This window comes from Momordica charantia (genome assembly GCF_013281855.1).
Source record: "Momordica charantia cultivar OHB3-1 chromosome 11 unlocalized genomic scaffold, Mcharantia_2.0 BLBB01000011.1, whole genome shotgun sequence".
Classification (NCBI taxonomy): domain Eukaryota; kingdom Viridiplantae; phylum Streptophyta; class Magnoliopsida; order Cucurbitales; family Cucurbitaceae; genus Momordica; species Momordica charantia.
This window is the reverse complement of record NW_028275159.1, coordinates 4,415,343-4,662,743: the sequence shown is the minus strand read 5'-3', so window position 1 is coordinate 4,662,743 and position 247,401 is coordinate 4,415,343. Positions and strand designations below refer to the sequence as shown.

The following is a 247,401-nucleotide window of genomic DNA, read 5'->3' as shown; positions in this document are numbered from 1 at the left end:
AAAAAAAGTGCGCCGAGGTTTGAACTCTTCGATCAAACGTAAGGTTATTTTAAATCTCAACTTGATTGCAAGTTGAAGGTTATTTTATGTCTCAACTTTTGATAAATATTTCATCTATTATTTAAGAATGTTCAATTTAGTTTGGCATTTTAATATTTGAGGAAAAGGAAGGCAAAAAAAAGTCAAAGTTTTTGCTCATGTTTGTGGTTTTTTTTTTTTTAAGAAACTAGAAATATTTTTCTTTCAATGACTTGATAAGTAAAATTTTCAAACAATTTTAATATTTTTCTAATTAAAAATATTAAAACGTAAGAGAAACAAAGTAATAATTGTAATTATGTTGTTAATTCCAAGGCTTTTGTTTCTAATAAATGAAATAATTATATTTATACTCTATACGAAAAAAATAATAACTATAATTATGTAATATTACACATATACATCCTCTACATCTCTATAGTTATATAGTGCACTATTGAAGACATCAAAAGAAAATTTGGGGCAGCCGAGTAGCCAACTCCCTTTTACAAAATGGACTCAGCAGCTGCATTTTTAACACAACATTTCTTTCTTCTAATCAAAATTGACTTTAACATCTTCATGCTAACAAGATTTTAGGTTAGCACTTTGGCAAATCCTGCTTGTTGAATATTCATGCCCAAATCTACCACTTGTTTCAACTCAGATCCGTAGAGCACGAGCAAGAATTCGGTTGGCCTGCCTGCCCTCAATCTTTACATAGCATCGATCGAACTTCAGTGATTGAGGTTGGTGGCTCGAGGTCTTTCACTTGTAGCGAATTCCCAAGCAACTGTTGCATCTGCGAGGCAAATGTGTCGTCGAGAACCTGCAAAAGAACGTGCAATGAGAATGACAAATGAACCTGCATTTGGAGTTGTCATAATGACTTAAAAAAACAGTGCTTAAAGTAACTGCGTACCGAAACTGCGATTCGTGAGCCTCTATACCATGACCGGTTCTCTTTCCTGTTCTCCATGAAGCTTAAGATATCCTATGCCAAATAAAAATTAAAAAATGTAAGAACTCAAAGACTGAATTCTCAAATTTGGAGCAAAATCGTAAAATTCCAGATTCATCTTACCCGTCCCATTCGATCCCAATAACCTCGACATAGAGCAATAAAGACATGACTCTCGAAGACAGTATGAAGATGATTTATCGTGCTTGTCAACTGATCTTTCAGTGGCTGCATCCTGTTTCGTATTTCTGATTCAATCACCACTTCTTTGGAGTCTTGTAGAATTTTTTTCAGCTTTGTTGCACTTTGTAACTTCGTCTGCATACATAAAAAGAGACAGCTCATTAGTACTCCAAGAAATGTCATAGTTAAATCTGAAATCCCATGCTTTGTGCTCCATATCTCATTATAATTGATAGTGTTGGCGAAAAATAGAAAGAGAATTCACAAAATATCATTTAGATGATTAACAAGTTATATGACATTTAAATTCAACATCCATAGGTCATATTTTCTGTCTTTATTCTTCTTTTTTTAAGATCTATGGGTATTTGAGCTAACTAGCGCATACCCCGATTAACCTCATATGACACCTACCTAATCCCACTAGGTTTGGTTGTGGAAAATTAAATTTATGGGATGTTAAATCTTAGGTAGGTGGTCACTAGTTTAAACTCATTTCCTCTTGAAAGGCCCCAATAACTATTAGACCAATTCATGGTGGTTAATTTGTGTCTCTATCCTTGGCAATAATACAGTTCAATTCCTGAAGAAGTGTTATTCACAATTTTGATTACTCATTCCAGTTAGCTAAATATCGATCATCCAACGGAAAATAGAGAGCAAGAAATTGTAAACTAAAGAACCAATTAAGCAAAATGATACCCACGTTCTCAGCAAGCTTTTCCACTACTGCTTGCAAATAGTTTCTGAATTTTGCTCTGAGCATGACCGTGACTTCACTAAGACGCTCTCCAGGAATTATATTTCCACCTTCAGGAATGCAAGAACCCCACCGCTTAAATTGGGCTTCTATCTTTGGCCGTAGAACATCAAGCATCCTCTTCATGGAATTTAATAGAACCCCCAGCTGAAATCATCATTGAATTCGAATTCTTAAACCAATGGACACTCATATGAAAGAAAACCTTTATTTCTAAGTGCCAACGTACCTCGTCGGGGACGGTGTACAAGCTCACAGATCGTTTCGCAAGTTTCTGGACGTACTTAAGCCCAAACTTTTTGGGTGCTAAATTTTCTTTCAGTGGCGACAATACATCAGCATACTGCTTCTCCAACGCCTCCACTATTGCCTTTTCAATATCTGCAATAGCCTATTATCGAAATCCAAAGGAAAAAAGAAACTAAATAGATTAAGACTTATCATTAACGAAGGAAAGAAGAAGAAAAAATAAAGGTTCATTTTGTTATAGAACTACCAGGAGACTGTGAACTTACTTGCTCCAAAACAAAGGTGTACTCGGGCCATCGACAAATGAAAATTTCATAGTCACTCAAAGTTTCCTTTAATCGGTCATACATATCGTCGACAAAAGGCGTTGTAGAATGTTGAGTCCTAACTCCCGACCACTTAACCTGCATTTACATTTATATTAGCCATAATCACGAGTTTAGAAGAAAAATGAACTGAACGTGTTTGTTTCCTTCCAAATACAGTGATTGTACTCTCCATAAGTTGGTAACATTCAAAATATATTTTTATTAATTTGACTGACCTTATCCAATTTGCACGTTTCAAGCAATGATAGGCGCTTATCCTGGATCCACACCAGAATATACAAGTGGAACAATTCTTTTGCATCGACACCGCCTTTCACAGGACTGACAAAGAATGAAAAGTGGTGTTGGAAATTTTCAAGAACATCAAGAGACAAGAACTTTTCCCAACCATAACAAAAATAGTTTTATGTATAAAAAAGGTCACCTGATATTCCATCTGGCAAGATCCCTCTGAAAATCGGCAGTCGCAATAACAAGTTCTGCTACTGAAGGTGAAGGGCCAGTCGGTGGGCAAGCAATAAGGAAAGAACGCAGTCTAGTGCAAAGCTCCGTGCTGTATATGGAAGCAGACAGATTTGGTAGGTCTATAAAGCTGCAAGCAGAAAATTGTGTCAGCTAGCTCATCAAACCTGAACCCTAATTTGTAACAAACCTATCAACAAACAGTTATCCAAACATGTTTTCCTTAAAAGGGGGTACCTGGGAAGTATATTTTGATTATGGATCTCAATGTCAGAAAATATCTCCTCCTTAATGTTAAGACACACCCATTTCATCTTTTCGTAAGCACTAGACATAGTAATGGTATCTACCAAACTGCCTTCATTGTTGTTACCCATAAATTCATCTGTCTCACTCAAGTGCCTCCTTGATCTCTTCTTCACAGCAACCTGGAAAAATGCAAGTCTTTAGGGGAAAATTTTGAACATTTAACTCGACAATGCAATCCTACTGAGATAAAGTTTCTCAAAACCTGGAAATAATGGCACAAGGAAGTCTGAGCCTCTGGAGATAAGATATCATGAAGAAGTGTGTACAATTTAACTGCAGGTTCTATGGCAGGCGCTGCAACCCCAGTTGCTGGTCTGTAGACCTCCATAAGACCCGAGAGAGCTGCTTCATCAAGTGATTTGTAATTCTCGAAAGCAAGAGCAAGTATCTGCTCAAGTTGATCCCTAGTTTCACCTAAAATTCGGTTCTGAGAGGCAGCCAACAACATTAGCATTCAAATATAGAATAATATTGATAAGATAAGCATAAACTGGTTTGAGCTAGGAAGCTCGATTACTACCTCTTGATGACTCAACGTACTCTTGTCATGGCCCTTCATAACAACAGGCATGAGCAAGTCATACACCAAGGTGAGGCAGTCAGCTGTTGGCGTGGCCACATCCATGATATATGAAAGATATCTATTGATACAATGCAATGGAGGTAAGTTCATGGCTTAATATGTAAGCCATCATCAATATTCATCACATAGTAGTGAATAACTTTATTCAGTCTCAGCCATTTATGTAGAACGAATAAGTACTCAATTTAGCATAGTCCCATTACCTTAATCTGGTATATACTTCTGAAATGCCATAGTATGATGCAAACTCTGTCAAAAGCCATTTCCAGGAACCACTCAACACAAGATTCCTCTGTTTAAAATGCTGAACTTTCATGGCAACTTCAAGAACTAGGTCGTATGCTACTGTTTCTGCCACAGAACCACACTATGGACCACAAACAAAGAAAATATTTACAACATGTTCAAACTTCAATCAATTTAAAAGCTATTTCCTTGAAATTTTTAGGTTTCCTAAAACATTTATCTTTGTTAACAAGTTGAGAGCATGGTATGTGCTACAAATATAACTTTTGCAATGACTATAATACACAATGATCGATAATAAAAGCTCTGCAGAGAACTTCACAACCTATGCTTTGATGAAGCCTGCCTTATAATGCAACTTCAACTTGCAAAGACAAATTAATAAGCCGAAGAGATCCAATTAGCTGAAGAAATTTGCTTCTTAAAAACCATGAAGAAGCTCAAAAATCAGAAAGTGCAAATATTTTTACCAGATATCGGGAATTAAGAGGGACTCAGAAAAGAATATCAGATTATTTGATTTTAAAGACAATATCAGTGCATTATAAAATGAAGAAAAAGAGTTGAATAATTAAAATGAGATCTAACTAGAAAAGTAACATGGCTAAGGGAAAGGGATGTAAACTCGACTCAGGCAAACTATTAAAAAAAACACAACATGCACTTATTTAATATCGTACCTTTGGGTTATCATCTGTACTTGCTGAGTAATTAACATAGAGTTGAATTTTGCCCACGAGCTCATGTTCAGGCTCCTGATAAATAGACCACCAACGTAACTTGTCTGCCTGCATTAAACTTTAGAATGAGTTTTCTACTACAAGTCTTAGCATAGTTATTACTATTAGAGCACTTTCAGGGTCAAAGAGGATATTACTGGGTTATCAGCAATGGCAGCTACTTGAAGGAGGGCACGTCCAATATGCCTTCCATTGGAATCCTGAACTTCAGTTATTAGATCATCACCCAGACCATCTGGAAAGCTGTAAAGTTGTCAGTGACTCTCTGAAAAAAATTCCTAACTAAAGAGTGTTACATAAGCAGATAACATACAAAACATGAGTTTCTCCTGATCCAGCTTGCATTTTGACGGCATCCTCCTCGGCTAAACTTTTTAGTCTTAGCAAACATGAGTATGTTTCTGATGACAACAACAGAGGGTATTCAATGCACATCAAATGTCAACAAGCGGGTAACATGTAAAATAAAATTAAAGTGGACAAAAAATTTCAAGTCCAGTGTAGATATGAAGAAAGAAGGTGTATACTCAATCCAGTGTAAGAGCACATGTTCATGTGCTCAGTATAAATATATTTGGCATACCTCAAGGAGTAGAACCAAGAAAATATTCAACTATTATCAATCAATTATTACCTAATCTAATACAAGTTAGAATCAATGGTTCAAATAGCATCTACTTCAATATAGACAAGTAATTGCACAAGAAATTATTATGCAAGCATGCTTTTGAAGAGTATAATTTATAAGTACAAAGTATTATTACCTTGCACTACCTCATACGATGATGAATTGTTGCGCAGGGTTGTGACACCAGCTTTCAGGACTTTGGATACTTGTTTGATGTACTGGGTGCTTGCATGCACATATGCCATGCTTTGTCTTGATAGAGAACTGTTTGGAGGTACTCGAGGTGCAACACGAACTTTATGTAGAGCATGCCATCCAGAAACTACAGCTGACTGGAAGCTAGAAAATTGATACTTGAGGGTGTCCAGTTTTATTACAGGTGGCCTTATAGCTAAAATATTACAGCCTGTTGGTGGATCCAGCCCCATCTTCACTTTACGAACTGCACGATGAACAATGTTCAGGTCACGCTCATTGCCACTTGAACTATGGGACTCGTATGGCTATCATTCACATTACCTTGCACCTTTATTTTGCCTATAGTTTTCTTTGGTTTAGTGGGAGCTCCCTCATTGGCAAGTTCTGAAGTGCGCTTCACCAACAATTCATCCTCTGACTGTAAGAGTACCTGGCGTAAACTGCAGCATATGAATGGAGATGTAAGTTGGTAAATGCAAAGAAGTGCAAAATTTTAACTTAAGATTTAGATGCTTTGCATGGTATGCAGTGGAAAAATTATATGAAGTCGAAGGAAAAGAGATGAACCTACCCAAATGCATCCCGTAATACTGCACATTCATTTTCCAGAAACATTGGAGCTTCCATATTTTCCATTGCCCAAGCATGAAGACATAAACGCACGCATGCATCATATGCTATGACAGCATGCCAAGGCCCTAAAGCACTGATATTGGAATTAAAAACCCCATAAGAACACTCAATGTGATAAAGTCCATTATCAATTGTGAACCTAAACAGTTTAGATAGCAAAACCTGGCATTATATGTGGGGATGCGAGCTGGTCCTGAACTGCCAGCAGCTTCTGAATTCATTGGCCTGCAAATAGAGCAAGGAGATGATTATATATCCCATTGGCACAAAAAATAAAATGTAACACTGGAATGATATAAAACATAAACTAAAAAGGCATGGCGCAGAGTTGTTTCAAAATCCAAAGACTTGCCTGAAAACAGACCTTTATTTAGACACTAAACTTTTAAAAATAAATAAATAAGCCAACCTGACGAACTGGTCGCTGCTCTTATTTCCATGCTGGAGCTCAACTCGAGATGCAGTTCTATGATCATGTGTGCCATCAGCCTTCACATATTCATTTTTCTCAGCACATTGTTTAATTTCCTGAGATGGAGCACAAAAAGGAGGGGCACTGGGAATATCGTCTTCATCGGAAAACCTTCCATTCTGCAGATCCTGCAGATTAGACTAATTTAGCATCACAGAGATGGAAGATGAAATTGCGTTGAAGGGTGGTTTCGAAAAGAAAAATAATAATAACCATTTAAAAATAAAAGGAGGAGGAGAAACATTAAAACCACTGTAACTCTTGTCAAATAAGTTCAGATTATGATGACCGCAGGTAAAACCATGAAACGGACATGTTTAGTTGTTCTTAGCTGTTCTTTTTGTAGTCTATATTCAATTCACGATGTAATACAAGCCATAGAACAAATTTTCAGCTTTCTGTTGCTTCTTGAGATACTCCCGATGTAACTTGCTAGAAAAAAACCTTACGAGTAACTAGAAATGTAATACCAACTTTCTTTCCTCAAAAATTTTTACAAGCATCATCTGATGCACAACTATCCTGCGTCATGGAACATGGAAAGGATCCAACAGCATGCCTTAAAACTTGAGTGATTAGCTGGCCACAGGGCCACATGAAAGTGATTGGGAGTCTATATTTTTTAGCACTCGCCACCAGGATATTCCTTATACGCCCAGATGCAACATTTACTATTAAAATGTTCATCCCTTTTTCTACTAGGTTTTATATTATAATAATTAAGAAATAAAGTTTAATTAAGGCGAATTACCAAAGGACGGTAAAAAGAATAGCCCCAAAAAAAGAGAAACCAAAAACAAAAACATAAACAGCAAAAAAATTACAAGATATTGCTCCAATTGTTAAGGATGAAAAATAAAGGAAAACAGCAACACTTTAGTGAGAACATCAGAGAGAGGCACTGAAATACGCTGCACCCCAAGCCCCCCATAGTCCTATCTCTCTCTTTATCATAATGAAATTTATAGTGTGTTTCTAACAACAGAACTTAGAGCTTCTCAAAAAATAACCTGACAAATAAGAAAAGGGAAAAGCCACAGAGGTCTAGCTTATTAGTTTCAAAGAAATGTAAACCTTAGGCGCATTTTCCACATTGATACGTGATGGCAGACTTGATGAGTAGCCCTCTGAAGCCATGGAAGCTCTATTCCTGGGTATAGCCCCATTAATACTTCCCCCAACTTGTGTAGTAGAAAATTCAGAACTTGCAGCAGAATCGGAAGAATCTTCTTCTGTATAACCATTTTGCCTAGTTGGGTATCTCCCGTTTTTACTCGTCATTCTTTCGGGCATTTGCCTACGACCCCCTGCCAACGTTTCCCTCGATGAACTAACATCCGAGTAAAAATCACTCCCATTATTCGACCTCCCTTGCAAATGATTTCCATATCTATAAGCATAACGATTCAGGACTCTGTTGCGTTGGGGGGACGAGTCTAACGAATATCTAGTTCCATAGACATCCTCCTCAGAGTCAGTGCTCATGTCATTCTCTGAAGCAGACGCACTGTCATCCACACCAACAGCAATGGTTCTCGAGACCGGAATCGCACTTGCCGGCAAGTGCCCACTCCTGAATTTCGACGGCGGCGGCAGTCCGAATCCCCTTCCTCCAGTACCAGCTCTGATGCCGGTAATTGGATCGGCTCGAGACCTCATATTTGAAGTACAAACCCCAGCATCGTTCTGTCAAATTAAAAGAAAAAAGTGCGAACCCATCAGTGTAAACAAGTAATCAAATGGTAGCAGAAATTTGCACACTATAACAAATCAAGAGCAAAATAATAGGGATTGAAGAGAAATGATACCTCGCGAACCCATCGAAGGGCACTTTTATCAAGTCCTTCGGTGAACATACTACCTCCCTTTCAGTCCGACCTACCGCAAAATCAAATCTCAAACGTCTCCAAAGTTCAAGCTAGAATCATCATCCAGACCACGAACTCGCTTCAGAATCAAAGCTCAGAGCTCCTTTCTCGAAACAAACTCGACAAAAATGCAATGCCGCTTGGTAAATCACGCAGAATGACAGGGAGAGAAGATCGACAAAGAACGCTTCGGAGTACGAGATTTGAAGAAAAAAAATCAAGAAAAAAGTTTGCTTCGCCTACAAGCTTTTTAGCTCTGAAACCCACTGCAAACCAAGGGGCTGCCGTTTCAACTTTCAAGTAGTACTCTTTCGCGAGCTTTTTTCTCCCTCTCTCTCTTTTTTTTTTTTTAAGATTCCGTCTTTTCTTGGAAAATAATATATATTCCACGAAACGGCGTCGTTCATGTGGAAAAAAAAGAGTGTTTTTTTTAAATTCATTAATTAGGCCGAAATTAAAGGGCACGTACTTGATGTGGGCGCCGTGAAAACGTAACGGACAGCATACGTGGCATGGGAAGCCAGTCCCCCACAGCCCCACTCCGTTTTATTTCATTTTTTAAAATTTTTTAAACAGAAAATTTTGTCGAACGTTGAAGTGGGGACGCAACGCTTTGCTTTCTTTCAGATTTACAAAAATTAAATTGTTGCCGTGCCGCTGGACGACGACTGGCAACCGGTTCACATGGGAGTGCGGGCCCCACCAGGCCCCCACTTCCTGTCTTTTCCATTGCACTACGGTCTACTGTCTGTGCCGGTGGCAGTGGCCAATTTTATAATCTGTAATTTGAATTCGAGCATACATTCCAAAATTTTCAAGTTTTTAGAACTAAATTATTAATATCTTAAACAAGAAATAGTTGTTAATTATATATGTATAAACTAGTTAAAAACTTTAAAAAAAAAAAAAGAAAAACAAAACTTGCGTGAAAAGAAAAAGACAGGTAAATGAAATGAAGAGAAGAAGGGCTATGAATGCAAGGGCGGGACGGGACCAAACTGTACAAAGAAACGGAGTTTGCAGAGCAGAGATCCGCTCCCTAACCCTAATTACATTTCTGGATCCAGCAATCTTCAATCGACTGAACTGGAATGATTTTTACCGTATTTACAGTCTTCATTATTTAATCTAATCACTACCTTTACTCGATTTCTAAATTATTATTATATAATTCAATACCAATTGAGGGTGGAGGGTCTATCTCATGACCTCTTAATCAGAGATACATGTCTATATGTCAATTACTGTCGAGTAAAATTTGTTTATATTTTTTTCTTTTAAGTTAAACACAGTTGGATGAGTGAAGGATTGAACCATGACCGATGAGATAATAGATTTAGAATCACCTATTTTTCTTCTTTAAGCTAGAAAGTTATGGAAGAAAAAGTTTTGGATAGTGTTTATATATATATGTTCTTGAATGTTCCCATTTGTTTTAAAAATTCTTTTATCCTCTCAAAAGTTTCACTTAAATACTACCGTTAACCTTTCATAAGTATCTCAAAAATATTTTTTAAGTAAACATTTGAGAATATTTTGAACGAAAAATTGATTTAGTAAGAGTTAGAATGACATGACAATTAACATGAAAGTTTACCTAAATTAAGTTTGAAAATAGCATAAATATGAAAAAAAAAAAGTTAGTATTAAAGTAAGGTTATGACAAAATTAGGTAGAAATGAGAAAACAAATTCTGTTGACAATGCAAAAAGAAAATTTGATGACATTGAGATGTTGATTGCCACATTGTTTAAAATTCTGACATGTCAACTTTTAGTTTAAAATATGGAAAAAAAACTTCGCTCTTTAATGGTGAGGATGATTGTACTCCTTACCCTCACATGACCCTATAAAAACAAGACTAAGTGTTGATTGTTGTTTTTTTTATTATTTTATTAAATATCATTAGGTGAAATCTCCTCAAATCTCTTTGAATTCTTTCTCCCTTCTTTTTCTCTCTCAGTACAACTTCTCACTCCCTTCTTTTTCTCCCATCTTCATTCTCTTCTCAACTTGAAGAGTACTATAACCTCATTTTTTTCTTGATGCAACTCAAGTTTATCGAATGAAAAATGAATCTCCACTAATATTTATCTACAATTTAAAGGTACACATATATATAATCTAATTTTTATTTTTCATAGTTTTAAATGATTGTTGAAAATTTACGTAAATTGCATAACATTTCTCTTCTATTATTTCGTTATGTCTTACTATCTTCTAATTTTAGATAGAGGCTTTCTGCAATTTGTTGTTCATAGCCACTTTTGCAAATGAATATAATTTGAAGAAGTTTTGAAATATTGGATTAAAGTTATTAAATTTATTTTTCGCCTCCTCACCGTCAAAGAGCGAAGTTTTTTCCTCTAACGAATTTTGTCTAAATGATATTTTTGAAAAAATCGCAAGTCATTTGTTTGTTTTTTTTTTTTGTAATTTAGCCTTAAATTTATTGTTTATTGACCTTTTAAATTTCAATCTGATAAAATTTAAAGAAAAAAGATGAAGAAAATATCAGAATGGACTTGTACGTAAAAAAAATATAATCTATTACTTCTAGACGAGATCAAGGTGGCTGTGAAGGTATAGAATAAGGAAAATACTTGTCTCTTGAACAATTATGGAAAAAGACAATAAGTGCTTTATTCAACCGGAATTAGAGTTAATATTATTTTATTAAATTAAAATATCACTTTTTTAATATTCATAGTCATTACGAAAAGAAAAGTAAGTATTTCCTCATCTTTCATGAAATGACTAGATCATACCGAAAATGTGGCATGTGTTACATATTATAATGACCAATTATTTGTCTAATAAAAATGAATGACGGATTATTAATATTCCCTACAAATTAAATTCAGACTGTTCTATTTCTTATAATATCAGTTTATTTAAAAAAAAAAAAAACTGCGGTGTACTTTTCATAATCATACCCAAAATGACGTGTAAGATACTTTCAAATTTGACAATTTAAATTCCTCAATTAAAATATATGACGCATTTTTTTTAGTACAAATATATGACAGGTTTGAATGCCGGGTTTTAAAATAATTACTGTTTTCAAAAGTAAAAATAATTTATTTATATGCAGAATACTTGATTAGTAAGTAGTTTTTTTACAACAAATTTTTTTTTAGCATTTTTATGTTATTTCAATCTTTCTAAATTAATGGTAACTTTTCGATGATAAAATACCATTTTTTTAGCTGCAATACGTACATGTATGATAATGATTTCAACCCACAACTTTTTAGTTGGAAATATATACATTAACTTATTAATCTATCCTCGAATTGGTAATACAATTCTTGTCGAGATCTCACTCTTTTTTTTTTAAATAAAATTTTCTCTCTTCTTAAAGACTTAAAAAGCGCTTCCAAAATCAATTAATTGTTCATGCCTAACATAGCCTAGTTGATGCAATAATTGCAGCCCTCGACAATAATACATACCATCTTGACTTAGCATATGACTATAATATAAATTTTTAAAATAAAGTAAAATAATTGTATAATATTAATGTCAAAAATAAAAATTTTAAAGTATATACATGTATTTCAAACTAACAAGTTGTAAGTTCAAATTCTCACCTTATTTATCAAAAATTCAATGACGGTCATCAAAAGAAACAACCTTGTATAGGATAAATAAATAAAAACACTAATTAGAAAAACAACGAGCACAAATGAGAAAAACAAAAACAAAACCACCTAAAATGAGAAATAGAACCTAATATAATTTAGGTACTAACATGAACACTAATATTTATTATTTAGAAAGGTAGAATCCAAATGGGAGGAAACAAGCGGGTGGCGAAGGAGGAGGGCATCAAACAATGCAATCTAAAACTCGGAAAATTAGAAGCCAAAATCAACGTTGAATAGCTGTCTCCCACCAACAATGCACATTCTCCCAAACTCTCACCTTCAAGCAATCTAAGATTAGTCTATTTACAGACTAGATAATAAATAAAATAAGAGATAACGTTTTTCATTCTTCAAAAATATTTTTGTTGTCATTATAATATCACTTTTACATTTTATGTGTAGAGTGTATGAGCAATAAGAAAATATGATACTCCTGGATAAATTCATATGAATTATTTAGTTAGTTCATATTTGTTTGTAACTTCCAATATAATTTTTTTTTCTTAAATCCACTTTTGATATAATTAAAATAGAAAGACAACTCTTTCAATTTTAATTATTTTTTATATGAATATATTAAGTAATAATTTATTGCATTTACGGTTTATTCTAATTATTGACATTTATTAATAATAAATCTTAAAAATACTTTTACAATTATAAATGATCATTTTCTAAATAATAAAAAAATACACTAATTCTATAAATATTCCAAAATATCATATATAAGTGCATGCTTAAATATTAAAAAAATGATTATTTGATTGAAATATATATTTTTACGAAATCTAAAATTTAGTATAATTTTTAAGACTTTTAGAAACGACTTTAAAGATTTTTTATTTTTTATTTTTATACATATGTGATATATAATTCTTAAATACCACGTAATTCTTAAATATAATAGACATTCCTCTGACCAAAAGATCGTGAGTTCGAATTTCCCGGATTTAGAATTTGGATTCAGCACCAATCGCCCCACCATTTCCCTGTATCCCTCACAAGTCATTCCAGCATGCTTTATAGTAAAGGAATTAGGAGATCACCCAACTGAATATTGCTACAAGTCAAGCACGCTCAACTTTGGAGTTCTTACGATTAAGTTGCTGAAAATGAAGATATACCTTGTTAGTATAGGCAGTGACTATAATTTCTTTCATTATTCCATGATCTCAAGATCCCTCTCATTCGAATGTGGTATCGATTCATTCATGTTTATTTTTATTTTGGTGTGACGGGTAATTATAAAGTATATTAGACATGCGTCTCCGGTCCATATTCTATAAGGATAATGAAATGAGATGGAACAAAGTAAGTAGTACTTTGAACCATTGTATTGTATGTTCTCTCTCCCTTCCTCTCTAGTTGGACGTAACAAATGTACTAAAAAAAATAGAAATACCACAAAAATATTAATTGACAAAATTAATGTATAGATATATTAAACACAAAACTGAGATACAATCCACCAGTAAAAATTTGTAACAATAGACCGATATACAACCTTAAAATGGTAGGGACATATATATATATATCTTTTAAACTCAATCTAATATAAATCTATAAATTAATGGTAATTTAAGAAATATTGATTGGAATCAAATAAGTCTAATTTAGAAAAGGAGGCCCAGGCCCAACAAGATAGAAGAGAACCCACGCGCAGAGACAGACCAGGACCACCGGCTTCTCAAACCCGCTACGCAATGAACAACAATCATCTCAAGAAACCGCAAATTTCTCTCAGTTTCTCTCAATTTTCCCGGATGCCAAACAGTCCAGCGCAATGTCTGGTGCGTGGGAAGACAATGCTACCGACTCCGATCGACAACCCGAGCCCGATCATGAAGATTCCCACATTAATTTCGATTTCTTCTCCGCCATGGTTAAACCCAAGGTAATTTTATCAGTTTTCTTGCACTTCCATATCCTCTGCCGAGGTATATTTGTCGCAATCTTCTTACCGCCGCCTGTTACTAGGATTACTACAAAATTTTGGAGGTCGATTACGAAGCCACAGACGATGACATTCGATCTAATTACATACGACTGGCTTTGGTTCGTTATTTTTCTGTAATTGTTATTCGGAAACATTTTCTCTTCGTTTCTTTTGATTTTCGGTTTGTTTATTGGTTGGATTGTGTGCAGAAATGGCATCCTGACAAGAAGAAAGACCACGATAGTGCCACCTCCAGATTTCAGGAAATAAACGAGGCATATCAAGGTCAGTTACAGCTCAAGTTAACCTAATTCACAATTATTATAGCCTTGATTTGTAAATTCTGCTGCGTCTAGCTCAACTGCGAGTTTGCTGCATTCGCCAGCAGATATCCGAACTAGAGAGAATTTATATTCTTTACACTCTTATTAAGCCCTATATTAAGTGGATATCGAATATGTGATTTCTTTATTTGATATCAATTATAGACACGACAACAGGGAACATTAAAGGCAGAGAAGATCGTTGAAGATCTTTATTTATTTTAAAACAATCAGTAGTTTATGGGGAGAGTCTAACTTTTATATTTCAATTTTTTTAATATAATCTTTCCATTGAGAATCCATTAATTTACTGTGCTCCGTCCTTTGCTTTATATTATGTGATAAAGTGAAGAAAGGAGGTACCTTTAAGCCTGCTAAAAAGCAATTCCAGCTCAAATGAGCTGCTTTTTTTGCACTTCTTCATATTTTATCGTTCAGTAGTAGTACTTAGCTACACAAGATGGCACCACAGTACCACCCGAGAATGTTTTAAGTGCACTGTTTGGAAATATTTGATTTCTGAACTTCTTAATCCTCTTAGCATTTATCTTATTTTAAGCACGCTACTTCTTGGTGGTGCTCAAATCACAAGAAATTCTTTCGTAACTATAGCATTCTCATGATTTTCAATGATGGGAAAGCTTTGATTGTGTAGATTTCTCTACCCCGGTCACTAGGCTGTCCTTTGGCCATTTTCGTTTATATTTTATTTATTTATACGCTCCAGATTTTTCTTATTGAATTCGGACCATATTGACGTGCACAAGGATAAAATTTCAGCATCAATTAGTGTAACTATGGATCCAATGTACTGAAATTTAGACAGATGCAAAGGTTTGAGTACCCTGCTGGCTCACTTACACGACATATTTGGCATGTTTGAAAAATCCATTGTAATTGCATTGACTTTCACATGTGAGAAACTGACACTCGAATTCAACATGCATATTTTTCCTTCTTAAACTGTTTTGTCTCCTATGATAAGAGTTCTCTACTTCATACGGTTATGACCTTTTGTATGTTGAACTCTTCGTTGTCGATTCTGCTTACAAAGGATTCTTCCCTGCTCTAAATTATTAGGACCTTTTATATATTTTGTCGAATATTCAGTTAAATTTGTGCAGTTTAGCCTCTCCTTTGTGATAGGGGGACTATAGTTGTTTTTTCTTAAGAAAAAGTTTATAATCGAAGTGTCTGGACCCACTCCTTGAATCATATACTCACAACCCACCTCTCAGGCTCTCACTAATCTCCAAGATGCTTTGCCCATCTTAAGTCCAATTCTGAAGATACTAAGGAATTTAAGTTACAACTATCCAGTAGGCACGATTAGCATGAAATAGATATTGTTTAGCAGCATTTGGAATTTAAACTTATATTTTGATCTCCTTCTGCAGTTTTGAGCGATCCTTCCCGAAGGCAGGAATACGACGAGAAAGGGATGCTTTATGTAAATGATTTTAACATAGTGGTATGAAATTTCCATCATCCCTCTTCCCATATGTGTAATCTTTCTGTTCTTGAATTAATTTTTTCTTTCTGCAGGATTATCTCAAGCGATACAAAGGCCTTATTTTGACTTGTAATGGCCTCGGTATGAAGCATTCAATTTGGTAAAATTGAACATTCCCACAACATTTTAAGGATCTTTTTTGGCCCATCTGTCATAGTTTCAAGCGATCTTTTTTTAGTTTTGAGACACTTTTCCCATCTTTCTCACTGAACTATGACTATGTACATATGACATTTCTTTGTATTTTTGTTTTATTTGTATCATATGTGCAACAAGTGTAGCTTTTCAGAGACGAGTAGTCTGACCAGATATATTTTTAATTTTATTTATTGACAAAATGGAGGAGGGTCACTTCTGAAAGGTGTATTTTTAAGTGTCTATTGTACTCTAGCTGGGTAGTTTCCACCTACATAAACTCTATTCCCAATCATTTTGTATAGTGCTCATATCTTTAGAGTTGGTCGTGCTTATTCTCCAAATATGGTCATTGCTTATAAGCTCACGACTCGTAGGTCTTTTTCAAAAGTGAGAATATTTTCTTCAAAACTCGTTGAAGACATACCAAGCGCTTCATCTATAAATATCTTAAAACAAGAGATCATCAAACAAGATAGCTCATGCAGTGGCAAAATGTGGTGGGAATAGGAATCGAAGGAGAAAAAACTATGAAAATTTTGAATAAATATATTTTTAAAATTAATTCAATAATCAAACTAAACGCACTAGGATTTTTTTGCCTTTTTCTTTGTTAGTTCAATACATGTGGAGTCGATGGATCAAACACTCAACTTTAAAGGTGCCTGAACTGCAGGCACACTTGATTTTGAACCTCAGAGGAAACTTTAAATTAATCGATAATCTTTAACTTCAAAGTTTCAACTTACAAATAATACAAATTAGTGAAAGAAAATTCACAATGCTAAGATTAAAGAGCTATCTACACTTCTTGTAAAGAACAATAAATGTTTAAGTTACAATGAAACGCTCCCCAGTAACCAACTCATCAAGCAATTCAAACGCAGGCAAAAGTTTTCTCCCCCTGCAGATCAAATCCACCAAATTAAACCAAGACTCAGGCTCAGGTCTGAACCCCATTTTTAACAACCCAAACAAAGATTCTACTGCATCATTCACCATCCCACCATTGCAAAGAAGAACCAGCAAATTATTTGAAGTTGCATAGTGAGGAACAAACCCCCTATTCAACATCAGACCCAACAACTCACTGGCCCTCTTCAATTCTCCTTTTTCAGTCAGGAAATTCAACACAATCCTGTAGCTAGCTTTGTTCAGATAGAACCCCTCATAAGGGAGTTTCTGCACCATATCGAGAGCCTCCTCGAGCCTACCTTCTCGGCATAGCCCTCCGAGCATCACGTTCAATGTTACGGTATCGGCTCGGCAATCTTTTTCCTTCATCTGCTGGAGTAACTCTGTTGCCTCGTCAACCCTTCCGGTTCTACAGAGGCAGTTGATTAGAGTAGTGTAGCTGACTGTGTCGGGCCTCATCCCGAGCCGCTTCATTTCGTCGAAAACTTCCTTGGCCTCTTGCAGTCTTCCCTCCTTACAGAAGCCGTTCATTAAGACTGAGTAATTGAATAAATTAGGACTGCATCCATTGCTTTTCATGAACTCTATTATTGTCCTTGCACGGTCAACTTTCCCTCCTTGACAAAAACCATTGATCAGAATATTGTAAGTTAAGGCATCAGGCAAAATCTTGTCCTTTGAAACCATCTCCTCAAAAAGTTCAATGGCTTCTTTAAGTTTTCCATTTTTGCAGAGGCCGCCGATCAGAGTTGAGTAGGTGATTAGATTAGGATAAGAGACTTTAGTAGCACTTTTCATTTCCTTCACAACTTCAAAAGCAGCTTGAAGATCTCCATTTCTGCAATGGTGTTTAACTAAGATGTTGAAAATGCATGTATTTGGTTTAAAGTTGAGTTTACTCCTGGCATGAACGAGCAACTTCCTGGCCAGATCAACCCGATCGGATTCAACTAGAAGATTGAGACACGTGCTGATGGCTTTAAGAGAAGGTTTCTCACGAACAATTGATTCGATTGCGTAAAACATGTCAAGCACTCTTTCATGTAAAGAACACTTTGAAAAATGCTTCATGAGATTAAGGAATATACCCTCGTGTAGTTTGCAGGTGTCATATGTCATTTGATGCAAAACTGCATCAACAGCCTGGAACTTCTTGGACTGTGCAAGCTTTTGAAGAATAGTCGCATAAGTCGCGTTATTGTGATTGAAACCTTTTTGCTCCGATGCCATGTTGAAAATTTCGAGGGCATGCTGAGGATCCCTTTCATGTTTGATCAACCTGATGGCAGTCTCGTGAGAAATGTAGCTGGATTTGGATTTTTTCTGAGCTTCTATGGAGGTGGTGGTAAAGAGTCTGGTATGATCATCCGATCTCCCGGGAATTATCGAAAAAATAGAAATCCACGGAATCGAAGGTGTTGATGTAGACAAAAGAGAGGAGAACAACGAGCTTTGCCTCACAAGATTCATGAAAAACTTCTGGCACGTTTAAATGACGATATCATCTAAAGGACAGCAAAAAATAGGTTAGCAAGAAGTGGAAATCTCTCTCAACAATTAGATCAAGCAATATTGATACATATCAATCCATAAGCTTGCAAATCCTACATGTTTGATCACATCTATCATGAACTCATAGCAATATGATAGGGCCCGAACAACTAACAATGCAGCGAAATATAAAATATAAATATTCGTTCTTCTTGCTGAATACCAAGCCTTTGATTATCCCCAAAAAGAAATTGCTGAAATCACTCAATAACCTACTGATAACACAGAACCCATCTGGATTTTCAATAACCAACTTCATATTCATTAATTCTTCCCAAAAAAAGAAACCCACAAATTTAAACTACTGAAATCAGAGGACCCATCTGTATTCTCAACACCCATCTCATGAATTGATCAGAAAATACAAATCCATCTCCACAGAACAAACTAAGAGAAGAAAAGAAAAAGATAGATAAACAAGCCAAAAAGGAAGAACAGAAAATCGCATACTCCATCGGATGCTCTTCACAAACTCACATTAAGAGATTTGGTTTCATTCCAACGCCACAGAATGGCGAAACCCCAAATGCCTTTTAGGCTTTTGCTGTGCGACACAGAACGACGAAACCCCAAACCCCAAATGGAGAGCGTCGCCGCGGCATAGGCGAGCGACGGCGGAGGCGACGGCGGCGTATGCGAAAAACAAAGGACGAAGGTAATGGCGGCTGGGGGGGTCTTGTCCTTTTGTATTTCGGGTTGGTTCATGGGTTCAATTATAAAATGAAGTCCGACCCGAAACCCATCATGTATAAAACGTCAAAATGACATAATAAATTTGAATATTATATTAATTAACATACGTCTTCCCAAGTTAAAATTTGAATCCGAAAAGAAAGTAGTAATAAATAATTAATAAACAAACTTTTATTTTTCTTTTTAGAGAAAAAAGAATAAAGAACAATAAAAAAATACAGCACACAGACGCCCATAGATGTGTAATGTCAGGAATATTATTTATGTTATTTAGTTTTTCCTTTTTTTTTTAAAAAAAAATTATATATATTTATTTTATTTTTCTAGCTTTAAAACCACCAAACACCCAACAGTATACAAAAAACGAGTCACACAGCGCAGTCCATCTCTCTTCCTTCGACCTCTCGCGCTGAGTCTCTAATGGCGTCCGCCATCCCTGAAAACCTAACTAGGGAGCAATATGTCTACCTTGCGAAGCTCTCCGAGCAAGCCGAGCGCTACGAGGAAATGGTTCAGTTCATGCAGAAGCTTGTATTGAGCTCCACTCCAGCCTCGGAGCTCACTGTCGAGGAGCGCAATCTCCTTTCCGTCGCATACAAGAACGTGATCGGTTCTCTCCGAGCGGCCTGGCGTATCGTGTCCTCAATCGAACAGAAGGAAGAAGGGAGGAAGAACGAAGATCACGTCGTCCTCGTCAAGGATTATAGATCCAAGGTCGAATCCGAGCTCACCGAGGTCTGCGCTAGTATCTTGAAGCTGTTGGACTCCAATATGATTCCATCAGCATCATCTGGTGAATCCAAAGTGTTCTACTTAAAGATGAAGGGTGATTATCATAGGTATTTGGCGGAGTTTAAGATCGGGGAGGAGAGGAAGTCCGCCGCCGAGGATACCATGCTGGCTTATAAGGCTGCTCAGGTACTTGAATCTTGTCATGTTCTTTTGATTTGTCGAGCTTCGTTCGTTTTAAATAAGCGAATTTGTAATTTTAGGGTTTTTACTGATTAACAGCGGAAGCATTACGCACCCTCTATTTTATTGATAAGATAAGATATTTAATTCGGCACTTCAAATGTGGCTATTACGTGGCTTGATGACTCAGGATTCTATGATGAATCATAGACAAGCATGATATTATTGTAAAACATTTATAAACTCCACCCACCCATTCAATAGTATATAAGAGTGGCCGTCTAATGTCTCATCTTCCGCTCGAGTTCATGTACTTGTTGTAGAGGTGATGAAACTAAAAGGTTTACTTGTAATCAAATTATCAGAATACCCATTGAATGAAATAGATGGAAAAATATGAAACACTTGTAGTTAAAATGAGATGATGAATGAACTTAACTGGGAAAGACAATAAACTTTTTGCTTACTATTAAAGCCTTGGGTGTTCGTTGTTCGTACCCCTCTTATAACTTTTATGTTATATAGGATATTGCAGTTTCCGATCTTGCACCGACGCACCCAATAAGGCTGGGCCTAGCACTAAATTTCTCTGTTTTTTACTTTGAGATTCTGAATCAGTCTGATAAAGCATGTAGCATGGCCAAGCAGGTAAAATTTCATTCTCTACTAACATGTGACTGATTTCTCTGATTCTCTAGCTAATTATTTATTTATTTTTATTGCTTCCAAGTAACACTTCAACAATTGGTTGAGCTTAACATATTCGATTTGCCATTTTTTATTCAACAACATCCTCTTTTCAGCTGTATAAAGTGTACAATCTGTTGTCTGCCGATAGCTATCTGTATTGCCATTATTTTAAATTTTATTAAATTGGTTTCTTTGTCCCTTTAAGTACGTGATCTGATCACAATGCTCGTCTGCTCAAAATATGATCTTTTCATTGAAATATGATTTTGAATTTCTGTAGTTTTGCATGTCTTGTAATATGAATTTCTAAATATATATATTTTTGATACGATTATGACTTTTTAAGCACTGTTAGAGGGTTTTTGTGTGTGTGTGTGTGTGAAGTGTGGGTAGAACGAGATGGTATACACTTCTCTTGAGAAGAGAGAGAGGGGCCGCTGTTCTTTACAAATTGCCTTTATATAAGGGTGGTTCTAGTTTTTATATTTTGATAAGAAAAAATTTCATTGATAACATGAAATTCAAAATGAGGTTACAACCCCAATTCAAAGGAGTTATAAAAAAAAAAAAAAAATTCTCCAAGTGGATAAAAGAGAATAATAGCTTAACGGTAATTGACATATATCTCCAACCAAGAGGTTGTGAGTTCGATTCCCTACCCCACATGTTGTACTAAAAAGAAAAAAGAATAATAGCTCTATTAGAGGAAAAGTGGAAAGCATTTACACCAAGTAAAATGAAGTGAACAATATCATTAAAAAAACAGTTGAATGATAGCTGATCTTCTTTGAGAATTCTTTGATTTCGGTTATGACATTCCTCGATTTACACCACACTAGGTGGAGTGAGTTTTTGTAATTTCTTTGGCTTGCGGTTTTGCCACGAGATTTCATTCTTTAAATCAAATTAGTTTCTTATCTCAAAAGAATGAAAAGAAAAATACTACTGGAAATGTTGGCTTATGTCTCAACTTGCATGCCGTATGATCCTCACTTTTAATGTGGTTTTTTCTCAACTCCGGTCAACTGTTTGAGCCGTTATATCTAGAGAATCCGTTATTACGTATATATGTTTTTTGCTATTATTTGTATTTGATAAGCTTTAAGTAAGACAAAGAATTGATCAGGTCGTATCACCCAAGTATCTGGTCTTCTTAGTCTGTCTTGCCTATTCTATTAAAATGCTGAATTTCTCCACCTAACTTAATCAGATGAGTTTCTGTATGATTCCGTCTTTATTTCTTTATTTACCGAAATGAGCTGTCAACAATATATGGCTTGTGTTTGTGAATAGTGACTAATCATTGATCCATCTAAACTTTTGCCTGATTGGAGATGTTTCACCATGGTACTCAGACAAATATATTTTTCGTTTACGTCTCAATCATACAACTTGTTGATGACAAAAGAAGTGGATGAGATACTTGGAGGAGATATTCTCTTGTTATGGATGTTTTATATATATAATATATGTATTGATACAGTTCCATCTTTTAGTACTTAAGCATGAAATTAGAAAGGTATTAAATCTGTTAATAACCTTTGGTTGGCAATTGGAAGTCAGTCTATCTCCTACTTTGTTATTACTGCTGGTGAAAAAGGTGTTGCGTTTTTGGTGTAAATTTAATCTCTGTTTCTAAATAACATTTGCAATTATTACTAATCACAATTTGACCTTCTTTTGTTTTGAATCAACACAAGGCATTTGAAGAAGCCATTGCGGAATTGGACACATTAGGTGAAGAATCATACAAGGATAGCACTCTTATCATGCAACTGTTAAGGGACAATCTCACTCTTTGGACTTCTGATATGCAGGTCTGTCCCCCCAACATCCTTTCTCCTTTCTATCTAAACTGCTTATTGGTTTATGATCTTGTCATAATATAAGCCTTAAACCCGTTCCATAACTATTTCATTTTTGGTTTTCTGTTTTTTGAAATTAAACTAATAATCATTACTCCTATCTGAGTTTCCAAATTCAAAACCAGAATTTGAAAACTTATTAAAGGTTGTTTTTATTTTTAAAATTTGGCTATACCATTGAGATTGTGAGGCGGCCAGCATAATTCTTAAAAACAAAAAACGAAATCGTTCATATATAGGGCCTTATATTTGATCTTTTCTACTGGTTCTCTCGTGTGCTAATCAGTTATGTAATTAGTCTCTTTCTTTAATTCCTTTGAGTTTTGAGATGACTTTTATAGTAGTGATTGTTTTTGAGTCATACGTTTTGAAATTATGCTTTTAAAAAAGCACTTTTAAGGCCACCTTTAAAAGTGTTTTTAATTGGTATTTGAACCTTCAAATAATCAGCCTGAAGTTGAACTTACCCTTGCGGTTCGAATGCGTTATTTATCAATTGAAAAGAAAAAAAACTGACATTTTTGTGGTGGCTGGATGATGCAGGACCAGTTAGATGAGCCATAAGAGGCCGTCATGAAGTTGATGAAGGATCTGTTTTATTCTTCTTTTGGAGGAGGTGGGCTTCGAATGTCATTATCCTTGCTTTTGTTAGTGTGAGTTTGAAAAAAAAAAATAAAAAAAAATAGGGATCTTGATTTTTATATATAATGTCTGAAGAAATTTGAAAAATTGGTAGCAGCATTTGACCAAAATATTATCCGCCGGTGAAAGTATGTTTCTTAAATCTTAATTCATTTAGAATGCCATTTGGAATGACGACTGGTCACTTATTATTTAGTGCGAGTTTGATAACGTTTTTAATCTTAAGAAACACAAGTGTTTGGTAGTTCTCTTTTTTTATTTTTAAGAGACAGGAATTTCTGGTTCCTTGTTTGTGTTTCTAGTTTTCTTTTTAAACATGGATAACAGTTTTATTTTATTATTATTATTTTTCTAATATGTGTATTATATTAAAAGAATAATTATTCCATTGAAATTTTTAATATTTATTTTGAAAAATTTCTGGTTATTATGCATGTGTTTTTGTTTCTTTTTTTAATTAAAAAAATTATTAGTAAATTTCTTATCTAATATTAACAAAATGGGCTATGGAACCAATCTAAAATATATAAATAACTAACATTCCTTATTTAAAAATATTATACTAGGAGTATTAGGAAGTAATTTTTTTTAGTACAACATGTGGGATGAGATATCGAACTTATGTGTTAATTACCAGAACTATGTTTGTTTTGGTGTATTAAAAAGTAACTTAATTTCACTAAACCCATTAGAAAGATAGTTATCATGAAAAGAAGAATTCTCTCGAGTTGTTGATATAGTTTAGCAGTAACTGACATGCGAAGTAATAAGTTGAATTCTCTCTAACCTACTTGTTGCTCAAACAGAGAAAAAAAAAAACTTTAGAAGTAATTGGCTGATTAATTTATCTTAATTGACTAGTTAATTTAGCTTAATATAAGCTGTCATCAAACTATTGTCAACTCCGTTCTTTCATTAATCTAATATAAATTATTTATTATCAACTCTAATTTGAAAACAATGATAAATTAAATGGTAGATTTATATAGCTCAACTAATTATTTAAAGTTTGATTTTTTTTCTTTTTTTTACAACATATTACACAGGAGATTTGAACTGGAAGCGGCAGAAATCAGTGGATTCATGATAAGTTCCTCACACCAAAAGAAAGAAATGGTTAATGATACAATCAACCAATGAATTATAACTTATTATTCCATTGCTAAGATTTATCCAACTAAAAACTCCGAATTGAAGTAATAATATTATTGAATCGTCAGAACTACTTCAATCTCTCTTTTTTAGTTCCTATCCATCCACGTAGTTTTTGTGAATCCATACGACTTTTGTTCTTCCAGTCTCTTGATTGAAATTACATATCAATTATCAATCAACTATACTCCTAAATAAAGAACAAAGAGTTTATTTTATTATTATTATTTTTAGTTCAAATAAAGATCAGGCTTCAAACTTGTGGCAAATAACGATGAGATAAAATAACTTATTACAATCACCTGGGCCTTTAAGCCGTTCCACATAAGGTCCATATAATATCATATCATATGGGCCTTTTCGCCGATCCAAAGAAGACAAAATAGGCCTAGATCCATAGGCCCAAAACCGCCAATCAAACTCGCTAAAGCTATCCAATACCGCTCTTCCATTTAATTCCCTGTTAATTTCGAAGCCCGATCTTGAGTAGAAAGAGCGATGACATAAATTAAATATTAAAGGCTTTCTATTTTCGGTAAAAAAAAAGAAAAGAAAAGAAAAACCCGAAAATTTTTTAGTTATCTGTCACACGACCTTAATCTAATTCGCCCGTAGAGCTCTCTCTATATATTTATTTGGACAGACCTCAAGGACGGTTCTGAGCTCGGAGCGAGAAATTTTTAGAATGATCGGAACCTTCACTGCTGCAACAGCAGATTATCGGTCGGAGTTTGATCCGCGCTAGGGTTTCTCTGAGTTCTCTTTCATCTAATGGAGGAGTTCGCCTTTCACGATGGTAACGTCTGCGGTTTGCTCGACAGCAGGCACATCAACTTTCGTCAAGTATGTGTGATTATTACTTTGTTTTTCTTCTTCTTCGTTTTCTCCTGCCTTCTCATCGGGTTTGCATTCGTTCAACTTAGTGTGTCGAGTTCTTGAATTGTTTCCATGGATTGGATGTGAATTGTACGCGATTTTTATTCTGGAGCGTTCTTTGGTGAGGAGGAGATTGTGTAGGGTCTTGTGATTGAAGATATATCATTCGCCTTATTGGATTTAGTTGAATTTCTTTCTTGGAGGCGAAGTGAGAAATATATTGGTGCGAGATGAAGTATGAAGATTTTGGATTGTTTGAAAGCTGTTCGTGGACGATAAGCAATGCAATTTTGGTTCGGTCGATTTGAAATTATATGAAATTTTTTTGAAGCGACTCTCACTCGAGTGTGTCCTTTTTACTTCTTCGATCCTTTTAGCAAGATAATAGTAGCAAGTCTTTTAATTGTAATTATTATTTGTTTCCATTCTGACTCTTGACATTAGTCGCATCTCTTGATCGCTGCCTAGAGATATTCTTTTTGAAGTTTGTATAAGACGCAGCATTTTTCTGTTTTAATTACGAAACGGTGACAAAGAACGCGTCTGTATATAAAGAAAAATTGAAAAAACTTAGATCCTTTGGCATGAGATATGTTGCAGTTTGTATCTTTTGCATGAATTTCTGGATTGAACTCTCTTTTTATGTTCTCACTCTCATTTTCTTTTCTACTGAACACAGCGGAAAGAATAGTTTTGAAGATTAATGTAATCTTCATTCATCAATAAATATATAAGGAACTATCTGTATGAAAACCAGACTACATTTATACAAAGGTAGTGAGGAGGTCTAAGCTCCAAAGGAAAAGATGATCAGAATAGTTTTGAAGATTAATATAATCTTCATTCATCAATAAATATATAAGGAACTATCTGTATGAAAACCAGATTACATTTATACAATGGTAGTGAGGAGGTCTAAGCCCCAAAGGAAAAGATGATCAGAATAGTTTTGAAGATTAATATAATCTTCATTCATCAATAAATATATAAGGAACTATCTGTATGAAAACCAGACTACATTTATACAATGGTAGTGAGGAGGTCTAAGCTCCAAAGGAAAAGATGATCAGTAGTTATTTTCTTACTTTAGAGTTCCTGTCCGGCTTTTCTTTCTTGGTGGTTCATTTTACATGGTTTATGCTATTTTTCCAATGTTTACGAGGCACCGTTGGTTCCTGAAGGAAGGGAAAATTGTTATATGTTTTACTTACATTGAAACATAAGGTCTGCTTTATGGAATCTGCTTCTATAAAGCTTTTTATTTTTTCTTATGAATTTGTTTCATTTTTCAAGTCATTTATGTATGCAGGACTCCACATGTAATTTGCAGATGCACTCGTCATTCATCCAAAGACTCTCCCAGGAAAAGGAACTGGAGGTTGGCATGGATCTTAGTTTCTTTGCGTTGTGATTTTTTGTTTTTTTAACATTGTTCTTAAACACATTCTTTGTTGAAATCCTTTGGTGTTGCATGCTTTATGGTAAAAATTTATGCTTTACTTTATGTGAAAATATTGTTTCCTCCCTTACCTTACAGTTCCATCCTTCTTTGCTTTTTCTATCCTGTCAATTTTTAATTCTTTGTCTGTTAATAGAATATCCCCCCTCTCTCACTCTCTCTCCAGGGACACCAGGGGTGTGTTAATGCAGTGGCCTGGAATTCTAGTGGTTCACTTTTGATATCTGGATCAGATGATACACGGGTCAGCCAGTCTCCCTTCTATTTCAGTGACTTAATTATCTAGATCTACAGTAACATGTGGATGACTCAAGGTTTTGATTATGGATTATTATTATTTTTTATTATTTTTTTATTATTATTTTTTTCCGTTAGACTACGTGGAGTGGCCAGTGGGTACTAGGTAATTACTCTTGATGATCGGATCAATAAACCTGCACTTTGCATGAATTATTTGTGGCCCTCTATGAAAATGTATGAGTATTGTACACAATGGTGATCGTGATGAACATCGAGAGTTTCCTGTGGCAACAATTTTTGGATTAAACCAGTTTAAGATAATGATCCTCATCGTAATTTGTAAAGAAGAATCTTATGTATGCCAGTATGAATCTGACTCTATTTTTATGGAGGAAGGTGCCCTTTGTCGATGACTTTGCTCATATGGCATCTGGCAGCCATTGCAGGTGGTGGTGCATGGAGATTGAGTTAGAAAATGCCTAAAATATGAATCCCAAGTTAGTCAATATGCTTCATGTTGGATAAATCTTCAAATACCTAAAATTTGAGTTGAGAGTGTGGTGATATGTTTTCTAACAGCTGGATATCGAAAAAATAAACGTTTTTTCTACAAAATTTCTAAATATGATTAATTTAAAAACTCTTCAAAGTTCAAATTTGAGTTATCGGAGACATTCTATGGCAACTTTCACAGAATAGACCATCATGATGGAAGAATAGAGTTTTAGGACTTGATAATGAAAATATCATCAAAGAGATAGGCACTGGATATCTCATCTCATTTTTGTTGGAATTGGATGAAGTTAAAGTAGAAATGATAAATTGGTAATGAAGGTTTAGCATGCTTCTACCTTACCTGTTATGTATGTTTATATTGCACAATGCCTTGTATTGCTACATTCTCTGTTTGAAGAAAAATTATGTTTTCTGGAAGTTTTTGGTTAACTATGTATTTTGCAGATCAACATCTGGAGCTATTCTGGTCGAAAGCTATTGCACTCTGTGGATACTGGGCACTCTGCAAACATATTCTGTACAAAATTTGTTCCTGAAACTTCTGATGAGCTTGTGGTTTCAGGAGCTGGGGATTCAGAGGTAATATGCTATAGAGTGCTATACATTTTCTCATGGATGTTGATGCTTGTAGTTGAACTTTGCTTATGATTTGATTTTTTTGGGGGGCTTGTTTCTTAACAGGTGCGATTGTTTAATTTATCTCGCTTAAGTGGTCACGATGATAATGCCATAGCTTCATCGGCTTTGTATCAGTGTCACACCAGAAGAGTAAAAAAATTAGCTGTAAGAACCAAGAACCCAGTGGCAAATATATATGGATAATTTCTTCTACTAGAAGTAATGAAACAATTTATTTTTCATGAATGTTCAGGTTGTATTGTAGTCGATGTTGGTTAAAAAAGCCTGTTATTATTTTTATAATATTTGTCTGCTATTTATTTAAGGTCGAAATAGGAAACCCAAATGTAGTATGGAGTGCTAGTGAGGATGGAACTCTTAGACAACACGACTTTCGGGAGGGCATGTCTTGCCCTCCTGATGGATCTCCTCACCAAGAATGTCACAATGTTCTTGTAAGTTTTATTTTCTCTATGATTTTCTGTATCCTTCCATTCAATGAAACAAGTGATTAGAATCAGTTTTCTGTGTATTGACTAATCAGTTTTATCTACAATTGTTGTTTCATTTCCTTGCTATTTTGAGTTTCCCGATGGTTATTTAATGGGAAACAGCTAATGTTGGACAACTTATGTACTGATCATCATTTTTCCCCTATGAAACATATATATTTTTATCAACTTCAAGTGGCATGTCAGTTTGGCTATTATCCTAAAATTCCTTGCCCTTTGTGTCAGTGTTCAAGTGGACGTTGCAACAATACCGTTACTTTTTTTTTTCTTTTGGTGGTAGCGGGGGAGGGGTTAATTGTGGTGCTTGATTCAGCATACTATGTGTTGCAAGGGTTAATTCTATGCCAGCAGAAGTTTTATTCTGCTTACATGATTGTTAACAATGAACATTAAAGAAGCTTATTCAACATTATTTAAAATTTTGTATGTCTTGGCAACGATGATAGTTGATCACAACATATTTTTTTATTGGTATCAGTTATGTTGTTCATTGTTTTCTCATTAAGCTCATTGGCAGCTTGATTTGCGGTGTGGAGCAAAGAGGTCACTGGCTGATCCTCCAAGACAAACTCTTGCTCTAAAATCTTGTGACATTAGTTCCACCAGACCACATTTACTACTGGTTGGTGGAAGGTACTCTGCTATTTCTGACAATTTGCCTAGAGGAATCGTTTAACACACAAAAAAAAAAAAGCAAAAGCATATGGGCCAACCTGTTCCTGTTTCAATTTCTTTTGAATTTTTTGTAATGCAGTGACGCATTTGCACGGTTATACGATAGAAGGATGCTGCCACCCTTGTCTTCCAGCCAGAAAAGGATGTCGCCACCTCCTTGTGTTAACTACTTCTGTCCAATGCATCTCTCTGATCGGGTGAGTTTAAAACTGCATTTAATCTATCATTGTCAATGTCAATCTGGCAACAGCATATTATTATTGCTTGATTGGAAAAACATTATCGAGCATGTTGGTGTGAATGCTCTAGAAAGTCAATCTTAGTGTGTAAAAACCGTGATATAAAGACAGTTATTTTTGTCAATATGAATGGCAATGTCCCATATTGTGAATAACTCATGATCTTGATGCACATCTCATGTTCTTCATGGGCAAAATCAACCTTCTGAACTCATATTCTGTTTTTTTTTTAAGGTTCGCTCGAGTTTACATCTGACTCATGTTACTTTTAGTCCGAATGGAGAAGAGATCCTGCTTAGCTACAGTGGAGAACATGTATATTTGATGAATGTAAATCATGGTATCTTAATTCATCTTAAAATTTTAAGCTTCTTATGCACTTCATAGTCCCTATTTTTTGATATATTGTTTTACTGTTCTCGATAACTTCTTTTACCAGATTTATTTTACAGTTCAATATCATCCCATATAATGGTAGCTAAAGTTGATATATTGAGGTATATCTTACCTACATTTATGATTCTAGTGGCTTTGACAAGCTAGCTAATAAAGGGGCATTTGTTATGCAGTGATGACTAGAGGAGAATGGGCATGCTAAACCCCATGTTATTATTGGACATTGACATCTTAAACCCATATAACATAATTAATGTAAAAATTAATCACTTAACATATCTTCTTGAATTTTAATTATTCATTTTTACTTGGAAATAATTAAAATTACATTTAGTAGGAATTAACTTATTAATTTTTTTATTAGATAATGTTTTATTAGAACATATAAATTAACTTTATACAATTAGATAATTTATAAATACTGTATGGATCTTAGATAATAAATTAATCTATAACCTAATTGCATTTCCACATACCATATGCTGTCCTCCCCCCACGGTATACTCTTCACTGTAGTCAATTAACAGCCTAATGGTTACTAGGGCCAGACAAGAGAAGTAGTGCAATTACCCTATTTGTAACCGTTTAAATAAGATCAGTATTTGACCTTGGGAGGGTCGGAGTGTTAAATTATGGGAATTGATGGATTTTTGTCTTAAAGTTACTGTATCATGTTATTTTTGCTTTGCTTATGCACTTTGCAGGTATGATGGATGTTTTAGAACCAAGATTTGATGACTTCATAAGAAAGCACCATATTGTGAATTTTCTGTTTGAGTTTGCAATCGGTCTTTTCTTTATTTGTTAATCCAATTATTATATTTGTGAAACAATTTTTTTCAGATTTAATGTGTTTTGATTTAGTTTTTCTGAATAAAATATATATTTATTTTCCCACAGCTGGTCAAAATACGATGCAGTATACATCAGGAGATGTTTCTAAGTTAATGAGCTTCACTCCTATACTCAACGGGTTGGAGTTGCAGTATCCTATATCCAATTTCTCAAATGGTCTGCCTGTAAATTGTGGCGTTAATTCTTCAAAGGTGGGATTCCCAAACCATGGGCTGAATCGAAACAATGTTTTTACTTGAATGGTTCAAAGTTATATTCTGACAAGTATTTTTCAGCTTGATAAGTGCAGAAAATTATTACAAATTGCTGAAAAATGCTTGGAGGGTGGGAACTACTTTGGTGGAATTGAGGCGTGCAATGAAATTTTGGATGGACATGGTCGTAATATTGGGGTTATTTTTAAGCACGATTCATTATGCACCCGTGCTGCTTTATTACTCAAGGTTCTTTTTTGATATGTTAATTTTATTGCTTGAAGTTAAAATTCCATTTCAGATTTATGAGTTCCCGCCAATCTTTTGTCTCCCAATTTTTTGATATTTAGTACTACTAAAACACACACACACACATGTCTGAAGATTCCTTGAGAAATTCATACATTGTGGCTAGTGAAAGAAAGATGCTCTTTTGTTGCTGGAATATATTCCTCAAGGAGTCGATGCCTTTCTTCCTGAAGGAATTTCAAAATATCTTTAATCTTCGGAGGATTTTTTTGGAAATCTTTTACTCACTTGCAATTATTCACCATCTCTTGATCAAAATAAGTTGTTATAAGTTTAAAAAGGACCATTAGTTGTTGCGCTGTGGGTTGGGATAGAATAATTGCAACCTACGTTTGAGTTGCTACTTTGAAGTTGTTTCATCACGTTAATTTCCTTAGTCGGGAACATCCATGCTGATGTACTATTTTCCTGCTCTTTTTTATACTGTATATGCATTCAAGTTTAAGTGGAGGGATTCTTTTCCTTATTACTCTTCTTTTATATATTTTTGCATATTAGTATTTTCTCTGGTTTCTGATTAAAAAAGGTTAAAATCTTTTGCAGCGGAAATGGAAGAACGATGTTCATATGGCAATAAGAGATTGCTACAGTGCTAGGAAAATTGATCATTCCTCTGTCAGAGCACACTACTACATGTCTGAAGCTTTATCACAGGTAATTCTTCTGTCATTCTGTGTTTCTGCTTGCGCAAGTTATAATCATTCTGTGCTTTTACTACATGTCTGAAGTTTTTATTTTTTTAATTAATATTTTTTTCCCTTTAATGAAGATAACTCCTGAAGAAGTTGGATTCTCCTATCCAACTTCTGTAAATTGTTATCAATTGTAGTGAAGGATTCAATCCTTGTTTTCTTATTTCTCTTTCTTCTCTTGCAGCTGGGTAGACATAAGGAAGCCCTAGATTTTGCCTTTGCTGCTCAGTGTTTAGCCCCATCTAATCCTGAAGTGGCAGAGAAGGTGGAAAGTGTAAAGAGAGACCTCGCTGCAGGTAAATGATAATTTAAAACTTGCAATGTTATTTGTTTCATATTTATCTTGGAGTGGAGGTCTGGGACAGCTGTGTAATTGCACATCAAAATTTTTCCCAGTGGAGGATTGTGGGATCCAAATAAATGTATTACTGTCACAGTGTTGAATGGAAATAATTGATGAATAATAACCCCTTGATCATATTTTATGTAATTACAATGCATCTTGTATGCATGCTTAAAAAAAGCACTATGAGTCTATGACTATCAACCTATGTTTTAATTTTATTATAATTTGAAAATACCCAAGGTGATCCTTCTGTAGTTGTTTTTATGCGTAGATGAAAGGGTATTTAGTGGTGTTGTCAGCCTGTGTGAACGTTTTTGGATCTTGCTATTTTCATGCTCATTTTGGCTTTTGATTTATTTTATTTGATATTGTAACCAGCTGAATTGGAAAAATCAAATAAAGGCAATGATGGAGCTCTAAGATCAGCACCTTTAGGTGGAGTATTATCATTAAGTGACTTTCTTTACCGCTCAGATGCAAATAGTGATGTTTCACAAGATGGGCTGAGATCAGAAAGAGAAGACTCTGACTATGATGAGGAGGTCGAGCTGGACTTCGAAACCTTATCAGGTGATGAAGCCCATGATGTTGATTCCAACATTCTACATGGGAGTTTAAATCTTAGAATACATAGACGAGTTGATCCAGCGAGAGAAAGAGTTGGCGCAAATGGCTCCTGTGGGTCTCCTTCATCATCGCAAAATGATGGAATACTTTATCAGGTTCTAGTAATACTTGGCTTTCAAAATTTTCTAATGTCCTAATATGACTTCACTGGATTGAGAAGTATGCAAAATGGCACATGCTATGCATAATTCTGATCTGTTTTGTTTTGGTGTTTGAAAAATCACTATTGCTATTACTGTATTATGCATATCTTGGACTCATAGTTAAGAAATAAACTCAGTGCCACAGTAAAATTCTATATGAGTTATGATATCCTATCAAATTGGGACAGAGGTAAACTAGAGTTTCATAAGCAAAATAAGGTTTGGATTTGGCTGGCCAATTTTGATTTGTGAAGGGACTGTAAGTTCTTCCTCCTCTATGGTTTTTGTTAAAGAGTGTTGAAGAACTGGAGGGTGGGGAAGGCACACTTTTAAATTTTGGTTTCTCTGTTTCTTCAGATTTTCCCTGAAATACTAATTATCGTCCATCACTTTATGTGATTATGAGATGATTACATTGTCCAAGCTGATTGATGCCCCCACCTTGGGAAAATGCCAAAAAACTGACAAGAAAAAGTGACTTGTTTCATATGGATACTTATATGGAATAAGGAAAGAAATGCAATGCAGTGATTATTGGAGTTGTTCAAGTCTTCCAGAAATTATTTGAAGCAAGGAGATACTACTTGCTCGCTGGCAAATTAGCTATTTTAAACAAGAGTTTTCAAAAGTAGCCACCTGTTTTGATAGTCTAAGTAGAATTTCACATGATATAAGTTATTCAGGAACCAACTACAATCTTTTGCTGTCAGAATCTTTTTTTTTTTTTTTTAATTTGACTATTATTTGCTTTTGTATGTTTACCTTTAGTTAATGATTTTCTTCATTCGGAGTAAGATTTATGTTATATTACATGCAGCCGGAGCCTGTCATTGATATGAAGCAAAGATATGTTGGTCATTGTAATATTGGAACTGATATTAAACAGGCTAGTTTTCTCGGGCAAAGAGGTATTCGCTGAAGCATGGATTTGATAAATTGCATTGCAAGTTGATAAAATTTTAGATTCATGCTACCTGTCCCGTATTGATTTTTTATGCCATGGTTGATTGTCATTACGAATCAATTTTTTTAGAGATGGGAATGGTTCTCCCAAGTCACAAGATAGTTGTTTCCTTGTTCTAAGTTACATTAGTGGTTTCAATTTCGTCCTTGTACTTACAAAAGTTTTATTTTCATCCTTATATTTGCCCTCCGTCCCTCTCTTTTTCCTCAAAAAGTTTGGAATTCCTCTTCCTCCGAACCTCACAAAGCATAGCTTTTGTAGCAACTTCCAAGGGATATGGTCCTTTTGTGTTCGTATGTCTGTACCTGCTATTATTCATATGATAATGAAATCTTTACCTGGAAATGAATGCAGAATGATTAGATTGAGTTTTACTGTAAATGATGGTATAGTAACGTTATAGTTTCGGTTGAACTACGACATCGTGTTTGTGCTAATCTTTAATCAGGGAAGAAAGATGAGGGGAAGATGGGTTGTAAGATATAATTGCCAATTTTGGGTTTTAATAATTAGCATATAGGCTAATTGGGGTGTGTTTCTTAATTTTCAGCAGATGTATTTTGTCTTTTGCCTTGTTTTTTTCTATTTTATTGTAGCTTTCTTAGTGAAATTCACTATTTCGAGAGTTTGTTTCCTTCAACATTGAATTATCTTTTCATTAATTCAACGACGTGGAGTTGTTCTTGTTGAAAAAAATAATTAGCATATGGGCCGTCAAGGAATACTGATGACAATTTCTATGTTGATCTCTATAAAATGATTTTTCCAGGTGAATATGTGGCCAGTGGAAGTGATGATGGTAGATGGTTTATTTGGGAAAAGGGAACTGGTAGACTGATCAAAATACTTTTTGGAGATGGAGCTGGTAAATGATGTCGCATAATTTGAAAGATGAATTGTTTTCATTTAACTGAAACCGAAACCGAAATTGAAATGGTACAAAACCTCATACATCTTTTCAGTTGTGAATTGCGTGCAATGTCATCCATACGATTGTGCTATCGCTACTAGCGGGATCGACAATACCATAAAGGTAAGCATGACGAAATGTAGTATATCTGTATATGATTGAAGTGACCGTGATTGATCTCGGAGTTACTGATGGTCCTCCCCCCTCCCAGCTATGGACTCCCACTGCTCCAGTCCCATCAATTGTAGCCGGTGGAGCAGTCGGACCGCAGGCCTCCGATGTGTTGACTGCAATGGAAAACAATCAGCGCAGACTCTGCCGTAATAGAGAAGCCATACTGTAAGCGGCACGGATTCCTTAACCCTCATAAAATATGTTGACTTATTATTATCTACCAGAAAGCTTAAAATATTCATGGCTTGGTATATTGCAACGTTTTGTTTCAGGTTCTGAGGTTATTTGATTTTGTTCTAATTTTAATTTCTAGATGCCTGATGATGATCTTAAATGTACCTATCCATTTTTAGAAATGATATGTGAGTACGTAGACACAGCTTAAACACACCTAAACTGATCCCACGACATAACACGTAAGGCCTCCAACCCTTCAATTACAAACGGCATTTTGGACCCTTCTTCCAAACTCCCTTTACTTTTTCGCTCGCTCCACTAGTTATCTTTCAATCTCACCACTCTTTTCTCAACTTTTTGGGAGGTGAGAGGCCCCAGAGGAAATTTGGGATATTATTAGATTTAATTCCTCCCTATGGATACCAGTTTTGATGGTTTTTTTATAATTATCAATTAGGTATTATTCTTTTGGATTAGGATCCCTTGTGTTGGACTTGTATTTTTTTTGTATGTCCTTTATATATTGTTTCATTTGATCCTACTGAAACTCGGTTTCTTGTTTAAAAGAAGTTATTTTAACTATCTTGTGTATAAGTTGTCCTAATTGTATCACATATGACATTAAAAGTCATAAGAACTTCAGTATGTATCTCTACGCAGAATTTCACCAACCCCATAACATTATCTAATATGTGGAAACCTTTCCCCTAGATCAAGTTTGTCGTATTATTTTTCCACATTTCTTTTCATAACTGAAGAACAATTAAATTTATGTGCAGGCCGTTTGAAATTTTGGAACGGTTTAGGATGCACGATTTCTCAGAAGGAAGCCTTCATCCATTTGAATGTGCTCAGAGTTGATACATAGTTCTTTTTTGTTGTTGTTAATATGCAGTCACGCAGGTAAGTGGTATAATGCACACATTTCTCAAAGTTTTTTTTTTTAGTTAACCTCTCTTGAGAGAGCTTTTAGTAGTTCATGTGCAATCATAGCATAATAGAGGATTCCTCTGAGCTCTCACACGTACACAAGGAAGCAATCACAATTCATAATTTCCCATCATGTTCCCTTGGTGCACCACTGTTGGCATCTTATTAGTTGTACTCTGATACTGACCTCCACACACACCCCCATACATCTACCGTGCAATTATACACAGGAAAATTTTTGGTACTACATGAATATGAAAAATATTCAAGCTACTACCATAAGTTTAGGCTAGGTCAAAAACATTTTAGAATAATGTGGGGCCTATAAGCCCTCAAGCTATAGCCCGGTTGGTAAAGGTTTGGGGTCTCTTGGTCATACTGGCTTAGAGATCTCAAGTTTAAACCTTCGTGAACTTAATGTCAAATACCCTTGATGTCTCATACACTCGGGTCTCGGGATGAGTGCGGGTACCTCTGGGTATAGGGTGCGACTTTTAGTCATAAAAAAAATAAAAATAAAAAATAATAAAATAATAATATGAGATCTATAAAATAAAACAAGACATTAATTAATTATGCACCTAAATATTAAGAGAGAAGGGGTAAACATTTGGAGTACTAGATTTTTTCTTCTTCACCACAATTTGATTTTTTATTGAACTTTGGATAGCTTTTTGTTTGTTGACGCTTTATAAATTATGTACATCTGTGACTATATTTACATTCGATTTTTGTTGCTCTTTCTTTTTCTTGGTTTCTTTGGCAGAAATCGGAGTAGTTATAGGTGGTGAGTAGCGGGTAGCACCGAACATATCCTTCAGCAGACTCCTATAAGTTGAGATGAAACGTTGATAAGTTCAAGTTCATAATATAGAACATTTACCATCCAAGCTACTACTTTTAGAGGTGTTATTTTCATTTGTTTTCTTTTTGCTGTGTAAATTATTGTAAATTTCTATTTTCTGCATTCCCTCTCTTTAATAACTTGTTTTCCATCACAATATTTTTCTTTTCTTCTATATGTGGTGATGTTAATGTTATGTACAGAATAAGATGAAGCTGGCAAATCAGCAGCCCTCGAACATGTATAGTATATGTCTCTACGCTCTATTTTCCAGTTTCCATTGTGTACATATTTGTTTATAGAGTTCTAAATTTGTCTTAAAAAAACTATTCAGTGCTTGAGATTAAACAAGAGAAATTGAATTAACTACTTATGCGTCTAATTGGAAATGTTACTCTTAGGAATAGCAACCATCAATAACGATAGTTTGATTGTTGACTAGATAATTCAATTTAAATATCTAATTAGAGCACACTACGTCTATAAAAGATATATATATATACTGGATAATTCCAAAATAACAAATAAAAAATGAATAAATCTAAAAAAATAAAAACTATTAATAGTAATAGTTTAAAGTAGCCCTTTATTTGAAAACAAAACAAAGTGGGCCCTACTCAACCGTGACTTGCTACAATGATAGGGCCAATGTTGCTTGACCTTTGCTGGGCTTTGTCATTATGCCGCCCGTAGGCCCACCGGCTTATGGACTTACCTGTGATTTCCGTACAATGTCCTCTCTCTAAATTTACATGTATATACGTATTTAGTTTCTTGATGCTATTATATATTTACACACTTTTTTAAAACTAGATCAACATGTAATAAGTAATTTGAACTTATTTAGAAATTTGCTTTAGTGAAAATATTCTTTTTAAAAAGACAATTATAACGTTACCTGAAATTTAAACACATATCTGGCTTATTTTAACAGAATTTTTGCAAAAAATAGTCAAACAATTAAAATAATTACATAACTAAATCAATATGTAATAGCAAACAGGTTTTGTCTTCAAAATATGAATCGAAAACAGGTTTTGTATGTTTCACCCTCAACTCTTGCCCTAGTCTATACCAGAATAGGCCCATGGGCCCTAGAATATTTAGGGCTTCACTCCCACTTAATTGATTAAAATATCTTATCAGATTAAAAAGTTGGATATTTTATCTGCAGCTTGAATTCAAACCGAAAAAAAAAAAGCTGCGTATACGTACCTGTACCTTCAAAGAGTACGGAAGAGTGCGTATTGGAATTCACCTGAGAATTCTACATTTACAAATATATACGAAACCCTGCAGCAGATTCTCACACCTGATTTGACACTCTCACTACTCACTACTAGTCTACACTACTCACAAAAATAATTATTTCAATTTCAACACGTATTCGCTTAAATCCAAATGTAATCATTCTAAAATCACAAGTCAAACAGTAAAGGGTATCCAATTACGATTTATGCGTATCTGTGTACTGTAAATTCTTCCAAGTTTCACGTATCTTTCATTTCTTATATTGTATGTCCATGTTTTCTTTTGGGCTTTCGGAGGAAAATGGTAAAAGTAAGCAGTGAGATGAAAGGACAAGATTGTTGAGGGAAACCCCCAAATAATAGAGCAGAGCAGCTGTGTGGGAACCCATTAGGGAGGAGAGAGGAGAGAGGAGAGAGGAGAGAGGAGAGAGGAATCCCAATGCCCAGAGATACAGACAGATGAGCCTACTGTTCACACTCCATTGTCCGTCCTTGTGATCTGTTACACTAATCCCTCCAAACCACCATATCATTTCTTCTCTCTCACATCCCATTTTGATTTTCCAGACCCGGCTTCATTCACTTCCATGATCTGATCGGGAATTTGCCTTTTCTCTTCAGTAGAAATCAGAAGAAAAGAGGGGATTTTGAGTTAGTGGAGTTTGAGTTATCACGTGAGAGTGGAGCTAGCAGAAATGTCTGAAGACGACGATCGCCCCCCACCTGTGGATCTGAGTACTGACGCCGCCGCCGCAAACAAAGTCCGGAATTTTAGCGGCGGTTCCGATGAAGGTGGCGAGGGGTCCGGCTCCGCCGAGAACATCCTCCACAATGTTCTGGAGAACGTGCTCCACTTCCTGACCTGCCGCCGCGACCGGAACGCGGCGTCCCTCGTCTGCAAGTCATGGTACCGTGTGGAAGCCCTCACCCGATCCGATCTCTTCATCGGAAACTGCTACGCCGTCTCCCCACGCCGCGTGATGACCCGGTTCAACCGGGTCCGGTCCGTGACGATCAAAGGGAAGCCCCGGTTCGCGGATTTCAACCTGATGCCGCCCAATTGGGGCGCCCATTTCTCCCCATGGGTGGCGGCCATGGCCAAGTCCTATCCTTGGCTCGAGATAATCTATTTGAAGCGCATGTCCGTCACTGACGACGATCTCGCGCTGCTGGCCGACTCCTTTCCTGCCTTTAAGGAGCTCGTTTTGTTTTGCTGCGAAGGCTTTGGCACCAGTGGTCTTGCTGTGGTTGCCTCTAGGTGCAGGTACGCCCCCACATTTCTTCTTCTCAATATTGTGAGCTTTGGATTCTGATGATTCCTTGAATGTGCACTTTCAAACGAAACCGGTCGGAGAGGACTTGACACCTCTAGGTCATATGACCTAGAGATCTCAGGTTTGGAATTCTGGGCGAGCTTAATTAATACCAAAAATCTTTGAGGTCTCTTGGGTTTGGGACTTGGAAAGGTGTGGGTGGCTCTGAGTATGGGGGAGCAAAGCTCGACTACCAGTTCTAAAAAACAATGTACCTTTGTTAGCGTGTCTCTAGGGATCAATGTTTGAATCTGTATGCTTTTAAATCCATATCCATTTGGGGGTGGTTTTTCAGTTCAACTTAGGCTGTTTGATTTATCTTTCAGGCATCTTCGAGTTCTTGATCTAATTGAATCTGACGTCACAGATGATGAAGTGGATTGGATATCTTGTTTCCCAGAGAAGGAAACTTGTCTTGAGTCTCTGGTTTTTGATTGTGTAGAATGTCCCATTAATTTCGAGGCATTGGAGATGTTGGTGGGTAGATCCCCATCGTTGAAGAAACTTGGGGTGAATCGTTACGTTTTGCTTGGGCAGCTATACCGTTTGATGATTCGGGCTCCACATCTTACACATCTCGGAACTGGTTCGTTCGGTACATCTGAGGCTGTGATTCAGGGGGGATCAGAGCTGGACTATGGCTATGCTTTTGCCGCTTGCAAATCCTTAGTTTGTCTCTCTGGATTCAAGGACATTTTTCCTGATTACCTACCATGTATCTATCCAGTTTGTGCTAATCTCACAACTCTGAACTTGAGCTATGCAAATATAACTGCTGAACAACTCAAACCAGTTATAAGTCACTGCCACAAGCTCCAGACTTTCTGGGTATGTGAACTTTGGGTAGATGTGCCTAATTGGGAGGAAATTTGGCATGTAGAGCTTACCTTTTTACTTTGCATTGCAGGCTCTTGATTCGATATGTGACGAAGGACTTCAGGCTGTTGCTTCGACTTGCAAGGAATTGCGAGAACTCAGGGTATTCCCCATTGATGCTCGAGAACATGGTGAAGGCCCCATTTCCGAAGTGGGCTTCCAGGCAATATCTGAGGGTTGCAGGAAATTGGAATATATTCTCTACTTTTGCCAGACAATGACCAACGCAGCTGTTGTTGCTATGTCACAGAACTGCCAAGATCTTGTGGTGTTTAGGTTGTGTATTATGGGTCGACACCAGCCAGACCACAAAACAGGAGAACCCATGGACGAAGGATTTGGTGCCATTGTTATCAACTGTAAGAAGCTCACCAGGCTTGCCATATCTGGACTATTAACCGATCGTGCTTTCAGCTACATCGGGAAGTATGGAAAACTGGTACGCACCCTATCGGTGGCTTTTGCTGGAAACAGTGATTTGGGATTGAAATATGTGCTAGAGGGCTGTCTTAGATTGCAAAAACTTGAGATTAGAGATAGCCCTTTTGGCGATGCAGCCTTGCGATCTGGTTTACATCATTACTATAATATGAGATTCCTCTGGATGTCAGATTGTAAACTGTCTCGCGAAGGCTGCCAAGAGGTTGCCACAGCAATGCCTCACTTAGTGGTTGAAGTGATGAGGAATGATATTGAGGAGATGGATAACCATCTTCAGGTGGAGGATATGGAGAAGCAGGTTCAGGTGTTATACATGTATAGATCTCTTGAAGGGCCGAGGGACGATGCTCCAGAATTTGTAGACATCCTATAGAATTTTAGGTTCCCTATTATTTCAACTGGTCGAGCGAGATCACACTGTTGTGCGGGAAGGTCTAATATTTATTACTGCAGGAAGGTTCCTGTCTCCCCCCGAACAAAGTTGAGCATCTGTTTATTGGATCAGGAACACCGCAGCGGAATTGAAGTCAAATTTCTAGAATGGAGCATATTTCTTCTGGGGTATGGGACTTCCTATGCGATTCGTCAGGCTAAACATTCTTGTCATATCAGTATTTTTCTAATTCTTAATGTTTCTCCAAATCTGCATTCCGTAATTGTAAACAAGAGAGGTTAGAGAGGGCAGGGGTCGTAGAGCTGCATCAAAAGCTTTGCTAACACTTGTGGATCTTGTCGTCTATCAAATTCAGATTGAACTTTAAAACATTGGAGGGTCAATCGACTAAGAGATCCAAGAACAAGATCCTTTCTCTACGGTGATCGGCAGCAGGGGGATTGCAGGTAATCAGTCTTACAAGGAACCTTAGTTCGTCTCGATTCATATGGTAGATGGTTTAGGCCATTGATGAGAGAATGAAAAACCGAGTAGGATTCTTCTCTTTCCTCAAATGATGATGTTTTTTCTTTGTTTTCTAATCAGAGGGACTGGTGTAGTGTAGCAGCTGTTGTGGAGTTTATTATTGTTATTTATCAGCAAATGTGAGATTGGTAATAAATGCTAAAATATTCATGAACAGGATTCTCATATGCTAGCTAATGGTACTGTCTATGCTTTAATTTTGGCGTCCTTGATTTGGATATGAATTGAGAGTGATGTGGCCATTGATGGCCATGGGGAAGGTGTTGAACAAGTACAACTTGGAGGTCCCTCTCCCCTCCTTTCTCTTTTTTCTTTCTTTTTTTTTTTTAATACCCAGTGTCATCATGCCTACCCCAAAACTCGAATTTGAGAGACATCAAAAATACTTTTGACCGGAAGATTTGAACTTGAGACTTCCGGAACCTGACCTGTTTTCTCCTTTGAAGTTGAAATTCTATTTTCTCCTTTGAAGTTGAAATTCTATTTTCTCCTTTGAAGTTGAAATTCTATTATGTGAGATTGTTGAGAAGCTTAGATGAGGGTTGGTTGGTGTTGCTGAATAGTAAAGTTCGAGAGTGTATTGGCAGTTTCCAAATAGGATCAGTGTAGGGTCAATGATTTGATGATTTGTCACATCCCCTGAGTTTGCGTTTTAAAGGAGGCTGGGTCTCGAAGGAGTTAAAAGCAAAGCTATCATCAAAGTGGGTTGTGACTGTGCGTCTGTGGCATTGAATGTGTGGGGAACCAAAGCTGAGGCTTTGCTTTCTTGTCTAACCTTATGTTGTCCAACCAAGTTGGCAACAGCCTATGTTTTCCTTACCCTTTTACCACATCATGAACATCGGGGTTGGGGGGAGGTTGAATTGCTAAAGGATAATGGAACTCATGCCAATTGCTTTTCCTTCATCCACAAAATCCTAATCACATTATAACTAATCCCCAGCTAATTTGTTTGACACATAATAATATAGGCAGAACAACAAAAATATCCTCGTTTGGTTGAGCTATGTTTAGATTCTCATTTTCATTAAGTTTTTTGTTTGCTTTTCCATGTGTCAAATTATTTGTTACAAGTTAGAAGAAGCTCAAACAAATTAGGTCTTATTGATATGTAAATTATATAAAGAAATAAAGAAACTAGAGAATTATAAATAGCCAACATGAGCATAACTTAGTGGTAATTGATACACGTTCCCTTTCTTTGAAGTCTAATGAGAAAATTTAGAGAATTATGAGTGTGCTTAATTTAGAGAATTATGAGTGTGCTTAATTGAGATATAGATGCAGCTTATAGAATGGGTGAATTCAACGGAACTTGGGAGACGGAACTTAGGTAAAAACTCTCTCTGCATGAAATTCATTTTATGCGCTCTTGCCTTCATTTTCTCCCTCTTTTTCATTTTTTTTAAATACATTACCTTATGTTTTTATTCTTAATAAAATTTTAAACTTTTCTGAGTATATTCTGTCAAATTTAATATTAAAATTTTAATTTCATCCCATTGAAACACGAACTTAATTAAATTTTGCAATATGTGCTGTCTAATATGTGAGTTTACAATTTTTGTGGCTAGTTATGGAACATTTAGATAGAAGAGAATATTATTGTGAGTTTTTATGTGTGGGATGTTTTTAGATGAAATTGAATATTTTAATACCGGATTCTTTTACTAGTTTAATTTGTTGATAGAATCAATTATTTGAGTGGTTTGGTTTAAGCATTATAACTTGAGTTTGGGTATTTTATGGGTTGAGTTTTAACTTAAATATTAATTTTAACAGTCTATTTAAGTTTAGAACTTAATTTGACAGATTAAGTTAAAATTTATTTCGAATTAAATATAGAAATAAAAGTAGCTTCCCGTCCATATATTTTTAGCTTTGATTTATTTTAGTACATCTACTTTCAAAACATTTGATCGCTATACTTCTAAAAAATTACTATTTAGATCATTATTTACAAAAATATTTTACAAAATTTTCTACCAAATGAAAATCTATTAATACAAATTTATGGCACAATTTATAAAATTTAGTGAGTGAAATGTCGTAAGGCTAAAATAGATGTTTTGGAAGTACAAAAATCAAAATCAACCAAAATCGATATTATATCCACCAAAATAATATTTAAATCTTTAAATTAATAAATTGACATCATATGCGATTTTTTTTTCTTTTTGTGAAAAGACTGCATATGATATCAACTTATTAATATCACATCATATGCAATCTTAAAAACGAATCCTCCTGAAGAAATTCTTGAATAGGGAATATTTACCTTCCACGGAGGAAATCCACGATGGCAAGGAGCTCTTTCCAGTGACCGATTAGGTCATTGCATCTAATCTGAAGGATCGATTCTCTCCTTTGTGCCCGTTCTGAAGTCTACGGTTCACCAAAGTTGGAGAATCATTAGAAATTGAGTCTTCAAACCGTACAACCGAGATGCAGATTTCGCGAGCTGCGTCCGCTTCTCATTCTCAGCCACTAATGGCGTTTGCTGCTGTCGTTTCCCAATCCATCCTCCTTCTACGTCTGCACTGAATCTATTCTCTTCTTTTTCTATGCTCCATCGCACGTCCACCTCAGCGCATCAAAATAGTTTCAGTTTCCATGGATATCTCTCTTGCAAATTGCGATGCAGAATCTGCCATTACTGTTCACGGTTTCTGTCACTGGAATCTCAGAAGTAAAGGCAAAACCTCGAATTTATGACCATGGAAAACGGATTTGCTCGCCGGAATGGCGAACGAGTTCACTGCGGGAAACCTTAGGTCATGGCGGCCAGCCAAGGCAGTGTCTAGAAAGCAGCAACGGAAGGTTTATCACGGGCCAACAGCCGCCGTACGAAAAACGACTTCATTGCAGCAGTTATGGCTACGGCAATAAGAGCATTCGCTGCAGAGTGTAAGAAAGAATCCCGCCGCAGAGTTTGCAGTCGCGGGCTTGTCAATTTGACCTCCGACAACTTGCGGATGTAAAGAAATCGATCGTCGTCGGGTACATGCCCTGGGTCAAACAATTTGCGGCGGCGCGTGTGACACACTCGCCATGAGGTACTGAGTGGTAGGCAGTCGGGATCGTGAAAATGGGAAGCGGGATGCATCCGATGTTTCCGAGGCAGAGGCGTACCTGAAAAGAATATAACTTAGTGCTCAAAGTATGTAGTATCCCTTTACTTGGGGCGGAAAATACTTAGATTGTCATTTCTTAATGTTTGACAACCCACTGTTTCCTTAAAAAGTCTAATTCTTTTTTTTTTACTAGTCAAATATTCAAGGGTCGTCAAAATATATTTATTTACCGATAAAGTTACTCAAGTATTTTTTACTAAAAATTTGACAACTAAAATACATGAATGCATAAAAAATAGAATAAATAGTTGTCAACCTCTTTTGCACGTAAGTTTTACTTAAAAATATGTCCAAAGTAAAGAGTAAACATAAATGGAATGTAATTTAGGTTTATTTATCATCTAAAATTATTCTAAAATTATTCTTTTTATAACTTAGTAAATGAAATTAATTCGGATATAATTCTAATTTTAAATCTTCTACTTTAGTTTTTTAAATCTAAAATTTAAAAGTAATCTATAGGTAATGTTTCTACGAAGTCAAATGTTTGAATTCTCGCTCGACATGATGCTCTTAATATGATGGGATAGTATCCGTGGGGAAAAAAATAGATATAAAAAGAGCAAGTTCTATATCTTTGAGTGAAGCCAATATCTATTGGATAGAAAAGTAATAGTAGAACAACTTACATATGGGATTTACAGCGGTATTAAAGAACTTTTCTTTTCACAAGCAGATAATATAGAAACAAAATGATTACAAGAACCATAATACTTTTTAAACTACGAATATGATACTTTATACTTAAAAAAATAAGAAATATGATGCAAATCTCAAAACAGAAAACAATAAAAATTAAAAGAAATAAACCACCAAGTGACAAAATCATATGCCGATCTCAACAGAGCTAGAGTGTCAAACATATTGTCGATTCTAATCTCTTTTTCTAATATTTCTTGAACTGAATCAGCCATACGCATGCATAAGCTTACAACCTACACATTAACTATTAAGTAGGCCCTAGCATACTTGCCAAACTTTAGTGCTTCTAGAAGCCCAAGCTCAAATGGGTATAAAACTCTTGTAATCCGCAGTGGGTGGCCATATTTATTTAATCTCAAAGGTCATTATTTGAATTAACATTTGTTTATTTTAGTCTCGAATTGATCCATCAAATTCTTCAAGTAAGCTTAAGACAATTATAATTCTATTAGAAGTGTTGATGAATACTTAACTCTCAGTACGCTTCCAACTCCACTTGGCCATTTGACTAAAACTTCAGCATAGACGTCCATGTTGCACAACGCTCCATTGGCCTGAGACCCTAAAAACATATATTAAGCTTAGTTATATTAGTTATATTTACTCTCAGACTTTAATAACATACACACAAAAAAAAAGTGTAAGCTCTTCAAACTCTTTTTGTTAGTGTTTTCTCACGCTTGCAAGCTACAATGTAATTGAGGATTCTTCTAAACTTGTCGCTTCAAAGCTTGTCAACTCAGCATCTTTCCTTGCTAGAAAACAAACAGAGAGTCATGAGTAAATATCAAGTTGCTTAGCAGAATTTGATAATACAATTGCGATTAACATTTTTGTCATTATAGGTTTCAATGATATGCTTGGCTTATTTTTGTCAAAAGAAAAAAATTTTGTTTGACTCTGCATATTAAAATCATAAATAATCAACAGAGAATGAGTTTGAGGTTCCACAAAGTACAAACCATGGCATCCTTCGATGCACAAAATTCAACTGTACCTTTCCATACTCTTGACAGGATATAGCATCTCACCGATGATCAACTGCAAGCCAATGTTGGTAATTTCTATTTAAAATGGTGGAAATTTAACCTAGTTGATCATGAACTGAGTTTGAGATTTCATAAACCATGATATTCTTCAATGCTCAAAATTTAACGGTACCTTTGTGTAATCTTGACAGGATATAACATCAATCCTCGCCGATGATCAACTGCTAGACAACATTGATAATTTCCATCTATGATGCTGAAAACTTTAACCCATGTTCATTATCAACTGAATTTGAGATTCCATACACTATGACATTTTTTAAGGCTCAAAACTTAATTGTGTACCTTTCTAGACTCCTGACAAGATATAACATGCTCAAAAGTGAACAAACCACTAGACAAGTATTTCCATTTATGATTTTGGTGGGAATTTTGACCCGTGCCAATCAGAAACTGGATTACTGCAAAATTTCTTTCAAGCTTTTTCAGAGCACTATCAGAGAAAACAGCCCATAGACCAACTGATGTGAATTTTTCTGGGTTGATCTTTACTTGTTCATGGTAGTCTGCCTTCAGTGGATTCATTGGAATACTTCTATCAACATTAGAATGAAATCACGAATCCCTAAAACTGAAGTATGGAAAGCAAAAGTTACTGTAGACGATAAGAAATTTAGATAGCTCCGCAAAACAATGATGTAAAGGCCCATATTCCTCAGACCTTATACTGCGTGCCGTATGCTCAGATCTAAACAAGTTTTTATGGTTGTTTAATTCCAATAAATATTATCTTCTCCATTTTCAAAGTAGCCTAGTCAGGCGAAGAGGTGAATATATTACAGCCTATGGAGCAATGCTAAACATTTGTTGCAAGTTCGTAACTCCCAAACCCAATAAAAGAGAAAGGTTTCCCAAGCCCAATAAAAGAGAAAAGTTTCCCAAGCCCAATAAAAGAGAAAAGTTCAGGATTAAGAACTCCTTCAGCATCTCAAAGACCCTTGCAAAACCACAAACATGAATATACATATAATTGATGTTTGACTTCAGAAAATTTTGAATTTTCCGTTTCACGGTCTCATCAAAGTGACGAATGCATTATGGCCTCTTTGGACGGGTGCACATAAAAATATGTACTTCAAACAGTAAAAGTTGAACTATATGGTAGCTTTGATTGCAAAGCAGCAAGAACAAGCAAAACCACGTGAGATTTAATGTATTCGCCTAATCATTTTCTTGGAAGATGTTAGAAGTTCCAACCACTGCCTTAATTTCAAGGTTGAATTTCTGTCAATTATAAGATACCAATTAACAGAAAGGAAAATTTTCTTATCCTCATTCTTGTAAGTTTGAAATCATTCTATTCAGATACCAATGATAGTAATGTACCTTGTAAAAGCTCCATCGAATATGCTCGCCATCTTCATACAGGAGAGGCAAGTTTTGAGTTGACGGATATACTGTGCGCATAACTGACCAGCAGATTCGAACAGGTAACGTGCAGAAGCATTAGCCAATGTTCTGGTACATTCTCGCGTAAGTCTCCCGGAACATTTGCTCGCAACCAAAGTCAGTAGAACTTTAGTTCCTTCTGTAATTCTTCACACAGCGGCATCAGCAACACTAGGCTCTGTTTTCAATGGCAAACAAAAAGAAAAAAGATGTGAGTTCGTCAAATGAGTTTGAAGATAAAATGAAATTTGTTGTTCTAACACACGGCTAACTCAGATTATATACTATTTCAGATAATCTAGATTCTACATGAATATGACCATAAGTTGAAACATTAATAAGCAAACGAAAATTTTCAACACAATTTCTCGAACGCTGCTCTTGCGAGAGGGAAATTGGCGCGCCAATGCTACTCCTCGATCGTAACGTAACTAATGGAATTGGAAATATAATATACTGAAACGTTCGCTAAGAATCAAAAATAAAAGCAAGGACTCGCAATGATGCCACATTATATGTTCCTTGCGAGATCCTCACTCATCTTGATCGCCTCAGCCGCCTTGTTCCCCGACTTCCTAATCACTTCTTAACTAAATACAATCAGGAACCCTAAGAATCCATTGTTTGAAAAAAAAAAAAAAACTATTGACAAATTAAAACGACCTCCATTTACACAATAATTTATAAGACGGTCAGTTTCAGAGGCGTCTTGAGTGTACTTACCGCGGGAGGAACCGAAGAAGAGCTGGATGAATAAACATTTGGATTGGATTTAGGAAGCACTGCCGAAGCAGCTTCAATGGAGGTCAGAGGAGTGGCCGGACCAGTTATCGGACAGCGCCGGAGCGACGTCTTCGGCGCCGACCTTGACAGTACGGAGCATGGTTTGAAGAGGGAGAGATCGGAAATGGATGGTTTTGCCCGGGAACGCAAGGCATGGGAGGATTCGGTTGGTGAATTTTTAAAATAGGTTTAAACTTTTAGACTTAAATACTATTTTTTACTCTACCTCTTTCACTTAGATTTTCTTTTTTTTTTTTTACAGATCACTTTAGATTTATTTCGTTATTTATACATTCACGTTATTTCTATTTATCTACTTTCGCAAATGAGCATCCAACTACAAATTTCGATACTGGTACGGTGTCCCATGTGAAAGACTTCAATAATTAAATTAGCAATTAGACTGAAAAGTAGGAATGAGCACCTTATTAATTCAATAACAGACAGATTTTTCACTTAGGTAGTTGTGAAATATTTTCTTTTTTGATAGACAGACGTGGCGTACCAAGAAGGATGACGGTTTGAGCGGGATTCTAATAGATAGGGACAAACATCCCTGACACCTAGCTGGTGGGTAGACCACCTGTCGACCTATCCCTCTCTGCGAGGCAGCTTCATCTCTGAGAAGGTCACAAGGAGGCTTAGCTTGGTTATTCTTGCTACCAGAACCTCCTAGGCGACAAGGTTGTTTCCGACCTGCTAGGCTAGGGTTTTTTGTCTATTGCCCGAGTAGCCCAATGGCAGGTCCTCCACAAATTATGAGGATGGCCTGCGGACGGTCGTCCTTCTTCAAGAATTTTGGCTTCTAGTCGCTCATCCTGGTATACCGCTTGGTCCTCGACTGGATGTAGCTTCTTAGCCTACAAACTCCTTCAGTTATCCCTGCTGGACTAGTGTCTCGATCTGGTTTTTGATATCGTAGCACTCTTCTGTGTCGTGATCGTGGAACTTATAATATTTGGTGTAGTTCCGCTTGTGGGAGCTTTGTTTCATCCTTTCGGCCCACTAGAGGAGATTGTCAACCAATGTCCCATCTAGGCTAATATTTGGTGAATAGAAATACTGGTCGGCGTGTATTTTTCGAACTTGATCATCGGGGTCTTTTAGGTGGGGCACTACACGGTGTCGAGATTTGTAGTTGCAGGCTATTTGTTCATTGTCGACGCCTTGTTTCAAGGGACACGTAGACCTCTCCATAACTCGCCACCAACAATTGGACATCTAAAATGTTTTACTAATTTAGAAACTACTTTGATTTCGTTTTTGGAAGTATGAAGCTAAAATAAATATTTTTTAAAGTATAATGATCAAAATGAAAAAAAAAAATTTGGAAGGGTAAAAGAAATTTGAACCACGAACCTGTAAGAAAATTTAGACGCTAAAATATAATTAGATCAATAATTTGAACTAATTACACTTGTGGTATCTAACTACCCACGTTTCTATCTAAGCCTCGTTAAGCTTCAAAATATCATTAATTAAATTCTAAATGATCTTGATCGCTACCATTAATTATAACAACAAAAAGTTGATTTGACATATTTTGAATTATATTTTTAAAAGATAATTATATCGACACAATATTAAAAATTAATCATTTTTTTTATTTATTTGGTATTATTTAAATGACATAAACAAATTAATAACTTAAAATATTAATTTACCATCACGAACATAATTCAATTAGTGAAAACATTATTTACCTTTCTTAAAGTTGGAAGCTCGAGTCCTTCACCTCTTGGTGAGCTAGAAAAAATGATATTAATATTACTATCCTCCCTCAAACATTGGAAGGATGAATTAAAATTTTGGTTCTTATAGTCTCAATCTAGTTTAAATTTGATCTTTGATAATTAGATTAAACCTCAAAGATCATCTCCAAAGATTTTGTTACCAACTAAAATATCTATTTATCTTTTTATATTAGTCACAATTAATGCAATAAAAACTTTTTACACTAAAACATCTCTTTCTTTTTCTGAAGTCTCAAATTTGTCTGAAGTCTCAAATTTGCACTTCTACGTTTGTCAAATATTAAGAGAGGAAAAAATATATATCACAGTGTAAGTTGGAGATACCAAGGAGGGAGTAGGATAGTAAATTTCTGTCGACGTATCGACATTTCTACCTGTTAATGACTTTGAAATTTTTTTTAGGTAAGAAAATTTTATGAACAACTAAATTCCAACCAAAGCGGGAAAAGGTCCCAAACTATCTCAAGTTTCAGTTTCGCTAGCCCTGCCCACTAAATCGCAAGTTGATCGTTCTCTGATTCACCATTTCTTGCATTCCTCCAATGAGTCGCAGATTTTTGCAAGATCAATATCATCGTTGTTCAACATATTTCTTCAAAATGAATCCTACATCTTATTAATATTTTCAATTTACCTCGATATTTTTGTAACATTCCAAAAGAACTTTTACCTAGAGGAGATGTGAGAGAGTAAAGTTGATTGACCCACAAAGGCAAGACTCAAGACTCAAGAGTTAGAGCAAGAGCAAGAGTAGTTTGTTTTAGTTCTAGCTTTAGGCCAATAATGCCCTAAATAAATATTGAAAGGAAAAAAAAAAAGTAATGAAGTGAAATGAAAGGACAAGATTGTTGAAGGGAAAGTCCCTAAATAATAGAGCAGGTGTGTGGGGAGCCATTTGGAAAACTGGAATTGGAATTGGAGGAGGAGAGAGAGAGAGAGAAATTTAGAGAGAGAGAGAGAAGCAAGAAAGAAGAATCCCAATGGGCAGAAGAGAAGAGGCTACTGTTTATACTCCATTGTCCTTGTGATCACTTCAACTAATCCCTCCAAACTTCCATATCATTTCACAGTCCTCTCAAATCACAGGTATGGAGTTTCTTCTCTCTCTCTTCATTTTTCCTAACCTAAATCAAATCCATTTGCTTTTCAGTTTCAACCCCATGATCTGATTCACACTTGGTGGTTGTGGTTGGTTTTTTGTTTGGTGGCAGAGAGATCAGATTGAGTGAGAGTGGAAAATCGAGCTGAAGAACAACAAGAACAAATGTCCGAAGACGACGATCGATCTCTGACTTCGGATCTGGGCGCCGCCCAATCCGCCAGTAAAGCTCGCAATTGCACCGGATGTTCCGGCGATGTTTCCGGCTCTGGTTCTGCTGAGAATATCCTCCACAATGTCCTTGAGAACGTGCTTCACTTCCTCACTTCTCGCCGTGACCGGAGCGCTGCTTCGCTCGTCTGCAAGTCATGGTATCGCGTCGAAGCCCTCACTCGATCCGACCTCTTCATCGGAAATTGCTATGCTGTCTCCCCCTGCCGCGTCACGGCGCGGTTTGGCCGAGTCCGGTCAGTGTCGATCAAGGGAAAGCCGCGGTTCGCGGATTTCAACCTGATGCCGCCCAATTGGGGAGCTCACTTTGCCCCTTGGGTTGCAGCCATGGCCAAATCCTACCCTTGGCTCGAGAGAATCTACTTGAAGCGTATGTCTGTCACGGACGATGATCTGGCGCTACTCGCCGAGTCTTTCCCCGGCTTCAAGGAGCTCGTGCTTTTCTGCTGCGAAGGTTTCGGCACCAGCGGGATTGCTGTGGTCGCTTCTAGGTGTAGGTACGCGCGTAGATTTCATTTTTCATCTTCGTTTCTATCAATATCACGAGAATGGAATTTTGTTCCTTGCGTTTGCATTATTGTCTGCTTTTCGGGATAATTTCTTCGAATAATGTGGTTTTTTTAATCTGAGCAAGACATGCTGATCTTGAAGGATATTGAATTTTGATAAGATTGTGAGAGGGGTAACTAATGCCAAATTTTTGTTCAAGCTTATGAATTAATGGCTGGGTTATTCAACTTAGGCTGCTTGATTTATCTTTCAGGCATCTTCGAGTGCTTGATCTGATTGAATCTGACGTAACAGATGATGAAGTGGATTGGATATCTTGTTTCCCAGAGAAGGAAACCTGTCTCGAATCTCTAGTTTTTGATTGCGTAGAATGCCCCATCAATTTTGAGGCATTGGAGATGTTGGTGACCAGATCCCCTTACTTGAAGAAACTCGGAGTGAATCGTTATATTTCCATCACACAGCTATACCATCTGATGATTCGGGCTCCAAAGCTAACACATCTTGGAACTGGTTCGTTCTGTAACCCGGAGGCCATCGTTCACGGGGAGCTAGAGCCCGACTATGCTGCCGCATTTGCTGCTTGCAAATCCTTAGTCTGTCTCTCTGGATTCAAGGACATTTTGCCTGATTACCTACCATGTATCTATCCAGTTTGTGCGAATCTCACCACTCTGAACTTGAGCTATGCAAATATAACTGCTGAACAACTCAAACCAGTTATAAGCCATTGTCATAAGCTCCAAACTTTCTGGGTATGCGATCTTTGAGTATAGATGAATTATCGGGAAGGAATTTCGCTTGCAAAGCTTACTCCCCCCCTTTTTTTAAATCTTTATATTGCAGGCTCTTGATTCAATATGTGATGATGGACTTCAAGCTGTTGCTTCAACTTGCAAGGAACTTCAAGAACTTAGGGTTTTTCCTGTAGACGCTCGAGAAGATGGTGAAGGCCCCATTTCTGAAGTGGGCTTCCAAGCAATATCTGAGGGTTGTAGGAAATTGCAATATATCCTCTACTTCTGCCAGAGAATGACGAATGCAGCTGTGATTGCCATGTCAAAGAACTGTCAAGATCTTGTGGTGTTCAGGCTATGCATTATGGGGCGACACCAACCGGACCATAAAACTGGAGAACCCATGGATGAAGGGTTTGGTGCCATTGTTATCAACTGCAAGAAGCTCACCAGGCTTGCCATATCTGGATTATTGACCGATCGTGCTTTCAGCTACATTGGGAAGTATGGAAAACTGGTACGCACCCTATCAGTTGCTTTTGCTGGAAATAGTGATTTGGGATTGAAATATGTGCTCGAGGGCTGTCTTAGATTACAAAAACTTGAGATTAGAGATAGCCCTTTTGGCGATGGAGCCCTGCGATCTGGTTTACATCATTACTATAACATGAGATTCCTCTGGATGTCATCATGTAAATTGTCTCGCCAAGGCTGCCAAGAGGTTGCCCGAGCGATGCCTCACTTAGTGGTTGAGGTGATGAGGAATGAAAACGGCGAGGACATAAATAACCATATTCAGGTGGAGGATATGGAGAACTATGTCCAGGTGGAGGATATGGAGGAGAACCATGTCCAGGTGGAGGAGGATATGGAGGAGAACCATGTCCAGGTGGAGGATGTGGAGAACCATGTCCAGGTGGAGGATATGGAGAACCATGTCCAGGTGTTATATATGTATAGATCTCTCGAGGGGCCAAGGGACGATGCTCCAAATTTTGTTGACATCCTATAGAACGTTGGACTACAAGAAGTTTCAACTGTTACTGAGCACCGTCACAATTTTGTGCGGTAAGTTTATTACTGCTTGTCAAAGGGTTATTCTTCAATACCGAAGAAAAAAAATTCATGTATACCCACCCACTTGAACAAAGCTGGATGGCTTTTTTTACACGAGGAAGATTATGATGGTTTTTGGAGCCAGATCAATAGAATGAAAGCATCTCATCTGATATATGGAACTTCCTGAGACTTTAAAGAGTGGTGGTGGTGCTGAGGATCAATCTTTTTACTGTTCATCAGGCTAAACAAGTTTTCAAATAAGTTTGTTTCTAATTGTTCGCGTTTCTTCATTTCTATATTCGGTAACTGTAAACTAGAGCTGCTGGAGGAGGCACGGGTTGTAGAGAGCTGCATTGAAAGCTTAGATGGCGATTATGGGTCATTTTGTCAATTGAATCGAGATAGGAAGAACATTGCAAGGATTGGAGAATTGGTTGGTCGGTCGACTGCAAGATCTATGAATATCTCTCCATCCACCAGCCCACCAACAGCAAGGGGATGACACAGGTACTCGTACTACTAAGTCTTACAAGAAACATTAGTCCATTTATTTTGATTCAAATGGTAAGTAGATGTGAGATGGAAAGACCCGGCCTCTCTAGCTAAATGTTGTTTATTTCTAATCAGATGTACTAGTAGTGTAGGCACCTGGTTATTGAATTTACTATTGTTGTTTATCAGAAAATGTGAGATGGATGGGTAATAAATGCCAAAGTTATGCATGGACAGAATTTCCATATAATAATGGTACTGTCTCATCTCTCTTTCCTCCTTTCTTCTCTCCATTTCTTTGTGATAGCAATATGATCAGGTTTCAGCAATGCTCCCCGCCCTCTCCTCCCTCAAAGTGAAGGAGTTGAATTCTCAGGAACCCGAGAAGGCATCGGTCGGTCCCGTGTGATTTCGGGCTGTTCTCCAGCTGCAGAGATCACACCAAACCAAGATGCACATAAACGAATTTGGATAGGCACCATAGAGGTATATTTTCTTAGTACAACAACCATAGGGCAGTGACCTTAAAGAAACTAATTGGTGCCTTATCGACTTCGGATTTACCATATAGAGCTATCTGAACAGCCTAAATTAGGTGAAAAGAAAAGGTTGTGTTGAAGTGTGCTAGTTTTGTCCGTTGAATAGACATTGTATTGTTGGCCGTTTTCAAATTAGTCACTGTAGGATCAATTATTTGATGACTTGTCACATCCCCCCCTGAGTTTGCGTTATAAAGCAGCCATCCATTGATGATGGGCTCATATTTCTCTCTCCTCTCTCTCTCATAATGAGGAGAGGGAAGTCTTCTTGGCAGGAGGTAAAAGCAAAGTTATCATCTATTAAGTGGGATATGACTATGCTATTGAATAAGTATGGGGAGAGAGGCTTTGCTTTCTTGTCTAAACCTTATGTTGCAGTGGCAAGTTGGCAATAGCATATGTTTTGTTTTCTTCTTCCCACCATTTCTCTCTCTCTCTCTCTCTCTCTCTCTCTCTCTCTCTCTCTCTCTCTCTCTCTCTCTCTATGGGTAGAGAGAGAGAATCATGAGAGGGTTCCAATGGAGTTGATTGAATTTTTTCAGGGGAAGAAAGGCTGTTTTGGATAAGAAAGAGTGGATGTGGAAGAGTAGTAAAAAAGAAATGCTATTCTCATCATAACCAAATACATTGAATGTATTTGTTTGGAGGAGAAATGATATTGACAGAGAAGAATGAATGATATGCTCTCTGCTGCAGCCTTCAGGTTTTTTTTTTTGGCTGGATTTCCATTTGCTTTCTTCCTTCAACAGACCATTTTCTCCTCCCACAGTCATCAAGTGTGAGAATATTTCTGATGGGATGCTTCGTAAAGTGCCTTTAAAGCATCTTTCAAGTTTTTTTTTTTTTTTGGTCTTTTTTTAATTTCTTTTTGCATAAGTGTACATATTTTAAATTTGCTGAAAATGTTTTAAGGAGGATATTGAAAAAACTAGTTTCAAATGACCTCACTTTACTTTTTTTTGAAATTATCGTAGTATGTTGATGAATATGTAAGACGCAATGAAAGGGAATGTGATTTTTGACATTTTTAGGTCACATTTGTACAAAGTATTTGTTTGAATATCTTAATAAGAGTATAGATTCAAACTTTTAAATTTCGGAGGTTCAATCTTTTATCTTCACCGTTGTACTTTCACAGTTGTATTAAGAAAGTATTTCAAGGATTAGAATAGAAAACGAGTAAAATTGCATGGAACTTAATCAATCCCAAATATGTTGATATTTTTAAAAACTAATACTGAATATAATAAAAATGAAAAAGGGGAAATAATTGCTGAGATAAAGAGACAAAAAAATAGTAAAAGACAAAGGAGAAATAAGCAAATGAGAGAAGTGGGAAGTAGTGGAAGGGAAAAGTGAGTGAAGGCAGAAGGCAGAAGGCAGAAGGCAGAGGGCAGAAGGGTGGTGAGCTGTTTTCCACTACAAAATAGAAAATAAAATATTACTAATTACTAATTTCCCAAACTACTTACAAATTTCATGGCTGAACTAAGCACTCACATCAACCCTAACGTTTAGAATTGATGTCAATTACGATCCCTAACGTTTAGGATTGATGTCAATTACGATCGAGTTAAGCTCATGTTGGCGCATTTTATTTCTTCATTAGAAAGGAGGAATTATCTCGGGTCTAAGGTTTAGGATTTTATTTTTTTATCAAAGAAGAAAACTTGTATAGTAGGTCTAAGGTGTAGGATTTAAGGTTCAGAGTTTTATTTATTTATTTAAAATATATAAATATGAGTAGTTTGGTAATTTTTACATTGGTTCGAACTTATATTTTGACAAATTTCTTTAAGGTTCAAATATCCATCTCACTTATGTTGTACTAAAAAATATTAAAACCGAAAAAATGAAAAAATTACATCCGATCAAGTTTGAACCTAGCCTTTCAAAAATCCAAAATATATATATATATATATCAAAGGGTTAAAAAGACCTTATTAACAACGGCATTTTTGTTTTTTCCTTTTTTTCACCCTTCGTTTCTCCTGTTTGTTGGTAAATGTCAAAAGAAAAGCGATTTGGAAATTTCGAAAATGTCTACAATTATTGGATGGGTTATCACGAGTTTTTTTACTTTATTGATACATTAAACTATAAAATATAGTGTATTTTCAACTTACATGTGCCGTTATCTTGTTAACTAATCATACTATCACATTTTGGTCCAAATAACTCAAACCCATAAGGATGAAATTAACATTTTTACAAGATTATGGATGGAATTATATATATTTAACCTAAATTTAAACTATTTGTAATTCATGGTAATTAATTTATGTAGTATTACTGACTCTCAATTAAATTTATTTAACATTCCTCTTCAAGTTTTTTCTAATGATTTTTTTTTCTCTGGATCAAATATTTGACTAATCTCACTCTTGCAAAGTTTCAGATCAAAATTTAGTCAAAATCAAATGTAACTTCAAAGTGCAGAGTTAGAGAATTTGATCCAAATCCATCTTATCTCAATTATAAAGTAATATAAACAGAATCAGTCGATATTAACACAATTCAATGAACTTGATTAAACTGTTTAATCAAAGTCAAATATCACATTTAATTAAAGCGATATAGATGGAGTCACCTTGATATTTTTTTTATTTAAATTTTATAAAATTCAAATGATTTAACGAAGACCGTGTGAGTAAGATTAGACAATCTCGTAATCTAAGAGAATAATAATCTTCTTAAAACACATGATATTCCAAATCAAAGTCTCCTCAATGGTCAAATTATGGGCCATGATGGGAAAGTTTTAATAGGGAAAATCTGGCTGGAGGCTTCAATGCCATTCCTTTATATAAATCCCATGGCCTATAGGCCATATCAATGCTAGTGGAGTGGGTGTCCTAAGAAAAAAATTTCAGTTTACTTAGAAAAAAAGAAACATGATTTTTGTAAAGAAAACATAAAATTCCACTCTTGAGTGTGTGATTTTTGTGCATTAAATTGGAAGAAGTCTCTTCCTTAAAAGCTCAGACAAATATAATGGTCCAAAAATTCAAATCCTTTTGAAAATTTTATGATTATTTTCAAGCCTTATAATAAAAGCAATTTTCCCACTTCTTTTAAGATCTAACACTAAATATAGGAGAGTGCAAAATTGAACATGTCAGATCACTTCACCATATCTTTGTTTCTTTGTTGTTGTTGTTTTTTTTCCCTTCTCCTAAAAAATTAAAAAAAAAAAAAGAAGTTGATCATGACATTGACATCAAAGAAGAGGACTCAAATGAAGTGAATTAGAATCTTATCGATCTAGCATCAATGCCTGTTTGGCTAGAAAGAAAATACAGAAGTCTAAGAAAAACCCTTTAAATAATTCACTTTTTATTTTCGGGTTAGAAAAAGCATTCTTGGTTGGATATGAAAAGACCCGACTTCCTTTAATTTCTATCTTAAAAAAATCAAATCTCATAAAGACTATATAGAAAAATTAGTGTGTTCGAGAAACTCACTTCTTGATCTGCTTATGAGACAATCATGTATGCTACAGTAGAAAAAACACGTAGAATATAACCCTGGTATTAAATGACCACATAGCTTAAAACTCATAACTCGACCCCCTCAAACACTTTCTATCTAAAAAGAGGGCAGAATCTCACGAAAGCCCTAAAACAAAGTGGTCAGTGTTCAAGAAACTCGCACCTTAACCAATCTTTCAGACAAGACAACCGTATGTTTTACCATAAAAACTTATAGAAGACCTCACATTCAAGATTAATCACAGACCTCAAAAGTTAAAATAAAAGCTTTTCCATTTGACCTCAGAGCGAGCAACCAACAGTATCTATAAATAATTAAAAAGTTTCTTTATGAAAACTTGTTAGAGAAGTGGAAGAAAAGAAAGAGAAGTTGGGTCAAGCTCCATTAATGGTTTGGTTAGGAATGGTTGAAAGAGATGGTTGAGGGAGGGGTGAGTAGTGAGTATGGTAGTGGTGTTGAAATGATTCAACAACACATAATTGGATTAAATCAATCTCTGTTCCAAAAGCTCCAACCACTTTGGTGAGATTGACCCAACACATCTCCCACTTGTGGAATATTAAATAAAGATTGGCCCAAAATCCATTCCTGAGGGCCATTTTTTATACACAAGTTTTTTGCATCATAATTTCTGAGAGTGAGTCATGGGTAATAATGAATGAAAAGCCAATGCCCATTTTGGAGAGGGGCAAGAAAATAAAGTGGCTCAGTCAACGTTGGAGTCAAATTTACATTTCAAAGTTCAAACAAACAACAAAAAGAAAAAAGTTTTTTTTTTTTTTTTTTAAATTTTTAAGTTGGTCAAAAGAAGCTTGAAAGGCAATTTTCTGAGAGGTCAGTGATAATGCAAAGAATATGAAGTGAGGTGTAGAGAGAGAAAATGAGAGGACAGAGAGAGATAGGTACCTAGCCAGCTAAAATGTTTCAACTGTTTTGTAGGGTAGGGAGTCCTACTCTCTAACTAATTTCTTCTTCTCAAATTTGCTTTTTTTTAAAGGGTACATATTTTGAGAGTTTTATATATACACAAGACGGATAAGTACTTATGTCTCGACTAGTTAAGTTTTAGAAGGTCATTAATGTTTTAATTTTTGATAGTACAACAAATTAGGGGAATGAGGGTTTGAATATCTGACCTCAAAGGAGGAAATAGATGCTAATTATTATTGAACTGGACTCATGTTGGCTTTTAACTCTTGAGTTAGAATAATATTGTGGTGCTCTATCTTGTACTTACTATCATTAAAAATATTGGTAACGAAGAAAGATTAATATATAGAGAAATTTGAATAGCTAAATACCAATTTTTTAATGGTGGTAAGTAAAAAGATATTGAGCACTTAAATATTATTTCTTGAATTATGCTACATATTTAAAGTTAATTACTCATCCAAATATGCATATATTTAAATTGAAATTTTTATCACTTGATAATGATAAATTTAAGCTTATTTACGAAGAATGGGTTAAAAAAAACCCCTCTAAAAACCATAAATAAATATCGAACCTAAAAAGCTTCGAAAAACGCAACCAAAAACAAAATAAATATTTATTGAAACTTTGTCTAAATTTTTTTTTTAAAGCTTCTTTTTAGTGTATTAAATTTGACAAAGATTTCAGAAACATTTTTAAACAACTAAATTTAAAACGGAAAAATAAAAATCTTGGTCAGTGCCCGTCAGTATCAATGTAAAAGGCAAAGATTTTTTTGAAAAATGAGGACTCCACAGCATGGAAAACCCTTACCACTCACTGGTGAAATATTAAACCTCAGAGTCAGAATTGGGATATTATTTTAAGTAATATTTTATACCCATTTCATTTAAATCCCTTATCTTTTAAATATTCTATTTGAATCCTCAAATATTCTATAATTCTATTTGTCATTAACTTTATAGAAAAAGACTCTTTTTTTTTTCCTTTTTCTTTTTTGGGTTAAACTTTTCTATAATTAATACGACTTCAACACTCATTCATGTTCAACCGATTAAGACACTATATCCAACCAAAAGTCATGAATTCGAATTCTAACCTCTACATGTACTAAAAAACAGTCAACAGAATGCTTATATTAAATTTGTGAGATCATTAGAAAAATTAATAACTAAAATCATTTTTATAAAAAAAAAATATATTTATATAGTTGGTTTGTTGGTCAATAAAAGGTCGAACACCAACCACGATAAAGTCAAAGGACTTTCTAGCATTGAGTGAGGATGTTTTTATTCTAAATATCACTTTCCCAAGTCGTTTTCACTATGCACTTATTAGATGACTTGTTTGAGTAAGATTACAAGTTTAATTATTGAACCTTCAATACTATGTTTAATAGATCGTGAAACTTTAGAAAGTGCCGAAAATGTCCTTCAACTTTCAATTGTGCCTATTATGTCCTTTAATTTTAAGAGGTTAATAGATCCCTAAACTTTAACAGATCCCTAACCTATTCAACAATACCTCTTAAACACAAAATAGAAAGTTCAAATACCTGATAAAGATTAAAAATCCTCTTAAAGCATCAAGTTCACAGACTTATTAAACACAAAATGGGTTGGGATGGTAAAAAATTAATCAAGTTCCGAGAGGCAATCAATTCAGAAGCAGTGCATTGGATTGGACCCTTTTCTAGAAGCCACGGCAGCAGCAGCAGGCTGAACTTGAAGCAAGCCAGAAAATATTTGGCATTACAATAGAGACAACGACATGAAACCCATTCTCCAATTCAATGAAATCAGATCAATGAGCTAAGACCATTTCTTTTTTCATTTAATGGAGATTCATCGTCAATGCCATTATCTGCATAAACAAATGTGTTCCACATTCAACCTTTATTTGCACTCCATTGATCCCTCCTGGAAAAGTACTGATATAAAATTTTTTGGGAAAAAAAAGTGCTCACTCCCTAAGAAATGGTGTTGGATGAAATGAGAATAATGATACCAAAGTTCGAGGTTATACACCGTTCTCCCCAACCCTTTAGAGTATTGGGTTCAACTTTGGTCTCTCGAGGCTGACCTTGAATTGGGCAAAACTTCTCAAAATTTAATAAGGTGGACCATGAACATAATGCAAGGAAGTGAACCACAAATACAGCTCCCTCCTTTAAGTTTAGCAGCTGGAATCTATTTGTTAGTTTAAGATCCCTCTTAATAAGAAGAATCGAAGAATTAATAGATCTATTACACCCAAAATAGAAATGGACTAGAATTATGAATCTATAATTTATAAAATTTGATTCAAGTTGATTCTATGATTATAAGTTCATTCTATACTAGACCAGGATGGATCACTAATACGCTGGTTCCCCAACCAAAGGAAGAGAAAAAAGGTTGCCATAGGTCGATGTTATATTCCCTCTTCCCTGTCCATATGCATTTAGATTGTAAAGGTTAGTGTTTATATCATTTAAAATTGTGCTTCCTGAAATACTATAGCAGTAAAGAAATTCCATGAGCATATAGTATAACGGCAGCTGTAAATATTGCACTTATTCAGTAAATCACGCAACAGTTGAATATTAGACAGCAACCTCGACGCTAACACGAAAGGGAAAAAAAGGAAGCACGATATGTTAAAAAGGTACATGAATGATGAAATTCCACATCCAAGATCATGGAGAGAGAGCCAATCAGGGAGCCAAACGTTCTACTTTCCAAACCCGTTTACCATCTATCTCGCAAGGGGAATATTGCAACCTGTCGAAAATACAAGCATACAATACCTGTGAGATCTGTAATTTAAAACGTACAAGAGTTCAATAAGAATATAGCATTACAAACGTGGAGTTAGAGACTCGAACACTTGACTCATAGGTTCAAATTACAGGAGTTCAATAAGAATATAGCATTATAAATGTGGAGTTAGAGGCTCGAACACTTGGCTCATAGGTTCAAGTGAACATTCACAGGCAATAGATATAAATATAACAATGAAACTAAGCTTTTCTTTAATCAATGGTCAGAATCATCTATTGACATCCACATTTTATATTTCTATCCTCAACATTTGGGAGCATGGGGTTGTATGTAGAATTTTTCTAAAGAGGAACAAAGGAATAGGAAGATAAGAAATCTCCCAAAGGCCCAAAATAGCTCACAAAATAAACTCCCCAATTTACTTTACCCTTAACTGGAAATTACAAAGATCTTAAGAAATCAGACACCAGGCAGACACAACAAAAGAAACCCCCTCTCCAAATCTGAAAAGAACATTTCTACCCTTTAAAGTTCTTCTATTTCTTTCAAGCTGAAAAAGCTTTCTGAAGACATTAATCAACAAAGTCTTGGCTTTCTTTTCAAAAGGATGACCAGTCAGAATTTTCTGTGAACTCTTTTCTAGGAAAGCACTGTCACAGACATACATTCTGAAAAGGTTCCACCACCAAACCCAAAGAGGAAGACCAGGAAAATAAACAATCACCTGAGTCCTAGGAATTCTGAATCCATCATGCATTGGAAAGGAATTCCAGGATGTTTGAAAGCTTTCTTCCTAGAAATTCTGAATTCATTATGCATTGGAAAGAAATTCCAGGATTTTCTAAAAGCTCTTCCATAAAAAGGGAATATGTGGGAGGATATCATTTTTCTTGGCGTACAATTCCCCCCCCCCCCCCCCCCCCCTCCTGTAGATTATCCTACCCCCCCTTCATATCTTCAATGAAAAGTGGTCTATTTCTCTTTAAAAAATCTAGGGATTCTTGGACATTTTAAAAATCTCTCAAGTTCTTTGGAGTGAGTTCATGCCCTGAAAATTCTCTTTCAAATCGCCTGAATCGGTTTCTAAAGACATTGTGGAAAGCAATAAATAGTATTATAATATTTCCAAATACCCAGTGAAATGTTCTGAGTTCTGACCGTTAGCCAATCAAAGTACTAACTTAATCCATAAACTCAGAAACGGTTTACCCCACTTGACCCAAAAATTTACAGAAATCTTGCAGCTGCTACGTAGCTACTGGCCAATGACGTGCACCACAACTGGAGAATTAGTAAAGCACCTGTCCTTAGAGGGGTGAAAATAACCTGTCATGCAACCGAGATTGCTGCCCCTGCCAAAACTCAAAAAGCTCTGGTTTAAGCCTGTATCCTCCCCAGTGTTTTGGTTTTGGAATAAAACTTCTGCAAACAGGACATGATTTTAATTGTAACATCTTCCTTAAACGGAATTATTAAAAAAATATTTGTATTGAAAAAAATATGTATGTTCACTGAATCAGATATCATCTTCGTTAGTCCTCAAGATAAATCAACCACTTGACCATTATCGGGAACAAGACGTTTAAAAGTTAACATACCCATTCGAGAATCTGTCCTCTAATTCTTTGTATCTTTCGATGAGAACATGTCTACCAGCAACAACAGAACTCTGAATGAGAAAGCAACATCATAAATCTAGCAATATCATCATTTTGATTATCTACAAAATAAGGAATACATTGATACAGACCTGAGGGCTAGCTATTGCACCAAGCTGACTCCCACGAGGACGACTGTGGAAATACTGCTCAGATTCCTCTTCTGAAACTTTCTGCACAGATCCTTCCACTCTTACCTAGAAAGTTACAATCGGACACTATCTTATAAAGTAAGTAAATTAATTTACATTGCCTTCATGTAAAATCTAGATGAAGGCAACCAGCTGGCATTTGCCACAGTAGCCTTGAAAGCATCCAAGATGAACATTATGGAGTATGGGAACTGCTAAAAGCTAATGACGAGTGTAAGAACATTTTCTTCAATAAGAAAGAGAGCAAGATAATCGAAGAAGATTTTCTTCAATAAGAAAGAGTGCAAGATAATCAAAGTTACTTCTTCGCATAAAATGCATTAATTTCAAGACAAATTCAAAGATACATTTGAAACCATAAGAGTTTTAGCATGCAAGTTGATGTATCCGAGGCTTTATTAAATACGCATTTACAATTTTACACTACCAATGGCCACAAATGCAATGTTTCTTCCTGTTCTTGACAGACCATCTGAAATGACAAAGATCATGAAAAGCTTAATTTTTCTAAAGCTGATTGCTCTAGGCTGAACTCAACGTACAGGGATTATAATGTAGAAGGAATTGGTAACAGAGGAAAATGTTACAAGTTTTAAACTTACTTAAATGCCCAATGGCATGAAAAATAGTAGTAGGAATTGGTAACAAATGAAAATGTTACAAGTTTTGAACTTAACATACATGCCCAATGGCATGAAAAATAGTAGTGAGCAAGCACGAGGCCCACCCCAATGATTAGGGTTCTGGCGAAGGAGTCTAAAGGCAATTTTAAGAACCCTTAATATCTCTCTCGCTTCCTTAGCTTTATTATTTCCTATATCTGGAATGAAAGTGGAATCAGATTTCGTGAAGATCAGTGGACAAGTTATGACAATCTTTGTGATTTTCATTTTCGAAGAGCCTTTTTTAACAGAGGGGTTGGTGCTGTAGTTACCCGTTAGCCAATAGTCTATGTCTAAAGTCCAATGACCATTACATATGGACTATTGATCCCTCGGTCCTTTTCTCTAGCAAATCTGTCTACTCGACTGGTTCTGCTTCTCTTTGTCTCATCTCATCCCACTTGTTTTTAACTAAGCCTTGGAAGGTCAAATTCCATAAACTAAAGTTTTCCTCTTGGCTTGTTGCATTTGGAAGGATTAACACTAGTGATATCATCCATAAAAATTTTTTCTCCTGCTTAACCTGAAATGGTGTGCTCTTTGTAAGAAGGCGGTGAGTCAAGACTTAAAGTCATCTGTAATCAAGGTGCTCTTTCTCTACTGAGGTAGTGGTGCTGATTCTAGCAGACTTCTAGAATTTCCAAGCTCCATTTCTTCATTGTATTTTTTTTTTTTAAGAAACTAATTTCATTGAACCAATGAATTACAAAAGCAGGAAGAAAAACTTCAACTTTTCATTCTTTTAAAATGATGGAAGAAATTATCATATTCATACATCCTCCTTTCTCAAGAGAGAGGGCGTTAGTGCAAGCAAGTTTATTTGTAATTTAGTGGAATATATGATTGGAAAGAAATAGGATGATCTTTACAAGCATTGAGGGTTCTTTGGTGGATGTTTCAGACTTCACCCACTATAATGCCTCTTTTGTCTCATACTTTTAGACTTATTTGTAGTTATCCGTAATTTTTATTACCACCAATAGAGGCACCTTTTGTAATACTTCATCCCTTTTTTTTCTTCTTGTTCAGACTATGTAGGCTTGACTTTTCTTTTCTTTTTTAATGAAAAATTAGGCTTTCACTAAAGAGACAACAAAAGGTACAAGTGAACTAACAAAAGAATAGCTCAGCACGAAAGGAGCCAAAAAAAAAACCTATACTATAGATACATGGCCAAGCCATTCTTTTTGTGGCGTTCTATTGTTCCTTCATTCATCTTATGGTTATGAACACCAGTTTTCTTATTAAAATAATAACAAATTCTACCAGATGGAAGTAGAAAGCATGACTTAACAATATATTCCATAATAAGAGCAAACCACCACTTAGCTGCTTACCAGAACTGTGAGGCAGAAGCAAGCAGAACCTATGATTGACCACTAGGTCTCAAGAATATGAGGCTGATTAACTGGATTTAATCAAGTAGATAGACTTGTACATTGCTCGAGAAATTTAACAGGCAGAAAAATAGCCTCCCTAATGAAATTTTCACCTCATAATAATTATAAAGATAAACTGAAACTGAAAGTTGTTATTTCACCTGTCTATTAAGACCTTCCCAGTAGAAAAGAAGCGAAGCACGGGCATTTTCAGCTAAATCATGTGCTTTCCGACTTTCATAATTTGTGTACCTGCAGATAATGATGCCACAAGAAGAGAAGAGTTATTTAAGGCACAGGGACGAAATTGTCTGCTGTAGCATGATAGTAATCTAGCACACTAACCAGACAAAACCATCTTCATCAACTCCTTTTAGCAAAACCATGCGAGATGATCTGAAGCAAAGGTAAAAGTGGCAATGTGAACCAGAAAGGTCAATCACTTCTATAAATAATATTTCTTTCTTGCTTCCTTTATTTTTGGTATGGAACAGGAGACTTTTCATGAAGACTAATAATTTTAGATTCAGATGGACCTAAAGACTAACTATGAATAGGTTAATGGAGAATTTACAGGGGATCCTGTTATTTCATGAATACACCAAATAGGTAAGGTCAAAAGCATTCAGAATTAGAGAATTCACAAAAGCATCAGAAGAAGGATGATAACAAAGGTTTTCTAAGATTCTAAAAAGGAATAAACATTGAGGAATGCTAAGAGAAAAAGGAAAGGATGGACTAGTATGTTTGACAAATAATAACTAGGCTTATATTGGAACTGAAAAACCAACAACTACGGATGAGAACATCAACATTTAGGCATTACCGACTGTTGCCCCCTCTCCTAATCTATTCCTTATCCAGAAGCTTGTCCTAACCATTTGAGTTATGGAAAGATTTCTCACGGGGAACCCCATCTGCCCCTTTCCTTGCATACCCTCCTCACCCAAGCACAAAAGTTGTGACTCACTCAGTGACCTTGAGGAAGAAGGCTCCATAAGACATTCTTTTTTCCAGTGGACCTTCCTCTACTACTCTATAGGGAGACTTTGCATGCCTCAGTTCAGAGTAGGGAGAAAAAAATAATTTTAAAAATCCACCTAAAGGCTCAAACCCATGACCCTTGAGTTATTCACTATTAGAGCATAGAGTGGCTCATCAAGTCAGTCTAAAGTACAAGAAAGAAAATTTGAAGAAGAAGAAGAAGAAGAAGAGATAGAGAGAGAAGATCTTCAATCAGTACAGCACCGAAGAAAGAGAAACTGAGCTTACGGTTTTCCATCACTTGTAGCAGTGGACAATGACATTGCATTAGGTTCCCTTAAATTAGCAGTGACTGCTTCATCAAACCATTTGCGGAACTGCAAGATAACTACGGGTTCAGCAAGAAACATCAAAGTTAACAAAGGACTTCTTTGGAATAAAAAAAAAAGTTTTAATTTTATGATAGAGGATATATGTAACAATAGCTCAACATAACCAAAAACCGAAGAAAAGAGAATCTTTACTAATTGACAAGAATCTAGTATTCACCTGATGAATAGGATTTGTCTCTACATTTTCTTCAAGAAATTCTGGAGAAATATAGTTTTCTCTAAGTGCAGCTATATCAACTTGTGGAGGCTTTCCTATTCGAACGCACATCGCAGTGCCAGGATACGGAGGAAGATGAAGGTTATATTTGCTCACAATAGATGGAGGCACAAATCTGCCACCTAAAAAATGATGTGAACCATGGAATTTCTTTGCGCCCAGCTTTGGGGCAGTCAGAGAAACCTAGCATAAATCATTGTTTGACTATTAAGTTGGTTAATTTATATAAAATTTGTTCAGGATGATTTTTAAACAAATTTATGCCATCAAAAAACTCTAGGGTGGTAAAGTAAATTAAAACAATAACATACCAACATATCAGGTTTAAAGTTGCTATTGCTAATATCCCCTTCTTCAACATGCCATCCAGATGGAATATCTACAGAAACAATAACTGGAAATCTTTGATCTGCTTCCTTATACTCGTTTAGAGACACGAGCCTTTGGATCAAATCATTGAATGGTGGCCTTGGAGCACCTGAAAATTAAATGAATAACAAAAGACTATCAATATGATGAATGGTTTAGTAGAGGAACTAAAATGAGGTATTGGTCTAATATCTTTTCTCTTTTTCTTTTTTAATGATCAATGTCATTTAACAAAAATCATGATCATTATCATTTTAATAAGTGAAAGAACAAAAATCAGGCCATACTACAACATGGGCAAAGGCAACTCAAAGAGCCTCCAAGAAATTACAAAGGTGAAGAATGTGTCGAACTTCAAACCTTCCCTAAGAGATAAGACCCCTCTAAACCCCAAAAGAAAAATTCATATTCCTTCCTTTTTTTTTCTGACAAGAGACACTCGCATTCCTTTCAAACCATGTATTATATAAGATAACATAGCCAAAACTCAGCGTCCATAAAAATCTCTTTATACAAAAATGAGGGTATAGAATAGCTTCATCCATTACTAGAATCCATATACTTCATGCTACAGTGAAGTAGATGAGTTCGAATATGAAGCCTGGATTATCACCTAAATGCTTCTAGGAATGCAATAAATTAAATTGACATGTTTATTATGGATAAAAAGAACAGGGGAAATGTGTCCATATAATAATGCCTTCGGGCTACAAATTTAGAAAAAGACGATAAACAGAATATAAGACTTGTCACAAATATGCAAAATTGAACAACTGATGAAACCCAATGAAACTATTGGCACGGTAAGTAAAAAATGTGATCCTATCAGGGAAGATATGAAATAAAATAATGTGTAGGTCCATTATTTATATGGCTAGGGCTATTTAGAATTACTAGATAATAATCTTACATAATATGCCCTTAGAGGCCAGAGATATTGGTAGAACATTTAAGGTTGCTTCCCTAATAGTCCTTTGTCTTTTCTGTTAGTTCCAAGGTACTAATCCATTAATACATCTCCTATCCCATGGTACAAATTGAGGGTCATCTTTAAAAAATGACTAATTGATGGTGATGTTGAAGATTTGCTTCTTTGAAATAATATCTTGAGAACTTAGAGCAGGAGGACATAAAATACTAAAGCAGGAAGATATTACCATGGAAGGAGAACCCAAAAATTGCATCGATTATAATGTCAAAATCTTTTGATAAATCCGAAGGCAAGTCCTCCACTGATATGAATGGGACTGACAGTGATTCCAGCTACAAAATTGCTAAATCAAATTAGAAATTCAGCCAAACTAGTTGTTGAGCCGGGAAATATTACAATTATGGTTGAGCATCTCAACCTGAGTAACCAAACCAGCATAAAGAGGCTTCGGAGTCTGCTTTGGATAACAAATAGATGGTTTGTATCCAAAGTGAAACAGATGACGAGCAGCTACAAGACCATCTCCACCATTGTTTCCAGGACCACAGATAGCAAGAACACGCTTACACTCACTGGCTTTGTAAGCCTGTCAAGTACTCGGGAGAAAAACAAAAGTTCTTTAGTCTTTGGTAACTTTATTTAACCTCCTTCATCCTACTCGGTTGAGCTAAACAGATTCGTCCGGGGCAACTTAGAACTTGTAAGAGAGACGCCCGTTAAGGGTTTAAATATAGTGCAATGAAAAATGCAGAACAGAATAAAATAATTCATACAGTAGTCGCATAAAAAACAATGGTAACTGGTAAGTGTACGTTAACATGCATACATCCAGCTGTAACCAAAGAGATGGAGAGGGACCTAAATGCTGCAGTGCAGATCACAAACATGTCCCAATGAGCTAATAATCATTGATAAACAAAAATCAAACCGTTACCAAAAATACAATTCACTTTCACCGACAACTAAGTTTCAACCATTTCTACCGAAAGTAAATGCCAAGACGAAGCTTGCCTCAGCTATTGAAGTGGCTACACTTAATCCAGCCAACTCCTGTACACAAAAATTTCAACATGTCCATTTCAGTACGATTAAGTGTTGAAAGAGACCAATTATGAAACTCATTATAGAACCGGAATAAAAAAAATGAAACCCAGTAAAAGAACGTCTAGAAAAAGGAAGCAAACAGTAACAACACTAACCATCAATTGGTCGACGCTGAACCCGAGAGGACCCATGAGAATCTCATCGACCTCAGCTGCTTCCCGCTGCGTAAGATACGAAATGGACTCCCAATTCTGCATGCTTGCTGCTTCAATGCGAGACTTGGAGCAAAACCAACGAAACGCAGAGCTCGAATATGGCCGAGAAACACCCTAACAACAAGAGTTACTACGAAATTCGTTAGAGAAAAAGGCGACACAACATAGACAGCACAGTCAATTCAGACAACAATTATAGAGAGGGAGAGAGAGCAAACTTGGGAGAGTTTGGAGAATGGAATTTGGAGAGGGCGAGAAGAATGAGAAATTATAGATGATGAATTCGGTTTGAGAGAGAACGAGTGGGCGAGAAACGAACGAGTCATCGCTTGGGTTTTGCGCAGTAGCGACCGCATTTCTGTCGGGGCTTTCGCAGGCTTCGCATCGCTTGCCGATAGGGGACTGAAGTGATGCCAATCGTTGATCGCGCGGGCCGCCGTCCGTGCTTTCGCGCCTGAATTCTATAACTCGGGACAGTGAATTTATCGCTATTTTAATTTAGTTTTTCATTTTTAATAAATAAAAATAAAATTCTATAGCGATAAATTCATTTTTACATTTTTTTTATACAATTTTAAAAATGTTTATAAGAAAAAACATGTTAGTTATAAAATATTTAGGTTTTGACGATAAAATTGAAAACGTTATGAAACAAACCTTAAAATAAGAATAATTTTAATTTCTTTTTTTATTCCTCTCTATTTTATACTATGTGGAAATTCGAGGATTGATTATAAAGGATAGCATATATCTTAATCACTAAATTATGTTGATGTTAATTTTTTTTAATTTAATTGTTGATAGATCTTAGAGGTTCAAATTCAACAAAATGCATGTACAAATCTCCAAGCACAGTGAGAATAGTGAACCCAATCCAAACTCAAGAAGTAAAAAAAAAAACAAAAGCATGAGTGTCCGAAAGATGAGCAGTCTAGCTCGTATGCTTTCATCGGGCAGAGTTTATCTAACGAGATATCTGTTGACACTAGAAATACGATTTTATGTGTCATAATATATTTGGAGGCAGCTAATGTGATAGTACCGCTCGAATTTTTCAAAGCATGTTCTCCAAATTGTTCCAAAAAGAAAACGTCACACACTTTCAGTTTTTAAATATTTTATTTTAATTTTTAAATTAAGCACATAAAATTAATTTAGTTTCGAATAATTTTTATTAATTATTTAACAATAATCTAAATTCAGTTAGAAAAAATTTCACTTGACCCACCACATGCCACTTTCAAATCCATTCAGTAGTTATTAGAAACAATCAATACGGTTTCAAGTTTCATTTAAGTAGTTATTAAAAACAATCCAGTACAGCGACCACATAATTTTATATTAAGTTAAATAAACAAAATAATAATAAATGTGCGGGTAAAGTTTCAATTAAGTAATTTATTAAAATAATAAATGATATATATATTCATTCAAATCTCATAGAACAAATTTAAATACAAACAAAGAAGAACCGATCGGTCAAACCTGGAACTTTCCAGTTTGGTTCGGTTTTCTGATAAAGAAAAATCGAACAAATGGTCATCCATTGCAACCAAATACGTGTTAGATTTTGAAAACAAATTAATCGACGCCAACGCGTCTCTGAAAAACTGGAATCGGAGAGAAAGCCCAATTTGCTTCGAGCTCACCTTCCGACTTGATCGAAGATACTGAAACCAACTCTCGCGATTCGTCTGTTTCCGATCTGATTCCTTCTCTCCGGATCAGGTTTTCATTCTTCTTTAATGGCGGCAAATTCGTCTCGCGGCGGTAGTTCATTCTACAACGCCAACGCCGCTCCTTATCGCTCCAGGTATTTTACTAGTACTTTTATTGTGCGAAATTCCCATTAAATTTCCAGGAATTAGAGGTTCTACAAAAATCACACGAGTTTGCATCATTCGTCTCGTTGAATTATTATCGGACCAACACGACGTTAAGAATTTCCTTTTATATATAAAAGAAATCGACGTTGAGAATGATAATTACTCGTTCATGTCGCTCAAGTGCATTCGTCTCTTATTTATGAGGTATTCAGGGAGGGGCTTAGCACCAGACCGGCCGCTGCTTCCGATGAAATTCAACTACAGATCGATCCGATGCAAGGGGACTTGGACGACGAGATCGTCGGTCTCCATAGCCAAGTTAAGAGGCTTAGAACTGTAAGTACCATGGTTTTACATTAATCTTACGTACAGCTTTGCACTCAGGTTATTGAATTTCAAACTGGAACACGCAGTTAAACTTTTATCGAGAGCACTCTGATTTATTTGGTGTTCCTAGTATATTGAAGCCATCTATGTTCGAGGTTGATCTGTCTGTAATGATACTCTTGGAACTTGCATTGCACGTGGTTCCTTTCTTAATTGAGTTTATAAGCTGTACGACGTGGATTGATACATTTCACGTGGTATAGCTGTATTCTGCGTGCTTATCTTTGGTTTTCATTATAATGGTGTCTACAGGCGTGATTTTCTTTCTGTGGATTTTCGTGGGTCTTTTCCGCTTTCTTTTTGAATAAGAAATGCAACCACTTATTATTAAATAAGAAAGGAAATTTATAAGAGATGCAGAAGGGACCAGCAGAATCCATATTTACGAGTCTTTTTTACTGCAATTCTAGTCTCTGTCTCATCATCATTCAAAACGTTTCATAAAAGACAATCATTCAAAACGTTTCATGGCCATGAAAGAAAGTGTAACGATATCAAATATATCTATATAAATTATACTCTTTGGAATAATCCTACTGGGTATGGATTTTCAAGATTGTCTATGAATGATTCTCTTTTTTACAACAGTTAAAGTTTTGTAATATTTGTTCGGGAGGCTAATCCTGTGTCCTTCCTATTTGGGAGGAGCAACTTGTGTAGAGACTGAACAGCTTATTCTGTCCATCTTTCAGATTACCAAATTCACCCTTCCTTCTTTTAACTTCCTCTCCTTCTCCCTATTTGATGAGGATGTTTGTCTAGCACGGGACCTTCTTATAGGAACCAGGAGATGTGTGAATGATACCCTGAAAATTGTCTTGAATGCATGTTGGGTTAGACCATAATGCTTAGGCACTTCGTGGCTAGTGCCTTGGCACTGAAACACGGTGTTAAGAAAATTTTGTGCTTCAATTGATCAAAGCTCCGGTCCAACATGCTGCTATGATGTCCTCAATTATTTATATGTTAATTGAAGTTAGTTTGGACAAGAACTATCACGTGTGACCTACATTTTCCTTTTGTATCCTCTTTAGGATATTTCTCTTTTTCATATTTTACAGAATTGGATGCTCGATCCTAAATAGCTTACTTCAATACGTGTGTGTAGTAGCCCCCAAGGGATAGCCCAATTGGTAAAGGCTTGGGGTTTCTTGGTCATACTAGCTTAGAGATCTCAAGTTCAAACCTTTTGGTGAGCTTAATATCAAAAACCCTTAATGTCTCTGAGTCCGGGCCTTGGGGTGGGTGCGGGTGCCCCTGGGTATAAGGGAACAAAGCTCCAACTCCCAGTCATCCAGAAATACGTGTGTGTAGTATACTATGGCCTACTTTCTTGTAATCTTGTTCTCTCTCAGTGAGTTTCATTTGTCATTAATATTTAATATAATGTTTTGGACCATTAGTCCCAATCACCATATCCTTGTAATAAGTCATTATTTACAAATGTGGGAAAAGTATAAATTTTAATCAACTTGTTTAAAGCCCACACTGATCTTTTCTTAGCTGTGTGAAAATTCAATCCTTGCAAGTTGCACTTTTCCACAGTATCTTACATAACATAGTCTAGGGCCTGGTTTATTTTCTTAATAAATAGAGAAATTACTTTTTTGTGTTTAGAGGCTGTGAATGTAATTGAGTCACAACTATTTCTCACTGGCTATGAAGTGATTGATGCGAGTAGGAAAAATTAAGTTAAGATTGAGATGTCATAGGGCTTGATAATTGAGACACCAAATGTACTTTGGTAGATAGCTCAAAAGATCCTTGAGAAAATATATTCTGAGCCTCATCCCTGGGGTTAATATACTATTATGTCCTTCTTTGACCTCCTCATTTCTAGAGCCCCCTTACCTAGGAGCTTGACTAAGGCCATCCGAAAAATAAATCATCCTAAGAATAAAGTTTTTGCCTGGTCACTTGTTTTGAATAATCTTGGCACAGCATATAGTGTTGAACTAAGAGGCACGGACACTTTATTTTGGATAACATGTCCATGTTGAACACTCCGAGACTCTGATACTTATTGGACGCGCATCGGACACTTGTTAGCTCAATAGTTGTATGTCAGACTAGTGGTATGAAGTGAATATGGATTCGTGTTGAAAAGGGGGGATTTTTGTCCAAGGCTTTTCTTTTCTTTGTATCGTCCTTTGAGTATATTTTCACTTTTTCCCTCCATGAAAGTTGGTTACTTGAAGAAAGGGATTGCTGATGTCATTTGCCGGTGTGTTCTATAACATCAAAATCTGGAAAATGAGGGGCATTGTTTCTTTTACTTGCCGGTTTGCTTCTAAATGTTGGGCTAAGCATTTTAATGAGTTTGGTCTGAGCTGGAGTATGCCTAAATGTATGCCCACCAATGTTGAGCGGCACCTTTTGTTTCATATTATCAACGAAAGCTCATCTTGTTTCTTATTGAGGAAAAAAGGAAGTCTGTGTTTAGTTTCCTGGTTCCGAAGTCAAATGCCCAGTTAAGGGCCACTTAAATCACCTATCGCGTTAGTCTAAGTGATTTTTTTCTGATAACAGGTCAGCATTTTTTCTGTTCAAAGTGCAAACTTGTAGGATCTTCATTTAGCATGGTGGAATCTGCCACTCTGTGACCTATGACTTATTTTGACTCTTCATAGTTGATTTTAATCTAATTTAGATGATTTACAGGTTATATATTCCAGTTCGTTTTCTTAATTCGAGATCCATTTTTTGATCTTTTTATATTTGGTACTTGGTAATTATCCTGGTGCAGATTGCTCAAGACATCGGGACAGAAGCAAAGTATCAGAGTGATTTTCTAAATCAGTTGGTATGCAATTTTACTTTTTATTTGTTATTTTATTTATAAACTCATGCTACCACTTGTTTTTGGTATTTTTGGTTTTTATTGATTGTCTAGTTTCAAGTCCTGCCCTTCGTCGAAAGATAAAATGAAAGAAAATAGGAACAAAAATAAAACAAACGTTTGCTTAATAATCTCATTCTAAAATGTTGAGAGCTACTATCAACTAAAAGAAAAAAAAGGTGAAGAAAATTAGTCCTGGGTTTGCATTGTTTCAAATTGTGTGCAATCTAACAGATTGAGAGCTCAAGCAGGGGTGAAGAACATTGTTTCTAACTTATGTTTTCTGTACTTGTTTTGTAGCAAATGACGATGATCAAAGCTCAAGCAGGGGTGAAGAACAATGTAAGAAGATTGAACAAGAAAATCATACAGAATGGATCGAATCACGTCGTCCAGGTCGTCGTGTTTACATTGATCTGTTTCTTTATGGTATATATGTGGTCGAAAATGTCCAGAAAATGAACACTTACCTCAAGTCGGAGTTCTTGTTGGTTTCTTTATGAATGGAATACCAAAGTTGCTGGCCGGCGAAGAGGGAAAAGAAACAGCAATGATGTCTGATATTATCAGTCTCCCCTCGGGTTAGAAATATGGGACGGTGAAAATAGGCCCTTTTTTTAATTTTTTATTGTTCCTTTTTCCTCCCTAATTTGTAGGAACTTTTTTAGTATATTTTATTCGTTGTAAAAATATGTATTGTGCATCATCGCTATAGCATTTTGGTTAACCCACTTTTGCCGAAGGTTTCTATCGTGACTTTTACGACAAAGAAAAACTGTCAAATGGTTTCTTCTAACATAATTTATCTCAACTATTAGAAGACAAGATGCTTATTTGTGATATTATTTCGAGGATTATGAATATGAATGACAATAAATTCGATAATATTGAATAATATCACAAATAAGCATTTTGTCTTCTAATAGTTGAGATAAATTATGTTAGAAGAAAATTACAATTTATGTACGGTTTAAATTTCAACTTGAATGGTCATTGAATTTTTCTTTGTAGTTAAAATACATGGATTAATATGGATGATGTCAAATTTGAGATTATGCTGTTTCGATCCTTTTTTAAAAAAAATATATTGACTAGTTGAATTATCCTCGTGCCTATTGAATAATATGCATAAGAAAATTCAGCCTACCACAGGAGTCATGTAATCCACAAATATTAACCATGGTCAAATCTGCCCCTCCTAATCCCTTGTATCTCTACTCCTCCCCTCTCACTTGCCACCCCCTCTCTGTTCCCTCTTCCCTTGCCCATAATATAATTAATAGACAATCGATATCGAAGTCAATCTTCTTCTTTTTCCGAGTCTGACCCAATTACGATCTACTCTCGCCCCATTCTAGTACCATATGAAACTCCAATGCAGTTCAGTTATTCATCTGAAAATCTCAGGAAGTTTGTTTCTGGTGGAAATAAAACTTTAACTCTCCATCTATATAGTGGGTAGCCTAGAATTCAAGTTATCAGAACAATTTTAATCTTGATTTCTAAAAATCATATCTATTTTACTAACAAATTTATTTCCTCTGAAATCTACTTATAAAATCATTTTCTAATTCTACAATCTAGTCTCCAAAAAGAAACAAATTATCTAATTATCATCAGAGAAACTTAAAATCGTTACCATTCATTTTGGTAGATGCACTGTAAATTGTTGGTGGCCAGAATCAACAGCTTTGGGTTTGCTGTATGTAACCTGTCAGCGAATTTTGGGCCGTTGGCCGACAACAGAACAGAACATCAAAATGCACTCTCTTCATTACTGTATTTACATAATATGTACATATCAAATTTGTCAGTTCATGTTAAGACAATTATTAGACTTAAAAGCACAAAGAACACACACCAACTAATCAGATTTAATGCACCTCAGGCATGGACTAACACATACTGCTACTGCATATTAATAAGATTCATCCTGTGGATTGATTGATTGACGTTAGCTTTAAAATCTTAGCTACTTGGGAGGAATTGTCATCCGGGTTGTGTTACCTGTAAGTAGTAGTAGTTCGTTCCCCAGCTCAGGAAAAAAAGAAAAACAGGAGAGAACAATACCGTCGACGTTGTTGGCCTGTCAGCAGGATCAAAATGCTTTACAGAGATTGTTAGCTTTCATGTTAGAGGAGCTGTGCTGCTCGATAGGGCCCGTAGGAACGCACAGCCTACTTCTCTTTGGCTCGGAAATCCTCACGTGAGAAATAGCCGTTGCAAGTGCATCCACCAGAAAGCAGTCGTCCACATCATCGGCATTGCAACTTTCAGATGAGGAAACATTAGAGACTTTATTGAAGGAGGTAGCATTAGCTGCATTATCAATCCTGTTTCTGTCGGACTTTATTTTGGCGGTAATGGGGGACTGTTGGCAAGATTCTTGATTCTTCAGTTTCAGTTTGATGGGGAGCGTCTTGAACGTGCGCTCGGTGTAAAACAATATCCAGGGATGCCCTGAAATATCACCATTAGCACGCAAATTAGATTACACTAAAAAATGAGGATTGGCACCAATCTATATTCTAAATTTCTAACCAAGTAGTGACATAGGATCTTCAAATTGCAAAGTTCATTAACATGGTTATACTTATTTCAAATGTAAATTCAAAATGTTGGTAGGCATATAAACTGATTTTGCATTCCTTGATCCATCAGGGCATGAAAAAATTAAGTAGCAAAATGAACTTACTTAAAACTTCTTCTGCTGTTACCCTAGCTGAAATATCTCTCGTCAGCATTCTCCCAATCAGATCACGGGCGGGCTTGGATATGGATTCCCACATCCCTGAGTGGAAGTTGAGCTTGGCATTCTTTATTGCTTCAAAAACTGATTCTAATGAATCTCCTTGGAAAGGAAGAACACCAACCAAAAGAACATGGAGGAGCACACCAGCACTCCAAATATCCACCTTTTCAGAGTACTTTCCAGACAACACTTCGGGGGCTACATAAGCTGGGCTTCCAGCCAAACCGGTTAAACTCTGACCTGAAATATGCAATCAAATCATTCCAAAGCCAAAATAACTTAAGATAGCAGATGTTTAAATCTCAAGACCAAAGGAGGATGAACATATTATTTGCAACTAATTATGCGCAGGAGACCAATTATGAATTCCAAAAGCCATGTCATGTTGTTTTCACAATGCTTCAAATACTACTTAGTGATATTTAAAAAATAAGGGATAATATTTAGTTTTGACAATATTGCTTGTTATATCACTTACCACCAAGTCATCCCTATCATGAAGACACCAAACTCACTCAGCAAACTTTTTCGGAAATGATTGTAAAAGAAAAATCTATTTAGGCTTTTTTTTTGTTGATAACCGAGAGTCGAGCTTTGCTCTCTCATACCCGACGCCCACGCAAGGCCCAGACCTGAGAGACATCAAGGATTTTTGGAATTAAACTCGCTCGAAAGTTCGAACTTAAACCTCTAGGTTGATATTACCAAAAGACCCCAAGTCCTTGCCAACTAGACCACCCTAGGCAAAATTTTGAAAACATCATTTTAATGTAAATACTTCAAAATTGTGAAAGGATGGGGGAATTCTGAAAAATAGAATCCCAGGATTCTCTCATAAAGCATGGTCCCTCTCTCCACATCTTCTCTCTTTACAATCATGAGACCACCCCCCCCCCCCCCCCCCAAAAGCATCCTTTCTCACTCTTTCTAAGCTAACACCAGAAGTACAATCATCGTGGAGAACACCAATGAGGCTGCTGGTTAAGTTGAAGACCAGCAGTGTAAGTTGATAGGTCCCTTCTTTCTTGTTTTGATACCCAGAATCTTGATCGATAGAAGGGGCTTTCTATTACATAACATAAAGGATGGGAATGAAGAAAAAGCACCCACCAGCCATGATTTCCAAGCAAAATGTTCCAACCAAGTCTCTTCCAAGGTGAAAATCAAATGAACTTCAATGAGTATGTCAAGCCTCAAAATTGCTCCTTCTCCCTGGGCACTAATTTGCCCTTGACACCGGTAGTAGTGGGTCTTCAACCTTATGTTGCAACACCATTTCCTGAGTTTGCACTCTTAAAACTATGCTTGGTGGACTTGAGTAAGAAAACAAAATACAAAATTCCCCTTTCGTTTAACCACTTCTCATCTTGTCTAAGTGACAGAAGTTCAGTAAAATTATTACATGCATTGAGAACAATAGCATCAGCGATCTAATGAAGCATTTGCATGATCACTTTTTTTGTAAGACATTTGCCCGATCACTCTTAACTACAGTCACAAAGATATCCACAAGACATTGTAAAAAACAATTGATTTCAAGCACACCACATGAACAAGAATAATCCCTTCCCTCCCACATGTTGATTAGCTGCTACAAATATTTGTTTTTGTCCTATTTTTATTTTTGTTCCAATGTTAGCTTTCATTGAAAAAAAATGAAAATATACAAAAAGATGAAAAGCACGAGCCATAACCAACCTTAACTAAATTACCTTTAGAAAAAAAAACAACTGTTGGTGGTCAACAAATAATGGATGACTAATAAAAGTTTCAATGTTTGAACCCAAATGAAGGCCTCAAAAAATGACCAAACTTCACACCTCCACGACTTATAAACCCAAGACGGTTCCCCTTTTTCCCACAAGTTGCCAAAACATTTGCTGTTGTTGTTAATCATATTGTCATGCGATTAACAGAAAGTTAGGGCAACTAATAGGGGAGCACAGAAACATGAACTCCCTAGTACAGATTTAAGAATGCATACCATATGAAATCCTAGTGGCAAGACCGAAATCTGCAAGCTTTATCCTTCCGGATGTTGTGAGAAGAATATTTTCAGGCTTTATGTCTCTATGTACAACCCCCATATCATGACAATACTTTATAACCAACATCACTTCCTTGAGTATATTAGCTGCTCGATGCTCTGAATATTGACCTTCACTCACCATCTGATCAACCAACCGGCCTCCGCGACACAGCTCCATAACAAGATGAAAACATTCTGCCTCCTCGTACACAGCCAGCAATGTCACGACACCTGGGTGGCCAGATAAGTGCTGCATTATCTCCACCTCCCTATGAACAGTCTCTTCTCCCTTTTTCAGGGTCTTGCAAGCATACTCGGCTCCACTGACCCTACATTTACAAAGCCAAACTGAACCAAATTTTCCATGCCCGATGGTCTCACCTGAAACATAATCGTTTTCAATGTTATGTTTCCGACCAATTTGGGTAGCCACATCTATGCACCCGATCTTCCTTTTCAAACCTCTACCAGGAAGAATCAGAGACGAACTTCCACTAGGTGGAGCTGTAGCTATGCCTGCAAACCTACTCTTACAGGAAAGAACTGGTTCGATACCCACATCTTCCTTGCACCTTTTATTCAACCTCGTGTAATCTTCAAGCGAATAGTGAGACTTAAGTTTAGAGGATCGCGAATCATGAGTTTCTGTCACATTTTCTTTTAGATTTGAAGGTGCGTCAGCCTCGCTTCCTTTCCTTTTCTTCCTCATCAAAACAAATTAATCAACAGTTCTTATCAACGAGTCCAGACAACCAAAAACTGCAAGAAATATGCAGATTATCAACTTCCATTACCAAAATTCAAGGTCAAATGCAAACAAACAGATCAATTGTTGCTTACCCTAACAAACTTCACGTCTACTAACATTATCCAACAAAAAAAAAACGATTGGACGGATGAAATCAGATTCAATTAACCGTATGATCCGAAAAAATCTAGTTCATAGGCAGATCGACGTCATCGAATTCCACAAACTCAAAAAGAAAAAATGAAAAAAGAGAGACCCAGACGAAAAAGATGTACCTTCAGAGCCCCAGATGTCCTTCAACGCTCGCATATCAAATCGCCGGTTCCGAAAAGCGAAAACAACCCAGCCTGTACCACCATTTAAACAAAAGATCAATCCGTCGCACAAATAGACGATGAAGTAGACAATATCAGAAACCCTAGCAATCTCCGATCACATTCCTTAGGGGAAAATCAAGCATTCCGTGATTTGGAAACGACAATATAAAATATATGGAAACAGCCAAAAAATATCCCACCGAGAGAGAGGAGATGAGAGGAGAGGAGAGGGGAAAAGAGCAGTTTAGGGGTTTTAGTGTCCTCCAAAAAACTTTATGTCCAACCAACGTGTCCACTCCTGACTCCACTGCCCTGCGCCAAAAAGCTACCGGTTTTCCTCTTCAATGCCGAGCCCGACCCGGACCCGGAAGATGGAGGCAAGATAAATTATAGCCTGTTTCGCAGCAGAATGATGGGCGATGCGGCTTAGGGTTTCAGAGGCGTACACGTTTCTGCGATTGAAGGAACGTACGTGATGCGCCCGCGCTTCTTTCACGTACTTTTTATATGGTTTGCGTCTACTCTCAGTTTTGCTTCGCCCGTCGCGTGACTGATCTTATTTATACACTGTAAGACGCAGCGGCTGCGGCACGCGTGAGCGAGTGCTGCTGCTTTTTCGCGTACGTCTCGTATCTTCCCCGTGACAGTTGCCAAACACGCCTTTACCATTTTTCTTTCTTTTTTTCCTTCTTTCTTTTTTTTTTCCTATTTTCATATATCAATAGGAATAGAGATTTTAGCTTACGCACCTTTTGATCGATGGGAGAACCATTCATTGTTCATGACCTCATTGTATTGTTCTTCCATAATTCCTCATCCATTTTGATCTAGGTATAACAGAGGTCTCTAACATCAATTTCAACAACTCAAATTAAAAAATTTATCTCACATCGAGATATCGATAAATTAGTAATCCCTATTTCGACTTTTTGACCCTTCATATTTTTGAATCAAGGCTTGAATCGCGTCGTTCTAAAAATCGACTGGGAGTACTTCATTATAGGATCATGCATAATAATTGGAAGTCCTATTCATGTAAGGCAACTTCAATTGACCATATATTCTAGTCACGTTGGCTTATTTTTTATATGGTTATTAACTAGTATACTTTTTCCAAATTTTATCTATCATTTTTTTAATAAACAAAAAAACACTCACACAACCTTTAAAAGTTGTAAAAGACGCATTTTTGTGTTATTTTATTTTCCTATCTTATAATGGTGATGGCAAAATGTTTAGTTAATTGTTCGTTTTCAAAATATAATATTATATTAATGTTTTAAATGTCAATACAAATATCAACAAAATATCGATGTCGATAGATATATCTAAAAAATTTATAAAATAAAAAAATCGTACACATTATTTAAATTAACAAATAGGTGTCTCATCATTTTTAAATAAGTTGAAAATGATTTATATTAATATTATGTCTATACCAGTGAGATTTTGTTGATATTTATTATATTTTATCTATTTTTTTTGTAATATTATGGAAATGTTGATCTACTTTTCATGTCGATGTTGAACCTATAAATATATGAAAATGTCGATATGTTGGCAGATATTTAATACCATACATTATAGATATTTGGATATTAAATATATACGATTGTCGAAATTATTGATACTTTAATCATTTAACTCTGATTAAGTAGACAAATGAAAACAATTTTTGTTTTTTTCATAACAAATGTGGAACAGAGTATTAAACAGTCAAACATATGAAAAGTTTTTCAAATAGAAAGGAAGTTGTTTTCTTATGATGAGTAAACTTGCTATTTCATTCGTAAGCTACGTTAGATGTAGATAGACAGCAACAAATTAACATGTGCGCCGTTTGTCTTTTTTTCTCCTATCTCTTGAAATCGTTTTTTTAATTAAAAAATCACTCCATCGCGAACCGTACGTTCAACTCAATCACTCTCTCTTGTGACAACTAATACATGTATTACTATCTAGCAGTCTAAGTCTCGATTGACTAGCAGTTAATCGATATAAAACGTTATCAAAATATAAATAGTGACAATTCATGATTTATTTGAGATGAGAAAAAAATGGTGGAAAAATCCCCGTTGAATTTATAAGCAAAAATTGTATTTTAAATTTTATTTTTTAACTTTGTATTTCGTCAAATCTTATATTTTTTTCGTTGTTCATGTATTCGTGTTGACTCATTTTACTCCGTAATTTTAGAAAGTCAATTTTATTTTTATTGTATAAGTCGTTTTTTCCCCTCGTTTATCTCGAGTTCAACGATCCATTCATGATTTAACCCATCAAACGAAGTCGCAGCAATAAAACGACTTGGCAATTTCGCGCGCGCGCGCTCTTCATCTCTCTTGCAGAAGACAACCTTCGAACTAAAATCTGCTCTCTTTCTCTCTATCTCGCCGACTCACTCACCTTCCGTCCAACTCATTATTACCGCCGGCGGATGTTTCCGGCGACAACGACGATTTCTACGGTGAAAAGGATCACAGTGGCTAGAGCGGGATCCAAATTCCCACTGCTCCCTCCCTCTTTCTCCGACTCACGCTAGGTAATCATCTCGCAATCTCATTTTCCTCTCGCGAGTTTTTTATTATTATTATTATTTTCACCGGAATCGTTTTCTTATTCCCTCTCTCTATCGACCTTCAGATGGAAAAGAACCTTCTCTCTGTGATATCTTCTTCGCGCTCTCATTCTTGCTCTCCGACTCCCTCTCTCTCGCGGGATTACTCTCCTTCTGGCAATCGCCCTTCTTGATTTCTCCAACCAAATGTTAGCGATGACTTATGAATTGCCAGTTTTAATGTGTTGCTGTTGGTTATATGTGATTATGTTTTCTATGAAATCGATCGTGAATGGCTAGGTATCGATCGAGAACGAAGTGGACTTGAGAAGGATTAGGAAGTTTTAAGTTTTCAAAGGACCGGCAGGGATATAAAGTTCGTTCTATCCTCGCGGTACTTATATGTATTTTTCTGTTAGATATTCAAAACTATTTTCAATCCTAACAAATTGTGTTTGGCTCTTTGGGTGGCATCACAAGAGGTTTTTCTATAATCAGATATAAAGACAACATGTATCAAAAGTTTGGAGATGTTGGGACGAATAATCAAGAAGCTGGTGGATGATTTCTAACAGATTCTCGGAAGTAACCTGGACATACGAACATAAGGTCTGTATGAAATAAAGTTTAAAATTATCTGTGGATATTTGTGGAGGCTCAACGATGAAGATCACAGTGTCAGTAATTATTTTTCAGTGTATCTTTTATTGCCGAAAGCACGGCCATATTTGTTCATAGTTATTCAAGGTATGGAAAAATGCACTATAATGTTTTGAACATGTAGCAATTGTGACAGAAACTAGTAAAACAGTCGAGGTGCGGAAACGTGTTTAAGTTTCACAGATAGAACATGAATTGGCGTGCACATTGGTGGTCACCAATATTTATTTAACCAAAGTTTACTATATATGGAATCACGAAACTGCACTTCTACTATTATTACTTGTTATTTAAAGTTTTTTGTTGTCATTCACCCAGATGTTTATCTCAACACAATACTAAGGATTATAATCTGCTTCTATTGGTCCCTTCAGGGACATCGGATAACACGGTTCTACTGTTATTGAAGGAAGGAAACACATGTTAGTCAAAGGTCATATCAGTTTTTATTTGTTTGTATCAGGCTACACTATGTTTTGGTGCAGCTATGATGACTAGAAGTTCTTTCTATAAGATGTTAGATGTTTATTTTCTCTTAATACAACGTTCAAACATCTTTTGATAATACTTTTGCTTTTTACGTGCCCTTGGCCTATCTATCAAAATTTTGGAGCAACCACATCAACATGGCGTGCTATTGATCAAATTTGAGACGATTGATTGATTAGCAATCGTGCTTGCCCAGGATGGATCAAGAAAGCATCAAGGATTTTTCCTCACTCGAAGTTCGAACATGCGACTTCTGGGTAGCATTACTCAAAGACCACGTGCATTCACCAACAATGGGAGAGCCCCTTGGGGACTTTGAACTTTTGCTTCTCAATTTTGAAGTTTTCGAGCATTTTGGACTGTTTTATATATGGCTATATTTTAGACCTACTTATCCATGATGTCTTTCTCTTACCATTTGAAAAAGTTGTCTTTTCATCTTATTCTGTGTTTGACTGTTTGTTGGACGATTCATTCTTTGAGACTGTTGTAGTAACGTAGGTCAAACTTCTCTGTTTTAGCTAGTGGGTCGGACAAATTATCTTGATGTGCTCAACAAGAAGTCAGAGGCGTGTTCCCCCCTAATTCGATCGAGTAAAGAAATACCTAAAATTGTGATTCTGTTCTAGCTTCTCTTCCTTTATAGAAGAAAAGGTATTTCTAGTTTGCATGGTCCAATCACTGACCCAAAAATTTATACTTTAGAAGTTGGGATTGTAGATTTCTCGTGTGAAATTGTGATGATCTTCCATGCATAGTTTGGTGAAACAACTACCATTTGCATGATTTAGAGATGCATTAAGTATTTTTCTCTTGGCTTCTTAATTGAGGGTAGGTCATGGAAAAATGTGCATCTCAACTCTCTTTATCATTTGTGTAGTGATTGTTGAACTAAGCAGTTTCTCGTTAGGAATTTCATAAAATTTTCTACTTCATTTACTATATTGTTATTTTGAAGATCGATTAGTCTGGTGTGTGTAGCATGCAGTAACTTGTTAGAACAATAATTTTGTGTAAGGTATAAATTCAAAAAGGCATTCAAATGGTTGGTCTACTATTTCATTAATAGTCAAGCTTAAAATATATTTTTGAGAATTTGATATGCTTTTTTAGGAATTAGTTTGCTTGGTGTCTGGATTTCCTGCTATATTTTATTTTTTAAAGATATAATGTTGTGCTCTATTGTGTGTCCAGAAAGAAACTTTTGCATTTCTTCTCTTGGCCTTCAATTGTTTTTTTTTTATAAGAATCTGTTGGCCTTCAAACAAAAGGCTTGTTATTTGGTACGAAAGGAATATTGATGTTGCCAAGTGGGTAACCGGAGGCAACCATATATATGTATACTGAGTTTCATTAATATATGTTTGTTATTTCAAAACAATCAGTTGACTCTTTCATACATTCAATTCCAGGAGTGGCATCATTATTCATGTTTTATATATTTCAAGCACTATAATTATAGATTAAGAATCTTATAAAATATTTTTTATTATGTATTTGATAGTAACTGATAGGAGGGTGATCCTTTGACTCCCCTATCAAATCAATGGACCTATCAAATTTTTGGATCACAGATTTTCTTTTGGTTATTTGTAATTATGTTTTCTAGGCAATGGTTCCTGAATTGCTAAGTATTCAAGAAAACAGAGTGGACATGAGCCTGAGAAGGATTGAGAAGTTTTCAATGGATTAGCAGGTAGAAAGTTAATTCTATTCCACGCTGTATTAGAATATATCTTCCGTTAGATAGTTAAGCTTATTCACCATTCCAACAACGTTCAAACATCTCGTGACAGCACTTATGCTTCTATAAAAATTTTGGAGCAATTAACATTAGCGTGCTGTATGAGTGGTTAGTTGATGAGTATTATTTGTTATCGTCTGCATGACCACCTTTGATTGGGTGCTTTTTGGGAAGTCACAAACATTTTAAACGAGAGCATTTTTACATAGACCATTTACGCCTAGTGTTGTTGTATACTTTGCGATACAAGGAGAGCCACGGCCAACTGATGCAGCATTCGATGAATTGGCTTCTTGATCTGCCAAGTATAAAACAAGGTAATGTGTATATTGAAGCACCATTTTTATCAATTTCGAATTTTTTCATCTCTATTTGAAGTTTTCAAGCATTTTAGATTGTTTTATATATTGTATATATTAAAGACCTTGATGATCCATTATGTCCATCTTTCTCGTACAATTTGAAAAGGTTTATGCCTTTTAATCCTCTTTTATGTTTGTTAGATACGGGTTATTTGAGATGTTTGTAGCAATGTAGCTCAAACTTCAATTGGAAAAATTATCTTGGCCGAAAGAAACACCTAGAACCTTGATTTTTAATCTAGCTTCGAAAGTTGGGATTGTAGATTTCTCATTTGTGATTTGTCAGATTGTTTGATCTTTAATATGTGGTGGAATTGCTGTCTTTGGCATGATTCGGTATAGTATTTTCCCTTGGCTTATCATTTGAGGCTGGTCATGGAAAAATGTGCATCTCAATTCTCTTTTCATTTGTTGGTGATTGGTGAAATAAGCACTTTCTGATTAGGTTTTTCAGAAAACTTGATACGTTGGAAAATCTGTATGTGAAGTTTCTGCCTCATATGACTCCTCTATTATGGATAATGAAATTATATGTTTGGTTGCTCCCCCCTCACTTGAAAAATAGGACAAGGAATCCTCATCTAAAATGGAGTCGTTTCTGGATGCTAAAATACTCGTCATCCTCATTATTGATCATATTTGTTAGTTGTTTCATTTGGAGGAATGAGTGACGAGGGAAAGAGTGTGATCAAAGGACAGCAAGCAAGATTCTAGCACGAGAAGAAAAGGATGATCTGGAATAAGGATGACATGAGGATTTTTGTAACAAAGTGAGGGAAAGTGCATAGTTAAGGATGAGGACGGAAACATACAAGATTCTAGCATGGGAAACGAGGACAAGCAAGAATAAGGACGACTAATCAAGAGAGAGTCTGGTCAAGCATGAGGTTGACAGCAAGAAATATTCTAGCACGGGAAATGTAGACGATTAAGAATGATGACAACAACAAACATTTTGTTATCAAAGCAAGGAAAGAGCCTAATCAAGCATGAGGTTGACAGCAAGAAATATTCTAGCACGGGAAATGTAGACGATTAAGAATGATGACAACAACAAACATTTTGTTATCAAAGCAAGGAAAGAGCCTAATCAAGAATGAGGAGGACAGAAAGCAAGATTATAGCACGAGGATTGGGAATAGCTTGTCAATGACTGCAAGGTACTGTTCAAGATTTAGCATATGAATCCACCTTGTAAGATCACTTCATAAACTTTACAACTCGGCATTATAAAATATCATACTATTATATATTATTTGAGGTTTTGAAATCTTAAATTTATAAGACCCCTTGTGGAATAGCAGATACGTTGAAGAGGTAGTCTTTCTTAGAATCTTTATATATCTCCCAAGTGTTGTTATCTCTATTCGTTCATCAGTGTCTAGGCCTGCATATATGCATTTGGACTAATTTCATGAGACAACTACTTGATCATAAAATTTTTTATTATCATAGAATAAGCCTAAAATAAGCCTTAGAAGCAAGGATAGTGCTTGAGAGTTTGGTTGACGGCATCCTTGATGCCCGGATTATTTTATTGATCCTTTATGTTTCTCAGCATATATATATATATACACACATATATATTTATTTATTTATTATAAATTTGTCGTGGAAGAATGGGTTATAATATCCAAGGGTGAGGAGCAGCGATAAATGGCCTTTGATTCAAGCAAGAGGTCTTAGCTTTCAACCCACCTGACTAGGATGTTAAAATATCCCATGGTTTTTCTACCTATTAAATTTTTTAGGACAACAACTTTTCAATTTTGAACTTGGAGCTACCTATGAAGAAGTTATATGTCCCCTGATTTTCCAAACACAGCTAGGTTTAGGTTTAATGATATCTGGTGTTCCATAGAAAAATTTGACAGTCTTTCTGGTTTGAATCAGTTTTCTGGTGTATAAATTAAACTTTGCAGTTCTGTAATCATAAGTTTCAATCAGCTTTTTTGCAAGTGATTGGCTGTGTGAATCTTTTGTATTAGTTCTATTAGAAATCACAGTAAAATGTTGGAGAAGTATAAGATTATCATTTTTGCAAACTATGGTAAAGAACTCGCTGTGACTTTTTCTCTGGGTCAGCGAAGTGCCAATTCCTCAAATCTTATCTCTTAATTGCTTGTCGAAATAGATCTGTCTCTGTTTAACACGTTTGCCTTTGTGCCATTCATATGTATTTTTGGGTCATACTATTTTTCTTTCATGCGGTGGGAAGTTCTATTAGAAAAAAGTTTAAATCCTTAAACTATTTTAGTCTTTTAACTTTTAAAATTAACTAGTTTTACCTTGTCATTATTTTACTAGTAGTTTCCACTCAACTCAATGCTCACTTTCAGCTTATGTGACTTTTGCACTGGTCCAAAATATTTATGTTGTATCTATGTTGCCTAATTTTTTTCATGCTTATTGATTTTCTAGGTTCTTAATTTTAGGTATCAAATTAAATCGTTAAAAATAATCAATATTTTTTCTTTACATGAAAGGCATGTGTATATTTGATGATACTAGTTTCTATATTGATCATGAACTATAGTACCTTTTACATGTTAAATGATTGGCAATTTGACATATATATGTATATGTACATGTATATGTAAAAGACAAAATATATAACGAAGGCAATGTAGTTGGTGGCCAATTTGGTGGGTTTTAGTCTTCAAGAAAATAATTCTTTTTTTAATCATTTGTTGCAAACTATTTGAGCGTTTACCAGTTTGAATTTACAAAATTTGCAACAGGTTGTAATTAATTATTTTCCTTATAGAGAAGTGCCAAGTCCTCAAGTCTAGAAGAACAAACGGCATCGTCATCAAATTTTTTAACAGGACTGAGGCGGCCATGACTCTAGAGTTAACTTCATCTGCCTAACGCTACAGGTTAGAATGGTGTTTCAGCATTATATTGACCATATTACCTCTTGATGAGTCGATAACTTTAGGTTTAAATTCATTATACTCTATCTAGCTAGATCTAATAGAACTTTATGAGCTTCTTCCTCCACTTTGTTTGACTTTTTATGCACTATTAGACCATAATATTTTCTTTTGCTATAGGCGGATATGTGGAAAGTATAATAAGAAGAATAATATTTAGATGTTTATCCGTGAGTAGTTATCTTTATCACCATTCAAATATTGACAGTTAGGAGAGATGGATGCATAAAGGAAGAGAGAGAAAATATAATTTTCTTTTTTTATATATAACTGTCAATTTTTTAATGGTGGTGAGCAAGAAGATACCTACCTACCTACTCACAGGTAAACACCTAAATATTATCATAAAAGAATAGGAGAATTTTATTTTTAAAACTTGCTACTTGACCGAGTGACTCAATCTTTTACCATTCTTCTTTTACCTTCACCAAATTGAATCCTAAATTTGGTTAAGTGGTAAAACTAGATGAATTTAGGAAGACTTTTGAGAGAACATTTATTTTGCATGTACTTTTAGTACTTTGCTTATATAAGAATCCATTTTTAAATGGTCTAAAACTTTAAACAAGTAATTTTAATGGGTTAAAGGCACTCTAGTTTTGGGAAGTTATTAATTAGTTTAGTTCAAAGTTGACTCACCAAACCACATATAAGGGTACAAATTTTCAATATTTGAACCAAGTGATTTCTGTGAATCCTATTTCTTGTCATTTTCAATATTCCATGTCCTTCATCCCATTTATTTGATATTTTCCTTTGACCCTCTTGCATTTTTACTGACTGACTGCACTATGATTTGCCAACAAGTTAACTTTTTTATGTCAAAAAGTCTGAATAAAAAATAAATGAATATTATTTCCTTATGTGACATGCATGTATATATGCATATATTATTATTATTACTATTATTGTTATTAATTTTTTTATGTTGATGAAGTACTTGAATAGCTATTGCCATGTATGTTAGATGGTGGCAATTATATGTATAGACAGGACAATATGTCAATGGAAGCTTACAACAGGCAAGGAGGTATGTTGGCCATTAGTTGCATCTTCTTTAGTATATTCTAAAGCAAAATATTATTAGCAAGTGTGACATCAAAAGTAGATACTTGTTAGTTGCCACTCACAAATTATAATATAACTCAACTTCTAAGCTATATACAAAAGGCTTAATTATTACAGGAAAAGGCAATGGCTTTGATATTTTGTTATAGGAAAACACTCCATATCATCACACTTTTCACGTCTGGTATTAAATAGGAATTTTGATCTAGTAGATACAAAATTGAAAATTTGAAGATTTATTAGATACTTTTAAAAGTTGAATTCAAGGCTTGAGAATTAAAAAAGAATGTTGAATATATCAAGTAAATACACAAAATTAAAAGTTCATGGACTTTTAAAAGTCTTTAAAATCTAAGAATTTATTAACTACAAAATTGAGAATTCTAGATAATTTTTAAGGTTTAGAAAACATAGTGGATTTTTTTTGTTTGTTTTTGTTTTGAGTTTAATGGTTGTGAAGTAGGGGAGAATCATCCATTTTTTAGATGATATTAAGTGTATTTATCAAATTAGACTATTATCGGATTGACATAAATGGCTAGTTGAAGTACATATATTAATAGTTGAAATATAAATGATGACCAAGTCATTTATAACTCTCAAAAATGTCAAAATATTTAGAATAAGATAGTTGATCTTATCTAGAAATAAGGCAGCGGAAGTTTATTAGGTATTATACAATCATTATCAACGAGGATTTAAAATATCAACAGAAACAGACAACATTATTTGATTATTTAGATTTCATTTCTACACTAGTATAGGTAACATTAATTTTTTTAAAAAATTACTCTATTAGTTACTACTTACCATTTACCAGATTAGGTCCAATAAATAGCCCTTCTCTCTTTACCATCACCATTGGGCAAGTAAAGATTCCAAGTCATATAAATCATTAAAAAAAAAAAGAAAAAGAAAATTCTAGTTGGTGGCCAATTTGGTTGGAGAATCAAAGATTAGCCTCTTGCTTTAGTGGGAAGGTAAAATATCAGGACAAGGATTTCTCTTCAGTTCTTGAAATAAATAACATGAAAATCTCAAAATTAAAAAATTAAAAAATAATATAAAGTGGCAGCTTGTTCATGATGCCACTTATAGAATATCGAATATCTTTGTCCACTACCAAAGAAACGTGACTAATTTTTTTTCTTTTTCTTTTTTGTGTACTTTAGTTTTAATATAACATTACAATTACAATTACAGGGTGTATATTAGCCAATGTACTTAAATGTGTTTATTTTTTATTAATAACAATTAAATAAATTAAGTTATGAAGTTAGTTAGAATATTACCAAACACCCAATCAATATATTAATTAAAGTTTAGTCGACAAAATCAACAACCAGAAATATTTGCACGAAATTTGGATGGAATTCTTCACGCAACTATAAAAGAAAAAAAACTAGAAAAAAAAACCCTGGTTTTAGTTACAAATTTGTAAAATGAAAAATGCAACCTATCAATTGTCCTACTTTTGAAATTAATTTTCACTCAATAAAGGTAATAAATGGAAACTTTTCAAAAGCATATTTACAAATTCTCATGGTTTTTAAAAAAATTACTTTTATGGTAATTAATTCTCTCGATCGGTCAAAACCCCAAACCCAGATCTAAGCCGCCGCCGTACTTGGACCGACGCCACTTGGCCTCAGCCGCGCAAACGACCGCTCCCCCACCTCCTCCTCCTTCGTACTCCGGCCGGTTCCCGCCATTCCGGCGACCGGCGCCGGCACCGACAACGTCCGGGAAAAAAGATTCCTTCGATATCCCCGTCTCGAACTCTGTACTCTTGGTAGCTCTGCCCAGCTTCTGGCCCGGTTCAATGTCGAGTTCATCAGCTGGCTTCGGACTTCTGTTGGTAACCTCAGAGTGAACCGATCATGTCCGGTCGAGTTAGACCGCTGAAACATCCCACTCAACCGCCACCCTAACGACCTCGACCGCGACGGAGGGCTCCGGTTCACCATCGGACTTGGAGTCATTACATTTGTCTCTGTGGCTGCTTCTTCGCTGACGTGGCAGTTGTCTACCACCACGATTGACACCTGGTTCGGCGGTGGTGACGGTGGCGGTTCGATCACGATTCTTTCTAAGCCACTGCTCGGATCGAAGTTCTCGATCGTCTTTGTCACTTCCCCGGGTTTGGGGCAGAGATTGGCTCGGCAAACTGGGCAGGTGGAGTGGGAAACTAACCAAGCATCAACGCAGACGGAGTGGAAAACGTGGCTACACTTCGGGATTAAACGCAGCGTATCACTATTTTCGAATTCGTTTAAGCAAACGGCGCACTCTAGTGAACTTTTGCCGATTTTGAGCCCTTTCACCGTCGAGTACACGAACGTCGGGAACGTTGCGATGAACGCCGGATCCAATCCACGCGCTGGCCTCCACGGCATGCCACCACCGCCTCCGACTCCGATGACAGGGCCTCTTCCGAAGCGACGCTCTCTACAGCGGCGCGTGTAGACGGATAAAATGCCGAGAAAAAAGAAGGCGGAAATCAGCGCAACGAATGCGATAGCCATGTTTTTACTGACCTCCGGCCCCGACGGAACCGATATCGTTCCGGCGCCAGACTCCTGCGCAGTGGCGGCCGGCAGAGGCAACAGAAGTAACAAAAATTGGCGGGTGAGGACGTGATTCTTCTTCCTGATTTCCATCGTTGGAAGCATCAACAGGCCAATTGAGGAGAGAATTGAAATAATCGCGAAAATCCGGTGATATGAATTTCCTTTTTCCTTTTATAATTGCGAAAAAATTAGGGTAAAAATGGGGAAGAGGCGGCGGAATTCAATCTTTTGGAATTGCGACGGATAGGAGAGAAAGAGGCGATGGCGAATGGCGATTTGGGTTTGGTTGAAGAGAAGAAGCAGAAATTGAAATTAAAATTCAGGAGCATTGGAGTTGACTTCTCTGGGAGATGAAGACGAAGAGGAAGAGAGAGAGAGTTTTCGCAGGTTGACAACCATTTGAGAAACCGATGGTGGCCACGTATAATATCGAAATTATTAAATTTTATTGTAACTAAAAAAAATGTTATTTTATTAACTTTAAATTAATGTCATTTTATATAATATAATGATTGACTGAATAATTAATCAACGATATAAATATTTGAAGTCGATGTCAAAATGTTAATTGAAAGTAGTACTTAATACCAAGTTGTTAAATTTATTTTATCAAAACACTAATTTATTTTAATCGATTAAAATATTTTATTGTGATCGGTTTGAATTAGTATATTAGACCATCAAATAACTAATAAAAATTAGTATAAAATATCTGAAATTGAAAATAATATACGTATATTTAAACATATGACCTCTTTTACTATGAAGTAGAGTTCATATTCTATATGTTCGTCAAAATAAATGATATTAATTTTATATTTTTTAACATTAAATCAGAAGTACGAATCCAATTTTATATTTTATTATATCAAAACTAATAATCATTTAATTAATAAAACTTAAAATATCACTAAATAAAATAGAGTTTCCTTTAAATAATAAATACAAATGGTCAAAACAAACCTAATTAGATGGTAATTGATATATATCTCTAAAAGATCGTGAATTAGATCCCAACTCATATGTTGTACTAAAAAATAAATAAACTCTCAAGTGTTGCACTGAAATAATAATAATAATAATAATAAATAGATAGGTACAAATGAATTCAATATATAGATATTTGTAAAATAATAAATCCTTTAAAACAAATGAGTCATCCGTTTCGCCGTCCAATGACAGCCACCGCTCATCCATCAGGTCGTAACTTGAAAGGGAAGTCGAATGACGACATGTCGTTCTCATCCTTTTTATAAGGCTGACTTGTAAATTTCATTTCATTTGCAATACTTTTTTTTTTCTTTGCTATACTACCATACATTTTCAAACACTAGTTTAAATGCAAGCCATTTTTGAGAAAAAACAAATCCACTCTTTGTGAGCTATTTTACAGATATATAATCCTCTTCTACTTCAATTCATTTTTATTTTATATCAAATTGAATATAGCTCAACAGTTGAGACATGTTGCAATTTTTTATTATTGCATTTGTTGTACTAAAAACAATTGTATTTTATAGATACAAATTTTTAATTATAAATTTAGTCTATAACTTTAAAATTGTCTCAAGATATGTAATAGTATATTATGTACGGTAGATTTAAGTCATATTCTTATTATAACCCAAATTGAATTTTGTCCCGGTTAGAACTATGATGTTTCAATATTATGTTTAACTAGTTTGTGAATTTTAAAAACATCAGGTAGATCATTAAATTAAACGTTCATAGATTTATTATAAAATTTTAAAAGCAATGATCTATTATAAACAAAGTTGTAAATATTAGAGACTTACCATACAAATTTTAAAATTAATAGATTAATTAGACATAACATTAAAAGTTAAGTTTAGAGTTTGAACTTGTACAGTACCCTGCAATCTTATGTCCAATAATAATAAAAAAAGGATATATAATAAGGAAAAAAAAGACATATTCCATTCATTTCAATTTCTACAATTGTGTTATGTATAACATGACTTGTCCTTAAAATAATCACAATTTACATTTTGGATTCATAAATGTAAAACAAGTTTGAAAAATGAAAAATAATACTATAAATAATGTTGGGAATCATCCAAGCCAGAACCAGAGTTGACCAAATAATAAAAAAAAAAAATATATATATATATATATATATGTGTATATTATTGAGGAAGGACCAAATAAAATATATAAAAGATTTATAAGCATGTCTTTCTGATATATATATATATATATATATATATTGCCCTTTCCTAATTATCTGACCTGATCCTACAAATAAATAGTTATTTTATATACCAATATTTTTGTTCAATTTGGCTGACTAATTATATTATATTATTCGATTTATAATTTTGCATTATTTATTAGTTGAGTCAGTTTTATTGAATATGAATATACTACAAAACTTATGTCGCTTTCTTTATATATATAATTTTTACGAAGGGTAAAGACAATAAAAAAATAATTAAAAAACAAAGGGTCCTAACATCCAAATTACAAGTGAATTTGTGAATATTAAAATTGACAGACGAATAACTACTTACTGAAAATTGGTAGAAATTCAGAGAATAATTTAGGTCATTTAAGAAGATAATTTTATAATTATTTCTCAAAATTTTTTAAAAGGTTCATAGAATATTCACTTTTTGTTTTTAAATTGTGGCCTACTAAATTTATGCAAATTAACTAATGTCAGGTAAACTATCATCAACCAAATTTAATATTCATGGATGGAAAAGACATCATTCAAAATTGCTAAAATGTAACGACCGAATTCAAACTTTTTTTTAAATATTAAGAATAATTTGAAAAAAAAAAAACCAAACTTTAGGACTAAAAAAGAAAACCGGAAGGAAAAAAGTTCTAAGTTGGGCCGAAGCCCGATGGGCTAGCAAGCCCACAAGCCCACTGGAACTCAAATATTCAGAAGAGGAACCAATAATTTATCTGACGCGCCCACAAATGCGATCCGCTCTCATTCAAACTGGCGCCATAACGGCTACATCTCAAAAGCCACAAATTTCGATTACAGTAGATTTCGAAAGGAGGTTGGCGAACTCCGTTTGAATTCTTTGTTTTCGAATTAGTATTCAAGTTTTGGAGATTTCGCTTACACCTCCGTTCCATTTCCGGTGTCTTTCAATTTCTAGGGTTTTGCTGCAGTTTGGAATTTTTGAAGCACGCTAGGGTTTGCAGAATTCAGTGATGGATCTTCCTCCCGAAGTTGACGATTACATCAAGGAATCAATAGATCATGCATTAGGTCTCCCTGTGTCGACGCAGACGCTGGAGTTGAAGCTTCGTATCTCCCAGGATGCTCAGAGGCGGCTTGGCAATTATTGCGATGTTCTACAGTCCAAAATGAAAGAGAAAGACCGGTTGATTGAGCGCAGTAGGGTTCGTATTTGTGGTTGATTTCTTCTTTTTCGTCTTCTTTGTTTTTTTTTTTTTGGGTTAGTTTTGCGTTTTTCACGACATGGGTTTTTACCTCAATGTTGATAGGCTGAAGCGACAATGAATGCACAAGCTCTCAAGAAATTCGTCGAGGAGAACCGAAAACTGGCTACAGAGTGCTGTTATCTTTCGAACCAATGTCAGAAATGGGAGAGAGAGTGCTCTTTATATGATCATGACCGAGATGCATTGATGGAGTTCGGGAACGAGGCGGATCAGCGTGCGAGGGAGGCTGAGAATCGTGTTCGTGAATTGGAAGCGGAGGTTAGACGGTTATCAGATGAACTGCAGTTCTTTAAACACGAATATGAGATGAAGAGGGTAATAGCATCTCCTCTCAAGCTCTTGGGCGTTGTTAGTTTTATTTATGCATCTTCTCTCAACTCAAGCACCTGGGTGGTGTTAGTTTTACTTATGAAAATGGTAAAATGAAATAGCATTTATTAGCAAACTAGTGAGAATTTCAAATTTTTTTCAATGGAAGGAAAGTAAAGGGCAACTAAGGACATAACATCCACGGTATTGGCCGCATCAAACCAGCAATTTGATTAGGTAAAAGTGAGGTGTGCAAACTTCCATTTCCGGAGAGCGCAGCTCCTATTTGACCGGAAAAAAAAAATACTTGGGTTTACTAGTGTATGTAATATTGCATCCTAGATTGTTTGGATACTTCATAGGCTTTCGATTTTATGTTGAGTGCTATGCTAAAAGATGAACCCTGAGCTGCAGTGTATATATATATACACTCTATACACACACCATTATTTGTCCTTTTGACTGTCTGTTCATTAGTCAAAGGTTCATTGTCATAAAGTGATGATATTGTGTCTCAAATGATTTAATTAATGGAATTGATATTAGGTAACTGTTTAAGTTTGATGTTAATTTTTATTGAAGAATGTTAAAATGTCTCTATAACTGAATAATTAAAAGGTTTATGAGGATAATCTGAGCTTAGAAGTTGCTGTTTAGTTAGTTCATCCAATGTCATCTACTTTGTTGATTGTGTTAGTTGATTGATATAGCCATAGGATAGGTGATATGTGAAAGCTTTTCTTAGTTTAGGAATTATATCTTCAAATTCATATTAAATTTTGCTCTTTCCTTTCACCTCCCACCATTGTCCAAACTTTTAAGATGAAGTAGTCAAGCTGCAGTTCTTCCATTCATTGAAGTTCAAATTGATGAATGCGCATGTTTTACAATGATTCAGGTTGATTCATCTTCTGATGGTAGAGATTTGGAGGATAACTTACTCGAGTTGGTTTTACCAACGTGTAATTGTAATGACAGAGCTACATCTGCCCGTGCATTTTTAGAAGAGAGCGGTGATCAAGATTCAAGCCAAAAGCTTGTGAAAATGTGGAATTGGTGAGATTTTTTTCCTCCTACCTTGTGATATGTCACTACACTATGCCATAAAATTTATGGAACTAAAAAGAATATAATGATAGAAGACAGCATCTTAATAATACAGTTCCCTATGTGTTTGGATTTTTAATTTTGTTAATCTCTGTTGACAATTTCTCCTAGCTTAAAGCCTTCAACTCAAAAGGCACTATCACTAGCTGCCTATGCGAAGGCCGTTGAGAAGGATTGTGAACATCTGAGGGTAAATCTTCAAAGAGCTGAAGAAGAGGTGAGGATTAGCCTTTTTACTGGGTCTCTTTTTGTTTTATGCCCTGCAAACCTTGTTTTGCCCCGATAGTGAAGTAGTTATTCTGGTTGGTTGTGCAGGTGAAGTTGTTGTATGAAGACAATATTCTTCTTGACGAGGAGAACAAGAGGTTGTTGAAACTGCACCAGGAAGATAAAATCCAACATTCCGGCGATAAGCTGGGCAATAGTGGTTCTGCGAAGGTGAGACACATTTATTCGTGTACTAGGAAGTTATACTTTTCTGCTGTCTTGTACAAGTTCGACAACTTAGGCTCCATTGATATTGATTTTGTTTTTAGATTTACATTTTTAAAAGTTGATGCCTACTATTTTACCATTTATTTGGCACGTTTTTCACCTTCCTAGAAAACACACTTAAAGTCTTGACTAAGTTTTGAAAACAGAAATGGTAATAAACAGCTTGCCTTTTTTTCAGCTCGCCAGTTGTTTTTTATTTTGAGATGTAACTCCTTCTTTTACTCTTATGTAGACAAACAAGCGAAAATCATGCCTGAAAATGAGCAGCCCAGTTGAAAGGAAGGTTGATTTTGATGACGTTGGTTCGACACGACTACCTCTTTCGCCCTTGCAACATAACTCCCCCGACTCGAGAATGCGAAAGAAGTAGTTGCAACCCAAAAATAGGTCCCCTCCTCCCTCCATTTTCTTTGTGGCTATTTTGTTGCCTGTGCAGGAAGCATATAGATGATTTGGCTAACATAGCAGTAATTCTGAAATAGAGAACTAGAACATATCCTTTGCCAGTAAGTAGTAAGAACTATTCTATTAAGTTTTCTCTGAATGGAAGAGCCTTTCTTCACTTCTTTGTTTTTTGTGCTGCCCAATGTGACCAAGGAGCTGTTATTTTCATGTCAATGTACCTGAATTCTAGTTGTACCAATTCTGATTTTAAATGATACTTTAGACTTTAGATAGAATGTTGTAGATTTTTTATGCTTAATTAAATACAATGTACTTTGTTTTGGGTAGACAAACTTGTTTGTCTAAAGTCAAATTGTCCTGTTTTTTAGGTGGTGCGTTGACTAAGGAATGAGATTTCTAGAACAGTTTGTTTTTTTTTTTTCCTAAAAATGAAAGATGCCACACATTAGGCATTTTTTTATAAACAAGTTTTAGAACTCTTGAATTTTTCAAATAAATTCCGTAAAACATGCCACAGTTTTAGGAAAAGAGAAAATCCATACTTCTACTGGATTTTCCGATTTTTTGTCTGTGGAGGAGGGGTTCGGCAGTATGTTACACCAAAATTTAAAAATTTATTTTGCTTTTGCAATGAAATCTAAATTAATATACCAAGTTCAACACAGTATAAGATATTTGTATTTGTTTTACATGAGTATGACTCTATGAGTTGGTATAGACATATATTTTTAATTAAAAGTTATTGCTATGTGTATTTTTAAAAAATAACTATTTTAGTATTTATTTACAAAATTTTAACACAAATTTTACACACAAGAATGATAGGAAACTATGACTATATGTTAATAAATTTTTTTTTTGAGATATGTTAATAAATTTATTGAGTATAGCGTCCTACTAAAATTGTTATAAAAAAAAAGGAGATAATTATTCCAAAAAGAGAAAAAAGTCTCAAAAAAGAAAAAAAAAAGACAAAATAGAAAAAGGGACTAAAATAGTCACTATTGAAAAATACATAGACCAGTAAGAAAAAAAAAAGAAAGAAATAATGACTTTGAAAACAGGACATGGATCAATTTTTTACAAAGGGCCACAGTAGACTGATTGAAAGAGATGTAGTGGTAGTTCATTTGTTTTGGATACAAAATATTATGGGTTACAATTCCGTCATTCCCACCTATTACTTCTTCTCATTCCCACCTATTACTTCTTCTCATTCCCACCTATTACTTCTTCTCAGGGCAATGATGGATACTTTACTTCTTTTCAGGGCAATAATGATACTTCTTCTCAGGGCAATGATAGATACTTTACTCTTTTCAGGGCAATAATGAAGTATCCATTGATATCGTCAATTGAGGTTGTCTAAGAATGGAGAGCGCTAGAGATTGACTATTGATTTTTCTCGAAAGATGGTCGAGCAAAGAAATTAAATCATCTTCCACAGCGAATGTAACGATGATAATAATATTATTTGGCTGATAAATAATAAACTGACTCTTAGACAAAAACTTAAATATAAAAAACAAAAATCAACAAAAGTTAAAATAACAAAAGAATATCTAAATTCTAAAGAATATATGTGTTGCGGCACTCTCAAATTCGTTAAAAATATCTGAGAAATCCAATCTGAAACGTCGACGTTTTAATCCTTTTCCGAACTCCCTTATCCAATCCATGGCGTTGCTCTGTATCGCTTCCCAAATTAGAAGAGAGTGAACAGAGTACAGTGAACGCCGGCCATGGCTCTGCTTCGTCTTCCTTGTTCTTCATCTTCCTCCTTCATCCGCTCCAAGCAACGCCACCCAATCTTTCTCGCATCTCTCTCATGCCCGCAAAATCCATCTCATTCTATCCATGGCGACATCCATCTCTCTCTTTCTACTTCTCTCACTCACCACCCTTCCATTTCCATTAGGGCTAAAAGAACCAGCAAGTCGATTTTCCAGTTTGTCTCGGCCTCCCATGACGAAACAGTAGCGAGAGTTCCTTCTGAAAGCGAAGGTCCGAAGATTGGTGCTGATGAATTTTCTCGAACCAGATTGCTTGCGCAGAACGTGCCTTGGAATTCTACTCCTGAGGACATTCGGTCTCTGTTTGAGAAATATGGAACTGTCCTCGACGTGGAGGTATGCCATGCCCTTGCCCGCCGCTCTTGTTTTTCTCTGTGAAAGAGAATTCCTCTTTCCATTTTTGTTTGATGGATTTGGTTTATTTCTTTCAGCTTTCGATGTATAACAAGATCAGAAACAGGGGCTTGGCGTTTGTCACAATGGGATCACCTGAGGAGGCTCTTACGGCGCTCAATAATCTCGAATCGTATGTAAGCAGGCTGTTGTTGTTCTTAATTGGAATGTTTTTCGTTTAGCTTATTTGTTCAGTTTCGTTATTGAGGTTTAATGCAACGTTTACTTTCCATCATGGAAGAATTAACGTATTAGCAGTTCATTGCGTTTAACTTAAGTACTAATTTGGTTTGTGTGTTTGGGGATTGAAAAACCACAACTGATGAAGCAGAAAAAGACCAAGTTTAAATTTGTATCCTGCCCGTGTCCAGCGTGTTGCATTTGCTTAACTTCTGCTTTTGAAAATGTTATTACAAAGGAATCAGTTGTTGATTCTGAATTTTGAACTCTTGTTAGCTTTATTTAATGTACTTGTTCACGTTAATGCAGGAATATGAGGGTCGTACTCTGAGGCTCAATTATGCAAAGATTAAAAAAGAAAAACCTTACCCCCCTCCTGTGAAACCAAAACCAGTTACTTTTAATTTGTTTGTGGCAAATTTGCCATATGACGCAAGAGCAAAGGACCTCAAGGAGTTCTTTGATTCGGGGAGTGGTAATGTAGTTTCTGCACAAGTTATTTTTAATGAGAATCCGAGAAGGTCTTCTGGATATGGTTTTGTGGCCTTCAAAACAAAGAAGGATGCTGAAGCAGCCATTTCTGATTTCCAAGGGAAGGTAATTTCAGTATTGCTACTACCTCATATTGATATTGTTAAAACGAATTACCATAGAATCATCAAGTGAGAAGATCAGCATTCATGTGGTGCGTTCTCTGTTGAAGTGCAGATTTTCATGGGGAGAACACTTCGTGTTGCCCGTAGTAAGCAGTTTGCGAAACTTCCCTCCGAAGATAAATCCCAATCTGAAGTTACATCAACTGATGTTAGTGTGGAGCTAGCTAATGCTGCTGCTCAAGTTTAAAACACGAAAGCTGGTGGACTAAAGAGTTTGCCATTGACCTTTTATTTTTCTTTTTCTTTCTCTTCTTTCTTTTTCCTTTTTGGAGGTAATGCTATCTAGTTATTTGAGTAAAGAACATATTACTTTTCTCTTTCCTTTTACTTATAAATCTCCTACATCTTATGTTTAAAGGACTCGAAGTTGGATACCCCAAAAGAAATCGCACATTACTGAAAATCCATATGGACTAACGAGTGTATATTACATCATTTATTTTATCTTTTCCCCATTCATTTAAGTCTCATTACCCACCCTTGACTCTTGAGTTATTTAAGATATTTAGTTGACCTCTTTTTCTCTTTTGTTTCTTAAAGTCCCAATAGTGCTTTATTTTGATCTCCTTTACTCCTTTCCGAAGAATCAACCTCCTGTTTCAAAAAGAAAAATGATGAAGGTTTTACTAAACGATTGCCCCAAGATGAGGTAATAGGCGTCTTTACTTTGTCTTGTGATCATAAATACTGGTGTACCTTATTAAGGTATTTGTTGAACAAAGTTCCAAGTTGGCCAAGGGGTAACATAGTTTTGGTTTTTGGTTTTAACTTGTTATGAACCTTATTCTTTTGTTGCATTCATCTGCTTATTCTTCTTTCTAGGAATAGAACCTCTTTTCCTTGCTTTATCATCAATAAAATTAGTCGTGAATACTGAATCCTGTGGCTGTGGTATTGCTTTATCATAGAAAGCAAATCGACATGTTTGATTGTGGCTAATTTTAATTGCGACACCATGATCTTAGTTAAAATAAGGTAAATCTTGCTACATATGCATGTTCACACGATCACATTGGGTTAAACCCGGCAAATGTTAACATAACTCCTCTCCAGGTTGTGGCAATTTAGAATTCATAGTCGTTGTCCGACGGATTTCTTGAGTGTTCGCGTTTATTTATGGCATGAAACAACTCGAAGCATGGGTCTAGCTTATTGATGACCCTAAGTTTTCTAGCCTTTTACCGTAGCCTAATAATTACATTGTTTTAAAGAGCCAGGAAAGCAGGAGAACGAGTATTGAGGAAGTGTATGTACTTATACTGATTTCACTTAAATGTCACCTGTCTGAAAACCTGAGATGAAGGACAAACTCTCTGTCTTCCTCCCTACCTCCATTTCTTTTTTCTGCTTGGAGAGAGCAGTGGCGGGGGACTGGCATGTACACTTGAATTGGCATCTTATGATTATGGTGTTCTATTTTGTCTTCCTATATTTCCCCGGTAAAGCCTCTTGGTGGGGTTTGACGAGTCCTCCTTTCTCTTAGGTTGGCAACCCATCTTAATGCATTCTCATTCATGTGGACTACATTGCATAGTCACAGTATTGTATTGAGTCGAGAATGTTAACTGACGATTGGTGCAATTTGCTTTTTGATAGATAGATGGTTGGGTGGGTTGGCACCATTCCTATGTGCATTCTCATTCATGTGTACTCTATTGCACAATCACAGTGTACTGCATCGTTCAGAACAGTAACAGATAATTGGTGTGATTTCATTGTCTGATATTTGCTCTATATAGATAGGTTGGGGGGGGGGGGGGGGGGGGGGGGGGGGGGGAACACAATTGTGTTCATTCTCGTTCATATGTACCATATTGCATAATAACAATTAAAGGCCAAAATTGCTGTAGAAAGATGGGTTGTTGGGACCCCGGGGGGGGGGGGGGGGGGGGGGGGGGTTACATTTCCTACGTGCTGTGAACTATGTTGCTTAATCACAGCATTGTACTGAATCGAGAACTTTAAAGGGATGGCCTCTGCAATTTGTTTTTTTAGATAATTGCTTTATATGCCTAAAGCTCCGATCAAGATGCAATAGACATTGAGTTCTTGAACGTCATGACTTCATTCTGTCATTTGAACTATGTTATGTGGTTTCTGGAGCAAGTATTGAAGGTGCCAGATATTATCCCCAAATGCACTGTTCATTGTTTATTCTTGTTCAAGCCATGATAAGTTGACCTTCTTCGTTAGAACATAAATGATTCAGATTACTTTATTGTTTCTCTGTTTGCTTCTTCTCGCCTTCTAAAGTGGCATGTGGATAGGGTTGGAGTTATGGCGTAAGTCTGCATTTCTGTTTGAATGCATTTTGAAGCCTATGTCTCTGTTGTCCTTTATATTAATACTTGGTTAGAAATATGATTCATTGCTTTTTCGCACTCTAGTAGGGTTGTTTGGAAGGTCATTTTTCGTTTAAGTTGCTTATCGCGTGCTGATGATGTCGAATTTGCTTGTGGCTAAATTAAATTATCTCAGGTTTGGGACAGAAAAGAGAGAATATTTTGATTTAGAAAGAGAGATGCTGGTTGTTGTTAAATTTTCCCGCAAGCCAGTTGGTTTAACTTTGAAGGCGTAGCAGGAGTTGCAGTCTGTAGAGTTGAGCTTAAGTGCTTTTAAAGTATTTTAAATACAAACTTAAATGTTATAAACTTCACCATTGCTCTGAACTTTTTGTCCTCTGCAGGAACAGATGCTTGATCAAGAGAAAACGTGCAATCTATTGCAAAGTTAAGAACATCTTTTAAATGCTTTTGTTTTAGCTGTTGAACATAATGCTTCCCCACTTATGATCTCTGTAAATCAGATAGGTACATGACTGTGGTTCTAGTTAGATTCACTCATCATCTCGAGATGAGACTAGTAAATATATGTTTTTTTTAGTATAAGTGGAGATGGGAGATTCGAACCAATAACCTCTTGATCTGATATAGGTGTCAATTACCCCCAAGCTAAGCACATATTGACGATTAACAAACGTTGAATGACCTTTAAACATATTTTTTTTCCCATTTAGTTACATATTTTTTTCCCATTTAGTTCAGTACCCAGTTTTAAAACATTATTGTCTTGATTCACAGTGAAAAAAGAAAGGATACATTGCCTTTGTATTAGTTAACATTCTTGTCAAACTTCTCCAAGGGAGTTGAATAATTAGAAATAAGAGACCTTTAGATGATTGATACCATCAACTTGTGCTACGAAGCATGGATATGGACACGACACGAACATGTCATTTTCTAAAAATCTCGGACACGAACACGACAAAGACACGTTTATTATAATATACAATTTTTTTTATGTATATATCATTTTTATACCAGAAGTAAATTCATTTGCATTTTTATGCTTAAAAAAATGACTTTGATGTATTTTGTTATCAAAATATATTATTTTATCCTGTATTACTTTTTAGGTCTATTCTCATGCTTAACAAGTGTTGTTTCACATTTGTCTAACAAGTGTCGGATCAATATTTACTTTATACAAATAGTGTCTCACACACATCTATTGAACTAACAAATGTATGATCTAATTCGTGTCAATTAAGTGTTAGAGTGATCCATAGGTTACCCAAACTAAAGTACCTGTGCCTCTTAGTGCTTTATGTTACCACAAATCTGGCATTGCCCAGTTTGGCAATTAAGTTGCATAAAGATTTCTGTTCTCTATACTCTAAAGGTAGGGAAGCTGTGGAGAAGAACAGAGGAGTAGTTGGCTTGAAGCCTACGAGGGCCCCATTAGAGCCCCAACTGGAAGGCACTTCTTCTGAACCTCAATCCACGTGGAGCTATGTTAATGGCAGTGCACAAATTGGGGATGGTTTTGGTGAGTTTCAAGTTTATAGTGCCAAACCACCTCATTTTGCTGTTTATTTAGGCAATAATGCAAACGGTTCATCTTCCTTATAATGACTTCCTTTGGCCCTTTTACTTTTAGACTCTTCTTTGTTTGGTGGAATGTTTTATCATGACCAACCACAGCTAAAGTTCAAACTTCACCAACATGTCTTCACCAACATGTCTAAGTTGCAAGAGTTCAACCGTGAGAATTGGGTTAGTTTATAATTTTCGTTCAAGATTTAAATTCTCGAATCCTATTTGTATCTTCGTAGAAACGAAAAGTTCACCTGGATCTGTGATAATATCTCCAACAAGATTTAACGAACAAGTCTTGCTTTTACATGAGATTGTCATTTTAATTCCTCCAATTTCACAGCTAATTTCTTCATTGACATATATTTTGGAAGGTTTAGTAGACTTGAAGCATTCATTATATATCATGCCACCCCATGGCATAATTGTACAAACTTTAAATTATGGTGTTTTAAGCCCATAGCCATGGCATCTTTTCAATCACTTTCTCAAGTCATTATAATCCCATAGACTTTATACCACACCAACCGCAAAATTGTGATCCCAAGGAAATGGCAGAAAAACTATCATTGTCTGCACAAACAAGATCTAGCCAGCTTTCACATGCATTTCTTCATTTGCACACAACCTACCATTTGACTCATGTGAAGGAAGTTTGATAAAAAATACATGAAAAGTAAAGTAATTGACCTGCTTGGATATATGCATAATTTACTTCATTAAGCTATGTATTCCAACAACTTAACAGAAAGAAATGGTTTCTTGAAGATATGGTCATCTCAGCCAGTTAAAGGCAAGAACTCATAAATGTTACGTCATTCATTACAAGTGTTCCAAAAATACTGTTAATCTCAATGCTATACTTTAATGGTCTTTATAATGTAAAGAAATACTATTTTATTTTTTAACATTTGAACCCACTATAAGGTTTAATTTTGAACTATTAGACTAAATTCAAATCCTCTCCATGTAAATAACTAATTTAGAGTAGAAAGTACTTGTCAAAAGTAGGAAAATACTTAAGTCCTCACTGGTTAAGATCTATCTCTATGTTGGCACTTCTTCCGGAGCTAGCGAGCCTCGGAGGGGTGGACACTACTAACCAAACCACCACTGTTAAAAAACTGACAAGTTTTTACATTTCTCTCTTAATTGTCAAATATTTAACCAAATAGGTTATCTATTTTGCCCAAAAAGATATTAGGTAAAAAGTATGAGTTAAGTTATCACCACACTACCAAAATTATTTGCACTAAGACCAAAATTTACTGACTCTCCTAACAACAACAGCTCCCCCTTTTTCCCATTATATATATTCAAAACCTTCAATCCTCTGTTTCCATCTGGAAATCCCTGTGTAGTGTGTAGCCCTCTCTACTCTAACGCACACCACTTCACTTGTTGAATCAATTACCTTCAATGGCGAGCTTCCATGCCGGAGTTGTTTGCCTTCTGGTTCTTGGCTTCTCCATGGTGGAGCCGAATGCGGCCACGGTTTACACCGTCGGAGACACTTCCGGTTGGGGCCTCGGCGTTGATTATAGCACATGGACTTCCGGGAAGACCTTCCTTGTTGGCGATAAACTTGGTTTGCTCATATTTCATCTATTTTTTTTTCATGGGAATAACGTCGAACACCTTGCGTGCATTTGTATTTGGTCATATTATTCTATTTTTCTCTTGTGGGAATAACGTCGAACACCTTTCGTGCATTCGTATTTACTTAAATTCCCTCTTCAAATTTCTTCGTGACAGCGTTCAGCTATGCCGGAGGGCACACGGTGGACGAAGTAACTGCCAGTGATTACAAAGCCTGCACCGCCGGAAACTCCATAACTTCAGATAGTTCAGGCTCCACCACCATCACCTTAAAGACCGCCGGAACTCACTACTTCATTTGCAGCGCCATGGGGCACTGCGATGGCGGCATGAAGCTCTCTGTCACAGTCGCCGCCGGAGGATCTCCCACTTCTCCATCTTCAGGGGGAGGCAGCTCCTCCACCCCGGCGTCGCCGGCAAGTGACACGCCTTCAGCCACCGGGACCACACCGGCGGCGACCACGCCGACGACAAAGCTTCCTGCTGGTTCGCCGAATTCAGCGCTGTCTCTTCTCCCCAAATTCTACGTCGCCGTTGTGGCGATTTTGGTGGGTTCATGGGCGTTGGCTATGCATTATTGAGGATTTGAATTCGGTAAAGGCATATAGATATATAGATATTATGTGGTGGCCGGCGCTGGTTTTGGCCGGGATAGAGGCAGTGCGATTTCGCTTTCTCATTTGTTTTATATATGATTGGTCGCTTCGGTTGGTCTATTTTTCACATCGTTTCGTTGTTAGAATTTTTAATTTAATTTTGTCTCTTTTTCCCTCAAAATTCAACAATTTCCTTTCAGCTTGCTATTGGTCTGTGCTAATACTATGTAAAAATAAAATATTATTTTCCCCTCTTTTTTAAGGTTAAATAAATAAAATATTATTTTTAGGGTTAGGTCATAAATTTTTTAGGACGGTATCTAATAAATTTTTCAACTTTGAAAAGTTTTTAATAAATTCATAAATTTCCAAGTTTATGAGTGGTGTCTAATAATTTTTTTCGACTTTGAAAAGTTTTAAATAAATTTATGAATTTTCAATCAACGTCTTAAATAAATTTATGAATAATTTTCAATATTGTGGTAGGTATCTCAATTTTTTATTTTGGATTCAATAGACCTTTAGACTTTGGCTTGAAACAAATTAGGAATACGTGAGTTTAATCCTTCGATGTTTATTGAAGGGAGTGAAATGGTAGTTACTAATTATTGTTGAACTAGGTTGATATTAACTTTTCAAATAAATTTTGGAAAATATTGACTTTTCAAATAAATTCTGGAAATTACAAAAGTAAGGTGTTCTTTAATATTTGAAAAATACTTAACATTATAAAATCTTGTCATGAATGTAGACCACGTATTAATATAAATATATTATTGAACTATTTTATAGATCGACTAAAGTGATATGTAATTTAATGGATTTATGGACTTCCACATTTATTAAGATGAATACTCAAGAGAAGAGTTTTGATTTGTTTAGTTGAAGTACTTTTGAGTTTGATATTAGTATAACACGATTGAACTCAAATTTGATTATTTTTCATCGACAGTTATTGATTCTAATAATTTAATAGGCATAATATTGAAGAAATTGCTTTTGCTAGCGATTCTATAATTTAACATAAGTTCTCACCTTTACCCTGCTATTAAAACTAACCGTAGAAAAATAACTAAAAGATACTTTAGATCTATTTCATCCATCCAACAGCAGCAAAAATTTAAAATATTAGTCACAAAAATAAAAGGTGAAAACAAAATACTAATAAATAAAAAAGAAATGGACAGAAGAAAAGTTTGGGTAGAAAAAGAAAGAAAAAACCTTCAAAACGTGAAAAATCCCTCAGAAAATAGAATTTATGATGGGCCATTGGGCCCAGGGCCCAAAAAAGGAGTGGGCCCAAAGGCAACACAGGTTGGCGTTTTTTCTTTTGAAAAAGACGAAGGTACTGTGGAAATGCACATGGGGAAAGCGTAGGAGCGCACAAAGCGACAGCCTACAAATCCCTTTGGGTTTGTTCCCTAAAATACCAAATTTTGGAAAAGACGGATCAATCCCTCCCCCCTTAGGGCTGGCCATCACCAGCTGTCTCCTACTCCATTATCATCATCATCATCTTACACAATATTATTTCCAAAACATTAAAAATTTTACAGTTCAGTTTCTGTACCTTCGCCGCCGTAGCGCCGCCGCTGTCGTCTCTCCGATGCGCGGAAATTCAGTCATCGGAGGAAGAACAGAGATCCGGCATAAAATGAGATCTAATTAGTACTGATAAGAGTGAAGAAGCAAAGCAATCGACTCAACCACAGTAAAATGTAAATGTAAAACCAAGAAATCCAAATAAATAACAATGATAATCATAGCGCTACGCTTGCGGTTGCGGCCACCGCCTATCCTCTCGGATCCTAAGTACACCAAAAATAAGAGTAAATAAAAAATATACTAAGAGAGAACTACATCAACGACTAATGCCGATATGAAACCCTAAGATCTGCGTCTCCGGAGGAGAGCGAAGATGAGGACGGACCGATCGTGTTTAAAGAAGTAGAGCCGAGGAAATTACAGCCGCGATGATAGATCCGGTGCCGGCGACTCTGTTCAAGGCAGCGCCATTGCCGGGAGTAGAGGCTGGCGACGGAGCCTGTGACGGAGGGTTTGCGATCGAAGTTTCAGGAGTCGGAGTGGACGCTGGTGAATCTGAAGGAGCTGTAGGAGGAGCAGGTGGAGAAGAAGCCGGCGCCGAAGCTGGTGGTGAAGTTCCAGTGGAAGGAGCGGGAGAGACGCCCGCCGGAGCAGGAGATGAAGACGGTGTCGACGCTGGAGGAGTCGCTACTGCAGTCGGAGGAGCCGCTTTCGGCGACGACGCCGGAGGCGGTTTGGTTGGAGAGGAAGCCGGAGCGGCGCCCGGAGCCTGGCCCAAGGAGCCGGCGACCAAGGCGAATAGCACGAAGAACACGAAAGCGGAGGAAGCCATGGCGGTGAAAAATGCGCAGCGAAGAGAGGAGAATGGAAGAAGAAGATCGGAAGGAAGTTGCAGAGCTTGAAGTTGAAGATGAGGGATTTAAGGGTTCTATGGCTTTATAAATATATATACACACGCGCGTCGACGCGCGTGAATTCTCGAGGGAGACTGAGGAGTCGCCGCGTTTGTCAAAGTTAGTTTGACGGTGTTAAGACCTGTCGAAAGGGTTTCTGTTTCAACTTTCAACTTCAGGGGCCGTTTGATGATCACAATTCACAACCCTATAAACTATAAACTTAACGGTAACGGACGACTTACGAAGTTCCCATCTTAATTTTATGAGATTTTCTTTCTATTTCTTGTTACAATATTTTACTAAAAAGAATGCAATTTAGTAATCGAAGAAATACCATAGGTTAAATGAGATTAAGTTACTCCATCAGAATATAAATCAATGGATCATATATCCTTAAGTTTAGAACTAATTTTTTCTTATAAACAATAAATTATTAAACTTTTAAAACTTTTAATAAAACACGTAGTAGTAAAGATTCGAACTCAATTAGGGATAAATACCTTAACCAATTGACTTAAACTCAGGTTGATTATCTATATTATTTTTGTACTTTGAAAACATTCTTTAATAAATTTTCAAATTTGTATTTTTAGGTCTCTTCGATAACAGAGAGCAATTTGAATGTAGTTCAGCTGGTTAAGACACCTATTTTTTATAAAAAAATTTACGAGTTTGAATCTTTATCGCTACATGTTGTACTAAAAAAACATGAACACAACTTAATTAGTGTTAAAGAAATTTATTTATTTCTGCGGTTCAAATCTCCACACCTCAAATGTGGTGGATTAATTTCTAGCGTGTTCAAACATTTGGTAGCCACAAGATTAACTTTTAAAAGTCCAAGTACCAATTAATTTTTTTAAGGCACAACTCTAAAAGTTCAAGATTTATTAGAAATCTCAAAGCTACGTAAACTAATAGACCTAATATAATGCTGGACTAAACTTACCATTTAACCAAAATTATATAAATTATAAATTATAAATTAAATAACAAAGGGAAAGTCATTTTAGGATAAATATGAGCAACACTCCAAAGTTGACATGTACAAGCAAATGATCGACGATTCCATGGCCATTTTTTATAGTGAGAAATTCTTTATTTAAAATATTATATATATTTTACACTTGTTTCAACTTGTCAGAAGACAAAGTTTTGTTAGGGAAAAGAAAATGAACAAGTCACTAAGAAAGATTTTACACTAGTGAGATTATAATGAAAAAAAAAGTTTACTTCTTTAAATATAGAATATTAAAATAATGTAGATCCAATCCAAATATCTATTTCCAGACAAAATTTCGCATGTAGTATTATTAAAATATAAGAATGTCCTTTGCAAATAGACTTTGGTCGTCGTATTAATGTGTATTATTTTATTTTGTTTTAATTTGTAACTTATTATATGGCCGTGATTAAATAAATTATTTATAAGATTAGTGCCTCCTCAATTATGATAACAAGTAAAAAGAATTAGTGGAGATGATCTAAGTATGATCGCCTAGTTTAGATAAAAATAATAAAATCTATTTTAGTGTCTAGCACAAACTATGACTATTACTATCTAATTGATTTAATTTTCTTTTTAGTGTTTAAATCTTGCTCATTATAGATTATTCATTTCTGGATAAGGTAATAAATCTATTCCAAATTGATATTTTTCAACCTATATTTAGGTCAACATAGCTAAATAATTTATCGTGCTCAATTTTTATTACTTCTCAACAAGTTTTAATAAGAAAATATTTAGTATATTTCGAAAGTAGAAAAACCAAACTGCAACTCAAAAGCATATAAATTGAGTCAATTCAAACCTAGTTGGGTGAATAAAGCAGGAATTCTCTTGAAATTGAATGGTTTTAACCTAGAGTTAATAACACGTTATTTTTATATGGTAAAATTGAATTTACCAAGAGGAATTGTTCCCAAATATAATGTTGAGGCAACAAGGAACAGTGGAATTCTTGGCAAAATAATTTCATCATTTACCCACAGGATTGTCCCACCATTAATCCACAAATATTCTTGAGATCACCCCCACTTCCTCCTTGTGCTTGGAGCACTAGGACAAAGAATAAGAAGAAGAAGAATCCAACGGACTCACTGCTTAGAAATTAACATACAGTTTATTCAAATTAGCATCGAGATGAACACCAAGGATCATTTATATTTTTACTCGGATTAGTGTTCTATTCGGCTCCTAAGTTTCAAAAATTGATAGTTTAGACCCATCTTTAAAAAATGCTTCTAAATAATCACTCATAACAAACTACTGTTTCTGTTTTAACCCTAGCTTATTTTCATCGACTATTTAAAATTATTTTCTAAGCAGTCGAGAGAACTATCTACATTCTAAAGTGTAATTTTTTTTATATTTTTATTACTCATATAATACAAAGTTCTATAATATGTGTGGTTCAACACATAGTGAAGTAAATCTTGCCTGAGCAGTACTAATTTTATTTTTCCTTCTAGAATTGCATCACATCCCCATGTAGGTAATCTAAATCTTTTGCTTGTGCTTGATTAGTGAAAATCTTGTGAGCAGAAATCCGTTGGAAGGTGACTCATGGGACAGTTCTAACACCTAAAGTAATGAACTAGATTCCTACATCAGACCAAATAGTTATAGGGGAAAAAAGAGGAATGAGAATTAGAATCAGGATATCGAACAATCAAAGTAATCCGGAACCACCATATGAACCATGATATTCAAGGATCGAAATTAGACTTAAACTTATATGTCAGCTCAAAAATCTATAAATAAAAAATTAAAAGTTGAAAAATTAATTAGATACTTAAGTCCAGGATGTCAACGTGAGTTTAGCTTAGCGATAATTGACACCTATCTTTGATCAAGAGGTCATGAGTTCGAATCACTCACTCCACTTATTCTATTTAAAAAAAAAAAAGAGTCCAGAAATCGATTAGACACGACCTTTGAAAGTTCATGAACCAAATTTATAATAGTTGACCAATAAGCCAAGACCAATGTAAATAATAAATAATTTAAAATGAATGAGTTCAAACCATGGTGGCTACATATCTAGAATTTAATAACTAAAGATAGTGGTTTCGGGCGGTGAAGGCATATATGTATAAATTAACCAATAAAATCTTTATAATATACACAGGCTTCAATAATTCTATGCCTCCAAGAGTAAGAAATAAATCATAAGCCCATACATTATGTCCCGCTGGTGAGGGAACAAAGGTTCAAAAAGCATTGTTGATTCTAGTGGTAGAAAAAAGGCAAATAGGGGCATCATCTTTTGATGGTGGTAATTGGTTGTCACCGATTGGGCCGGTTAAGATGACAGTTGTCAATGGCAAAAGGCAGGAATCGAATAATTACCAGATTGTGAAATGTCACTCCCAGTGACCTTCCACGTAATCGTGGCTAAGGGCCGCACCAGTCACCAGTCAACACGGCCACCACCACCTAAACACTACCTTTTGCTCTAAGAAATAGCAAGAGGGCAGCTGTACACTGCCTTTGTCAACCTCAACGGTACCATATTATTTTATTTTCCACATTTTTTCTTCACACGTGTTTCTAATTCTTACCCTATCTTTCTTCTCTCTTCCTGGTTAAGTTTTGTTACTTCAATCTTGTGATCCCTAATCTAATCTGTCATAACCTCTAGCATTGTAGACTCTAGTTGTACACTAGCTCACACAATCTCTCATAAATTTTATTAAATATTTATTTTCTAAAATACAAACACCATATTCACATCTTCGGGACAAAAGATCATCAAAGTTCTTCTCAAATAGTTGTTTACCCACCCACTTATTTCATTACGAGCGGACTTTTATTTAAGTTAACTTTTCTTATTTAGGAACCATCATGATTCGCCTGTTGATCCAAAAAGTCAAGATATATTCTAAAGAATTTAGAAGAAATGTGTTCAAATTAAATACCTATGATTTAATATTCTATGAACTTTCTTGACACCCAAATATAACACGACAGTTTTCCTGTGTATTGTACAATTAATCGAAATGTGCACAAATTGGATCGAACACTTACAATTATTAGAAAAAAAAAATTCTTATTTTAGTACATACCCATTTGTCTAATAAAGTTAAATAACTGATTATATTGGAAGATGACTACCCAAACCGCACTGCTAAATAATTGGAGCTCACCATTTTGTTTCGTATTCGAGAATTTATCTTTAATTCCAAAATCTTACGTCTCAAAGGCTCAACCCTCCTTTTGTTCGGCTCCTCAGAATTTTATCTACAGAGTTAACTTTAGGGCAACTGACATCTCATTGAATCTGTACAATAATATCTACAATGATATAATATTGTCTAACTTTTAACTTTGATCATTTTGCTTTTAAATGTTATGCAAAAACCTCCATTCTAATTGAAAATATAGTATAAAATCTTTCCCACTTCTAACTAGCTTGAGACCATGTTTGCACTCTCAACAATTTCTTCCTCCACCAAGTATTAAATAAAACTAATCTACTTTTGCAAGATTTCCTCTCACAAGGACGAATTTCATTCAGTCAAAATATTAAAAATCACAGAAAAGTCAATTCTAAATAAAATGGATGTCACGACAGTATGACACTCATTTATCTTATGGTCATAACTTTATTCACATGTATCAAATTGTTGAAAGGAATAGCAATAATAACATTCCAATATGCTATAAAGAAGTACCTGATGTCCATGTCGCGGATAGCTCTACACGTCCTCCATTAGATTGCATAATTTATTTCTTCCATAATATTTCAATGACCATCTTGTATATAACTTCATTCTTCTGCCTAATGGTGTGGTTAATTCTATAGTTAGTATCAAAGTTCTTCGTTTTCTAACTTTGCTTTCAGAAGAATTGAGGAATAGGGAGCCAAATTATAGGTGCTTCCAACGCTTGGAATGCCATCCACCACAAAATCATCAGGAGACTCGAGGTTGGTATCCACCTGCATTAGAAACGAAGAGCCACAAATATGATACAAGCCGCGGCAAAGAATTCATTTACGAACATGGATAGAAAAATGTGCATTAAAATGTGAATATAAGTTCTTGGAAGGACGTGCAGTATTCTGAGACTTGAATTGTAAAGATGTGTGGAATTGGTCAGCTTTTCCATGTTATGGAGAAGTAAGAATTGCTAATAACAAAATGGTAAGTGAGAAACTAACCACACGAAACCATCTTCGCTTTGTCGGAGGAGAGGGTAATGAAACATCGACGTAATAATGATGAGCATTGAAGGCCAAGTAAACATCTTCTCCATTATCATCATGAAGCCTGTATGGAGAAAGTTCTTAGAAGTAAATACTTGGATAAGAAACAATTCATTAATAAAGAACAAAAGAATAGCCTATGGACAGAGGCCGAGACAGTCCCTTTACAAAATAATTTCGTATTCCTTAGACACTACCATGAGGTTAAAACATGAACACTTGTTACAAAATGAATCCCAAGACTTAGCTTTGTCTTTAAAAGAACGAGAGTTCCTTTCCAACCAAACATTCCACAGTAAAGCTCTAGAAGCACAGCTCCACAAAGCTTTAGTCTTTCCTTTGAGATGCCACTCGTGAAAGCATTCTAAAATTCAACCATTAAATACTAGTAATTTTCAAAACCCATAGGGATAAGTTTGCATAACCAATATTGTGCACATCTACTTTACCCGATGGGTCCCAGGAAGATAGTCTAAACGGCACATAAAATTTCATGGACTTGTCCCTAGTTAATCGAATATATATTTGTATATCTCATAAACCTGTACTGCTATCGGGCATACCTCTGACATCGAACTGTCTCATTTTCTCTCCTTATCCATTTTTGTTCCTTTGGGAGAGGAGATAACAAGTGCAGATCATAGAGTATGAAAAAATTACAAGTAAACCCAAACGCTAAATAACAGAGAAGATGGTAGTGACCAGAACTCAATCCTCCTATACTACCAAAGGCCCGGGGGCTATTCACTAAAAGCTACAACACTATCTTAGAACGAACAACAAAAAGACAAGTTTATGTTTGATCTCTATGGTAGGTAAAATGCAATCAAGGTACATTATATTAGCTGCTTAATACAAACAATATGTGTTGGCAATGTGCAGATTTTAGTACTGATTCAATAATCAAATCAACATCAAATGCTGAAAATTTGATTCCTCGTGCATAATGGACTTGGCAAAAAAAAAAAAAAAACATGAATTTTCAAGTTTTGTAGAATTTAAAGAGTGCTTACGTGTATGCAAGAAATTTACTGTCAGGATTGTCCCAATTGCTTTCATGCCAAGTAATATCATCCTGCAATGAAATACTGTCAATCCTAGGAGGAACGCATTCTGAAGGTGAATAAAAGTGAAGAGAAACCACCTTGTGGAGAAAATTTTCCCGGCAGAAGATTTGGGGATGCTCCCTCCTAAACTTTATCACTTCAGAGAAAAATCTGAAGTGATCCCTCTTCCGGGCCTCTAACTACAGACCAAAAAGATAAATAATTGATATATGAATTTAGATTATACGAGGGCCAAGAAAGGTCAGCGGCAAAACAAGGACCTGTCCCCACTGGAAATGGTTAATAGCTGTATCATGTCCATAGCTATTGTTATTGCCATAACGAGTATGCCCATATTCATCCCCCATTAACATCATTGGTGTTCCCTGAAAATATGCAATCAGAAACTTACATTGTTCTTCATAAATTTCAACCAGCTAAGGCCCATGTCCCAATAATAGTGAAGATATAACTACCCAACTCCAGGGCCGAGTAAGGGATAATAAGAAAAAGGACATGCCACCAGGGATAAAAAGCATCACTTCGATGAACAAAAACAACTCCAAAACCCATTACTGCTAGGTGTGGAAAAAAGAGTTTTCTACTCGATCGAACTTCCAAAAAAGAAAAGAAACAAACAAACAAACTACGAAAAAACAACCAGATCTCTATATTTTGAAGCATAGCATATCTAGTAGTGGCAAACAAAATGATACAGAATTTAAGAGCATCTTGGTTGGGGGAAAGGTTTTGGATATATTGTACCTGAGACGTCATTAAAGCCAAATGGAAGTTTTTCATTTGCCTTGAGCGCAAAGCTTTAATGCTTGTATCTTCGGTTTCTCCTGTCAAAAAATAGACATTGAAAAATAAAAAATTGCATAAATAAGAGTCCTAGAAAGGTGAATGTGTTTTCTTGGATTCTTCTTCATGGGAAGCTTAATACTGCAGAAGTTCTTCAGAAAAAGCTTCCTTCTTCTGCATTACTACCGTCTATTTGTGTCCTTTATAAGGAAAATGGGGAAGATTTGAATCATATTTTTTTCCATTGCTCCTTTGCTGCTGCTGGGTGGTTTTCTCTGTTTTCTCAATTTGGTGTTGATTGGGTTTTGGATTACAAGGCAGAAGCCAATTTGGTCCAATTGTTATGTGGATTTCATCATCCTTACTCCATGGCGCGGGCTTTGTGGATCAATGTTGTGAAAGGTTTTCTTTATGAATTGTGGTTCGAGAGGAATTTGAGGATCTTCGAAGGAAAACATAGATTCATGCTTGAATGTCTCAATTCTGCTAAGTTCAAGGCTTCTCATTGTGGATTCATTTTCTAGCTATTCTCCTGTTCTTATTTTCAACAATTGGAGCGCTTTTATTAGTCCTTTGTAGTTCCTTGTTTTTACTTTATGTTTTTATTTAATGCTTTTCTTTCCACTCTTTCGAGAGTTTGTATCTTTTAACATTTTATTACTTTTCATATCTTCAATGAAAAGTTAGTATCTTGTTAAAAAAAAAAAAAAAATTCATTGGTCTCTCTATGACCACAAGACCAACCAACTCATCAACCCACTATCCTTACTAATGAGAAACATACCCTTCTAATATTCTAATCATATCATTAATATTTCCCGACTAATATATCTAAGAAACATACTAGCTTGAAGCTCTTCTTGTGAAACTCATAAATGGCACAGGAATTTCCTTGATAAACTCTATTAATGTCCAAATCTAATGTTTACAGAGGGAATTTCAAAAAACTTGTTGGAAATCTCATCTATCGTAATCACAGTAACAAAAGCTAACATATGAAAGTTAAACAGTTGTTATAATTTATAAATGTTGTTTTTAAGGTTTATACCCAAAGTAGCCAGCTAACAGAAAGACGAATGGAATAAAGAGAACGCTGAAATTCATTTTATGTATTTAGAGCAAAACAACATTGCAATTTTCGATAAGAATGTTGAAGATGCACCGTTTAATCAGCCCATTTCATTTGGGCTCTCTAATTTATTTTTCTTCTCATCCTCACTCAGAAAAGGCCCATGTTGGGTCTGTTCTTTATCCTTTTATCCTATTCATTCTGGTAAAAAACATCAAACAAATTGATAGTATTTACGAGTAGTACTGAAACAAAGCAATGTTACATTGAAACTCAACTGACTAATTAGAAATACGCTAATAGAATACTTGCGAACGGTTGCACCTACCTTCAAAACCACAATTCCAGCTGAAGTTATCATTGCTTCCATCATTTCCGCCTTCTCCGTTGGCATCATTGTGCTACACAAACGAGAAAATAAAGTCAGACAACAAATTTAGAGGATGAATTCAAAAGAAAATTGGCATATGAAAACTATACATACCTTAACATTGTAAGAAACTAGATCACGAAGTGTAAATCCATCATGAGCAATAACGAAGTTAATACCATGATAAGGCTTACGCTTATTCACCTGTAGAACAAGTCAAAAGCCTAAACACGATATTTCAAGGAGCTTGTATACATCTATTTATGTAATAAGATAGAAGTTAAATATTAATAATTGTGAAGATACAGAATGATCTACACATAAGAACCGATATTTTACTGCAGGGACACGACCAAGGGTCCAAGGGCTTAGGAAACAATCCACGCCATAATTCCATATCACAACATAAAACATATGAAGGTGTGTGTAACAAGAAACTTTAATGTTTGTCTCTAATCAAAGTAATGTATTTGAATCAATTCTCACCAAGAATGACACAAAAGAAACACTGAAACTTACTTTGTAAAGATCAGAAGACCCAGCAACACGAGTTGCAAAGCTTCCTTTCATGCCACAGTCGCCCTAAAATTGGAAAATGTATAAAAAACATTATCAAGGTATGCATATGCGAGTATGACCACAAGGAAAAGTCATCAACAAATGGTAGCAACCCATTCTTCCCCTCTTCCATGTCCTCTTAAACTGGAATCAAGGGAGAGCATAAAAAAGAGGGAAGAGTCATCAACAAATCTGCCCCCTCCATGTTCTCAGTTATTAGAAAAGTAAAGACCCTACAATTACATGATTCTCTAATGGCATCAGAAACTTAATATAGAAGTAACCGAGCGTTGGGAAGTATTTTTCAATATTCTAAACACTTCTAAATTTTAATGATTTTTGTTTATGTATCAAAAGGTATTTTAAAAAGTTAATAAATATTTGCACCTTAAAAGCAAGTACTTAACCTGTGTTTTTTCACCCGTATTTGGTTTTAAAATTATTACTCAAGAAGCACTCTCTTATAAAATAAAAAACTTACTCCCCTAGGAGCACTAACTATTAGTTCCAATATAGTCTTTCCAATCAAGCACGAATGTGAAAGAAATAATTAAGACAGCAAGAAATTAAGAAAAAAAACATAACAGAAAATTTAGATGGGCGACATCTAATTCTCAGAAATTCTACGATCAAGACAACTACCTGCAGCTCCAATTGAAATCCACTGAGAAGTAATTGAACATTTATAGAAAGCTAATGCACGCTGACAAACACTGTGACATAAGGGGTTTCAATTGGGTGATCTAATGTGTCACTTGTGTAAAGGTAAAATTTATACAAGACAGTATAATAAACTGCATAAGAAGGTGGGTCCTTGTAAGATACTTCAAAGAATTGGTCCAAACGCCTATAGAGTACACTGTACAGTTACCAGCTGGCTTTCACATATCCCATATCCACTATCCAGTGTGGCTAGCATTCGAGTACTATCCTTCAAATAGTTTTCAATTAGCAACCTAGACTCAGAGACAAGTTTTTAAAGAGAAGGAATTTGGGGTACCATATTATGTATGGGCTGCTGTTGGTTACTTATTGATGTAATTAGTTACTGAATATTCTATTGAGGTTTTTACCGTTAGTTAATCACCCAATTATGGCCTCCTTCACTCGTAAATATGGAACGTTAATCAGACTAATAAAATTTGTTATTTGTTGTAAGTTTCCACCACTAATTTAGTAGTTACTGGGGTTTATGAAGATTTTCCTGAACTTAATATGTACCAGCTACTCATAAATGAGCTACAATCTCCAAAAATCAGAGAATCCATTACAGAAAAATACTTTATAATTATACATTTAGTAAGAACTTCCTAATTATTGTAGATGACATTACTGCCCAAATGCTGAAATCCAACATTATATAAAGATCAATAGCCTCAAATTCAAGAAAATAATATAATTGTGAAAAAAAAAATCCTTTCCATGTTTGCTTATTTGATCCAATATTGACTCACATGTCAGGAGAAAGAAAGAAACAAACAAACAAAAACTTTATTCCCACACAAAATTACCTTAATAAATTTTCTAACGTCGTCACGGTATATTCCGTTCCACTCAGCCCACCTGCATGAATGAATGTAAGAAAGACGGATTACTGCTTTGATAGAGAATAGAAAAGGAAAGAAAACCATCGTGCAAACCCCAAAGTAAAAACACTTGGTGTCCATTCATAACGATTAAACTTACCCTACAAAACCAATTTCATAAAATGTAAAACTAACTATATGTACAATCAAGAAAATGTTTATAAACAGCCAGTTGCAGAGGAGTTGACTAGACTTTAAAAGAGAACTTAAAAATTTGGGGCCAAAAAGCCAGATGCTCAACGAAATATACAATAAGAGAAGGAATAGGAACATATTGTATTTCATGCAGAACACAATATGTCAATTATTTTATGTTAACTCATCCCCCACATGTTAAAATATCACAAATTTTAAAAACTGAGATTAGTGGTAATCTAAAAAAGAATATATCAGAACTCAAAATAGATAACGCAGAGGGAAAGAGATAGCTACCGATCCCAATTTGGAAATCTACCAACAAGATAAAGACCTCCACAATCCCAAGGTTCTGCAATTATTTTACACCTTGATAGAATAGCATCTTTCGAAATTTCCTGAACCAACAAAAGATATAAATCTTGTGCCATATCTTCCGACTTGTGCTGAAATCAAATTAATCTAACAAGAGGAAAATATCTATGGAAGAAATGAAGATGGCTAAACTTAACACCAAACATGCAGTTAATTAGATTAAAAGATTCACAAGTAGACCCGACATTAACAACCTTACTTGAACGAGATTGGTTCTATAGGTTGTAACAACTGTGTCCTTCAGTTCTAGGTAGACCCATCATTAAGTTCAACAATTACGAATTTTCAATGGCAACACACAGATAGATCAACTATCTCAAGGAAGAGGAAAAACAGAAAATGCAAATTGACTTGACACTGAAGAAATTAATATATTTAGGAACTTCAGAACTACAGAAGAATAAAAAAATTTGTGGATAAAAAATAGCAGTATGAAGGCCTCTGTACCAATGACGGCACTCATGTGGAATTATGACAATAAAAGATTGTGCATTCTTTTCTTATTTATAAGACAATAGAATGGACAAGTAATTAGAGAAAGGTGCACGCAAAATCACAGGACTGAAATTCTAAAAAATAAAATTTGCATAATCAAAATATAGGAATAGAAAAGAAAAAAAAAAGATAGCAAGATGAATACAATCCCAAGTAATTCAATTAATTTAAATGCAACCCTCCTGGAGCAAGCTCAAACCAAATAGTCACAAAATTATCAATCTTTCTTACCAGCTGGACCCCGTTTCTCTATTTATATCTAGTGTTCTCTATCAAACTCTTAGCAAATGCAGGCTTAATACACTATCCCTACTTTGTCTTTGACAATACAACCTTTCCTGCTAGACCTATCATCACAAAAAATAGAAAATAAAAAGACTGCTTAAAGATCCAGAAAGAAGTTATATTGGAACTTCAACCAAACTGCAGCAATGAATTCCCCACTTATGAAAAAAATTGTTTTGTACTTCCCGGATGCAGAATAAGATGCCAAAAGAGAAAAATTCAAACACAACTTCTTCCTCTTATTTCTCCTTTAAAAGTTGGAACCTTACAAAACATGATAAATACTGTGGTATAAATTATAAAATGAGATATAATATACAATTTCCAAAACGTAATCTATGTAAAGAGGTGCAATTCATCTCTTATTCTAGTCCAAGTCAACTACTCTGAATGGGTTTTGAAGATAGTACGATTCAAAGGAGCAGAAGTTAAGCAAACCATTGAAATCTAACTCTCCAATTTTTTTCTTGTTTCCAAGTAAACCTGTAAAAGGGCTTGATAAACTCCAAGCTTAGGTCGACATAACTGTAGGATTCATGCCTGTAGGCTGTAGGTAAACAGAAAATCACGTACACAAATTTACATACCCTTATGAGTGGAGGAGCACTAAGTGGAGCACCATCAGTTCCCCGGCAAAGAGTACTAGCAAGATCAAATCTAAAACCATCTACATGATATTCAACTACCCTGAAATTGAGTGTCAGGAAAGGATAAAATGCAGGAAAAAAAAAAAAAAAAAAGACAAGAGCAGGAGTAGCATATATACACGAAATAGGAACTAAAAATAGAGTGAGATAAACAAATATGAAGCTCAGTTACAACATACATCTACAACTCCTTTCTTTATTATTATTATTATTATTATTATTATTTTGATACCCCAAAGGCCTGGACATCAAGGGTTTTTGATAATTATATTATTATTATTATTTCTTTTCTTTTTAAGCACATCAAATCCTGAGAAGCAGCACCAGCTTTGCATCAATAACGTATTTCAATTTCGAGCAGCTAAAAGTGGACTACGTACATGATACAATCTGACATAAAATTACATATTCAAAACTGCAAGGTGCCTATATGAGGACAGTTATATGAATAAAATATCCGATTATTCGTCAATCTTTTAGTCAAAGAACAAAAGCAAGATAGAAAGAAGCTTGGGACATCAGGATAAAAACAAGTCTCTCTTCAATCTGTTATTGCTCGTTAATATTGAAAGTTATGCTTACAGAATCGTATTTACAGAAAATGGAAAAACATATCTCACAGCTGAAAAAGCTCATATATATCAATTTCTTGCAATATGTTCCTAATCAAGAAAATGTAACTAATTCTATCTGAAAAATTAAAGCACGCAAAAGCAATGCTTTCATCATCAAGTTGCGCATGAAGTCCATACCAGTGTCTTAAGCTGTCAAGAACTAGTTCCATGACCACAGGATGGTTACAGTTTAAGGTGTTTCCTGCAAAAAAGAAAATTGAGCAACTCAAGACTACTCGGAAGGTTGTTGAATTTCAAACAAATGATATTTATCTCAATGGGGTTTTTTTCCCACTCCCAAATGGAGTTTGTTTCTTTGAACATGTTGTAACCTATGGTTGAAAAGTTTGTTTGTTGTTTAAAAAGAAAGTGCCACCTCCTTATGGGGCCAAAATCCAACAATTACAACTTGAATACTTGAAAATATATAATATATTTTAATTATATATTTTTTTATTGAATCGAGATTTTTTTTTTTTGGTTAACAAGAGAAAAGAGCTTGTATTATCAAAAAAGTGCAAACAGCCTAAGGGCTTGAAGTAGAGAAAACCGAAAACCGGCCCGCACATAAAACTACATAATAGCCTTCCAATCATACAAAATCACAGGGAGGCTATAATTAAAAAAAAAAAAAAGAAAGAAAGAAAGAAAGAAAAGATCTTGAACACCACCAAAAAGAAGTATACTATAGATTGCCCCAAAAAATATCCTCTGTAGCAACACAATCTGCAAAAATCCTTTGGTTCCTCTCCTTCCTTAACAGCAAAAGAAACACTCTAACAGCACAATCCATAAGACCTTGACTCTATTTCTAAGCCTAACTCTTTCTTTTGAACAAGAAACGAGAACTTTCATTGACGTACGAAAATCAAAAGAAGTTATAAAGGATAACAAGTAGAGAACTAAGCCTAACTCTTGATAGACATTCCACACTCCAATCTTCAATCTGATATGGAAGACAAACCGATAGGCCAAACTCATTAAGCAAACGCAACCGCCAATTTAAAGCAAAAGAACAATGGAGAAAAAGGTGGTCTAAGGATTCATCACTCTTCAAACCAGACCGTGGGAGATAGAATCTAGTTATGTAATTTCCTTTGAAGCTTGTCCCCGTGTTAATGCTTCTAGAGCCCATAGGAAAAATTTTACTTTTTGGGGGACCTTAAACTTCTCAATCATATTCACCAAAGGAGACTTCAATCTATTGTTAGAATTAAAAAGGTGGAGAAAAGCTATTTCGGACGAGAAACAACCTAAGGGATCAATACACCAGTGCAAACTGTTTTTGCCCTCTCCCAATCTAGTGGAGTCTTATCTTCTCAGTGAAGGCAATCCAACTACCAATATTCCTATCAAAAACACCTCTTCTCAAGCCCAAATGGTTGGCTAGGCAGTTACTTGCCTAAACGGTCACGGATAACTACAGAATAACAATCAATATATCCTACTCATCTATCAGCATTAATACCAGGCCGGTATGAAAAGTAATCCTAAATCTCCTCCTTGAGCTAAGTAGATAAGGTAATAGTGCATAAACGTCAGAAAAATTGGCAACATAAAAGGTTGGGTTAATTCAGTGATCAGTAGGAAGCTCCATAATGTATGCATTAAGTACACTTTTCCGAACACAATAGATCTACCTTGTAGCAACCTAGATAGTGCCCAAGCTAACATAAGTTCCGCAGGGACCATGCTGTGCCATAACCAACATGAAGTTAAACTCTCTCTAATTTCACATTTGAACCTTTTTCCAATTAAACGTCTAGAGAAAATTTCCCGTAATTCATATCCGTCGCTGAAAATATTTTACTTCATAGGTAGAAAATTAGGGCCCATCATATATGAAGAAATATGATAGTGCTAACTAAAAGGACTAGGAAATAATTATTAACTTTAACTGCCTCTCCTGCATCTCTTCCTAACTGCTCCGTCCCCCATGGCCCCTTGTTTACCTATCAGTCTTACATGATGATTTGATAAACTCTGGTCATCAGTTCTCCAAGCATAAGTGAAGTGCTGCAAGGCCTGGGCCTAGCATTATTCATGAGTGAAAACTTGAAGAAAGCTACTAGAGCTATGTTCAAAACTAAACTTAGAGATGCAAATTGAAGAAACAGAGTTATGCATCAGTGCAAAGCTTCTGTTAGTATAATAAGCATAATCCCAAGAAAAAATATTTACCACAGCCAGAAAAGTTCAGCAGTTGACCATTATTCTTTAGGTCCAACATGTAATAGACCTGCAGAAGAAATTTATGAGAAATTTAGAAAATTCCAACAGAAAATTTTGACACAGACCGAATTCAAAAAACAATGCAAAGACAGTAAGCCTGCCAGAAAGAATCACATTGGAATTTTTTTCCTTAATTACCAATTAAAGAAAGAATAAAGATAGATTACATGTGGAATTGAAAAGTCCATTTATTTTTCTGACTAGAAATACATATCGACACAAAAACTTACTTAAAGAGTTGAGTACAACACCTTATTATCAATGCCACGAAATGAAGTGGTATAAGGGTTTGCATCATCAGCCTCGTTGGTATGGTTGTACACAACATCCAAAATGACCTGTAATAAGAAAAAAAAACTCACTCCGGAATGAAATAGAGATAAAAATAAATCAGGGAAAGTTACTGCCAACAAAGTGGCCGAGAATGGAATCAAATGTAAAATCCCACCTATGTGTACATTAAATACATGATTTACCTCTATCCCAGCAGCATGCAAGGCTTTAACCATTTCTTTAAATTCCTGCGAAGCATTAAGAGGTCCTCCACCAGCACTAGCATATCGACTCATTGGAGCAAAAAAGTTGATTGTGGAGTAACCCCACGTATTGATCTTGAAGTAAAAGTAGGCATACAGGCCAAGTTAAAGAGAGTGTGAAGACGGAGTATAAAGCTCACTTCAATACAAGAATAAACACAAATTATAATTAAAAATGTATTGATCAACATACTTCTATAGAATAAAATTTATTCGAGTACCTTTTTTGAGTTCTTGATTATCATCACAAACAAAGAAGTATGGGTAGATAGAGACATGATGGTAAACTTCGATTGAAATCTTTTTTTACCATAATTTATATAGAATCATCAAAATATGTAGATATTTCCTTTATTTAAATGGCCATGGCCCCACCGCACAAAGACAAGAGAGGAACCAATCATTTTAGGCGTTTTGGTATCATAATTTGCAAGTTAATGAGAAATTTATCTTTTTAGTTACTGTAGGGGTTAAATTAAAAATCAATATGAACTTCAATAAAATTTTCTTTTACTAAAATTTATCTAAAAATCATCATTCATAGCACGTAGATTCTCTTTATCTATGTAGCCATGACCCCCAAAATACCAAAGAAGAACCAACTTTTCAGGCTTTTGGGTATGAGAGTAGACTGCACCAATTCAGAAGGAAGAATCTGATATAAGATTTCTGATCTAGGTATTTCAAATCAAAGACAATGATGGCTTTCAGTAATCAACAATAATGGAGAATCAAGTTATTGCATAAAATTTACCATATGATCTCTGGGGTTTGAACGCCTCTGAAACTCTAACTCATCAAACTCGAAGACAGGCAATAATTCAACTGCATTGACACCGAGCTCTAGCAGATGTGGAATCTTAAAAATTCGAAAGGTAAGAGATTTAATATATAAATCTACATAAAGAATGGAAATCTCTAGAGGCAAAGAAAAAAGAAAACTACTTGTAAATTTCCAAAGCATCAAATGGAAAATGTAACATTTCCTCTGTAGAGCCAGGATCTTACTATATTGTTAGCTAAAGGCAATTATTAATACAGCGTAATTTTCTGTTGGCAATGATTTATAAACAAGCAATGGGAGAAACTATTTCATTGTTACTCTTCAATGAAGAAGTGTTTGCAGCCTAGGTTTATATATAACAGAACACACAAGAAAAAATAACCAAAAAGGGCTAGTATATTCTGCCACCTAGAGAAAAAGTTAAAATGTAAAAAACTGTATCGGCCAAAATAAGTCGACTACACCAAGCTAGAGCTAAAAGAAGACAAAATATAAACAATATAAGTAGGCATTTTTACAAAAGAAAAGAACAATTCTCCCATAAGGAACTGATATTCTGACAAATTTCTAAGATACCTAATAGTGCTCAATTATTTATCACCAAAAAGGAACAAAATTCCAAAGCACCCATAATCCTGGTTTTTCTTTTTTTGGCTTGAAGAAAAAATTTAAAAGCCTAAAAGGAACGAAATTTCAAAGCACCCATAATCTACGTTAACTCTGATGATAAAGTTAAAACAGACAGATGTCTTAGCGTGCTAAATCTTATTTTCATAGTATGCCATAACGATAACTCCTCCCATCCCAAGCAGGGTGGAAAGGAAGATTGATCTACAACGTTAACGATAGAATTCATCTACATTTTAAAAACTTCTATAATGTTATATGCACAGCAATCTTTCATTCCCTAAGTTATAGTCAGATATCTAAAGATATGATCATTTGTATAATAGAGAATACGATGCAGTAAATCATAACATCATTGCTAAGCTGTCTATGATACAAGTAGAATTCATGTATGCGCCATAAATCATACTTTGGGTTCTTGCTAAATGAAAAAATTTTGATGTCCCACAAGGCGGATAAAAAGAAAAGCATGGACAATCCCAGCGCTCTGCTTTAACAATATAATCTCTACCTTCTCAATAACACCCAGGTAACTGCCCCGTGTGCTTGAAGCCAGGCCACTAGATTCATCAGCTGTGAATGAGCGGACATTCATTTCATATATTACAAGATCTTTCTGCAAATAAGTCCGGAAATACATAGTATGTCAAAGTGTAAAACATAAATACGAATATTCTAAAGAAAAAATTAAATCCATGTTGGAGAAGCAATGAAAGACTTCACATGCGGTAAAACTTATTTGACAAAGCTAACAAAGAAACAAACTAGTTTTCATTGTCACAAATGAAAATACAAAAGGATACGAAAAATAATAACAACTTATGCCAAAAGTCTACTATATCATAGACTACAGATCAGTTGCATAATAGAAGACACAAAAGGTGGTTCGAGTCCTCTGAAAACTAAAAAGGTACACGATTGGCGGAAAGGACAAAAGCTAAGCTCTCCAAATGAACTCTGTGGTGTTAGTCTTAAGCAAAGTCAGCCCAGTTCTCAAATCTAACCTTGTCGCAATTTAGTTGGGAAAAGAAAAGCCAACATGTATCCTCTCCCTTAATCTGTCTTATATTTTACAACGATGGTATGACGAATGAGTTCATGCATTTACTCATGTAAAATATACATGTTTGTTCATGCATTTATTCATGTAAAATATACATCCTAAACATTTAAAAGATATACTTATATACATAATTGTGAATGCACCTCAAAATTATTCTAGCAACAGATAAGAAATTTTTACCTCTAAGATATTAGGAAGCTTATAGTCATCTCCCCAGTCAAAAGGCATGCTACCAAAATCATAAGTCCCAAGAAAGCCAGATGCCTTATTTTCACCCCCAAAATATCGGCGACCTTCAACGAACTTTGCATAAGGATCTAAAAGAACGATCCTATCATCAAATCTATGCCCATGATGCCAACCTTGAGGACCATCAATCCTATAACCATATAGGACATTTCTCCGAGGTAAATCCTGCTCAAAGAGCAGTATCAAAATTATAAAATACAAGCTTCAATCATTTTCTTTTACATGTATACCAAACAAAAAAAGGAGTCAAGCTCAAACAAAGGTCTAGGGGGATCTATCTAACTAACCAAGATCACAACGAAAAGAAAATGACAGATTCTTTGTTGCTAGGTAACCAAAGAAAAGCGTTGAGATGCACGCACTCTAAATCTCATGTCACTTACTTAAGACATACTTTAAAGAAGTTCTCACTCATTCTCCAGATTGCCCCCAACCCCCACAATAAAAAACAAAAAGGAAAACTGGTGCATGCGTCCAGGTCAATGTGCATGTGCGTATCTGTGTTTCAAGTACTACCTATTCTATGGAACTCTTTTTGTCCAAAGAGAGTTAATTTCATGGTTTGGATTCTTCTAATGGGCAAAGTTAACACTTCAGAGACATTACAAAAGAAAATGCCCAATTCTTTGATGCAGCCACTTGGGAGTAGAAATGCCATCATGTTGTTTACTGTGCAAAGCCATCATGTTGTTTACTGTGCAAAGCAAGTGGGGAAACCCAAAGACATGTCTTCTTCTCATGTAGCTATGCAGTGGTCTGTTGGAAAAAATTCCTATCTATGTTTGGAGTTTCATGGGTGTGGGATCTGGAGGCGCCTCAAGTCATTTTTCAGCTTTTCAGTGGACTGCAAGCAAGCTCTAAAACTAATCTGCTTTGGGCTTTTGGAATAAAAGCTCTTCTTTCCGAATTATGGTTTGAGAGAAATCAACGAATATTTGAAGGCAAGAATCGATCTCCTATGGAGTGTTTCTCAATCGTAAAATTCAAAGCCTCCCAATGGTGTGTTCGTTCCGATCTCTTCTTTTCTTATTCTCCTAGTATGCTTTGTATGAATTTGGAGGCTTTTATAATTCCCCTTTAAGGAGGTTTCTTTAAGTTTATGGTTTTTATTTCTTCTAATGCTTACTTTTATTTATTTCCTGTACCTTCACTCCTATGGGAGTTTGTATCTTTGAACAATTTTGTTCATTTTCATTTATCAATGAAAAGTTCGTATCTTGTTCAAAAAAAAAACTCTTTTGACAGGTGACTATGTGTGATCACATGCATGCAAGTATAATACCATCTTAAAAGCTAATGACCACAAAATTGTTCATCTCACAAGTAATTTTAATAATTTGCATCTTAAAATCAGTAAACTATCGTTAACAAATATGAAACTAAAAGGAGCATGCAAAGCCCAACTGAGGGGCAACAAAAGATGACCCCGAAAACTATACTGATGCCACATGTGATATGAACTACAACACAGAATTAAATATTAATTTTTAAAACAAACTTCTAAGCAATATTCCATAGTTCTAGAGAGGATCAAAATTAAAAGGAATTGTTTGTAAAGTCAATCCAATCACCAAGCCGATCAATACACTAAAACTTTCCAGAATTAAAGAAGACGATGGCTTTCTTGTACAGATCACATAGATAATAATAAGAGTAAAATTTGAAACCAATTAGTCAAAACTGCAAGCTAGAAAACTAATCAGATTATAAATTATATACACATTTTTATTCTGGTGGTGCAAGTCATGTATGGACTACTGTCCAACCATGCCTGCATAATTGACTCCATTAGTTCTACTCCCAAGTGACTTCATTAGTCTTTTAGGCAATTTTTAATACATGCTTTAGGAGTTTTTCCTCTCATTTCCAGCAAGCAATATAATACGAGATCAGAAAGTATTTGATCCGACATGTTACAAAACAATAAATACCCATCAACAATGCATTTTACCCTCTAAATACCAAAAATAAATATAACATGAGATTTCAAATAAGTTAAAGTGACGAGGATGATAACTGCAAAGAAAATAAATAAATAAATAAATAAGGCAACGGTACTGCAAAAGTTAAGCAATATATTTTTCCTAGTCAACCTGGACACGAATGTGCCAAACGTCTCCAGTTCTATTGACGTGAGGATCCAATTTGAACTCCAACATTCTATCATCAATCCTGAAAGGGCCAAGAAACGTTACCATCAAAAGCTTGAAGTTGGAAGAATGAACAGGAAAAAGATATAAAAATTGCTGATATTACTAAACTAACAATCTAATGAATATTCAAGAAGACAACCTCAACCAAGAAAGAGAGAGAGAAAAACACGTGAGATTCATGCAAAGTTATGTTGAAGATAAAGGTAGAGGCCCCTTCAATTGGTATAACTTTAGTATCCCAAGTATCACATCCTTTCAACTCCAAGCCAGCAAGACCAGTGGAAGTTGTCCATAGATGTAAAACGTCCATTACATATTGCAAGTTAATATCTTAATAAGTGCATTTGCACCAAAAATTTAAATTAATAAGTTAAGAATTGGCATTTTGTCCCATTACATATTGCAAATTAGAAACGCACCTCTCATGAAGTGATAAACAAAGTGTGACAGATGTAGCATGCTTTGAGAAAATGGAAAAATTGATCCCATTATCGACTTCTGATACACCCAAGGGAAATGCTTCGCCTGGGAACATTTTCAACATTGGGCCAGTGTCCAAAATTTCAGGGGCTTCTTGCTGATGTTGCAAAAAGAAACCACAGGTCGTGTTAAATGGATTGCTACAACGTTGTCAGGCAATTTTTTTTTAATAAGAAATAATTTTATTGATGATATGAAATTATAATTGGGGAAAACTTCTCCCAATTGGATATGAGAGAAGAAATATTATAGAAATTAAATAGGGGGACATTTACACCAAGAAATAACCAAAAATACTATAGCATCAAAAAAACCGGTAGAAGTAGCGTTTCTGCATCATTGAATATTCTTTGATTTCATTCTTGCTAAATGACCCATAAGAAAACTCAAACAAAATAAGAGATATTTCGTTCTTGGTTCGTTCTTTCAATATAATAGATATTTGGCCTTAAGTAAAACCAAGAACAGATAATGACTTCGAACAAGATGAAGGGATGTTGCATTGTTACATATAATGAACGAAAAGTTACAAAGATCCCAATTTCTCTTATCAATGTTGGAATAAATTGCATTTTAAAGTCACAGTGGAATCTTATTTGGCACATTAAACTAGTCGATGGCCAAATGGCAAAAGCTTCATGATCTGAAAATAAAGTGATCAGTTAATCAATACTGATGGAGAATAACTTGACTAGAATGATGGTCCGCAACATCTAAAAGGTCGATATCCTACATTCATTTCCAACTTATCAGGGATGTGGCAATCAGATTGTCGAAGAACAATTTGTTAAAGAGAGACATCAGTTCCTCTATCACATCAACAAATAAAATGCCACGTTGGCACCGAATTTATTTCTATTCCCAGATCTCATAATTGATCAACTACCTAACGGTTAAGCTCTTCTCTGTCTGAGATGACCAGATAACACAGCAAATGAGATTTTTAATTTTCAAACAACAATTTGTCCTCCGTATTACTGACAGCGCAAGAGATGTATGGAAGTAAAATTTTTACTAAAAACAAACACGTCTACAATGAACAAGTACGGACCTCTAACACGCGATCTTGATCACGGCGAGCATACGCAGTTACAACGCAATGCTTGGCACCTCCCTCCTTTGTCTAACCTAAGCAGAAAGCTCGGCCAAGTCACTCGCAAACACGAGACATTCAAAAGTTGAAAGCAAGCAGACACAAGAGCGGATTCGTTAACAACCATACCTCACCAGAAATCTCCCGGCAGCTGCTTCCTAGCGCTCGCTTCCCTGCCTTCAATCTGTCCAACAAATTAAGCAAATAAAATGAAAAAACTAAATCGATAGAACGACATTAGATTGATGAAGAGTACCGCAAGTGAAGGAAATGAGAGCCTCCGGTGCAGGACGCAAAGAGAGGAAGGTGAAGAGCAGAGGAATGGCAGAGAGATGGAGATCGAAGCATCATCAAAACTCGAATTCAGATTCCAAATGGAGCTGATACTGAAAGAATTTTGGCGCCAAAGCGTAGGAAGTAGTGATGAAGATGAAGTTCATGAAATTTGTTTTCACTTACGGATTTGGAAAATCGAGCGCGGCAACGAAAGCGGATGCTTTTTCATGTCTGCCACGTGAACGGATTACAGGGGATTTCCAAATTCGTTTCTCTCTTCACTCTCTATACGTTGTTATAGCCTTACAGCTTTGGCATGTCCTCTTTCTTAAATAAATATCAAATTTTTTGTGGGTCCCACCATCTCTCTTCCTGATAATTCACATCAATTTGATAATTTTGCTTCTTTCGTGATGTTTACCCTTTTTTTTGGTAGGTGTCGGTGTACATGCTGGTTTACGCGTACCTCTACTCATCACGGGACAATCATCTTGATTCTAGAACTACCCTGATTCTACAATCGGAAATAAATAGGAATTATTAATTTTAATGTTTACAATTTTATTTTTTGTTTTCAATTTTATAAAAAAAAATTAAGTATTTTTTTACAGCTATTTATGTTTTTTATTTTAGATTCTCCTACACAAGTTTTACAACTTAAGCATTTTATATCATAAATTCAATTTTTTTTAGAAAAACATAAGCTTTTCTATTTTCAATTTATTTTAAAATATAAATCAAAATATTATTTTATAATTTTATGAGGTTGACAGCCCTATAATTTATTAGGTAACATAAATCAAAAGCAAGTGTAGATCTAATTTTGGTACTTAAAATGATTATTTTTTAAAAGTAAAAGATCCAAACAAATATTTTTAAATTATAACTTCTGTTTTTTAAATTTGTTTGACTACAGTGGGAGTCAAACCCACGACCTTTTGATCCAAAGTCAAACGCGTTAATCCACTGCACTATGCAGTCGGATGATTCTTAACATCTAGAACCAAAATTTATACGTAATGAAAACTATTTACTACACATTTAGGAATATATTTTAAGACATTTTCGTGAGTTTAATATCATACTACTCTTTAAAAATATCAGATATGAGATCAAAATAGACGTTTTGAAAATTTTTTAACTAAAATAAACAAACGTAACGTTTTTTTGAACGGACCTGAAATAGTATTATAGTTAAACCTTTTTGAAAATATATACATGTAAACTGAATTCAATGTAATCAGGTTAATCTCGTTTATAAAATTTTCCAGAAATCGAAAAATTAACTCAGGCTAGTAACGCAAGTAAAATGTAAAAAATTTACAATAAAATATAATTAAATTTATACTGAATAAGGTCAATGTCAATAAACGACAAACTTTGGACCAATCAACATGAAACTTGCTGGGTACATCAACTTAATCATTTATAAAATTGTTAATATAAAAAATTATTTATGGACTTAGTGATTTGTACAACACGTCGACAAAATAAATACGAAAAATGTAGTCAATTCATAAAAAGATTTTTCAGTTCTCTTTTCTTAAAAAACCATAACAAATATTCAAAATGACAAATAACTGGTGATAAACAAAATATAAATAAATAAACATTTCACTATTTTTAAATACGTTAAAATTTATTAATATTAACATTATTTTGATATTAATAATATTTTATTAATATCTTTTTATATTTTATCAATTTTTTTGCAATACTATAAAAATATAGATTCACTTTCTCATGTCAATATCAAATCCATAGATATGTAAAAATGTTGATCCGTAGATGAAAATTTAATACTCAAATCATGAACTCATAACATTCGCACTAATCACAAGTTTGGTCCAAAATATACTAAGAAATATCTCTTCCATTATGCATAGCAATTGATAATAAGTTGAAGCATTCTTATATGTTATAGCTTGGAATTATAATCACCTGTTTACAAAATAATAATAATAATAATGAACTCTTCAAAACTGCTGCCATCATGGAAAATCTCGTGAATGAAAAAGTAGGCTTAACAAGCAAGAAAATAGCTCTTTGGTCAGTTAAAAATCTCATTGGTAAAAAAATAGACCATTTTGGCAGACAGCATCTATAAGCTATCATGAGATACAATTGGTAAAAGAAGAAGAATGAAGTGAACTCTCTTGAAATCATGGATACTAACAAGCCAGGGTAATGGTAAACTACAAACGCTAAATGCACGCCTGGGCAAGATGCTCGAGATGGGTACGTTAAGCCAACAAAGTTAACAGTAATCGTTACGTTGGACCCGATCTCAAACTTTCATTCGGTCTAGTCGCCCCAAAGATGAAACTTACGAAAAAATCATAATATAAATGGATGGTGAATGCGATCTCGCTTGTTAGGCTCGGCTTCACTTGCATTACCTTGTGTGTCATTCTAAGCAAATAAGAATGGCTGCAAAGCCTACTTAGTTGTAGCTTGCTGCTGAGGCTGCTGCTGCTTCTGCTACTAAGGCGATTGGTTGACGGGCCTGCAGGCAAGCGCCTATGTCGAATGGATGTAACTCGGAACCATCAAAAATCATATTCACACCAGGGAGTACTACTTCCTTGCTGTCAGCTTCATCTGATTCGCCTTTTGAATTCGACATATTAGCAGGAAGTGCTTCTTCAATCGGCCTGGTGGCGGCTTCATACACAGGAGAAAGAGCATAGGATCTGAAAATATCATTCATACTATTACTTCAATAGATAGTAAAATTATATCTTTACAGCCGCCTAAAATCATGACGACCATCCCTCGTCAGCATTTATCTAAAACTCCTTGTTAAGAACACTTTGGAGAGCGTGTGAGAGAACAAAAATTTACAGAATATGCATTGTCATTGAATCAGAAATGCAAAAACTATTGAGACCAAGTTTTACGCAACTAGTGCCAGAAGGTCAAGGATGTTACCGAACTGATTTCAAGGGAATAAGTTAAAACAGAGTTTTTGTAAAACATTCCTATTCGTCCCCAAATTTTCTTGTTCAGAAAGACCAGCAAAGACTCTTTCTAGTAATGAAAACCTGGTGGTGGGATTTCTTAGAAATTGTTTTTAGGTGAAGAAACATGACAGCATATGCATCCAAGGGATGCCATGACTTGAAACACATTCTTCTAATGCATCGAAGTTTCCATCGCTTTTCTGCACCAGAAGTGCACTTAAAACTTCACCCATCTTCTTATCAAAAAAAACTTCACCCATCACATTGAAAAAATAAAAATGAAAATTTACACAAGACTAGTAACCACAATATGCACTTCATTCTACCAATTGTGTAACTAAATAATGGGAAACGTAGACATACCTAAGAATGGAACCATCAAAACTCAAAACTTCAGTACGACAGCGATGCCGATTAGCAAGCTTTATTCTCTGATGTTCGCTTGCAGTTCCTGAAATAGGAGAAGAAGGATCCATTAGTGGATTCCACCTTCCACTGGCATAGTTCATGAGTTGTTTGGTAGATTCTTTAGGTTGTTCCTTCTGATATAAAAGTCTGGCAGCTGGACCTGTTGCTTGGTATTCCGCACAAACATCACGTAATCTTTTTCTCAATCCCTGCATTGCGTCATGATGCTTATACAGTAAATCTGACTGGAGTAATTCGGATGAGACCACTCTTGTACAAATATTATCACATAATTTGGGACTAAAAAGTGGTATCCCGAATCCTACACTCAATGGTACCCATTCATAGTTCTTCTCATCCGATGAAAAGTTTTCCAACTCCCTTTCTTTGAAGAGTTTCAACACCCGTATATAACCAACTGTCCACAGTTCTAACTTGTTTCCTAAAACAACTAACAAGGAGTTCAAGTCCGAAATCTCCTCCTCAGATAGACCCATATCATTACCTACTTGAACAATTGAACCATCAGAATTCTTTAAGGGTAAAGGAACATCAACGGTAATGGCTCGCCCACTTTTATCGAGATCATATTTACTAAGGGGCTGCACCAAGACAGCTGAGTATTTGAGAAGTGCGTTTAAGCAATGTAAAAGTACACTCCCTTTTACAAAATTTCCTTCAAATTTTCCTCCCAGGCCACCAACATTTGAACCATCCCAAGACCATATTAGGGCTTTCTCACAGCCGGCCAATGGTGCAGGAAGCATACGCAAACATTGCCCTTTCATTAGTATAACTGACAGTGGCCCACTGGCTACAGTTGAATATAAAACCAATTTCATCCAAGGTGTCATAGATGAATAAGATGGAGGACCAAAATGGATAGGGCCTGTTGGTCCAGGAAGAACTGATGAAGGAGGAAGAGGAATCATAGAAACAACAACATCATAGTCGCGAAGAAACAACCGATTTAATGTTGAAGGTGAAAGAGAAGCCAAGCTTTCACAGCGAAGAATATCAACTTGATATTTCTTTCTTCTCTTGAGTGATTCTCCTCCATTCTCTAGCTCATCAATCTGCATCGATTTGTTATCAACTTGGAGATCAGGAACTGGGTCAGTTACCTGACTAAAGGAAGTTCCACCATCTAAAGAGGCTGCAGAATTCGTTTCATCACCAGCACTGTTTTTAAGAGATTCAGATGAGGCAGAATCCTCAAGGAGCACTGCTGAACAGCTAGAATCATCAGCACATTTCTGATCTTCGTCCATAGTCAAGTATTCTAACTTTTCAATTGAAGCATTGTTTTTGGATTCATTGTTGTCAGAAGCTTCTGCATCTAATTTATCACAGTTTCCCTCCTCTCCTTTGGCACTGGTGGCAACTCCACCTACCAATAAACATTCTAATATACAACGTAGGCTAAATGCATGATTTGCAAATTCCTGCAGTTCACCCTCAAATTTTGCTCCTTCTAAGGTACTTAGATCTTTGCAAAGATCTGCAATGCAAGCATGGCCTAGTTTGCCAGCTTCATACAAGGTTACAGCATGGGATTTCAGTCCTGATAAAACAATTAAAGAAACAATAAGAGTTCCAAATGCATAAGCTTACATTTGCTTATAAATGCATACAAAGCAAAATAGATTTCAAAGGTGGCTGCAAACATTTGTTCTAATTGGGAGGCTTTTATAACTCCCCCAGTCCCCCTTAGCTTTTGTCTGTGTTATGTTTAGTTTGATGTTTTGTTTTCCGTTTTGTTTACATTTTCACTCCTTCGGGAGTTTGTATCTTTGAACAATTTTCTATTCTTTTACATTAAATCGATGAAAAGTTCGTTTCTTTTTTTTAAAAAAAAAAAGAAGAAGAAAAGAAGTGCAAAGATATCATGTAGGAACGATATTTTATCTATTTTATATATATCATGTGGATGGCTCATTGGTCCAAAGGAACTCAGGTTAATTAATAGGGAATGGGTTCAAATCCCATGATGGTCACCTACCTTAGGAATTAGTAATTCTCATGTGTTTCCCAACACCAAATATTGTAGGGTCAGGCAGTTGTCCCGTGAGATTAGTCGAGGTGCGCGTAAGCTGGCCCGAACACTCACGGATATCAAAATATATATATATATCATGCAATGACAGCACTACTTAAGGCATCCAGGTAAAAATGGATCAGTCGTAGAAGAAAGTGGGAGGGAAGGGAAGTTGTACATCTTGTTTAATTAACTTTCTACAAAATGCCATGTATCTACCACACCACCTAACTTACTCTACTGCGCCAAGTTCTTCACAAATATTCAATTAGTTCATGAAGCTGGTAAAGCAAAATATACAGTGGTTTATGAGATGTATCCGGTAATTCTAAGGCTCAGTGCTGGAGTTTCAAAAAAAGAAGGTAATTCCTCCCTCCCTCAAGACAGCCCACCTTGACGGAGGGAGGAATAGGAACAAACTAAGAGCTGAAACATTCATAAATGAAGAGAACTGAATCGGCAATAGCAACATAACCACAAGAAAGTTCAAGTTTTGTAAGTTACAGAGCCACCTATTAGTAGCATTTGAAAGTACATTAAACTACCGTCGTTTCCATTTTATGTTTGAATCACCGAGCATTACTTTCTTTCAGAGCATTGTCAACACAAACTGAAGTCATTAAGTCATCCATAAATGTAGCTCATCCAATTATTATACTTAATAAGTAAAAACAAAGGTTTTATATTCCTTGGGCATTTGATACTAAAGTCTCAGCTAAAGGCAAAGGAGGGTTAATCTGTAAAATTTAAAAAAAAAAAAAAGCTTCAGTTGTCCTAGCCAGCTTTTCAATTCTCTTTATAGGATTTTGTTCTACTTTTCTTGGTTATTGTTTCTTTTATTCAGTTTCATTAGTTTGATCCTTAAGATGAAGAGGAAAAAGAAACTGGATATTATAGAAATTTTTTAAAAAAATAATAAAATACTAAAAAGCTAAAAGACAAACCTGGTGAAGCTAAAAGACAGACCTGGTGAAACAGACCCCATCATGAGATATGATGTTATATTAGCATCTACAACAAAAGCAACACGATTATCAGAATCTGGTCCCAAACTATCTGTCCACCCTTGTTGGGAAGCATCGCCATCAGAAAGCATGTTTGATGAACCTGAAGCAGCTAGAGAAGCATCTTCATCAGCAAAAATAGCCCTAGGAGAGTTAGGTATGCTTGTATCTTGAAGAACAGATGCTGGATCAATTACTTTTACTGCCCATCCCAATCTACAAGCAAAAGATGCAGCAGCTTGGAGCTGATTTAGGTCAGCCTGTAATGTTGCTGCCAGTTCAGCGACAGTTGCATTTTCACTTGAAACAACAAAAACTGCATACAATAACCTGAACAACAGACTTTTCTTCATAAGGCCCAGTCAGACAAATAATACTAAAAAGAAAAGAAACAAGCTGCGGTAGATAATTGCCCTACTCCTCAATCGGGTCTTCATATGACTGTTCTCGGTTGGAAACAAACCCTTCAAGCCTAGAAACTGGATCAATAAAAGTATTAATATCTCCAATTCATCCCTTCTTACAAAGGAGTGGTTCCAATAAGGCCAATGTGCCTATTTAACCTTATTATTAAATATATATTTTTTCTAGTATACAGTAACTATTTAGATTAACAAAAAGTTTACATGCCAAGTTTAAGACCATGAAACTGTTATTATATCGTCAAACCAAGACACTGGACATATATATAAGTTGATAGTGCTGAAAGAAACATTTCATCGTTTTGTGAATAAGCTCAAACGAACAGCATTAGTAGCCAAGTAATGGTATGACATTAACATATTAGTTATCCTGGTTGTATGAGATACACCAGAAAACAGCAGATTTGGCTTCTAAAACCAATATGATCAGTTGATCACATTTAATTTAACATATAAAATTTAGAATTGATTGTCATGTGCTAATAGGAGAGACACAGCCCATATTTAAAAAATATATATACATGTATGTCTTACAGAAATATTTAGGGCTTTCAGGTGTCAGTCCAGAAATATGTCGTCTTACAGGAATAACATCAAATTAAAGAAACTCATCTTTTATCTAACTAGAAAAATAAACATATATTTGAAAATTTATTGCTTACCCTTAAAACGGTCATCTGGATAAACAGGAACATCAAAGTAGATCAATCCTCTTTTGAAGAGACCTTTTACAATATCTGGGTCGAATAGAATAAATGAATTAGCCTCCTCCTTACAAACTTTGTCTATTGTTGCCATTTCTTCTTCTGAGAGTTTCTACATATTTACAAAATTAGCAAAATTGAATCAAACCACAGAAAATAGAAACAGAATAACATTTATGCACTGCCATACTTTAGAAAACAATTATTTGTTTGTTGCATGCTACAGTAAAATATTGAACATGGAACTAGTATTTATTTGAAATTCACCTTAAATTCTTCCAATGTGAAGTTTACAAGACAAACTCCCCACCATGGTTCGATGACGAAATCGATAGGTTGAGAAGGTAAAAGCTCTCTTGCAATGGACTTGTTTAGCTTCCACATAATTTTCTGGATTTCTCAAAGGAAGAAAAAGATATTAACACATGAAAAAGCTCATCAATGTAGAAGAATAATTAGTAAAAATAAAAAAGGCTCCACATGTGATGAACTGAACCCAATATTTGCAGGGATAAGAATAACAAACCCAAGCGTAAATGCACATAATAAATTAAATGAAAAATTATTGCCTTCTGCCACAGAGGTGCATCTGTTGTGAAACTGGATGCGAAGACAATAAACATCTTTTACACATATTTTGCCCCTTCCATATAAACAATCTTTTATTTAAATAATAAATCAAGCTTTCATAGAGAAAAGATAAAGAGAAAAAATACAAAAGGGGCAAAGCATCTTGCATACATAAAGTTAGCCTGCAAACGGAGTCCAAATGCTAACTATACAAGAAGGGACTCCAATTCAAAGAAATAAGACCTAGAGAGTTTGAACAAAACTTCTTAGGAACCAATACAAACCAAAGGTGTTAAAGCTAGCAATAAACCACACAATCTAGAGAGACCTCTCCTAGTTTTTAAAAATTATGTTGTTCATTTCCAATCAAAGACCCCAAATCTCCACGAAAAAATCTACCTGCCAAAGAATTTGGCCATTATCACAAAGGGGATTACACATAACCTACTCCATCATATCTGAGCAACCACTGGGTCTGGCCAAACCAGGCTAGAACAATTGAAAGAATCCATCACAAATAGTTCGAACATATTGACAGCTCCATAAAATGTGGTTCAGGTCTTGAGCATCATTTTTGCACAAAACACACCAATACAGCCCCACCACCACTTAATAATGCCTTAAGATGAAGTACAAGGTGTTCACTCTGCCCAATAAGACCGGCCAAACAAAGAATCTAACCTTCTTAAGAATTTTCACCTTCCAGAACAAGGATAGAGTGGGCTCTCACATGTAGATGGATTGCATAACAGCTGATAAAACTACTCACAAGAGAAACCCTCTACAGGATCGTAAATCCAGAAACAAACATCTCTACCATCTGTTTGCTGGTCCTCGGGAATGGTTCGGTTAAACTGTATTGTGGTATTCAGCATATGTTTGCAAAAGATGTGCTAGAAGTAGATGTCAAAACATATGAAGAACATGATGAAGCATTCATTATAATATGGCAATCCTTTGGAGCATCTTGAAAGAAATGAATGGTGGGATATTTGAAGATGGCTAGATGGAAAAACGCATATTGTATAGACTATATTATTATCTGCTGCTTCTCTTTGGATGTCTTCAACTGAAAATTTTCAAGAGCTTCCCTTTCTTATTTTACAATCAAGATATCATAGTTGATCATAAAGTAGACTCATGTAACTTGTCAAGACTTATTCTCCTATTGTCTTGTCTCCTTCTTGCTCAATGTTTCATATAAAAACAAATATAATGCACTTACAAATTTGATCATAGCATAGTTACTCACAATTATGATCAAATTTCTTTGTTATTTTTCTATTCAATGGTCAAAACAATTATAATGCACTTACAAATTTGATCATTGTATTCTCCTTAGTCCTTCTTGTTCAATGTTTCATATAAAAACAATTATAATTCACTTACAAATAGAACATGTACCTGAAACAAGTATAATGCACTTACAAATTTGATCATAGTTAGATCTACAATAAATACATGAACATATAAACACATATCTGGTACCTTGGATCTACACTTATTCATGATATCAATAAACTCATTCCTGCCAATTCCTGTCAACCGCAACGCATCAGCCGCACTGAAATTTGGGATGCTATCATAAGGATTCTCTGCAAGTAAATAAAAGCACAAGCAAATTATCAAGTCACAGTATTTATCTGAAGCCATCAAAAGGATATAGGATGCTGAAGAAGGGATGAAGCAGAGAATAGTATGTGTTCCCTCAAAACACTACAATACCCCTAATTTGATCTAAACATTAATTTTACATAAATTACACTTCCTCATCTTTCAAGAAAAAGCAAGTCACTAGGTTGTGGAAGTATAAAGTTAAGACCACCATTTAAATGTATTGTTGAAAAAGATACTAATTAGAGAGAGATTAATCCATTATGCTAGTGAAACTCCAGGAACTCAAAATTTAGCCTACATCAGATTCATTGCAGAAGAATAGTTGCAATTCCAAAATCTTTTCAAGAAAGTGTTATTTTAAAAAGCTAACTGTTCCTACATGCGGTAGGAACAAGACCTGTCTTTGTGTGTGTGTGTGTGTGTGAGAGAGTAGCTGCAAAAAGTTCCACAAACCTATTCCAAAATCTTTTCTCAATTTGATAACTAGGTCTCGCTAAGTTGTAAGTTCAAAGATATGACAACCTTACAACCCTACAAAATTCAGTAATTTAAAAACTCAAAAGATATTTGGTGCCTTTTTGGGTTCTCCATGACCACTTGGTTTAATCTATGTGGGTTCTCCATGACTACTGTTGTGAGAAAAATGTCTTGCGAGGTTTTTCGTTTGGGGGGGACGAGATTGAGCTTAACCACCTTCAATATGCAGATGATGTTCTGATTTTTTGCCCTCCCTTTGATGACATCCTTGGTAATTGGTGGGGAGTTCTCAATATCTTTCTGATAGCTTCTGGTTTGTCCTTAAATATTGGAAAGACTTCTTTGATTGGGATAAATTGTGAGGAGGATGTTGTCACTCATTGGAGCAGTCTGCTGGGTTGTAAGATGGAGAATCTGCCATGCTCCTATCTAGGCTTTCCCTTGGGAGGCAATCAAAGAGCAAAGTCCTTGTGGGAGCCGGTTATTGATAAAATGAAAGCAAGACTTGATAAGTGGAGGAATCTTCTTCTATCCAAAGGGGGAAAACTCACTCTTTGACGTAGCACCTCACAAGGTTTTTCAAGAAATGATTCAATGCCCTTTCATTAAAAGGCTGAAACCTATTTATAGAGGTTTCAAGCTTAAGAATTACATGAGTAACTATTGTTATTGTGCAGTAAAAGTAAAGCTACTAAAATAAAAGCTATAACAGTAGCTAATAATCGAGAAAAGCTATGAAGAGCTACTTAACTACATCAATTTCCCCTACCCCAAAATGAAACTCGTCCTCGAGTTGAAAAGTAGTGGAGTTAGAAGGTGGTGAACAATCCGCAAACTAGAAACTCGCCTCTTCTTGTGGTTCAAAAATACTTCAATCGAAAATGTCTTTTTTAACTCATCAAAAAACGATAAAGTGACCAAATTGAATTAAATCCCAAGAAATTTTGATGCAATAATCTGTTGAGACAAAAGTGTTCCAAATTATCAACATTCTTTTCCTCGGGATCCTTCGGAAAACTACCCACTTTCTTCTTCTTGTATTTACATTCTTGAAGTCTACTTGGAAGGAAGAGCTTTCTTGCATTTTCTTGTAGCCGATGTTCTTGAAGTTCAATTGGAGAATCTGCATCTCCTTCATCAAAATAATCAGCAAAACTCAAAAGAAATTCATCCTCTATATTATTTGAACTTATCCAAGGGAGTTTTCTTTGGAAAAAATCAGAAGCCAGTAAAAGATTCTACCTCTTCATTGGTTCATCTTGACAATTCTTGTGAAATTCTTGACCCAAACATCTCAATAAAGATTCTTGTTAATTCTTTTGCCCGTTAACATATTGCATTTCCACTTCAAAGAACAATGTAGCCAAAGAAAAAGTAGAATCATCATCTGTTCCTATCAATTCTTCATCAACCTCTTCTTCCCCATCAAAATAATTGTCAAACTTAAGAAAAAACTCATCCTCTTGCTCAATTGCCACAACCTGAGAAGAGTTTTGGATTCCACAATTTCTGAAATCAACATCGAAGGCAGCAACTTGAGGCAAAATTGAGTTACCTCTTGCATCCTCTGAAATTTTTGTTGGTCTTATGAAATCATTTGAAGTGTCTTCACTCTTTTGGTGGCAAAATCTTCCCATCTTGGTTAAGGTATCACTTGGGTTTTTTTCTCTAGTTGGGAGTTTTGTAAAAGAAGAAAGAAAAATTTCATGGCTGTTGTTTGGAGTTTGGTGGCAAAATACCTTAGTCTTGTATGAAACTAATTTGTTAAAATTCGTACAAACTCCAACATTGTTGCTTGAACCTTCTTGATACCTTCTTGGTGTACAAACTCCAAGATTTTGGTTGAAGTCTTGCCGGACAGCTCTCAATTCTTAGAGCATTCTTGGTTCAAGAACATAATCTTGGTACCTTCTAGGCTGCACAAGGTGCTGTTCTTGGAGGTTTCTTGGTCTCTGATTGACTTCTTCGACTCTTCTTGGTGGTGTATGGTACCTCTCCGGCAGGTAATTAGTCCTTTGATCCTCCATCCACATTTCTTGATCCAATCTTGTAGAATTTTGAGGAGGAGTTCTAACCGTAGCTTGCTGTACACTCATTGCTTCGAGCTTGTCATGGATGATCTCCAAAATTTGTTTAATCTCGCCGACATCCTGCTGGATGGTTTTCACCTCTCCTTCAACCGACAGCAAGCGTGCGGTTGATGATCGTGGCGAGAGAATGGAGGCTTGCTCCACTTCTTTGTTGACGAGAGAAGAGTCACCAATGTTGATCAACTTCCTTCCCGCCATACAACCCAGAAAATCGGGATGCTCTGATACCAATTTGATGTAGCACCTCACAAGGTTTTTTAAGAAATGATTCAATGCCCTTTCATTAAAAGGCTGAAACCTATTTATAGAGGTTTCAAGCTTAAGAATTACATGAGTAACTATTGTTACTGTGCAGTAAAAGTAAAGCTACTAAAATAAAAGCTATAACAGTAGCTAATAATCGAGAAAAGCTATGAAGAGCTACTTAACTACATCACTCTTGCTCAATCCGTCTTGAATAGCATCCCGGTCTATTTTTTCTCTCTGTTGAAAGCTCCGAAGACGGTAGTGTCGGCTATGGAGAAAGTGGTAAGGGATTTCATTTGGACAGGAGGTAACCAAAAAAAGGGCTGTCACCTTGTGAAGTGGGATACGACTTCTCTTCCTCAAAGACAGGGTGGTCTTGGGGTTGGTTCTTTAAAACAGAGAAACCAATCCCTTCTGTTTAAATGGTTATGGAAATTTGCACATGAGGATAAAGCTTTGTGGAGGAGGGTCATTGGCGCGATTATGGGGTTGAGACCTACGGCTGGTTTTCCCTCCCTAAGGGTAGCTCATCAAAAGGTCGCCCTTGGATGGATATTATTAGAAACAGAGACAGTTTTGAGAAGTGGATCACTTTCAAATCCTCAAAAGGTGAAAGGGTCAGATTCTGGGAAGATGGGTGGGCAGATTCCTCTCCTCTTGCAACCTCTTTCCCTGATTTGTACATACTCTCAACCAAAAAAGGCTGCTCCTTGGCAGATTGCTGGGAGACTTCTTCCCATACTTGGGACTTGGGGTTGAGAAGGAATTTTTTCGGCAGAGAACTCAGTAGGTGGGCCAGCTTCTTAGAAAAGATTGAGTTTTGGCAGCAAGGAACGGGAAGGATAAACTTTGGTGGAAAGGGGAGAGCAGTGGTCTCTTTACAGCAAAATCAACTTTTTCTCTTCAGATTAAACCATCACAAAAGCTTAAAGCTCCAGTGACCTCCTGCATATGGAATTTTATGGTCCCCAAGAAGGTAAAATTCTTCCTTTGGTCAGTGTTCCATAGAAGTTTAAACACGGCAAAGAGGCTCCAAAGAAGATTTCCTTTCAGGTCTCTTTCTCCTTCGATATGTTGGCTTTGTAACAATGCAGCGGAAACAATAGACCACCTTTTTCTTCATTGCTCTTTTGTTACAAAGGTTTGGGCGTTTGTTCGGTCGGAGATGGATCTTCAGTTTTGTCTCCCTAAAAGAATCGATGACTTGTTTCTTGAAAACTTTGGGGGAACTTTGCTTAGAGGCAAAGCCTACGTTCTGTGGAATTGTGCGGCGAGGGCGACTCTATGGTTGACTTGGAAGGAAAGGAATAGGAGGATTTTCGAAAACAAGATTTCTATCGACGACACGTTTTGTTTTAGTATACAGCACATTGCTTCTTGGTGGTCCTTATACCACAAGAAATTCTTTTGTAATTATAGCCTACAAATAATAGATAGGAATTGGAAGGCTGCTATTGTTTAGCTTTTGGGGGAGGGTCTTCCCAACCCTCTGCCCTTAAGATGCCTCCTCTTTTGATAGATCAATGAATCTTTGTTTCTTATCAAAAACATAAATAAATATATCTTTGTTGTGTAAAACATATTTCATTCAATACATAAGATGTCAGGTCAAGTATTGGTTTACCGTTAGTTGGCTTGGTAACAAACTAGCTTATAGTTTTTTTTTCTCCCTACAACTGGGAGTCGGAGATTTGCTCCCCTATACCCAGGGGCACCCGCGTCCCGACAAACTAGCTTATAGTTATAGACTTGGAGTAATTAACCTACTATGTTGTTGGCCAATATTTTTTTCAAACATGGGTACACCAGGCTGATGAGGAACTTCTAGTGGAAAAGGGTAGAGGAATGAGGGGTTCGTTTATTTTTCATTTTCTTTTTTTAGATAAGAGACATGAATATATTAAAAAAAAAAACTCCAAGGTGGAGAGGAAACTGCCTAAAGGCCAGAGGAAGAGTAGAGGGAACCCCGCCAAAAGAACTAAACTAAAAAGGTCTTCCAATCATTTACAAATCATAAAGAAGCCGTAGTAACACATTGGCTTAACTTCTCATATGACACCCCTTCACTAAGAAGAAAAAGCTTCTTTGGATGCACTTTGTGCAAGCCGGTTTTTTGGGCTATATGGATGGAAAGAAATCATCGGATTTTCAAAGGAAATGAGCTCCCCTGTGAATATTTCTTTGATTCCATTGTATTTTTGGTCCTACCTTGGTGTAAATGTTTTCCTCTTTTTCATCATTATAGTTTTACACCTCTACTATCCAATTAGAGGGGTCTTTTGTAGATCCCGTGGAGGGTATCCCTTCCTTTTGTTCCCCTTTTTTACTTAAATTTCATACATCAATGAAATTGTTTCTTTTCAAAAAAACAAAAACAAAAACAAAAGAATGGGTGCATACCCGAGTAGAGGATGGCTAAAGCTTGTATGTCGTCTACCCCGACTTTTTCAGTATACCTATAAATTGTAACTACCTTTCCTCCACACAAAAACCAAGCACTTGAAGAGGCATAGGACTCTCCATATACTAGGATTTCCTTTAGTTACTACTTCCATATTGACTCCAACATAAATATCCCTCCCACATATTCTATTGAACTCACAACGCCTAACAATTTTCTTCAGAGAGACAACGTCAGCCTTACAACTAAACACTACACTAGATCTCACTCCTCACTCACTTTATGCCTCTCCTTGCATACGTTAAACAGATAGGAGGCATAAGGTTCCATCATAGACACATTCTTTGAATCCAAAAACTCGCAGTTTTTTGTAAGTTTAGAGTATAACTTAAAATTACATAAATTACATAACTAACTTTTACATACCCCTCACATGAAGACTCCAATATTACTTAATTCATAGTTTGCATCATTCACACAATTAATGTTAAAATGAAGAACATGAATGCAAATATTTGAGGTTAAGATCATTCAAACTCATTCTCCGATGAATTATCACAAACCATAAAGTTTTAAGCTATTAGATTAAGATTTATTTAATTATCATATTATTCTTAAGAGCTTGGTATAATATACTTTAACTAGTATACTTACAATGGTTTCACATTAAGTAACTGTATTGCATAAGTTGTGAGAAGGCTCTTACCGTTTTTCATGACCTCAAATATCATATCGCAGTAATATCTAAAGGGTGATATTCTCATTACACGGCAAACATACTCCGCAAGGTGATAAGGAAATAGCTGCAGGTAAAACATCAATGTTTAAACACTAATGAGAAAAGAAAATTTAATCAAGGTGATGACATATATGTGCATGCTAATGTAGTTATCTTATCCATTAAGTATAATAGAGTTCAGATCACAAGGAACATTTTTGTACTCAAATATCCCTTTCCTTAGACCCTCGACCTTCTTTGGGTCCAAAATTAGAGACATCCAACTTTTTGCAGTCAAGATATGTGAGATACTAATTACAATCTTTCCATGTTCATGAACTACTGGAAAGCCTTTACTTAGTCTTTGAGTGGGGTTCTCTCTACCCAGCCCTTAGGTTGTCTATCTCTTTTTTGGTTGGTATATACAAGTTTCTTGTGTAGGTATAAAAATAAAAAAGATATGTGAGATAATATTATAAAAGAATGAACCCAAAAGGATTGTCACTCATAACTACTAGGTTGAGTCCAAGGGTTATTGCCACCATGCCCAACCCTTGAGTTAGAATCTCAACAAAACTAGGTTGTTTTACAGCATATATGGTTTAGTAGCAGAATAAAATGTAACAACTAGTATTTCTACAATCCTTTTCTCACTTGGCAATACTCCAAGTTGATAGAAGTATATTACATGGAACATCAAGTTCGAAACATTACAACCATCTTCCATAACAAAAATTGCAATAGGTGGGTCTTACAAGACACCAATTAACAGGTAGAACTTGATGCCGATGAGAACTTCAGCAATAATCAATGAGATACTAATTCAATAAATAATTTGGAGAACTTTAGCTACAACACAGACCGCTAGATTCTTTCGCAGATAACGCATCATATCTTCATAGTATTCACTTTCTTTGCATACTTTGCGGGCAAAACTAGTGTTCCATGGAAGTCTCTTCTTTATACAGTGGTCAATAATCCTGCACGAAATTAGCATGCATCAACATTAAAGAAAGTGATAGCCATTTTAAAAATCAGGGGGGCTTAGCTTATTAATGCTTGTATCTTTTTAGCATTCTATACCGTCATTTTCCAGTATTTAAATTGCTGCCAACTTTTTCAATGGTTAAGTGGGACAGGGAAATTGCCTCTTCAGGTCAAACTTCGTTTGAATACCAAATGCATTATCCTTCGGGGAATATATATATACAATAAATAAAATCTCATTGAAGAAAGAGATAATGAAGAATTCTTATTTGATGAAATTGAGTGAAATAAAATATGGAGTCTTCCCAAACCCAAGCCCTAGGACTACAAGAAATACTCCGATCAGCAATCAGCATTGATCATAGAGGAAACATAATTACAAAAGTAGTTAGATGAGAAACTCCAAGTTGAAGCAAGAAAGAAAACAAGCCCCAACCTATATGCATTATATATATATTTCATAAAGCCTACATTCAATTAAATGATATTTATAATATGATGCACTGGTCTTCTTCCTTGAGGCTAGATGATTGACATGAATTGTACTACTTGGACCAAATAATTTCCAAAATAAAGGTGAATAAACAAATGCGGAATGTTGACATATCTCTGTGTAATACCTTCAATTCAAAGGGGGTAGATCTCAATATTCTCAAGTCGCCATATAACATGATCTACAACTTTTCCACCTTTTATTTCTTCACATATTATTAAAGAACCGTTTATAAGAAATCAGAAGGTTTTATTAGAGGTTCTAGGTAACTTCACCAGCAAATATATCTTCCGCCACCCAACTCCAAGAAACTTTCCTCTGCCCATTGAACTTTGTAGAGTAATAATAATATGGTAAAGCAATGCTACAACTACAATAGTGGTTATTTTTTTCAATCAGACTTTATGCTTGGGAGTAGTCAATACAAGTAACCCAAGAAATGCACCCGATATCCTTGCTCAACATTTTTGTCCCCTAAAACCATTAAAGATGTGCTGAAGACAATTACGTGTAGAAATCCGTTCAAGGGAAAGAGGAAACCCCTCAGATCAATGCAACATAATCTCTTCTTTGCAAATCGTGGGTGAAAATAAACAGGATAATTCCAAAGAGGATGATGACTTTTGGGCAATGGTGACAGTCTTTACCTATAATTGGTGTTCGCTATGTAATCAGATTTGCAGTGACCCTTTTTTGTTACTTGTGCCAATTGTAGTGCTTTTATGCATGCTCCACTGCCGGTATCTTGTCTTCCCCTTTTGTGTTCTTACATTAGTAAGAAAACAAATTGTTTTGACCTAATTATTGAGGTGATATTTATTTCTGATTTAAACGTAGCTAAATAGCCCAGCAGTTATAGCAAGAGCGCTTTAGCGAATGATGCCTCTTTACATAAGTGCAACATAAATCAACGGTTTTTACTGATGAACTTCATACATTTTGCACTTGGACTCTACCCTTTCCAACGAAGTAGAAAATAACTATATTTCGTAGGATAAGAGAGAAATGCACAAATCAGAAGTGAACAATTCATCGGTTAACGAACAGATTGTGATATTTTGCACCTTTTGGTTTCGTGTCACAGAGGCCGTACCTAAATCTATTGAAAATTATGCTATCCGAAAAGTCAGAGTAAAACCAAAAGACGACCGACGGACGTTTCTAACCTTCTGTTCCATTCTTCTTTTGAGGACAACGTTGCTTGGAGCCGTTTCGGGAGACTCTCCCAAGGACATTCTTCCTTGATGGCTTTCAATAACAACTGTTCCTCCAAAGTTGCTGGAATGTGCTGCATTTTCCGGATAGAGTAATTCTAATCCCTGAATATAAATCTTGAGCTGTGAACTCGAAGAGCTGCAAAATAAATTCGATAAACCGAAGAACCAAGTCAGTTCGTGTTCAATTTTCGACCAAAAGGAAACGAAATTAATATTATAAGCATCCGAGTATCAGTCAACTGCAAAAAAGCTCTGCGTGCAGCAGCTTCTAGGTTGCTTAAATCAGACCGTGATGGAACAAAGAGGAGTGATTCCAACCTTTGATCGGCAACTGGTGCACGTCTACAAGATTCCGATCAGGCAAGCCGGTTTAGTAGATCGCCAGTGCCAGTACCAAGCATGCTCCACACGATCAGATTGAACATGAGACAGTTGAAAGTATATTTTCCGGATCTTCGTTTCTCAGTAGGTGAACGAGCTCAGAGTATGAAATTCGGATTGAGCTTAAGAGTTGAATCTTTCAATTCCGATGCGCTTGACAGCTTGCGCTGATGCCCGACGATCGTTTGTCATTCAGATCGTTTTCCGGATTTTGATGTTTTTTTTACCCGAAATATCTTCGACATCTTCAATTCTTTGGAATATGGATCGGTTATGGGACATAATATAATTAGGTTGTTCAATAGCCATTAAATCATTTTAAACAAATAAATAAAATAACGAATTATAAAATTTAATTCCATTTTTTTCCCTTTTTAAATGAATTCCTTTTTTTTCATTTTTTTAATTAATTCCAAACTTTTAAGTAGGGGTTTTTTTTTTTTAATGTTACTGTTTTTTAAACTTGTTTTTAAAATATTATCAAATCATAACTTATTCAAAATAGGGCTCATGTGGAGATAGTCTGGTTGAATGTGGCATGGTATATCGTAGCAGAGACAACATGCAGCCACGTTGCTTCAAAAAAAATTACATATATCATCTATTTAAACTTGACTTCTACAATTTTTAAATAATTTACCCACTTTAGTAAGGTGGTTATATTCTCACCGATTATGGAGGCGTAAATTTCAAAATGTGGGATAATTTGTTTAAAACTTTTAGGATTCATCTCTTAAAACGACATAGCCACATGTAATCTATTGAGAGACGACTCGAAGTAAATTTATACTTCAAATTATTTTTAAAATAAGTTTAAAAATTTAATAATATTAAACAACATAATTTTATTTTTTAGTACAACTTTAAATAAGCGTATACTGTATAATAATATATTTAGATTTAGATATTTAAAAATTTAATCAGGTAACTAGTATCTTTTTTTTGTTTAAATATTTTTTACTTTTGTTTATGATGGTATTTGTACTTTAAAGTGCTTATTTTGATTTTTGTATTCTCAATTTTTATTTGTTTTAATCATCATGGTAATATCTGAAGGTAACGTAGCTATGTGTCGTTTCTCGAATAGACAATGTACAATTCAAAATGAATTATATCATCTCTCATGGTATACAATTTTATGAAGCATTATAGATCAATTTAAATATTTGATGGTATTTTAAAAATAAGTTTAAACAGTATTAATACTAAACCCACAAAAATCATGTATTTTTTTCCTTTTGAAAACAAATCATGTTTTTTTTTGTACAACTTTAAAGGGTGCATAATGTATATTACTATATTTAGACTTTAGATATTTAAAAAATGTAATTAAGTAATTTATATATTTTTATTTATATGTTTAAATACTTAGTTTGTAGTTTTGATTTTCGTTGGTCATGGTCTATACTTTGAAGTATTAATCTGATCTGTGTACTTTCAACTTTTATTCTGTATAGTCGTTGTACTTTCAAAATGTTCGTTATAATAATCTCTTAAAGCAACGTAGCTACATGTCGCCTCCCAAATAGACGATATACGATGTCAAAATAGACTAGGTTGTCTATAATTGCAGAAGAATTTATAAAGTAATATAGATAATTTTATATTTGACAATATGTTCAAATTAGGTTAAGAAAATAGTAATATTAAACAAACAAAAACCTATTATTTTAGTACAACCTTTTTGTTAAGTACATTTTTAGTACAACTTTAAACATGATGTAGAAGAGAAAAAAATTATCATTAAAAAGAGGGGAGTTAAAATTACGAGGATAATTTTTATTTTAAATACGTGAATTGTACCACCGACGAGTAGTGACGTAGTGAAGTTGTGGTGTAGTGGAATTACTTCATTTCCAATTTATCCTGTTAGGTTTATAAGGTGAGATTGCATAGGTTTATAAGGTGAGATTGCATGTGAAATAAAAACCAAATTATAAGTACAATGCTCAAAGCGAACAATATCCGTAGAGCGGCTTCCGGAGTAGTTTAAAATTTCCCCCAACTAGGTCTTATTCGCACCGTAAAACCAACCATATAAATAGGCATGCGATGTTATAGCTCAATGCAAAGGTTGCCAATTGATACACGTTTTACCCGCCTTTTATCGCCCTCTGCGTAAGCTCATCTTTCACAGAGTCAGCAATCTACAGCCCATAGTTATCGACGGAGTTCTCTTTCATCCGAATTCCATTTATTTCTCTCGTTTTCTCTTAAATGCAGTACTAATCGGAGACTTCTCCAGCAACTGGGAAAATTGGGAAGTTGAAATATTGGTTTCATGGCGCTTCGTTTCGAGGTATAATTTCGTTTTTGTATAACTTCTGTGTGTGTTCGTCTGTTTAGGAATAATGCACATGCATATATATTTCCCAGGAAAAGTTACTGGATCCATGGTTGAATAATACTTTACAGATGATTCCGTGCTAGCATAAAGTCTTGATTTTTTCGTCCCCTGCTTGTTCATTTAGATTTTGGGAAGATTTAATCGAGCTCGTGCTGCTCAACTCACTCTCCCCCACTTCATATGTCAAACACCTCTGTTTATGCCAGTGGGAACCCAAGGTATATTTTCGAAGCCAATCCAGCATGCATATGCATCCCTCGTGGAAGATATATAAATTGTAGTTCGTATCACTTGTCCAATTGCATGCAGTAGTGTTTGAAATTGAGTTTACCTGATTATAGGGACAATTAAAGGGTTAACTAATCAGCAACTTGAGGAGATTGGTTGCCAAATTATACTTGGAAATACATATCATTTAGCGCTTCGTCCTACTTCCGAGCTAATTGATGAGCTAGGAGGTCTCCACAAGTTTATGAACTGGCCCAGAGCAATGCTTACTGATTCTGGCGGGTTTCAGATGGTCGTTTATCTACTTTTGATTCCTCTTCACCATTTCTGATTCGTATATTTGCAGGCAGACATACATACATACATACATATATATATATATATACATATTTGTCATTCTTGCTTCTTTATGGTAGTTCAGAAGGATTGAGAACTTCAGTCCCTTGCAAACTCATTCACATAATATATGTTACTTAGACAGTGTTGTATTAGTATAATTACTCATCTCACGTGCTGATGAATCAATAACTTGTATTACACCTGGTGAGGGCAATTAGATAAAAAAATTGATTTGACACACAGATCTATAGTTCATTGTAGATGAAGATAACATGGAAAGGAAAAACCTGTGGTCTTTAAGTCTTTAGATATTTTCTGCAACAGATAAAGAAGATGAGGCTGGATCATCTCCTCTTGGAATCTTTTGGGGATATTTGGATAAAAGGAGAAGCAAATATTTTGTGGAATTGTGCTGTGTCCCTACGGCTGATTTGGAGGGAGATACACAATAGGATTTTTGAAAACAAGAGTGTTCCGATGAATTATTTTTTGTAATAGTGTACAACATGGTGCTCTAACTATAAGAATTAATGATTTTTTTTTTGTTGGTAATTACAACCATGTGATAATCATTAATGACTGGAAGATTCTTATTTCTTATTTTTCGGGAGGGGGTTCTCTCTACCCTTTGCCCCTAGGTTGTTTTCCCGTTTTTTTTGTCTATAATACCACTGTTCCGTTTCTTATAAAAAAAGGAAGTTAAGGGAGAGGTAGGCAACTTGCTGCAACAGATAAGTTTCGAGATGCTGGATACTTGACCTTAGAGCCTGTAGCTGATGTTGAAGTAGGCTGTCTGAAATTTAGTGCTCCGACTGAAATAAGGAACCTTTAAGTTCTTAAAGTACAGGGTCTGACTGATATGGGGACTAGTACAGGCTACATTCATCTGAATATCTATTTATAAAATACCAACTCAAATTTCATTTACTTCACTCTTCTCTTTGAACTTCCTATTGTCATTATAATTCCTTCATATCATTTCTATTAGTTTTCTTGATATTATCAACGTAATGAAGGTTATATTCCATTTAATATTCGCTAGGTATCATTGTTGCACTTAGCTGATATCACCGAAAAAGGTGTAACATTTCAGGTACTTTCTCAATGTTTATTTCAGAAGTTAACTATTGTTTAGGCATATGAAGACTTTTAGCTGACAGTAGTATTTAGCATTATCTTCTGGTGAAGAATTTTGTTGATTTGTACAGACGAATACCTTAATTCTCTAAATCTTCTAAAACAAAAAGTAACTAATGCAAATTTTCTTTCTTCAGTCTCCGGTTGACGGGAAACCAATGCTTTTGACTCCTGAGGAATCAATTCAAATTCAAGTAGGTTAATATATGCTTGCTTGATATTAACACTGTCAATATTGTTATTTTTACTTTCAGAAGTTGTTTCTATCTGTACTGGTTGGTTTTCTTCTTCAATCCTCTATAGTCTCTATGCCCAAATGATATTGTAAATTGTCAATAGAATACAGATATAGGTTCAAATCTTGGTGACCGTCCACCAAGTATATAAAATAATAAAATATCCAATCAATGCTTCATTTTTTTCCCTTGGGTTACTGCATTTTAATGCTTCATTTACCCCCCTAAATTTCTCACAGAACAGAATAGGAGCAGATATTATAATGGCTCTTGATGACGTAGTGAGAACAACCATTACAGGTCCAAGAATTGAGGAGGCCATGTACCGTACGCTTCGATGGATAGACAGATGTATAGCAGGTAAAATTTTCAAGCACTTGCATAAATATGGATTATAAAAAATAACTCATATGAATAGAGACCACAAAGATTTATTCATCTGAGTTAAACTACTTTTATATTCTAAGTTGATGTGATTTGTTAGGTTTTGATTAAAAACGGAGCATTCTTCACTCACCATGTTCAAATGTTGCTTTTTCCCGTCCTAGCTCCCATCTTTATAATTTAAGATTCTCATTATTTCTTTGTTCACTCACAACATTTCATGCTGTATGGTCCATGTTCTATAAATAAATTTAGACCAACCGAGTATGTCACCTTAATTCAATTTACTTCAATATATGTATATATATTTTTTGATATCCGTGAGTGTCCGGGCCAGCTTGCGCGCACCTCGACTAATCTCACGAGACAACCGCCTGACCCTACTACATTTGGTTGCCAAGGAAACACATAGGAAATTAATTCCTAGGTAGGTGGCCATCATGGGTTTGAACTAATTCCCTTTAAATCCTTTTTGATTTACCTTGGTTCTGTCCCTACTACATTTGGTTGCCAAGGAAACACATAGGAAATTAATTCCTAGGTAGGTGGCCATCATGGGTTTGAACTAATTCCCTTTAAATCCTTTTTGATTTACCTTGGTTCCTTTGGACCAATGAGACAACCCATGATGGTTCCATTTACTTCAATATTTAAGGATTTATTTTCTGAGATACTTCTTGTATTCAGCACATAAGAGACCTGACGAGCAGAATTTATTTGGCATTGTGCAAGGCGGTTTAGATCCAGTCCTAAGGTATAACTTCAAACAGTTTTCATCATTTCACTGTCCCTCAGTGAGTTGAAGGATCTGGTCCTTCTTTCTCCATTCCCACAACTGTCGCTTATATTATCTGATTGTTTATTCTAATGCCAGGGACATATGCGTCCGAGGCTTGGTTGACCGGAATTTACCAGGGCAAGTTTACACTACTTCAAGTGGATGATATTATTTAATCTTATTTTGGACATTATAGGATGCATAAAACCTAAGTAGCTATTGAAGGTGGTATTAACTGTGGGCTTTTAATTTTCTTGAGATTTTTTAGTAGGAAACAGAACTTTATTTGAAGATAACAAAATGCAATGGGATAGGTGGAGGGCATCTCAAATGAGAACAAAAAAGAATCTCCCGTACTATACAAATAGAAACTTCCTTAGGAAGCATGACACTGGTTATAATTGGCCGATGGGGTTTTGATCTTCCCCTTTCATCTTTCTTTGCTTCTTTGTTTAATTACTGGGAAAACCTCTTCTGTTTCATTCACGTGCAAAGAAATGTATTCTTGTGAGGTACACTTAAATTCTCCTCATTGATCATTAGTGTTTAAGATCATTAGCTGATGCTCTCATGAACGTTGTTAGTCTGTTTTCTTTAATGGCGTTGAATGGTTGAGGTACTGAAACTGCCTGTTTGTTTCAACAGCTATGCAATTGGTGGTCTGGCAGGTGGAGAAGATAAAGATTCATTTTGGCGTGTTGTTGCCCAGTGCACTGCTTCACTGCCTGAGGACAAACCTAGATATGTTATGGTATAGTTTTTATACTTCTATAATTCTTCATGTTACCACAACTTTATTTGACTTATTTTAATCTTGTCAGGGTGTTGGTTATCCACTGGACATTGTAGTATGTAGTGCTTTAGGTGCCGACATGTATGACTGTGTTTATCCAACCCGTACTGCTCGCTTTGGCACAGCGCTTGTTCCTGAGGTGAGTGCATCACTGAGCTTTTGAACGAGTAATATTTTCCTTTTTTGGGTGGGGTCGCTTACCTTCTTCTTCTTTATATTTTAATTTATTTTTTCCATTTTTCCTTTTTTTAATCATTAATGTGTCCCCAACGTGTCCATGTCCTACATTTTTAGAAACTGGTGTCCTCGCCGTATCTGTGTCCATACTGCTTAGTGTGCTGGTTACTAATACCTCCAGTATTATAAATTATAGAACTATTATCATATTGAAGGAGGACCGTATCTTTGATTCTATGCATGCTGTTAGGTATGATTTTGTGCATATTTAGGTGTATTTTTGTACTCTTTCATTGTCTTTAACATTATTTATTATTTGACTTGCAAGCTGCCGAGATTGGGGAAATGTAGGATAGTCTATGTATATATATATATATATATATATATATTATTCTTTCAGTTACAGTTTTGCCTAATTAGTCACCCTTTGAAACATAATCTGTTTGTGATATTCACTGCAGGGAGTTTTAAAACTAAAACACAAAGCGATGGCTGATGATACCCGTCCTGTTGATCCTACATGTGATTGCATGGTATACTTTTCTTAGTAGTTAGTTATTTTCAGTTTAAGGAGACAGTATGCATCTGCTTCATCATTTACTATCTCAGGTCTGCAGGAACTATACTAGGGCCTACATCCACTGTCTTGTTACAAAAGATGCTATGGGTTCTCAGCTACTCTCATATCACAATTTGTATTACATGATGAAGGTCCGGGGCACTATCTTGCCTACATATTTCCTATTTTTTGTTTCTTTTATAGAACTAACTGTAGAAGTGCTGAAAATTCACAGCTTAGCAGAGATCTCCATTCTTCAATAGTTCAGGGGCAATTTCCAGAGTAAGTTCTCCATTTTGTACTATCAAGGCCTAAGTGTATTTTACCTTCCAAACTATGCTCTACAAGTTTGTAAATTTCAATGTCCCAGTTATTATTTATTTCTCCACATATCGATTCAAATTATATTTGTTATCCTTCAGCTAGAAAATGTAAATTCATTTCAAAGATTACACCAGTGAAAAGTGTGACACTATTATTCAATTTTACCTTTTTAAACCACAAAATTTTCACAAAGGTTTTTTAATAAACCACAAAAAAGTCATCACACGGGATGCGATTTGTAGTTGCTTCTAATAGTGGCCTGTTAGCCTAACATGCTTTTAAACTTTTTGCAGGTTCGTTCGCAAGTTTTTGCAGAGAATGGTATTGGTTCTTGGGAAGACTCATCTCTCTCTCTCTCTCTCTCTCTCACAAATCTTACATAAGTGCCTAGCTCAGAACCTGCTTCAGTAGCTTGATAATTTCAAAGATAAGACCTCAGAGATTTCTGTGGGTCAAATAGGCGGCAATGATCACCCCCCTATACACACACCAAAAAGAAAAGAAAAGAAAAAGAAAAGGAGAGAGAGAGAGAAAGAAAAGAAAGACAGTAGCTGTTCTTTCAATTGACTGAATTTACGTCAATATGGAACCTAATATAATAGCCTCTTTATTTTCTTATAGTTCCCTCATGGTGATGTGCCACAATGGGTCTGCAATGCCATGGAGGTTGCCGGTATCGACATCTCCTCCTGCTGCGCTCCTTCATCGTCATCATTGGATTAAAACCGAACCATCAACGAGGAAACTAGTCAGGTTGGCTTTTATCAGGTTTTTACTTCAAAGAGGTTACCACTAAATCATAGAATCAAATCTTTTTGCACAAGATCACCAAAATGCAGCATAAATTTTGTAGCCTGCATATGCTGCTTCATTAGCAAATACCACATTTTGATGATGCCTTCTATTTTTGTTTCACACACGAATTACTGTAAACTTTTGCCATACAGATACAGTGGCAGGCCTGTAGTTATCAATCCACATTTACTTAATTTAACTTGTCTAATCTCTCTATCATTAATGCTTGATCTGTTAATTTATCTTTGATGGGATTTGGTCATGACTTTCATTTAGTTGTGGGATTTATTAGTCACAGTCACAGATAATTGCGGCTTACTTGCTATTAGCATATGTGTCAAGACTGTGTATTGATCCAATCCCTCAACTTTATGATAAGACTAATCCCTAAACTCACGCGCATCCATATGAATCAAGTCTCTAAAAGAAGGATTCTTGAAAAGAAAGTGGATTTTGTAGAATTCCTGTGCAGCCTTTGATCTTTCATTCTCGATGGCACTTGAAAAAAAAAATTCAATTGCTCCCTCTTATATACTATTTTAGCTAGCTGTTTGCTCTTGCTTCTTCTTCCATTTTTTTTAATAAAAAATTTATGTGGCGTGTTGTTTTGACTCAACAATTTTAGTTGATCAGCTTTTGTAGGAGTTTTAATTGACTTGTGTGTAGGTAAGTATAATACTGTCATTTTTTTAATTACTACTAGATAATTACATTTTTTAAAATATAGCATCATATATGTAATGCTTGTTGGACAAGTTTGACTGTAGTCAGATTGAATGCACGCTCATTTTAACATAGAGACAGTATCTTTGGGGAAAAAAAATCTTCTATGAATTTTTGTTAAGAACTTTAATGGGTTGACTTCATTTTTTGTTTTTGTGAGTACAACAACACGTTAGAGTGAAGGATTAAGAATATATGCTTTAACTAATTGAGTTATTTTAGGATAAGATATATGTTATCGTCTCAGAGGTAGATCGTAAATATTTTCATCAAATTGATCGTGATTATATGTGTAATAACTTCAGAATTCAGAATTAGTTGATCCGGCAACAATATGAATTTTACTTTACTAAATTCAAAGAAGAAATAGGTTGGAACATTACTTTACTATAAATAAACAGGGTACAGGTTACAAAAACGAAAGATTCAATTCCAGAAACTGCAGTTGTGTCAAACTAAAAGATAATTAGAAAACAATTGTGTTGGCAGAGTATAAAAGGGAAAAGGGGAAAGCAGTGTAGAACCCAAGTCGCAAAACCAGCAAGCCAAAAACTGGTCCTTCATCAGAACCCTCCCCAAAAAAGTGAGTTATAAAGCAGGGGCCGATGCTTTTTTAGTCCTTTTTAAGAGAATAAGTCTGATTATATAAAACAACAAAAACCAAAAAGCCTTCCAATACCATTTCAATAAATAAATAAAACAATTTATTATTATTATTATTTTCACATTGATCCATTATGATTAGACAATAATTAAAGATATTTTCATGTCACTTCAAAAAGGAAAAAAAAAAAAAAAACTCCACCATAGTTTCTTGTCAGCCAAATGCTTGGCTCTGTCTCATGAAATTCAAGAAATGAAAACTGAGAAAGACAGAAGCAGCATCATTTTGGTTGCAGGAGCGAGGAAAAAATTAGAGAGAGAACTTTAAAATTATAAGTTTTTTTGGTTCTCTTTTAAATACACTTTTTTGAAATCTTTGCCCCAATAAAAATCCCACCATTTTGCTCTGTTTGGCCATCTTATTCCTTTGCAGTTGTGATGAAGAGATTTGGCCATTCAGAATCTCTGGATTCTTTCATCTCCATTTTCTCTCCAAAGGGTAAGTAATCCTCAAAACCAAACACCCAAAAGAAAAAGGAAAAAAAAAACTCTCTTTTTTCTGTTTTTTTTTTGTTTTTGTTTTCTGAGTCTCTGTTTTTGGTTTTGTTTTCAGAGCAACCGAGCTCCACCACCGCCGGAGGCTACAGCAAGGAGTTTCAGGCAATGTTAGACAGTTTGGAGGAAGAAGAGAACAGCGAGGACGGCGGCGGCGGCGGTCCGGCGCCGGAGAGAAAACGGCGGCTGAGGCTGGATCAAGTGAAGGCCTTGGAGAGGCATTTCGAAGTGGAAAACAAGCTGGAACCTGACAGAAAACTGAAGATTGCAGCAGAATTAGAGCTGGAGCCACGGCAAGTGACAATTTGGTTCCAAAATCGGCGAGCCCGTTGGAAAACCAAGCAATTAGAGAGAGATTATGGAGTTCTTAAAGTCAATTACGATGCCCTTAAACTCGATTACGATGTTCTTGAGAAACAGAACACTTCTCTTGCTTCGAAGGTACTCAAAATCGGCTCCATTTTTTGATTTCCCGAATTGGGTTTGCATTTTTATGCTCCAATTTTAAATTATAATGTTGGAATTTGTTGGCAGCTGAGAGAGTTGCGGGAAAAAGTAAGCAGAGAGAGCGAAGAGATGAAAATTCAAAGAGAATTCACCGCCATTGATAACTGTTCTGCAACTTCGATGATGAATTGCTTTGAAATTTCAAATCAGAGAGAGTTTATGAAGGCGACGAATGAGGAGCAGAGTTTGTTTAATGCAGAGGAGACTTGCAATTTCTGTTCTGTGGATCAAGCTCCATCTCTCCACTGGTAAACCCATTTGATTCGATGCCTCCTCCATCTTTAACAATTATCCTTCATCTTCTTTTTTCTTCTTCTTTGTTGTTTAAAAAAGATTTCTTGGGATGCCAATATAATTCATGTTGGTTAAGAATAGGGGAACAGTGGAGGAGCAAAGAAGAAGGAGCCTCGAAATAACGATTTAGTCCCGGGCCAAATCGGTGAAATTTGAGACACGCTAAAGTTTGGAGACTAAATTATTATTCAAATTTAGAAACTAAATTATTACTTTTAGAACCGGTTAAGATGTTAATTTTTTTTTTCTAAGTTAAAAATATATTTGATCCATAAAATAAATTTTTTTAGTCCTTTATGCTTTTAAATCTTTTCGCGATTTTAGTATATGTAGTTTAAAGGTTGTCTCCTTAAAATTTCATGACCACCCATTTCAGGAATTAGTAATTCTTATGTGTTTACTGACACCAAATATTGTAAGATTGGTGATTATCCGTGAAATTAGTCGAGGTACACATAAGCTCCTCTGGATAATCACGGATATCAAGAAAAAAAGTTGTCTCCTTAAGTTTATTATAACCAACTTGAGGCTAAATATGTTTTCAAATTAGATTAGATTGAATTGTTATAACCTAAAGATCAATACTTGCACTTGTCAAGACTCTCACGTACTTAAGAGTCAGAAAACTAAATTGCTACAAAATTTAATCTAAAGACAAGAGTGTGTTTGAGAATGATGTTATTGTCAAAATCATTTCCTTTTCTATTTATCGTGTTTGACAAAAATTGATTATACTTAAATCTCTTTTTGTAAAATCACTAGTTTTACTATCACTCAGAAACACATCCTAAATTGTTGTTTCAATGAAAAGAACACATCTCTATTAATAGGAGACATATCGACATATTATAAAAAATAAACTAGGACAATATTATTGCAGAGAGTGATAGGCGACAATGGCTACACAAAGTCAGGCTTGTGAAAGCAATGGGACAAACTTTAGGGTTGTGAGTGAGTTGTAGAGCAAAACAAAGGCAAAAAGAGAAAAAAAAGAAAAAGAAAAGGAAAGGGAAAGAAAGTGGGTAATGGGAAATGAAGATGAAAACACAGATTTCCTTTTACCGGAAATGAAACTGCCAACTGGGATTCATTCTTGTTTGTTCTTCGTTTTCCATGCATCTCCCAATCAAATTATTAAATTAAATTAAAGCAATAAAAAAAGTCACCGACGTTGGATTGAAGTATTTTTTAGACTCACATCAATTGTTCGTGTGTAAGTTTCTAAAATAACAAATACAACTCAATCAAATCCAATCATTTGGCTGGTTCGTTTTAGTCTTTTAACTTTTTGTTTAGTATTTGTAGCAATTTAATTTACCAACTATACATTCATGAAAGGAGTGACCACGTTATCGAACAGACTCCAATCGGATCGGTAGAAAGCAAAGTCGAACCAATACCACAACCGATCAAATCAAAACCAAAGTTAAACAATTTTAAAAAAAAAGTAAAAAGAAAAGAGGGCACTTTTGGAGGTACAAAATCTCCTTAAAAGTTTAGGACCACAGCATTGTTAACCAAAAAAAGGAAAAAAAAAGGGTACCCACTAGTATCCATTCCACATGCACTATCTCTCCCAACAAATTAATTTCATAATCAAATAACGCCTAATTTTATTTTATATTGGTTTTTTTTATTTATGATTTGTGCTTACTTTCAATCTAGTTCTATATTTTAAAATTTTCCATTTGTTATATTCATATAAATACATGACATGCTTTTTTTCTTTATCCATATTTAATCACCTGGTGTTTGTTTTATTTAACTTGCTACCAAGTACCTCTAAAATGATATTATATTATTCACTTGGGACATAACCTTCGTGAGTTTGCTTTTGGTTTCACAAAAAATGCATCATAACAATAGAGATAATTATCTACGAGAGTCTATTTTTATACAGCACGAACACTTGCTACATAGACCACATTGTGGGAACATTTGGTATCGTTTATCACCCCTTCAATCACCTCCGCTCGAACAAAGTTACACCATTCTTCCTATCAGTGTACCCGATTATGATTGACTTCCTATCAATCTACCCCAACCTAATTATTCTTGTTAGACCAATTGTTAAGGACAACGGTACCCTAAGTATCTCTACGATAATATGATATTTGTCCACTTTTGGTATATAACCCTCATGATTTGTTTTTTACTTCACTCAAAAGACCTCACACTAATGAAGATTATTATCCTATCTATATACCATAGTTACTATTTTCCATAACAAATATAAAACTTGATTTGCACACTTTGCAATCCCAACATGTTACAACTTAGAGTCTAAGTTGATTTAAACTAAAAAAGTAGATAGATTTTTAGGTGGATAAAAAATAGTTCGAGACGAACTTGTGAAGTTTAACCCAATCATAGAGATTATATTGAAAATTTTAAAATTATACAAATAATATTTAAATTAGGTCGAAACTATAGAGGATAAATTAGAACCAAATCCAAATATAGAGATGCAATTTTTGATTTAAAAAAAATATACCCAAAATCTGCTTAAGTCCTATGGTGCGACTTGTGAGGTCGGTGCGAGCTGTACTCCCCAAGTTGGTGTGAAATCCGAGCTTAGATAGATTTTCGTACTTGGATTGATGGATGGTGGTTTATTTATAGCAGGTAGCTATCTCTCCAGTCAAGGTATTTCCTTGTTCGGATGGGTGACAGGTCAAGGAACATCGGTCCAAATGGGTGTCCTTGGACCCTTTCCTATCCCAAGACGGGGCACTTGAGGTGCTCTCGTGTACGTCTAAGTATTGGACTCCGACCTGTTAGATCGACACTTGGCTTTCTCCCAACAGGTTGGCCTCGGGAGTTGCCTTCCAACAATGCCATTAATGATTAAACTGAAATTATAAAGGTTGAAAACTACACGTCATCTTGTAGTTTAGTTTTTGAAATTTTAGCCCCAAAAAAATGAATATTTTATTGGGGGGAAAATGCGAAATGCTAAAGTCGAACCGACACAGACGAGTCGCTTTCGACGGCTTTCCACTTTTATTGAACTTTAGATGGACCAAAACAAATGCAGCGCCTTCTGTGAAATTCCCATGCACTCCCCATCTGGGCCCCACAACCCATCTCATTTGACCGTATTCGACCCGACCCGACCCGACATTTGCGCCTAGGCCCAAACTACAGGCCCAGCATTTGGGCTTTACGCGGCATTTATTTTGTAGATCCAATAAGAGGGGATCCGTCCGTCGAACTCAAAACCCCGCCGCGCCGCTGTGGATTTCTAACATTGTTCTTGAATTCTTGAGCGTGGGGCGACTAATCAGCGGGGGAAATGGCGTTGGGATTGATATTGGGACTCGGAAGAGCGATGCGGAGGAAGCGTACGTCTTCTCTGGACATTCTTTCGTCGAAACGAGCTCCACGGGATTATTACAAGGGCAAGAACTGCAAGCCTACTGGTTTTCATACGCGCAAAGGTCTGGATTGGTTTCGTCTTGCACAGATTCTAATCTAATTTTAGGTTTTATGATTATGTATTTTCACCGGATCAAGGAAAATGTTGGATGATTTTTCCCAGAATGCGTGTTAAGTATAATGCTTAGTTGATTGCTTTGTCGAAAGTCAATTATATTTTGGTGCCACTGTCATTGAGCGTGAGGAATTTGAAGGAGTTAGTGTCTCTAAGATTCAATGTAATTAGGTGATGATTAGTGAACGAGTTCAGAAGCTAAAAAATGCTTCTAGGAATGGGATGTGATTGATTTTTAGTCTTTGTATGTTTCCTGAACCATTTTCTAACTGTTCCTGACTTCAGTCGAGAATAGGAAACGAAATGAAATATCAGACTGCAAATTGCCGTTTATAACTGTAATTATTGTGTGAGGTTGCTTAAAATGTAAAAAATTTCTTTCAGGTGGATACGTAGTGGTGCCAGAAAAACTGCCTAACTATATCGTTCCTGATTTGACTGATTTCAAGGTATTTTTCCTCATCCGTTTTTCATTGTTATACTTAGAACTGATCTCTCCCCTCATGACACCTGATTTCATCAAAGTTCTCTGAATATGATTCCAGAATCGATTTTGGCTTTGTGTGCTACCTATAGTTCTTGTGGTGGTTTTGGGTCTCCCTTTAAAGTCTTATTAGGTTAAGATGGTTTTCTGAATTCTGAATTACATTCTTTCCTTAATTCATTTTGATCCATTATTATGTGGTGTGCTCCATGTGTGATTTTAGTTCAGAGAGCTTTTATGCAGTTTCCTAATGATGCTTTGAGTTAAATGCTTGTGGGGAAAGCAGAGCTAGGGCACTTTTGTCTGTGCTAAGGAAATTTGTTCTTGTCTGGTGATAGAGCAACTAACTGGCATATTGATACCTTTGAGACTTTGCTTCTCTTGTAAGAGTTATGTTGTAATTCTTTATAACAAGATGTTGTTCATCATTTTTAAAAAGTTTAGCAAATTCTTTTGTAGCTACTCTCTTTTCTCCATCCTTCAGAATTGGAAGGCCTTCATGATATAGTTTCCTTGGGAAGGGATTCCTCTACCTTTCCCTTAGGTTGTTCTTTCTTGTGATTAATACATATCTCTCTTGTTTCTTATTAAAAAAAAAAGCATTTTTAAAAAGTCAAGATCGACTGTTCCCAACGCCTCACAATTTCAATTTCATGCTGAATTTTGGTCGCCAACTGGCATTAATGTATTTATATGTTTGCTTACTTTTGGAAGATCAACCTGCAAAAGTTTGTCATTGACTGAAAATATTTCATTATAGGGTGGCCCCTAATTATCAGTAAAAAAAACCAAAACGCCCTCCTGATCCAACTATTCTTCCCCAATATATGTTCTTCTGTCTCCTACTTAGTATGGTCTTCTCTTTTGTCGTATCGAATGGGGCTGGGGGAGATGCAACTTGAAATTATTCCTTATCTGTATTCTTTCCCTGAGATTTCTTGCAGTTCACCATGTATGATTCTTTGGTTGGATGGATCGATTGGAGCTTTCTTGAGCTACAATATTCTCTGCTGTTGAGAACAACGGAACTTGGTTAAAATATTCTAATACTGTAGCCTGTATTGCTAGGATAAATTCGACAAGTTACCTTCTTTGTTCATCAACTAGTCTATCCTCTCTCCTTTGTTCTTTTAGTATGGTAACAAAAAGTTATTGTTTCATATTAGAAGAAAACACCACAAACTTCCGTTAGTGTCAAGTCATCCCCTTTTTATTGCACCATTGGCTGGCATAACTAAACACCATTCTCTTTAGCTATGGAAGTCAATTTTGAGGATGAAATCTGCTACTTAGGTCTGTAGATGATGATTGAAATCTGCGTAAGGATATGGTTTGTTCTATGTTTGCAGCTGAAGCCCTATGTATCTCAATGCCCAACAGAAGTAAAGACGAGCGAGGCCAGTGAATCAGCTAAATCATAAACGAAGAGGTATGTGGTCTTTTCATTCAGTAGCAATTGGCTTCATGTTGATCGTAGACGATTAGGTCGGCATCGACAGGGGTAGTCTTAGAGGTTTTGTACACTCGAGCTGATTCGGGGGAATGATGTATAAAACCCCTGCCCCATATGAATAGAAGAAGCAGGCTTCTCATTCTTCAATTTTTGCTTTTGCTTTGTTTTTTTCCTTCTAAAATGCAGTTTATATGTCAAGAGAGAACCGCAAGTGCATAATTTTTCTCAGGGATGTAATCCCGTGATAGATAGACTGGTAATTGCAGACCAATCTTAGCCCCTTTTTGTGGACTTTTTTCTTGTACAAGTAATTCTCAATATATGTTAAACGAAATTGCTTGTTATTATTTAATTTCTAATAACAAAATTTTTTATTAAATCAGAAATTAGTAAACCAAAGATATTATTTTATTAATATAAGAAACTTTAATGACGTTTTCAAATAGAAATTATTCCACTAAAGATTTGATTCAGCTTTCCTTTTGAGTTTATCACGTGGATTTGATTGAATGATTTTGAAGTCAAAGTTCTACTTCTGATCTCGCCTGTAAGTTGTAACTACGCCTACAGTATGTTTTTCTTATTTTCCTCTTTCCCAATTTATGGAAAATGTCTAATTATTATAAATTAAAAAAATGATGAAATTATAATTTTATTGTGGTTGTCTCTTAATTCGAGAGTCTGAACATATGGTATACGCACGCTTGTTATTATTTGTAAATTTCTTTTAAAAAATCCCTTCAATTTGAACATTGGGTAGTGGATAGGATATTTATTATCTTTCATGATTGCTGAACTCAAAATTAATAAAAAAAAAAAAAAGATTCTCGTAATTGAAAAGAATCAAAATTGTATCGATGGATAATACATCAATTGCTCTCTTTCAAATAGAAGACTTAATCCTTCCATCCATATTTGTTGTGCTTCAAAAAAAATCTCTTAATAATATTTTTTTAAATGAAGTATATATTTAAAAGATTTTAAATTTTAATATAGAAAATTTACTCATCCACCAATGTCTTATTTGATGTATTTTAAATTAATTTTTGTTAATAATTTTATTAAGTATAATATAATTTGATTTGGATATGTTATTTTTAAAAATTGTATATAGAATAAATAATTTAATAACTAAATGTATAAATGAGATATAATTTTGTAATGTTGTACTAAAAAAAGATATAATTTTGTAAACTATGGTTGTGCATATGAAAGTATGAGTAGTTTTATATGATTCAATGTACAAAAGAGAAATTACAAAATATATTTAAAACGATTATTTAAACACATATTTTGTATCTATATTCAATCATTATTAAGATGTATTTATAAGTCAATTTTAACTAATTCAACTAATTAAGTCATCTATTTTCTACTAAAAGATCGTGATTCAGTAATTTTTTCTATACTTGTTGTATAAACAACCTCGTGACTCCTTGTATGTAACCACAATCACCGGAGAGAGAAAAGAAAAGTATAATATTTGGTTCACGTTTTATAGAAGGGGAAACAAAGTCCTATTTTTCCAAAACCGAGAGATGGTGTTTGTTTGACTTTGACTTTATTGCTCCAAAATTGTTACAATATCTCAGAGGCCTCTTGTCCTGACGATGCATATCACTGTCGGCTCTTTATTCACGTCCACAGCATGCAAACGTGGACACTCTTTTTTTTTTTTTTTTTGCTTTAATAAATCAAAAAGAAAACATTCTTATTTGTTTTCCCTAAAGATTAAGTATATTGCCACGGAAAAAAAAGACATCTTATTCATATAATTAACCTCAAGACATTCATGAATAAGACTGCAACAAACATTAACAAGAAAATGAACGACATAACTAAAATATACAAGCAAAAGGAACATTATATACCTTATAAACGAGATAAAGCAATAATAACTCATTTATGAGAATAAATCTATTATATAAATGGTTGGGAGCTAGAATAAACACTGCCCTGCCAAGTCGTAACACGAACATAGACATCGCTCTGAACAATATGAAAATTAATTGAGACTAGATGATAAATATTCTTCTGCATCGTGAAATTATGTTTTCTTCCAATAAACTCTTTTTTTTAAGTACAACAAGTAGAGTAAGAGAATTCGAATTAATGACCCTCTTGATCAGAAAGAGGTACCAATTACTGCTGAGCTAAGTTTCATGTTATTCATAAACCTTCTTATTTATACACATTACAACACCATTTACATAATTGTTTTTAAAATCATGTCAATTTATCACTTATTTTTTAATTTGAATTATCTATCCAACAAAACGCTCATTTATTTTGAAATCTAATCCACAACACGTTGCTTTGACTCTTTGCCACTAAGGAATAATTCGTTTTCCTTACTTTGTTTATACTCTAAAAATCTAAATTTATGTCATATGTGTCAAGTTGAATAATGCATATTTTAGTACTGTATTGAAATTTTCTGACTTGTGAAATAATATTAAAGTAATCTGCCTTATTGAATAGTCTACTAGATCTTAAAACTAAAAACTTTATCATTAAGCTAAAATAAAAAGTAGTATATATATATATATATTTAAACTTTATTCTTAGAAACAAAAGTGGCTTCCTTTTTCTTTTATTCTTCTTCAAGGAATGTTAGTGGAAAAGCTGATACAGTAACCCAATTATGACTTGCCCAAATTATAAAATGACTACATTAAATACTACGCTACAAAAATTAAAAAGGATACCAAGAATATAATAAATGCATTATTCCTCTTTCTTACCAAAATTCTCCACCACTTAGGTCGTTAGACTATTTTAGTTTTACTTTTCAACTTAAATATAGATCCCAATTAGAAAAATTAACATTTTCCAAAATTTATTTTTATAATATATATCTCACCTAAAATTAAAATAAAAAATCTGCCAAAAATAATCGTGAGTTTGATATCTAACCCTTCATGTTGTACTAAAAAAATTATTATTTTCTGAGCACAATCCGAATAATTAACCCCTCATTTTTAGTTATTTTTTCTTTTCTAAATTAGTATCCTTTATTCACAATTTATTTGATATATTTTTCATGTTAAACCATTTTTTTTCTCGATAAAAGTTGTTTTTCTAAGTTCAATTTTCAAAAAGCTAGTCCTAAAATATCAATAACATATTTTAGGTAAAAAGTTTAAATCCCACCTCATATTTTTAATTTTATATTTATAAAAAATATATATTGTTTTAGTTGAAAACCAAATCCTCTAGGACACAAAAATTTGAAAGATTCCAATTCAAAATTGCCTTTGGTCACAAGCAAGCAAAATCCAAATCCTTGATAAATATTATCAAAAGCAAAAACGACAGCGTTTTAGCGTAGCGCTTTGAATTTCCACGCCGCCTCGACAGAAAGAAAAAAGAAAAAAAATGTTTTTAGTCGTTTCGCAAATCGCAATCTTTTCCGTAGCGGCTGAAAGAATTCAAAAGCGGGCCCCACGAGTGGTTTAAACCAATAAAATGGGTCCATCTGTCCACGTCATACTTTTCCGCTTTTCAAAATTCCTCGCCTCACCGTCAAAGCGCTCTATTTCGTAGAAGATCCAAAGGAAGGCTCCTATGAACTCTCTCATGAAACTTCACTCCCTCTTTACCTAACCGCGTTCTTTAAATTTCAATTTTCCCCTCCAAAAATTTCTCCCAAAGCTCTGCCAATCCTCTCCAATGGCAAACCCGCACAAATCGAAGCTCAATTTCAAGCCCGACGACGACCGCCGCCGCTGCAAAAGGCATCCCAAACACCGCCAATCCCCCGGCGTCTGCTCCCTCTGTTTGATCGAGAAGCTCTCTCATCTCTCCGCCTCCGTATCGTCGCGTAAAACCTCCGATTCTCTCTCCTCTTCTTCCTCTTCCTCTTGTTACTCCTCTGCTTCGTCCTGTTCTTCGTGTTCTTCGCCGAATCTTTACAGTTACAGTATGGATTGGCGTCCGATTTCTTCTTCGATCTTTAAGAAGAGTAAATCGCTGGCGTTCGCGCCGAGATTTCGACGTGGAAGAGAGGAGGATAACGGAAAGAGGAGTAACTTAGGGTTTTGGTCGAAGTTTTTTCTGAATCGTCCGAGGACGAAGCGGACGATTATGGAAGATGTTGTGAACTGACGCACGCGAGAAGTCGTGGTGCGGAGGGACGTGCATGGCTGAACAGAAACTTGCTCTGATTCGCGAAAATTCGCTGACTCGAAGATTCGCGAATCAGAGCTTGTGATTTCATTCGTTCGTTTTTTGTTTCAATTGAATCGTTAGGGTTCGATAGAGTTGAGAATAATTTTGTTTTCTGTAAATATGTGATTAAAGTTAAATCATACAAATCATTAGCGAAGGATGCTTCAATTCGATCTCTTCTACAAACGTTTTTTTTTTTTTAATTTCTATCTACTATTTGTTTCGAATTTTTACGGGGTTGTAAATTGATGATAAAATTATGTTAATTACTATTTTTAAATCGAAAGCTCTAAACATATAAATTTATGTGATTCGTTCCTGTTCTTAAAAATTATACTTATTATTCTAATATTTTTCTTTATTTTCTATCTAATTTAAAAATATTTTTCAGAATTTTATAAGAACTTTGAAGGCTAAGAAAAGTATTTTTTTTTTTATAAAAAAAAGTAAGAATGTAAATAAAGATAATATGGATCATGGAATGATAGTTTAAATCTCGTTTTTAGTTTTTAACCTTTTAAAGCCCGTTTATACTAATAATTTTAGTCTCTAAATATTTAAAATATTTGTATTATTTTTCTACCTAATATATACCTAGCTACTTTTAATACTTATCTCAATCAACATATGGGACTCAAATGTGTCCATTTTAACATATATTTAGAATTAATACATGTTTTCAAATGTTAACAATTTTATTAAAAGAATTATAGTAACGATAGGACCAAAATGATTATCTCTTAAACATTAAGCTGGGACTAAAATAATAAATATTTTAAAAATTCATGAACAAAAATGTTATAATAACTTAAAATTCGAAGATTGAAATGAATTAATGAGATTTAAACCAAATAATAGTTATGAATCTATTTTTAAAAGACCAACAAATTTTCACCAAGCTAATGAGGGTTTTGCGCTTTTTTTTTTAAATTTATATATACACACATGCGAACCATAATAAAAATATCGTAATTACATTTGTAATTGTTCGTATACGCATACACATCATTTTTTTTATTCAACATATGAGTCGGAGGACTTGAAATTACAATATTTTTATAATATTTGGTTGGCTATATACACCATTTATGTGTGTATGTATGTGTGTGTGTATATATATATATATATATATATATATATATATATATATATATATTAAAATCTCAATATAATTGATTCGGACTAGAAAGGGAAAAAAAAAACGATTAATTCCTACGACGGCTCGATTTTATCTTACTTTAAACTGTTAAAATCTAAGGCAGATCCGTTTTTGTAATATATAAATAGAAATATCTAACTTATTTTAATTTAATTCCAATATGAATTGGGAACAAAGATTATTATGGTTTATTGGAGTTTTCATTGGACACGTACGGTCAATCAATTAATTATTGCATGGGTATTCAAAATACGTAGTATATATTAATGTAAGTTGTAACCACGTTCCCTAAGCAATTATGCTTTGACAAAACCATAATCCATGAATTAAAAAAACCGACATTCTCTCAAATCTTTTAACTGATTATTATTGTTTCAGATTCAATGTGAAAATTGCAAAAAGGAAGAACTGTAGGGGTAATTCTCTAATCTTATTGTTTAAATATTTTAAGACGGACAGACCACTCCTCAACTCTAAAGGATTGTCGTCAAAACATGTATAACTTAGTGATAATTGACATTTATCTCTAGTCAGAAGGTTATACGCTTGATCATTCATCCCACGTAGTGTACTTACGGGAAAAAAAAATTTTGAGGGTTGTCACAATTAAAACTATGAATTATATAATTGTTATAATTAAACCCAAATTTTTTACATCAATTTTTTTTTTTACTTTTTTCTTTTTAAAAACACATTATTTTCTTAGTTGAAATGTCCACTTAGCTCGTTCTGAAAATCAAAATTTTCAATGGTTTTAATACTACAAATTATTTTATTTTTTATAGAATTAAAGAAAAACTTATGTTAATTAAATTTTAACAAATTTGGTATGGTTGTAACAATCTTCAACGTTCAAGGGTAGTTTGTGCATTCGACAGTATTTAACATTTTAATTGTAACAATTTTATAAATTTATGGGTTCAATTGGTCGAATTGAAAATGTGAGAGTGTGATTCTAGCAACCGTGGAGGATTGATTTTTTAAAAAATTTTCTAAATTCAAATATGCTCTTTGAGTCTATACAAATGGAGGGATTTACATCACCGACACAAAATAAATATGTATTTTTTAAATATAGTAAAAATTTTAAACTTCAACAATTACAAAAGGCAGCATAATTCAAAGTGGACTCAAATGCGAGATAGAATACACTTAACAAAAAGTCAAACTCATGCTATACTAAAAAAAAATGTGACATTTTAAAAAAATAAATATTACATTTATGTCATAGAGTCAAATTTATTTAAAAAGTTAAATCGAAAGTGTAATAAGAAATCTCATGAAATTGCTAACCTGATATAGGTCAACTAGTTGAAGTATGTATATCATCCATCAAAAAATTAGAAATTCGAATCTCCACCTACACGTATGGTTAGAACTAAAAATTAAATAACTCCCATAACGTTTTTTGAGCAACTATATAAATCCACGCTAAACAAACTATTATATTTAATCCATCCAAATATGCTATTGGCAAGAAATCCCATCGAGTTGACGAAAAATGGTTCCTACTTTTGATTTATTATATTTCGAATGAGTAATCTTTTTATGAGAATCTTATTATCACTTTATTTTATTTATATATACTCTATCATATTAGGGTTGAAATTTGTATTTTATTTGACCTAAAATTCGGTTTTTTTTATGTATGTGTGTATATAAAATTTGTAGAGAAATTTAGGGAAAAAACTTCATTCGGTAAGATTCGGGAGAAAGTATTGAATGGTCCAGTAACATATAGACAAGTGTTATTTTTATTTTGCATAATTCCTATGTAGTTCACTTGTATATATGTTACTGTAAAAGAAATTATAAGGAGAGAAGTTTTATCGGAAATTTAGGATCCGATCAATAACCACTTTATTTTTAAATATTAAGTTTATAAATACTTATTTGTGTTGCTATCTATATTCTAAAAGTATTTTAAAATCTAAGTTAAATTTTAAAATTATAAAAAATAATTTTTGTTTTCTAAATCTGCTTAAAAAGTTTAAGTTTGTTTTTAAGAATCGCGTCCAGTCTTATGAAGCAAAAAATAAAAAACGAAATATTTATTAAGGCGGTACAAAAAAACTCGATAATCCAAAGAAATCGAGCAATCCTTGGGTCATAATTTTGAGAACCGACCGGTTCGCTTTGCATATTCAGGAAACAAAATAATTGGTTCAACCGAACCCAACCGGCCCACTATATATATTTTTTTTGTAGGATCTGCCGCCGCTCATTTTTCAGTCTCTCCCTCTCTCAGTCTCACGGTCTCATTCTCATCTCTCTCACGATCTCGCCCGCCGTCCGTTCGTCGCCCTTCGCCGTCGACGCCGTCCGTCGTCGTTCGCCACACGAGGTACTTGTTTATTTGAGAAAGAATTATCTAAATTCCAAAAGAAGTGCGTCTTTTGGTCTCAAAGATAGCAGGATTGATATGCTGTGATTGCTTGATTTTAGGAGCAATTTGAACCTTATAAATCGCGAGCAATTTGAACCCAGTTTTAAAAAAAAAATGGTAAAGGAAAAAAGGGTATTGCTCTAATTAACCTACTCGCACTTTGATAATTAGGGTTTTACGCTTGGAGGCTAAGAGATGGAAGACCCTGCAAATCGTCGTCTCCCAGCAGATGCTTTTCCATTATTCCAGGGAGGTATCAAGTGTGTATTATCTCGTTGGTCAGCTCTTCAGTTGGCGGTGGAAAATGAATGGGGTGGTCGTGACTCGCTTCGTAAATCGGAACTATTGTGCTCCGATATTTTCACGTGGTTTACTCAAAACAAAGGTAATTTTGCTCCCATCCCCTTGGATGTCCTTGGTACCTATTTTCATGCATTGTTCCTCAGCTCGTATTCTGTTGTTTGATCAGTTTCGCTGGCCCAGTATTCTGTAACTTTTCAAACGATTACATGTTTCTTTGGTGAGAAGTAGTTTCTATAGACATGGGAAATGGAAATCATCAAATGGCGATATTACTTGTATGATTTTTCTTCAAATAACAATTGTATAATTTCTGCTGTCATGTACTGGCATGTTAATTTCTTTCAGAAATATAAGTTCTAGATCGTATTTTGAATCTTTGATATTCACTTTGGTCAATCAATGCTCTGAATTTTCTTCCTAGAAGAAATTAACATACTCTTTAGTTATTTTGAATTTTTTTGGATGATGGTTGATTCGTAGTGGAACTTGATACCATGTTAGCATGTTGTTTATAGTTTTATGTCGGAATAATTCCTATGATTATCTTGATCTGAGAAAGTTATAATTATCTTGCAGAGACCCTTTATGTCGATGATTTAGAAATTATTCTCAACGAAGCTATGCTTTCGTTGAATACTGAGGTTGATGATGGTAGCATCGAGGAGGTACATGCACATTTATATACCTTTCAATCCTTGTTAGTCTTTGACGAAATCCTGTTTTCTCATAGCTAAGGGGGTCCTTTTTTGTTCCACATGATGAGGTAGCATGCTGTTATTTAAGACTTAGTTAATGCAGATATTTGTGTGAACTGGTTAGTTTTGAAATTCATCCTCTTAATCAACTAAATTTATTGGATATTGTGTTTACTAATGACTAACTAGTGTTGATGGATGGTTTTTCTACCCAATCCGACTTCTGATGGTTCTCAATCTGATTTCTATAAATGAAGTTCTGTCAGGGAAATTAAGAAAAAATTGCTTCTACCTCTTAGTCTTGTTGGTTGGAATAGTTTGAGATGCTGTTGAATATTTACTTCCTGTCTATAACTTTTAGTTTTAGCTGTTTATCGTTGTGTCTCTGACTTTAGATGATAGATGCTTGGAAGACGATGGTGATTGTATAAATACCTTCCTAGTGGAACCTGATGTAGTTCATTAGTTTTCAAATCTATTTACTTTTACATCCACGTTGAAGGGCAATTTCGTTCCTTTGTAGTCATTTTCACCTCTTTGTAGGAGGTAACTTAAAAAGTTACATACTAATAAACTTGTCCAATCACATTTTGTACCAGCACCACACTCATTTTTTTGTTTTCCTCCTCTTTTATTAGAATACTTGGTTGAAGTAGAAGAATAATATACAAATAGAGAAAACGTGGATGTGATAATAAATGTTGAGTGAGAATTGAGATCGTCAAATTTATTATCATGTATTATTATTACCTCTGAAAAGTGATATTTGTTACCCTGATGTTGCTGATAGGAATCACCCTTAGGGTAATAAAGGGATATTATTAGAGTATCGAGGGTACCTTAGTAATTAGATAGGAAAGTGGTTAGGGAGTGTTGTTATAAATAGAATGGAGGTGCAAGGATGAAGGTATCCAATGGAGTGAGTATGGTTTAGGCTTGAGTAAGAATACTCAAGAGAGGAGGGGAGGGTCCAAGTACCTCAAATTACTTGGTAGTTCTAGTATTTCTTGTTTGGGTTCTAACAGTGGTATCAGAGCAGTTCGTTTCTGGCCATGGAGGTTGATGATGAGAAATCATCCCTACTTGAGCTCTGTTTCTGGCCATGGAGGTTGATGATGAGAAATCATCCCTACTTGAAGAGTTGCACCGAATCTTTAGGCACATGGACGAAAAGTTAGAATCCATGATGAATATAATGGACAAGGGGTGCAAAGCCATACGTGAAGCGTTTGAATCTCCATTGAAAAACAGAGAGGAAGATGCTTGAGTGGGAACAAAAGTACAGATTACACCCGTGAAAATTATTCCAGAAATACCACATAGAGATTGGAAGAAGAATCGTGGTATGAGAAATGATGATCAAACGTTACCGGGATCAATCATACGAAGAAAAAAAAAGGTCAGATCGTTAAAGAAAGTGTACTTGTACTTGCGAAAGAATGCCTGCAAAAGGAAGAAGAGAGAACGAACTGATCGGCTGCGATTGAAGGAAGGTCGCTGGAATTCGAAGATCGAGCATGAGAAGACTTGGACGACGTCAGATGAGGGAAAGACTAGAGTTCCGAAGAAAAATCGAGGGCCATTATCGATTTTATGGCGGAAGGTGATGAATCGAAGGAGAGGAAGATGCTGTAGAAGACGAGGCCTCAACGGTCGCAAAGCTCGGGAGAAGGCGGATTATCATGAAGAAGAGGGAAAGAAAGCAAGAAATATGGCCGACGGAGTCCATCGCCGACGACAATTGCGGATGTGGTCGGAGAAGGAGATGTGGTGGAGGCATCGATGGAAGCTTCGTGAAATGCCAGAAAGCGTTACATGGGTCGGATCACAGTACGGGTCACGAAAAAAAGGAGGCAGGAGGATCCCTAATTACGTGGATGCTAAAATTGGAGAGGATTCTAGAAGAAAGTGGGATCAAGGGGTTGAAAATGATGGAGTATTTGGGCTACGTGGGTCGGATCTGAATGCAGATGCAGCTATTGAGGCCCATTTATTTATAAAGGCCAAAATAGTGGATTTGGCAAATGGGTTTTGGGTCGAGGTGTCATTGGTTCTAAACCCGTAAATTAAATCGAATGGGCCACAACCTACCCGCGTACGAGACGTAGCCCTAGCCGCCACACTTTACTATTTTCATCCACGCCCAATGTACGACGTCGTTCCACCACCGACGACACCCAGTCACTGTTTTCCTCCGCCGTCGCTCTACCCACCGATGTTCGCCGACCATCAGCCATCGCCTGCTCCGACCGGCACCCATGGCATCTGCACTACGCCGATCTGTCATCGCCGACAGCCGGCCACACACCACCGCCGATCGCCAGCCACCGCAGCCCCTGACTGTCAGATACCGTGCACCGGTGGAGATGTCACCATCTTCCTTAGCCCGCATCGCCAAAGCTTCAACTGCCGGCGTCCCCACACATCGACATACCACCAACGCTTCATCATAGTAGCCGCAGAACCAACTAGGGATTTCTTTTGCAGTTTTTTGTTGAAGGCTGAATCCCAATTTTTGTGGTTGAAAAAAAAAAGTTTTTGTTTAGCCACACCTTGAGGGCAAGGTGTGTTTTAAGGGGCGGGTAATGATAGGAATCACCCTTAGGGTAATAAAGGGATATTATTAGAGTATCGAGGGTACCTTAGTAATTAGATAGGAAAGTGGTTAGGGAGTGTTGTTATAAATAGAATGGAGGTGCAAGGATGAAGGTATCCAATGGAGTGAGTATGGTTTAGGCTTGAGTAAGAATACTCAAGAGAGGAGAGGAGGGTCCAAGTACCTCAAATTACTTGGTAGTTCTAGTATTTCTTGTTTGGGTTCTAACAGTTGCTCCTTCAAGAATTGAGATTTTTTTATTAATGGGTTTTTGTTGCTTGTGTTTCTTATCCAACGATGCAGGTAGCTGACAAAATGATTGATATGTATGAGGATTGTTTGGATGGTAACTATGAATCTATTGAAAATCTAATGCAATCCCAACCACCACGGGTTGCTCATTCTCATGTTAGTCAGGTAACATGAAGTATTTCCTAAACTGTTCTTTTGAAAGTTCCACTTTAAAGTAAGAATATATATTAAAAGGAACTCGCTATCCTATAGTGTGATTTTGGGATTACAAATTAGCTCTGCTGATTCTCATTCCTTGGTCTACACTGCCATAACTTATAGCCAAAAAAACTTGCTGAAGGAGTAATAGTGCCACCTTTGCAGTTATAGTGTATCAGCTTATGGATCATTATTGCATTTTTTCAGAAAATATTTCATTCATGGTGTAAAACAAACATTCTCTCGTTATAAAGCATATTCTAATCTTGATTGTGATGAATATTAAGGTTGTGAGTGACGATGAAGAAGAGGAAGACGATGATGACGATGCTAAAAATGCAAGAGATGCCATGAGGAATGATGGTTCGTCAGATATGATGGTGGATGCCATAGAATACCAATCTAATTCTACTTCACAACCCAAGCGTGTCTATCAGCCCAACCCAGAGGCTACAGCTGAAGCTGAAGATGGATGGGTTCAAGTCACGTCAAGGAGAAATAGGGGTAATAGAAATTAGTTCCAACTTTTAAATGTCTGCTATTAATCTATTTTTAATTATACCAAATTAATCCCTTTACTCTTTTCTTAATTCCTAGTACTTGGCAGTAGCCATCAATTTTGGTAGGTGTGAAGATATATAAAGTACCAGTATTCAGCTTGTGTTTGTTGAGATCCTAGGGGCCAGTATACCATCATTTTTTTAAGTGTCAACTTTTTTCCTCATTCCTTTTGATTGACTCGTACATCCGGTCTCGTAGTTAGCTTAGATAGAGTGACTTTCTTTTCAATGGCCGGGCCTTTATGAGGACCGAAGCATTTTAGCTTTTGACTTGAGGACTTGCGAAGAATTCTTACGATGCATTGGTGGAATGGAATGTGATTGGATGAACACCATGGGAGGAGAGTGTTTTTGGGCTCGGGTTCAACATCCTAAGTATGATATTTTTAGTGGAGGGTATAAGCTCTGCATTTGAGATGTAGGTTTCGGTGATCTATGTGCGGAGAGGTAGAAATAGTACGGTACTGTTCAAGTTCATTGGCTTCTCCAATTTCCTGAAAGGAAGTTGAATTCACGCACCAAATGCCCCCTTGTAAAATTGGAGATCTCGATCCAAACTTTGTTGAATCTCATAATCCCCAATACAAACCAAACTTCAATGTGTGGGTGGATGAGGATGAAAAGTTGGTGAATGAATAGTGGTCATTTTGTTTAACTCGATAATATGTTGGGGTCGGGATTCGAATTCAGGACATAGATGTCTTACCTCTACCTCATTGAGTTATGTTTGATCCGCATTGGATGCGGATGGTGAAGAAAGGGAAAGCTAAAGTTGAATTAAAACTGTCCAATACCCTAATGTTTTGAAGAGGAAAGCGACACGCAGTTCCCTTCTCACGCCCAATTAAATCGCCCCATTCTTCTTCGGCCATCATTTACTGTTGCCTTCCCTTCTGTGAGACTTTTTTTTTTATTAATTAGTTTCATTTAATGAGTTCTGCCTCATGAATTAATGTTCTACTTAAGAAATTAAATATTTATTTTCGATTTTCAATAAACGATGGGGAGATCTATACTAAAGATTTTTTCTAATATTACTCTTTTTTATAAATTAATTTTTAAAATATTTGCACGTCCAAATTTATTTGAAAAATAATGTTTCATAAGTTGTTTTTAGAAGACAACTTAGTCCATTTAACAATAAGTCCTATAAGACGACCTACCACTAAAAACAACCTCATTGTTTTTTAGTACAGTATGTGGGAATGAGAGTGGGGATCGAACTCACAATCTTTTAGTTTGAGGTATATGCCAATTACAATTGAACTATGCTCGTTTTGGTTAAAAAAAATATATCTCTCATTTGCTAACACATGCTTCACCAACAACATATTTATCAAAAACACATGCTTCACCAACAACATATTTATCAAATTAATATGGATTGGATCATACTCTACTTTATTTAACATTTGGATATCACTCAATTAAGTTTATTTTATTTCCTAAAATTATATTTAATATCTCTCAAGTCTCTAGGCGTTTGATTGTTAAATTAGTTCTTAGTATTAATTTATGTGGTTCAATTTCCACCAAAAAAGGCAAATTACATTGATTTAATCTTAACAAAGATCACAAATTCAAATAATATGTTTCTGAAGTATTCTTAAATGCCCTCTTGCACTATCCTAAAAAAATATTATTGTTATAGAAATTACGGGGTGGAGATTTCCATTCAACATCATTTTTATTTTTGGATGGCTATTTAATTGAACACTCAATTCTAAAACCATTAATTTCAAGCACAACCATATATTAATAATTTTGGGGAAGAAAGTAAGTAAGCAAAGCACTATAGTTTATTTTCTAAAAAAAAATAAAATAAAAGGAAGCACTATGGTTTGTGGATTTCATTGCCAATCTTCCTTGAACACATTACCCATGCTTTGGTACTTTCTATTGAAATTGGACCACTCCATTACACCCAAAAACTACCCCCCATCCCCTATAATGTGATATTATAAATTGTGATAAATCAAACTTTAGGTTAAAATATTATTTTGGACCTCGTACTTTCAGTTTTAGTTCATTTTAGTCTCTGTGTTTTCAACTTTAGTTCATTTTAGTCATTGTATTTTCAAAATGTTCGTTTTGGTTTCTATGCTTTTGGAAAGTGACCATTTTGGTCCCTTGAATTTATTTTAAATCTCATTTTTTTCCTACATAACTTCAACACATTGCACTCAATATATTTCTTGAAATGTAATCATGATTTTATATTAAAAAAATGTCATTATGTGTAGAATTTGTGTTAAATTTTACAAATAAGGATTAAAATGACCACTTTTTAAAAGTACTATACCGAAACGAGCATTTTAAAGGTATAGAGACCAAAATGAGCATTTTGAAAGTACAATAAACAAAGTAGACCAAAGCTGAAAGTATAGGGATCAAAATAGTATTAGTTTATAGTATGAATTTCTTCACTATCATTTCATAAACTCATCAATCTATATTGTACACCATTTTTATACATCTCATTCGGGAAGAAACTTTGTAATTGTACAAGTGTGATGAGTTGATTTTTTAATGTTGCGTGAATATGATATTGACGTGTTACAATGAACTTAAACTTTTGTTTAAAAGTTTTAAGGCTTGCAATTGAGTGAGTTTAGTTTAAAATTTATCAAATTAGATCATGAATTTGGATTAACATCCTTCATTAGTTGAGTGAATTATTTTTCCTTTTATTGAGATGTGTGGTAAATGGGATTGTTCTTGTTGCTAGATGATGCCATTAATTTTTAAGGTCTATATTAGGCAACTATTGTTTGTGTTCAATCTAGAGTGTCTTTTTCAATTATGTTGTAAATGATTCGATAACATTTAGTTAGATAAGGATAAATTTGATAAATACTAATACCTCTTGGGATAAGATATGATAACGGAAAAATACATTGGATAATAAACTATTAGTTTTAAGCCATCTCTTGAAATACGTGACCATTGAATAAATGAAAACGACTATACGAGATACTCAACAAATTACAACAACAAAATTAAAATCTATGGAAGAAAATATTTATTAATAAATTACAATAAGAGACATAATCTCAAGTCAAGGTGGAATTAAAGGAGAAGATTAAGCGTGAGTTTGGGGTCTTGATTTGCGTTTTGCTCCGTATTGACTACGCTCACTAACACCACTAAATATTTAATTATTAGCAATTCTAAAAGATATCTATATATTTAATTACACACCTAACTTTAATTTGCGAAATAAAAAAAAATCGAAAAAGTCGATAAAATCTATAATGATTCTTGTTGGCTAAGCTCCGATCCGACACGTCGTTCCGCAAAACTCGAGAACTCCGCAAAAGCACGTGGGATTGTTTCCATTGGACACGTGAGAGAGTGAGAAAAGAAACAAGAGAATGAGGAGCGGGGCCCACTCGATATGTGTTTCCACGCAAAAAATAATAATAATAAATAATATATGCGTTAATTTTTTTACTCAAAATTCAAAATTTATTTTTTCTTTCCATTTCCATTCATGTCTATTTTAGTTATGATATTTTTAAATTTGGTTGATTTTAATCCTTCACTTTTAAAATAACCATTCTGATCTTTGTATTTTTTAGAAGTAATTACCATGTTTGTCCTCTCATTTTAATTTTATCTCTATTTATTGTATTATAATTTTATCATAACAGTTCATTTACTAAATTATTAAATTTCTCGAGGAGGAGCTATAAATTTGTATAAACTATTTTCACTGTGTATAAGATTTTTTTTTTTAATTTTATAAATAAATATCAAATTTGTCACTTCTTAAAAGTTAGAGACCAAAATGAAAATTTGTAAGTACTGGAACTAAAATTAACAAAATTGTAAAGATATAGGTTAAAACGAACATTTTGAAATTATAAACACCGAAGTACATTGATCAAAATAATATTTAAACATTTATTTTTCCTTCAATTATTACTAAAAAAAGTATGTTTTTTTAGTTCGAATTTCCAACTTTATTTTAATCAAAGATATATTATCATAGTTATTTGAATTATACTTAAATTAACATGATTATATTTATTGTTGAACATATGATTAGATTTTTGTTTATGAAAAATCAATTACAGAAATATTAAAACAAATTGGTAGTATTTAACGTAGACAAAAAAAGATGAGAAGAGGGAGTTGACAAAATCTTTGAGAGAGACCGATTCCTGTCCTAAGAAGCACGTCAAAAGTCTTCTCTTTCTATTCTAACAAACCACACAAACAAGTTAAGCATAAATTTTTCTTTTTTCTTTTTTTAATTTCTTTTCAAGTCAGAAAAAAGTTATAATCCAGCTATTTTCTAGAACAAGGAGAAAAATAAAAAAGAAAAAGAAAACTAGAGAGACAAAATGATGTTTACGTGACTTGAAAAATATGTCATATATATATATATATATATATATGGGATTGGTAAACACAATACAAAAACCACGCATCTTTTAAAAATTATCAATTTTATTGTTTATTATTAATTTTTTTTCAATTAGATTATTCCTTTATAAAAATCTATCAAAATTTGTTAAAGTAAAGCTAATGCATTATTAAAGAATTATGTTATGACATATTTTGATGTATAAGAATGTCACAAGGAATAAAATAAATTTTGTTGATAGTTGGATCAATTTTTACCAAAGATTGAATTATTGTGCCATGTTCACATATTAAAATATTTAATGGTATATTTAAATTTTTTTAAAAGATTAATATCAAAATGATTACTTAGACTTTTTGGCATTTTTAGGTTTTTTGTTTTTTTTTTTTCACTTCTATAATTGCAATTTATTTATTTTTTCAATTAACCATTTCGATTGTTTTTAATAGATATATTGGAAGTGATTTCTCATCTACCGGAGTGATTAATAACAGGGATTCACATAGAGGAACAAATCCCAAGAAAGGAAAACAACATCTCGAATCTTCTTAAAAGCTAAGTTGAGTTAGGTTACATACTTTATAGGTTTTTTTAAATGCCAAGTTGACCTATATCTTCTACATCGACCAACCTTCTCAAAGGACGATCGAACTTTCCTGAGGAACGGTAGGTGCAAACCTCCAACTTAATTTCGGACAACACATTATAATTCTCGAAATTGTCAGAGAGCAGTTATAACATTGTTGGATGTCCAGTCAGGAGCTTGTTTCTATAAATAGGGAATACCACCCCACTTCTTAAATACGCAAAATTAATCTCTCTCTCGCTCAATTGATCGAGTAAGTATTGAACTTGAACGTATACGTCGGAGTTATTTCTCTCTTTTGCCCTTCCTTCTATTCGTTGGTCATAAAGTACTCCAAATTTCGCGATTCTTTGTTCATTTTTGTGATCAAATAAGACAGCTTTTTTCTTTCTTCATTTAATGGAAAAGGTTATATTTTGATGAAAGATGAGAACCGACAGCGAAAAAGGATGGAAGGGGAATGGGTTAAGGCACGTGCGTGGTTAAATGCATGCTGTGCGTATAAATATACGTGCATCGTACAAGCACGTGACGCGAGCTGGGAGGTGATGCATTGGGACCCAAGCTTTCTATATCCTTCTTATTTACAATCCCTATTTTTCACCTTCAATAAATAAGTTATTTTAGTAAAATTAATTTGAATATAAGCATTTTATTTTGTATATAAAAGTAGCTTAATAACAAGTTATTTTATGACTAACTGTGATGTCAGAATATAGAGAATGAATCGATTCTGAATTGATAGTTAGTATCTATACTAACAAACTGCAGCTTCATTTTCAATAACTCAATTATAAGAACTTCAAAATACTAGAAAACATGTGATGGTATGTTGATAACCTGTAGTTTCATCATATCTTTATATATAAATCCTACCAAACAAACACACATGTATTTTACTCTCATTCTCATAAATTTTTGTTTTTTGAAAAAAAAAATATTATTCTTCAAAATTCTCTAAATTATTTTCTTTAAAATTTAGAATCATCTTAATCCGCACAGTATATTAACTTAAATTATCCATCACATAGTCTTGATTCTAAAAAGTAACTATTTTTTTTAGTACAACATGTGCGGTGCGGAATCGAACTCACAAGCTTTTGATTGGAGATATATGCCAACTATCGTTTAGTTATGCTCGATTTGGTAAAAAAAAAATTATTTGGAGCTGATAAACACTTTTAAAATTTTATGGATCAACTATTGAAGGCCTATTTTCCAATTCTTTGAATAAATATAAATATATGTCAATGTAGATTGTACTCTTTTTTTCCTATATGGTTGATTTCTTAAAAAAAAAACTATTATTTTGTTGAAAAGGATTCTTAAACTATTATTTTTTTCAATATAATAATACACAGGGATGAAGATTCAAACTCGCGATAAAAAATAATATCTCAATCAATTAAATTAAAGAGAAATTACAGTTGGTAGCAAAAATATTTCAAAATATGTCATCTGTTTTTTAAATTTTTAAATATAGCAAAAAATTTCGCTTAGTATATCAGATATTCATATTAGTAATATATCAAACACTCGTATCAATAGTATATTATATGTATATGACATACATATTATGCATACACTCATATCAGTAGTATATTAGGTGTATATCACATACATATATCAGTAGTTAGATGTATCATAAATATATTACAGATATATATAATTTGAATAAAATTAGACTTTCATTTAAAAAAAAATACTATATTTGAAAAAATTAAATGGGACTGATATTTGGCTCCTTTGACTAAATCTTTTTGTAATATTTTTGCTATTGCCCTTAAATTAAAAGGACGTGGGTTTTAAAAATATATCTTTCTATTTTCCGCGTCGAAATAAATTGTCATTACTGTGATTTTTTTTTCATTTTTTGGTGAAAAAAGGAGTACCAGTGGGACCCGCAGGTGCTAATTATTTTAAAATTTAATTCGTATAAATAAATAACTTTCACGCCTTCCCAAATGCTAACGAGAAAATAGTCAGGAAACCGCCCAAAACAGAGCGGCAACGTGCAGAGAAACCGAAACTCATCCCAAAACCCCATTGCTTCGCCCGAGCTTTTGCCTCTGTAAATTTCTTGGCCGCCATTGATTCAGTCACCGAGCTTCTGAGTGAGAGACTCGTCTTCTCGTATCGGTTTCTAGAGATTGAGAGATGCAGAGGAGGCGAATAAGAGCGTTGTTGGTCACGAGAAAGCTTCTAACGTGCACCATGTGTTCAATGGCGCTAGTTGTCGTACTCTCTGTTCCGGTCCAGGTCTTTCCTTCGTCCAGAGACGTTCCGATCTTCTCTCGCAGTGACAGGCTCCCTACGGTGATCACCAAACTCCAATTCACTTCTCGCTTGCTCTTTCTGTTTGTTTAATTGCAGCGTTTTCTATTTATGTAGTTCGTGTGTGTTGCGATTGCGATCTTTTTCTTTGCGTTAAATTTCATTTTCTTGTGATTGTTTTCTGCTTAGGCGCAGTTTGTCGATACTGTTTGGGCTAATCTTTTTATTGTTCGGAAATCGGAATCAACTTTATATTTTTGTACTCGATTTCTTTACTTCAGTACTACTTTTTCTTGTTTCGTATTCTTTCTTTTCGGAAATGGTTTAACAGATTGTGCAGTTATAAAATGTTTCCCGGCCTGATTGTTCTTTTAGCTTTCTTTTTTCATTTTTGTAGCATCGTGAATTGAAATTTCAGAGGCCGGCTCTAAAGCAAAGCTTGACACAAGAACTGGTACCACCACATTGGTTGAGAGCCTCTCGTCCTGTTCGCAAGGTAAAAACTGAAAAGTCATTCTTCAATCCAAAACTTGAGCACCTTACCAAATAGGGGACTTATGATTGCTTCACTCTTTTTCACTGTCTTTTGATAGATTTAAGTATTTTACAAATTCTAAGTAGTAGTTATGCGTATTCGTCTTTTTCACTTCTTTAGAACTAACAGTGTGTTGCTGGCAGCCAGGCCTCAGTTTTTGATGATCTTTGGGATCCTCCTTCGAATCGTGATTTCTTTCCCTGCACTGAGCCTAGTCTCAATTACTCAAGTAAGTTGGAGTCGCTATTTGTTTTTCATCACAAAATACTACTGCGCATCTACGTTAGTATGCTTATTCTCGTGGATCTTTCAGCTCCTGGAGAGTCAAGAGGTTACCTTCTGGTTCATGCGAATGGAGGGCTTAATCAGATGCGTGCAGGGGTATGTAATCCCTCTTTTGCCCCTTCTTCCTCATCCTCCTCACTATCTGCCGTCTGTATGAATAAAATTTCTTGTTCATACAAATTAAGTTCCATTTATGATAGATGAATATGTGATTTTGTACGTTTGATTCTGGGAGAACATGTTGATTGAATAATTGTGTTATAAAAATAAATGTGTTTTGGTGGTTGAAACATCACGAGAATATTGAATTGTTCCTACTTAGAAAAACTAATAACATCCAATTATTCACTCTTATAAATGAAGTCATAAAAATCTCTCAAAGCCACAGAATAATAATATATTTGAGAGATAGAACCAGTAATTGGTAGAAACTCCCATTTTTTTTTGGGAGGACATGAAATGATCATGGAGGGAATGTTAGAAAATACATGTAAAGAGATAATCCTTACAAAATAATAACAGTTTAGGAGATTGTAATATGTAATCTCATATATTTTCTAAACACTAATGCGCATATTAGTACTACATTTCTCTCTCAGAGAGAGATACTTGAGTTAATACTCATCAATTCATGGATCAACTTGATCAATAAGTTAATTCCGTGGTATTTTATGTTTTCACGTCACATATCTTAAGCATAGGTGAAAATATTCCTGTGTGAAATCCAGTGTACATTTTTCGAGACTAAGATTATTTCTCATCCTTAAATTGCAGATATGTGACATGGTAGCTATAGCTCGTATAATTAATGCAACCCTTGTAATTCCCGAACTTGACAAACACTCATTTTGGAAGGACTCTAGGTAGATTTCTTTCATCTCTAGTTTGTCTCTTGTTGTTTATATGAAGTTTTACAATTCATGCATGTTCAATATGCAGCAACTTCTCAGATATTTTTGATCAAGATCATTTTATTAATGCTCTTTCCAATGATGTAAAAGTCATTAAGAAGCTTCCCAAGGTGTTAGCTACCGCTACAAGAGTAGTTAAGCATTTTAGAAGCTGGTCTGGTATAGATTACTACCAGGATGAGATAGCTAGCATGTGGGAAGATTATCAGGTAGAGTTAAACATTTTCTTGTCCATGTACCTTTCCCAACAATTAGAATTGCTAATTTCTATTTTTGTCTCAGGTTATTCGAGCAGCAAAATCAGATTCTCGCTTAGCAAATAACAACCTTCCTGCTGACATACAGAAGTTGCGATGCCGTGCTTGTTATGAAGCCTTACGTTTTGCACCTAAAATTGAAGCAATGGGAAAGGTTGACTAACAGGCCTGAATTTCTTTTCCCTTCTTCTTTTCTTCTCCCTCTCTCTCTTTTGGTGGGGGTGATTTAGTTTGTCAACTTTCTTTCTTGTGAAATATTTTCTACCAATTCATGAATCTTATTTTTCTGACAGCTTTTGGTGGGTCGTATGAGGACCTATGGTCCTTACATTGCTTTACATTTACGGTATGAGAAGGATATGCTCTCATTCAGTGGATGCACACATGATTTGTCTCCTGCTGAAGCTGACGAGCTGAGGACGATTAGGTATAGAGGCCTAACAGCTGAGTCAATATGGATGGTGATAATTGGAAGCCTGACATTTGCCTATAATAAAACTTTCAGGGAGAACACATCTTACTGGAAAGTGAAAAACATCAATCCCAAGGAACAAAGATCTAAAGGGTATTGCCCCCTTACTCCAAAGGAGGTTGGAATTTTTCTAAACGCTCTTGGATACCCATCAAATACTACTATATACATTGCAGCCGGCAATATATATGGGGGTGATTCTCACATGTCTGATCTTCAATCACGATATCCCTTGTTAATGAGGAAGGTAAGTGCTTGTATTATCATACTGCTTGTTGATTTCCACATTTTTTGTGTTTTTTTAGTGTGAGTTGAGAACGACTTCTAAAATGAAGTGTTTTTTTTTTTCAATATATAAGTGCTCCTAAAAGTACTTTTTTTTTTTAGTGTAGCGAATCCACTTTCAATTATCTAACCAAACACTAAAATTTTTTTGAAATGTGTTTCTAGTGGGCCCAAAACACATTTTACTCTTTCAAGAGTCATCCAATGTTGCTTCTTCTCCTCAATTCTTCAGGAATTGTTATTATCATCTGAGGAGCTTGCACCTTTTATCCATCACGCATCTCAGATGGCTGCTCTAGACTACATTGTATCTGTTGAAAGTGATGTATTTATGTCCTCATATTCTGGAAACATGGCTAGGGCAGTCGAAGGTCACCGCCGTTTCCTTGGACATAGGAGGACAATATCACCAGACAGGCAAGACTTTATATGTATATATAATTCTGAATTCATTTGTGCATATTAGCCATAACTTTCACAATAATATTTGCTGAATCCGTTGTAATGTCACCTCTAAACTTTACCCAACAGGAAAGTCCTCGTTCGCCTGTTTGACAAACTGGAACGAGGAACCATGAAAGAGGGGGATAATTTAGCCAGCCGAATTATTGAATTACACAAGAGAAGGTACATTAGTGTGATAAATGTTGGAAAATTTAAAGTATGTCTCTGTTTTATCCAAGAGAAGTTGTACAAAAACAAAGATTGTAGTACTTCAAACACAATGACTGTTCTCTGGTTTTTGCAGGCAAGGTTCTGCAAGGAAAAGAAAAGGCCCCATTTCAGGAAGTAAGGGAATGGAAAGGTTCCGTTCAGAAGAAGCGTTTTATGTTAATCCTTTGCCCGATTGTCTATGTCAGAGAGAAAAATCAAATTCACAAACATCTTTCATTCGCAGATGAAAGTTTTTGATGTATGGGTGTGAATAGAAGGCATTGCGGATGGCAGAGTGTGTGTATATCACGAGAATACAGGCAGCAGTTGAGGGTTAGAAAATTGAAGAAAGGATACTGCAGGATGCGGATTGGTCAGAAAAATATTCTAAGTGCTGGTCGGTCAACATCTACTTGTTGACTACAACAAAAGAGAGATGCATTATTTTTCAAAATTTTTGTCAGTGATCAGCAACTTAGATTTCAATGATAACATTGAATGTTATCTGATAAAGTTACATTACATTTTCCTTTCTACTTTAATAGCCTTGTAATTTACATAAATAGACATTTATATAATCAATAAAGTGCTTCAGTTTTTTTTCTTTATTTTTAGCTCAATTGCTCATAATATTACCTTTTTTTTATAGCCCTTATGATATTACTTATCTTTAAATGGAAAGTTCAAATATCTAAAATTTAGTCAAACTATGAATGAGTATTGAATATGGTTAGTGGTGAGACATTTATTTCTCTTCCTTTGATTATTATATTTCTTTTATATGTGAGATAATATTGTAAAAAAAAAAGTTTTATTTAGATTATCTACCTATAGATTTTTGGACTTTCAAATTATCATTTTATTGTTTAAATGATGGAGGGTTAACGTAGAGAAGCTGCAAGATAATATGATGGGTCCCAGTCCCATCCCTTGGAGCTGACGTGGAGGAGTCCGGATGAGGATATTGATCATAAACTCCCAGTCTCCACAAATATAGCGCCACAGAATCTGTTCGCAATTTGCATTTTCTTCTTCTTCCGCCATTGTTGCAGAGAGAGGAAGCTCTAAGCAGGCCAAAAATGGCAGTTTCCTTCCTCTCTACCGTGCCTTCATTTCTTCCTCTTCAAACCGCCCCAGCTGCACCATCTCCCTCTTCTCACACTGTAAGTCTTCCCTTTCTTCCATAATGCGGAGCGCATTCTTGATCCTACATTCTGTCGCGTTAAATTTCAGGTCAGAATTCGTTGTGGCCAAATCAAACCGGATTCTAACAGCGAGGATCGATTTAGTAGAAGAGATCTTCTTCAAGGCTTCGGCGGTACCCTTTCCATGGTGAGAGCCATTTCTTTTTCTCTTTCAATTTCACCTCATTCTTTCCTCTGTACCCAGCATACCGTCAAAACTCTTATTTCGGAATTCAATTATATGAGTTAGAATGAAGTGATGATGAGTTTCTGCCAGTTGCGACCTCTTCTTAGGGATTGATGGTAAGCTCACACCAAATGGTGGAACCGGCTTATGCTGCTGATTTAATACAGCGCAGGCAACGATCTGATTTTTTATGTAAGTTATATTATCAGTCTGCATTATTGTTTTCCATTCTATTGTTTGCTTCTACTTTTTTATATGATGTTGCTATTCCCTAGTGGTTGAAATATATTGTATATAATGCGAGGTAATGGATTTACTTATTTCCCTTTTACATTGTTGATTGCAGCAAATATCAAGGGGACCCTTTTTACAGCTATTAAGGTATAAATCCAATAAATCATCACTAGCTCAAGTTGTTTTATCCTTTTTAGTGCATTCTCAACAAATAATCTAATGTTTAGGCTTGGATAATGGAACAGAGATTCAACATGTGACCATTAGTATAAAATAAGGAAGAATGACATTATGGGGATTTGAGCTTTTACGACCTATTGCATCACTATATGCTTAAATCGGTTAGGTTAGGGTACATGTAATCTTTTTAATATACTCTCACAACATTTTGGTTTTAACTTGTTTTAGCATGCAAATTGAAGGATTTATGTTCTTGTTCTAATAATTAAACACTTGGAGGAGATACTCATCCCCTTTGTTTTCTATTTTTATTTCAGAAAGATCCAGACATCGTTCCCTCCCTTTTAACATTAGCACTAAATGATGCTGTGACTTATGATAAGGTGAGACAAAAGTACTTCATCTATTTAAATTTACAAATCTAGACTTGATTGTACTGCATCAAGAAACTAAATAGACTGGAACGAAGATGCTGATAAGTTTTGATTGCATTTGTAGGCAACTAAATCTGGAGGGCCAAATGGATCCATTCGCTTCAGGTACTGCATTTTAGATGCCATTTCCTTATTTCTGAGAAAAAAATCATTAATATCCACATTCTTTTCATTATATACTTGTGCATGTATGGTGAGTCAATGATGATTCTCCAACACTTTTCAAGTATGGTATTATATTATTATTTAAATCATTATCTTTGCACTTTTTTTAGTTCCAAAATTATTTCAGCCACCGTATGGCACTGTTAAGCGTTAAATGTTTGTTTTATTTAACTAGCTACTGTGTTGTTTAAAAGTAATAACTTGGTGCTTCTTTCAATATTAAATCTGTTGACTTCTCTTCCATGCTTTCTGCTGTGAAGTTCAGAGATTTCCAGACCTGAAAATGAGAAACTTTCAGCTGCTTTGAGTTTAATAGAGGAAGCAAAGAAAGAGATAGATTCGTATTCAAAGGGTGGACCCATTTCCTATGCAGATCTTATCCAATTCGCAGGTTTTTTATGCCTTATGCTTATCATCTCTGAACTTTCTCCATACCTTGGCCAATTGCATTCTGATAACCTTCTTTAATCTTTTTTTTTTTTTTTAGTAAATTAGAGGCCTGCTGGTTACTAACTAAGTTGTCAGTGTAAAAGCCCCTAATTTATAGAATCTTTCAGTTCCTAATGGGGATGAGTTGGAGTGGGGTGATTCGTGTATTCTAATAGATAATAATGCTAGTGCCTTTTCTGAAGAAGAATGATAATATCTCTAGTTCATTTTCTCTATGCAGCACAAAGCGCCACTAAATCCACTTTTCTAGCTTCTGCCATCAGAAAATGTGGTGGGAATGAAGAAAAGGGGAATTTGTTATATACTGCGTATGGTTCCAGCGGGCAGGTTGGTTTCTTTGTACATTCATGCCGCATGCACATTGCATGTTTACCACAAATATACTCATCTAGTACATGCATGTGCCTGCGTAAGTGGGTCAGTAGGTGGGTGGATGTTAGAGTGAGGATCACTAGAGGGTTGACGAATATTCCTGTTAATGATGTCTTCTTTTATCAATTACATGGTGGACTAACTGATACTGCTTTCCTGAGCTAACAACCTCTGTTTTTGGCAAAGTGCTGAGCTGATATTCCCGCTATTATTGTTGTCTGATTCTCTGTGTTCACTTTTCTTCTTAAATCTGTTTCTTAGCTCTTAGACAACAAATCCGTGCAATCAATCTGATCATGTCAAGCGGTATTAGAGTGAATAGGGTTATTCAGAAAGAAAGTTCATGGAGACCAAAGTTGATAGAAAATATCATGAAAATTAGTTTCTTACATCAGTTTATTAACAACAGAAGATTGTGCTAGCTCAATCAAAGGGCATGTTTCACCATAAGTTAGGTTGCTTAACTGCAAACACGATTGTTGTGGATAAAATTCCACATAATAATTTATAGCTGTTGAAGTAATTTTTGCAAAATTTTTCAATCTGTAATTTGGTTGAGACAATTTCAGGATCCTCCACTTTTCTCATTCTAATTGGTTGGCCATTTCTTAGCCTGTCCAAATGGATAGAGAAAAGACACTGTTCTGAGAATTGTAGTCTGTGCATAAGCCAGCCTATAAATGCTAGAGTAGTGGTCAACTAATTATATGTCAAAAAAAGAATACGTGCATTTGCCAAATTTTTATTATTTGGGGTATAACACAAACAACGGTGTCTCCTTGTGCCCACAGTGGGGCTTGTTTGACAGGCAATTTGGAAGATCAGATGCCGAAGCACCTGATCCTGAGGGAAGGGTTCCCATCTGGGGGAAAGCTAGCGTCCAGGAAATGAAAGAGAAGTTCTCTGCTATTGGGTTTGGTCCCCGACAGGTACGTTTCTTAATTTCAAGCTGCATTTGAAATGTTTTGCTGCCTTAAAAGTATCAACCTGTCCATAGATTTCCTGTGGATTATATATATCAAAGAACTTAATTAATCCGTTCTATGTCAATTCAATATTTGTAGCTGTATTGTATACCTTATCATAGATTCTAATAGAGCATGTTTAGTGTCGTGTTAATTCACATTGATATCTTGATGATCAGAGGAGAACAAGCTCTTAACTCAAATGCTTTTGAGGTGACAATTGAAGTCTTGGCCTCTTGGTTGCGATCACCTATCTACAATATTAACATCTTATGGTTTTCATGATCATGACATGATGTGGGATTGGAAAATTTTTTATGTCAACAATGAAGCTAACACCCATGGCCATGGTTATCAAAAATAAAAGAAGCACAATCTTGTTGAACAAGAGGAGTTATTTTATATAACTGGTTTCTAAAAGCAATAAGATGTATTTATTTCCTGACAAGACCGCATGATCAAATCACATTTGTTTATATAGCTGTGGAAGTGTGATTTCATTGTGTTTCTTTGTTTTCCTTTTTGACTTAACTAATACTTTTTGAGGTTCATGTTAGGTTATACCTGGAGGATGAACTAAGATTTTATTTTTCATAATGTGCTTTTAAGTTAATATGAACGAACTATTAAAACAAAAGACTAAACATGTAATGAGGAACAAAGATGCAGGACCCTTGAAATGATCTTAAGATGCAAATATTATTAGTGATTGAAGCCTAAAACCTTGTTTGTCCAGCTAGCTGTTTTGTCTGCATTTCTGGGTCCTGATCAGGCAGCAACGGAGGAATTTCTAGCCTCAGATCCTGATGTTTTCCCATGGGTTCAAAAGTATCAACGTAGCCGTGAAACAGTATCTCAGACTGATTATGAGGTGAGTACGTGATTATTTATTTCTCTTCTAAAATGGACGAACTACCCCTTTTTGGCGGGCAAGAATAGGAATAGAATATCATATTAACTGCTTTTGCTCTCAGTCTTTTCATACTTTTAGATATTTTAATCCACCAATAAGTATATTCTCATTTGACCTATTCCTCCAGGTTGATCTAATAACTACTCTTACAAAAATAAGTAGCTTGGGACAGCAAATAAATTACGAGGCTTACACCTACCCAGTTAAGAAAGTTGATTTGAGCAAACTCAAGTTATAGTGAGTTTTGAAAAGATGATAGCCTTGAAGAAAGCTACTCTGCATTTTGAAACCAATTTTATACATCAGGCTTTACCACTTGGAGAATTGTATTGGAAGTTGGTCTGTAGGCATTGGCCATAGTTTACACACTTCGAAATGTACAATTTGTTGAAATCCACTGAAATTTTTCGTTCAAATTCTGTTCACACTATCTTTCCTTTCAAACCAATTTCTGTTTACGAGTCAAAAGTCTCAGCTGTGAGCAGGTATCAATGGGTATCAAGGGGTACAAGCATTTATAGCCGATGCCAGGGAATTGTACTGGTTACTCAACAGTAACAGAGACAGCATTTAAAGCCAAACAGATCTCAGTTTTGTCATACCACAAAACCTAAGAACATGAGAAAGCTTTATTTGATGATCTGTGGCTTTTGCAGCAATTTCTTTGAATTCCTCACTCTTTCACCATCCAAATAGGTCGTATGGACTACAAAAACTGAAATTTAAGGAATGAAAAACAGTCGGGATTGCCTCAGTGTACCCTATGCAGATGTGGGAGCAATTAGCTCTAAGCCCCCCATGAAAGGTCTCAAGGGCTCAGGGATAATAACAGAGCCATCTTCTTGCTGATAATTCTCGAGCAAGCAAATGATCATCCGTGGAATAGCACATGCTGTTGCATTCAACGTGTGAACGAACTGGGTAGGTGCCAGATTGCTTTTGCCCTTCTTTGAAGTTGTCGGCACCGGTTCATGTGGACGATATCGGATTCCTAATCTGCGGCTTTGATAGTCTGTACAATTCGATGCACTTGATATCTGTTGAGGACAACAGGGTATGGTTCGTAAATAAGATTTCAAATCTCTCAAAACAATTTAGCTCTAACCATATCCCCACTAAGGAGGAGAGAGAGGAGAGAGTTGAGAACCTCGCCGTATCGTCCTAAACCCGGCATCCATGCCTCCACATCAAATTTCCGATAAGCAGGAGCACCTAAATCTTCAGAAGCCATATCCAAGGTCCTGTGAGGATAACAGAGATGATGTAAAATGGGGCAACCAAAAACAGAACAATGCAGTGGCAACGAAGATCATTAATTCCCAAATAAAAGCAGGTTCTTACTTGAAATGCAATCCCAGTGATGAGAATAGGTGCTCTTCAATCCTAATGAGTTCTTCGTGGTAAGACTCGCTCTCTTCAGGTCGGCAAAATATAAACATCTCTAACTTGCTGAACTGGTGCACTCGATAAAGGCCCCTGCTCGGCATTAGATTAATATATCAAATACTACATAGCAAAGAAGACTTAGCAGTAATGATATGAGTGAAATAAAAGAAGTGAGACGCAGACTCAGGGCTTGTTCATTTATAGGATGATAGAGTTTTCAAACGATGTGGAACCACGGGCTTAGAGATGTTGGTCTGTACCTTGTTGCAGCTCCAGCAGCACCTGCCTCGGTACGAAAGCAATGAGAATAAGCCACATACTTCAAAGGTAATGAAGACTCGGAAAGGATAGAATCCATGTGAATCCCTCCTACGGGAATTTCTGCAGTACCGATGAGGCATTGGTCACTTCCCTCAATGGAATAAACCTACCAAGCAGTGAGCAGAGTGTGAAAAAATTGTAATTAAAATCCTCTTAGATGCTGACTATGGAAAGAAGTCTCTCATTCTATATTATAAAATGGCACCTTAAAAGTTAAAACACATCAATATGTATAAGAAATGTTATAATTAGCCACGGAAAGAGTTTCTTACAACGTTTAGCAAAACGAAAGCATATACAATTAATGGATGAAATTATCATCTGGAATGGTCAAGCTTGTACTCTACTCGATATCTGAGTTTGAGGCCTTGGAGTATATTGAAAACGAGCTAGATCTCAGTAGGAGTCAATTGAATTACTAAATATATACAAGGTTTACTGGGGGATTATCTCGAAACGATGAAGCTATCGGTCAGAGACCTCAAATAATGTTGCTTTTACTTATCTGTGGATAGAGAAGATGTGCGAAAAAAGGTTCTACCTGAGTATTTTCGCCACGAGGTTGGAACCCACACTTCTCAACAACTGAGGACCTCACAATTTCCGGGGTTATCAAAGGAGTAAATCCCCTTTTCATTACTTCCGAGAGTGTCCAGTTGATAAGACCCAGTTCCAATGTAACCGCTGCATTCTTCAGGTAGTAGAACTTAGATCCACTTACCTGTATAAACCAGAAAAATTTAACATTAGACATAAGAACTACAATAACTACCAAGTAATTCGAGGTACTTGGGCCCTCCCCTCTCTTGAGTATTCATACTCAAGTCAAAACCAAACTCACTAATTGGATACCTTCCTTCTTACACCCTCACTCTATTTATAATACTATCTCTAATAATTTCCCTATCTAATTACTAAGATACCCTCAATACCCTAATAATATCCCTAATTACCCTTAAGGTCATTCCTATCATTCCCACTTCCATAAAATGTAAGGAAACTAATCAACGTTTGAATAGGAATAGGCCTAGTTATGGATGATGGACTGAATATCTCTTATCTACGGTCCCGTTAGCATCAAAACTTGACAGTTATAACTCTAAGGCCATACATGGAGATAATGAACAACTAAACCAACACTGATGAGTCATGAACATAACAAAGTAAGCAAGGACATGTAATTTATCTTTTGGAGATATAGTCCTCCAATTTTACACCATAGAATGATAAGCACTGACCTAAAATAAGACAGAGTGAATGTTATGTGAGGATCTAAAGTCGAAACAAGAGTTCTCTTCATAAAACGTTCCAGATATACGTATAACAAGGTGAACTAGTAGCTCCTCTTAAGTACCTTAAACTGAACAAGGATTGTACCTCAGCAGCAGCATCGAAATCAAAAAGGTTTAACCGCTTCCCAAGTTCAAGATGATCTTTAACAGGAAAGCTGAACTCCCTTGGGGTACCGACCTACGAAAGAGAATGCAGAATGTAAAACGTACCATTCACAAGGATTAAGGTAAAGAAATATAATATAGAGTTGGAAAGTAGAAATACCGTCTTTCTTATCGTCGAGCATTCCTCCCCTCCTATAGGAACATCCGGGTGGGTCATGTTTGGTATACATTGTGCTTCTTGCTGAAGCTGATCTGTAAGTTTAAGAAGGTTTTCTTCCAAAGAGACTAGTCCTTCCTTCAGATTCTTTCCTGAAAAGAGAAATACCAGAGCGAGTTTGACAACAATGAAATTGAGAATAAAGCTAATGAAAAATTCAGACAGAAGAAATCCATATACCTTCCTCTATGAGTTTTTGCCGCTCAGATGGCTCCAGCTTCCCTTTCATCTTGTTTGCAACCGCATTCCTTTCTGCACGAAGCCGCTCGACTTCCTGGTATCTGTGAGTAACAGTTAGCTAAGCATTGGTTTCAAAATTACATACATAGTTTGACAGTTTGATGGTATGTCCTGGTGTATATTTGGGGGACTAAAATTTTGATGAAAGTATCATCAACAGGCCTAATAATCCAGCTCCAATGGTGCAAGAATGACAAACTGAATCAACACCCAGAAAAGAAAAAGTGAAAACAAAATCCAAATATAACCTTCTGGAGATTCAACATTTTGTCATACAGCTGGAGCACAAGTTCCAAATCAACACCAGACTTCCGATTGAGTATATTTGCAGCTACCAAATCCCTGTTGTCCCTAATCCACTTGAAGTCGATGGAAGCTCTCCATTGGGGCTTGGCGACTAATTCCCAATTCAAGAACAACATTAACGACGCCAAACTCCCGAAATGTCAAACGATGATGAACATGGAAGAGAAAGATGAATTACCCTTTTCTTCTCCGGCGATTGTAGTGGGAGGGTCGGCTTGGAGCGCCGGCAATGAGAGAGCTCGAAGGAGCAGTGGAATTGGAGGTCGTCTCTTGTTACGGCAAAAATGGGGATTCAGAGAATTGAGAGACGGCGGCCTGAAAATTAGACGGGAAGTGGAAGGCGTTGGAAAGGCGGCGAGCTTGAGAGTTTGGAAGCAGTGAAGCCCCATCGGTGGGCGGCGGAGGAAGATTTTTGTTCGGCGTTGAAGGAAGTGGATGGCTGCGCTTGCTTTGGCTTTACTTGCCCCAATTATCTTCTGAATCTCTTGATGTATTCGGGACGATGAATTTTGGATTACAAGTTTAGACTGAACCATTTTTTTTTATTGAACTCAAAAAAACAAAAATTTCTTTTGGTTTTTTTAAAAGTTTTGGATCCTTTAAAAAATATATAATAAATTTGTATTTTGTAAAACAAATCATTCCATTTTCAGATAGTTATTTTTAATTTTGTGTCTAATTAAAGTTGAAAGGTTATTTTTAACATTTTTTTTTCTACTATGGTTTACCTCGACAAGTTTAGAATAATTTTTAATTCTAATATTAACGACTTATTGCTATTTCAAACTCATTTTCCAGTGGTCATAAATACGTTGAAGATTCAAATATAAGTTTTTGAAAATATAAATTATGTTTGTTTGATCCTTATACTTTAGGAGATACAATTTAATAATTTGACTAATGTATGACTCAACTAGTTATGACATCTATCTCCGATAAAAAAAAATCGTAAGTTTTGAATCACCATCTCTGCTTATACTAAAAAAATTTAAAAAAATAACAATAAGAATTTAAGAGTTCAAATATCAAACTTATAATTATCAAACAAGTAAATTATAACTATGTATTTAGCTTTGTAAAAAACAAAAAAAAAAAAACTATGTATTTAGCTTATGGCGACAGTACCATTTATGATTTTTCTAACACGTGTGAGTGTTCGACTAGCTGTAACACTTATAATTATTTAGTTTAAATTTATTTGAGTCTCTTTTTACGGTTATTGTAAAACCATTATGGCCTTCATTGTTATTTTTCATTTTTTAAGCACATGGATAAAGTGACTATGAACATATTAACATAGGCATGTATTAACTACAGTCACACATATTAATTAAAATGAATATCAGATTATATAATTATACTCTGATCAAAGATTCATGGACTAAAATAGGTATTCGAAATTTATTAAAGAATCCATTTTCCGAAACCTCATATTAATTGATTTGAAGTTTTCCAAGAGAGTCAATAATCAAGACATGAAATGGCTCATTATCTACAGCATGTTCAAATTGAATTTCCATATTTTGATTCTTGACTTTGTAAATAATTCCATAAAATTCAAATAAATTTGTCAGAGCCACCTTACATTCTCCACCCATGGACCCATGGAGGGAAAAAAAATTGGTCATGGAACTGCCTAAATTAAGATGTCACCCATGAAAATGATTTATGAATTGTAAATTAACCATTGTTAATTAATTATAGTATCTTTAAGACCAATGCAATTTATTATTAGGTAGAATTGTATTGAAGAAACAAATTGAGATGTGCACATAATTATTACCATGAATGTGAACTAAAAAAATTATAATTTAAAACATATCAATATTGTAATAATTTGTTTGTATGGAAAAGAAGAACGAACAATAGACTATGGTGTAAGTACTTTGTATTGGTGTAATAGCATAGTTTAGGTCCCTACCTGACTTTTAACGGTAAAGAAACTCTTGGTCATCCATAAATTTTTAAAAATTGGGTCTTTCTTTCGGATAGGTTTAGATCTTCTATTTGAATTCTCTTAACACGTTATTTCCTTTGCAAAAGCAAGTCTATGTTTACTTTTTTTTTAAAAAAAAAATATATCTCAATTCTATATTCCTTCTTAGCAATTTGAGTATAATTCAACTAGCCAAAACATACATCATCGAATCTCAATCCCTACAAGTTGTTGTACTAAAAAAAATCCATAATGTTTGAATATATTTACAAAATTATAAAGACCTACTAAACACTTTAAAAATATGTGAACATGTTAAAAAGGCAAAATTAAACTTTAGAAATTTATTTACCACTGTTTAAAGTTCATAAACTTAACAAACGTCGTTACGAGTAAAATTACCGTACTAGGTTTACTTGAAGTGAGACTAAAGAAGTGATACGAGTCGAACCGTCTAAATTTAGCCAATTAGGTCAGACCACCCGACAAAATCAACCCAAACCAAACCAACTAAACTCAATCGAGTAAGTCCATCTAAACCAACTCGAAGAGACTCCTTCTATAAATAAGAGAAAGAGAACGAGAGACACGAGAAACATTCTACCCAACTTTACTTTTACTACTTTGAATTCTTGGTGTGATAGTGTTAGGCTTACCACCAACTGGTGGTACAGATCTATTGTATAAATTTAGTTTTAAAATATATTTAATAAAAAGGGAAATAAAAAGTGAGTCGAAAAGATTCGCAATGATTTTTGAGGCGAAAGAAATTTGGTGACAAAAAAACGTCCTTCCTTCAATCCTTACAGTTGGTTTGACCAGCAACAGTACTCGCTGACCCAGCCACTCACTCTTATTTTATTAATTTACACTTTTGCCCCCTGATTTCTCATATTTATAAATCATCCTAATATATTGTATAAAATCAAATATTACATATTTTGAAAATAGCCTATTTATATATATTTATTTATTTATTTATTTATTATTTAAATAGTTGGTTTTATTCTTTCCGAATCTCAGTCTTATCATGCATACAATTACTAATTATTTTGAGCTTTTCCAATAATTCTTTTTGTTCACACATTCTCCAATTATCTGTCTTTTTAATTTTTAATTCAATTCTCTTTTTTTATATATATTTTCAATTATTATTCTCTAACAAAATTTCATCCCACACTTTCTCCAATTATTTTCTTCCCATATTTTTTTCTTTATATATGTTCTTCAATTCTCTGTATATAGACATATTTGTACTCATTATTCTATATATACACCTATGCATTTTATTACCATGTTAAATTAAATATAATACATAATTCAATATATTGGTTGATATTTATTTGTCCAAACAATAAGACTCATCACTTATGCTAGATAGATGGATGACCAAAAATAGAGTTTGAACACTTTTGGTTTGATAAGAAAGATTGAGATTCTCTCTACTAATTTCGACGTTAGCAACGGTATCGACTACGCCCAGTCAATTCTACCATTGACACATATTGATGGCGATAACGACAGGGTGTGACCGACCTGACTCGTGCTTGTTCGATCAAAGCTGACATTACCAGATCAACATGCTTCTTGAGTGTTTGACACTTGTCCGTTCATTTTTCCTCTCATAACACAACCGACCTCATAAAATTAAATTAAGGAATATAATTGATACATATTTTATTGAATAATTAATCAATATTTTGTGTAATTTTTCTGACTAATGAGCAATATCATATGTGTAGCCAGTACGTAGCCCAATAAGAACATAATACTTAAAAAGTAGAAAAAAAAAATCTTTCTTTAAAAATGTAAATTTTGTTTGAGTACTTGTCTTGATGTGGTGCAATGATGTCTTCGAAATCCATAAAATATTATTAATTTAAGCAACGAATAAACGTAAATATTATAATAATAATAAATTATAAAAAAAAATGGGACACGTACATATTCCTTCATGCTTATCTAATGAGACGGATTCCTTATTTTTTATTTTAAAATTTAACTCAATTCCAAAGCTTAGCCCATGGCCTCCATGTCTCGGGATGAAGACAAAAAATGAAACTAAACAAAATAATTTCAAAATGTCGTTTTTTTCCTTTTTAATTTTTTAAATGGCAAAAATGAATTATAATTTGAAAAAAATTAGACATGATTTTATAAGAATTATTGGAATGTGGGCAAAGGCAATGAGATGAGATAAGACCCTCCACCTCTCTCTCTCTCTAGTTTCTCTCTCTTGTTCGTTCTCTCTCATGGAGTTTTTGTACAGGTGGGCGATCTCTGGAGCCTGAAGTATATCTTTTACCTGAAAATTTTTTATCTTATTCTTCAAATTTTGGTTTCTGGGTCCCCTTCAGCCGACTGAACAAGAACACCAAGATCCTTCGATCCTCCGATTTGCAGAGATTAGATTGGATCTATAGTTGTTTTTAGACCAAGAATTGGGGTTCTGGGTATCTGTTTTTTTTACTTTTTTTATATGAAATATGGAGAAGAACTACCAATCTTCACTGACTGGAGATTCCTCCGCCGGTAACAATGGCGGCGGTACAGGGAGAGACCAATATTTGAAGCACCTCAACAAGCTTTCGCACAAAATCTCGAAGCCTAGTTTCGTTAAGAAGCCGGGGTTTGATTCTTCTGTCCACTCGAATCCTAATTTTAATCAGAATCAGAGTCTGCCGCCGCCGCCTCCGCCGCCGGAATCGGTGGTGCAGGCTCAGACGCAGCCGCCGCAGCACCATCAGCCGCCGGTTTATAACATCAACAAGAACGATTTCCGCGATGTGGTTCAGAAGCTGACCGGGTCGCCGGCGCACGAGCGGTTCACGAATCCGCCGCCGATTCATCCTCCGAAGCCACAGAGCTCTCGCCTGCAGCGAATCCGACCGCCTCCGCTTGCGAGCGTCAGTAATCGTCCCCCTCCGCTGCTTAATAGCGCCGTCCCCATTCCGCAGCCGCAACAACCGCCGCCTGGTCTGAACCCTAGAAATTCAATTTCATCCGCCACCAATTTCGGACGGCCCGCAGCGCCGCTCTCGCCTCTGCCTCCTCTACCGACGGTCCACGCGCCGGCGGAATCTCCCGTTTCGGCGTATATGAGATATCTCCACAACTCATTATCCACCGTCGAATCCAATCAGAAGCAATTCTCGGGATTCTCGCCCCTCGCCCCTCTGGTCTCGCCTCGCTGGAACAATTTGCCCTCACAGCAACAGCTTCCCCCGCCGCCGCAAGGAACCATTCCTCCTCCTCCTCCTCCACCTTCATCGGCAGCAATGGCTTCAGAATCACAGCCGCCGATGCCCATGCCGCCGTCGCCTCTTCCGTTCGGATGTATGAATTCGCCGAGATCGGCGTACCCGTTGCTCTCGCCGAGCATGCTATTTTCGCCGTCGGCGGGTTCATTTGGGTACCCACAGTTCCCGCTCTCTCCCACTGTGCCGGTGCCGAGCCCTCGATGGAGAGCTCTGTGATTTCTCATCTTGGTAAGTTGAATTCTCATATTCGTTAATCTTTGTAGTTCCACAGCTCAACTTTTTTCCTTCTTTTTGAACTTTTAGATTTTGTATACATGTTGAGATGGAAGGGTAATTGGATCATCAGTGTGTGGAAAAGGGAAATCAAAATTTCCACTACTGATTTAGAAACTGGAGTTTGTTCTGTAAATCTCCTATAAGACGATCTTAATTAGTTGCTGTTGGATTTTTTTTTTTTTTTTGTTTTTTTTGGGGTCATTTTCTGTTTGGTTGGGGGTTGGGTTACAGCATTCAAATGTGATAGATTACATTTCAGAGTTTCTTTCTGTTTCTTTAGTTATATTACTTGTAAGAAACACTTTTTGAGCCCAAGTTTTCTTCATCTGCCTCACAACATCTATTTGTTCCATTAAGTTTTTGAAGGGAAATTAGCTTCTTCTAATGTATGATTTGAATAGTAAAAAATTTTGTTGGAATTTGATTCGGTTCGGCCTGATTTATAAAATGTGATTTACATAAGCATAGTCTCAAACAATGTTCTACAATTGCAGACCTCTCTCTTTCGTCATTTATTATTGAGTCCTAAACATAGGCACCAAAATTGGGAAGTACTCATTTGTATAATCTTGATTTGGTAGTTGTAAACCTTTTGTGTGTTTTACAGTTCATAAACTTTTTTTTCCCTTGTTTGGATTTGAACCTGTCAACTCTCCGTGGTATTATTGTTATTTTCATCCAAAAAGTCCTTTTATTTTTAATTCCACGGCCTGGCCTGGTCAGTACCTAATCGGACTCGATTGTATTTGTTCGCACTAACTTACATGCTTCTCGATTAATCTCACAACAACAATTTAATGTTAGTACGTTTGATTATAAAAAAAAACTCGTAGGATATTAAATATAAGTAGGTGGTCATGTATGATTGATATGGTAACTAATGTCGATGGTACTAACGTCAATGGTTGGAATAGTGAGGAACTAGTATGGTTTTCCTCCTAGTCTATGCTTCAAATTAAGGTGGAGCAACCAGAGATCTCCATGGCAGACTAGACTGTTTACTTTGCTTTAAACAAAGCGGGTCTTATAACTAATGGAGTCGGCTCGTAACGATGACGATCAGGTCCACTTCACTTGGTTTGAAGGAGCACAGCATAGAATAAGGTGGTTAGGGGAGGCTATAGAGACGTTAGATTGAGGTCAAGAGTGAATTTTGTTTTACCCGTTCCCAAGATTATGCTTTAATGGCATGCAAAGGAGAGGGGAAAACAGGAGGAAGAAGAGGAAACAAACCTTTTAGTTGGCTCAGCTTTATCAAAATTAGCAAAAGAAGAAGATGATAAAGAGAGATTTTTGTTCATAAAAAGATGGTTTTTGCTGCAACAGAAATAGGAATGGCCTCTAAATGGCCGTTTTCGCGTACTTAAAAAGGAGGGATTCTAATCATTAATGTTCCTTTTTGTCTTGAATTTGAAAAAGAATATAAATATTTGAACTTCATTTTCAAAGCTAATGTCTTGGATTTATTACGCTTTCTTTGACTCTACGGTGAGACTGATGGATAGGATAGCTTAGGAGGGAGAGGGCATTTAGTTTAACTTCTTTTTCTTTTTCTTACTGTTAAATTATGATGTTTGGAAATATAAATGGCTGAATTAATCTATATTTGTATTACAGATTTATTCTTGTCGAACCTTTTCAATATTTCAATTGCCCAAAAAAGTTTTTCCAAAAACAACACAACAAATGCCAATGATATTTTCAATTCAAATCTCTCTTGAAGAAATGATTTTAAAGTTCATAATTCTTTTTATTTTTAAAATTTAAAGTCGGTGATGCTAAAGTAAATATATATTTTTAATGAACTTTTAATTTTGGTTACGAATTCGCAAAAGAGGGTCAGAGATCAGATGGATGTTTAAAAATCTAGATTTATCTACTCTGTAATTTATCATCTAACCCCATTTTAATCCCAACTTCGAAACCTTTAACAAGAAGCCAAATTTACCCTGAACTTTTGGAAGCTGGTGCATAATTTGGTCGGTATTTAGAAGGAAAAAAAAAAGATTAAAATTTTTCATAATAACAATCGAAGAAAAATGAGTGAAAATAAGTAGCTGAGATGATAATTTTATAACACCTCCCAAGGAATTAAAACTTAGATTGGGAATAAAATGCTTCCTTCTAATATGCTTATTATAACTACATACATACCTGACAGATGATACCAACAAATCCAAAAGCAAGCCTGCAGAAACCCAATACCATAGGACAGATGGATGCTAGCCATTCTTTCAAACTGGATTTTTGGTTCTCACCAGTCAACATAAAGCTTACAAAATTAGGGGCATAGGACCACCAAATACGTGACATATGAAAATCGATTACCTCGAACCACATCCTCGTATATGGATAACAAATTGTTCTGTGTTTTTTTCAAATAGCCACAACCACAGATAGGATTCAAATCAGACGGTACATATAATTACTTGATAAGGGATGATATGTATCCGTGTAAGAGATGGAGCTAAATTGAATTACATGATGCTTAGGAATATATCAAACTTTATATTCGAGGAAAATACCCAATTCAGAGACAGAGGATTGATTGGTCAAAGAAAAAGAAGAAAGAAAGAAAGAAAGAAAGACAAACGAGTGCGTTTTCCAGAGTGTGGTGATGATAAGGCTGAGAAATACCTAGATAACAATAGAAAAAGCCAAATTCCAAACAAGCACTTCTCCAGAATAAAACATGTAGAGGAGAAGTTGAATCCTTGCACGTGCAATCAATATGCTTACTATTCCTCATCACGTTTGGGAGCGGCTTCTTTAATCTCATCTGCACCATCATCCTGGTCAAAAAGAAGGAAACCCAGAAAAAATATACATCAGTAGCAGACACCCAATGCCAAAACAGGAGCATATAGTCAAGTCGATGAAGAAATCAGAGACGGAACGAAGAAATAAGGTTGCCCCTAGTTCCATCTTAGATTAAAAAAAAATTGTATTATAAGTTAAAGATCCCCTCCAAATTTTCAGAATTGAAAGACTGTCTATAAATACATGAAGTTTTAAAGTAAAATTTTGCCCCTCCTATCAAAATTCGTGGCTGTGTCCTATGAAGAAAGATGTAGAACTTAAGATAGAACCAGCTCATTACCTGCATGTCCGAAGTCCATAGGGTGAGGTTGTCACGAAGAAGTTGCATGATCAAAGTGCTATCCTTGTATGATTCCTCGCCCAATGTATCCAACTCAGCAATTGCTTCATCAAAGGCCTGATCAATGCAGAAGTGCAATGATAAGTGATCTGGAACGCTATCTTAGAAAATAGTTACATTCCAGCCTGTTAAAAATAAATTAACAGGTTCTAGGTAGGAGTGCAAGCTGAAATCAGAAAAGGTTCTGAAAGCTGAGCAAATTGATCAAACCAAATTGGTTCGGTTTCATAATACTTGCAATCCAAGAAATTTCAATTTTGGTCGGTCTGGTTGGTGATTATATGGTCCATTCATTTTGATCTTACTAAGTTTTTTTTTTGGGTGGTTGATTTATGTTGGTTACGTTGTTTTTTAAGTAGGTGGTCATTGGTCAGTTCAGTTTCTCAAAAAAGAAAAAAATAATAATAATTGGTCATTCAAACAGGGTAAGTCAAAGAAAATGAAGTTCTGTATATTGAAGTAACCTGTTTAGCGAGGCTGCAAGCCCGATCAGGGGAATTCAGAATCTCATAATAGAACACTGAGAAGTTCAAAGCCAGCCCAAGTCGTATGGGATGAGTAGGAGCAAGTTCAGCATTTGCAATGTCCTGCAAACGCAAAAGATATAGCTTATTAGAACACTAATCTTTCTTTATTTACAAAGAAGAAAAAAAGGCGTTTAAGAATTGTATTCCTATTCCAAAAAGTTGTCTGTATATTGAAAGTCAACCATGTTCGCAACCAAAAGGAAGCCATCCCTACAAAAACTGTATAGACTGTTTTCAAGTTATATTTTTCCAGAACTCTTTTAAAGAATTGTATTCCAATAAGTCGTCTGTTAATTGTTCTAGTAAGATAAGTCATCAAAGATTGTCGCTCAAGAGAAGACCCCGTACAGCTATAATTTCACGGATTCGTTTTCCTTCCAAAAACAGACGCTTTTTTCAAAAATGGTTACAAGACAAGCACAGAGAATTTTTTACATTGACGCAGGCAATTTGAACACGTAAGGATCCACAAACCAACGGTTTTCCAACTGAAAGAGAACACACGGATGGACATAAACAGGAAATATGATTTAGCCAATTAGACAGTAGATTATGAGTTGATCAAAAATGTGTCCATTCCAAGGAATATATTGTGAGACAATACTGGAAGACCTAAAGGCATTATCCACATCATTGGAATAAGAGTGAGAAAGAATGAGAATGAGTACGATTATGAGATACCTCCAAAAGCCCTAACGAACCGAATGATTTTGATAGGTAAAGAGGGAATCAAACCTGAGCAGATTTATAAGCGGTGAGGGTGCTTTCGGCAGCCTCCTTCCGCTCGGCTCCGGTCTTGAATTCAGCGAGGTATCTATGATAATCTCCCTTCATCTTGAGATAAAAGACCTTGGAATCTCCGGAAGCAGCGGAGGAAATGAGGCGAGAGTCAAGAAGCTTGAGGATACCGTCACAGATATTGGAGAGCTCGTTCTCGATCTTGGATCTGTATTGACGGATGATGGAGACATGATCGTCGTTCCCTCGGCTCTCCTCCTTCTGCTCGATGGAGGAAATGATCCGCCAGGAGGCTCTACGGGCTCCAATAACATTCTTGTAGGCAACAGAGAGGAGGTTGCGCTCCTCGACGGTGAGCTCCTCGTTGTCGATGGCGGCCGAGACCTTCTCCATGAACTCGACCATCTCCTCGTAGCGCTCGGCCTGCTCGGCAAGCTTGGCCATGTAAACGTACTCCTCGCGAGGGGAAGAGGTGACCGCCATTGCAGAGAGAAAGAGGAGGAACACGATTAGATCTGAAGCGGCCTGGAGATGGCGGAGTCAAAATAGAGAGAGGGAGAGGAAACCGAATTCGGGGTTTGGGTTTTTCTCTCTTTTTTTTCTTCTGCTAGAGAGAGGTAGTGGAGCGATAATTGCGTTGGGGACGAAGAACAGATCAAATCTAGGCCGTTGGATCAAGATGGATGGATGGTGCACAGAAGATGTTCAAAACTGTGCGTCTTCTGTTTGACAGCTTTTTTTTTTTTCTTTTTTTATAATTTTCTTTTTAGAAATCTTCGTTTTTGACAGCCTGACATGTACCAAAGTAGCTGGCACGCACGGGTTTTTTTCCCTATATTTTTTCCTTTTTTTTCCTTCTTTCCTAAAGTTGGCTCTTTTTCATGAGAAACTGTACGTACGTAGTTCAGGTGTTTGGGCCATCCTAGATTGGGTGGGCCTCTCATGGGCTATGTACGATATTGGGTCAGTCTTGGCCAACTTCCATTGGGCCCTTTTACAGGCCCAGTTTTTTATTGTGCCCAGTTCTGACGCCGTCAAAACAAAAACATTACACAATATTTTTTTTAGAAATAGTGAAAAAGTAGAAAAATCCTTCGATTAAATGCAAATCCTTTTTTAGAAACTACCACAACGTTTACTTTTATTTTTCCCTTTACCATTAAACCCTTTCCCCTTTCCAAATTTTGTTTAAAAACTAAGCCATTAGTATAACCATTAATAGTTTTTAAGTTTGGGAGACCTCCCATTTCTCCCTTTATTATTGTTTTTTTCACAATTAAAACTCTTCAAAAAAATATTTCTTAAAAAACTTCTACTAGAAATATCTTACTTTGGTTAGACTAAAGATAATATAAGAAATAATAAATATAGTCAAATAAAAAATGAAAAAAATAGTTGATAATGCGAAGGCTTCTCTATCAAAATTTTATCTATACCCATATAATCTGGAATCTATGGAAAAAAAGTACCAAATCTATTAAGCATACTCGTACTATATGTGCTACAAGCCTAACCCACGATTCCAATTAGCTCACTTGGTCTTTCCAATTAGTTCCACAAAATGTGGATTATTCAAGAATTTCATTCATAATCATAACAATAATTTGTTACGACATAAAATTGAGAATCTCGAAGATAAATGAAATAAAATTAGACATAAAATGCTAAAAATGGAGATCCGAGGGAACACGCGAATCTCAACTTCAACACGTGCAAACAAACTCTACTTCCGAGAGAAGTTGGCCTGGTTGCCTTGCCTGCCGCTGCCGGTACCCGGTATTACAAGATCCCAAGATCCGTACGCACGTGCCATCACGTGACCCTCCACCACCAACACACACATTCCCTTTTTTCTTATTATAATTTAACCGACTAAACTTTTAAGACATTATCTGTATTTAGTACATATATATTTTTTAAGCGTATATTTTCAAAAACTTAACCTTCCTTCAAATCAACAAACAACATTTCTCGCTATGTTTTCAAAGTATTGCGACTAAACAAAAATGAACATGTTTCATTGAAATCAAATTGAAACCATATTAAAAAGAAAGGAAAAAACAAACAAACATTTATGAGTCCCTCACCCAACCATGGAAGGCTTGCTACTTTTGGGGAGGTCAGAACAATGACAATCCTTCTGCCATAAACACCCAACTTTCAACTCCTCCTTTTTTCCACTCTGTTTTGTGTAATACGTTGACATAAACAAACCAAACCACCAATCAAAAATTTTATATTTTTTCTACTCTAAAACTTTGAGGGGCAGACATGGCAGACTCACAAACTTAGAATTCATCAAAAGTTACACATTAAACTAATAAGGAAAAAGAAGAAGAAAAAAAAAGGGGGGGCACGCTTGAATTTCTATTAGAGAATTTACAAATCCACACAAGTTCCAAAAGCATCGAGTTGATACCAAGTAGGAAGAGCAAAATAAAAAGAGCAAACAATTTCACAAACCCAAAAACCAGCATCACTCCATAGTGTTAAGGGGAGGGAGGCCACCCAAAAGCTCCACCATCTTCATCTATTCCTTCGTAAAATCTCAACTCTAGTCCCTCTAGCCTGCCTTCGTCGTCCCACGGATCGTCGTAACTCTCTGCATCGTCGTAGAAATCTCCAGAAAAGTCCCATGCCAAGTCGTCTGATATGTATGAGTAGTCTGAGCATTCGTCCCACTCGTTTCTCTCGTAGTAGTCTCTAACGAGAGGCCCCAACACCCTTAGTTTTGGGAACTTCTCTGCAAGAAACTTGTCCTCCAGCCTTACATCCCAACACCCTCTCAAATCGAGAAACTCGAGCTCGGAGCAGCTCGACAGTATTGTCATCACACTTTTAGTGCTTACGAGGTGATAGGCCATTTCAAGGTGCTTGAGTTTTGGCATTGTGGCTGCAATGGCATAAGCTTCATCGTCCAGCAAGGGCCTACCTGCTGTGTGCAGCGGGTGCAAGTTTCGACAAATTCCGACTAAGGCTTTACAATTCTTTCCTATGGACTCTAAACCAGTGGCGCTGATTTTATCACAATAGCTTAGATCCAAAAACGTAACTGCTGAAAGCTTTCCAGCAATTTGTTCTACTAGAGTATCGCTTATATTGCTCCTTGGCAGTCGTAATGTCTGAAGAGAACCAGCACTTGAAAAACCAATAGAAAACAAAAGACCAACATCACAAAATAGTCTATTTAACTCCAAATCCAAAGTCAGCAGCACCAACCAAAGCCTTAATGAGCAGTCATAGAAATCTTGTCCAAACCCGGTGCATATCAAATTTAAACAAAAGGGGCGTACCCTAAAACCAATTTCACAAACACATCCAAAAAAATAATAAGTTTTGAGGGAAGAGGGAAATGTTTCTTACTGATCAGCTACGAAGGAGATTATGCTGGTGTTATGGAGACCAGTAACGCAGAGTTTGCGAAGCGAACCGCCACTTCGGTTAATCAGCATTTGAAGCATCCGGTCGACATCATTGGGCTGGAATCGGCTGCTCCATTCTTCAATGTCAATCTCTTGCCAGCAGTAAGGTCCGAGTACTGCTTTGGCCCATGATTTGCAGACTCTGGGTATAACCATGAGTATCGCTTGAAGTGGAAGTTTACTGAAGATTAGACCAAGAGCATCGGGTATTAGCTCGTCCCAATGCCTGAACTCGCTTCCCTCCGCCATCTCTAGTCTGCTTGAGAAACCAGAGATATGGAAAAAGTTAATTAAATAGTTCTTTGCTGGCAGAAGGCGCCATTAGCTCGTGAGAAAGATAAAAAAAGAAAGCTTTTTTTTTTCTGTCCAACATTTAGGGTAACCCAGAGACCAAATTGCACACTCAAATTTGACACATAAAACATCAAACAAACATATCAGAAACTTAAGAAATCGCCATGGAGAAGAGGGTAGCGTTTGAGATCCAAATTAAAATAAAAGCACACAAAATATTCGTTCACTACCGGAAGCATAAATTGTCAGACCTAAAATCAAATCTACACTATAAACCAAAGGAACTATGTTAAAATAAGGACAAGCATACAGATCAATGAGTTCAAAAGTAAAAAAGAAAATAAGCCAAAAACATCGCAGGCAACGAAAGAAGTATCAAAAATTAAAGTTCTCAGTGGTTGAAAGCCACGGAAATTAGAGGACCTGAGGAAAAAACAGAGAAATAGAGGAGTAAACCACTCAGCAAATGTGAAGCTCCAAAGTATTAGAGACAAAATGGAGAGAGGAACACGAAACTCACAATTGAAATCTCAAGAAAAGCTACACCAAGGGGAGCTAAGTGGGTGTTGTTAATTTTGTAAACTACTTTTTCTTTTTCATGTATTGAAATCAAGTGAGAGAAGGAAGGAAGAGGCAAAAAAGAAAAGGGAAAAGAGAGGAGGAAAAAAGAACTCGCCGGTTTACTCGGCAGAGACAAGGGACGAGGAAGAGAAAAGGAAAAGAAAGCAAGACCCAGAAGGGAGAGCAATGTACCCACCTAACCAAAGCTTGAATGCAAGCATCAGAGAAGCAAAATTTTCAAAAAAGTGAAAACCCAATGAGTGTAAGAGAGAGAGACGCAATCGTATGAGGTTAAAAAAAAAGATGCTCAAACGGGATAAGTGTGTGTTTGCATAGTTGTGAGGAAGACGCAAGAGTAGATGCCACAACTGTTATTTTTAGTTTTTCCTTTTTCTTTTATCTCTCTTTCTCCCAATCCGACTCAAAACTGTTAAGAAGGATGAAAGTAAGAGAGAGATGAGTAACACAATACTAATAATAACAATTAATAATATACGAAATGTTTGAAATTTACTGGCATAGCATCGGTATCAGAAAAAATAAATAAATTTACTTCCTTCTTCTTCTGAGATTTCTCAAGACTGAGGTGACTGAGTCAGTAAATACCGCGTGTGTGTGAGAGAGAGGGGAGAGGGAGAAGAAAACGGAGGAAGAAGTCTCAAGTTTCAAGTTCCAACTAAGGGCACGTACAGGTGTCGGTGACAAGGATTGGAGAAGGAGAAGGTGGAACCAATAAAGCAGTAAAACGTGTAAATTAATGCACAGGTCTTCTTTTTCAACGCTGGTAATTCGAAAGTTCAAATCTTCTGGGTTACCCCATTGACTTCATTGAACCAACTTGGAGAAAAAGGAAAACAAGTAAACAGAGCCATTAACTCGACTGTGCACCAACACTAGCATCCAAAATTGGTCTCATTTCACTTCCCACAACGCATAATCCTGCTGTCGAAATAATGATTTCTTTTTTTTTAAGAAAAAATGAAGTCATGTACCAAAAAGGTAAGATATAAACGGAAGGAAATTCATGGACACATTAGTTATTTAATGAGCAGGTGCAGGGGAAGATAAATCTTGGGAGAAAAAATGGGTAGAAACTAGAAAGTAATTATGTGGAAATGGAGGCTGTGACAAAAAGCACAAAGAGTGAATTGTTTCAAATTAGAAACTTCTGAGAAATTTACTGTGCAAAATTTCAGGTACCCAAATGCACATTAAAAGAGAAGTGTATTTCCCTAATCACACTGAATTATGGTACTAAGTAAACCCAAGAACGACACACCCATTGAGTCCTTTGGTTGACGTAGTTGCCTCTATTATTATCACATTCCCCACAGCCTTATCACCATTCATCAGCCTCACCCACACCCCATTGTTCTCTCTGTTTTTTCCCCTTTTTCTTTGGTTGAAGCTGTGTTATAAACCGTCCGTTTGGTTCTCTTCTCTCTACTTTAATCAGAAAGAAAGAAAGGAGGAAGCAGACAAGGCAGGTCCTTTTTATTCCATTATTTTCCTGAGCCCAGCGACGTGACATTTTATACGACGTCTATAAAATATATTGATTCCTGACTCGTGAAACCATGGATCCCTTCCCTCTCCTTGATTGGGCCTTATTCTGGAAACAAAGCCCACTAAAGAAGCAAAGCAGGGGAGGAAAAGAGCATTCTTCTTAACCAGATGTTTAAGCTCATAATAAGAAGCAAATCACTACACTCAACAGAGAAGATTCCTGTATCATCAAATAACCGCACTCTTCTATCTAGTTCCTGCAATGGAAGAAAAAGTGAAATGTAAATTCAGTAAACGAATCTTCTCGTGTAAAATGAGTGTGTCGTCAACCAATCATGACAAGCACTTTGAGATGCTGTATCTTAAATCCTAATGGAGATGTCATATGGACATGCAACGTCAAAAGGAAAGAGACAAGAGGAGCTTGGTTATGAATGCTGTTTGGCGACCCAAAGTCCAAAGGTCATTTCATCATCATCAACAGTTTTCTTTTATACCTACACTGTTTAAATTAGACTTTTGTACAAGCAAAATGCTTACTAATGTAAAGATGACCCAATTTGATACTCTACCCGTTTCCTATAATAGAAAATGGGGTAACATGAAATGGGAAAACGAGAATTATAGGTCTTGAGATACTGTCAAGATGTCTATGAGACAAGCCAGCTGCAGTTAAATAGCTAGATCCTTGCACTTGAATCTGCAAGGTAGTAACCATTCTATTCTAACTAATGAGAAACGAAGTTCAATTAAGGGAACCAAACTAACCAGAACTCATTCAAAAGAAGAAAAGTAGAAGAGCTCCCAGAGTAAGTCTTTAGAAACGTGTAATCCCATCTTTACAGCAGATGACAGAGAAATCTAGAATTGGCAATGAAATGTACAGTTGTCAATATCAGTTGACCAGAGAGTTACATTAGGTTTCTAAAAGCTGTTCATTGAAGTTAAATCGCTGAGGAGCTTTACCTTTAGCCTGCATAGCCTACCCTCAATTTACCCCATTAACAAGAGGGGACGACATTATTAATCCAATCCAGTAATTCAATTTCATATGTAAGAATGAATTAATGAGCAAAGACATGCAGGTTGGAGACAGAACAAGTTCAATCCTATTTCCATTATTATTCCCATGAATACAAATTACAAAGCCAACGCAGTGAATATTTACTATTGATAAGCATAAACATCTGAAGAGCAAGAAATTACAATGAATAACTTGCAAGCCAGATCATTAAGCTTATTATTGATCTGAGGAAATAGAATTCATTTACAACCCGGCCTCTGGGAAGGCCAAAAAGATTCATATATTGTAAACCAAAAACTCCCACTCATAGCCTAAACAAAGGACCAACAAAACAAAAACTTCCCAAAACTAATATGATGCATCCTGAGGAACATATGGAGAGCACAAAGTTGCAATAAACGCAGGCATTTAACTAGTACATAGAAAAAGAAACGAAGACTATTATACACACCATTTGATGAGCCATCCAAAGAGAAAATGCTGCATAATGGGAACTTTCTCCAATACCTCCACCTTATACATCTTGAGCAACCCACTATTGACCTTGTTCCAAGTAGGCACCCCGCTAATATCATCAAGCAATGGTGAATGCTCCGAAAATGGACCCTTCTTCACCTTCTTTATAAACGAAATGCAGGAGAAGTAGAGATACTCATTTGAAAAATTGTCTAAGATATCCTGACTGTGAATGGATTTGGGTTTCAGATACTTATGGTCTATCAACTGCGACGATCCAAAAACGAACGACAGAAAATGGTAGTCATCAAGGCCCCAAACCCCATGAGAACCCGCGGGCTCCAAGCAGTAAACCAATTGCAGTTTCCTCATTAACTCAAGGTACTTGACGAAAATCCTAACGACAATGGCTGGATAATCCTCTTCTTTAATTATCCCCAACTTCGCCAAACAATACAACCAGGCTGCGAAATTTGTCTCGTGCCCAGTGCCATAGTCGATACGGCTTGGATTCCCAAAGCTATCAACGAAATAGGGGACAATTTCTACAGTGGCCGACTGGAGATCCTCGGGAAGAAATCGAAGCATGAGAGAATCGCTGTTTTCCACCAACCGGGCATGCCACGTCCGATACGAAAGGTTTCCGTAGCGCGATGCCTGCTGCGCCGGAGGTATATCTTCGATCCATTGAATCAGAGTATCGAGGATGGAGACGATGGAGCCAACGGTGTCGGATTGGTGACAAGGATCGGAAATTTTCCGGCCTCGTGTGGATTCTGAGAGAGCGACGACGAAACCGATGAAATTTCTTCCGGAATCGGAATCGTGGAAGCGGCGTATATCATCGGGAGAATGGATTCTTTTATAAGGGGCTTGGAAATGGTAAGGGGGAGAGACAACGGAAACTCTTTGGGGTTGAGGAACCGGGGAGAGGATTATGGATTGGCTAGAACGGTTGTTGGACGGGATGCCGGCGGCCGGAGCAGGGCGGTGAGTTGGGGGCGGTGAAATTTCAGGACAGGAAGAAGTCGACGGCAGGAAATTGGCCGGAGCGTGCAAATTTCGCGACGTGTTTGGGAATTCTGGGGATTTCGAATCTTCGGATTGCATTTTTGGACAGTATTCTGCGAGGGAATTAACTTGGAGAGATGGGAATTGAAGTTTCAGGCGGTCGGAGAATGCTGGAAAATTGGAATCCGTCGCTGAACCTTTCAATTCGGCGTTATCACGGGTCTGTTCTACTGTCGCGGAAGCCCACGCACCGAAAGATTGGGTCCAGTCTCGGGGCTTCGTAGAGAAAAATAATTTCTTTAAACTTTATTGATATTTTAAAAACATTTTAGGCTATGTTACCAAAAAAAAAAATCCTTTCGAGAGTTTACACACGCACCCTCATATTAGTATTTGAACCTGCCAGGCTAAAAAATATATTTTAAAGGAAAAGTTGAAGTAATGGAATCTAAAACACGGTAATGTCTCAATTTTATCCTAAATGACTTCTTTTTCCGTTGTATTTTTTATCTAGTCTTGCGCTAATCTATTTTTTCTTCATTCTTAAGTTTGATCCAGACAAGCTTTTACGTTAATTTATCGCGTTGTTCTATATTTTTAAAACGGAGGTCAAAATATAGATGATTTTCTTTTTATTTGTCCAACATTTTACATAAATTACGATTTTTTTTTTTAAATAAATTAAGTTGGAAGCTTAGTCTCGTCCAATAAATTCATATATTTTTAATTTTATATCTAATAGATTTATGTATAATAGGTCACTAATTCCACTTTTGTGCTTCCTTCTAAAACAAATAACTTTTTTGCTTAATTATTTTTAACGATTCCCAAATTTTTGTAAAATATCCAAACAATTTGAAATTTATTAAATAATTAAAGAATCTATTATATATAAAAAAATAGGAGTGAAATAACATAAATTAGTCATTACATATAGAGATACAATGTTGTTATTATTTTTTTCCCAACACAATAAACGTGAGGATGAAGATTTCAACATTTGAACCGTAGAAAAACGAACCAATATGAACTTAGCTCAAATTGGTACCCGTGAGTTCAAATCTCCTACCCCACTTATTGTACTAAAAATAACAAATAATTTGAGTAAAATGAGAAAATTAGTAACCTTGGAAAATATGACATATATCCCATCCAAGTGAGGAGGGAATATATTATTTGAATACCCTACTCAACTCTTTAGTTGTAAGATTTTACTTATTTTTGCTTAAATAATGTATATATCTTATAGTGTTGTATTTAATTATCTCATATTTTGTTACTACAAAAAAATTCTCAAATATATATATATATATATATTTTTTTAGTACAATAAGTATAGATTCCTGACAAAAATAATTACTATCGTGTGCATTGGATCCGCATCTGCTTTTTAAATATGCAATTGGTAATTACGATTCACGCTTTTGGTGTTATATATATCAAAACTTTAAACTTAAAATACCGCACAAAATTAATAATAAGGATTCTATAGCTTAATAAAAGTAAACTTGTATATTTTAAAAGAAATAATAAATATGAAAACTGTTCTAAAAAATAATAAATAAATAAATATGAAAACATTATATTTTGTTACATCGAACTTTTTACATCTGTATCCTATCAAGTGAACCATCGACGGATCAACAAGAAAAAGAAAGTATAAATGAATAAATAAAACAAATAATCTCCATCCAAAACAAATTTCCATACGCCGTCGTTTAGCCAGGCCACGTTCTCAAACCAGAGTAGAACACGTGGAAGTGGAAGGGTCAAACAGCGCCGGAAGCAGAAATTTCCGGCGATTGGCACCGCGCGCATTATAGCCGGCTCCGGTGGCTGGGTCCACCGGAAGCTCGCCGGGATAGCCCGGATAAGACCCCTTTCCGAATATTCCGGTGCAGGCCGACGCCGCCTCCAGCGGAGCTTCCTTGGGGCCCTGGTAGTACCCATTCCCGAAGGGATTGGTGGCGGTTCCGGCGAGAAGAGCGGCCAGGTTTATAACAACGCCGTCCATTCCGGCGTCGTTGTTCGGCGGCACCAGCGGCGGGCTCTGAGGACCGTACACCGGGCGGTGGAAGGGCCAGGCGCATTGCCCCGGACACTGGGTCTCCGAATTACCCACCCAAATATACCCGAATTTGTACCTCTTCCCCCCATTTGGAGCTCCGGCCGAATACCCATGGGACCCACATTTATTGAAACAGAATCCGTCAACCGCCACGTCCGCCGCCGTCAGGACGACGTTGATTGCATTTTTCCGGCCACCCCTCGCGGCGAGGGCAATAACGTCATTTTGGGAGAGGGATTTGCCGAGGGAGTGGCTCTGGTCCAGAATCTGGGGGCCCAATGAGAGAGAGAGGGATTTTGGTCTGTAGAAATTTTTGAGGTTGTTCCACCAAGTGGAAACAGAGGGGGCAGGGGAAATTGGCCTGGAATTTGAGAGGGAAGCGACGAAATCGACGACGATGGCTTTCTGGGAGGGGCTGAATTTCCCGTACCAGATGAGGTTGACGGTGATGTCGCCGGCGAGAAGAGGGCCGCCGTGGTATTTGAAGGGAAGAGAGAGATATTCGGCGGAGGAGCGGTGTGAGAAAGCGAGGTTTGTGGCGGCGGAGATGGAGTGGAGTGAAGAGGAGAGGAGGAGAAGGAGAAGGAGAGAAATGGGGGAGGCCATGGCGGCGGGGGAAAAAGGAGGGGAGATTTTGGAGAAACTGAAAGGTGGGGATATGGAGGGAAGAAGATGGAGTTGGAAGGGATTTTATACTTTGGGAAAGTGAAGGAGATCATAGTTTTACGATGAATTATGAAAAACTTAGAGGTAGTTGGCATAAGTGTTGGGACCATATAATTTCAACTCCAATTTATTACGATTATTGTAATTCCAAATTATTTATTTTGATGTTTCATTCTAGTTATTCTTCTTTTAAAACATCTATTTCATTGTTCACGTTAAAAAAAAAAAAATTTCGTCATTGTTTACAAATTTTGAACACAAATTCTATATATTAAGAAAATTATTTAATATAAATGTATACCTATTTATCCAAAAAAAATTAATTGAATACACTTTCATATTAAATTTAAGATAAAAGAATGAGACAAAAAAAAGATCATTTTTAAAAGTAATACTAAAACATAGGTTTAAAAATACCTGTATCAAAGTGAACCAGATCAAAACTGGAAAGAGATAGACGAAAAATAGTATTGAAACTTAAAATATTTGGTAATTTACATTAAATCGTTTCTAAAGATTTTTTTTTTCTTTCTAAGTATAATAAATAATACGCGAAAAAATAAGGACATATTCCTAAACCTGTGCCAGATAAATTCTGGTTCGGAGAGGAGGATAACGCGCAATGGTGCGGCGCTGGTGGGTGCTGTAGCTGTAGCCAGGTAAGTCAATAATTCCAACCAATTGGATTTTTCACCATTAATTTATTACTCTAAATACATTGTGCTACATTCATGGTTTTTATTTTTCTATTATATATACATGTATATAGTTCAACTCATATTTTATCTTCTATTTCAATTCCTTTTTTTTATTATACTTCACTTTTACTCTCAACCAGAAGGCAGAAATATAATCATCTTATTTCTAAACCCTATTTAAGACTTTCTACTGTATTTATTTTTTATTTTTTGTATTTAAAAAAATATATTTATTTGATAATACTTACATAAATACCTCAATTAAATAAAAAGAAAAAATAGGTTGGCAGTTTGCAAAAATTGGGACCCCTATTTTTCATTATTAGAAATACAGCTACAGTGCATTAAATTTGGGAGAAAATAATGAAAAGTGAAAGGTAGAACTTAAGAGTGTTGCTTCATAAATCATAATAATAAATTGTACAGTGAGGCCATCAATTTACACTACAGCTGTTGATCTATAATTAGGCGTATCGTTTCTGACTTTCATTCCAATAACTGCCACTTGTTTTCTCTTTCTTTAATTATTATTTCTTTATTTATTTGCTAATAAGAAACATTCCATTATCCATCATCCCCAAACCCCAATTCATTATAATTCAAATAATAAATAATAGCCCCAAATTATCAACCGGACAAACCTCCCTTAGTTTTCATCGTATTCCTTCTCCACGGGGTACTATTAGAAATTAGCTCGTTATTTTATATATATCTTTTTACAACGTGTTGGTTGAGGATCGAATTCACAACTTCTTGATTAGAGATATACCAGTTACAGTTGAGTTATATTCGCTTTAGTGTATTTTTAAATTTTTTTAAAGAATAGAAAAAAAAAACATATATATTTATGGGTAAGTTTTTGCGTACCACCATTAATTTTTTTACCTCAAAATAAGGAGAGATTTTTTTCTTATATTTTAATAAAGTTAAAAAATTGTAAAATTTATTATTAGTCAACCCAAATATGGGTGCTAATGGACAAGGAAACCGGAAAATGATCTCTTGTGTTAGAATCCATATAAATGAATTAAATTTAACTAATCCAACCCATCAACTTAAGCTTTTGGGTTGAGTGGTGGTTTGTTCGTATCATTTCAAAATTCTTTAAAATCAAAATTTTAATTTATCAAACATGATCAATGGAAATATAAATGGTTTTAATCAAAATAAAAATAATTTTGACACGTCAGAATCACTCACGATACACCATTATTAAAAAAAAAGATGTCTAATCTAGTTTAATTTAAAAGTACTCTTCATTGGTTCTCATCTCCCTGCCAAAACTGGTGTCCTTAGATTCTCCCTCTTGTTTTTGCGGCTTAGCTGTCTAAAGTTAAAACCCAATCCACCACTGACTTTATATTTTCTCAAAATTCAAATCCCCAACGCGTATTTCTCACTGGCAATTCACAAATTTCCTTTTCCCACTCCTTAATACTTCAATATAAATACTCTCCACTCTCCGATTTCTCTCTTCAAATCCAACCCTCAAAATCTAACAATATGGCCTTTTCTACTTCTATTCCTCTCCTAATTCTCCCCTTCCTCTCCCTCCTCCATTTCTCCTCCGCCGACCAACCCCTTCCCTTCAAATACCACGGCGGCCCTCTTCTCGCCGGCGACATCACCGTCAACCTCATCTGGTACGGGAAATTCAGCCCCTCCCAGAAAGCCATCGTCGTCGATTTCGTCGCTTCCCTCTCAAATTCCAGGCCAATTTCCCCTGCCCCCTCTGTTTCCACTTGGTGGAACAACCTCAAAAAATTCTACAGACCAAAATCCCTCTCTCTCTCATTGGGCCCCCAGATTCTGGACCAGAGCCACTCCCTCGGCAAATCCCTCTCCCAAAATGACGTTATTGCCCTCGCCGCGAGGGGTGGCCGGAAAAATGCAATCAACGTCGTCCTGACGGCGGCGGACGTGGCGGTTGACGGATTCTGTTTCAATAAATGTGGGTCCCATGGGTATTCCGCTGGAGCTCCGATTGGGGGGAAGAGGTACAAATTTGGATATATTTGGGTTGGTAATTCGGAAACCCAGTGTCCGGGGCAATGCGCCTGGCCATTCCACCGCCCGGTGTACGGTCCTCAGAACCCGCCGCTGGTGCCGCCGAACAACGACGCCGGAATGGACGGCGTTGTTATAAACCTGGCCGCTCTTCTCGCCGGAACCGCCACCAATCCCTTCGGGAATGGGTACTACCAGGGCCCCAAGGAAGCTCCGCTGGAGGCGGCGTCGGCCTGCACCGGAATATTCGGAAAGGGGTCTTATCCGGGCTATCCCGGCGAGCTTCCGGTGGACCCAGCCACCGGAGCCGGCTATAATGCGCGCGGTGCCAATCGCCGGAAATTTCTGCTGCCGGCGCTGTTTGATCCTTCCGCCTCCGCTTGTTCTACTCTGGTTTAGCATCTTGCCTAAACGACGGCGTATAGATTAGATTAGATCCACATTCATTCATTTGTTCATTCTATGAATTTTTGTATTCAATTTTTATTTTTTGGAATAGTTCATTTTATTGATAGAAATACTTTTATTTAATTATAGTAAACGATTTATGTTTTAATACTTTTTAAGTTCGGTGATTTCAGTTCAAATTTTCACTCACTATTTATACAATATTTTTACTCTCTCTCTCTCTCTTTTTTTTTAATTCAGTTTAAAACTATTAATTATTGAGATTCACCAAAACAAAAAAGAGTGGAACTTGGAAATCAAATTTTTGTAAATATTTATAAATAAAAACAACCATTTAAATTCAAATCTCAAAGTCTAATTAATATTACCTACCAGTGAGGTCTGAATACCCGTGCCTACAATCTAGCCTAAACTTTAAAACACAATACATTTGTAGTTTTAATTACAGTTTTTATATAAACAAGATTCAAGTTGAATATGAGTTTAAATAAGTATTGGCATATATGACTATTAATTTAGCGAAATTTAAAAATAAAAGTCCAACAAATAACAAAATCCTAACTCATCTTCCACCTCCTTTGACTTTGACTTGTTGAATGGATAAATTATTTGATTTTCAAAATTTTATTTAGAATTTGTATCCAAGGGTCTATATAAGAGTAGGTGGTAGGTGCCAAAACGAGCATACTTTAGCGGTAAATTAGTATACATCTCTAATCAAGAGGTTATGAGTTCGATCCTCAATCCCTACTATTATTATGATCAAGTCATGTACATATTTTGGTAGTTTTTAATTAAGTTATTTTACAAAAGTTTTCCGAACAAAACCTAAATTTGTGCATTATTATGTCATTTTCCGATAGAATGAGTAGATTTTTATTTTTATTATTTGTTTAGCATCTTATATTTTGGTAGTTTTTAATTTGTAATAGACGCCAATAAGTGACCATTCTTAAATCCACTCAAGAATAACTCACTCCATATATATTTAACCAAATTATTAGAGGGATAAATTCTCACCTGGAATATTGAACTAAAAAGTGTGCAAACTTAAATAATATTTTTTTAATTTATCATAATTTTCATTTCTCTTATCATAATTTTCTGCGCGGACATCTTTTAGAAAGACAAATACATTGTATTTGAATAGTCATTTGATATCATAAGATATTACTTAACAATAATTGTTGGCTTAGTAATTGAATAATGGTGCATGACTTGTTTTAAAATAATAATAATAATAATAATGATGATGGTTCATGATTCGAATTCATGACTATTGAGTATGGCCAAACATGGAAAAAGTAATTATCCCACGAAGTTGTAGGTGATATAATGACCAAAATAACCCGGTAGGTGCAACAATTTATTATTTTTTCCTCGAACAAAAAAAAAGCAAAAATTTAATCTAATCCCCACGTAAAACCCGAAAAGATCCGGATGAGGTCCAATTGTTTCAGTTTTCACATGCCGGCCCATCAATCTGTCCATTCCAGTGGGCCCAGAAGCTCTAAGGCCCAATTGTTTCAGTTTTATAATATAATACTGCAACTGCAAAAATTGAAATACGTGTCTTATAATTCAGACAGTAGTGAGAAAGCACTCTTTTTTTTTTTTTTTTCCTCTCAATATTATAATGACGACGCTTCTTTCTAGAAGTCTCACTATTTCCAAACACTGCCCCTTTGGCCTTTTCTGGTCAAAAATGTATTATTATTGTTAAAAGAAAATTAAAATAGAAGGATGCCAATTGCCAACCATTATTGAACATTTTTCGTTCAAAATATGTTATTAATTCGAAAAGTCCATTTTCCTTATTTTCAAAAGTGTTGATAAGCTTCGAGGAGAAAAAAATGGTTCTTTCCTTTTCTCCACTTAATATCGACAAATATCATATGTATAAAGTATTAATTTCTATATTTGTATGAATATTTTTCAAAATTTAAAATGGAGATTACTCAGAAATCATAAAAATCATTAAATTTTAATATAATTTTTAGTCTAAGGTGACTCTGTGATAACTGTTAAATGTAAATTTAAAATAAAAATGTTAAATTATATCACATGCACTTACAAAATCTTATTAAATAAGAGAAAGAGGAAAAGTTGGGATCCTTATTTGTTTACGACACAATTAAAATCTATAATTTTCTTAGGAGCAGGTTTAAGTAACAATTAGTTGAGTTTGAATCTCACACGCATAATCCAGTCCCACCCTAATATTTCCTGTCGGTTTTACATTTAGAATAAATTTGATTTCCCTATAATATTATTTTTGTTACATTTGATTTGGATTATGCTACTTGTCCGTGCATGAAAATATCCGTCCAAACAATTAAGCCTATCCCTTCCATGAGTCAAGTGATATGCAAGACAAAAGTGAACACTCCAATACCTTAGTTAATATTAGTCGGAGAATGTATTTAGTATATTAAAAAATGATTCGAATGTACCAAAGTAACAGATTATCAGTTATTCTTATTGGTGAGTAAAGGTGAGTTGATTAGTAAGAAAAGTCGATATTCCCCGCTGAATTCGGTTGTTGGTTAGATTGGTGATGGACGCCGACTATACTCAATCAAGTCCTCCTTTCCCACATTGATGACGTTAACTGCAGGATCTACCTAATTCATCCCTTATAGCTTTGCTGATGTCATTAGATCGACGTACCTCCCTTGGTTGTTCAATACATGACCGTCATTTTTCTCCCTCGTAACATTTCTCTTCTAAAATTTTAAACCTTGAACTATATTTGAAATCAAATATATTTATTGTGTGCTATTTTTTAACTGCCTCCAGCAAAATTGCAATTTGAAAATGAAAAAAAAATGTCAGGCATGAGAAAAAAAAAAGTTCAAATTTGTTTTATTGTATATTTAAAAAGAAATTACTGATATTTTTTTTAACAATACATATAATATTTTTGTTATCCACTCTCAATTCATCTAAATAAAATTATGATTTACAGTGCATTCAGATATTTATCCAAATATTACTATTTTTTTATTTAGTACTTATCGATATTTGTTGAAATTTGTGTCATTTTTGGAAAATAAAATCTGGTATTTTTTAAAATACAAGTAACCCTCCAATAAAATTTCCTCTAAAATAAAATACAATTTACCGTGTGTTGAAATATTTATCCTTGTTTAGTACTTATTGGAGATCGATATATATATTTTTTTAGTTTAACATATTGGAAGAGAGATCGATTTCCCAATTTTTTAGATGAAGATCTATGTCAATTATTATTCAACTAGGCTCGACGAATATATATTAAAGTTATATTTATTTCTAAATAAATTTTTTTTTTCAGTGCGATCAAGATATTTTTTCAAAAAGTCCTTTTCTTTAAGCACTTATTAAAGATAAAGATATATTCAAGTAATTAAAGTTACGTACACGTTACGTTGCAAAAAAATCATTAAAAAAGCTTTAAATAATTTAAGGAAAAAAAGTATTCAGTAAATATTGTCAAATGATTATTCAAAAAAGTACTTTCGCTAAAAAATAATATCAAAGACATGCCATTTACTTTTACATCGGGTATTAAAATAATTAAAAAAAAAGTTTTCTAAGTTTGAGAAAACGACAAAAAAAAAATTTAAATATTCAATAATCGGCTTTTTAGTTTTTAATTTTATACGACAATCCCAATACCCGATAATGTCCGCCACATAACAGCTGATTTAACATGGCAGCATCTGACAGATGGGAATATAATAGTATCCAATGAATGTCAGCCACGTAAGATCGATTTAACATCTGACACATAAAAAAGAATGAGATTAAAAATATATTTAATTAACTTGTTACCTTTCTAAAATACATGAATCAAAAATAAATATTTTAAATGCAGAGGTATTAAAATAAATAAAAATTAAAATACTTGTATTAAAATTAACAAAAATTAAAAATAAATGTATCTAGATTACAAAAATTTTAGAGAAAAAAATAAAATAAAAATTAGAGAGACATAAATTTTAGAGAACAAATTTTTTCAAAATTCAAGGTTAATAGAAGGTATACTTAAAAAAAAAAGGTTAATAGAAGGTATAAAAAGAAAAACAACAACCAACTAATAACTTTTTTCTTACAAAAAAATCACTTCGATCAAATAACATAAGAATCATTATTACCTATATTTATCTTTAAATGTAATTATTTCTGACATTATCGAAGTCTATACCTTGTTTGATTTCAACTCCAACGAGTTCTTATTTCAATGTGGATAAATTTCTATCAAATCGAGCATAATTTAAGTGGTTAAGATATCCACTTCTCTTTAGAAGATCTAATTTTTTTAACTTCAACTTTTATTAGCTCCTTTGTCCTATACCTACATTATTTGTATATCTATCAACTATGATTTAATCGATAAATATAGAATGATAATATACAAATCAGAATTACAAATTTACAAAAATATGATCTTCTTTGTTTTTTGATGAAAAAAATAAATTAACAAATAAAAAATAAAAAGAAAACAGTAGGAATGAGTTGTTACTTTTTCATTTTTAAGGATGACCATGAATTAAACCACCGTTCATATCCCCGATTCCCCACCATCTCAATCTATCTCATCCTCTTCTCCTCTACCCAATCGCTCTCATTCCACCGCCACACACGACAACTCCAACGAAGCAACCAAATTAATTGAGATTTCAATACCACATGTAATTTTCACTAATTTAAAAAATTTATCCTATGAAGGAGTGTTCGTACTTATCAAGGTCCATCAATGACATTGCGGAAGCTGATATGGCAGCGAAGTGAGTGGAGAAATTACGACGTATTATAGTCTTCGCTAAAACGATCATCGTATAATGAATCTTCATCGAAATTAAGAGAACAATTTGAAAAGATTGTATAGTAGACACATATTGACAACTGCAACGACTATTATTAAATGGGGGATGAAAGTCTTTCCATATAACGAACTCTATAATCATCGATTCATCTTAGACTTAGAAGCCCTCAAGAATTATATAGAAAGAAGAAACCTAGGGAGAGAAAACTTTTCAAGTTTCATAATTAATACTTATGTCATGGTCTTTGGAGAGAGAAAAAAAACTTCATTCATATTCTAATATTTTAAATTCAAAACTGAAGTGAAATAGAATTTTGAAAGGTAAAAAAGAAAGGAAGAGATAAAATATTATTTTGGTGGGTTAATTTGAGCCAGAAATTCTGGATGAGCGGATAATTAATCATTATGAATTTAAGAAAAGTGAAATTTGTAAAATTGGAGATGAAATATTTATAGTGAGAATGATTTAAATTAAAAGGGTAAAATGGAAAGAGTAAATTTCTCCCTTATAGCTCCCAGTATAGACTATAGATTACTATTATTATTATTATTATTATTATTTTGCTGAATTCAATAACGTGCGCAGATTTGGAAGTCTTCTTCAGGTTAGCCCGCATTTATCCCTCCTACTGAATAAAATAGGTAACAAATAAATGAATACAATTTATTAACTAAATCATATAATTAAAAAGAAAAAAAAACCAAAAATAGAAGCAAAATTCACTGCATTTTTCGCAATGAATCCGAAAATAATTGAGGGAGAGGGAAAGAGGTTCGTGAAAAAAAGACCAGACATTTATTCGTTACTTGTTTGTCTATTAATAGGAGAGTATTTGGAAGCTTATGCAACAATAATGGTTTGTATTTGGAGGAGATATAAAAATACTGTTTTGTTAGTACAACATATGAGGTGTAGAATTGAACTTATAATTTCTTGGTTGAATATATATGTCAATTATCGTTGAGCTAATGCTCGTTTTGACAGTTAAAAAACATTGTTGGTAGATGTATTTTCAGTAATGTAATGATTTAGTCCCGATACATTATCATTGGTTACAATTTAGTCTCTACCGTTAAATATTACGTTAAATTTAACATAAATTTGACATGGCAGCCAACTAGGATCCATGTGTGTAAAATTAAAAATGTCATTCGTACTCAATTATAAGTTTGTTCAAGATTAGGTTGATGAACCCGTTTATGGTTTTAAAAAAGAAAGAAAGAGAAAAGTTACGGAAGACCTTCCCCATTGTTCTTTTTAAAAGAAGGGTATGTGATTATTAAAAAAGACTCGCATGTAGATTTTGGTGGTAGTAACAAATATTCAAATGAGAATTTTAAAGGCCGAAGAGGAAAAGATTCCATGTGAATGACACTTGCACCTGAGTTATTCGATCTTACGAGACGGTGGACGCCCATCTGGTAGAGCGGACCACGCGAGCTAAGAAGGGAATCATGTTAAAATTCTTGAATTGGTACGTGGCGGTTGGTAGCAACGTTAGGGCGTTCGAAGGCATCGGAGGGGACCTCAAGAAGAATTATCTTTTACATTTAATAGTTGGATGCCAATTCAGACTAACTATTAAAAAAAAGGCGACAATAATGAAGTTAAGAGAAACAAGAAGACAAAAACCAAATTATCGAGAAGAAGAAAAACCCAAATGAATCGAAGTAAAGCAACTCCAAGGCAAAATTTCTAAATGAAAAGTCTATATAAAGATAGAGATTAAGACATTGGAAAAATAGAAGGCAAAAACTTTTGGAGGATGGGTATGTGAAACTTGAGCTCGAAATTCTAAAGGTGAAGACTTTTCAAGAAACGGTATTAACTTGAGAATAAAATTGCAGTGGGAGACGATGTCGATGGTGTAAAGGGAGGTGGGATGGCATCCTCCAGCTTAATTTTTTTTATTCCTTTTTTTAAAGTCTTAACCGATTCCGTTTGAATCGACCTAATCTTGAACCAACTTATAATTATACATCGATGACATTTTTAATTTGTACACGTGGATCTTAGTTGGCAACCACGTCAAAGTTCTGTTGATTAAATTGTAACCAAATACAAAATACATGACTAAATCGTTAATTTTAAATATTTATGTACTATATTGTTTCTTTAGTGAAATTACGAGACTAAATGTGTTTTTAATTATAATAATACTAAAGTCAATGTATAAAAGCATATATAAATTGCAAAAATTAAAGGTTTGAAACGAAAAAGTCAATATTTCTTTTTGAAAATGGGGCTAGATATTTATTATTTAAGAGTTAAAGTGAAGTATGGGCGAAGCATTTACTGGCCCATACATTTGCAGCATGGTCTGCGACCAACCGTCTTAATTAATTAATTATGTGGGTCAATGCCTCCCATTTTTTTAGCGGCGTTAAATTTCAAGTCGTTGATATTTCCTTTCATTATACAATTTTTTTTCCCTCTTTTTTGTGCCCTTTTCAGTACAATAAATTAGATGGAGAAATTAAAACTCATGGTCTCACCTGCTAAATTCATGTTGGCTTGTAAAATAAATTAATGAAATATAAAAAATATTATTAAAATAGATATAATATTAATAAATAACAGAGTTTAACTTTTTGGGCAATTTTTTTTTTTAAAGTGGAAGGTTTATTTTTAAATTATTTTTTATATTTTTCGTAAATATTATAAGTATGGTTGTGAAATCCAAACTCCTAACTTTATAGTTACATATGTCAATTATCGTTAAGCTAAGTTCATGGAACATTCATATTTAAAAAAATCAACCTTTAATAACGGTCAAATTTGACAAAGGGATATTTTCAAGCTGATATTTATTATAGAATAAATATATTGCTTTATTTTTTTTAATATTACATATATCTATATATGGGGAGAAATAATTGGGTTGAGTTCACCCTGCTCCATTTAATTAAAAGTAATTTATTTCTGACATCCACCCATTATTAAAATGACACATACTTCAAAAAATAATTGAAAATAAATCAATACATAAAGACATATTATATATGGGTGGTTCTGTGTTGAATAGTTTGTAAATATTAGGATAAAGTAAAACTTAATTCAAAAAATTTGAATTAGTTTGTAGTTTCAAAATTAATATTTTCGTCTCTCAATTATAGAAAATGATCTTAAATGGTTCGTAAATTCAGTTTATTAATAGAAAAATAATATAGCGTTGGAAAGAGGAAATAACTATTTATCCAATGTTTTCATTATTATTATTATTATTGTAGTTTTTACTTTATTTTGGTGTTTTAAAATTACATTTGAGAAAAGTATTTAAGGTAAATGTGTTTTTTCTAACGTTCAAAAAATTGTTGTTAAAATAAGAAATTACATAAATATAGTTTTTTTAAAACTAATGCGGAAAATATTGAAAGACTATTTCATTAAGTGACATGGCGAAAAGGTCATACGCCACGTCAGAGATTGTCTTTCTCCAAATAATGTATGCTTTTTTTCTTTCCTGCACAAATGTATAAACTTCTTTATTGGTATATGGCTGTGTGATTTTTTTATAATTTTTTTCTTATTTTAAGAGAATTATTTTTAAGTAGATCAATTTTAAATTATAATAATAAAATAATAAAATAAAATATCATTTGTTTAAACGATTTATATTATTCTCTCCCATACTATATAGATATATAACACGAAGCGATAAAAGATTATTGAGTTTTTTAATTCAGTATGTTGAGTTTTTTTTTTTAATAATTGTTATATAATTAGACACATTGTATTTTAATTGACATTTTAAATATTTTTTTATCTGTAGCTTCATATTCTCGAGCTATATAAATAAATATTATAAAATAATGAAAAATAAATTACTACTGTTTTTTAAATATTTTTGTGCAGACTCTTCCATCGATAATTTTAACAGCGCAATTGATCATTGATGTAAATTGTTAATCCAATTTCTGAATTATATAATTTATTTACATATTTAAAACTAATTTAAGTCTTTAAACTATTAGTCTATTTTGATAATTTTAATAATTGTAGTCACTATAATCTAAAATAAAAATTTCAAATTATTATGATAAGATAAAGTTTATTAACTTAAAATTGTATTAAATTTTAAAAAATAGTTCACATAAAAGAAAATTTAAATTTAGAGGTAGAGAACATTAATTAAGCAGAAAAATAAATAAATAATTAAGGGGAAAAATTATTGTTTTCTTATGCAAGGAATAGGAGCCACTATGCCATTGCCTAATGTTTTATTGTTTATTTTTTATTTGAAATAATCTTTTCTATAGGGATAAAAATAGTCTTCCCACGTGACGAAGAGAGAAATACTCGACCCATAAGGTACTCTTAGAGACCGCCTAAAAATTTTCCCTAAAGATCGCCTTCCGTACTTCAACAAATTTTGGATGGAAAGATTCCTAAACAGAAGCTCAGAATTTCACATGAGGTACGACCTTAGGCACGATACATGCCCAGTTGCTGGTTGGATCCTCTATCGTATAACCCAATCTATAAATAGAAAACTTATCTTCGGCCTCAAGTATCGCACTCTAGTTCGATCTCTCTCGAGTTGAATTACAGAGTGTTTGTTTCTCTTGTGCAGGTCTTTCCTCGTCAAGCGACATCCAAATCTACCCCGCCACTCAAACTCTTCCTAATCAACCTATTTTGACTAAGCTGGATCTTGAATGGCTTTTGTTGCACAAAAAATTTTGGACAGGTGAAATCGTCTACATTTCTGGCTGGCATTTGAAAACAAAAGCTATTTTAAAAAAGTTAAAAATTTATAGTATATTTAAAGAGAAATTGTTTTAAAATAATATTAGAAAAAAAATCCCCCCAACTTTTCATGAAAAAGTCAATAAATCTATACAAACTATTACACCATTTAGATGTGTTCATTCTAAGTTGGGCACATCTACGACCATTATTACTATAGGCGGCAAATTAGTCTAATTTAATGTAGCCACACGTTGAACTTAAAAATTATCTATTCAAATCTTATGCATAGTCAAACATTAATTCTTTTGTTGCACTGAAGGGAAATAGAGGGAAAAAATGTGGTCCTACTCTTTAATTAAAAAAAAATATTGTAAATTATTTTCTTAATTTAAAAATTATCCCTCGATTATAAGATTGTTATAATTATGATTATACTCTCAAATGTTCAATTCCATCAGTCATGCCCTTAAATTAATAAAATTGTTACAAATAAACTTTGAAATATTGTAAAATGCATAAACCATCCTCCAATTATAGATATGGTTACAAGGTTACAATAGATTTGAATGGTTACAATTTAACATAGAATTTTCTTTAATTCTATAAAATTTAACCATTGAAAATGTTGGTTTTCATGTTGGCATCTCAAATTGAAAAAAAAAATTATGTAAAAAACTTGGATTTGATTGGAACACTGTTTAGGGGAGGTTTTCTTCAAAATTTCCAAAAGTTTTTAATATTATTTTAAAAAAAGAACTTTTAATAAATTTATAAACCTTTTTTTTTCCTTTAAATAAGTTCCTACTAATATTGTTAACTATGTCAGTTAAATGCTGCTGCCTGCTAATTATATTATGGTAGGTTTATTTCAAATTAGTTCAAGGGTTAATGGTTCAAGAGTTAAATGGATTGCACTAATGATAGCAGTTCGTCGAACACAAATTGCAAGTTAAAAACCAATTGGAATACTTTTAAGAATATTATAAAAAAAAAAAACTTTTATAAGAGACATCTTGTAAAATAAATATGTATTCTCATAAAAGAAATTTTACAAAATCACATAATTTGTCCTGAAAAAAGAATAAAAAATTGTTAAATTGTTGAAATTACATAAATTTTTTTATAGCAGTTAAATTACAAGATTAATATACATAATCTTGAAGTTAAAAACGTGATAATTTTGTTAATTTCTTTTAAGAGAATAAGATTAAATACACTATATAGAGAAATGTTTGAGACTAAAATTTATAATTTAATCCAAAATATTTGAAAGGAGATCAATTATTTGCAGCATCGGGTTGAAATTTGTGTCGTTTTCGTGTGACAGTAATATTCCCTTTTACATTTAGTCGGTCTAATCAATGGAGTTGCCACGGCCGAGAGGCAATTAGAAAAAGAAAAAGAAAAAGAAAAAATCATTATTTTATAATTTCGTAACTATGACGTGGAAACCGCCTCGATATTTGGGCGTATCGGGTCCTTTTTCTTTCCCTCCGTTTATACCCACACTAGAAAATAAAAACATCATTATTTTTTTGTTTTTTTAAGCTTACAAAAGCTTTGATTAACTTCGAAATTGAGTTTTTTGCCCCTTTTTTTTAGGTTGGAATATAATTTATTAAATTTTTAAACCTAATATTATATATAAAGACATATTTCTCTTTCAGGGAATTACATTAGAAGAATTTATCTTGTATTCATGCTCATTAAAAAAATAAATGGTTAGTGAGATAAGTTTTCAACTATTATAATGTAAATATTTTTGTTTTCGTAACTCCCTTTCGTTTTATTGTGTCGTGGAAATCATCTATCCCACCATATGAAACATGTACATGGTGATTATTCTCAACTTAGTAATTAATATTGAAAAATAAAAGATTGTCTCCTTGCCCATTGTTATAAACATTTTTTAAGATTTATTTTTAATTATTTAAAAAATTATCAAATAAAAACCTCTACTATAAAGAAAAATAAAAAGAACATAGTGCGTCATGATTCCGTAATCTGTGATTTTGATTTTTTTAGGAATGAGAAGTCAAACTTGGGGTCAAACCCAATTGTCCTTTTTATACAAAGACGTTTCATAAATCTCAGTAATTTTTTGGTTCTCTTTTTGGCCGCGAAAATTGACCAAAACAAACGTGCCCAAATATCCCAAATCTCAATTAAAAAAGAAAGGAAAAATATATAAAAGCAACGATCCTGTATTTCATACCACTAAATATCTGACGAGATAAAACATAAAAATCATTAGATCTTCTTTAAAAATAAAGTTATCAAATTTTCAAGAGGAGGGAAAACAAGGTTTAATTCTATATTCGTTTAAAAAAAACATCTCTTTAATTTTTTCAAAAGATATTTAATTTTTTAAGACACCCTGTCATTATTGTAAAAAATTGAGAACTCATCCATTTTTATAAAAGTGTTTATTTTTGAATTATCTCTTTTAATTGTCGAATATTTAAGAGCCAGAAAATGTAATTTACTTAGAAGTCCAAGTATTTTTTATTTTGGAGCGGCGCCTATAAAAATCCTTCCTCCTCGATCTTCTTCTTCATCCTCTCCAATATTCTGTAACCAGAAAGAAAAAGAAGAAAAAAGAAAGAGGAGAAAATGGGTTCAATTTCTATGGCGGAGAAACCCCACGCAGTTTGCATACCATACCCAGCCCAAGGTCACATAAACCCCATGCTTAAGCTGGCCAAGCTCCTCCACTCCCACGGCTTCCACGTCACCTTCGTGAACACCGAGTTCAACCACCGCCGCCTCCTCAAGTCCCGTGGCGCCGCCGCCCTCGACGGCCTTTCGTCGTTCCGATTCGAGACCATCCCGGACGGGCTTCCCCCGACCGACGTCGACGCCACCCAGGACATCCCCTCCCTCTGCCAGTCCACGCGACGCCTCTGCCTGCAGCCCTTCAGAGAGCTTCTCTCGAAGCTGAACGCCGATCCCTCCGCCGCCCCGCCGGTGAGCTGCATAGTCTCCGACGGGGTCATGAGCTTCACTCTGGACGCGGCGGAGGAGCTGGCCCTGCCGGAAGTGCTTTTTTGGACCACTAGCGCTTGTGGCTTTCTGGGCTACGTTCACTATCGCCACCTTGTCGAAAAGGGATACACTCCGTTGAAAGGTATGTTAAACAAAATTTGTTCATACCACAAAATTCTCAGCTTTTTTATTTCTTTCTTTAGCAAGCATGTGCAACTTTGATTCTCCACCCAACGGTTATTATCATAAATAACCTTTCAAACCTAAAAGTTTAAATTAAATCACATTCCAACCAAAAGATTTAAATTAAATCATAATAGGGTTCAAATACATAACCTTTCTCTCGTTCTGATATTATGTTAAGAATGAATAAACTACCGTTCTTTGATTTGATAAATTTAATTTATTTACGAGTATCTCAGCATAAATATTTGAACAGTAATTAGTGCGGAGACCTAGTTTCATTTTTGTTTTTTTTTGCAGTATTTTAAAATTTGGGAGACAAGTGATTTGAATGTTGGAGATATTTTTCTTTTTGTGCAGACGAAAGCTACTTAACGAATGGATATCTAGACACAGTGATGGATTGGATTCCAGGAATGAAAGACATTCGTCTTAAGGATCTTCCGACCTTCATCAGAACCACAGATCCAGAAGATGGAATGATTGATTTCTTGTTATCAGAAACAAAGAGAGCCCAAAGAGCTTCTGCCATTGTTTTGAACACCATGGCTCCTTTGGAACAACAAGCCCTCTCTGCTCTTTCCTCTATTCTGCCTCCAGTTTTTTCGATCGGTCCCCTCCAGCTACTCCTCGAACAAGTCCCCGATCGCGACTTGAAGTCGCTCGGATCCAACTTGTGGAAGGAGGAAACAAGTTGCCTCCAGTGGCTCGACCACAAGCCTCCCAACTCGGTCGTTTACGTCAACTTTGGTAAGGAGCTCAAAAGCTTAAATTGATAAGCTATAATATAATTAACCCTTTATTTATATATTTATACATCGTCTAACCAATCAAAAGTAAATGTAGGTTTTATGTTTGATTAATTTAGTAGGTTTGAAAAATATTAAGCTACTTAATATAAAAATTTATTCGTATTCTTGACAGGAAGTATAACAGTAATGACGAAAGATCAACTAAAGGAGTTCGCGTGGGGACTCTTGAACAGTGGGCAGATGTTTCTCTGGATCATTAGGCCCGATCTGGTGGCGGGGGACACGGCGGTTCTACCGTCGGAGTTCGTTGAAGAGACTAGAGAAAGAGGAATGCTAGCAAACTGGTGCCCTCAAGAAGAGGTTCTCAAACACCCGGCGATCGGGGGGTTTCTAACGCACAACGGTTGGAACTCGACGCTCGAAAGCATAATCAGCGGGGTGCCGATGATCTGCTGGCCGTTCTTTGCCGAGCAGCAGACGAATTGTCGGTACTGCTGCAACGAATGGGGAATCGGAATGGAGATTGATAGTGATGTGAAGAGAGAGGAGATTGTGAAGCAAGTGAAGGAGTTGATGGAGGGAGAGAAAGGGAAGGAGATGAGGAACAAGGCCGGAGAATGGAAGAAACTGGCGGAGGAGGCGGCGGCGCGTGGCACCGGCTCCTCTTTCCTCAATTTGGAGAAAGTGATTAATCAAGTGCTTCTCCGTTCATCCCCTTAGATTCATTTTTTAAAAGTTCATATTCATCCCATTTTCCTTGTAATTGAGAGCAAAATAATGTTGGCAGGGTTGTTTTGGTCTTTCAGATATTAATTTGCAACTTGCAAAAATAAAATAAAATAAAATAAAATGGATTTAAATCCGAGCCTGACCACAGGCATTTAATTTGATTATCCTCTCGTTTAATTAAAGTCATTCAAGTTAGTAGTGTCGGTCATTTTTTTTTATGGTGTGTTAGTCATATTTTTAATAATTAATTTTCCCTCTCTCTCTCTTGCATTATCAATATTTGGTAAATGTTTTGACTAATTGTGTCGCTTGGGATATTTTATTTAATATTTTTGTAACATATGCTTTTTTATGTTAACGTCTAAATTACTTTGTAATACCGCTCTCTGACATTATGCTATAATTTTATGGGTTAACGATTAAGGGTGAAATATTTCTGTAGGATTTTAAAATTAAAGATATTATGGAATTGGGCCTTGTTGGAACATCCCAGCATGGGCCGCCCATGCCACTAGGCCCATTACCCCGCCACATGCATGGTCCATCTCTTGTATTTTGAAGGTTAAATAAGTCACTTCGAAATTTCTACATTGAATATGTTTTTCGTGTCCCCGTTTCAAAACAATTAATTAATCAACAAATTTCGCCGTAATTAACCAGTGGATAATAATAATAATAAAAAGAAAGAAAGAAAAAAAAGACATCCTCTTCTTTCATGTGTATTACTGTTAATTCACAAGAAATCATTTTTTATTCTTAAGTTTTTATTTATTTTTAAAATATCATGCTTTACTTGTTTTAACTTTGCTTTTTCGTTAACATAAGCTTAATTCAAGCGATAATCGACATCTGATCAAAAGATCTTCCCATCCTCATTTGTTATACTAAAAGAAAATTTTACTAATCTAATCTCATTAAATTAAATTGTACATGTAAATTGATACATACTTTATATAATTAATATTTTAGTAATTGATTGGAATATTAGCTTGTGAATGTTAACTAAGTTGATAATATATTTTCTTGTAGGTCAAAATATATTTCATCCCAATATATTTATGCCACCCAATTTTTCTTGATATTATTATAAAAGCAACGAAGGATAATTGAATTGAACTTTTTTTCAGTTGATGCTGAAATCCGACTTGCTAACGTTTTTTATGGCATGGCCGTCAGATGAGTTCACTGGTAATAACAAATCTCGACAATGGCGAGGTGCGTTGTCAAATATCCACCAATGCTTAAGTTAGTAACTTCGAAGAAGGAGGAAATGGAGAACAATTGTACGCCCTCCCACTCGAACGCCACCCCTTCGTTAGTCGTTCATCTACTGTGGGGTTGGTCCCCACTGCCACGTGGAACCCTACGGACTCTCTACGTCTGCAACTCTATTCTCACCCTCAACAACGTCAATAAAAGATGGATTGAATATTGGGCCATAGTAGGTCAAAGATGGCTATTTATTAAAATGTCAGAAATCTTAATAAATTTAACATTTTAGAATTAAGTCTAACTATTGAATTTTATGCTTAAGATATACAAATCCCAACAAATTAATTGAAAACAGTAGTCTACCCTGGCGAAGTTACAGGTTCACAGTTTCTGTCTGTTCTATTCTATTCAATGAAAAAAAAGTTCAGTTTCTAGTGCATCAATTGTCAAATTCAACAATTGATTCAAAAAAAAAAAATTGCAAATTCAACAACCTAACTTCATAATTGCAACCCATAAACATTCCTCAGAGGAATAAAACAGTCACATACATCTATTAGCATAGCATATAGATTAATTAATTAATTATTATATTTTCAATTAACGATATACTTAGATTTAAAAAAAAACGCAAGAAAAACAGAACTATTTTTTTCTCCTGAAAAGTGAAAAAGAAGAAGAAAAAAAAAGTGGTTGATTAGGTCAACTTGCAGGATCGATTCTCTCCTAAAATTGAGCACAGCCTCTGCAGAAAAAAAGGGAAAAAAAAAAATCTGGGGGTCTCAAGAGAGTGTAAAATCGATCAAGTTGTCAACTTTATACAATTGCTAGCTCGTCCCCCATTTTTCTTCTTTTTTTTTTTCTTCCATGGAAAATGGAACCAATAATTTGGTTGGTTTTTATGAATGTGTCTTCTTCTTCTTCTTCAGATTCAGATTCTGATTCTGATTCTGTTTCAAGTGCTTGGACTTTCTGAAGTAACAGCTCCTGCTTCTGCTTCTGCTTCTGCTTCTGCTTCTGTGGGAGTTTGCTGCGATGTCTGTGAATCTGGAAAACCCATAATTAATAATTAATATTCATTATCAAATTTAAATGTAAATATAATAATAATTTATGGATCGTAACTTATAATACAAGTAAGTAAATTAAGTTGAGAACTTGAGACCAAAAAAAAGAAAATGGTTGGAAGTTTGGAACATGGAAGTGGTCCATTTCTAAAGACAGCTGGACACAGCTAGCTACAAAATTTGGGTCTACTCTACCAAAATGGAAAAAGCCACACATAATTCAACTGAATCAATTAATAAAGTTTAATTCTTATCTCACCGTACAATTGCCACATCAAATTTGATAGCGGTGGTCAACGGCTAGATAAGTGCTGATCAATCAGATAAAATATTTGACAGCTCTTTAATTTGGCTAGGAGCGAAACAAAATATCATTTTTTTTCATTTATTATAAAAAATTCAACAATGCAAAAGATAGGGTACTGACGAAAGAAACATAAATGTTGTGGGAGGGGGAAGGAAAATATTTGGACTTGCTCTTTAACCGTAAAGAGTAATCCTATTTTTACCACTATTAAATATTTGACAATTAGGAACTATAAATGCAAAAAGTAGAAATTTTTTTTTTTTATAAAAATTAATTAATTGTCAATTTTTTCTGGTAATGGAGAAAGAGCCAAATATTTTTCGAGGGAGAATTAAGGGGTAATAGAATAGGTTGGAAACTCAACCACACATGGAAATGCAGGTGAGAGTGCAGTAGCTGTCTATATAATGAAATGCTACTCTGTCATCAATTTCCTTTCAACCTTTTTCATTGGCCTGCTTCCATGGCCCAGACAGCTCATTCACATGGCCTTGGGCTTACCCACATGGCCCCCACTTTTCATTTTCCTTTTTACCTACCTTATAATATAATCTATTTATCTACTTGTGTCAGGTACTCATGTGCAACTTTTATAATAAAGTTTAGAGATCTATTAGACATAGATACCTGTAGAGGAAAACCGGTGGCGCAAGAGGGGCGGGGGAGGATAGTTGGAGAAGGAGGATGAGGGTTCGAATTGAGCGTGAGGAGAAGGAGCCGCTGCGGGATAGTAGAGATAGGAAGGCGGTACACGGTGATGATGCGACTGAGGAGGAGCATTGGAAAATGTTGCTCTGGGAGATTGTACTGAGTAACCATACAAATATGGGGATTGATGGTAGTATTGTGGCTGTTGAACTTGTGGGTTGTACACTGCCTGCGGCAATTCAATGTCACAAGAGTTATTTCTGTTATGCCCACCAACTGTTTGAGTAAATGCCGCAATGAAGAAAAAGAAAAAAATAGTAATAATATGAGAGAGTAAGAGAAAGAGAGAGGCTAACTTGGGGGTGGTAGCCATAATCAGGACTGTAAGATGGGTATCTGCAAGAGCAAAACAAGGAAATGGGGTTTGGAAATTAATTAATTGCCTTAGCCACCAGTCATGGATTTCTATTCTATTTATGAAACACAAGCTCAAATCTGGCAAATGGGGCTGACTGTGACTTTTTTCTTTTTTGCCTCTTTTGGGTCAGTGGTCAAGAATTCCCATTGGTGAATTGTTGTTGTTGTTAATTGGTGGGTGGCCGCTGGAAAGAACTCTACACAGTGGAAAACTGCTAAGTGATCTCTCTGGTAAATTTGATGTTAAAAAACTGAGGGGAAATCACAGTGATTGTAGTTTTCACCACAGACAGGATAATGCGCACAAACCAAGAACCTAATTGTAACCCCTTGGACCACTCTCACTTTTGACTTTCACGCTCCATGCCCCGACGCTTTATACATCGTTCTTCTAAATTCAGACTTCTTACCAAGGTTCGGACTCACGAGACATCAATAATTTTTGGTATTATCGAACTTGAGACCTCTAAATTACTGACTGCTTATTCTATCTCACTTTCTTTCAAATATTCGAGTCGAAACGTATAGTTTTGACCAATAGAGAGAGGGGTAAGAAAAATAAGATAATTGATTATATCCGTGTATAATTATTAAGATGCACGGAGACCCACATGGGTCCATGTGTTTTCTGATCATACCAAATTCGTACACCCAAATAACCTTAGGTTAATAATCCTGTTTTTTTTTTTGTTTCATATTTACTTTGAGTTTAAAGTCCTTAATTCTCCATCATTATAATATAAACTCCGACAGCTCTATTGAGTATTACCCTAACTTTCCAATCCACACACCATGGCCCATTTTTTCCCCATTGGCTATTTTCAGAAAAATACCTCGGAGGAGTAAGCTCAGTCCTCCTGACATTTTTATCATTTTCATCCCTTTCTAAAAGGATCAGTTGAACTCGACACTCACCCGTACGGCGAATACACGACCGGGGGAGGCGGCGGAGGCGCTGGCGGTAGTGGCGGTTGGTTTAATGGTGCAGGCACTCCGCTATACGATGGCGTTGCCTGCATTGTGCTTCCTTGATAGGGATTAATTCCACCCTGCGCTCGTCCTGTGCACAAAAGATATCCAAAATAAATTTTTGTCAAACGGAACCTAATTCGACTGATTAAGTTATCAGTGATTTTCTTAGCCGTTAAATAATGGTAAAATAGAAGAGAAACTTATGTCACACACCTCGAGGGGGCGAAGGTCGAGGCCGTCCCAATGCAGCGATGTTACAGTTTGCACGTCTGCCATCAATGACTGGGTTCGGATTAGCACACGCCCTTCTGGCAGATTCAGGATCCCGAAAAGTCACCTAAACATTTCAAACCATTAAGAATACGAACAAAAGATAAAATTTACCATAACGCATCGAGAGAGAAAAGCAAGAAGAGAGAGGTCTCACAAATCCATATCCCTTAGACTTTGCAGTGTTCTTATCAGTAATAATCACAGCTTCAAGAATCTCCCCAAACTGCTCAAAATACCTCCGCATTTCCTCAGTGGGCGTCTCCCAAGCCAGCCCGCCAACAAAAACTTTGGTGAAAGTCGTGTCTCCGAACTGCGATCGGTAATGTGCGTATGCCATGGCCGCAAAAACAAAATCGTGACTACAACACACGTTTTCTTCCTCTGCATGAATCGGAACCGCACTACACTAAAATATTTTGCGCCTTCCACTTCATTAGCTCCGAATAATTCTTCTGGGCACCTCCATTTTTCGAGTCCACAATCATAATGAAGAGGGAGTGGCAGAAGAGAAAAAAGAAAAAAGAAAAAAAGAGGAGCTGGTGCCACTGCCACACGGTTTAAGCCGTTGGTGGTGGTTGTTATAATTTGATAGATAGTTTTTTAGGAGAAAAAGAAAAAAGAGGAGAGAGAAAATCCGACAGGTGCAAACTCTAATTTGCTGGCTGGGGAGGTGGAAGAAGTGGGTTGGTGGGTTATGTAATAGCAAATGACAGGTGGGTGAGAGGAGCACTTGGGAGGAAGCTGTCCTCTCTGTCTTGGCATTAAAATGCAGCTCTCCAACTCCAACCCTCCAATCCATACAGTGATTTATATCTTATGAACAATACTTCCCTATTGACTTGGTATTATTCACACTCGGATATTTTCTACGATGTTCGGGTTATAGGAAAATTATAATTATAGCTCAAGATGAAGTTCGATGGTAAAGAAAAATAATTAGTTGATTACCGTGAAAATGAGTGTTCATCAACTGTCAACATCAAAGTATTGTTCCAATACACAGACACGTGTTGCTTTGCTATTGGACTACTTATGGCATATGAAGTTTGATCCCTACAAAACCAAGATATGAGAGAACAATACTTAGCAACTAATTGCTCGTTTGGTAACGTTTTTATTTCTTTGTTTTTAGTTTCTAATTTTCTTAAGAAATCTAAGCATTTTGCAACTAATTATGTTTTTTATTATATAGAAATTTTGGAAACAACAAAAACGAGTTTGTTCTTGCTTGTTCTCCTTTCTCATTTGTTCTTAAACATAAATAAAAATATTGTTTAATCATACTTGAATTCATGAATGTTGGGATCATATATACAGTTCCATTTTCTTTATTGAAAATTAAGAAACGGAAATAAAAAATATGAACGTTACCAAATGAGCCCTAATTGATTAGTAGGAATTTCTCGCTCAACCATTGTTAGTGTTTGTTTTTTTTAGTACAATATGTGGATTGGAGGATTGAACTCACAATCTCTTGATTGAAGATATATCTCAATTACAGCTCGTTTTGGCATCATTGTTAGTGTTTTGAAGAATACAGAGAAATGAAATACTTTTTTCTATTTTTTAAGAAATAAACAGTTGTCCAAGTTTTTAGTGGTGGATGACTTGGTAGCTTAATATCGTTTTACATTTATTTTTGCGGAAAAAATAAAACGTTTAATTTCTCTTTACATTCTCTTTTCTACTTGTCAAAAATTTAATGTTGGTTGCTCGTTGGGAGGTATTTTTTTTTCCATTGCTTTGGATTGCTTCGTGTATACAAAATATGTTATAATTGTTTTTGTTATTATTATTTTTTCTTTTTTCTTTTTTCCTTTAATGACAGTTGATGATCTGGTGGACAGCTGATTAGTTCTGTTAATAAATATATGTACTCTCTCAATAATTAATATGTACACATCACATATACACATTTCTTTGGTTGCTGTGCAGCTGGTAATTAATTAATTAGATAAATATTTATAGCTAAAGATATATCATATGACAAAATTAACCCTCTTGGGATTGGCCACCTCATCTGCTTCTGTTTTGTACTTGACCAGCAAATAGTTTGGACATTTGGGGATGATTAATTTTGAATCCCTTTTTTTTTTCCAAAATCAAATTTGCTTTAACAACTAATAATGATGTCATGTTAGGGTTTAGTCCCCGCGGAAAAACGTAAAACTATCACAACGACTATGAAAGATTCTCGTTCTTAAACAAATATCCTTATCTTTTCTTCAGTTAAAGATAGAACGTTCTTATTTCTTGTTTCTAAATTTCTTAATAAACCTAAATATTTTGCTACTAACTATGTTTCTTGTTTATTTTCTTTTTTTAGAATATTTATTAAAATTGTATAGAAATTATGGAAACAACCAAAAATAATTTTCTTTTTTCTTATTTGAATTTTCAATTTGTTCCAAAACATAAAAATTATTTTATCATATACTATTTATGGATGTTGGAATCTTGCAGCGAAAAAAGGTAAAACATTACAACATTGCAAAAATACTTGTTCTTAAAAACAAACATGCATTATTCTAAAAAGTAAGTAAGAAAGTAAACTGAACAAAAATCTTTAACAAACTAAGTATTTAAATTAATAATGAAATAAGAATTAAATTAATGAAAGAGTATTAAAAGGTCAATATATAGATGGAGCCACGACGGAACTTAAAAGTGAATTGACCAACCAAAGTCGTGGTCAGAAGCATCGTATAAAATATGGTTTATGTTATGCATGTTTGTAAAGTAAAAGGGCTATATATATATAAATATATATATATATATATATATATATATATAAATTATACTATATAGTATACAGCTTAGGTTAATGAGTGAGTGAATGAGCTTTTTCTTTTTGGTTTGGCAGAGAGAGAGAGAAGTCATTATCTGAAGGTGTGGCCAGCGTTAGGGACGAGGAGACAGCTAGCTATACATAACATATATTATATATATATCATATGTTATATATTATATATTATACTTTGAGAATTAAATTAATTAATGTGCATAAAAATTTGAGGGGGTTATGTTTTTTTTGAAGTGTAGCGTAGAGAACATATATGTCTGTGAACTGGCAGCTCTTACACGTGGGCTTCTCAGAAAGATGAGCTGGATTTCCACCCATCATCCGCAACAAAATATGTTACACTTTCCTCTCTATCCCTTTTCTCTTGATCTTTACCATTCGACTTATCACGAGTACGATCATACCAACACTAATATATCGGATTGCATTGAAATTTTACACTTAAGCATACTTGAACGAACGTGTATAGGAGGTTGGACTCTCTTTCTCTCCCTTCAATTCTTCCTTGGACTCTCCCACTTTTGGTATTAATTCATTTTCTCACTCTCCCCCACCATCTCTATAATGTGCCTACCCAAGGATGGTAACTAGACGAAACGAGACGGGGTCGGGAATGCACTCTCCGACCATGGTTTTAAGA

At 35.2% G+C, this 247,401-nt stretch overlaps 32 protein-coding genes, 2 long non-coding RNA genes and 1 other non-coding gene across 75 annotated transcripts; 20 read left to right on the top strand and 15 right to left on the bottom strand.

The window, feature by feature from the left end:
- Window positions 1-396: 396 nt before the first annotated feature.
- Window positions 397-8,957, bottom strand: LOC111026017 (pesticidal crystal cry8Ba protein). The gene is made up of 22 exons (XM_022303984.2): window positions 8,580-8,957; window positions 7,846-8,457; window positions 6,709-6,899; window positions 6,462-6,524; window positions 6,238-6,372; window positions 5,988-6,106; window positions 5,605-5,910; window positions 5,154-5,241; window positions 4,978-5,083; window positions 4,781-4,888; window positions 4,058-4,221; window positions 3,792-3,912; window positions 3,474-3,698; window positions 3,200-3,390; window positions 2,925-3,092; window positions 2,716-2,821; window positions 2,438-2,575; window positions 2,152-2,313; window positions 1,869-2,069; window positions 1,103-1,297; window positions 941-1,012; window positions 397-847 (listed from the first exon to the last, which is right to left on the bottom strand). Exons 1-22 carry the CDS (start codon window positions 8,625-8,627, stop codon window positions 728-730), a joined length of 3,639 nt encoding a protein of 1,212 aa, XP_022159676.1. The 5' UTR covers window positions 8,628-8,957; the 3' UTR covers window positions 397-727.
- Window positions 8,958-13,976: 5,019 nt separating this feature from the next.
- LOC111015284 (uncharacterized) lies at window positions 13,977-16,427 on the top strand. Its single transcript, XM_022290286.2, has 5 exons — window positions 13,977-14,183; window positions 14,267-14,344; window positions 14,435-14,510; window positions 15,946-16,019; window positions 16,094-16,427. The coding sequence occupies exons 1-5, from the start codon at window positions 14,073-14,075 to the stop codon at window positions 16,163-16,165; spliced, it is 411 nt and encodes a 136-aa protein (XP_022145978.1). The 5' UTR covers window positions 13,977-14,072; the 3' UTR covers window positions 16,166-16,427.
- Window positions 16,428-16,898: 471 nt separating this feature from the next.
- Window positions 16,899-19,356, bottom strand: LOC111013056 (Pentatricopeptide repeat (PPR) superfamily protein). 2 transcript variants are annotated; one of them, XM_022287424.2, is made up of 2 exons: window positions 19,113-19,356; window positions 16,899-18,616 (listed from the first exon to the last, which is right to left on the bottom strand). In XM_022287424.2, the coding sequence occupies exon 2, from the start codon at window positions 18,579-18,581 to the stop codon at window positions 17,028-17,030; it is 1,554 nt and encodes a 517-aa protein (XP_022143116.2). In that variant the 5' UTR covers window positions 18,582-18,616; window positions 19,113-19,356; the 3' UTR covers window positions 16,899-17,027. The 2 variants fall into 2 exon arrangements, with proteins under 2 accessions (XP_022143116.2, XP_022143108.2); XM_022287416.2 differs by having other exon boundaries at window positions 19,140-19,356.
- A 334-nt stretch (window positions 19,357-19,690) lies between these two features.
- Window positions 19,691-24,689, top strand: LOC111006257 (14-3-3-like protein B). 2 transcript variants are annotated; one of them, XR_002600841.2, is made up of 5 exons: window positions 19,691-20,273; window positions 20,793-20,915; window positions 22,658-22,774; window positions 23,366-23,438; window positions 24,511-24,689. XR_002600841.2 is itself a non-coding variant. In XM_022278072.2 (4 exons), the coding sequence occupies exons 1-4, from the start codon at window positions 19,776-19,778 to the stop codon at window positions 23,384-23,386; spliced, it is 759 nt and encodes a 252-aa protein (XP_022133764.1). In that variant the 5' UTR covers window positions 19,691-19,775; the 3' UTR covers window positions 23,387-23,659. The 2 variants fall into 2 exon arrangements, 1 of the variants encoding a protein (XP_022133764.1); XM_022278072.2 differs by lacking the exon at window positions 24,511-24,689 and having other exon boundaries at window positions 23,366-23,659.
- Window positions 24,690-24,832: 143 nt separating this feature from the next.
- Window positions 24,833-37,585, top strand: ASG2 (transducin family protein / WD-40 repeat family protein). 4 transcript variants are annotated; one of them, XM_022278048.2, is made up of 20 exons: window positions 24,833-25,459; window positions 26,802-26,870; window positions 27,118-27,195; window positions 28,152-28,286; window positions 28,389-28,490; window positions 28,652-28,780; window positions 29,355-29,470; window positions 29,592-29,709; window positions 29,986-30,091; window positions 31,048-31,193; window positions 31,278-31,445; window positions 32,049-32,159; window positions 32,382-32,493; window positions 33,018-33,265; window positions 34,131-34,221; window positions 35,047-35,142; window positions 35,240-35,310; window positions 35,399-35,526; window positions 36,318-36,441; window positions 37,235-37,585. In XM_022278048.2, exons 1-19 carry the CDS (start codon window positions 25,388-25,390, stop codon window positions 36,397-36,399), a joined length of 2,178 nt encoding a protein of 725 aa, XP_022133740.1. In that variant the 5' UTR covers window positions 24,833-25,387; the 3' UTR covers window positions 36,400-36,441; window positions 37,235-37,585. The 4 variants fall into 4 exon arrangements, 3 of the variants coding, with proteins under 3 accessions (XP_022133740.1, XP_022133732.1, XP_022133751.1); XM_022278040.2 differs by having other exon boundaries at window positions 32,922-33,265; XM_022278059.2 differs by lacking the exon at window positions 28,389-28,490 and having other exon boundaries at window positions 32,922-33,265.
- Window positions 37,586-38,840: 1,255 nt separating this feature from the next.
- Window positions 38,841-42,265, top strand: LOC111008966 (transport inhibitor response 1-like protein). The gene is made up of 3 exons (XM_022281855.2): window positions 38,841-39,826; window positions 40,202-40,703; window positions 40,783-42,265. The coding sequence occupies exons 1-3, from the start codon at window positions 39,258-39,260 to the stop codon at window positions 41,563-41,565; spliced, it is 1,854 nt and encodes a 617-aa protein (XP_022137547.1). The 5' UTR covers window positions 38,841-39,257; the 3' UTR covers window positions 41,566-42,265.
- A 1,889-nt stretch (window positions 42,266-44,154) lies between these two features.
- Window positions 44,155-49,330, bottom strand: LOC111012676 (uncharacterized). 4 transcript variants are annotated; one of them, XR_015788704.1, is made up of 6 exons: window positions 49,109-49,330; window positions 47,282-48,563; window positions 47,109-47,199; window positions 46,945-47,036; window positions 46,626-46,702; window positions 44,155-46,509 (listed from the first exon to the last, which is right to left on the bottom strand). It is a non-coding gene; the product is annotated as an uncharacterized LOC111012676 (long non-coding RNA). The 4 variants fall into 4 exon arrangements; XR_002601612.2 differs by having other exon boundaries at window positions 44,156-46,509; window positions 46,945-46,988; XR_015788705.1 differs by having other exon boundaries at window positions 44,156-46,509; window positions 47,109-47,192.
- A 2,467-nt stretch (window positions 49,331-51,797) lies between these two features.
- On the top strand, window positions 51,798-55,330 carry LOC111007850 (transport inhibitor response 1-like protein). Of its 2 annotated transcripts, none has more exons than XM_088120020.1 (4): window positions 51,798-52,008; window positions 52,073-52,749; window positions 53,016-53,517; window positions 53,609-55,330. In XM_088120020.1, exons 2-4 carry the CDS (start codon window positions 52,187-52,189, stop codon window positions 54,509-54,511), a joined length of 1,968 nt encoding a protein of 655 aa, XP_087976146.1. In that variant the 5' UTR covers window positions 51,798-52,008; window positions 52,073-52,186; the 3' UTR covers window positions 54,512-55,330. The 2 variants fall into 2 exon arrangements, with proteins under 2 accessions (XP_087976146.1, XP_022136070.1); XM_022280378.2 differs by having other exon boundaries at window positions 51,799-52,008; window positions 52,134-52,749.
- Window positions 55,331-62,518: 7,188 nt separating this feature from the next.
- On the bottom strand, window positions 62,519-71,252 carry LOC111025403 (pyridoxin (pyrodoxamine) 5'-phosphate oxidase). 4 transcript variants are annotated; one of them, XM_022303334.2, is made up of 14 exons: window positions 70,998-71,251; window positions 70,720-70,893; window positions 70,532-70,570; window positions 69,939-70,106; window positions 69,747-69,852; window positions 68,532-68,698; window positions 68,161-68,403; window positions 67,900-67,988; window positions 66,973-67,023; window positions 66,789-66,879; window positions 64,527-64,631; window positions 64,375-64,445; window positions 64,078-64,198; window positions 62,519-62,776 (listed from the first exon to the last, which is right to left on the bottom strand). In XM_022303334.2, exons 1-13 carry the CDS (start codon window positions 71,133-71,135, stop codon window positions 64,084-64,086), a joined length of 1,557 nt encoding a protein of 518 aa, XP_022159026.2. In that variant the 5' UTR covers window positions 71,136-71,251; the 3' UTR covers window positions 62,519-62,776; window positions 64,078-64,083. The 4 variants fall into 4 exon arrangements, with proteins under 4 accessions (XP_022159026.2, XP_022158981.2, XP_022159076.1 ...); XM_022303289.2 differs by having other exon boundaries at window positions 64,103-64,198; XM_022303384.2 differs by having other exon boundaries at window positions 64,103-64,198; window positions 70,720-70,909; window positions 70,998-71,138.
- Window positions 71,253-72,301: 1,049 nt separating this feature from the next.
- On the top strand, window positions 72,302-76,573 carry LOC111025681 (bet1-like protein At1g29060). The gene is made up of 4 exons (XM_022303601.2): window positions 72,302-72,592; window positions 72,818-72,941; window positions 75,739-75,795; window positions 76,132-76,573. Exons 1-4 carry the CDS (start codon window positions 72,525-72,527, stop codon window positions 76,291-76,293), a joined length of 411 nt encoding a protein of 136 aa, XP_022159293.1. The 5' UTR covers window positions 72,302-72,524; the 3' UTR covers window positions 76,294-76,573.
- Window positions 76,574-77,581: 1,008 nt separating this feature from the next.
- On the bottom strand, window positions 77,582-82,212 carry PEPKR2 (phosphoenolpyruvate carboxylase-related kinase 2). Of its 2 annotated transcripts, XM_022303522.2 has the most exons (5): window positions 81,878-82,212; window positions 81,636-81,707; window positions 80,568-81,371; window positions 78,527-78,823; window positions 77,582-78,291 (listed from the first exon to the last, which is right to left on the bottom strand). In XM_022303522.2, the coding sequence occupies exons 3-5, from the start codon at window positions 81,319-81,321 to the stop codon at window positions 77,930-77,932; spliced, it is 1,413 nt and encodes a 470-aa protein (XP_022159214.1). In that variant the 5' UTR covers window positions 81,322-81,371; window positions 81,636-81,707; window positions 81,878-82,212; the 3' UTR covers window positions 77,582-77,929. The 2 variants fall into 2 exon arrangements, with proteins under 2 accessions (XP_022159214.1, XP_022159161.1); XM_022303469.2 differs by having other exon boundaries at window positions 81,636-82,212.
- A 1,729-nt stretch (window positions 82,213-83,941) lies between these two features.
- Window positions 83,942-90,492, top strand: LOC111012191 (uncharacterized). Of its 15 annotated transcripts, none has more exons than XR_015788900.1 (7): window positions 83,942-84,219; window positions 84,321-84,443; window positions 84,535-84,610; window positions 84,715-86,037; window positions 86,993-87,079; window positions 87,378-88,649; window positions 90,257-90,492. It is a non-coding gene; the product is annotated as an uncharacterized LOC111012191 (long non-coding RNA). The 15 variants fall into 15 exon arrangements; XR_015788904.1 differs by having other exon boundaries at window positions 84,715-87,079; window positions 87,378-87,444; window positions 88,136-88,649; XR_015788901.1 differs by having other exon boundaries at window positions 84,715-87,079; window positions 87,378-87,444; window positions 88,055-88,649.
- Window positions 90,493-92,943: 2,451 nt separating this feature from the next.
- Window positions 92,944-94,501, bottom strand: LOC148208032 (RING-H2 finger protein ATL11-like). Its single transcript, XM_088119879.1, has one exon. It carries the CDS (start codon window positions 94,163-94,165, stop codon window positions 93,104-93,106), a length of 1,062 nt encoding a protein of 353 aa, XP_087976005.1. The 5' UTR covers window positions 94,166-94,501; the 3' UTR covers window positions 92,944-93,103.
- Window positions 94,502-97,005: 2,504 nt separating this feature from the next.
- LOC111014467 (uncharacterized) lies at window positions 97,006-100,101 on the top strand. Its single transcript, XM_022289247.2, has 7 exons — window positions 97,006-97,098; window positions 97,201-97,447; window positions 97,553-97,825; window positions 98,718-98,875; window positions 99,038-99,143; window positions 99,242-99,364; window positions 99,654-100,101. Exons 2-7 carry the CDS (start codon window positions 97,256-97,258, stop codon window positions 99,789-99,791), a joined length of 990 nt encoding a protein of 329 aa, XP_022144939.1. The 5' UTR covers window positions 97,006-97,098; window positions 97,201-97,255; the 3' UTR covers window positions 99,792-100,101.
- A 1,326-nt stretch (window positions 100,102-101,427) lies between these two features.
- On the top strand, window positions 101,428-103,307 carry LOC111026062 (RNA-binding (RRM/RBD/RNP motifs) family protein). The gene is made up of 4 exons (XM_022304034.2): window positions 101,428-101,955; window positions 102,051-102,149; window positions 102,502-102,789; window positions 102,901-103,307. The coding sequence occupies exons 1-4, from the start codon at window positions 101,569-101,571 to the stop codon at window positions 103,033-103,035; spliced, it is 909 nt and encodes a 302-aa protein (XP_022159726.1). The 5' UTR covers window positions 101,428-101,568; the 3' UTR covers window positions 103,036-103,307.
- A 3,616-nt stretch (window positions 103,308-106,923) lies between these two features.
- LOC111026073 (blue copper protein) lies at window positions 106,924-109,045 on the top strand. The gene is made up of 2 exons (XM_022304044.2): window positions 106,924-108,311; window positions 108,479-109,045. The coding sequence occupies exons 1-2, from the start codon at window positions 108,143-108,145 to the stop codon at window positions 108,901-108,903; spliced, it is 594 nt and encodes a 197-aa protein (XP_022159736.2). The 5' UTR covers window positions 106,924-108,142; the 3' UTR covers window positions 108,904-109,045.
- A 1,572-nt stretch (window positions 109,046-110,617) lies between these two features.
- Window positions 110,618-134,348, bottom strand: ISA3 (isoamylase 3). Of its 3 annotated transcripts, XM_022275652.2 has the most exons (24): window positions 134,027-134,348; window positions 133,900-133,954; window positions 133,729-133,800; window positions 132,617-132,774; window positions 132,138-132,216; window positions 129,976-130,209; window positions 129,244-129,348; window positions 128,076-128,180; window positions 127,262-127,396; window positions 127,037-127,123; window positions 126,735-126,792; window positions 124,692-124,755; window positions 123,880-123,979; window positions 122,435-122,535; window positions 121,928-121,979; window positions 120,378-120,440; window positions 119,973-120,062; window positions 119,817-119,889; window positions 118,381-118,460; window positions 117,897-118,001; window positions 117,714-117,815; window positions 117,583-117,644; window positions 116,525-116,633; window positions 110,618-116,302 (listed from the first exon to the last, which is right to left on the bottom strand). In XM_022275652.2, exons 1-24 carry the CDS (start codon window positions 134,119-134,121, stop codon window positions 116,174-116,176), a joined length of 2,313 nt encoding a protein of 770 aa, XP_022131344.1. In that variant the 5' UTR covers window positions 134,122-134,348; the 3' UTR covers window positions 110,618-116,173. The 3 variants fall into 3 exon arrangements, with proteins under 3 accessions (XP_022131344.1, XP_022131352.1, XP_022131361.1); XM_022275660.2 differs by lacking the exon at window positions 134,027-134,348 and having other exon boundaries at window positions 133,729-133,805; XM_022275669.2 differs by lacking the exons at window positions 132,617-132,774; window positions 133,729-133,800; window positions 133,900-133,954; window positions 134,027-134,348 and adding an exon at window positions 132,337-132,514.
- Window positions 134,349-134,953: 605 nt separating this feature from the next.
- TRNAQ-UUG (transfer RNA glutamine (anticodon UUG)) lies at window positions 134,954-135,027 on the bottom strand. Its single transcript has one exon. It is a non-coding gene; the product is annotated as a tRNA-Gln (tRNA).
- A 1,025-nt stretch (window positions 135,028-136,052) lies between these two features.
- Window positions 136,053-153,055, bottom strand: LOC111019847 (FAM91 carboxy-terminus protein). Its single transcript, XM_022296382.2, has 11 exons — window positions 152,720-153,055; window positions 152,351-152,537; window positions 150,567-150,684; window positions 149,693-149,789; window positions 143,644-143,750; window positions 141,853-141,975; window positions 141,544-141,697; window positions 140,878-140,938; window positions 140,422-140,789; window positions 137,373-138,981; window positions 136,053-136,739 (listed from the first exon to the last, which is right to left on the bottom strand). The coding sequence occupies exons 2-11, from the start codon at window positions 152,476-152,478 to the stop codon at window positions 136,490-136,492; spliced, it is 3,015 nt and encodes a 1,004-aa protein (XP_022152074.1). The 5' UTR covers window positions 152,479-152,537; window positions 152,720-153,055; the 3' UTR covers window positions 136,053-136,489.
- Window positions 153,056-154,762: 1,707 nt separating this feature from the next.
- On the top strand, window positions 154,763-161,078 carry LOC111023258 (uncharacterized). 3 transcript variants are annotated; one of them, XM_022300764.2, is made up of 16 exons: window positions 154,763-154,900; window positions 155,006-155,081; window positions 155,254-155,347; window positions 155,471-155,649; window positions 156,739-156,789; window positions 156,971-157,027; window positions 157,309-157,429; window positions 158,141-158,207; window positions 158,328-158,369; window positions 158,877-158,982; window positions 159,053-159,163; window positions 159,663-159,734; window positions 159,811-159,912; window positions 159,996-160,042; window positions 160,378-160,405; window positions 160,706-161,078. In XM_022300764.2, exons 2-16 carry the CDS (start codon window positions 155,064-155,066, stop codon window positions 160,805-160,807), a joined length of 1,197 nt encoding a protein of 398 aa, XP_022156456.1. In that variant the 5' UTR covers window positions 154,763-154,900; window positions 155,006-155,063; the 3' UTR covers window positions 160,808-161,078. The 3 variants fall into 3 exon arrangements, with proteins under 3 accessions (XP_022156456.1, XP_022156523.1, XP_022156379.1); XM_022300831.2 differs by having other exon boundaries at window positions 154,816-154,920; XM_022300687.2 differs by having other exon boundaries at window positions 154,846-155,081.
- On the top strand, window positions 160,762-163,858 carry LOC111023462 (homeobox-leucine zipper protein ATHB-5). 3 transcript variants are annotated; one of them, XM_022300928.2, is made up of 5 exons: window positions 160,762-160,837; window positions 162,639-162,704; window positions 162,819-163,201; window positions 163,295-163,515; window positions 163,643-163,858. In XM_022300928.2, the coding sequence occupies exons 2-5, from the start codon at window positions 162,644-162,646 to the stop codon at window positions 163,689-163,691; spliced, it is 714 nt and encodes a 237-aa protein (XP_022156620.1). In that variant the 5' UTR covers window positions 160,762-160,837; window positions 162,639-162,643; the 3' UTR covers window positions 163,692-163,858. The 3 variants fall into 3 exon arrangements, with proteins under 3 accessions (XP_022156620.1, XP_022156672.1, XP_087976328.1); XM_022300980.2 differs by lacking the exon at window positions 160,762-160,837 and adding an exon at window positions 162,092-162,185; XM_088120202.1 differs by lacking the exon at window positions 160,762-160,837 and having other exon boundaries at window positions 162,258-162,704; window positions 163,295-163,858.
- A 2,910-nt stretch (window positions 163,859-166,768) lies between these two features.
- On the top strand, window positions 166,769-169,338 carry LOC111013068 (Mitochondrial ribosomal protein L27). Of its 2 annotated transcripts, XM_022287445.2 has the most exons (4): window positions 166,769-167,001; window positions 167,439-167,503; window positions 168,888-168,967; window positions 169,178-169,338. In XM_022287445.2, exons 1-3 carry the CDS (start codon window positions 166,857-166,859, stop codon window positions 168,957-168,959), a joined length of 282 nt encoding a protein of 93 aa, XP_022143137.1. In that variant the 5' UTR covers window positions 166,769-166,856; the 3' UTR covers window positions 168,960-168,967; window positions 169,178-169,338. The 2 variants fall into 2 exon arrangements, with proteins under 2 accessions (XP_022143137.1, XP_022143129.1); XM_022287437.2 differs by having other exon boundaries at window positions 166,771-167,001; window positions 168,888-169,338.
- A 3,243-nt stretch (window positions 169,339-172,581) lies between these two features.
- LOC148208031 (uncharacterized) lies at window positions 172,582-173,337 on the top strand. Its single transcript, XM_088120203.1, has one exon. The coding sequence runs from the start codon at window positions 172,664-172,666 to the stop codon at window positions 173,096-173,098; it is 435 nt and encodes a 144-aa protein (XP_087976329.1). The 5' UTR covers window positions 172,582-172,663; the 3' UTR covers window positions 173,099-173,337.
- Window positions 173,338-176,534: 3,197 nt separating this feature from the next.
- On the top strand, window positions 176,535-181,421 carry LOC111008685 (Pre-rRNA-processing protein TSR2, conserved region). The gene is made up of 5 exons (XM_022281449.2): window positions 176,535-176,664; window positions 176,878-177,091; window positions 177,586-177,674; window positions 180,604-180,717; window positions 181,038-181,421. The coding sequence occupies exons 2-5, from the start codon at window positions 176,902-176,904 to the stop codon at window positions 181,266-181,268; spliced, it is 624 nt and encodes a 207-aa protein (XP_022137141.1). The 5' UTR covers window positions 176,535-176,664; window positions 176,878-176,901; the 3' UTR covers window positions 181,269-181,421.
- A 6,822-nt stretch (window positions 181,422-188,243) lies between these two features.
- Window positions 188,244-192,549, top strand: LOC111012925 (O-fucosyltransferase 7). Of its 3 annotated transcripts, XM_022287274.2 has the most exons (12): window positions 188,244-188,584; window positions 188,940-189,038; window positions 189,225-189,306; window positions 189,391-189,458; window positions 190,137-190,225; window positions 190,302-190,482; window positions 190,556-190,684; window positions 190,824-190,957; window positions 191,036-191,249; window positions 191,520-191,704; window positions 191,819-191,914; window positions 192,036-192,549. In XM_022287274.2, exons 1-12 carry the CDS (start codon window positions 188,426-188,428, stop codon window positions 192,187-192,189), a joined length of 1,590 nt encoding a protein of 529 aa, XP_022142966.1. In that variant the 5' UTR covers window positions 188,244-188,425; the 3' UTR covers window positions 192,190-192,549. The 3 variants fall into 3 exon arrangements, with proteins under 3 accessions (XP_022142966.1, XP_087975499.1, XP_087975500.1); XM_088119373.1 differs by having other exon boundaries at window positions 190,824-191,249; XM_088119374.1 differs by lacking the exons at window positions 191,819-191,914; window positions 192,036-192,549 and having other exon boundaries at window positions 190,824-191,249; window positions 191,453-191,678.
- A 388-nt stretch (window positions 192,550-192,937) lies between these two features.
- Window positions 192,938-197,441, top strand: TL29 (ascorbate peroxidase 4). 3 transcript variants are annotated; one of them, XM_022277757.2, is made up of 11 exons: window positions 192,938-193,104; window positions 193,175-193,273; window positions 193,420-193,504; window positions 193,659-193,693; window positions 194,044-194,109; window positions 194,225-194,265; window positions 194,586-194,716; window positions 194,996-195,102; window positions 195,939-196,076; window positions 196,849-196,983; window positions 197,153-197,441. In XM_022277757.2, the coding sequence occupies exons 1-11, from the start codon at window positions 193,021-193,023 to the stop codon at window positions 197,261-197,263; spliced, it is 1,032 nt and encodes a 343-aa protein (XP_022133449.1). In that variant the 5' UTR covers window positions 192,938-193,020; the 3' UTR covers window positions 197,264-197,441. The 3 variants fall into 3 exon arrangements, with proteins under 3 accessions (XP_022133449.1, XP_022133457.1, XP_087975865.1); XM_022277765.2 differs by lacking the exon at window positions 192,938-193,104 and having other exon boundaries at window positions 193,169-193,273; window positions 193,403-193,504; XM_088119739.1 differs by lacking the exon at window positions 192,938-193,104 and having other exon boundaries at window positions 193,169-193,273; window positions 193,376-193,504.
- SRS (Seryl-tRNA synthetase) lies at window positions 197,429-201,403 on the bottom strand. Its single transcript, XM_022277739.2, has 10 exons — window positions 201,071-201,403; window positions 200,835-200,983; window positions 200,527-200,620; window positions 200,290-200,438; window positions 200,110-200,202; window positions 199,274-199,453; window positions 198,672-198,838; window positions 198,367-198,501; window positions 198,173-198,266; window positions 197,429-198,062 (listed from the first exon to the last, which is right to left on the bottom strand). The coding sequence occupies exons 1-10, from the start codon at window positions 201,279-201,281 to the stop codon at window positions 197,787-197,789; spliced, it is 1,548 nt and encodes a 515-aa protein (XP_022133431.1). The 5' UTR covers window positions 201,282-201,403; the 3' UTR covers window positions 197,429-197,786.
- A 3,596-nt stretch (window positions 201,404-204,999) lies between these two features.
- On the top strand, window positions 205,000-206,647 carry LOC111004567 (VQ motif-containing protein 9). Its single transcript, XM_022275615.2, has one exon. It carries the CDS (start codon window positions 205,315-205,317, stop codon window positions 206,302-206,304), a length of 990 nt encoding a protein of 329 aa, XP_022131307.1. The 5' UTR covers window positions 205,000-205,314; the 3' UTR covers window positions 206,305-206,647.
- Window positions 206,648-208,849: 2,202 nt separating this feature from the next.
- LOC111004576 (14-3-3-like protein) lies at window positions 208,850-211,510 on the bottom strand. Its single transcript, XM_022275628.2, has 4 exons — window positions 210,787-211,510; window positions 209,989-210,111; window positions 209,465-209,581; window positions 208,850-209,156 (listed from the first exon to the last, which is right to left on the bottom strand). The coding sequence occupies exons 1-4, from the start codon at window positions 211,270-211,272 to the stop codon at window positions 209,103-209,105; spliced, it is 780 nt and encodes a 259-aa protein (XP_022131320.1). The 5' UTR covers window positions 211,273-211,510; the 3' UTR covers window positions 208,850-209,102.
- A 1,616-nt stretch (window positions 211,511-213,126) lies between these two features.
- Window positions 213,127-214,460, bottom strand: FBW2 (F-BOX WITH WD-40 2). Its single transcript, XM_088119815.1, has 2 exons — window positions 214,153-214,460; window positions 213,127-213,927 (listed from the first exon to the last, which is right to left on the bottom strand). The coding sequence occupies exons 1-2, from the start codon at window positions 214,458-214,460 to the stop codon at window positions 213,279-213,281; spliced, it is 957 nt and encodes a 318-aa protein (XP_087975941.1). The 3' UTR covers window positions 213,127-213,278.
- LOC148208030 (phosphotyrosyl phosphatase activator (PTPA) family protein) lies at window positions 214,329-219,392 on the bottom strand. 3 transcript variants are annotated; one of them, XR_015788878.1, is made up of 3 exons: window positions 218,048-219,392; window positions 217,341-217,433; window positions 216,190-216,829 (listed from the first exon to the last, which is right to left on the bottom strand). XR_015788878.1 is itself a non-coding variant. In XM_088119814.1 (2 exons), coding segments are annotated over exons 1-2 (1,116 nt in total). In that variant the 5' UTR covers window positions 219,163-219,392; the 3' UTR covers window positions 214,329-214,466. The 3 variants fall into 3 exon arrangements, 2 of the variants coding, with proteins under 2 accessions (XP_087975940.1, XP_087975939.1); XM_088119814.1 differs by lacking the exons at window positions 216,190-216,829; window positions 217,341-217,433 and adding an exon at window positions 214,329-214,467; XM_088119813.1 differs by lacking the exon at window positions 217,341-217,433 and having other exon boundaries at window positions 218,048-219,391.
- A 1,205-nt stretch (window positions 219,393-220,597) lies between these two features.
- Window positions 220,598-221,825, bottom strand: LOC111015121 (protein PHOSPHATE-INDUCED 1-like). The gene has a single exon (XM_022290084.2). The coding sequence runs from the start codon at window positions 221,735-221,737 to the stop codon at window positions 220,799-220,801; it is 939 nt and encodes a 312-aa protein (XP_022145776.1). The 5' UTR covers window positions 221,738-221,825; the 3' UTR covers window positions 220,598-220,798.
- A 2,131-nt stretch (window positions 221,826-223,956) lies between these two features.
- LOC111015196 (protein PHOSPHATE-INDUCED 1-like) lies at window positions 223,957-225,124 on the top strand. The gene has a single exon (XM_022290179.2). The coding sequence runs from the start codon at window positions 223,999-224,001 to the stop codon at window positions 224,899-224,901; it is 903 nt and encodes a 300-aa protein (XP_022145871.1). The 5' UTR covers window positions 223,957-223,998; the 3' UTR covers window positions 224,902-225,124.
- Window positions 225,125-236,909: 11,785 nt separating this feature from the next.
- Window positions 236,910-239,223, top strand: LOC111013025 (7-deoxyloganetin glucosyltransferase). Its single transcript, XM_022287392.2, has 3 exons — window positions 236,910-237,540; window positions 237,942-238,331; window positions 238,506-239,223. The coding sequence occupies exons 1-3, from the start codon at window positions 237,027-237,029 to the stop codon at window positions 239,051-239,053; spliced, it is 1,452 nt and encodes a 483-aa protein (XP_022143084.1). The 5' UTR covers window positions 236,910-237,026; the 3' UTR covers window positions 239,054-239,223.
- A 1,731-nt stretch (window positions 239,224-240,954) lies between these two features.
- Window positions 240,955-244,719, bottom strand: LOC111020331 (RNA-binding (RRM/RBD/RNP motifs) family protein). Its single transcript, XM_022297014.2, has 6 exons — window positions 244,113-244,719; window positions 243,899-244,022; window positions 243,629-243,773; window positions 242,653-242,692; window positions 242,276-242,525; window positions 240,955-241,321 (listed from the first exon to the last, which is right to left on the bottom strand). Exons 1-6 carry the CDS (start codon window positions 244,293-244,295, stop codon window positions 241,230-241,232), a joined length of 834 nt encoding a protein of 277 aa, XP_022152706.1. The 5' UTR covers window positions 244,296-244,719; the 3' UTR covers window positions 240,955-241,229.
- Window positions 244,720-247,401: the final 2,682 nt, after the last annotated feature.

Excerpts from the sequence above, each read along its gene's own strand:
- LOC111026017 (XM_022303984.2), bottom strand. The coding sequence starts at position 8,627 with ATGTTCACCGAAGGACTTGATAAAAGTGCCCTTCGATGGGTTCGCGAG. Across the intron at positions 6,373-6,461 it reads ATCCCCACATATAATGCCAG|TGCTTTAGGGCCTTGGCATG; the intron begins GTTTTGCTATCT and ends TTCCAATATCAG. Across the intron at positions 5,242-5,604 it reads ATCGTATGAGGTAGTGCAAG|AAACATACTCATGTTTGCTA; the intron begins GTAATAATACTT and ends TGTTGTCATCAG.
- LOC111015284 (XM_022290286.2), top strand. The coding sequence starts at position 14,073 with ATGTCTGGTGCGTGGGAAGACAATGCTACCGACTCCGATCGACAACCC. Across the intron at positions 14,511-15,945 it reads AATAAACGAGGCATATCAAG|TTTTGAGCGATCCTTCCCGA; the intron begins GTCAGTTACAGC and ends CTCCTTCTGCAG. Across the intron at positions 16,020-16,093 it reads TAAATGATTTTAACATAGTG|GATTATCTCAAGCGATACAA; the intron begins GTATGAAATTTC and ends TTCTTTCTGCAG.
- LOC111013056 (XM_022287424.2), bottom strand. The coding sequence starts at position 18,581 with ATGAATCTTGTGAGGCAAAGCTCGTTGTTCTCCTCTCTTTTGTCTACA.
- LOC111006257 (XM_022278072.2), top strand. The coding sequence starts at position 19,776 with ATGGCGTCCGCCATCCCTGAAAACCTAACTAGGGAGCAATATGTCTAC. Across the intron at positions 20,916-22,657 it reads CATGTAGCATGGCCAAGCAG|GCATTTGAAGAAGCCATTGC; the intron begins GTAAAATTTCAT and ends AATCAACACAAG. Across the intron at positions 22,775-23,365 it reads TTTGGACTTCTGATATGCAG|GACCAGTTAGATGAGCCATA; the intron begins GTCTGTCCCCCC and ends TGGATGATGCAG.
- ASG2 (XM_022278040.2), top strand. The coding sequence starts at position 25,388 with ATGGAGGAGTTCGCCTTTCACGATGGTAACGTCTGCGGTTTGCTCGAC. Across the intron at positions 26,871-27,117 it reads CCCAGGAAAAGGAACTGGAG|GGACACCAGGGGTGTGTTAA; the intron begins GTTGGCATGGAT and ends CTCTCTCTCCAG. Across the intron at positions 35,527-36,317 it reads CGTAATAGAGAAGCCATACT|GCCGTTTGAAATTTTGGAAC; the intron begins GTAAGCGGCACG and ends ATTTATGTGCAG.
- LOC111008966 (XM_022281855.2), top strand. The coding sequence starts at position 39,258 with ATGTCTGAAGACGACGATCGCCCCCCACCTGTGGATCTGAGTACTGAC. Across the intron at positions 39,827-40,201 it reads GTGGTTGCCTCTAGGTGCAG|GCATCTTCGAGTTCTTGATC; the intron begins GTACGCCCCCAC and ends TTTATCTTTCAG. Across the intron at positions 40,704-40,782 it reads ACAAGCTCCAGACTTTCTGG|GCTCTTGATTCGATATGTGA; the intron begins GTATGTGAACTT and ends TTTGCATTGCAG.
- LOC111007850 (XM_088120020.1), top strand. The coding sequence starts at position 52,187 with ATGTCCGAAGACGACGATCGATCTCTGACTTCGGATCTGGGCGCCGCC. Across the intron at positions 52,750-53,015 it reads GTGGTCGCTTCTAGGTGTAG|GCATCTTCGAGTGCTTGATC; the intron begins GTACGCGCGTAG and ends TTTATCTTTCAG. Across the intron at positions 53,518-53,608 it reads ATAAGCTCCAAACTTTCTGG|GCTCTTGATTCAATATGTGA; the intron begins GTATGCGATCTT and ends TTTATATTGCAG.
- LOC111025403 (XM_022303289.2), bottom strand. The coding sequence starts at position 71,135 with ATGCGGTCGCTACTGCGCAAAACCCAAGCGATGACTCGTTCGTTTCTC. Across the intron at positions 68,404-68,531 it reads ACTTTAAACCTGATATGTTG|GTTTCTCTGACTGCCCCAAA; the intron begins GTATGTTATTGT and ends GATTTATGCTAG. Across the intron at positions 67,989-68,160 it reads AGACAAATCCTATTCATCAG|TTCCGCAAATGGTTTGATGA; the intron begins GTGAATACTAGA and ends GTTATCTTGCAG.
- LOC111025681 (XM_022303601.2), top strand. The coding sequence starts at position 72,525 with ATGGCGGCAAATTCGTCTCGCGGCGGTAGTTCATTCTACAACGCCAAC. Across the intron at positions 72,593-72,817 it reads GCCGCTCCTTATCGCTCCAG|GGAGGGGCTTAGCACCAGAC; the intron begins GTATTTTACTAG and ends TGAGGTATTCAG. Across the intron at positions 72,942-75,738 it reads AAGTTAAGAGGCTTAGAACT|ATTGCTCAAGACATCGGGAC; the intron begins GTAAGTACCATG and ends ATCCTGGTGCAG.
- PEPKR2 (XM_022303469.2), bottom strand. The coding sequence starts at position 81,321 with ATGAGGAAGAAAAGGAAAGGAAGCGAGGCTGACGCACCTTCAAATCTA. Across the intron at positions 78,824-80,567 it reads TGCCACTAGGATTTCATATG|GTCAGAGTTTAACCGGTTTG; the intron begins GTATGCATTCTT and ends TGCATATTTCAG. Across the intron at positions 78,292-78,526 it reads AACAGCAGAAGAAGTTTTAA|GGCATCCCTGGATATTGTTT; the intron begins GTAAGTTCATTT and ends GTGATATTTCAG.
- LOC148208032 (XM_088119879.1), bottom strand. The coding sequence starts at position 94,165 with ATGCTTCCAACGATGGAAATCAGGAAGAAGAATCACGTCCTCACCCGC.
- LOC111014467 (XM_022289247.2), top strand. The coding sequence starts at position 97,256 with ATGGATCTTCCTCCCGAAGTTGACGATTACATCAAGGAATCAATAGAT. Across the intron at positions 97,448-97,552 it reads GGTTGATTGAGCGCAGTAGG|GCTGAAGCGACAATGAATGC; the intron begins GTTCGTATTTGT and ends CAATGTTGATAG. Across the intron at positions 97,826-98,717 it reads ACGAATATGAGATGAAGAGG|GTTGATTCATCTTCTGATGG; the intron begins GTAATAGCATCT and ends ACAATGATTCAG.
- LOC111026062 (XM_022304034.2), top strand. The coding sequence starts at position 101,569 with ATGGCTCTGCTTCGTCTTCCTTGTTCTTCATCTTCCTCCTTCATCCGC. Across the intron at positions 102,150-102,501 it reads TCAATAATCTCGAATCGTAT|GAATATGAGGGTCGTACTCT; the intron begins GTAAGCAGGCTG and ends ACGTTAATGCAG. Across the intron at positions 102,790-102,900 it reads TTTCTGATTTCCAAGGGAAG|ATTTTCATGGGGAGAACACT; the intron begins GTAATTTCAGTA and ends GTTGAAGTGCAG.
- LOC111026073 (XM_022304044.2), top strand. The coding sequence starts at position 108,143 with ATGGCGAGCTTCCATGCCGGAGTTGTTTGCCTTCTGGTTCTTGGCTTC. Across the intron at positions 108,312-108,478 it reads CCTTGTTGGCGATAAACTTG|CGTTCAGCTATGCCGGAGGG; the intron begins GTTTGCTCATAT and ends TCTTCGTGACAG.
- ISA3 (XM_022275652.2), bottom strand. The coding sequence starts at position 134,121 with ATGATGCTTCGATCTCCATCTCTCTGCCATTCCTCTGCTCTTCACCTT. Across the intron at positions 118,002-118,380 it reads TGGCTTTAATGACGTCTCAG|GGAACACCAATGATGTTAAT; the intron begins GTACAATATATC and ends GCATATTTTCAG. Across the intron at positions 116,634-117,582 it reads AGTAAATTTCTTGCATACAC|GCTTCATGATGATAATGGAG; the intron begins GTAAGCACTCTT and ends TTCTCCATACAG.
- LOC111019847 (XM_022296382.2), bottom strand. The coding sequence starts at position 152,478 with ATGCAGCACATTCCAGCAACTTTGGAGGAACAGTTGTTATTGAAAGCC. Across the intron at positions 140,790-140,877 it reads TATGAAGACCCGATTGAGGA|GTTATTGTATGCAGTTTTTG; the intron begins GTAGGGCAATTA and ends TCTGTTGTTCAG. Across the intron at positions 136,740-137,372 it reads TTTGATGGTTCCATTCTTAG|ATCCTATGCTCTTTCTCCTG; the intron begins GTATGTCTACGT and ends TGATATTTTCAG.
- LOC111023258 (XM_022300764.2), top strand. Across the intron at positions 157,430-158,140 it reads GATAGACAGATGTATAGCAG|CACATAAGAGACCTGACGAG; the intron begins GTAAAATTTTCA and ends TCTTGTATTCAG. Across the intron at positions 160,406-160,705 it reads GCAAGTTTTTGCAGAGAATG|TTCCCTCATGGTGATGTGCC; the intron begins GTATTGGTTCTT and ends ATTTTCTTATAG.
- LOC111023462 (XM_022300928.2), top strand. The coding sequence starts at position 162,644 with ATGAAGAGATTTGGCCATTCAGAATCTCTGGATTCTTTCATCTCCATT. Across the intron at positions 162,705-162,818 it reads CTCCATTTTCTCTCCAAAGG|AGCAACCGAGCTCCACCACC; the intron begins GTAAGTAATCCT and ends TTTTGTTTTCAG. Across the intron at positions 163,202-163,294 it reads ACACTTCTCTTGCTTCGAAG|CTGAGAGAGTTGCGGGAAAA; the intron begins GTACTCAAAATC and ends ATTTGTTGGCAG.
- LOC111013068 (XM_022287445.2), top strand. The coding sequence starts at position 166,857 with ATGGCGTTGGGATTGATATTGGGACTCGGAAGAGCGATGCGGAGGAAG. Across the intron at positions 167,002-167,438 it reads TGGTTTTCATACGCGCAAAG|GTGGATACGTAGTGGTGCCA; the intron begins GTCTGGATTGGT and ends AATTTCTTTCAG. Across the intron at positions 167,504-168,887 it reads CTGATTTGACTGATTTCAAG|CTGAAGCCCTATGTATCTCA; the intron begins GTATTTTTCCTC and ends CTATGTTTGCAG.
- LOC148208031 (XM_088120203.1), top strand. The coding sequence starts at position 172,664 with ATGGCAAACCCGCACAAATCGAAGCTCAATTTCAAGCCCGACGACGAC.
- LOC111008685 (XM_022281449.2), top strand. The coding sequence starts at position 176,902 with ATGGAAGACCCTGCAAATCGTCGTCTCCCAGCAGATGCTTTTCCATTA. Across the intron at positions 177,675-180,603 it reads ATGATGGTAGCATCGAGGAG|GTAGCTGACAAAATGATTGA; the intron begins GTACATGCACAT and ends CCAACGATGCAG. Across the intron at positions 180,718-181,037 it reads CTCATTCTCATGTTAGTCAG|GTTGTGAGTGACGATGAAGA; the intron begins GTAACATGAAGT and ends ATGAATATTAAG.
- LOC111012925 (XM_088119373.1), top strand. The coding sequence starts at position 188,426 with ATGCAGAGGAGGCGAATAAGAGCGTTGTTGGTCACGAGAAAGCTTCTA. Across the intron at positions 189,307-189,390 it reads GCCTAGTCTCAATTACTCAA|CTCCTGGAGAGTCAAGAGGT; the intron begins GTAAGTTGGAGT and ends TGGATCTTTCAG. Across the intron at positions 190,483-190,555 it reads GCATGTGGGAAGATTATCAG|GTTATTCGAGCAGCAAAATC; the intron begins GTAGAGTTAAAC and ends TTTTTGTCTCAG.
- TL29 (XM_022277757.2), top strand. The coding sequence starts at position 193,021 with ATGGCAGTTTCCTTCCTCTCTACCGTGCCTTCATTTCTTCCTCTTCAA. Across the intron at positions 193,694-194,043 it reads CCCTTTTTACAGCTATTAAG|AAAGATCCAGACATCGTTCC; the intron begins GTATAAATCCAA and ends TTTTTATTTCAG. Across the intron at positions 194,110-194,224 it reads ATGCTGTGACTTATGATAAG|GCAACTAAATCTGGAGGGCC; the intron begins GTGAGACAAAAG and ends TTGCATTTGTAG.
- SRS (XM_022277739.2), bottom strand. The coding sequence starts at position 201,281 with ATGGGGCTTCACTGCTTCCAAACTCTCAAGCTCGCCGCCTTTCCAACG. Across the intron at positions 200,439-200,526 it reads GCAAAAACTCATAGAGGAAG|GAAAGAATCTGAAGGAAGGA; the intron begins GTATATGGATTT and ends TTCTCTTTTCAG. Across the intron at positions 198,267-198,366 it reads TCACTGGGATTGCATTTCAA|GACCTTGGATATGGCTTCTG; the intron begins GTAAGAACCTGC and ends TTATCCTCACAG.
- LOC111004567 (XM_022275615.2), top strand. The coding sequence starts at position 205,315 with ATGGAGAAGAACTACCAATCTTCACTGACTGGAGATTCCTCCGCCGGT.
- LOC111004576 (XM_022275628.2), bottom strand. The coding sequence starts at position 211,272 with ATGGCGGTCACCTCTTCCCCTCGCGAGGAGTACGTTTACATGGCCAAG. Across the intron at positions 210,112-210,786 it reads CCGCTTATAAATCTGCTCAG|GACATTGCAAATGCTGAACT; the intron begins GTTTGATTCCCT and ends TTGCGTTTGCAG. Across the intron at positions 209,582-209,988 it reads CTTGCAGCCTCGCTAAACAG|GCCTTTGATGAAGCAATTGC; the intron begins GTTACTTCAATA and ends TGCATTGATCAG.
- FBW2 (XM_088119815.1), bottom strand. The coding sequence starts at position 214,460 with ATGGCGGAGGGAAGCGAGTTCAGGCATTGGGACGAGCTAATACCCGAT. Across the intron at positions 213,928-214,152 it reads ATCTCCTTCGTAGCTGATCA|TGCTGGTTCTCTTCAGACAT; the intron begins GTAAGAAACATT and ends TGGTTTTTCAAG.
- LOC148208030 (XM_088119813.1), bottom strand. The coding sequence starts at position 219,162 with ATGCAATCCGAAGATTCGAAATCCCCAGAATTCCCAAACACGTCGCGA.
- LOC111015121 (XM_022290084.2), bottom strand. The coding sequence starts at position 221,737 with ATGGCCTCCCCCATTTCTCTCCTTCTCCTTCTCCTCCTCTCCTCTTCA.
- LOC111015196 (XM_022290179.2), top strand. The coding sequence starts at position 223,999 with ATGGCCTTTTCTACTTCTATTCCTCTCCTAATTCTCCCCTTCCTCTCC.
- LOC111013025 (XM_022287392.2), top strand. The coding sequence starts at position 237,027 with ATGGGTTCAATTTCTATGGCGGAGAAACCCCACGCAGTTTGCATACCA. Across the intron at positions 237,541-237,941 it reads GGGATACACTCCGTTGAAAG|ACGAAAGCTACTTAACGAAT; the intron begins GTATGTTAAACA and ends CTTTTTGTGCAG. Across the intron at positions 238,332-238,505 it reads GGTCGTTTACGTCAACTTTG|GAAGTATAACAGTAATGACG; the intron begins GTAAGGAGCTCA and ends TATTCTTGACAG.
- LOC111020331 (XM_022297014.2), bottom strand. The coding sequence starts at position 244,295 with ATGGCATACGCACATTACCGATCGCAGTTCGGAGACACGACTTTCACC. Across the intron at positions 243,774-243,898 it reads TCGACCTTCGCCCCCTCGAG|GACGAGCGCAGGGTGGAATT; the intron begins GTGTGTGACATA and ends TTTTGTGCACAG. Across the intron at positions 242,693-243,628 it reads GTCGTGTATTCGCCGTACGG|ATACCCATCTTACAGTCCTG; the intron begins GTGAGTGTCGAG and ends TTGCTCTTGCAG.